Below are 243793 nucleotides of genomic sequence, written 5' to 3'. Positions count from 1 at the left end.
CGCGGTGCACTGTGAGCGAATTTGGCGCGCTTTGAGCGAAGTTGGTGCGCTTTTTGCGAAGTCGGCGCGCTTTGAACGAAGTTGGTGCGCTTTTTTCGAAGTCGGCGCGCTTTGAACGAAGTTGGCGCGCTTTATTTAACGCCACCGGAACGAACGGTCTTTTGATACACGCGAGCAATATAAGGATCCTTTATGTTATTGTTATACAAACTGATATATTTATTAACCATTATATTTTACAAATACAAGCATTTCGCTAGGACACTTGTTTAATCAGTTAAAATAGATAACATTCTAGACTTCTAAAACTTCGTTAAACAATGTCCTTTTCAAAATAATAATTATTCCATCATGCACTCTGCTATCCAATTAGAAATCGTACTCGGCTTTTGAATTGACACATTGGACACAAGAAGGTTTACCGCAAAAATCGGTTGGGTTTCTTTTTGTAAAAAAAAATTCACCCTACAGTACTTCGATAGTACGGTACGTATAATAAAGTAGATAAAATAGATTGGGTTGATAATATTGTTACTTCAGAAAGATATTTCCGACGTTACAAATCAAATTCCGGGTACTGAACTAATTGAATGATGTATTTCAGTTTTATTAAATTACTTTCGGAGACCTTTCTAGCAATTTATATCAAAAATTTAGTTTTTTTAAGTAAACTGAACTATTCTATCACGGAAAAAATATAAATTAAAGCCTCTTTAATAGTCTTGCTTTACAGTTAACACTATAACGGTCTGGCGAACATCAGGCGTTCACTTCCTTGTCTTCTCATTATCTCCGCCGCAGCAGGTGTCGCTACGAACACAGCTGTCTGTCCATTCAACTCCATAAAATTTCCTCTCTTACGATTCTGTCCACTTAATCTTCTATCTAATCTCGTATCGAATAGATCTTCTGCTTCGCTTTGATCGTAATCAACCATGGGTTCGTCAACCACTTCTTTTCTTCTTAGATTCTTTTTTCCCGCCATGAAGTAAGATTGCGGGAGATTTGTGACGTTGGGAGTTGATATTTGTCCGGTAATTCTACCACCAGATCCGATACGCTCGAAGGGAGGAAAATGTCTTTGGATGTTTTCGGAAAATGACTGTCGGCGTTGATTGAGTCTTCGTGCATCTAGTGGTTGATGTCCGAAGGAAGCTCGGCGTAGGAAACGCGTGTCTTGCTCGACGCGACGTTGTTTCGAGTTAGAGTCTTGATTTTGGTTTGACTTCAGAGAGTCTTCATAACTGCAACTGAAATAGCATAATTTAACTTCTTTGGACTTGGCTTATATAGCTCTTAGTTATTAATGTATTTTATACAGTTGATATATATTGAGTTATGCTAAAACAAAGGGTTATGTTCAACTGTTTTTACTCAATAAAATTCATCTCTTATTGTCAATCTACCACTTGTTCAGATTATACATGCCTCAGACCAAAGAACAGTCAAAAGAATTCAAAAAATCAAAGACGCAGAATAAAGAAATACCTTTGAGTTCGGCAAATTTTACATCCTTTTGAAAGATAGATTGAAAAGTGTTAAACCATCACCTGATCATCTATTTAGTTTTGAATTTCTACATCAAAACATGCACGTATAAAATGGTTTAATAGTGTTCAAATCTTGTCTTATTTAGTTACCTATTTTTAATACTTTACTTTATAAAAAAATCACAAACCAATGGCAAGTGTAAATAATTTTATTATTGTTAAACAGTTACTTTATGGTTTACAAGATTGATGCTAAGTAACCTTAGTGTACATCCTTACCATGTATTTATTATTATTAATAATGTAAAACCTAAACTTACATCAATTTAATAAATAGATAAAATATTTTGGACATGATTATTTACATTGGAATTCAAGTCTCTCTTGTACATTCCAAATTTTTATCCTTCACACAAATCCACTGCGAAAAATAGGACAAAAAAATTAACGTATGATAAATAATTAGATAAACACTTACCCGCTGCTTTCTTCTGAGGTGTGGGTGCTAGAGTGCCCGCAGGGACACCTGACGGCTTCAGCGATTCCCGAGTCCTGCCCACTGGAATTCACTGACGTTATCGAAGTGTCTTGACCTTTCCTAGTTTGGACGTGTACTTGTGTTTAACTTGATTGTTTGTTTGTTCATGATATTCCAGTTAGTGGTTAATGTTAGAATTTAGTGAGAAGCATAAATCAGGATCATATCAATTTGTAAGGGCAGGATAATAATTTATGATTCACCAATACCGTTTGAATTTTTGTAATTGTCAAATGTTAGCGAACGTTGGAGCGGCGAGGAGAAATTCTGGGGGTCCGGGTGTGGTAGTCAACGAAGTTATGATGCTTGGTTAGAGTAGTTAAGAAAGTGTGATTTGCAAAAATAAAATATTTGGTTAATAAAGTAACCAATTCGCAAGACAGATTTCAAACAACAACAACTGATTCGACGGACTAAATAATTTTATTTGAACCAAATCTAGATATGTTCACTATTGCTATTGGAAAGATAGAATAGTTTTAATAGCCTGAAGATTCAGTTGCGTTGGTTGACTAAGCATTCGTCTCACCTCTTTTGCAACGGTCGCTGGTTGAATTTGATACACATTCTCTCGTGTTTCTGAAACCCGTCGGAACTGTCGCCGAATTGGGTTTTGACGCATTTCTGATGCGCTTTCCCAAACTCTTCCACCGTGTTACCATGAGGACAGGTTTTCTTCAACGTACTGTGATTCATTACGTCTATGTAGGAGTCGGCTTCGCTATACGACTGGTTTAACTCTTGGCACTGGTTGCCGCCAGATGGAAAGAGACCGCTGAATTTTGTAAGGTGCTCAGTGGAGAAGGCATTAAGACGCTGTTGGGAATATGGTTTGTGGCGTTTTCTGTTAGGGCAAAAGATAGAAATGGATGTCAGTCAACGGAAGTAACAGAAATAGAAAGGATCGGAAAGAAAACTCTTTTGTATCAGCATGAGCGTTTATTGTTTAAAATTACAATTAAACTTCTAGAATTAAATAAATAAATAACGTTGCACAATTAGTAGGTCTTATGAGTAGTATTAAATGAAATAATGAGTCGCATGCTTTCTTTTGTCATGATGGTGGTGTCTGAAAAGCAACAGTAAAAAATGTATTACTTACCTTAGTCATCGATTTAAACACTAATATTAATAAAATAAAGATTATTTATGATTATGACACATGACTGCTAGCACTATCTGATAGCAGTGACCTATATTATATCAAGGTCAAAAATTAAAATAGGAAATCGACGTGATGACGAGGTTGTCATCAAATACAACATATCTTGTGATGATATTATCTTCGATGAATTAATATATTTGAATAGAATTGCTGTCCATATCGTCTAAAGACTTTGGATCCAGACCGATCCTTTTAATATCTTGGGAAGCCTACATCCAGCAATGGGCATCCTACGACTTATATGATGACGATGATGATGAAAGTAGGAATTATATGGTAAGTATGTGACTTTGGAATCTCAGGTCACAGGTTCATTTTCCCGTAAGCGACACATTTTACGTCTATGATATCTGCTTACAATCAAATTCTAGAAAATATGTACCCTTCACCCACACATAACACTCTAACATTGTTTATGTCCCAGCGGTGGACAAATTACTAATATAATAAAAATTGAATCAATAACGAAAAATAAGATGATATCTCAAAAAATCCGTGGCATTGTAAATGAGTCTATTTATGCAAGGTAGATTGAATTCTTAGCGGGTAGGGTGAATATTAACAAAATCATTTAACATAACGAATTCAAAAACTATCATGTGGTCAGATATTGACCATAAATAATTTACCATGATCCATGTCGTATAATTCAAGCGACGAATGCAATTTGTAGCAAACCAGTTAAATCCATAGCTCGTAAAATTGTTTGCCTACCAAAAAATTCCTTATTCTCCAATCTTTGTCAGTGTGTTTTAGATTTTCTACACAGTTTAAAAGATTGTTGAAATAATAAAGGCGATAATACTTATTTATATAATACTGCAAAACCACGAATAATGACTTTTTAAATCATTTGTAAAACTTACTGCTGTAATTTTGGAACAACATACAATGAATAATAATAAAATTCTAGGTTATAGCTTTTCTATAATAAAAAGACGAGAAGGTATGATTTCAAATGCGTAAGTCCAAATCCTAAGAACATGCTTCCTTTTAAACATGTACTAAGAAGCAAACAGCTTGTGACTGATCAAGACAGTACGTGACGCACACGGAGTCGTGTTTTTCGCAAAACCGCCACATTGATATATCCTAATTAATCCTAGTTATAAAAGTAGTGATAAATTATTAAAGAACTCACTACACTGATGCCACATCAAGAACATAAATAAGAGAATAGATAAACAGAACAGCGATATCAAGTAGGTGTGTATGTTTATTTGTCTTATGATTCAGCTGTGGTACAACTTTTTTGCTTCCGCACTGCAGTTGATATTTCCTATACACTGCTATGAAATCAACTTAGCTAAACACTACATTCGAACCAATACGCACCACCGCCCTAAAGTGATGAATGAGGCCTTTCTCTTCATCATCTATTATCAATGATGAAGATAAGATAACAATAGAAAGTAGTATTTCTATTCAAGTTCATCTAAACTACTCGACGCTGACTAGAAACTTTTCCGAAGTAATAAATGACTAAAGAATTTGTGTAATGCGAAATCTTAATTGCTTTCACTTGAAACTGCACTAAGATACTTTGAGTTTCGTTTTATGATTGTTGGAATATCGTTTATTGCCTCCAATTGAAAATTCAATTCATTGTACATAGAATTCACTGTCACATATTTAAATCTTTTGCGTATTTAACTAGATCTTTTATTGTAACATTTTGCTGCACTTATAAATGATTTGTTTAGTTCATCAAACTTGTTGTTGCCAAATGTAAATAATATAAAATCATTATTTAATACAACTGGATGAAATTGTTTAATAATAAATCTATTGAATCTGTACCCATCTTTTAGTTCTCAGATCTATAAGAGATAGCGACCGTACCCTAATATAAATAAAATTTGACAGTATTGGTTCGTTCGAAGTTTTAATATGTTTCTCAAACTTTCGTCGATTCAAATCGTTGTTTTAATAAAAGAATAAGATGTCTTACAAATCGCTGATATTATTTTTACAACTAAAAGTACAATACCATTTAATGGCGTATAAAAGTAAATAAATTACATTTTAATATTGGCAGACGTCAAATATAGAGACTGGATTTTACTACATTCGAATCTTTTGATGCTTCTAGACAATGCATATATACGTGTGTGATTTTACCATCACTGCTTTTGCAACTTATTCAATGTTCGCTCGCATATTATCAAAAAGACTAGAGTTTATAAATCAAAATTTATCAATAGTAAATATTAACACGTTCACTGCGGCTTGAGGTCGATTCAGCCTCATTGTAAACTTTGCACTGGTGCGGCGCGTAAAACTCGTGTTTTCTCTCTAGTGCGGCGGCTGTTTACACTCAACCGTATGAGGTATGACAAAGACAAATATAGCTTTCTTTATGTCTGCGAAGCATTGACTCAATATTGTAAAAAAATATTGATGAACATGAGGTAGAAAAGGCCTCAACCGCACTACTAGGAAGTTCAGCTTGAGGCTGATTCGACCTCTGCCGCACCAGCTGAAAGTTCTTCAAAATTGGGCCCGCAGTGAACGTGTTAAGGAAATTGTTTTTATTTACAGATCTACTTGGGGTTAAAAACTTGCAGAAACATTACCTCCTGTTATTCCTGACGCAAAGAATGCAAATGGCTGTGGTGCAGGCGCCAACGAAGACAAGGCATCCGAGCGCCACAACGCTGATCTCCATGGTGCTGAGGAGCTTGCCACTGCGAGCCTGAACTGCTGCAGTGTCTCCAACACTCAATAATTTGAAGCCGGCAACTTCACGACGTTCACTCGCATCTCGTTTCATTATTGATCTAAAATTTAAATTTTCTGCTCTAACTTGCTACTATCAGTAGTTGTACTACAATGCACTGGCACGCGCAAGGTTGGACAGAAGACTTTGTTAAGATCTTCCAACCGAACCTATTACAAAAATATCACCACGCCTTTGTCCAGCTGTGGGCATCCTACAGCTAACATGATGATGATCACATGTCCACAGTGGTGCAAAGATATTTCGTACGGTATGTGACAAAAAAGTGTAGAAGGTAAACATCACCATTAAACCGTCATGCTAAAATCTGAAGAATACGTGATATATACCAGGTCATATTGGACCTGTAAAATAGTATACAGGCAAGGTAAACTTATTTTCGAGCAGAGAGAAGTTTACAATGCAATGTTTTATTATTCAGTAACACTTTCGTAAAGAAAAAAAGTTAATTATTCTGTTTGAATTTTATTACAAGTTAATTTTTCTGTTTGAAGGTCCTGTGCCTGCCCATAGGCATTATTATTGTGGGTGTACTTTGTTTCGTTTTAGTTAAATATATTTTATAAAAAGTATATAACAATAGTATACTCACTTTTGTAGAACATCCATATCTATGATTGCGTTCGACAACGGATCCACACCGTATACGTATAAATCGGTTCTGAAAGATATAAATAAATATAAATACTTTAGTAGCAATTGAGGCTGCTACTACAAAGGTAATCGAATGTACAAATACATTATTAAATTTAGTAGTTACTTACGCATATCCATCCATAGAACCTCTAGAGCTTGGTTCAAGCCTTCGCACTCGAATATCGTAACCCGTCATGTTAGAGAGAGACCGCGTAATGTTCTCCATTTCTTTTTCGACGTCAGTTGGTTTTGCTGCTACGACGACGACTAATTGCTTGCTTTCGTCCAATACGTATACCTGCAGATTTAAAAGTAGATTGTAATTCATAATCAAATTTATTTTCTTGAATTAACCCTAAGTATAATGGTGCTGGACTTTTTATTTACTATTTATTCTTCTTAAAGATACCTTACTCTGTAAATGATGCAGTGGTATCTCATCCAATCGTAGGTCGCAGATTCGATTCCCTCTTATATAATTCACACTTTGTGCATTAATTATAAAGTATTGCCACGGCTTACAAACAAATTTTAAAGGATGAACAGCAGCATCCTCTGCGTAACATAATACGGCACTGTGATCGCCAATCCACCTACCAGGTATGGCGATTATGGTATATCCATAGATATCTTTGAGGAAGGTCCATGCTTAACTTTGGGTATATGGTATAGTAAGAAAAGGACCAATATTTAGCCTCTTCCGTACATGCAGTCGTAGTCGTGCAACAAAGTGCACCGCCCGCCAGCCCGCTGATAAATGCGTTTGCGGCTAACGATGCGAATTACACAACTGCCACCGTTAAACTACTCAACATGTGTTTCACCCCTCCACGGGGCATTTTCAGGAGTTATGTTACACCGATTAGTGGAATGAAGTGGCCAAATATTGGTCTTTTTCTTACTTAGGATGGACTTACGCAAGGTAACGCCTGATTCCGTTAAATATTGTTTACATAGTTTACCTTTCTACAAAAATTAATTCTTCTACCTTTCCTAATTTTGTATATCATATTTTTTACATTTATAAATTAAACCTAATTTCCGTAATAGCTTCGATTACATCTTTTGCAACTAAAAATCCTCAAGTATTTCTTATTAGAATTAAGACAAACACCTATCAACTAAAACGCCATATTCTTCGTTTTAAAGTCTGTTAACAGAACTATGGGAAAGTAATTCTTATGATGTTGGGCCAGCAAATCGAAATAAGGTTGACTCTTGGCTCTATTTTTACCATCAACTTGAAATTTTATGGTTAAAAGTACATTATCTACCTAATAGATATTTAAGTTATTATTGAGCTCGGTAATTATTGCTCAACTTCCATGTTAAGTATATATTAAAGTGATCATATTTGAATAACAATGTATATAATTGAATAAATGATTTTAGTGTCAACCTTAAAGATTTTATCGCGCCTTTATACCAATAAAAAACTTACAAAAACGTTGGCGATAGCAGAACGGCCGTCATCAGCCCCGGCGCGGTCGGTAGCCTTGACATCAAAGCCGAACACTTTACCAGCGTCTCTTGCAAAGCTTCCTGCTGCGCGAACTGCACCGCTTCGGGCTGACACCGAAAACCGTCCGCCAGCTGAGTTCATTACTTGGTATCGAATGTCTGCATTTAACCCAATGTCAGCGTCCACTGCCTGTGTAAATATATATTAATTAGCCGACTCAACTTGTCCTTCTTTATCTTCTTTGAATGTGTAGAAAGGTGGCAAACCCATCTACTTCTAGAAATTTCTCAACTATGATTTCTTCGTATATCAAAAATCAAGAAATTATTCTACTTCTCGTGTCCGACGAAGTTATAGAGATAGTCAATTTTGTGCTTTTTAAATTCTAAAGTGGCCTATATGACAGATGTTTACCTAGAAGTGCCTAATGCGTGCTTAGAATTCTTATCAAGTTTTTTTTTCAACGCAATTTTTTTACAATACTGCGTTAACGTCACTTAATTTATATAGTTTTTAATTTATGACATATTATTTATATTTTCCTATTAATTTAGTAATACAATAAAAAATACATATTATTAATGTGGAAAAACTACCAATATGAAAATAATATGCGAATACCTGCAGTTGAATGACTTCGTATCCAAAAGACGCAGTGGTTGGAATGGCTGTGACCATCGGCCGCCCTCCGTTAATAAATCTCGGTGCGTTATCATTGACGTCCTTCACTCGTACAATAATTTTCACGTCAAACTTAGTCATCCCCTCTAGTATTTCTTCAGGTACAGGATAGATCATATGAGGCATCTCTCTGCTAATTTTCTGCCTTTCTGCCCTCACCAATACTTCATAAACATCTTTTACTTCTCTATCTGGACTGCGAACTAAATATAGCGTTCCGTTTCGTGGATCGATTACAAAAGTTCTCTTAATATCAGTGTCGTTTTCGTTAAGAATGTAATACCTCATTTTGAAATTCTCATAGTATTCTGTCAAATTTAAAGTCACTAGTTCTACAGGTGTGTGAACGTTCTCTTCTATTTCCAGTTCATAATACCGGGAGATGAACACAGGTTTATCTGATACTTCAACCTCATCAGGCACGTCAGTTACACTTAACATTACTATTGCGGTCGAACTTAAACTAGGAGAACCTAAGTCCGAAGCAATTACAGTAATGTTATATACGGACTGAGTTTCATAGTCAAGTTTACCAGTTGTCGTGATTATACCTTCTTTTGAATCTATCGCGAATATGTTCATTTGGTTCTTTCTTTGGGGTAAGCTATACAGAATGAGACCGTTCCCATTGCCTATAAAATCAGAATCGTTAGCATAGACTCGTTTAACGACACTTCCTATTGGAACATTTTCGTCAAGAGTAGCTTTGTAAACAGGGATCATCATGACCGATTCGAAATTGTGATTGTAAATACTATCCGCTTCGGGATGTTTCCATTCCAACAATTCGTCATACGCGTAGAAATTCGGTGAATTATCATTCACGTCTAGAACTTCTATCTCCACACTTACAGATGATGTCAGCTTTTTATCGTATCCATTATCCCTAGCGACTACTGTTAGGATATATTTATCTTCTTTCTCTCTATCTAGCTCACCATTTATACTGAGTACGCCATTCAGTGGCGAAATTTCAAAAGGCAAATCTTTACTATCAGGTTGTAAGAAATAAGTTAAGTTGGCGTTTTGTCCGAAGTCCGCGTCTGTGGCGTCAACTTTGCCTAACACACGCCTGCTGTATTGAGCTTCCTCTACGTTGAAGCTATACCAGGACTTTTTGAACATGGGAAAGTGATCATTGATGTCTTTGACGAATATTCTTATTGTAATATGATCGCTCAGTTCTCCACCGTCTGTGGCCGATACATTAAGTCTGAATTCAGATTCTGGAGGTAATGCTCTTGCTACAACAACATGCCCATGCCTTTCATTTACAACAAAATATCTTTTTACCTGTAAAGCATTACCAGACATCCCACTTGGTGGCATGAACACTTCTGACATAAATTCATAGCGAATTTGACCATTCACACCGCTGTCCATATCGATTGCATTTAGTTTTAATATCGTCGATCCTACCGCTATATTCTCTGGTACTAAGAATAACGGACCGGTTGCGTCTGCGACTAAAGAAAACTTATTCTTCGGCTTAACTTCTGTTTTAGTTACACCATTATTCGAATCACTCTTTCTTTCCCTAAATATTTTTATGCTACTTCTTTCATCTGTCTCTAATAAATCTACATTTTCTCCTAACGGTATATTAATTTGGTTATATTTTGGTTCGTTATCGTTTTCGTCTAATACTGTGATTGTCAATTTTGCTTCAGATTTGAGACTTCCTTTATCTCTTGCTACTACTTTTAATAGGTATGAGCTTTTTTCTTCCCGATCCAATTTATTTCCAATGTATGTGACGACGCCACTCGCTTCGTTTACCGTAAACAAATCATGTCCATCTCCGAATAATGTGTATGAGAAAATTGCATTTTGACCAATATCAGCGTCTTTCGCGTGAATTTTGTTTGTCATTTTAACTTCTGTGTCTTTCTTTGCATTTTCCGTAATCACGCCTTCATAGGCTGGAATATCGAAGATTGGTGGATTATCGTTTTCATCGTCTACATATATATTGACTTGATATATTCCTGCTCCTGATATAGTTCCTTTATTGAATTCGGCTATAACTGTCATTATGTATGTATCTCTCCTTTCTCTATCCAGAGGTTTCTGAGCATAAATTGTTCCTTCCGGACCTATAAGAGATAAAATACTGTCAGTTTTAGTACATTTAGTTTATATAGTGTAATTAGTAAAACAATTTATACCTATTGCAATATCATCAGTGACATCTTGTTGATTTGCGATAATGAATCTAATATTTTCGGTTTTATTAACTGGTGTAGCACTGGCGTTAACATTGAATATTTGTCCAATTATAGCTCCGGCGACATTCTCTTTAACTCGAAACACTATTGGAGATTGAGTACCCCTATAAATACGAATAACACTTATTGTATTAACAACAAAGAATTGAATTTTTCTTGTTAATTTGGTAAGTTATCAAAAACTGGCATTAATTGTGAGTATAAGGTAAATTAAAATCATCCCACATGTTCGAGGATCTAAATATTTCGTTACTTATAATATTAACATACATAGCATCCATTTTTCGAGTAAAATCGGGTCAACTTGTATTAAGAATCTCCTTTTCAGACATTTTATTCCGTATCCATAAACATGATCAAAAAAATATCTCAATTGTCATTCTAACAAATACGAGTAAGTAGAATATTTTTTTTGTTACATAATCAATTAACAAGTAAAACGTTATGTTGCAAAAGTAGAAAATAAAGTTGAAAGTAACTTTAAAACTGAGACTCTATCGAGCTAAGTCATTGTATGATATAAGTCAATAAACAATAAAGAAAACAATATTTAACAAAAAGTATTGATATTATGTGTTATAAACCGCTGGAGCCATTTAAATCAATAGATATGAACCATTCAAAGGCAAAGGTCTATGTTCACTTACTTCAGTAAAATGCCTCTCTCGTCATTCGCGTCGACGACGTGCACCGTGGCATTAGTCGCAATGCTCAAGTTTAGCCGCTCTTGTATGGCAACCGCTTCGAATTCATACATAGGACGGTTGAACTTATCCAATTCGTGTATAACTGTAATTACTCCTGAACGTTCCTCGACAGCGAATGGCACTGAATGGAATGAAATGAAAATGAAAAATACCAATGAGTAAGACTTTATAATGTATCATTAAAGATAAAAAAAAATCATAAGAATATTACAAACAAAATTTAAATACCTTTGACATACTACATTCAGTGTTGGTAAGTATTTAGAAATATTTTTTAAATAAAAATAGCTGACCGTTTTTCTTTCGTTAATCCAAAATTGGAAACAATAAAGTAAGAAAATTAAAGTACATTTATCATACGAATCAAAAAATTCGAAGAAAACTGCACCAACTCAATTTGTAACAAATAATATTAGGTTTTGATCATCCAGAAAATATTTTCAAAATCGCAGTATGCAATGTCAAGATAAAAAGTATAGATCGGGAAATATTACACAATACTAAAATACGTAAATATGAAAGCAAAAAGGTTCTTCATTTGACCTATTCATTTGTTCAAGGAACTCACCTCCTTCTTCGTATCCATGCAGGAGGTCATACGAAACATCAGATTTATCCATCGCGTCGTTGACTCGTATCTGGCCCACGCTCGCTCCAATGCCGACATTAGAACCAACCCAAAATTCGTATGGCGCTCCAATAAAGTCTGGTTTGTCTGCAATAGTCAAGTAAAAATAAAATCATTTTTAGATTGTAACAAGAATTTATTACGTCCAACGTATGGAGCAGTCTTTTTTAAATTACCTTCAAATTTATGGAGTTTATGTCAAGTCAAGGCACTTAAAACGTGCAAAATAATTTAATTCAAACAAAAAATATTACAAATAATGCATGGGTATTGAAAATAGTGATAGATATTGCAGGCATCTGTTAATAACAACACTCGTTAATCCTTTATTCTCAAAGAGAAATTCAACTTCTCAGATATACTCCACTTTGGAAAGAGTATTTGGGGGATCCCATTCACAGTAACGCTTTGATCGATTAGCAGCTCGAGATGTCCAGTCAAAAAGCAATCATGATCATTTCGAACCTCTCAACCCACCGTGTGCCCTAGATAGGTTGCAAGTTTGCGCGTACAAGGAAATTCTCGGATCATACCAAAACAATAGTAAAAGTAATAAAAACTTAACTTACCGATATTCGACCTGGTAACATCAATGGTAACCACAGATAAGGAATATCTTCTCTCACTAGGATTAGCAGGTTGGTCGGACGCCTCAATAAACAAGGCATGCCTACCCTCCATTATAGGTGTCTCTGCTACGGTCACTACACCTGATTTCGCATCCACTTGAAACGGAGATGTGATGGTAAGATTACTCGTTCTTTGCAAATCATAGAGCACAATACCGTTCCTTCCTAAATCTGGATCTACTGCTTTGACACTACCAATAAAAGTTCCGACTTTTGCATTCGATATTACACTGAACTCATACAAATTGCTTGGAATAAACACAGGGTTATTGTCATTAGCGTCGAGTAACGTCACTTCAACAGTAACAAAAGACATTAGCTGATGCAAATCTTCAATGTACTCTACGTTTTCGTTCCTAGTTCCTATTTTATCTGGGAATACGTAGGTAGTCTTTTCGTTCGTAGGTTGAACTGGTGCTGTGGGATTGCGCCGCCATTTTGAAAGTCTTTGCTTGTCTAAATATGTCCCGACGATGCTTGGATTCTTTTCCTTTGCGTAAACTTTCATTCTTAGCGACGAGTGCTGCTCTCTGTCTAAAACTGTCTGTAATGATATGAAGTTAATATTTCTGTGTATACGATATTTTAAAAATCGACGGTAAGAAAATATTGAATGGGCCTTAAAGGAACAGTCCCACGGCTCTTGGTCTCCACTTTAGAGTGGAGAGTCAATAAGCACAGTTCAGGACGTTCACGAAATCTATAAAAGATGCCTATATCGTGCAGCAGTGGAAGTCCTGTGGCTTGAGTAGTGATGGTGAAGACAGTGATATTTTAAGTACGCGCACAAGTGATAATTCTTCTTGTTCTTATTTTCAGCCGATAGACGCTCACTGCAAGGCTTAAGTCTCCTCCAAATATAATAACGACTTCTCGCAACCTTAACTATATTGTCGATCTACCTAGCGAGGGGCCTAGCCACGCCGCGTCTACCGACTTGTGGTCGGGACTCGGGAAACTTTCTGCCCCAACGACCGTTTGCATGAGTGACGTGCGCCGCCCAATGTCATTTTAGAGGATCAATTCATCGAGCTACATCGATGATCTTGGTTCTTCTGTGGGTGTCCTCTTCTTATTCGATTTTGCAACCAAATGCCGACCGTAGCACTTTAGTGTCCAGTCTAAATAATAGTATGTTTTGATATGATTTATTAATTTTGTGGACTATAGACATTGTCAAGGTCGTCGGAAGACACTGGATGCTGACGGCTTCCCACTGGTTCTGTTAGAAATCTAAGGCCTATATTCAACAGTGGACATACTAAGGCTAAAATGATGATCATACTGTCACCTATTATCATACACATATGTATAATATGTAAGCTTTTATGCCGCCGAAATATTCGTACTTAAGTTACTATATTTTGTGCGATGGGTAGTGGTGTAAGACAGAATAAATTGTGACATCAAAAAGGTGTTATTCAAACAAAAGCCATTTAATCGTCGGACGTCGTCGTTACAAAAGCGATAACTTAAGCCTCATTAATTCTTCTCATATTTCACACATTGTATCAAGTTATTACTTTTTGAGTGTATAATTATTACAGCATAGACAACCCAAATAAGGTTTTCCTCTCCGAATTACAGGTCAAGGACTAAACCATTTTGATACTTTTAGTTAGCAATAACTGGTTCAGTTGGAATTTTTCGGTTGTTTAATGGCATGTTTTGCGGGAATCGCGCAAAGTAGGTCTAAGTTGGTAACGATTCAATAATAGTAGATAGTAAAAAGTTATCGCATAAAATTAACAGAGCAGAAAAAACTGATTTCTATTAAGAGGAACTTTATTTCAAAACGTTTATCGTATTGTGTAGCTCTCATGTTAATGTATTTACAAGCAGTGTTTACTAAAACTATATTATTTCTCCAATCTTGTTTTGGAGCCCTAGATAAATGGATTGGTCGACACAATTTTTTCGTATCAATTACGGTTCACTAATTTAAACACGTCAAAATAAATGACAATGTTAGAGATGCTTTGTTTACCGTCCACGTGGCAGTAGCTCATACGATTTACTTTTTAAATAATGTAATATTAAACAATTTCAATAGAGCACGCATGTTACAGAACTCTAGTAATAAACCGTTGTTTTATATCTTAAGAGAACAACACAAATTCCTATAGTATGTACAAATATATATATAGTCTATATATACATATATATTTACACGCGCGCGCGCACACACACACGCACACTCACACACGCACGCACGCACACACGCCCACACGCACACACGCACACACACACACACACCCACTCATATATATATATTGATATATATATATATCATATTGATTTAATAATATGCAGGCCAAGTTACCGTTACTTAATGGCGCTGGCGCTGTCATCAACTTTTAATTATTAATAGGATCTATATATTCCACAGACAAGAGTGTCCGTGTCTTTGTTTTTACATTTACGCCTCATATTTACGAATTTTTATTTTGTTTACGTTTTTGCATATTACAGTGTTTACTAGGTCTCGTAATCTATTTCAACCACTTCCTAATAATGTCCAGCTATTAAGATTACGGTTCGTGCAACCACTTCTTCATCCCTATTCCATATTGCCATCCTAAGTTCGTGTGACGTGATATCGTTACAGTCGCATGATTGATACTGTTATACAGCCCGAGGGTGTCTGTGGTTTGATGATCAACGGTGACCGCGTCGCTCTTTAGACCCTGAGCCTCGTGGGTGGTAAGCATCCTTGTACCTGTTTCTATATCGTATCCTTGGCTAGTGAGAACTTATTTACCTTCTTGGGTTTTAGTTAAGTACAGGATGTTTCTCTGATTCGGTATTAAATTTTATTCAGTGACATTTTTCTTTTAGTTATACATTGTTTCACTTTGAAATATATTTATAAATTATTGGTGTCACACGTATACTCTGTTAAAGGATATCTGGGATTATAAATGTTTAGTCTTTTCCAAACTTATGCAGCAGAACATTCAATGTTTACGTATTTTGATATTAGATGGCGTTAGTAATGCTGTGATTTTCAACGGCGCCAATAGAAGGCGCTGGCAGTCTATTGTCTTACACGTGGGATCACGCGCATGAGAAAAAGACAAGTTTATGAACTATTTGGTCTGTTTTAAACATTTACAATATAGCTGCGAAAAATTGTTTAAAAACCTACACGTAGCTCGCATGCCATGATTTGCCGTCCTCTATCCTAAAAGCTTGTTAAGTTAGTTATATATAAAGTTTGGAAATGAAGGTTTGAGCCAGCTTACCTGATTCCTAACTGTAAGCCAGCCGCTTCTTGGATCGATGGAGAAGGCTCCCTCTGGATCACTGAGCTGATAAGTGAACTCTCCATTTTCTCCCTGATCTTTATCTGTCGCCATTACTTGTAATACACTGAAACCTGAAAAATAAATTATTTATTAAGAAGTAAGAATAAGTATCAAAAGAAGCAACATTGTCCTGAACATAGTTAATCTCTGTAATTATCTTGTATACTTTCTTAAAATTGTAGAATGCGAGACGGAGTAAGATTTAATCTTTAATGGAATTAATGTAGGTTTACGACTAGATACTGCCTTTTGACAGTCCAGTAATTTATTTTAAAGGTCGCCGTTATTGGGGGCCTCTTTTTCATCATCTTATTGTTGGGACAGGGATATAAACCTTCTTAACTTCAATAAAGATATATATTAGAAAAATGTTTTATCAAATGAAGTGGACATATTTCATTTATTCACGATCCGTAGTCGTAAGGAAAAAAGTCTATTGTAATTGTATCTATTCTTCCCTCCTGCCACTCTGCTGTGGAAGTAAAAACAGATCCTGCCATTTTTGCTCCGTAGTCAATCCGCTCTCTTACACAATAGGTTCATCAAACTCAAACAGTTCGGATAGAGTATCGCTAACATTAGTGTAACTTATACTAACCGTTTGGTAAATTTTCCACAATGCTGATATTGTAGAAATCTACTTCAAATTCAGGTAGATTGTCGTTCAGATCCAATATTTCGACCTCTACACGCGCCTGCGCCGTCTTCAGAGGGTTATCTACTTGTGCCGCTTGTACTTGGAGTACAAAAGTGTTTCCTGGAAAACAATGTAACTATTTATTAAGAGCCCAAAGTTCCTTATCATCATCAAAATTAATACATGAACATCTTAGAGAGGACATCATATAAGTGCTAGAATATTGACCAGATTTTCTAATCAGCCTGCAACAGTTTGATTCGTAGATAACCATATTCTTTACGTTATTTAAATATTATTGGTTCTAGTCACAAAAGGTAATGGAACACTTCGTGAGTAAATGCGAAAATTTTTAAGTCTATTTTTTAAAGTTTAGGCTTACTAACTTCTAACTTTATTTGAATTAAAATCACATCTCTGTGGGAATGTTTAATTAAATATAGAAATTTCTAATAAATATGAAATTTTCATGACTAATACCCAGACAAAAGGATTATTTGGAAAAAGGTTTTCATGGATTCGGGGTCAAGTATTTTAAGCGCGACACGACCTTTAGAAAATATGAAACGACTGAGGGAAGACAATATGAACTCTGGTTTCTCTTGCCACAAAATATATATGATAGTTAAATGTGAATATCAAAAATGATTTCAGTCACCAGGTAAAGCTTCATTATCCAAGTCAATCTCGGTGTCAAGGAAGAGAGAAGCGTTAAGAGGACCGAGGGAGAAAACGCGGCGGGAGTTTCCAGACACGAGCTCGTAGCGCAGTGGCGCCCCCACCCCTGCATCCTGGTCGAACGCACGGATGGCTTGCTCGAAGATCAGCTCCTTGTGAATGCGCTTGCCCTGATGAACAAACAAATATTGCAATTATTTTCTATAGAAGACTGAAAATTTTAGTACTCCTTCTGTAGTCAAACCTGACTGTTTTTTGGCGGAGTTTTGACTACTAAAGTCAAAACTCTGTGAAGGTTCAGAAGCGTGGCCCCCCATGATGAAGCTAAGAGAAACTCTTTTCGCCGGCCTGAGGAGTGTAAATAACATACATAGTATACTGTCTGTGTTTTAGTTGGTGTAAGCCCGACACGACCCATTGCCCTGAGTTCGATGTATTTTGAGACAGTCTCTTAGAGTTAAAAGTAAAACTCGAGCACATAGGATAGACTGAATTTTATATGCTGTCATGTATTTATATCAAATTCTAAAACTACGTTAATTAATACTAGAAATAACATTATTTATTCAACTAATCACAAACCCCACTTTATAACCAATCACGCGTGTCGCTTGTATGAGAGCAACGGAAAATGTGTGCGACAGAGAAAGGTAAATTTCTACGAATTCTTCTAGTTTTGTACAAACGCCGGTACTGGATTGGGTAACAGGTGGTTTTTGTTTACAAAGTTCCCACCACACATTCTACAACACTCACAACACTGCAAGCGTTACTCCCACAATAGCCATTGCACCTGTGACAAATCGCACATGACACTGCGTTTTTCACAATTCACCAAAACGTCATACACCACACCGCAAGATTCGTAATGAGGGCGGCCTCCCCGGACTAACAGAATCAATTTTAACAGAAACAGTCTCTTTGTAGCGCGTAGTAATTTATGCAGCCGCTTGTTGTATATACTCACGATTACAGGGTAGAACTCTGGTATCTTGGTCCTGTAGACATCAAGCGTGAACTTAGGAGGCAGATCGTCGTTATCCAGTACTATCACATGTACAGTCGCGTTGGAGCTCCGAGGTGGAGATCCACGGTCCTGAAAAGTATCAAAAAGGTTGATTATTTTATTACAATTAATAATAATCTAATAGAAGACTTGTAATGTGACGGTATTCTAGAAATAGATCTAGGTACCCGGGTAGAAATGACATTAGGAAGTAAGTTACATAGTGTATTAGTGTAATCGAAGAATTGACGAGCTTAAACACATATGGTAATACACCTAGGGTATCTTCGAGTAGACACTTAACCTCCTTTACTTATTGATAAAGATTAACTTCGTTTTTAACAGTGTTACTATCGTGATAAAGTGAAAAAGTAAGGTGAAATTTTCATTTAAAATTTTATAAAACAAATCGTCACCAAAATAAATTTGCTATGTTGGCAAATAAGACATGACAATAAATAATAATAATATTTTATAACTGAATTAATTTAAATTCAATCAGCGTACTTAAAATATGGTACATGATATAAAGGAACAATCACAATCCTAAATAGTTATTTTTTTATCATTCCTCACACGCCCACTGCAAGACTTAGCCTCCGCCGATGATATCTCTATGAGATACACCATAATCGACATGCTTGGCGAGCAGGCTGGTACACAGAGGACGCTGCTGCATCCTCTGTAAATTTGTTGGTGAGCAGAGGCAATCCTTATTAAAGCACAAAGTGTGAATTATATAATATTTTACCCCGGAATTGAACTGGTGTCCTACGATCGCAAATCTTAGTCCTCTACCGCTATACTACCACTACTCTCATTATAAATATTATTCTTGAACCAGCAGTTTATTTACTATAGCGCTACCGTAACCGCAGTACCGCGCCTCAAAATCCCTAGGGGAGGGGTATCACCCGCTTCTTTCCATCAATACGCCGTGATGACGGTTTTCATATGCTCATTTTAAATCTACCCTCTCCTCGTCGCGCATTTCTGAATCTTGGTTCAGGGGTTTTGATAGCACTACACTGTTTCCTCTTCGTAAACTATTAACCATACAGATACTTACAGAAGCCGTGACAGTGATCAAGAACTCCCGATCACCAGCGTCATAGTCCAAAGGCTTGGCCAACACCAAGCCCGGCTTATGTGAGCCTTCCAAAGAGAAGCGACCCTCAGGGTCTCCACCCGTGATGCTGTATTGGACGTCAGAGTTCGGCGTGTTCGGTTTATCTCTGTCGAACGCACGTATGCTTTTGAAGATTGTTAGACCTGGAACATTTGTAAAAAATAAATATTCAGTTTTAGAATTACCTATATGTTAGAAGGCAGTCGTTCCCGAGTTTGCTTAGGAAGGTAGTAAGAACTACTCTGTAATCTAAGAAAGAATACTGATCCTAAATCGGAACGGCCTCGCTTTTCAGGGAGGCTGGGGCGAGCGGCTGCCCTCGATAACGCATCGGTTTGTTTGTAGTTGAATTTGTAGCAATATGACGTAACAGGTAGCGTGGGTGCTGATGCAGTGAAAACAACGCTTGCAATTTTTTCGGTGTTTGCTGCGTATAGCGTGTGGCGCTTGGATTTTGGAAGCCCTAAGATGGTATCAGGGAGGATGCCTTTAAGACGCTTCTTGAAGGTTTTTAAGGAAGTGCAGGGGGAATAGTGAGACGCTCTCGCTATGAGTAAGTTAGGATGTATAGAGGCTGTCACAAAGTAGGCCTAAAAGAACTCCTGGATCGTTGGGATGCCGTGGTCGAGGTCGCTGTGGAGGTTAATGTTACGTTAGAACCACTCTATCTCGCAGTTCTTGATACCCGCAACGCTTTTATATAAAACGAATCAAGTTCCAAGAATTTCGTTTGCCTTCATGATTTGACCAATCAGCAAACGACGCGTTTTACTTTCGTAAAAACACTCCGAACGCCAAGTGACAATCGGTCTTAACACTTTACACTAAGGTCCGATCTAGATTGTCGTGTTAAATCATGTACATGTTCAGGCAATACATAGCCGAAAACGAGGTATTGGGATACCATTACCATCTTTATAATATTAAGGATATTTGAAAATTTAGTTGGAAAAAATCTAGATACAGTTTTTCGTGGGCTCTTGTCAGATCAAAACAAACTCAGATTATGAAGCCCTGGGAACAGTCGTACCTTTTTTTATGGTACGTAGAGATCGCTGTTGCCATCCTTTGGAAATTTGTTCATGAGCAGTGGTAATCGTATATAATTAATACACACAGTGTGATTATATAAAACTGTCTCTTGGGAATCGAATCCGCAACTTACGATCTAAGTCCAAGTCTCAGTCCTCTACCGCTACGCTACCTTAACTCAAGGAACCTATTACAGGGGAATTCAATTTGTCGTAAAATTCAGTTTTGTCTTCTTGCCACTGAGCACCCACAGTAAGGCATAGGCCCCCCTCAAAGATATCCGCGATAATCGGTTTCCTAGTGGGTCGATTCTAGTACGTTTATTCCCATTATTTAAATTTCGAATGTATAATTCAAAATAGAACACAATATGTGAGAAGCTTGAAGTAATGATGAAATGTTACTCACCAACTGGCGTGAGCTCATCCACGGTGACCCTGTAAGGTAGATCCTGGAACCTGGGGGCGTTGTCGTTGATGTCCTCGATGTACACCGTTACGGAGAGGTACGCTGATATCTGTCAACGCAGTGTGTTTGGTACAGTTCACTTTAATGATGATTTAAAGTTTCGATGGATGTGATATTTTGTATAGCTGAGATAGATATCAACTGGAAGGCATAGACTTTTCCCATAGTATATCTATGGGGAGATATACAACAATAACAACGCTTGGCAGATATGTTGATAGCAGTGCGGTCATATGCATTTGCCTAAATATATGAACTAAATTGCTTGCGCTAAGCGCTTTTTAAATTGGTAAGTCTTTTATAAAACTATACATCGATTTTTAAAGTAATTTGTGTGAGAAGTTTTGGGGTAACATTCAGTAGTGAAATTAGAGTTTGTACACGATAACAGTATAAATTTTAAATAAATAAAAAATAACTTAAACATTGATAGCGACCATTGGTCAAATTTTAAAATAGAACATCAAAAAGGTGGGGTTTGAAAGCGGAATATGTTCTGTTAAAGGCTATAGATGCGAAATGTTCCAGTGGAACAAGGGGTTGCGTTCCAGCGGAACAAATGGGTATAAAGCCGCGCAAATAATTCAACAAAGGGAAATAGGTTAGGGTCAAACGCTCGACTGCCGGTTGAACATATTAAATTTATTACGTTCTCCATTGATATTATTTTTAATAATATATACTTTTTAATCTATATAAATTAAATTATTTTTTAAAAAAAGGATGTATTATTTATACTCTGTGTTACTGGCCACTAACGTCACAATATTTTTTAAATTTTATTCTTGCAAGTTCGAAATCGAATTCAAACGACGATTTGAATTTGAACGCTAGAGAGAGTCGCTGCGATTGTGTCCAAGTAAAGTATATAATGATTCTGATTTAATTTTCATAAGCTCACTGTATAGTTTATGCCACTGTGATGTATATTCATATCCTAAATTATTTCAAATGCTATTTTTTTTTCAATGTAATTCAAATTATATTTGGTTTGGTTCATAAATTTATATGTCGGAGCGAACGTGATATTCATTTATACGGAAAATCTCTTTCAAACATAATAAAGATATTTATGGTGAAAAAAGTAGAAAATATTAAAAAACATTTATTGCAATTTTCTTACTGGTCGAGTAGTGAAATGTAACACGTGGTGCTGTAATTTTGTAGCATTATGCACTGTTACAACGCTTTATGATATCTTTATAGTATTTTTAAGCTCAGATAAAAATAATAATCTTCTATCCCTTTCTTTCTTATACAGTGTGTTAAACAGAAAAATAGGATAGTAGATAGGGCATACAATAAAATAAAATAAATTATATCTGTGTAATAAAAGTCGTCCTTGTTTCAGCTCGTAGACGCCCACTACTAAACATAGGGTTCCACCATAAAGATCTACGGAGTGATATACCATAATGACCACGCCGAGTTGGCGATCGCAGTGTGTTTTGTTTGTAAGCAGTGGCAATCCTTAATATAAATACACAAAGTGTGAATTATATAAGATTGTATAGCGGGAATCGAACTCGCTACCTGCAACTCGCTGATTGCAAGTCTCAGTTCTATATTGCTACCGCTGCACCATAAACTAAAATTATTATGTAAGTAAATATTTACTAAGATACTTTCAATTGTCTTTGCCAACCAATCAAGCTTGGCTTGAGGAAGATAAAATCACCTATTAGTCCGGTATGCAGAATCGAAATTATTTACCGAAGGTAAATGCTAAATGCGTGAATAATTCAGAATAGTTCAGATAGATTCAAGGTCAAGGTCACATTTCAAAAGCTGCGATCTTCCTTCGGTCTGCCGAGCGGATTGTTCAGGATCCAGTTGCGTAAAAGAAGATTGAAAACGAAAATAGTTCAATATTATCTATTGAACCAACAGCCACTAATGGACATACTTGTCGACATTATTGAAATATCGGAGATTTTTTATATTTACTATAGCAATATGCAGTTTGAATACGAATTGAATACAGGCATTAATTTTTTCAACTTTAACATTCATAATGAAATTATGTATTTTAACGCCATCTGTTAGCAGACTTTGATTTCTTCAATAATTTTTAATTTTAATAATATATAACATATTTGTTTAAAATATTCATTATTCTAATTTCTTTGACTTCATTCATAATGTTTTTTTTTTAAATTGCTGCACTTGCTGCAAATAATAGATTCTTGTAAATAAAATGTACAAACCTTCCGAGAGCCCTCTTAAATTGATAAAGCGTCATCTATAAGTCAGTCAACATTTAAAATTTAGTTCAATATATGTTTGATACTTTTATATTAACCTTATAAATACATATGTTTTTATCTTAAGGTTAAAATTATGATCTGGATAAAAAAAACTATTTATTTTGGAGTAATTACATAATTTGAATGCCATCTATTGGCAAATTTTTAAATCCTATTTGAAATTGTTTTGATAGTTTTATACTACCGATACTAGATGTCGCTAAATAAAAACTAATTAAAATTTATTCTTGCCGTCCTAGAGTGGATGTGGTTAATACCACTTCTTGATTGGCTTAAAATATTAAATTACTTCAACGCAACTGTCATGATAGCTTAAAAAGTATTGTTGTAAACTATTTAAAAAGGATGAAATGTCATCCGTCTATGTTAAATATAAATTTAAAATGAAATGTAAAAAAGTTTTTTATTATAAACCATATCCATTGGCTGGCGGGCGGTGCACTTTATTGCACGACTAATGCTGCATAGCGGAAGTAGCTATACATTAGTCCTTTTCTTACTTAGGTTTGACGATGTCTGTCCATGGACATGACATGGACAGACATCATCATTTATTTTTATACTTATTATTGATTCACTAATAAATAGATTTTATAACAAGATATAACATATACATAAATATATCCGTTATCATCATGTCAGCCGAAATAAACCCATTGTAGGGTATGGCAACAATGACTGGTCCTGTGCTGCACGCATCCAGGGACTTCCCCCGATCTTGACTATGTTATCGGTCTACCAAGTGGTCTATCCACGCCATGTCTACCGGCTCGTGGTCCACACGTTGCCCACCTTTGGATCCGACGGCCAAACGATTGCAGGATTATACCGCCCACTGTCATTTCGGAATAGCAACTCCATAATGATTTAAAGTGGAAAATAACTCACGAGGTCATCGCCGGTATCGAAGTCGCAGCCCAGTCGGAACTTGACGACGTTCTGAGGAGAGTCGCTGTCTACGAGGTGATCGACGCTCTGCGCCAGAACTACTGACACGTGTGTGCGGTTCACGTCTCGGTAGGTGAATAGCTGAGCATCTTCTTCTTTGTCCACCGCCTGAAGCACCAAGTTCTTTCTGGAATTTGGAACAAAATTTAAATTTTCAAAATTCTTTATTTCAAGAAGACCTAGCCTACTGTACACTTAAACTGGACATTGTTCTTTTGAAAAGGCTGATAATTTTATTTTTATGTATATGTCGGAAGCAAAGCTGAGACGATTGTTCCTAATAACCTTTGTAATTACAATATTATTAATACATTTGTAATTATAATATATATTTTAATCATAAGACTTTAATATATATTGCCCCGTAATGAACCAACTATAAATAGAAATGATTGAGTAAAAATAAATAAAACTGAACTTTCGTTCGCTGAAAATCTTTCGTTTTACGTAACAAATTGTGGAAGGCAATTAGATTAAACTAACAAGATCATGAGATAAAAACACAAAAGCCCGCCGAACTGTTCTCGGGTTATGACGTAACATCAAAAGTTCCGTTTCCGGTGGGAATTTTTCTCGTGTTCACTCTATTGTACGATTTGGAAGTCATTAAAGTAATTATTATTGTATTGTTTACTAAAAATGTCACTTATTAGAGATTGTCAGAACACTTATTATGTTCACCTGAACATTCAAGATATTTTCTCTTTACTTGAATAACATATTACTTTAGAATTCAATTCTCTATTTTCAAAGGTTCATTTATTTTATAAATTCAAGGTCTTAGATATATAGTAAGAATAAATACACTTAAAAAACTTTTAAGTTAAACAGTTTTTTGATACCCATATTGTTGTGGTTGTGGGGAAATATGTACCTAGTCCACCATATTGGAACGGCGTCCATCTTGAAGTTTAAATTTTGACATAATCATCGTGTTTTACTAGTTTAGCCCTTTCATTTGATACCCATATTGAGGGGGTTAAGGAAAAATATGTAATCCGCCATTTTGTATCGGCGGCCATCTTAGATTTATAATGTTATTGATTTAATTATATTGTATTGTCATCTAAATTAAATTTGTGTACCAAATTTCAGATCAATCTGACAACGGGAAGGTGCTTAAATTTCAATTTCTAATTTTGACCCAAATAAATTTCGTACGGGTGGAACTAAATAAAACCGTTTAAAAAAGAAAGAATCAATTGCTCCGACGAACTTCTATTTCTGTACATTTTTACTATTTTCAAAGTTGTCAAAAAAAGTGGATGGAAGTCGATCAAGAGGTTGCAACCTCATGCGCCGGGTGCCTATAACCGGGTCTGAACCTCGTTCGATACCACAGCAGGCGAATTTTTTATATTATTGGAATTTTTGATTCAATTTGGAAGAAGGACACTGGTTTAACTGACTATATGTCAAATACAGTTTCTTTATCTAAATAATTTCTAATACATTCTGGTTTTCTAACAAAGTTATCCTATACTATTTTAAAGAAGAATTTATATTCCGCAGACATTAGCATCCGTGCCTTTGGTTTTACTTATTTTACTTATTGTATGTTACAGTGCTTACTAAGTCTCTTAAACTCTTGTCTAGCTTCAATCTATTAAAAATCCTTACAAATTTTTGTTAAAATCATTAAAGTCCTTGACATTGTCCAGTTTTTAAAATTACTTTTCGCCCAACCACTTCCTCATCCCCCATATTGGCATCCTCAGATTGTGTACATGTATCTGTGCGGCGGTTGCCGTATTTGCCACATCGATGAACCTTGGGATCGCATCTTGAGAGTCGTCAATGCAATACATGCATGAGTTCGTGTAACGTGGTATTGTTACCACCGTATGATAGACACTGTTATACAGCCCGAGAGTGTCTGCTGTTCGATGACCTCGTGTTTCTTCTGTACTATTCATACAAAAAGTGTCGTCTCTTCAAAGTTGAACCAACTAAATTAGAATGTTACATACATTCATTACTTTCCCATAGATCCCTTCTCTTATATTCAAAAGGCGGCAAGGCCTCAATGCAAGTATTAGTAAAGATCTCTGCATATTTCATCACATGTTATACTAGATACAGTATATATGGGAAATGTCAAGTCATTCGCCAATACAAACGTAATGACCCGCCGGTGGTACGAGTCCAATTATCTTAGATGCAATACACACGAGCGATTCGAACGCCGCGTTTTTTTAAACGTTGTTCACGTTATAAATATATATAAAAATATAAGGAACCGTCAAAGATCAAACACACTCTGTGTTTGGCACTAATCGGTGTAACATAACTCCTGAAGATGCCCCGTGGAGGGTTGAAACACGTGTTGAGTAATTTGGCGGTGGCGGTTGTGTGCTTCGCATTGTTTGCCGCATACGCATTTATCAGCGAGCGGTTCATTTTATTGCACGACTACCATTGCATGTGAGGAAGTGGCTAAATATTGGTCCTTTTCTTACTTAGGATGGTCTTCCGCGAGGTAACCCCTGATTCCATTAAATAATTGTCAAAGATGTTAAGGAATTTTTTTGGCAGAAAATCCGTTTTACATGTTGCAGGAATTTTACGACTTGAGAGCAACAAATAAAGTAAAATTATATTGAAATAATGTTAATAACGGAATATATATCGTTAGGATTTTTTATTAATTTGCATACCATTGTTATTTGGTGTTATTATAACAAATATATATTAATTTTAATACGCATTGTTTTTATTGTATATATACATAGTACATACACTTTTATTAGTTTAGATATGTAGACATGATTTATTACCTCGTCACTAGTTTTAGTTTAAACATATCTGTGGGGTGATATACCATAATCGCCTCGCTCGGCAGGCGAGTTGGCGATCGCAGTGTGATAGTATAGTACATAGAAGACAATGCTCTCCACCCTCGAGGAATCTTGTTTTTGAGCAGTAGCAATTCTATTTAATAAGAATGTATCCTGAGAATCAAACCCGCGACTTATAATCGCAAATCTCGTCCTTTGGGCTACACCAACTGGACTGTCACAGCGTGCAACAACACCATGAAATGCCACTTAAAATCTTCCCAAAATAGAATAACGTGGCAAGAGACGGCAGTAGAAACTGATGTGAAACAAGAAAGAGATTATAAAACAAAAAAAAATAGTAGCATGAAGTAATCACTTATCTAAACATGGATATATGTAACTAACTTACAACATTCAAAAAAACAAATGAAGAATAATATTGAAAGTAAAAATCGTCGTAACATTAAAAAGTGAAATAACTAAATCTTAATTAGAAACAAACAAAACAACTGACAGAAATAGGTTTACTTGTTAATTAGGGCGTTTACACACGCTCCGTGTATATACCGGTTCGGTTTTGATTATGTAGCGCGTACCGATTAGTGGTAGTGTTAAAATTTGGTTTAGTTATACAATTGTATGTACCAATATTATATCACTGTTTTTGAATTTGGAATATTTTTACGATAAGTTTTATAAGTCGAATCTAATTCGGGTCGAATGAGGAACGTTCGAGAAACTAAAAAAAACTTCGTGTAATATCAAACCTAAGGCGAAGGTCTGTAACCAATGTGTTTCCTGTATAATCTACGGTACCGAAAGGTATGTTCTAATTACAGGGCTACGCCAAGGATTTATCTACAAGATAGGTTCAGGAGTATTAGGGTCGGTTTGCCGAGTGACAGTGTGCAAGTCAAATAGATGGAGTCTGTGGCCTTAAAATTCTGAAGTTAAGATCGGCCAGCGCAACGTACAATGTCCACTTTCAAGTTGGACGATCATGTCAAGGTATGGAGACAACGCACAATTCAGGTCACTTTTAATCAGTGCTATTGGAATTCTATGGAGTAGGTCCACATCTAGCAGAGGACGTCGTATTGTTGAAATAATGGAATATATACATACATACATACGTACATTCACACACACACACACACACATATATATATATATATATATATAAATATATGTGTGTGTGTGTATAAACAATGTATTGTCATACATTTTACTTGACGAATCTTTTCTCTAATAGTTTGTAGCTCTCTTATTATAAATTGCACGAACATCTCTCTTATTTACGAAGAAAATTGTGTCATCGATATCATGATATAAAATAACAAGCTAGTATTGCTCCCAAAAGGAATGGCTTTTAACGAATTGATCTTTAAAAATAAATATTTAAGATACCTCGTGTATATTGTGACCAGTTTTTAACAATATACACAAATGAAACTACGATTTGATTAGACTTTGAGTAATATTCCTGGTACTTGGAAACATTTTGGACTAGCAACCGAGTACAGAGTTTTAGCCACTTTTTTACCATCCTAATGGCAAGAATCTTACTCGGTGAATTTAAAAAAAAAAAAACACGCGTCTTACACGTTTTAAGTTTTTCATTGTTTTAGAAAATTAAAACGTGGACATGTAGATCATATCAAACAATAAAGAATGATGAATAATGCAAATTAAAATTTAAAAAAAGTACATCTCGTTGCAATGCACACTTGCATAATAAAATAGCTATGTACTCACAATGTAATTGAACTTATGAAATCGAACGCGTTTCGTGGAAACAGTAGATCTTACGACAGATCTAAAAAGTGCATTATTTTCCTTATTACATACGAAATGTTTAAACAAAAATGTTTCATCTAATACGTTACGTCATCGAGCGCTGCGTTGCAGTTTCTTATGTTTTTATTTCAGGTTTGGTAACTTTATGAAACTAATAGGAATACATGAATAATTCCGCTCTAAAAATTTCAAAGAAATATACATACACGGAGTAATTGGTTATAAGTTAAAAAACTTTAAAATGGTGCGCCATAACCAAAAATCAATAGTTTCAGAATTAAAAAGGTAATGATAATATAGTCTAAAAACCGTTTTCAAAATTCGGATCTCTGCGTCCTTTGTGTTATTACAATCTATTAGTTTGTAGGATTCCAGTAAAGCTATATGATCACTTTATACAGGGAAAATGGAAATAGATGTAAAATCTTCAAAGAACTTTCTAGTAGGATTGGTAGACTAAGAGAATGTTAACAAAATACTTTATACTACACACAACACTAGGCAGGATAAATGTAATTAAACTCATAGTGTTAAGGCAATAATATTTATTTACCTTTCGTTATCTATACAGTTTGTCTCAATTGTTCCTCAGAGCTATTATCATGCTTGAATAAATAATTAACTTATTTCAAGTTTGTGATACCGGAGTATCTGTTACGTACTGAATAAAATTAATACATTTTTTTTAGGACACAGTGAAACAAAGACAATGTTAAAAGTACCAATGTTATGATGCTAAAAAGAAAAAAATCTATGTATATTTTAAAGTAGATTGTTTGTAAATCAAAACTAGTAAATATCGTAAATATTAAGTTATGGAACAATCTGCAGATGAAGTTGTTGAAGCAACTGATGAGAAAGATGCAAAACTACCATGGATTTACGTTTTTCGACAGGTATGTAGCAATTGTGTGATAAGTGAAAATAATTTCAAACACGCTAAATATTAGATAATTAGCTAATTTACTAACAGAGTTATAAAATTTACACGAATTCTATGGCAAATTGAGCCTTGAAGGAAAAAGAAAAAATTCAATTCAAGCATTTATTAAACACTGATTTTCAATATCATAACTTTATTTGTATCAGTTTGTATAGAAAAATGATTCAGAACTATACTCAATATTCTGAATTCACATGTTTTTAATCTGAAAGAAGATATCATTTCCATTGCAACTAAAGAATGTCCAGTGATAGATCTAGGACTTTATAGATTCCCAATAGGACTGGTTGGAAGTTCGACAAATCAATTTTGCCAAATTTGTCATGGACTCTTCATCTAAGGCTAAATTTATGTTTCACAAACTTGCAAATACAATACAGATTGTTTTATTCTTAGTAGAATTGTACAGCAAGTATGTCAGAAATTTTTTCATCTCAGTTTGGAGTGTTTTACTAAAGAAGCTTCTATATCTACAACAGATTATAGGTTAATCCTAGTCAAATATCAAGTTTTGTAACTATTTATGTAAAGATGTCTATTTTACCAAAAATATATCTATATAAATCAAATCTATTTTTTAATTAGGTTTTAGTATCTTCTGGCGTTTGGACGATCTATTTCACATTGGGATTGTGCCTGGGTTCACCAACAGTTATTGTACCACAAATACGCCGACAAGCAAACTCTTCAGATGTCATCAGCGAAGAAACCGTATCTTGGTTGTGTAAGTTCTAACTGAGATGATCATTCAAGATAAGTATTCAAATGAAATAAAATCTTACATTAACAAGGTAATTAGATATAAGTGTAAAATATAATAAGATTAAGTGGTGAATGTGTAGCTAATTTATGAGCAAAAACCCTTAAAGTTAATACACCTATTTTCAATCATTCTATATAAAGTTATCACTTTGAAATTCTAATGAAATGTGTCAGGCCAATAACATTTGGCTATACAAAGACTGCAAGAACAGATAGTCAACAATGATTATTTTAAAACGTTGTATATGTAATTTTAACAACGCTTGGTGTAATTGAAGTAAATAAATTACAACGAAGCTATTTAATGCATATTAACCCATCGATTTCAGAAGACATTTAGCTTCAATAATTATTGTGTTTATCGTAAATGATTATAATTGTATAAATTCTGATATTGATACCTAAATAAATAAACTAATAACAAATCAAATTTTTACAGCATCAACATACAGCTACAGTGGAACTATCCTGGTTATACTATTGACTTTTCTATCAAGATACATGGGACGAAAACCTTGTTTTCTCTTAGTATCAATCTTATCTATGGGAGGTTTTATACTAATGTACTTTTCAAAAGTAATGCTTCATTTGATCATTAGCGCGGTTATCAATGGTGTATTAACAGCGAGCCAGGTCTCAATAAACCTTATGATTATCACTGAGTACTCTTCACCGGAATATCGGGGTGCATTTTTGACAATTAAATCAGCGTCTTTTCTCTGGGGTGTTTGGGTGGCAAAAATTATTGGTACATTTATCCATTGGAAGTACATCGCACTGGTTGGTTGTGTTTTAACTGCTTATATATTTATTACAACACTAATATGGCCCGAATCTCCTCTTTGGTTAGCGAGCAAAAGACGCTTCGATGAATGTGCAGTCTCTCATCATTGGCTGAAAGGTCATAATAGACGTTCAGAGAAAGAACTATATGATGTAGTTAATTTTTATAAACAAAGTCTTATATCTGATGATGAAAAAGAAAAAAGGAAAATAGGCAAAACGTTGAAAGGGTACATTGATATGTTTTGTGAAAAATGTTTCTATAAGCCATTTTTACTCAGTACCTTGATCAATTTGTTATACAATTCTCTTGGTAAAATGATGTGCACAGTCTACGCTTTTGATATATTAAGATCAATTATGAATTCTGAGTCAGCAGCGTATACTGGCATGCTTATACTTGACGGAGTAACTATCATAGGGGCTTACATAGGAAGCGGAGTATCTAAGTTCGTTAGAAGAAGATCGTTAATGCTTGTAACAACATCAACAGGGATAATATTTCTGTATCTTCTATCCCTGTGCATATATCTTTCGAATTTAGGAATCTTATCAGGCAACATGTACATTCCAGGCGTTCTGTTATCAGTGTACTCGTTGGCGGTTAGTAGTGGACCTTTGATAATGGCTTCATCATTACTGAGTGAACTCATTCCCGTAACCAATAGAAATACATTCGCTTTAATTAATGGAATATTTGGAAATTTCTGTTTTGCGACTTTTTTGAAGTTAGCACCACTTTTATTTACGTTGTTGGATTTCTATGGTATATTTTTATTGTATGCGGTACTATCTACGATTTTTGGGATTTTGTTATACATTTTCTTACCAGAAACAAAAGATAAGACTTTGGTAGAAATTGAAATGACAATAAAATTGCAATAATTTAGTTAATTTGCAATAATTTAGTTTAATAATTTTTATTATTTGATCATAGTGACTACACAAAATAATGATTAAGAAATTTTAAATTTAATATTTATGTTGTCTCACAAGCTGATTTATTACACGTATTAAAAATAATCTTTATTGATGAAAATTTACCCTTACCTTGAAAAAAACCAGATCTATTGTTACACGTTTTGATAGTCAGATCAGTAATAGATAAGAGATCGTAGAAATGATAGATGATATTACAGTTGCATACACAGAGAGTTTTACAAAAATTCTCGAACATTCTACAAAAATCTAGATACAACCTATTATTGTATCCATTTGTAATAATAAATTCAATGATAGCATGATGAATAAGTAATACGTGATTTATATTATATTCAAATAAATAAAAACATTATGAATAATATATTTTATTATAGTTTTATTGTAAAAATGTATTGATTTTAGGTTTTGTGACGAAAATCTTGAAAAACTAAATCCATTTTTAATAATGCAATAGTAAATAAAAGTTTTACCTTAGAGACGAAATAACTTTAACAAGTTTATGTGAAAAGATGCTTGCTCACGCTTATTCGTTTAATTCGAAACCTCAGTTAAACTTTGTTCATTGTGATATACATAAAAGTATATTTATTTTACATGTTTTTATCATTGCGAGAAGTTATTTTTTAGCCTAGTGGTATAGGACCTAGACTTGCTATGATATGTCGCGGGTTCAATTCCCAGGATATAATTTTATACGTTCACAATTTGTGCGTTAATTATATAGGATTATCACTGCTAACAAAAAAGATTCCATAGGATAGGCAGTAGTGTCTTCTGAGTATCATAACGTTATACTACGCTCTACAACCTGACTGCCAAACGATTATGGTTTGTCTCCATAGATATCTATGGGAAAGGCCAAAGCTGTGATGGCATTTAAAAGCAGAAACGACTATGCTAATAATTAGTGAAGTTAATGATTAGTTTCTAAAAGACAAAAAGTATTTTGATAAAAAAATTCCACCTTTCTAGTGTAGATGCTTTTGATTTTGAATTTATATATGTTATTGCCCAATCACTGACGACATATAGGCGAAGATAGGATTCTCTTATTGACAGGTGATAAACTTCGAGGTACTGCAACAGTTCAACAGGAAGATATTGAAAAACATATCCACAATTAATCACATATTGGCTGCATGAATGCGGAAACCCTTTGCAATATCACCGCAGCTGTATATCTTTGTAACAGTGTCAATATAAACATTCCATTAAAGTATTCATATATCCATGGTGTTTTCACACATTCATTTTAGTTAGGAAGAATCATTCACTATTCTTCATTACCATAACTTCTTCTCAGTTGTGCTCAGCTGTTTGATCACCAACTCGTCTGATGGAAAAAGACGATATGGTCAAAGATGAAGCACGCAGATTCTGTAGGTACCTATTCACCCTGACCTTGAAAAGACCTGGGTTAAGTTGGGAAATAAGGAAGCCGGCTGATTATTCCATACTCGGCCTGGAGTAGAAATGTGTGATACACCGTCAAGGAAACAACAGTATAAGGGTGTTACAATATAAATTGTAAATAAATAAAAATATTATTACATTCATGATAAATAAAAAAATAAAAATAAATTAAAATGGAATTCATCTAAAACATGATTAAATTATTAGTGTCTGCAGTATGTGATACGATCGCAATGTACGTAATCACGATTCTCATATTTTTTATTTTCCTGCTATCAATATTCATTGTTATTCTATTGTATGAATAAATATTATTCAATTGCTAGGAAAAAATATTAACTGCGCTGCCTTCTGACCAACGAGACGTTTAAGCGGTAAAATCTTGTGAGTATTGTTTAAATAAATATTTATTTATTTACAACGATTAAATATACTTTATAAAATAAAAAAATATCTTTATTCAAGTAGTTTCAACTACATTCACACGCACTTTTGTATGGTCAATTATTGTAACATTACAAGTAGTAAACTACACTTAGAGACGAACAGAAACACGATAGTTTCTCTTTTCAATTGAAACTTAACAATGTTAGATATATAATATCAAACATGTAAATAAATCAACATATCCTGTTCCACAGATTATGATAAAATAAAAACTTTTGAGTGCTATAATTAGATTTATATAAAATATACTTTGAATTATAGATTTAAAACTAAGAAACCGAATGTCTGAGATATCTCGTGAAACTTTATTACACACACACACACATATATATATATATATATATATATATATATATGTAATAAAGTTTCACGATTATATATATATATATAGAGAGAGAGAGAGAGAGAGAGAGAGGGAGAGAGACCCATGAAAGATTTTTTAATTTTTCGATTAAGAAATTATTGCGTTACGAGTTTAAATTTTAAATTAAATTTTGTCTCTACTCTGCTTCGCAAGGTGTTATAGTTATGGAGAATAAGCAGGAAGAAACTACACAACAACACTTCTTTTTATAAAATTTAACAACACGGATTTATGCATAATTACTTGATCAGATATAGCTTAAATGAAATCTAAATATTCAGGAGACATCACTGCTAAGGATTCTTATCGTTTAAATATTCGATTATTGAATAATAAGCCTCTATTTTTATTTATTATATTTATCATGTGTTTTTGGCGTATTTACAATATTTTTTAAATATTTTGATACGTAGCTGTTAGTTATTAAGTAAATAAATATAGCATTATAAAAGAATATAATTCTTTATATATTAATATAATTATAATAGGCATACAAAATACTAATATATGTTTATTATGAATTGTAATTTGATCGAGAATAATATTCATAAAGTAATTTAAAAATTATAACGAAAATTGTTTTTAAAATAATAGTCAAAGATATATATGATTAATACTGAAATAAAAATTATCTTAATTGTAATTTATAATATATACAAAGTCAAACAATTTTTAAAATCAATTAAAAAAGTTTGTATCATTACACTTTGTTTATCGCGTATGTATATTTAAAGTTGTTGCATCTTTGACCTTTTCGATATTGTATTGCGCTAAATTATTAAAAAAACTACGTAATTTGATGCGTAATAACAAGTTTATGTTATGATGTTCTAATTATTAAGTTGTATCATCGTATTTTAATGTTGATTGTTAATAGAAATCGATTTACCAGAATGTTTTGTGCCGGCTGACGGATCGCATCTATTTTACGAAATAGATAATGTATGTTTAGATTTTTATATAAATACAAATTGTTGCCAAGTTTTTTGTAAATTAAAGTTTCATTTTTTATTTTCATATATTAACTTAAGTAAGTAAGTTAACTTAAATTTATGTTTTGCGACGTATAGTTTATTGATTTATTTAATTAAAAAAGTAAGTTATTGAATTTATATCATCATCGTCATCATCGTTTCAGCTATAAAAAGTCCACTGCTGGGCATAAGCATTCTCTAAAGATTTCCAACACTAGTTGGAAGCGGTAAGCATCCAAAGTCTTCCGAAGTCTTCAATTGGGTTCTCTGTTTACCTTGGGTTCGGCCGTCTCTTCGCCTCGTTCGACCGTCAACTCTATTTCTTCATCTTCATCATAATTACCAACATATCACCCGAAAGGTTTCCACTGCTGAACATTAACGTCTCCAAGACATTTCCAATGGGACCAATTGGTAGCGGTTTCCAGATATACCAACGATCTTAACAAAGACATCTAACCATCTCTACCACACGCTTCTTAAAAGAAATCTGTTTGATCAAGTTCAACTTACAGATAATACCAAATTCAAAATTCACGACCATTATAATTCACACTTGATAAATGTGGCTTATTTATAATTTCTGTCTATGTTCTACACACATTAACATCTGTCTTTTTTACATTTACGTTTAATATTTAAGATTTTTTTGCTTATGTTTTTACGTTTAAATAAAAAACATGTCTCTAAATCTATTTCAACGACGCCCTAACAATGTCCAGTTTTTAAAATTACGTTTCGTGCGAGTACTTCCTCATATGTACTCCCTACCTGAGGAAGGCAATATGGAGTAGTGAATATATATAATGCCTCAAATATACAAAATATATCAAAATATCACAATGAGTTTGATGTAAGATTCAAAATAAGAAATGTTCATTGTTCAGTTTTCAGAAAACGAGACATTGAACTGAAAAACACCTATGGAATATTCAACCAAGAAAGACTTCGATGAAGCTGATTATTCTTTGACTTAAAATACTAAACTCAAAATATGAATAGTTTTTACGACAGAGTTATAGATAGAGAAAAAGAGGGTGAAATTATAGGCAAAACTGAAGAAAGGAAAAAGATATCATGGATTTTTCTATCAAGACAAGTAAGTGTTTATGAATGGAACCATGGTAGCTTTTAGAAGATTACTATTAAAGGTGAGTTCAAACTAATTGTACTTTAGTAATAAAGGGACTAATTTATATCTACTTCCGCTATGCAGCTGTAGTCGTGCATCAAAGTGCACCGCCCGCCAGCCCGCTGATAAATGGGCATGCGGCAAACAATGCGATATTCAACTACCACCGTTGATTCGCTCTATACATGTTTCACCCTTCCACGGGACATCCTCAGGAGTAATGTTACACCGACCAGTGCCACACACCGAGTGCTTAAACTGCCACCCGATGTAATTTAGTTAATTTGATGTACAAACGCGCCTGTTCAGCTACGCATGCTCATCTTAAATATCTAATAGATTCAGGCGTTACTTTGCTGAAGTTCATCTTAACTAAGAAAGGGGGCACCGGGCATCCTCGGGAGTAATGTTACACCGACCAATCTCAGACCAGACTCGGTGTGCTAGTGGAGGGGTGAAACACGTGTTAAGTGAATTAACGGTGGTAGTTATGTAATTCGTATTATTTGCCGCATGCGCATTTATTTGCGGGATGGCGGGCAGTGCGCTTCATTGCACGACTATTGCTATATGGCGGAAGTAGCTGTAAATTAGTCCCTTTCTTACTAAGAATGGACTTCCGCAAAGTAACGCCTGAATCTATAAGATATGATTGTACCTTATATCAAGCTGACCTCCCCTGCATTGCACTCATGACGTACGCAAATGTAAAGGATCCCATGTGGGTATATACATACACCACATAAATTATTAAGGGAGAACTGTTAGGGAATTACAAAATATAAAATTTATCACTATCATCACAATTCAACAAGGACATCCACAGCTGGGCATAGACTTCCCCCACAGATTCCGAATAAGATTAGTTAGAGCAACCTGCATCCAATTTTTTACGAAGACCTGTTCTTTATTTTATGGTTCCCTTTATTGGGGACCTCTCGTTTTTCTGTCTTATTTTTGGGACAGAATCAAATTTTTCATAAATATTTTCTTTTACTTTTTTAATATTATTATTTTCATTCTCTCTCTCTCTCATCCAACTCAATATCTTTCACATTTTCCTCTTACGATGACCGTAATAGGTTCTGTTCACCTTGTAGTTGAACATTCTATTATATGTTTACCAGTCTGTTGTTTCCAGTCTTGAACCTCAAGGCTACATAGACTATCCGCCTGAGTGCATACTGTGTGTTATTTACTATGGACGTAAAAGCTTTAAAGGGATAAATTTGTTACTCATTATCTGAAAATATATATTTAATGGAATCAGGAGTTCCCTCGCGGAAGTCCATCCTAAGTAAGAAAAGTACCAATATTTAGCCACTTCCGCACATGCAGAGGTAGTCGTGCAATAAAGTGCACCGCCCGCAAGCCCGCTGATAAATGTGTATGCGGCAACATACAACCTATCCAAAATTCAATGGTTCCAGAAAAAATAAATAAAGTAATGATGATACATTAAAAAAAGTTTTTACTAAACATAAAATTTAATACTGTTTACTACATGTTCATGTTAACTTTGAAATGCGAAAAGTTAATCACATATTTCACAGTGATCACTTTATACAGGGTTGATGGAGATAGATATAAAAGTCTTAAACGCCTTGGATATGTATCAATAAGTAATTACAAACATCTAGTCTCTTGTTGAATAATCGATTTTTTATGTTTCTTCAGATTTTGATCTCCACCGGTGTGTGGGCAAATTTTTTTACCTTAGGACTATGTCTCGGTTCACCAACAGTTATTGTCCCACAATTACGACGTGAAGCTAACTCGACGGAAATTCTAAGTGAAGATATTGTATCTTGGTTGTGTAAGTATTTAAAGTTTTTATCTCAACTATTCAATAAACGAATTTTTTTTTAAATTCATTCAATAAATAAAATCTTAATGAAAATATCATTGCTTCCCATAGTTGTTCATGGCATAACCTTAGAAATCTATAGGAGACTCATAGGCATGACAAAAATGGAAGTTCACTATTTAAAAGCAGGTCTCCTTGAAAAATTAAATAAAGGTGTAGGGACAAAATAACGTCACTGTCAGCGGCGCATCGAAAAGGGGAATTTCACAGAAATATACTTCTTTATTTACATCAGTATTATGGGGGCACCATTAAGTCATTATCGATGGCGCATCGAAAAGAGTAATTCCACAGAAAAATTATTCTTTATTTATATCGGTATTATGGTAGTAACGTTATGCCATCATCAATGACGCATCGAAAAGGGGAATTTCACAGAAACAAAATTGTTCATTTATGTCAATATAAATATGGGCGAAGCTCGAATATAGACATACTTCTACTTCGGACTTTGTGCAATTACTACCACAAGACCAACCAGCCCTAGGAAGAATCCCACAAAAGTAAATAATATTTTAAAACGCTCAGCGACAGTTGCTTGTAACAACTTGCATACACTATATTTACTTCAACATCGAGACTTTCAAAATCGCCGCCATCAGCGCAATACAAATTTCCATAATTATATATAATCTTCACATTTTTAATAGTTTAAGGTATATGGTAGAAACGAAGTCGAAAAGAGATCTGCCGAAAACAGTTAACCTTAGAAAGTGGCCTAGGAATAAAAAGTTTAGGAACATTCGTTGTAAATTAACAACAATTGTTTTGTTATCTATATCTAAAATTGTTTCAATTGCTTTATCACAGAAACATTTTATCTTTACAGCATCATCATACAACTACAGTGGAACTGTTCTAGTGGTCGTATTGACAATTTTACCGAGGTACATGGGACGAAAGAAATGTTTCCTTCTCATATCTATAGCAGCTATGGTCGGTTTTATACTTATGTATTTATCAAAAACCATGGTACATCTTTTGATAAGTGCGATCATAAATGGAGTGTTGATGGGTAGTCATAACACAATTAGTATTATAATTATAACGGAATACTCCTCATCGCAATACAGGGGATTATTTTTGACTATCAAGTCAGCGTCTTTTCTCTGGGGTGTTTGGGTGGCAAATATTATTGGTACATTTATTCATTGGAAGTACATCGCACTGGTTGGTTGTGTTTTAACTGCTTATATTTTGCTTACAACACTAATATGGCCCGAATCTCCTCTTTGGTTAGCGAGCAAAGGAAGGTTCGATGAATGTGCAGTCTCTCATCATTGGCTGAAAGGTCACAATAGACTTTCAGAGAAAGAACTAGATGATATAGTTAATTTCTATAAAGAACACAAACCATCTAGTGATGATAAAATTAAAATAGAAATAGGCAAAATGTTCAAAGGGTACATTGATATGTTTTGTGAGAAAAGTTTCTACAAGCCATTTCTACTCAGCGCCTTGATAAATTTATTATACAATTCTCTTGGTAAAATGACATGTACAGTTTATGCTTTTGATATATTAAGAACGATTATGAATTCTGAGTCAGCAGCGTATACAGGCATGCTTATACTTGATGGAGTAACTATCATAGGGGCTTACATAGGAAGCGGAGTATCTAAGTTCGTTAGAAGAAGATCATTAATGCTTGTAACAACATCAACTGGGATCTTATTTCTGTATCTTCTATCCCTGTACATATATCTTGTAAAATTAGATGTATTATTAGAGAATGCGTACTTTGTTTGTTTTCTCTTATCTGTTTACTCCTTGGCTGTTAGTTGTGGTCCAGTGATAATGGCTTCATCTTTAATAAGCGAATTGATTCCTGTCTCTAACAGAAATACCTTTGCTATGGTTAATGGAATATTTGGTAATTTATGTTTCGCAACTTTTTTGAAGGTAGCGCCATATTTATTCACATTATTAGGTTTCTCTGGTATATTTTTACTATATGCGATACTTTCTACGACTTTTGGAATTTTATTGTATATTTTCTTGCAGGAAACAAAGGATAAAACGTTGTTAGAAATTGAAATGTTAATAACGAGATAGAAATTGAATTAATTTGACTACTTTTCGTATATTCACATCATCAAAGGTAGACTTGTGAATACATAATACAGACGAAATTCTGCTCACTAGTAGACATTGAAGTAGATAGTAATGATAAGAGTCAAGTTGTATAATTGATATAAATTGTAAAATAAGGATATAAATGATTATATTCATAAAAAGTACTGATAGAGTGACAATTGATATTTGTTATTTAGTTAAATTTTTACATAAAGGCTTATTTTAATGAGGTTTTTCTATTTTGTAATTTATTTAAGTTTATTATGAAAAAGAAAACTAATTGTAGCTTTATATTTATAGATAGTGAACAATAATAAATATAAATATGTAGTAAAATAAAATGCTTTATCTTGCCTTATTATCATTACGTAATTTATTTTTTCTGAAACCTATTATATTTAGATAAAAAAAATTTCTTCTTATTTTCAGCCGATGGGAGCCTATTGGAAGGCCTCTTTCAAAGATCGGCAGGTTGACCGTTCCTGCTCTGCCCGTATTCAGCGACTTCCTGTGATATTAGCTATGTCTCTAGTCTACCTACTGGGGCGCTTACCTCCACTGCGTTTACGGTGAATTAGGTAGATTGGCGGCGGAGGATTGGTCATTGTTGTGATCTTTGGGAAAGGCCTATACCTCGCAGAAAAGAAGACAAGCTATATATTCATATCCTAATCCAATCCCTAATCCTAAAAAAGAGCGATGAAATACTTCCTTGTCACAACAATAAAATAGGGGGGTCTAGAGGTTCCTAAAAAGAGCGGCTATAAAAAAATTAGGAATTTATATACTACCTGATTTGAATAACAGAGTTATTTTTCTTTATTTCAATAAGCCCGGAAAATTCGTTAAATCTACGCAGTTATTGTGAGTAGTAAATGGATCTCATTTCCGGACCTCTTGTTCAACGTCTATCATGAGTGAATAGGGTCTGTATTTACGTTTTAATTTTTTAAAGTAATTTCAATTGATTTCCATACTCATCTTTTGTCTTTCTCAATGTCTTTAATTCCATAATTTCCTTTAATACATCGCCTAACTTCCTTCGTCTTCTGGAGTTTTACAATTTCACGTTAATTATTTTTATCATGTATTTTACAATTTATTTATTCTTAATTAATTTCTTACTATCTATATCGCAGTTAATTAACATTTACATTAGCATAGCTACTTTATTACTCTAGTCTGTTGTTCTCGTTATTCTTGTACTTTTTTAATAATTATTATTTTTTTTCCTATAACTTTTTCACATAACATTAAAAAGGTCTTGTGATATTCCTCTTTATTAACCAGTGAGGCAAAGTTCTCCTCCTTTATTCTCTCTGCTAAACGAGACTGGTATTCAGCTCTTACCGTGCAAAATACGAGATATTAAATATTCCAGCCAAATGTAAAAAGTTAATAATATAGGTAATTGATTTCTTAAATATTAATTTTATCAATGTACAGAAGGTTCATGATGATATCTCTGACGTATACATTGCCAATACGAGGACGCAGTTTTGACACGATATGGGAGATAGTATAAGACTTGTATAAGCTCTGTAAGGCTGTATTGGAAGTGGGTAATTCTGTCTGTTTCGAAGACGGGAATTACTTTGAGTGCGATGGAATTGATTTGGAAGAATAAATAAAGAATTTACATTACATTTTATTGGCATATTTATCGATACATGAGTTGAAACATCTTTAAACATATTTTTTAATCTATTTTATTTCTGACTCTACTCTGCTTCGCAAGGTGTTATATAATAGTTATATATATATATATATATATATATATATATATATAGAGAGAGAGAGAGATAAGGTGTTATGTAATAGTTTATTTTTATTTATTAATTATAATATATTTTTAAATCTAAAATATATTTTTTAATTTTATATTTATGACTATATATATATATTGTCATGACTTAGTAGGCCTTTAGTAGTTAGACCTTTGCAGAAGTCGTAAAACCGTATACAATAGTCTTCAATTTTATGATACCTTTTATATGAACCTAAAAAATGTTTGCTTTATTCGTGATAAAACACACGGAACAGTAATTGCAATTTAAATTACCCTAATTTGTTTTAAAACATGTACGCACAAGATAATATTTGGCAAAAAATTAACATGTATAGAGATAGCTTCGCGTGCCAAAACATTTAGTTAAAACTGTTAAAGTATGGAAGTTGTGAATACTGGACGGTGGTGAACATTGATAAACAAATTCCATTCATTTTCAAAACAAGTAGAGATGTCGTGTAGTATTAGATGTGATTATAAAGAAGTAAATACGAATTTAGACAATGACACGAATACTTTGCAGGTGAACGAAAATGGTAAAGGTAATACCACTATACTGTTAAGACAGGTAAGTCATATATTTTTTTACTTCTGTAAATAAATGTCGTAATTTTATAACCTAATATTTGAAAGATTGTATAAGTACTATAAGGAATATAAATGAAAGAAAGAGAACAATAGAGTATATGAGCAACGAAAGATGTAGTAACAGATATTGTGAATGTCGAGAGAGTAGATCGCAAATAAATAATTGTAAAATAAAGCCCCTGTCCGAAAAGAAGAGTTCTCCAAAAAGCACGGCCAATAAAAAAAACCTTAACAATGAAAATATATTCAACAAAAAATTTATAAATCTGAGATATCTCGTGGAACTTTATTATATATGTGTACACCCATACCCATAAGGATTTCTTTAAATAAATCTCAATTTATGTATATGTGTGTGTGTGCGTGCGCGTGTGTGCGTTTGCGTGTGCGTGCGTGCGTGCGTGCGCGTGTGTGCGTATGCGTGTGCGTGCGTGCGTGCGTGCGTGCGTGTTTGTGTGTGTGTGTGTGTGTTATTTTTTCAGCGTTAGAAAGTGAGATCCCATACTTTGGTTTATATATGACAATGATGATATATATGATGATGTTGATTAAAATGGTATTGAATTGAATCGACGGTCTTTCTACATTGGTTTCCAGCTGCTGGTGTGCAGTGCGCTGTGGTCGTGTTACTTCCTCATGGGCTTGTGTTTGGGGGCGCCTACCGTCATAATTCCACAGTTACGCGCGGAGGCGAATTCGACTGACGCGATCAGCGACGAAACGGCTTCGTGGCTTTGTACGTTTGGTCAACTTTAATTTTATTTGTGGATGACTAACAGCTTCATTGAAATCATCTGATTAGAAACCAAAATGAGTTTCTACTATTTTCTAGACCTCCATTATAAGAAATTTAAGCTCAAATGTCACTATTTTAACGATTTTTGTCCGCGTTTGACGACCAACTCACCTGATGGAAAGCGACTCTTGGAAGCTTTTCTTTTATAACTTTTATTTATAAAAAAAATCTGTCAAAAAACTCTAAGTGTAGCCCTTGAGAAGGCGCATGTATTAGCAATTGTCGTTCTGTGTCACAGCTTAAAATATAGCCTGCGAAAGACAGTAAACCAGATAAATCCAGACAAGAGGCAATATCGCATAGGTGTATGTAGTACATAATAGCTTGTCCAATAGAGAGACTTATAATGAAATTGGGCGGCAAATCTTCTTGGAGTATTGAAAAAAGATAATTATTAAAGTAATTAAAAGCAACAAATCATATTCGAGTAAGACTAAATTCAGTAAAGAAATTGTTATAATATCTCATGTAGAATTTAACAAAGCAGAAGATAAACGTGGTTGTGAAAATTGGGATGTAAAATACCTCAATAAGCATAAGCAAATGTATAAAAATAAAACTAAAATAAAAAGTGTCGATTTAGTACTCTAGAGGTGAAAGAGACGTAAGAGTAGAAAATAAAGAATGGAAAGGAATGAAAGAGAATCTGACGAATAAGAGAAAGATGTGTAAAAAAGAGTGAAGAAAAAAAAAGATGTGGATGCAATTAAAACAGTCAATGAAAAATTTATTGTGTACATATTGCCCTGCATACATGGGAATGTACGAGATATTACCCCTTATAACAAAGACGAAATAAAAAAAAACATGGAGCCTGAGTAGAAATGTAGTTATCAATTGCCTGTGATATATTTTGGATATTGAAATACAACCGTCTAAGAAGGTTTATAAACGATTATAAACGATACCGTCGAATTACTTACTATAATATGTATAGTAATATTTCTATACGGTATTGAATTATGCAAGTGTTAAGGATCAAAGTTCCATTGATTGAGGTTTTTTTTTATGAACCCAGCTATTGGGGGCCTCTCGTACCCCTATCTTGTGGTGGGACAGGGTCTTTTTTAGGCAATTTATTTTTTTTCACTTAGTTTTTTTTTTATTTCCGTTCTCTGCTTCCATTCTTCGCATGATCTTTCATTCCATTCTTTTATACCACATTTCTTCTTTCTCACCCTTTTGGTCTGTTCGTCTATCATTCTTCCCTTTTTCTTTTTACATTTTTTCATTTATATTTTTATTTTACATTTTTTTTACACATTATTACTTATTCTATAAATATTTCTATCACAGTTTTGTTTCTATTTACGTTCTTAATCTATTTATCTTTTTATACTCTGTTTGTTTTATTTCTTTCTATCGCCCTTTTGGCGATCTCTTTACAAAGGGACTTGGTTGAGGTTTCATAGCAGTGACAAGACAAGCCAATAGATATATCGGGCTCTGTCTCGCCTGATGATAAGCGATCACGAGGTCTAGTACATACTTGTCTAGAAGAAAGCTATTCACTCTTGTTTTCTCTTTTGTATTGAGATCGTGAACATAAAATATAATGCGAAAAATTAAAAAATGTATCTGAAATCCCTGCTATCTTAGCCCTGTTAGATAAATTCCCAAGGTGAAATCAGTTTTTAAAACTAACTCTATTTTTCATGTTGTTTCAGCTAGCACGATCAACTACAGCGCAGCAATATTGACTACAGTACTATCTATACTGCCAAGATTTATGGGACGAAAACTAAATTTATTTATAACTCTTGCCATTGCATTTATAGGCGTGATCATTCTGTACTTTGCAAAAACTGTAATGCATTTAATTATCGGCATGTTTTTAAGTGGAACGCTCATGGCGAATATATACATAATCTGTCCGATGATAATAAGCGAATATTCATCGCCGCGTTACCGTGGATTTTTTCTTACCATGAAATCTTCGTCTGCACTGTGGGGTATTTTTATCTCGAATGTTATAGGTACCTTTTTACATTGGAGATACATTTTCTTACTAGGTTGCATTGCCAATTTGTACGCTATATTAACGATATTTATGTGGCCTGAATCTCCATACTGGCTTGCAGGAAAAGGCAGAGTCGATGAGTGCACTGCAGCGCATCGCTATATTAAAGGTTATGGACCTGAATCTGATAAAGAACTTGAACATTTACTAAACAGAATGATGATTAAAAAACAAGTTAAGGTTGAAAAAATGGGAGGTGGTCTCGGAAAGTTTTTTAAAGATATTACCAATGTGAGATTCTACAAGCCGCTCTTCCTCGCAATTATAATTGTAGCACTGTACAACTCATTGGGTAAACTAACACTTTCAGTGTACGCGTTAGATGTAATAAGAAGAATGACTGGCAATCAAAAGACAGCTTATTGGGGCATGTTGACATTGGACGGTGTCTCCGTTGTCGGCACGTATGTGGGATGTGTCATTTCGAAGTTCAGTAAAAGAAGACCTTTTTTGTTCACAACCACAGGTTTTGGTATTTTCTCTCTATACGCACTTGCGATATATCTATCTATACCTTGTGCGTCGCGGCGTTTACGAAGATAATTTGTACGTGTCAGTATTTTTTTTAACATTCTACACGCTGGCGGTTACATGCGGTCCAATGATATTAACAACTTCATTGTTGACTGAAATATATCCGTTGTCATTGAGAAATATATTTTCTTTGATTGTGTCCATATTCGCGCACGGTTCGTTGGCGACTTATTTGAAGACCGCACTGGTAGTTTTTTCGTCTTTCGGCGTATCGGGCGCATTTACTTTATACGCAACAGTATCTCTAGTATGTACTATTTTATTGTATTTTTATTTACCGGAAACGAAAGATAAGACGCTTGTTGAGATTGAAACATTATTTGTGAGCAATACACGCGAAGACAGAGTTTATGATGAGAGCAAAAAATAAAAGAAATACGTTTTGATTGTTTTAGTATTGCTTGGAGTCCTGATATTTTTATTTCAGAGTCATTGTCTAATCTAATTTTATGAATATCTGTATGAACGTAATTTTATTCTACTTTATTAATTTCTTAAGTAGATTTAATTCATGTCCAAGTATACTAGATGGAGTTAGTGGTCGATTGAATAGCGGTTATGAAATATTCTGTCTGCATTAGAAAAAATGTTCGAGTTCGACAGCTAGTTTCCATTACATGTCCGAATAGACAGTCACGATTGTATACACATTGAAATAATTTTTCAATACTGCTACAACATTTGCTTATTATTCTTGTTTTATATAAAATTATAGCTTTTTGACTTAGAACTGTTAGAGAGCTCAACGTTTTGTGAAATCCTCTTAGACTATTGACACAGTAACTAAATATATACTTCTGAAATATCTGCTCTGTTAACAACACTTGGAATTATACCCGCTTAGGGTGTCTAAGATATGTTTTTTAATGGCTCCCGCTACTGGGGGCCTCTCGTACCCCTATCTTTGGTGGGTCAGGGACTTTATTGGCAATTTAATTTTTTCACATATTTTTTTATTTTCTCTCTCTTCTTTCATACTTTACTTTCTCTTTCCGTCTTCTATCTATCTTTCATGCTACATTTCTGCTTTCTTTCCCTTTTGCTCTGTTCATCTATCACTCTTTTCCTTTTTCTTTTTACATTTTCAATTTACATTTTTATTTTACATTTTTATTACTTATATCCTATAATTATTTTCTATCACAATTTTATGTATCATTTTGGTTCTATTTTGTCTTTTTTATCTATTTATCTATTTATTTACTGTGTTTGCTTTTTGTTTATTTCTATCGCACTTTTTGCGATTTTTTTGCAGAGGGATACGAATGACTGTTTATCTTTTCCGCCTATCAGGAAGGCTATTGAGTCTTCCCTGATTTTAACGCCAGACCGGCACTCGAATTCGAGCCGGATGTCTAAGATATTGTTAGATAGTGTTTGCGGTTGCTTTATAGAGGGTATCACTTTGTGTGTCCCAACCAGGGGCCCACGCACCTGTTTTCGGAGCTACTTAAAACTAAGTAGAAGTCAACCAATTATTATATGTTTTATAATCATTGGTGTCTCGTTTGTTTTTTAAAACTACCTAACAATGTCCAGGGTTTAAAGTAACAGTTCGTGCGATCATTTCCTCATCCTTACTCCACATCACCATCCTCAGGTTGTGCGCCAGTGTCTGTGCGGCAGTTGCTGTATTCGACACATTGATAAACATTGCAATCGTATCTTGAGTCTCGTCCGTGCGATACACGCACGTGTGTGACGTGATATTGCTACCACCGCGTAATGGACACTGTTATACAGCCTCTGAGTCTTGTAAATATTGAGCAACTAAGTAAGAAAAGGACCAATATTTAGCCACTTCCGCACATGCAGTGGTAGTCGTGCAATGAAATGCACCGCCCGCCAGCCCGCTGATAAATGCGTATGCGGCAAACAATGCGAATCACACAACCGCCACCACCAAATCACTCAACACGTGTTTCACCCCTCCACGGGGCATCTTCAGGAGTTATGTTACACCGATTAGTGCCAAACACAGAGTGAGCTCAGTCACTGTGCATTTCATTGCACGACTACCACTGCATGTGCGGAAGTGGCTAAATATTGGTCCTTTTCTTACTTAGGATGGACTTCCGCGAGGTAACGCCTGATTCCATTAAATATTGAGCATCTATCGTAGTAGGAGCTACATATATCCAAGTATATCTGTAAGTCGTCGATATACCGGATTTACTTTTTTGTTTCTTCTTAATTGATTGCATACGTATTTGAACGACTAGCGATAAAGGAACCACCTGTGCTTTTTTCTTCTTCTATGGTGTGAAAATTAAAATCCAGCTGTGATCTATTTAGTATGTACCACATATAAATAGAGGCTGTAAGCAATCGTGTACTGTTAACAATTTTGATACAAACACTACAACAGCGACTGTCTCGCAGAGAACGTCCAAATTCAAACCGGTTCCGAATTTGAAATCTAAATTAAGAATAATTTGATTCCAAAAAGTATTTATGCTTTAGTGGCCAGTAATACGAGGCATTCTAATATGAACTCTATGGTTGTAACTAACCTGGGATGTACTTCAACTTGCAAAACTTCATCTCCGACCTCCAAGTTCTCGGGTATCCTGACGAACTTCAAATATTCCCCGACCGGGTAGAAATTGCAACCTGAAAAGACGAACTCAATTACATTCAAAATATTCTTTATTCGAATATTCATATATAGAAAAATGTCTTCATCAGAGCTGAAGACTGGTCGTCATATAGCCGTGACCTTAATCTACTGGATTGTAATTTATGGTCAATTTGAGAAAGTAAGGCTTGCTCTGAAATGCCACGATAATTTGGAGTCCCTAAAACAATCTATATGTTTGACAGTAAAAAAATTTCCCATAGAATGTCGTGCTGCTATTGATAACTGACCAAAACATTTAAAGGACTGTATTGCAACCAATGGAGACCAATTTGGATAAATTTTACATTATCATATACTACATTACATTATCATACATTTTTAATTATATTAAAATAAAACATTGTAATAGTAATAAATGTTATGTAATAAAGAAATGCTGTTTTTTTTTGTTACAATACTTATGACAGGACTAAGTATAAAAGTGTATCCGGGGAATCGAATCTGCGACTTATCATCGCAAGTCTCAATCTTCTACTGCTCGGCTACCACTGCTCGAATTGCTTCCCTGTGTTGTCATTTTTAGCTCAAAGCTATGAGCATACCTTGATTTGAGAAGAGCCTATTGCGAACATAAATGGTTTTATTTTTTATTACAATAGTTACTCTACCGTGTACTGAAATTAATCCAACGACATCAAGTAAAATCGGGTAAGATCCCACGATCAAGAAGGAAAACACTGAAAATATTTCATAAAATTAAAAGTTTAAATGAATAAATACATAAGTGTTTACAAATAAGACGTATAAAAAAGTCAGGAGTAAATGGTAATATATTTATTTATTTATACTTCCTTGTACACCAAAACTCTGTATAAGAAACTAATAGAGAACATAAAATAACGTAAATAATAACTTAAAAAAATGTATATATACACGTGTATATATGCAAGAGATGGTCTTGTCGTTCTAGGTGATATCTACCAGACAACCTTTGGGTGGAGATGAGAGACATGAAGGAGAGAGAAGTTCAGGGTGTACATAATAAAAAAATTAAAACATTAAAATTTACCAAATATTTCAGAGTATAGTACCCTTGTTTGTAACTGTACACAAATCTATATATACATATGCATATATATACTATTAATACATGTGATTGTGATTTTCAAAAATAAAACACCGCGATACCTTACGAATGAATGGAAATGTCTGAAATATATGTGAAGGAAGAAAGATAGAACTGAAAAAGAAATTATAAGAATGGAAGTAGCAATTAAAATAAAAAAATAACTGGAAAATATTATTAAACCTTTGTGCGCCAAGTACCTATTCCACGTGTAAGGGTGAATGATAGGTTCGCAAAAGAGAGGAGTTATAAAAATGAGTTCATACGAAGTCTATATAAAATTCGAACAATGTAGTTGATACAATGCAACGCCAAAAACAGCGAGTATCCAGTTCAAACAATGCAAGAAATACTCCCATACTAATGAATTCAGTCTTAAACCTCAATAGGGTCGATTAGTACATTGTTTCGCAATAGCCGATTGTCTCTAGGTTAGACCGTTTTAATGGTATCTCCCATTCTTCTGTCAGATAAGGGAGTTAAAAAAATCTGTTGTGATAGATTGTTTCAGATTCCCAACGTATGCACCTTCGAGACCTTCAACATTTAATGTTTATTATTGAATTGCATGACTAGTACTATAAGTGGTATTTAATGGAATTCAGGCGTTATTTTGCGGAAGTCTATCCTAAGTAAGAAAAGGACTAATATTTAGCCACTTTCGCACATGCAGTGGTAGTCGTGCAACAAAGTGCACCGCCCGCCAGCCCGATGATAATTGCGCATGAGGTAAACAATGCGAATTACACAACTACCACCGTTAAATCACTCAACACGTGTTTCACCCCTCCACGGGGCATCTTCAGGAGTTATGTTACACCGATTAGTGCCAAACACAGAGTTAGGACTTGACTCTGTGTGTACTTATGAGTGGTATACATAATTTCATTCTCAAGCTATCTATGATAGAGTCTACTTGTGAAAATCCATTTACATATATATATTTATATATAAATGAATGTTTGTATGTCCTTCATAGAATCGTAAAGGAGGCATTTGATCATATAATTATCTTTAGTAAAGTTGTTGTGCATAAACCCACAAAGGTTTCGAAGTTAGTATGATAAATTTTTGACAGATGGCGCCACTGACATTCCAACGAATTTTTATATTGCCGTAACAGTTCACGTTGTTTTGAATTGAAAGAAAAAAGCTAACTGATAACGTTTCGAGTTGTGAGTGATAAAATTAGTACACACCCGAAATTGTATTGGTTTCGTAATAAATCACTTTATTGTATATCTATACAACTTAATAAAATTGGAGTGTCTGTTTTTAACACAATAATCGCTTCTTACTATATGCATATGAATATATATATGGTACATATATCAAAATTATATTTTTTTAAATTTCTTTCTGTCTGTTTGTTGTTGTTAATCTTTGAAAGACATATTGGCAAGTAGCTGATGTAATAAGGAGTAACTTAGACTACTTTTAACCAATAAAAATAAGATATTTTATTTGTTTACACGCGGGCGAAGTCGCGATGCACAGTTAGTTTTAAATAAAACAATAAGAATTAAAGATTCTGCTCAACAAAAACGGTTATGAAATCAATGAAAATAAATTGACCGCGACGCGTATAATAGCTGTGAAAATCGAAGAGCAAACAACAAACAAAAACGCTTTACTAAACAACCGGGGGCGAATGGTTGCGAGTTTTGTTCGTTTTAAAACTGCTTGGTCAACTGTAACGTTGCATTTAAAACTGTCGATTGAGTTTTCAGAGCTTAATCCATCGTAGCAAAACAAAAAAGACTAAATAATAAGGTAATACTATACATTGTTATGGATCAACTTTATTGACCTGAATGCACTGTTTATCATTTTCAACATTGACTCTTCAGATATTGTCGTACAGACCAGTAGCGGTTTGAAGCAACTGGCTTGATCTATTTTTTTTTAACTACAATCTTTCTCAGACCTCAAAAATCAAAAAACTTCTCCTTAAAAAGTTCAGATGGATATTTTTTGTTATCACTTTATCAATATCCTACAGTAGTAGAACAACGCATTCTCAAATTGTATAATATAATAATAATAAAGCTATATTTCATTCCATACAAGTAACTTAAAATTAGAAGTTTTAAATTTTAGATAACAGTTGTACATAATTTTATACTATGTATGGACCCCCTCAGGGTAAAGGCCATCTTCAAAGCTTTCCATTTTTCTCTATCTTTGGCAACCTGGAGCCACCCGTGATCTGCCATTAGGTCTGCCTCTCGCGCTGGTACCTCGTGGTCCCGTCCATTTTATAACCCTTTGTGTCCACCTGTTATCAGCGGATCTCGCCACGTGATCTGCCCAGCTACACTTTCTTTGGAAGGAATAAGTAAGTGCATCTGTTATACACGTTGATGGCTGTGCTCCTTATTTTGTCTTTTAATTTGATATCCAAGTAGCTTCTCTTCATTCTTCTCTTAATGGACTGATTTAAAATACTGACCACACAAGATGTATAGTCACTAAAGTCGTATTTTGCAAGTTTTATGTTTACTTCATTTATAAGTTTAATTAGAGACATTATACTGAAGAGGACCAACGATATAATCAGGCTCTTGCTGGATGCAAACAGCGCAAGACCGGTCAAGTTTCCAACTTTTGGGAAAACTTCTGAATAGACACGAGACACTGCCATCTGATAGAAGAACTGGGTTATAAGTGATTCCTACCCACTGATACTCCCACCGGTGATCTAATTCTGTTCATGAGGTCGGTGAATCTTCCACGGAATTCGCAGCTGTTCCTCACTACTATGCCAAGACATCTTTGCTGTACCGCAGTAACACGAGATCACTTCGCGTTGCTGTTCTTTTTGGGTTGGCATTGAGTAGATGGTGAAGGTCTCCACTCTCAATGCCTTCGAACGCGATGCTGTTTGAGTCGCCTCATGCGAGAAGTAGGAGATACATTAGCCCTGTTATATCAAACCCATGCAGTGGACGTGCATCGGTTAATGAGATGGGAGAAGAATAATACTAGTAGCTGGTTTACACAAAATGGTAAAGTATTTCTTTCTTTCCAGCTGATAGACGCTCTTTGCAAGGTATAGGCCTGTTCCGAAAATCGCCACTCTGATAGGTCTTACCCAGCCTGCATCCAGCGACTTCCTGCGACCTTTGCTGTGTCTTCGGTCCACCTAGTGGGGGGGTCCAGCTAGTGGGGGGGGGACTTACTCAGGCCGCGTCTACGTTAAGTATTGGGTTTAAAAAGATTATTATAAAACTATATCAAATCGATTTCAAAGTCATATTTGACTCGGTTACAAAGGATTGACGAAAGTCATTTTAAACAAACTTTTTGTAGTCAATTCTTGTTATTACAAGCCAATATTTAGAAAAAAGAATGTGTAGATTTCTTTAATATAGCATAAATTGAAATATTACAGAGGCCGAGAAAAAAGTAATCATCAGATAGCAGCGTAAGGTATGTGAGTGATGAGATATAGAACATACATTTGACAAAACGCACACGATATATTAAAGGACAGATAATTTTTTATTTTCGCATATTATTTTCATTATTTCACATCTGAATTATCTATGCTGCGCTCAAAAATGATTAGTGGTTAAAACTGGTTTATCAAAAGAGAATGCATTCGGAATTATGTTCGTCGTTGTAGACTTAGTGATAACATCAGTTGAAGGATATCCACTGTTGGGTGTAGGCTTTCCGCATAAATTCTCAAAAAGACCGGCTAGAAGCTAGAATCCAAAGTTTTCCACATATCAGACAAGTGTACAAATATATAGAATAATAAATATATATATTCGAATATTATATACGTGATAAAATAATAATAATAAAAGAAATGTTTATTAAAGGCAATAAAAGGCAGCAAAGCAAAAAAAAATTTTTTTTGTTTTTAATCTCGAATTCTATACTTAAATTATAATGTAAATAGGCAGAAGTTCTAAAAATACAAGACATTGCATAGTCATATAGTATCTAATACAATCATAGCGCTTACCATCATATCGGTATATATTTGTAAAAAAATCCGATACAGTTTCGTGTACAGTGTACACTGAAATAGCGTCGTCAACGTAATGTCCCATCATGAGTGGGGCCATAAAAACAGCGTTTAAAGTCGTGCGTGCGTTGATGTAAATTCTTTGAATACCGTAAGCTATGGGACGTTCTAGTCGGTCTAGCGGAATTATATACGCCGTGTCAAGACGAACTCGCAAATAAGCAATGTGTTTTCCGTATTTGTAAAATTGACGCAGGAATTTACATAAATAAATGTTTCTGATGTTTTACATAAAAGAGAGATTAAGATGAGACGATTAGTGATAAGAGAAGATATTAAGAGTGTTATTATCTAGCTGTCCTGATATACTTCGTACTGTCACAAGTTATTTGACTATTCAGAATGAGGAACTTTTTCTTATTATTAGGATCTATATTCTACAGACATTAGCCCGTGCCTTTATTTTTACATTTACGTTTTTGCTTGTTACAGTGTTTACTAGATCCCTTAATCTATTTTAACGACAACTTAAAAATATCCAGGATTTAAAATTACGTTTTTTGAGATCACTGCTCCATATTGCTATCATGTATGTAGTAATTACTTCTCCTCCTCCTGTGGATACAGAAGAGCGGGCTGAAGCAAGATATTCACGGACGAACGGCAGAATTTCCCGTTCAAATTCGAAATTTAAAATTGAGCTTGCAAACCCACATGATCTATGGTGCGAGGTGTGCTTACATCTTGATGAATTAGAAATAATGAACAAGTATGAAATGTTTCAGATCGTTGACGTAATTTGTTGATTTAATATCTTGGTAATGAACAAAAATTAGTTTTAAATTTGTACACAGCAAGACTTTAGTTCTCGAATGGCAACCTCGAGCCGGTGGAAGCGGCATGAGTAGGCCCCAAAAAATGTGGACTGAAGAAATAGTTAATGCCACGGGAAGTCGCATGATGCCGGTCCTGCGCCGGCCATCGTGACGATCTTTGGCGAAAGCTTTTACAGTGGGCGTCTATCGACTGAAAAGAAGAAAAATAAGAGAAGAAAAGAGACTTAGGTCATGTTTTTTTAACGTTTTTTGAATCAATGCCACTGATATTAGCGTCTTCACTTTTGTTCTCACAATAAAAATTTGTATTTTATTGTTTTTGGTCCACGTTCCTGTATGCCAGTGATTCCCAAAGTGGTCTATATCGATCCCTAAGGGTTTATGATAACCTGCAAGGGTTCTACGTCAGCAAAAAAAAAATGGAGGTCCATGAAATGAAAATGGGGGTCCACGATAGAGGATCTCAATACATGCTGATAGTACCTATTTACTTACATCATACTATCTTATAATATCAAAACATTTATATAATTTATGAAAGTGCCTATGAAGTAAAAAAATTATTATAAATGTTTATAAAATTGTGTAAGTTACTATTGTTGGTATTGGCTTTGTGTGTTCTTACTAAAAATATTGACTTATTGCTTATGTTATTTTATTTATAGTTTATTATATGTTTATTTAATGTTACATATATTTTACATAACAGATACAAAATTTTATTTTGAGTAGTTTTAATTTAAATTCAATTAAATTTATAAATTAACATGTGTTTTTACTTTAAGTTTGTAACACTAAACTTCACTACAGTTAGAATTTAACAGGAAATCAATATCAGGTAAGTAGGGGGTCTACCCAACACGGAAAAACATGGCAAGGGGTCTACAACACAAAAAAGTTTGGGGAACTCTGCTGTATATCATAGTTTTTACCAAGCTAAGTTACACTAGTCCGTTCTTAAACTATTTCATAACTTAAACTTTTACTACACAGCTTCACTGCCAGTGTCTTGAACATGGGAGTCAGTCAGAAGCCAACTCTCTTTCTTGTTGTCTATTTTTTAAAATGATTTAAAGTTTATTATTTAAGTATCATTTGCATAAGGAATTTAAAAAAATCCAAAATATTACGCACCGGCGCGAGACCGGCACTGCGAAAGCTATTCTCTCTATATATCTCCAATGTTGCACTTTTCTTCGCGCGATGCCGGCGCTGTACTGGCTCATAAAAATTGGTTGGTAGGCATCTCGCGCCGGCGCGAGACCGGCTACGCGCCGTGCACCTTGCGTGTCATAGTTTTAAGTTTTGTTTCAGTTATTTTTTCAATTTACATAATGCTTTACGCCATACAATAGTCTAGTTATGATTAACGTGAAATATTTAATAGCTTTAAACAGAAACAGGTATTTTGATAAACTTGTTGGTTTATACGGAAAAGAAGAATGTTTTATGTCTCTATACAAAACCTCATAGTGTTTTAATGAAGACGAAATATAGCCAGGATTAGTAGAGTCGTACTCGAGTTTTGGGACAGAGCAGTCGTATCACTTCGACTTTGCATGACACGAAAGTCCCTTAAATCTAAGAAGATTTAAAGGACTTTTGTGAGGCCATATTGTCGAACCGAGAAACTTAGTTTGACGTCCCACAAGCTAAACAGACGACTTTGTTGATGTCATAAAAAAGCCGATTGCGACTTTTTATTTATTTATTAATTCACTATTTTAACGACTTGTAGTACCGAAAATAATGCTTTATAGGTATTCTAGAACAATCAACCCATATCTTTTAGTGCCATATTTAGTGGAAGTTCTACGACTGTAATAATGATGATGATATTAGTTACAGGATCCAAATTATAAGCACCTAGCTAATATTTACTGAAATTTGTGTGTATTATGAATTTAATCGCTATTTTTTTAGTATTTGTGACTCTGTATTTGGCACTAATCGGTGTAACATAACTCCTGAAGATGCCCCGTGGAGGTGTGAAACACGTGTTGAGTAATTTGGCGGTGGCGGTTGTGTGATTCGCATTGTTTGCCGCATACGCATTTATCTGCGGGCTGGCGGGCGGTGCACTTTGTTGCACGACTACCACTGCACGTGCGTGGCTAAATAGTGGTCCTTTTCTTACTTAGGATGGACTTCCGTAAGGTAACGCCTGATTCCATTAAATATATTTGTGATTTATTAAATATAATCAACACGTTTAAAACTGTTGTAATAGGTTAAAGTAAGTCATAGAAAGTGAGTATCATTTTAAATTATTTCACAGCTCATTAGAATGGTCAATGATCATTTATTGCAAGGTAATAGACGACCCTTGGTCCGTGACGTCACGCTTTGACCGTCTCTACGCTCTCTCCGACAGCTGTCGTACCACCGTGTCTTTATTGATACAGTTGTATCTTCCTTTAAATACCTTCACTGATCACCTTTTATTCATTCAGGTATTAATTTTCTTTCTGGATCATTTATAGTGATCAACGTTAAAAAATCACTGTACTTTTTACTAAACAATTTTACTTTAATAGTGCGAATAGCAAAGGAGTAGAAAAACCTACCGGTGTCTTTGCTTTCAGACAATTATAACTTAGGAGGCTTTCAAAAAAGAGTGAATAGGTTTCTTCTAGGCAAGCATGTACCATCGTAGACTTAATCATCTTTATTTTATTGACTTAAATTTAAATTAAGAGAATTCCAAAAAAGTCAGTTCACTTTTTTATTATCATCCAACGTTTTATTTACACTTTTATGTACACTATAGATAAGAACTAAAAAAAGTAATTTATACAGGTAGAAGAAGCGGTCTTATCGCTCGAGGTGATCTCTATCAGACCAGAACCTATGAATGGTATATATACGTACAAATACATACACTACTATACACATATACATATATACAAAAATATTTTTATATATACGTCTTCGTTTCCGCAATAGAACGTCCACTGTTGAATATAGGCTTCCTCAATTAATTTACAGTGGGATTGGTTGAAAGCGGCATAGATCCAGCTTTATACGATCACTTTCATAAATTTTAACAAACAAGATCACTTTATCGTCAATTACTTCGTTCAACAAACAATTTAAAGTCATTTCAGTTATCCAGAAATTATAGAGAACAAATATATATTTGTATTATGTTTGTATCGAACGTGATCGGACCCTTCCATTGCCTGAACCGTTAGACCAATGGCGACTTTCGTTCCAAATTGCCACCCCGCGACTGTAATTCCGCTGACATTGATCTGTTAAGTTCCTGGAAGTGGTAATCGTTGCCGTAAATATAGAGGCGGCGAATAATACTTTCGCTCGGCCACGCAGCAATGTATAACTTGTGTAGAGTAAAAATCGACACAAGTATATTTTTTAGTACGATGAAACTGATTGACGTAGAAAAACTAGTAATAAATTTTTTTTTATAGGCGAAATGTCTCCTACATGTAAGGATTTTTTCTAAAATGATTACTTTTAGTAGTTCATGTGAACACGACTTTCTAATTTAACTGGTGGAGGCTTATCTGGTAAGTAGATGATTCAGTTAAAAAAAATTATGATTTTTTATCCTTTACAGATGAAGAATTTGACCTCTGTCTCGCCTGATCTTAGCGATGACGAGGTCTATTGTACATGCTTGCTCCGAAGAAACCCATTTACTTAGTCTTGAATACTTCTAAGTTATAATTGTCTGGAAACAATGACGCCGGAAGGTAGTTCCACTCCTTGGCTGTTCGCACCATAAAAGTATTAGCAAAACGCTTAGTGTGGTTGTAAGGGATTTCAACCGTATGCCGTTATGAATCCGAATAAAGGAGATCGGGGAAATATCTGGTGTAATTCTAACACACACTCTCCAAAACACATTCTTTAAAATACAGATGAACTGGCAACTTTTTGCTGATGCCGCAAGCTTTGGAGTTCAGAGCTCACCAAAGTATTGTTACCAATCACACCCTTGGTTTGTCACTGGAGTCACAGCTTCGAGCTGGTACTTCGCTGATCCATCGCTCGGATTGCTACAGTATTCTACATATGTTCCGGATCTATGATTGTAAGTAAATTGTAAATAAATGTATAATAAAAAGAATGTAAAACAAAAAAAACAAAATAAATAAAATGTTAATGTGTAATGAGAGAGGAATGGAAGGTCATAGAGCGAAAGAGAAGAAATGTGGAATGAACACCGAATGGAAGATCATAAGAAGCATAAATGAAGAGAGAGAAAATAAAAAAGGTTGTGAAAAAATTAAATAATGTAAAATAGTCCCTGTCCCACACAAGATAGGGGGTACGAGAGGCTCCCAATAGCGGGGGCCAATAAAAAAACCGGATCTATCTATGCTACATGTTTAATGTTTAACAATAGATGTGTAACAATCTATTAATTTTGACTTTACTATTTAAAACTACTAATAAAATTGGAAAATCCTATTTTAATAACAATAACTTCTGTATAACTATCTATATTATACAAATCGAATTACACTAATGTAATACAGGTGTACTAAATTATGATAATGTAGTTTTAATACATAATAAATTTGACGGCGGCCATTTTAATGTTCGAGCCTCGCCTGTCGAAAAGGCATGAAGTAATTTAACGGTAATGCATGGGTCACGACTGGTTGGACTATAAGGTTAATAACCACGTCGAAGCCTCACTGTGTGAGGTTCCATTTTTGAATTAATAAATCATTTAAATCATTTTGCCGGAAAATATAGATGACGTCTGTTGAAACACGTTTTTATATATACGTAATAAAGCAAGTATTTGGAACCGCTGTTCTATTAGCGCGATATACTTCTACTATTGCAAATATATCGAAAAGCATGTATATTGTTATATTTATTATATCTGTTTCGATGTAGAATAGTTTATAATGATTTAAATTTTCCGGTGACTATATAACGAGAGAATTTAATCATTAATTTTATCTAAGTAAGTTAAGGCATCATTATCTAAAGTGTATCTTAAGTATTATGAAGTTGCACCTGTGATCTAGCGGTGGAATAAACCGCGGTGCACGTGAAATTACGTGCTGTCCCATGTTTTCAAGAAGAAGATGGAAGTGCGAAGTCGAGCTGGAGTTAAGAATAGAAAGTGATACCATTGCTTCCATAATAATAAAGAAGTATAGATAAAAATTAAACTAAATAAAAAAATAAATGCGAGGTAGAGTAACAAAAACATGTAAAACAAGAAAAAATAGTAACAGAAACAAATATAAAAATTATGATACTAAAAGAATGCGGCAAAGAAAAAGAGGTTAGCAAATGAAAGAAAGAAGATATAGTATAAGAACTTGTGATCGATGACAGAAGAGAATGCTCTCTGTCATTGATTTAAGACAAGACACAGAGGACCTAAAAAGGGGAACGACTAAAAAGTATCATTTATTGCAGGCAGTACCAGAACCCGAAGACTGCGACAAACAGGTGCTAAGCTGACGGCGGTTCATCTAGTGAGCAGGACATCCTAGCCGCGTCTACCAGCTGGTCGCCACTCGAGACCCTTTGACCTCAACGGCTGTCGACTGTACAAGTACTTCCGCTTACACTGCCATTTCAGACAAGAAATTTTTAGAGCTACAGTGACTTTTTTATAATCGATTTTCGAAAGCTTGTGACTTACAAGGCGTTAATGACCATGTTTCAGATCATGACAGGCAACAACAGCAACAGGCGCTGGTCAAAGACCTTTGCCTTGATATACTGCGGTATTTTTTGTAAATACTATAACTAATTAAGAGTTAATTCCCCGAATGTTACCGTTACAATTTCTAATTAGTAAAAAAAAACTGGAACGTTCACAATTCAAATATATTTCTTATCGACGTGTTCGGCAAACGACAGTATGAATTTAATGCTTCGCCGAGCTCGCAATGATGCGGGGCGCGAAACTGGCTAATTGTTATGTGCTCTCTATTTTCCGCCATTTTACTTCCTGACGAAATAATTAATGTACGTGAAAAACACGCAAACGGATACTTAAATTGTTAAAAATAAAATTTTTAATATATAATACATCAAAAAGGTGAATATATAGCACTTTCATTTTATAGCAAAAGTCTTAAGAGTTTTTACATCTTTTTTAAATCAACCTATATAAATTTATCACACTAAAATAAATGCATATGTACATTTTTATATACATATGTATGTAAAAATACAATTTCAATAGAGCACGCATAGTACAGACCTCTAGTAATAAACCGTTGTTTTATATCTAAAGAGAACAACACAAATTTCTATAGTATATATAAATATATATATAGTCTCTATATATATACATACACACACACATACATATATATATGTATATATATACATAAATATATATATTTATGTACATATATAAATTAATATGTAGATATGTTTATGTAAAAAATCCCTTATTTTTCTAATGAAATGGCTTCCAGCCTTTGTACAGCCAAAGGTCAATGACATTTGGCTGTACAAAGGCTGGAAATAAATTTTCAGTTACCTGAATTTTGGAAACAGTTTTTTTTTATGTGATGATTGCAGTATACATTATTTTGATATTTTAAATAACAGTTTTTCTGATCTAAGCATTCCATCCTGACATGAAAGTATCCATCAGGCGTCGGTAGCAATATCACGTCACGCGAATTCGCGTGTGTATCACACGGACGAGACTCAAGACGAGACCGCAAGGTTCATCGATGTGGCGAATACGGAACTTATAGTGACAGATGGCTGATGTTATGAGTAACTTGGCTACTTTTTTTAAAAAAAAATCTTCAACGATCAAGAAGCTAATTTTACTATTTTTTTAATAATTCCACCCAGACAAAGTCACGGGAACTGCTAGTAAATTATATTATTTTTATGTTAAAGTGTCAGTCGAGATATTAAATTACAAATCGTTTTTAATTACATCGAAATGTAAGTAAAAAAAAAACAAATTGTGGAATGTGATAAAATCGCCTATTGTGCAGTTCGGTGTTGGTGTTGTAAAGTTTCTATGTTATGTTTATAACACGTGGCTTAGATGTACAATAAAGTGTTATACATCTATTCTCTTAACTTTCAGTACTGTGTTATGTAGAAATATAAGAGCAGTGGTAGCCTAATGGTTTTTTTTTGCTATTTGAAGCCTCTCGTACCTCTAATTTGCTGGGATCAGGGTCTTTGTTTACAAATAAGTTTTTCAAAATTTTATCTTTATTCTTCACTCTCTTTCATACTTCTCAATTTCTTTTATTCTTACCTTTTTTCCTTCACAATATCTTTCACTTTGTTATTTACTTCCTTCTTGCTTTTATCGCCTTCCTTCCATCATCTTGTTACTCTTAGGTGGCTAGGTACATTATTTATTTGTAGCCCAATGGTTGGGGATTAAAACACTCGATCATAGGTCGCGAATTCTATTCCCGGAATACAGTTTTATATAATTCTACTTTTGTGCATTATAAGATTGCTACTGCTTATAAACAAGTTTCCAGAGGATGTTCAGCAGCTCTGCGTACCATAATACCACATTGCGATCGCCAGTTCGCCTGTCAAGCGTGGCGATTGTGGTATATCTCCGTATAGATAGACCTATGCCTGGAAGTGGACATCTATGGGCTGAAACAATTACTTGGAATGTCAAATTCTGAATACGAAAAAGTGTTATATCAAACGTTAATATTTTTACGAAACTGACTGTACCTAATGTAGAGTACTTTATTAAACAGTGAATTATGTAATAATGTAATATTTCTTGTTTGAAGTGGCAGGCGATGAGGCATGTTGTTGATGGAACTGACGGCATTTGTAGCTGAAAGGTTCTCGTGTGAGAACCACGACACAGCATGACGTAGGAGTAGGAGCCTCAAATTACATAATTGCCAAGATCGTAGCTACCTATAGGTGAAGCCTAAATATACCTCGCAATGGACATCTTTCGATTGACATTGTAATAAAAACTTCAATAAAATGAAATTTTATATACGAATTGCTGTTATGATATATGCAAATTATATAACCAAGACGGCTTATTTAAAGAATGCGTACAGAAATTGTTACGGCTTCGCTTCTATGTGTGAGGTTTTATGTAATTATATCACAAGCTCACACCTCCTCGCGCATCTTCTGTGATGACTCGTCTTTGTGTTTTTAAACGAGATAACTAACGTAAATTACTTCATTTGTATTGTCACTCGATAATTTATATAGTGAACACTTGTAATTGAGTGTTAAATATTATGCGTTGAATTTGAAAATAAAAGATATTTTTACGGCATTACATAAAGAGAAAAAAGCGATATAGACAAATAACATATAAATAAAATTTTTATATAGTTACGTACTGTGGGTTCTGACTCGGAATGAAACACCACTGATTCACAAGGAGTCCTTTATTCACAAATCAAATGGTCACCCTACATTAACACAAAAGTATACTTTCACTTAGTCCAAATTTCGCTTTCAAATAGCTCAAGAAATCACTGTCCGAATAACTTACCAAATTATAACTTTGTATCACTGATCTTAATCTTATCTCGAAAAACAACACTGAAATGTCTACATGAGGAGTACGAGTATCTATACTAAGGATAAAGTTCTAGTAAGTTCGAGATAGTACTCGGTAAGAATTTTCGAGAACCGTACACAAAAATTTGTAAATAACTTCAAGGTCACGCGTGTTTACGGCATTTCTTGATAATAAGGTTCCGTGGTTATCGTTTAAAGGGTTCTGTATCTCGTGCTTTGTAACAATATTAACTATTAGCTCCTAATGCAAAAAGAAACTACATTAAAATCAGTAGAGATTTTTAATGATTTTTTTAAATGTCGTTAATATAGGAATGTAATATATCAATTCATTCTCCGTGGTGTAATAACTTGGTATAATTTACATTTTTTAATTTCAACCCATTGTTCACTGCAAGACATAGGCCTCCCCCAAAGGTATTTGTAAAGGGGTGTAACGCGATCGCCACGCTTTGCAACATGGTTAGAGATCGTAGTGTACTATGGTATGTAGAGAACACTACTTTCCATCCTGTGCAGTGGCAATATTATGTAATTAATACCCAAAATGTAATTATTTAAAATTTTACCTTCGGAATCGAACCCGCTGTCTTCGATAACAAGTCAGTTCTCTACTGAGTCTATAACTGTCAATTAGTTGTTCAAGTTTTCGTAAATATTACAGAGAGATTAATTAAAAAATTTCTGTCGGAATGTGAAGCGACGCGCGTTGAGGTGTAAGTAATTTCTTCATTCGCACAATCAGCCGGAACTCTTCCCAGCGCGTCGCATTTCTCAGCTACTGTTTCCCGTCTTTTGCTGGGGTCAATGACCGTCGAGTGTAGCGATCTAGACTTCTATCTTATCATCACACGTAGGTTTTCGTCGCTTGATTCTTTATCGATCTTTCTAGAATCGTATATATATATGTTTCAAACATACAGATGTGTTTTAGAGTGACAAGAATGTTTATATTAAACAGTGTATTATTGGCACCGGAAAGTAATGTCGCTATCTTAAGTTAAATTCACACGAGTACCTTTTTAACAAGTTTTATTTCTAATCAACAATATATTTACCTTCGTTATCAACAACCTTTTGCCATCTAGTATAGAAATCAATGCCGGAACGATAGAAAATCAATCGGTTTTTCTGTAAAATATGTCGACAGAAACGACATAACTTTCCGGTCCCCCTGTTGGCAATAGTACCGACCAAAAATGTTTCAGTTAAGATCTTATCTATGGTTTAGCGAATCTGTAAAATATGTTTTTATCTGTGTTCTCTCTCTCTGCTCCCTACTAATTCATTCTCTGGACCAAGGCCTTTTAATTAAATACAGTCCACTAAAGTCAATCCCAATCTTATACACCCCCTTATATTTAGGGATCAAGATCTTTATAGTATCCTGTTTAATTTATAGTAAACACAACAAAAAATACGTAAATAAAATCGCATTTTTTCCTTTATTACTCTTAAAGAACCTATTGCGTGCCATATTTAAGACCTTTTTATTTGATTACATCCCCATTACATGTATTGATTGACATCTTTATATTCTCTGTGGTTCGTATAGGGAAAAAATATCATTTGTACTATTTTCGCTGTTATCAAATGCCATAATAAAAATATTAAAATCATGTTAAATATTGCTGAATACTGGCAACCCAAGGCCAGTATTTCACCTTTTTAATTTATTTTATGTTCACTCTGCCATGTGTGACGAAGGGACGTTATATTTCGCGTGTGAAATTTTTTTCAGATTTATTTGTCCTTGCTCCTTTCTTTCTTCACAAAAACTTTCATTGTTCAATATCCGACCTTCTTACATACATCACCTAAGTTTACCTTTACCTTTGGGGAAGGCCTGTGCCTTAAAGTGTCTATCAGCTGATACGATGATGATCTCTTTTTGGAGCCGTTATCGAGTTAATAATATATTTGGCGATTGTTTTATATTAACATAGATATATACGTGGGGTTGTTAAACAATAAAGGCGGTTCTAAACACAAGACTTTATTTTATTCTTAGCATTGTAACAATGTTTTCAATCTATATTTCTCGTGAAATTCCATCGACTTGGCGGTTAAATGTAAAAAAGTGATAAATAAGATACGTTTATAAGTAAGTAAAAACTTAAAAATAATTTCATCATTTATCGACCTATATATGTGTCTATTACAATGTAATGACGCTGTAGTGAACATTATATCTATAGTTTAAAGTGGTCACTCTGAAACATGTTACATCAAGTTTAAATATTTAATGGAATCAGGCGTTACCTTGCGGAAGTCAATCCTAAGTAAGAAAAGGACCAATATTTAGCCACTTCCGCACATGCAGTGGTGGTCGTGCAACAAAGTGCACCGCCCGCCAGCCCGCTGATAAATGCGTATGCGGCAAACAATACGAATTACACAACTGCCACCGTCAAACCACTCAACACGTGCTTCACCCCTCCACGGGGCATCTTCAGGATCCACGTCACACCGATTAGTGCCAAACACAGAGTCGTCATCAAGTTTAGTTTTCTATTGCTATCCAACATATCAATAACTTCTGGCATTACAGTCTACATGTACAGATAGTAAACAATAACTATTTTTAATATGTAGTAGTAAGAATTTTGAAAACGGATTTCCAATTTTTTTTGAAACCATTGATTTATAAATATGGTTTTACATAAACTACTTGCATAACAGAGTGGTGAATATTTATATTTAATCTGTTATATTCTTACACCTTTAATGCTTCTACTCCTATAATCAATTCTCTGTTATAAATCTATGTTTATATTTAGTTCTTATATGAAATGAATCATATTTAAACCTAAAAAACTAGAAGCATGATTTAGTTACATTGTAGTTAGTACTATATATATATATACATATATACATTATTATACATTATATATACATTTAAAACTAAATTATCGAGATCAAAACCATCCTGTTCTTTTGAAAAGAAAATTTTAAAATAGATTCAATTCAACTAGGTTTAATCGCCTCTCTCTCTCTCTCTCTCTCTCTCTCTCTCTCTATATATATATATATATATATATATATTTATTTATTTATTTATTTATTTATATATATCCTGTTAACTTTCATTGACACTCGCAATGTTCCAAATGCAACGGATCCATGACACTAAGGACAGTATCCAGGGTCACGAGGCAACGCGATATGTGCGGTGTACATTGCGCGCGGAGAAAGTGGTGTACCTTTTGCGGTAATGGATGTAGTGTAAACTGGTTTCCGACGCGATATCTCCGTCTTGTTTGCTTTCGATTGCTCGTTATGTTTTGATGTGAAATTAGTCACGCTGATGATTACAGGGTATGGAATATGTATATGCTTCTTCTTTTTTTTTCAGCCGAAGGACGCTTACTGAGGTCACAAGCCAAAGGCCTTTCTTAAAGATCGTCACAATGACACGTTCTAAGCTGCACGCATCTAGCAACTTCGTGCGACTTTACTTAGTCGTAGATCCACCTAGTGGCAGGTCTATCCTCGAGAACCTTTTGGCACCAACTGCCATCGGTAGCGTGAGCGATGTGCATCGCCCACTGTCAATTGAGACGCGGAATTTTTCTAACTACGTCGGTGATCGCGGTTTTGCTCCGTGTATTTACTCTTTTGTATATGCATCGCTGTTTCCTCTCTTGTCATAAATACATTTAGATTATAAATATTTCTTTCTGTACTTAAAAATACTATTAAACATAAATAATAAATGAATTTTGTCGAATAATAATTTGGTTTAGTTTATTTATTAAGCAACCTCAGTATAATATGTTCAACTTTTATTTATTATACAATTTGTGTGCAAACCAATATTGATGTATATTTTTATTATAATGTTACACAGAAGTATAAATAAATAAATTACGTGAGATAATATTACATCTTGTAAATTAATAATTAAAAAATATTTTTTTTTTATCTGCACCTAATTTATTGATTTTTGTAGATTCTGGAGGCGTATACAAATATTTTAGTTGAAACTAATATTGTTTTCAAAACAAAAAAAAAAGATTTCATGATTCTTATTTAAAATAATTAGAAATCTTATGTATCTTTCTTTTATTTTTATAAAACCAGTTTCATTTATGCACCACCTGAAATCCCTTCCATAATTCTGAAGATACCATTACATATAATATGTTTATATACTTATGTTTGGATTTAATGATAAACAATTATATCTTATACTCGCTCTAGATATAATTACTCGAATTAATATGCAATTTTAAAAATTTTTCGTTTTTTCTCATATATTACCAATATATCGAATTAGGTACTAGTACCTAATTCGATATATTGGTAATAAATCCTTTTAAGGAGTTCATCGGATCGATGAAGTTATTCTAGATAAATATCTTAAAGGAAATTGCAATAAGTCGATCGCAATCCGTGAGATTTGAAAGTTGAATTCTTGACTTTTATATGTACATTTACGCAACTTGATTTGCAGTTTGGATGTTGGCTAGTGATCATAATAGCTAGATATGTGTAAGGCTTTTAAAATTTATGATTATTTATCTTATCAAAATCTGTTTTTGAATGAATCAGGTAACAAGTTTGAAAAGTTCATCGAGCCTTTATTTTATACACTTTATTTATTTATTTTTAATTTGCAATTTGTTAATAAATGTAGAAGTCATACTTTGACATACCACTGAAATGATCAAGACGACTAAAGCCTTTTGTAGTTTGTCACAAAGGAGTTTGTTGTTGAAGTTTAATCTAAGCGCTGTCTGTGCTATCTATAAGTAATATAGATTATAAATTTATTGTTAAATACTACAATAAGTTACATACTTGTATCGTGCACACTTTGTATTTCTGGCCAGTACAGCAAAAATACATTTATGCTAAATCATGTTCAAATTTGAAATTCGAGCGCCATCAGTGATATGGTCGCTGCCAGTGTAATATGGTCGCATAAATACTCCTTTTACATATGTGTGATCGAAGAAACACCTTCTTCACATCTTCACAGCTGCCATTACCCTTGGCTATATCTTGGCTCTTCCTTGCGAATGTCTATGCTGATAAATCACTTCTACCAGTTAAACGCCTATACTTTATCGTTGGACGATCAGATGCGTGGCAATAATTCATCTGCACACGCTAAACAATATAAATTAATACGAAGTAACAATACGAAGCGGGAATGCTATATACTAATCGTAGAATAAAATAGTAAAATAACTAATAATGACTATAAATGTTGGACATAAACATCTGTAGATTTACAATAGGACCTGTGAAATGCAGTTTGAATACAGCGTCTTCCAATGACAGCAACAAGATTGTCCGTACCTTTTAGACAGATGTGCTCTCCAGAAACCAAAAAGTTTATGACCATCTTTTGCCCACTATTTGACCACTGTCATTTTAACTTGCCTATTATCTGGGATACGTAGGTTGCGTTAGTTCTAAAAGTGCCTTTATAAAGAAAAAATTACAAATTTCTGTAGTGTACATCGTACGTGGGAAATTTGAAATAAACATGAATGGTGATGTATTTTAAAGAGCACCTCCTTGGTTTTTAAAATAGGATATCGTGTAGCATTTGTTATTTATTCATATTTTTGAATATATTTAAGTGTATATAATAATTCTATATTTGTATGTAGAACATAAAACTGCCCTTTGCTTCATGTCTCTCATCTCCATGCAAAAGTTGTTTGGTAGAGATCGACTCTAGCGATAAAGCCTCTTGTACCTTTACATGAATTATATAAACTTTTTAATTAATATCTATGGTTTATAACAAAGTAAAAAATAAATAAATAATATGAGTGAGGTATAAAATTACTAGAGCGTCGAGGCTATGTTAATAGATATAAAAAACAAAACAAAGCGAAGCCTATCATTTCTTCCAGTAACATCAAAGTATGGCATCCCACGATCCACATACATTACAATGGTGATACACAATTGACATCTTTATAACGTTGTAAATAGAGTATGTAATGGCACGGTCGTTGACTCATGTGGGTCATGTAACATACTTAGGTAGACGCCAGTATGACACGCAGATCTCTATAGCAAATTAGAGAAAACCATGGGAGTTTTGAGAAATGTATAATTGTCATGGGGTCACGCGATTAGACAATAAAACATGTCTCAGAATGTATATCATGTACGAGTAATTGTGATCTTTCTAATTGTTTGATTAAATGGACGATAGCGAAGACAGTTGTCGTGTTATCTGTGAGAAATGTTACAGAGATATAAAATCTGTTAACTTAGAAGTTAACTAATCTTGACATAATTAAATTCTTAGTTAATATTAATTAGTTTAAATCTCACAAGTACACTGCGTGATTTTATTATCCCTGTATAGTGTTCACCCTGAAATATGTAACCTTTTTTTCTTATTCGAATACAACAGGACAAAAACTTCTGGCTGTACAAAGTTTGGGAGAGATAGCAAGCAATAATTTATTTTAATATATGGTAATTCGAATTATGAAAATGATTTTTTTTTACTATATTATCGTTATATCTCTCTGTCTCTTTTATTTTTTTATACATGAGACTGTAACACAGCCACCGCTGTTTCGAAATCTTGAAACTGTGTTTCAAGAAGTCTCTTTTTTATACAAGAGACTGTAAGGAAGATAACTCGATAATTCCGTACCTGACGCACTAAAATACACAGTTGATATTTTAGTCTAGTGCGCTAACGCATTGTTCTAGTCAATCAAGGTTGCAAAAGTCGCTTGAGGCGGGCGGCGCAAGACTGATTATTGTTGCGATCTATAAGGAAGGCCTATGTCTATGAATAAGATGACTGTTCATATTATCTCTCAGCAAAAAGAGTTTGACCTGAATTTCAGGCATGTATTCTCTCTTAAAGGGAGAGTGTAAATAAAAAACGAAACAATTTTCATGACATTTATACTATAAGCTACTACTATGATATATGATATACTATTATGATATATGATATATATATATATATGATATACTATTTATACTATAAGATCATTTATATTCAATTGTATACTGTATGTTAATTTGTTTAGAAAGAAAATATTAACATCAGCCAGTATAATATACATTTGACAGTGAAAATACAAAAAGGTTTGAGCTCCTAAAAGAGAGTTGTCAAATGTCGCTGTACAGGAGTGACGGATCGAAGTCAAGATTACCATAAACCTCCCATTGTTTCCGTTTACACACCACACCTACGCACGAACTATTATAATATATTCATAACGAAAGCAATTTGCATCTGACATTATTGAAGACCTCAACTTCCACATATTTAAAGTTACTTTTATACTCCTGAATGATTAAGTCTTGTCTTAATATATATAGCAAGCAGAATAAACGGCTCATAGAGCCTTAAGGCTCTGAAATAATAGCACTAGACGAGCTTGTTAAGGTTTCCTAAACACTGGAAGTGTGTAACGTTGCATGTCAGCATCCCATATGTCTTTATTAAAATCTTAACAACAAAAAAATATTAACTCAAGAAATGTCACATAATTTGCATATCTCAAGTGGCGTGGGATCGTGGAAGCGTGTTATCGGTTCAGCGTGCCTTTGTTTTTATAATAAACATTCCAATTCTCCTGCGTGCCAGCCACAGGAGTTTGTATCCATTTCCCGGAAGAAGGACCCTGGCCTCGGTCGCGTTCACTAGCTACGTGAGGTCTCTGTTCTCTGTCGAGTTCGTTGTTTTCTTTTCACCCTACCACTCATAGCTATAAACAGAACAAGTAGTCCGCTTCGTAACTGTCATATGAAAAAGGTTTATGTCTAACTATCCATCTAAACAAGCTTTTTTTTTAAATTAATACTTCAGAAAAGTAATATATATTCTCACACATAGTAGCTCTTATATAGCATGTTCTAGTTTTCTTAGGTACAAGTTAATAAGAGATATATATACTCGTATATATACTAGCTGATCCCGCAAACGTTGTTTTGCAAAAAAAATTAAAGTTTTTAATTAACAAATGTAAGATAAGGGTTGATCGTAGAGGGGTGAAAATTTAGGTTTGTATGTATTTTTGTATGCTGTATCATAAAACAAAAATCAAAAAAATTGTCTAAAAAATTAAAAATAAAATTCAGGGGTGGACCACCCTTATCACTTAGGGGTATGGAAAATAGATAGTAGCCAATTCTCAGACATACTAAATACGCATGTAAAATTTGGTAAAAATCGGTCAAGCCGTTTCGGAGGAGTTTAAGTTCGAACACCTATATATATATATATATATATATAGATAGACGTAACTTTAAGTATGTTATCCGTTAACGAAATATCCGTTGAAATTGAAGCTCTTCTCAAAAGTTAAAGTTGGTCAACTATGAAATTCAAGTAGAGCATATGTTCTTATGGGTTCTCGGAACACCATGAATGCGCATGCGGCAATTGGCGCGTGTTTTTTTGAGTCTCACCTCGCGTAACATTAAAACTGTATTAGTTACTGTTAAATATGAGCCCGGAAACTTAATTGCGTTCAGTTATTTCCGTATCGTGCAATTACTTAAACTGACAGGCAGTAAAGTATATTTACTGTCTATTTTATACTTTATAACTATATCTGCAATGTACTATATCTACCTCGCTCTCTTCGTGAACTTAACAAATGACCCCTCAACTAAGTTCCACTATTTTTTTTTCCTAAAATTCCTTCCCAGCTGATCTTTAGTTCTCAGAAAAATAATTTTATATAAATATCAAATCTCTGAACAAATTTGTTACACAGTTATCGTAATGAGCGAGTACATATATGTATTTGTATATAAATATAGACAAAAAAATGAATATACAGTTATTTGTGTTAAAGCTTTAAAGTAATAAATGTTTAGCCTATTTGCTGTCAGTGGTTATAAAGGAATAAATTATGATATAATAAATAAAAGAGTTTTCAAAATTGGTATTATTGCGTATTATTTTGCAATAAGATTACTTTATAAGAGATAATTGGCTATAAGTGTGATACAAGTTTAATAGTTTTTATTGACAAATAAGCAATTCATTTTACGCCTTATATAAATATATATTGGTATACATCCATACATATATGTATGTATACATACCTATATGTATGGATATATATATATATATATATATATATATATATATATATATATATATATATATATATATATATATATATATATATATATATACGTGTCGTGCAACATGCGTATGCGGCAAACAATGCAAATTACACAACTGCCACCGTCAAATCACTCTACACGTCTTTCACCCCTCCACGGGGCAACTTCAGGAGTTATGTTACACCAATTAGTGCCAAACACAGAGTCCTACGCATTTATCAGCGGGCTGGCGGGCGGTGCACTTTGTTGCACGACTATCACTGCATGTGCGGAAGAGGCTAAATATTGGTCCTTTTCTTACTTAGGATGAAGTTACGCAAGGTAACGCCTGATTCCATTAAATAAAAAGTAAGTAAATCGCAGCGTAAAACATCCACCAACAAAGTGGAAAGACGAAGTTGTTCAATTCGTTTTTATTATACGTTGGATACCGTCGTCTTCAAACTTGAAACTGATCCTGTGGGAAATCTTTGGGCATATGCCCAGCAGTGTATTAGTTGGCGCTTGTAGCGCTTGCGCTGCTCTTCACTCCCAAAATATAATACTGTCCGCTGCAACTTTTATTTATTTATCAACTAATTTTAAGCTTAAAACTTTAATTTATAATTTACGTCCACATTTCTAGCCATATGTTTACTCTTGCGGAACATAAGCCTCCGCTTGGAGAGAGTGTCACATGTCACATATATTATAGTCACACAATCAAAGTATGACTTTTATAAATCTAGGTCATTTTCCCCTATCAGTCACAGCCGCACTAAGTGGCATACTTCGCGTTAGTCACACTGCGACTGGGCCGCGTGTCTCGCTCCACATGTTTTTAGACTGTGTCGCCTGATAACTTTAATTGGAAGCTTGTTTGATTTTTACAGCCTTATCTATATTAAAATCACTTCTCTATTATAATAACGATCACTTGACTCAACTGGATCATAAAGAAATAATGATGATATGACAAGACATAATGATAATTATATATAGAGACTGAGATTAGACTGGAATTGATCTAGATATTAAAACACTATTTTTTTAACCTTTTATGTGCCATTGCCCACCTTTGCCTTTTAAAAATTCTTCTGCCCCCTATGTTAAAAAATTCCAATGTTGAATAAATGAATTTTATCTTTTTTATCTTCATCCTGTTTATTGTATAATAATGATAGGCTTCTATCAACACTAGATTTAATCCGTTATTTCTTTAATAACCTATTATACAATATTTTATAACATAGTTAAGTACACATCAAAGCCACGTTAACTTTAACGGCGGTACAACTGCAAAGTTATTACTTTAGCCGTGTTTTAAGTTTAAGTTGCCGTCTATAAACATCATTCTGGCGGTACATCGCGGCCAAGTAATAACCCGTAATCAAGTCGAAACAAAGGCCAACTTAGATACTTATCTCTACTTATTTACATACCTTTCCCGCTGTCTAAGCAATTTGAAACTTGATTTTAGCAATGCTATAGTGGTTAAATATTTTCGACAATGAGACTGTAGACGCGATGTTGGAAGGCTCCAACGACGCCAGGCTTCTCTAGAATAGGACTAAGGTATTTCCTGCTTGTCGTAGAAGCCTTCATCGTCTACTCTATGCGAACCCGAGAAGGGCAGCAACGCAAACTGTCTCATGTTGCTGCAGTTAAACGAGGATACCGGAAGAGGCACATCTTGATGCTGGGATGTGTCTATGCACAGTACTGAAAAGCAGTAGCGATTTCTGTAAAAGATCCGGCGTCCACTTTAAAAGTACCAAAGACGACCACCGAGGAGGTTTTAGTGGGCAAAATCCTACATAACCCTATCCTTCCCACAGTGGGCAGAGTATTTAGTGTCGATATTTCACCTCGATATCAAAAAAGACTGCCGCAGCGTGAGCATGCCGCTAGATGTAGGCAGCGCTAGATTGGTCATCGTGGCGATGTTTGGGGAAGGCTTACGCCTTGCAGCGCCTATCCGCTGATATGATGACACTGATTAAAACTTAAGAGTTACATTCGAAAGTTCCAAGTTCAATTCTCAGAAGGCGCAAACTTCTTGTCAACTGTGTAGTCATGCAAAACATAAAAATATCACAACAGAGTAAGAGACAGAGTGAATAATAAGTGTAATTTAACTTTGATTTCAAACTAAAGTTTTCACTTCATTAAAATCTTTAAAATGCTTTATATTTCTGCTTCTCCATCAAGTGTGTTTATTTTCAGAAATGTTAAAGTTGCGATGTAAAGTATATATTGCGGTATTTTAAATACGAATTCCTGTACACATTCGCGTTGTACCCGATTTATTACATTACTTTTTGTTTTTCCCAACTTAACCTTCTCAATTCAAAGAATGCTTTCTTAAATAGCAGACGTTGTTATTAAGATCATATAAATCTCAAGGTAATTACCAAATATACCATACCGCGCCTATCTGATGGGCGACGACAAACTGCGCCGTACATTCCTAGTCACGTAAAAAAGTGTTGCAGGTAACAATAAGTAGAAATAAGATTGAACCCTAGATAAAGATCATATATAACATAAAGTTTTTTTGTGAAATCAAGTGAATTCAGACTAAACGTAGTGATATTTCTTATGGTTTTACATAGTAAGGACTCACTTAAACTTATATGCTTAAAAGTAACTTGACTTACATAATGACTTATCTCTATATTTATCAAGAATTGTGAGTACGTATAAGTACGCTCATATATATTTTTTATGGCCCCTATTATATGGGGCCTCACGTTTCCCTATCTTATTTTTGGTACAGAGATATATTCCCAATGATTTTTTTAACAAACTCTTTTACTTTCACCCTCTGTCTATCTCTTGCTATTTACTATATTAATCTATGCTCATAATAGAAGCCAACATCGATCTAGAATTTGTTTAAGTTTAGCTGGACTGGTCTATTCAAGACACTTTTTTTTTCTCGTTCCCCTATCTCGTGTGGGACAGGGACTTTTTATTTCTAGTAATTTATTCATATTTTTTATTATTATCATTCTTCTCTTTCATGTATCATCTTATCTGTCGTACTGTTTCTTTCATTCTACAATTTTCCCAGTCTTTCTCTTTCATTCCATTAGCCATACATCCATCCTCAACCACTACATTCTAGGTTTCCTTACTATTTTATTTTGCAACATTACATTTATTGTTCAAATATTTAACAAGTATTGTATTTATAAGTATCATCTTATATTATACTGTTTATTGAACTATTTTTGGTACTACTATATTTCTTTTATTTCTATATTTTAGTGTTTGTTTTATTCAAGACACTCGAATCCTTCACTGTATAAAGTTAGATAATAAATTGTAAATGAATATATAAATATGTAATAATATATATAATCTGTATGAGATATATAGATATGCGACTGGCATTACAAAGTGAAAGTAACGAAAGCGCTGCTATGAACTCTTACCCATAATTAGAATTAAAATACTCGAATAACAACACGCGCTGCGAATTGAAAGGTCAAATGTTCGCTGTTATTGTAGCATACTACCTGTCCCGGCAGACTTTGTATAGCCAGAAGTATTTGGCCTCACGCATGAATATATAAGAATAGTTACGTAACATAAATTGGGTATAACGTAATATAACGTATGTTTATATATATGAAATAAGATAATTACTTTTGTGATATATACTGAAACGTGCAACTAACATACATATATAAATGTACATGTCGTAAACTGTCAAATAAAGTTCATTGCGAACTTTTTTAATGGTCTCTATATATACATATAAATAAAATTATAGTGTCTGTTTTGTAATATTATAATATATGCGTATGTATGTGTATACGGTACATACAAAATGTTTTTTTTTTTTTAATTTTGTATTGTGTCATTTTATTCCGGCTAATCTCTGAAATGGCACGACCGATTTTGAAGTGACTTATACTGTCAGGTAGCTAATGTAATAAGAAGTAATTTAGGCCACTTTTATTTTAAAAAATAAATTCTTATTATATAATAATATAATGACAAACAGAAAAATCGGTTCGAGTTACGCGAAGCAAATGGTGGACAGCTAGTGTTAGATGACATTTTTCAAGTTTTAACGCAATTTAATTTTTTATTTTTTATAAAAACTTTATGAAGTATTTGGAAACGTATAAAAAGGTCAGTGAAATCGATTATTATATTAACGTGACCAAGGAAAATAAGGATTCGTTTATTTACTACTGTGATCAAAAAGTAAGGTGAAATTATCATTTATAACATCCGATCATTAGGAATGCAGGTAACTTTTTCCTAGTTTTGTAGAACTATCTATAATATTTGCCAAGCGTCTGTTTGTTAAATGGTTTAATGACCTTGTTTCAATTTTGACGCAATTTTTTATGCGAATTAAGCCTCGGTTGGTCAAAAACTCGACTTATATCGTTCCGAAACCTCCATTATCGTCTGATTTGGCTTCATTAGGCAAAAGGACAATGCAGGGACGCCGTTTTGACACCACTGAGACGATAACGAAAACACTATTTCGATTGTTAAGACGATTCGTAAATACGATGGTATAAGCGCGTTTTATCGGATGGAAATTACTTTAAAAGGGATGAAATTGATTCGGAAGAATAAATAAATAATTTACATTTTACAAACAAATTAACATCACTTTTTTGACCAGTTTTATATATTTTTCTTTTTGGTGACAATATATAATGTATATCATATTCTAAACTGTCTAACAACGTACACGATGGTTACTCTACACATATATATATATATATATATATATATATATATATATATATATATATATATATATATATATATATATATATATATATATATATATATATTCTTTTGTTTATATACTATGGTTGTCTGTAAGATATTTCTTCGAGTAAGTCCGCCCACCGTATTTTTATGTAAATACATGTCTATAGTTCCTTTTTGATATTATGTATAAATAAATAATATAAATTTAAATTAATTTTGTGATATATGATATTTGATTTATAGTTCTTATAAATTTTTACTATAACTGTTATACATCTTCCGTACCTTAAAAAGCATTTTAACTACCTTTTTAAAGTGTATTTTATAAAACATAATTTTTTAACCTACAGTGAAATTTTTATCTGTCTCATTCGTGCGTCAGCTGTTTCGTTGTGTATGATATTCATATACTTTATGATATCTAGTAAAATAAATAAATACGCACTTATTGTTAATATAAAAGTCAAACGTAAATATTTTCCGTAAAAACATTAGGTGACTCAAATTATTCTGCGAATTGACAAGAAAGAAATTCATTCATTAAAATTTTAATATTTCGTACAATTACGCAACGGAATATTTGTCGTATTATTCTAGAAACGCGATTCGAACGCCATCAAAATGGCGGGAAGCGGTTAATCAAATGGCATTTGACAGACCACAGATAATGAAGTAAAAGTAATTTCTGTACAGTTCGAAATCAGCGACGCGAGAAATCTGTAAAGACGAAATGAAGAAAGTGTAGCAAAAATTATGATCGCCAAAGAATTCGCGCGCGTGTATTAATATTCATTTTACAAATAAAACGAGTTAATAGTTTATTGACATTGAGACGGGTCGTAAATATGTTTTTTTATAATGAAAATAACTCAAAGATCACAGAATATATTCCAAATTTATCTAAAATGTGACAATAAATAAAACATTCTAAAATTCTGTTTGGTAAAGCAATATTTTAACTTTGTTAAAATTTCGTGGTAGTTTTTTGGTGACTGTCCGCCGGAATTACACCAAACAATTCTACCGTATCCTTTCTTCCGTCGTACAACAAGATGCGCGAATTCATGACATTCATACACAGTTAAAATTCCTTCCAACCACTAAGCGTTTCACTAAAATTTTTATAGTACGCCTTTCCTAGAAATCTCTATGGGGGGACATACCATAATCGTCACACTTATCAGCCGGATTGCTGATCGCAGTGTGGTATTATGGTATGCAGAGGAAGCTGATATTCATCCCTTAGAAATTTGTTAGGGAGTAGTGGCAAAAATATATAATAAACGCACAAATTAAGAAATATATATAAACCTATCTTGGGAAATAAACCCGCGGGACGCCGAGCATCTAAAGACGGGCTTTAGTATTATAATTAAAATAATAAAAGAAGAAGCATAAAAGGATATATATATATATATATATATATATATATATATATATATATAATCCTTTTATCCTCACTCTCTCTATATATATATATAAATATGTGTGTGTGTACATTAGATGTTATATATACTCGTACTAAAGTTAAGATATATATCGTTCAATGTTAAGAAAATATATATATATACATGTGTTAGTATTTAAAACATAGAGCACAGTAACATTGTATTAAAAGTTATTTTAAGTACAATCCAAGAGAGGAACTCACCGATCACCTGACGAGCTGTTGCAGAGAACAGAAGCACTAAAAGAACTGCCGCGTTCATCATTGTTACAAGGCTTCAACAGATTCAAGGTAACACGGTCACTAACATCATATCACTGACACACACACGCACCACGGATGAACTGTCACCAGCGCCATCGCTGATAAGGGACTGGATCTGTAAAGAAAGATCATATATATATCATTATAAATTTTAATATATATGTATATAAGTCTTGATATAATTCACGCTCTGTGCATTATTTAAATAGAATTGTCATTGCCTATAAACAAGTTTCTAAAGAATGAACAGCGGCGTCTACTTCTTACTATAATAGTATATTATGATTGCCAACAAATGTAAACAGAAAATAAGTAATAACGGTAACAACTTTTAGTAAATTGTAAATAAATAGAATTATACAGCTTAAATGAAATAAATGTATAACAAAAGTATGTAAATAACAGAAATAAAATAAATAAAATATTATTGTATAATGAGAGAGGAATGGAAGGTCACAGAGCGAAAGTGAATGAAAGAAGAAATGTGGAATGAACACCGAATGAAAGAACATAGGATGCATAAATGAAGAGAGCGAAAATAAAAAAAGATTGTGAAAAATTAAATAAATGAAAACAAAAGTCCCTGTCGCACACCAGATAGGGGGTACGAGAGGCTCCCAATAGCGGGGGCCAAAAAAAAAAGTGTGGCGATTATGATATATTACCATCCACAGGCTGTACCTCAGTATCTTTGCGTGTGTATCATGTATATATATGTAGTGTTTATCGCGTTCATAGGTCTTATGCTAGGCACTCTCTGTGCCATTTTAAACCCACGTAATCTGCAAAAGCCATTTGGGCAGTAATGACTGTCTGGTTCCAAAAAAATATATTTGCCTATCTTAGGTATACTCAGCGCATAATTATTCTAGATTATACCTAAACGTTAAAAAAAATTGTAAAATTTTATACACTTAGTTACAGTGTATTTTAAAATTAACGTTTGACACATAAAGATTTAATATCCAATTAAACTTATAAAGTCAATAATTATGTTAGTTATTTACGTAATAATTCTTTAATAATGATTACCTCTTTTAATTATAAATAATGAATTTATTGTTTACTATTTCCTTACAATGGAACATATTTGATTGCATTTCGTGTCGGAAGCTATATATTTTTTTTGCTTCATACGTAAATCAGTAATCGTAAAAACATTTACGTGTATTACGTGTGGTCAAGCAGACCGTACAACGTTCTTCTACGTTCGAAAACACGCATATTTACGTTTCAAATACGCGTAATAAAAATTATTTTATCAACAGTTATTAACTAAGGCTTGTATTTTTAAAGACATGAAAAACATACTAGTCTATATATATACGAAAATGTATTATTCAAATTAGTTTGTATTAAAAAGGGAATATTAAAATCAAGATCAAAGATTATTTAATTTTCTACATTGCTTTAATATTTTACACACAATTAAAAGTGATTACTCAATATTTTGTACGAAAAAAATGTCTTCAATTTGAATACTTATCCCCTTTGCACTGATTTGATTTCAAATATCAACTCTATAAAGATAAAAATACATTTAAAAAACTTTTAAGTTAAACGATTTTTTGATACCCATATTGTGTTTGTGGAAAAATACGTACCTAGTCCGCCATATTGGAACGGCGTCCATCTTGAATTTTAAATTTTGACATAATCATCGTGTTTTACTAGTGTAGCCCTTTCATTCGATACCCATATTGAGGGGGTTAAGGAAAAATACGTTATCCGCCATTTTGTATCGGCGGCCATCTTAGATTTATAATGTTATTAATTTTATTATATTGTATTGTCATCTAAATTAAGTGTGTGTACCAAATTTCAGATCAATCTGACAACGGGAAGGTGCTTAAATTTCAATTTATAATTTTGATCCAAATAAATTCCGTACGGGTCGAACTAAATAAAACTGTTTAAAAATAGAAGAATAGCCTTATTATGAAATATAGGAATAATATAGATATGTCGCTTCCGTAACGAATTTGTTTTGTAAGAGTAGTTGCATGCAAACAAATGAACACGGGATAGAGATGGTGGGGTGGTGGACCCGTTGGCAGCGGTACCTCGAGGCTCCGTTACGTGCTCGCTTCATCGGGCGTCTTAATTATTGCATTCAAACCTCACGCAACTTTGGTTAGATTTTACTAAAAATTTACCTTTGTAACTTAATCTATTTAACCGTTAATCATATTTTTAATATAAACCTATCTTTATCTTTTAACTTGCTAATATAAAACATATTTGTCATATAATCTATAAAGAAAAATCATTTTAATAATTCGAGATTACTACATATTGAAAATAATATATCGTTCACTATCTATCCCTGCAGATTTTGTGCTGCCAAATGACAATAGACTGTCGCAGTTAAAAAAAAAATTAATGTAACATGTGCCACAGTGATAACTTTAAACAGAGAGATTGCTTATAGTTTTATAAGCTTTTAAGATGTTAATGTATAGCACCATTAATTAACAAAAACAGTTATAGCTTTTAGATCTATTTAAAATCATCCTGTATAAATCGATCACTTTGACATGTGTTACATTTTTTTTTCTTTTTGACTTCGACAGCCTACTTACTTCTGACAGTACAGTCTGCAGGGACATATAGTAAATAGTATAAATAAGTATATATATGTATATATTTATATATTTTATTCATAATTTATATTTTAAAAATATCGTAATATCATTTGACGTGTTATTTTTTATATTCTTTTCTATTTAAAATTATCAAAAAAGGTTTTATATTTTACATATTTTATATATCCTTACAATTTTATAGCTATGTTATCTATTGTTCCTAAAACCTTTGTTTTTGTATCTTCTTTTTAGCCGATGGACGCTCATTTCAAGCCATATGCCTACCTAAAAGATCACCACGAAGACCGATCTTTCAGGGACTTTCCGCGTATTCAACTACGTAATATATGTACAGGGTGTATCATATGTTAATTGGCAGCAAATGTAAATACATTTGTCAGTTTTAAGATGTTGAATCTACATTCATGTGTTCAAATAAATAATCTGTTTAAAAACATTATTTAAATTAATAACAGATGTATCAAACATTTGGTAAAGGCATTATAGGTTTATTAAATTTTTCCGCAACTTTTCCATTATCTCAACGACACCGAATAACTCTGCATTATGTCTTACCTTCTACTTTCAAGCGTAATTGATATAAAATGAAAGCGTGCTAAAACATAGAGCAATGTTGTAATAGAATTCTCATTACTTAATAAATTATAATTGAATTTTGATAGACGTGACAGTTTTATTATGTATAGTCTTATTTTTTTACGCTGTTTATATGTTTTTTTTATGACCCCCGATATTGGGGGCCTCTCGTACTAGGGGTTTATGGTGGGATAGGGACTTTATTAGCATTTAATTTATTCACTTAATTATTTTATTTTCATTCTGTTCTTTTATACTACAATTCTGCTTTCTTTCCCTTTTGCTCTGTTTTACCATTCTTTCATCCTATTTTCATATTACATTTTCTTAATTTCTAGTTTTGTTGTACCACATTTTTATCTTTATCTTTATCACGGTTTAATATTATTTATTTTTACATATCTTTTTTGTTTTTGTTTTTGTTTGTTGATGCCTAACTTTTATTTTTTTTCTATTGCATATTGTATAATTCTTTTGCAATAACTGAGGAATTCTTTCATGGTTTTTTTTTCCGCCTATCAGGGAGGGGCTGTTTCTATGTTACGGCAACATATCCGTATGGCATACATTGTATTTCTCTCTTAATCATTTTATTTATCATTTACATTGACCACTTGAATATGTGAGAAGAACCAAGTTTCTTTTATGGTAGCGAAGCACGTGCACTGCCTGCGAAGCCTCATTTCGTGTCGCTGTATACTACAATTTCAGGAGATTGGAAGTCCGATGTTCTCTTAAATGTTTCTGGCTGACGTTACATATAAGGACACCAGATGCGCCATGACCTAAGAGGATGATGATTTTTTTTGTAATAAATTTCACGGTTTCCTTAACAATAGATAAACCATTCCATAACTTAAGTATTACTTGAGAATCCTTTATACTTTAAAACGAAGTTTTGTTAAATAATTTCTTTTAAGTTATTACATGAGAATTAAGGGACGCTACAAGGAAGTGTATTGTGGTTCCATTCATAGTAAATACATACACACACACACACACACACACACACATACATATATATATTGGGCACTTAGCTCACTGAATGTACCTCTATACCTACGTAAAATAGTCGCTAGTTACTTCTCTGATAGAGTCCTCATATACACTACGGAAATCGGGACGGAGGAGTACAAAGTCACCGGAGGCGTCCCACAGGGGTCAGTACTAGGGCCACTTTTGTGGAACGCTATGTACGATGGACTCCTAAAGAAACATCTACCCAGCGAAACTAAACTCGTCGCATTCGCTGATGATCTAGCAGTCGTTATAGTAGCGAAACACGTGGAGGAAGTGAAGTGGGCATTTGAAAGATCCTTCCAAGTAATCACCCTGTGGATGAGGTCAGTCGGACTAGAACTGGCTGAGCAGAAGACGGAAGCAGTGCTCATTACTGGCAGGAGAGTTGCGGAGACCATCACACTCAATGTCGGCAGCTGTGAAATCGCAACTCAACCAGCTTTACGGTACCTTGGAGTAATGATCGACCATAGGCTAAACTTCAAAAATCAGGCTGAGAGAGCAGCAGCGAAAGCGTCTCTGGTGACAGCTAAACTCTGCCGACTCATGCCTAATGTCGGAGGTCCCAAGCAAAACAGAAGGAAGTTATTAGCGTCGGTGACTACGTCAGTGCTTATGTACGGAGTACCCATATGGTCCGACGCACTGAGCAAACAGGAGTCCCGACGGAAAATCGCCTTTGTTTATAGAGTCAGCACTCTACGGGTAGCTAGCGCCTTTCGTACAGTATCGGAGGATGCAGCATGCGTGATAGCAGGTATGGTTCCTGTTGCGCTTCTTGCAGACGAAAGAACTGATCTGTACCGTAGCAAAAAAAGCAAATCAGACCCAACTTCAGCTGAACTTAGAATTCGGGGAAGACTGAAAAGCTTGCAACAGTGGCAATCGTCCTGGGATAAGTCGACGAAAGGAAAATGGACGCGTAAGCTTATACCAAACCTAGAGCCATGGGTGAACCGAGATCATGGAGAGTTGAACTACTACCTGACTCAGATGATATCCGGCCACGGCTGTTATCGAGCGTATCTCCATAGGTTCAAATACGAAGATTCCCCTGACTGTCCTAATTGTGTCGGAATGATTGAAGATGCAGAGCATGTCTTTTTCGTCTGCCCCCGATTTAACGAAGCCAGGAGGTCTTGGGAAGAAGGTGTAGGATGCAAAATCTATCCTGAAACTCTGATAGCTACAATGCTATCCTCGCCTTCGGCCTGGGAACTTACGAGCGCGTACTGTACGACGGTGCTAAAGGAGTTGCGTAAAATAGAGCAAGAGCGGAGGAAGTTGGCCTGAACAGCCACTCTATCAGAGAAAGCTGCGGCTAAATCCCCCCCGCGAAGTAATGCCTAACGGCCATGCCGTGGGGACCAGGGATACCGAAGAGAGAGGATTGTTTTTAGTCGGTATTGATCTAGATCGAGTCCGACATACGGGGCACCAACATCAGGCCCTATGATACGTAAACGTATTTTTAAACCTCTATAAAAAAAAAAAAAAAAACACACATATATATATATATATATATATATATTTATATACGTATGTATATGGTAAGAAATTACCAGCGCGTCTCTTATAGCTTGAAAGTTCTTAGTTGTTTTTTAAAATACGGAATATGGTTCTAGATCCTGAAATAAAATCTTTTGCTTTCGGACAGGATTTCTCAATTTCTTTCACATATTATTTTAATGACCATGTTCGCACAAACTATGTGAATGGTCACGTGTTTTTCTATCACAAACGAAAGTGGTTTTATAGTACCTATTAATAGCCCGGTACATAAACTTTTGACTAATATCTAGCGTATAATGAATTTTAAAAATTGTATTTACCGCCATACCTACTTTATGTAATGCTATCACAGCGATTCGATTCTCTTATCACCCCACTACATTTTAATATAACAAAATATTTTACAATATATTGGCGCGATAATTTGAAAACCCTAGGAACAATAAACTAAATGACACATTCCAAATTGAAAAGTAATACTATTTTTATTTTTAATCATGACAATATTTATGGCCAGGTTAAATATATATATAGACTGCATAATATATGTGGAGTGTTTAAGGTTTTGATATATGTGAACTTTCCCTTCCACACGATGATGTAACGAGTCGCCATATCACCGGGTTTTCCTATCAGGAAAACGGGTATTCTAATCTGTTACGCAGCCGATCTGGTTCGAGCCCAACGAAAGTCGATAAAAAGCATAATTTAATTAACTTTCGCTGATCAGGGCATTTATTACTGAGATTATTCCATCTCATTCAAATTACATCAGAATTAAAATCTACAAATACCTTTGTTTTTGAATGTACTTTAGTATTTTATTTGTGTACTTTTGTAGCATATATATGTATTAAAACAATCAAAATCTATTATTTATATATATAAATATTCGAATATATATCCAGGCCCATCGTAAGCGACCACATTTGGAATCCGTATATCATCACCGGCAACACACATTAGTCAAAAACCTTCATCTTAAAATACTGTGATATTTTGGTGGAATAGATGTTTCGAAGCTTTCCAAAAACTGTCGATCCTTGCTGTAATTGGGGAGTGATCTCTTTCTCGAAGTAAGTTTTAGCTATAGCATTTGCCATGTAGTTCTTCCATCATATTTATAAGCATTGAGTCGGTGGAAGTGATTTATCACACGAGCACGTTGGAAAGGGAAATGGTTGTCAATATTGATCAAAAAGGTACATACTTATATTTATAAAGAGTTTTTACAATTTATACTACCTTAACATAACGGCAGCGATCACACTACTGATGGCGTCCGAATTTAAATCGGTGTTCGAATTCGATTCGATGATTTTACATAAAAGTATTTTGGTCGTAGTGGCCAGCAATATGGAGCGTGACCGCTACGTAAAAATCAATTCATTTTCTCTTTATTATATAAACGGTCTTAAAACAAAATAAGATTTCTTCCAGACAATCATTAAATGAGCTTGAATAACAAGGCAAAATATAGTGGACAGTCATTTACAGGCATTTGTATAGGGGATACACTGAGAGCTCTGTAATACGTATTACAACCTTTTTGTATTAGATTGTTATAGGCTAGTAACTTGTGATAGAAGTTACAAAGTCTTCGCCAATACATACAACAGGGATTGAAGTTGTGACTTTTATTTTTAACTGCACACTTTCTTCACTGAGTCACTTCTAGTTGTCATTCCTCGGGCTGTATAGCAGTGACCGTCACGCGACGGTAGCAATATCACGTCACACGAACTCGCGTGTGTATTACACGGACGAGACTCAAGATGCGATCGCAAGGTTCATCGATGTGGCGAATACGGCAACCGCCGCACAGAACCTGGCGCACAACCTGAGGATGCCAATGTGGAGAAGGGATGAGGATGTGGTCGCACGAGTAAAAATAAACAAGACACCAATGATTTAAGAACCTAATATTTTAGTTATGAAATAGTTTATAAGACTAAGTAATCATAGTGCAAAAATGAGAGCAAAAAATCATTTCGGAAATGTTAAATGTAATAGTAAAAACAAAGGCACGAACGAAGTCTGTGGAAAACAGATTCTAATAAAAAATTGTGCACACCGATCATTGACATTAAATAACAATTAAATTCAATGACTTAAAAACATTCGTCGATGAAGATATCTTATATAATTCGTTTTGAAAGTGGTTTTTCATATTTAAACGCGATGATATCACAACATCTAACAAGATATTTTTATGTTAATTGTCATTAAGAGTGACATTTGTCTAGGCGCCGGAATAAAATTTCTTTTTATTTCTCTTTAATATTATTTTGAAAGCTATCGTGGGTAGCGGGATCGATTCCCGCGATACAATCTTATATAATTTAGACAATTTGCACATTAATTATACAGTATTTCCACTTCTCGCAAACAAGCTTGCAGAAGACGGGCAGCAGAGTTCTTTATGATATATCATATGGTATATATGATATGCGTTACTGTTTGATTTTCAATATAAATATATTTTTAATAACACCAAAACTTAAATAACTTAAAGTTTTGTGTTTTGTTTTTTATGGCGAGAATTTATAAATGATAGTAGTCCTTGGGTTTGGAAGGTTCCACTATTGTGTTAAGCGACCACCAAAAAAAACCGTCTGAGTTGAGACGCAATCAAAACCCTCGTAACTTCAAGTTAAAGGAAGCCTTATACTCGTATATTATTTGATACAATTCAAATCAAATTTCTTTCAATTTAGACATTTTTTTCCATTATAAATCAAAATTAAAATATATTTTTTTCGACTAGCCTGTTACAAGCAATTTTGAATTGTCATACAACATAAAATGTCGGCATTGTTGTTCCTACAGGAAGCTACCGGCTCATCTCATCGGCTCATCCTCGTCATCCTCATCGGCTCGGAAGGTAGTTCTGAGATGAGCCATCGGCAAACTCAACAGTTACTCTTTAGAAATATAGTTTTATAAAGAGCGCGCGACAATAATTAGCTTCCCGAGTGAGCATCAACATTTAATTCCACGCATTAACATCAGTATAGTATTCTTGGTTAGAATAACATACTTTTTTCAATAATGTATTCTTAATATTGGTTTTAAATCTCTCCAGTGACAGATCTGAAATTGACTGTGGATTTTATTGTTCATTCGTATACCTTGTGCCATAAATGATTTATTTAATTTTTAAAAACTAAAATTATGAGTATACAGTATATTTTTAACCCATATTCACCATGTCTATCACTGTTTATAAAATAGTTTTGGATGTTTTTGATGTTGTGAATATATTGGGATGCAATCGTAAAAATACTAGCTCTATTAAAAACTTCTTGCAAAGAATCCCGAGCTGACAGGCAATGAATGGCCCACACTGCTTTTTTGAACTACAAATATTGACACAATATTTGTAGTATAACCGCAGAGTAACATGTCACAGGATAATAGGCTTTCATAGTAAAATAACTACAAATAACTAGTAGCCAAAATAGACGAGTCTGGCTGTATAAGTGTCTGTAAGCTATTTGACTTTTCAAAAATCGTAAGTAGAAGAACACACATTTCTTTAAAAGGCAATTTTTAATTACAATAATAAATGTAGCCTCTGTGTAATGCGTTTAATATTAGTTTTATTTCATATGTTATTTTTGCGTATTAAATATACAGGATGTTTGATTATCGTTGTAAAAATTTTAAAGGTACTACAAATCGCCTTTCCTAAAATGATCTTTTAAATACGCTACGTAAATTTATATTTTTCTAACATAATACCAAAAACTAATAACTTCTGACAATACAAAGTCTACAGGGAGAGACAGTCAAGTTTCATATATCGAAGACATGTTTTTAAACTAAATTGAAAGCTATACATGTTGAATTTATTTCGAACCGATTTTGGTACTCTGTAAGTCTAAGTTAGAACTCTGGTGAGCAGTAATTCCGGCCGAAGCTTAAGTTAGAAATGACTCTACCATCTTATGTCCCTCAAGTGGTTAAGTTGTTTTTCACAAAACAGGATATCGAATGTTAACACCATCTTCCAGACATATTACTCTCCTAAGAGTAGCCTAAGAATATCTGCAATAAGTCGCCTGTTTATGAGTAGATAGTAAAAATTATTTTTTTAATTTTGACTATCTTATATAATTTTAATTATTTTTTTTAGATTACGATGGTATGGCCACATTTAACGAAAATCAGATGACCACGTGGTAAAAACTGCTTCAAGCCTTCCAGAATTCCCAAGAGGGAGAGGGCGTCCAAAAGCTACGCGGTGGTCTAATATCAGAAAGGAATTGGAAACTCTTCAACTTGATGCAGAGACAACCCAGGATAGAGTGGCCTGGCGCAAATTGATAAGGAGACCCGACACCAAATAAAGGGAAAAGGGAGGGAAGAAGTAAAAATTAATTTTTTAAACACTATTTTCTTCTGGATTATCATTGCGTTGACTTTTTTAAACCGTTTGTTTTTGAATGGGGTGTACTATTAAATGAGCTCTGCATTCATCCCTTTAAACCTTTTATAAAATCATCCTGTATATTATTAAGTTACTCACCGAATAATATGAAAATATCCAAATGCAGTATCGAATTAAAAATCTCACGCGCGTCACCCGTGTTCATCCCACCACTGTATTTGACATGAATCTCTTTCAACTGAAAGCGTCAAACAACACGTAACTTTCGTACAACAGCGACCAGCGGACGTTGCGTCTGGTCGGCGAACGGCGGTTGACTGAACCCAACAACCTGTCGCTTCCAAGCTTCCGCTGGGCAGTATGGTCGGTTTTCGCGTGACCATATATATCTAGTCTATATCTCTCGAGTGCATTATTTACGGTGTACACCTTGCTTATTGTGATCATTTCAATGGACTTTGAAATATTCTAAGTTGTACGGGTCGGTCTATTGTCTGCAACTGTTTTAGGTATTTCAATTTGATATCTATTTATTTATTTCAGAGCAGAGTTTTTTAAGCTTTTTTGTTTCTCATTTTCTTTCATTCCTTTTAATACCTTTGTTATCTGTCACACATTGCCTCTCTTCATTTTAATACCAGAATACTGTAACAATTCTAAATTTTATATTTGATATTTATTTTACAACTTTTATATATTTATATATTTTTATATTCTAAATGTGGCAACGTCATTTGGCGTTTTCTTTTGTTTTTTACATTCCTTTCTATTTAAATTTATCAAACAAGGTTTTATTGCAAATCGTGTAGACTGAACGGCTTCATAATATTTTCCAAATTTTAGCTATTCTCTATTGTGAGTTGACCAACGAACTGTGAATCCCAATTTATTTTGTTGCGCCAACGTTAACCGCTGTTCAGTCTCCCTTGGACCTCTGAGGGTCCTGGACTGCATGGCACACTTCTACTTTGGACTTCGTGTTGTCATTATCTCCAAAAAATACCGGCTCTAGGAAGAATTCCACATCAATGATCACTTACAACAATAAACTTTCTATTTCGTACACTACAAGATTTTAGTGAAAACACGATAATTAATCTTAATATAACAGCTAGGGACATTTGTTTAAATTTACTCTGTGATATGTATATAACAATATGTGTTGTTTCTAACAGTAGAAGTAAAGTTGAATTAGTTGAGTCGTTCTCGACTTATATGTTTTGCTATATGTGTAACATATGCCTATTTTCATTTCATATAAAATTAAACAAACAGCTTACAGTTAAAGTTTTTTTTATTTCATTTATCATTTAAGCCGTAGGACGTCCACTGTCAGGTGGATTTCCTCAAAGATTTTCAATAAAACCGGTTGGAAGCGCTCTACATCCACTATCTTCTGTCGATCTTAAAAAGCATCCCACTCTATGGACGTCATACATTGTTCTTGCCGATCTTACCTTTCCACTCCAAAGCCTTAAGGCTACAGCGGACATCTGTTCTACATACTATGTTCTCTGCCCACTGCTACTTCAGTCATAGTATGTACATTGACACATACAAACCTACCCCATAGATTAAATAAGACTGAAGGAAACCAGGCTGAAAGAAAATATAAGGTTTTTATTTTCATCCTCTAAACAACTCAGGTACATACCTGAATTGAGTTACAAGTTTTGATAATTAGTTCTATGGTTTTGTGATTACAGGAAGAGACATCGCAAGCCTGTAGCCTCGAAGAACAGTGTTGAGTCCCATACTAGTAAATTACCTTATTAAAGCCAATTACAAAATGTATGCAGCAGATTTATTAACAACTTAATTAAGTTTTCTTACGCAGTGCAATACAGTAATCGATGTATCGTATAAAAGATCTCGATGTTTCGTGTGCGTTTGAACTGGTTCGGTGGCAACCCTAGCGTTACTAACTAGTTACCGCATCGCTGTAATCAGGGCTGTCAGAATCGAATAATTAATTTTGTTTTGATAATCATATAACACGAAATTTTTCTGGCCATAAATACTGTTGAAATTAAAAAAAATGTTATTACGTTCAATTTTCGAATTCGTTTTTATACAAATATTTATTTGACCTCTGTCTCCTCTGAGGTTAAGCGGTGACCAGGTCTATGATGATGGAGGTGTTTCATATTCTCAATATAAGTGATCGCCACTATGAATAAATAAATGAACGTTGGCACCGTATCGCAGTAAACATGTCGAACACTGTTTTGCATAATCTGTCTATATATCTGTTGAGCCTCACGAATAACAATCGACTAAATTTCTCCTGCGCGTGTTCATAGAAAATTTTATTCTAAATACTTTTACGTATATATCTAGATAGTTGCGTAATGGACGCGGTGACTCAGTGGTTAGCGGAACGCTAATGCAGTTTCGAATGGAACGGCGATTCGAAATCAAATATCTATGTACAATTTTACCTTATTATCAGGCGTTGGTCGACGTCGCTGCAACAACTCATTTCGCTAATTAAACTATTCTTTTAACATGTTGCTACCGAATAAAATGTATGTCTGAAAATGCATCTTTTCAGGAGAGCCAAAAAACTTAAAATTAGTTATATTTCAAAAATTGATAGACTTAACATTATTTTTTTGTATACGTTGAAAACAAATTTTGTACGGAATTGTTTTTATATTCATATTTAAATGAACGCTTTGCGTAAAACCTTTTTATTATTGTTCGTACTTTGTCTTGTTTATTTAGTGAAAAAAAAAACATATCTTTGCCTATCTCCGCCATTAAAGCTATAAAATTATAAAAAAGAATTGACAAGGTGTATTAGACCTAGTAGATTGCAAATATTTAAAAATCACATTAAAATGTTAATGGCGATTTTCGTTTTATTTGGTGGGGGCGACGATGTTATTCTATTATTTAGAAACTGATCAAGGTTAGACGTTCAAAATCATGTGAATCCCTGGATATATACGCGCGAAATACCTAGAAATAGAGGCCCTGCACAAAAATCAATTGAATACAACTTCTCCGATTATAGAACGCAACTAAAAAGAATAATGATAAAACCTTATATCGTTTTGGAAAGTTTACCAGAGTAAATGAGTTAAATTCCTTTTTTCTTCTATTCTTCTTGTGACTTACACTCACAATTTCACGGTTAATTTCCAAGAAAATCATTTTCAAATGTTAATATAACTATAAATAATTAAATATCTCAAGGTAAATTGCATTTGAACGATATAGTTTATACGTTATATTATGTAGTTATTTTTATATATGTAATATAAGTTTTTTAATATTCACTATATTATATAATGACCGCCCGGTATATTTTTCTTTGGCAAATAGATCTATCTATATAAAGTATATCTATGAAAGTAAGGTCTATACTTGGGAATTTTCTACGAGATCGACTCAGGAATGTGTATAGGAGATAAATAAATGTAAGGAATGTATCCCAGCGTGTTGAAGGGTGAAAGTGGGAAAGTGGGCAGGCCACATCGATGGCCGCAAGTGTCTAAAAGAAAGACTTTAGGAGACGCTGAATTAAAACCACTCCTAACCAATCAAATATTTTGATTGCTCCGTTTTTTGGACCTCTCGTTCAAACCCTTTCCACGGGTGGACAAAGTCTTAATGTACATTATCATTTTTCAAATAATACTGATTAACTTCCAAACTCATCTTTCAACTATCTCGAAGTCTTTCATTCTTGCCTCTAATTTCCTTTATTTATCTTTGATTCCTTTCCAAGCTTTTCTTTCTTACATCGTCATACTCCCTTCTGTCGAGTTCGACAATTTTTACGTTTATTATTTTTATCATATGTTTAACAATTCAATTATTCTTAATTTCTTATTATCCGTATCGCACTTAATTTACATTTATAATATCACAGCTATCATTCTGATTATTTTTGTTCTTTCTTTTTATTTATTTATTTATATTTTTTTAGTTTTTCTCATTTCCTTTTTGAAAAATAAAAAAGGTTTGACGACACTGATCTTTACTCACCAATGAAGTAATATCTTCTTTTTCTATTTTCTCTGCTAACGAAAGGCTTATATCAAGCTGATAGTTTGCTATTGAAAGATGACGATGATAATGTCATTATCGCTGTATGCAGCTTGTTAATGTTATATTTCATGTTAAAATATAGTAAGGTTATTTGAAACGGCGAAAGAATGTAAAGATACGATTGTATACAATTAAAACTGTGTCAATGGCTCGGCAGGTTGTGTGCGTGCATACGTGCAAAGAGGTTGTGTGTGTACGACATTTCAGAAGTTCCGGTAGACGATGCGCCCGACACTTTTACTTTCTCGCGCTGAGCTCGCTGTGGGTCGAGGGTTATGTCAGTGTAGTGTAACGTTACATTATTTCTATACGGACACTGTGTTTGTTTATATATTACGATAATGGCACGTGATAGAGCGTTTCCTCTGCGATTCAACATATCATATTATATGTCTACCTATAAAAGGACGAAACTCAAGATAATAAATCACGAGGCTTCAGTTGAATTGACAGTTATATTTAAGTTGGTTTCTAATTTTAGTTTACATTAACATTTAACGGTGCTATAAAAATTGCCGGGATCCAAAAATATTTACTGTGATTTTTTTGTAAATAAATATGAATGTAAATGTGTTATTATTATAAACACATTACACGCTGTTTTCGTTTTAATTCAAATCATCATGAAATGTTACGGCGATGTGTGAAGTTCATTGTAATGACAATGAGCGCCACCATTCAAATTGGTCGTGCCAACTGAAAAACTTCCGTGGGTTCATGCACAACAACTTCCTTAGAGATCTTCACATTATCAATTTCATAGTTTACAGTTTTATAAAATACATACAATTAAACATGCACCTTCACGTATATAGATGTATGTATTTATATACTAGATATGTACATTTGTACCCCCGGAGCGTCTATTGGATCGTAGTCGACTGGAGAACCATTCGGCCCCAATGTTCTCTGTTTGTACGAGCGATGTGACCCACTGCCACTTGAGACGTGTAATTCTTGAATCTAAGTTGGCGATCATTGTTCTTCTGTAAATCTCCTCATTTCCTCGTAAAGGACCACGTCTCAGATCTATATATAAAACTGGTTACAATTATTTATTCGTGTATGTATGTTAAAACAAATAATACATTATTATCACGAAAAAAAAAAACATTTTATATGAGTTTTTGTTTAAAATAAAATAATATTTTTAAATACGTGATCAAAACACAGGTTGCTTTATCAGTAAGTATACATACAGGATGATTGATTATAAGCCTCAAAGCTTTTTAGGAGTGAATGTATAGGACATTTTAAGCATAAACCTATGAGCATAAGTCTATACGACTTCTTTCAATTACACTGTATTATCACTCTGAAATGATATATTAACATATTTATTCAAACGCAACAATTCAATACCTTCTTGCTATACAGTCTGTAGGGACAGACAGATTTAATATTTAATTCGAATTTTAAAAATAATTTTTCATACTATATTATCATTACGTCATTTATTATTTCTGAAACTGTTGATTTTTCGATAGTGTATACCATATTTTAATTGACTGCAAATAACCTATCTGTTATATTAATAGACTACTGATAATATTTTGTATAAAGCTGTCGATCTAATGCCCATGTTAAAAAGCGACAAGCATCTCTAATAAATAAATCAAAACCAACAAACCACTAAGTTATAAATTAAATTACATTTACCGCATTACGTCAACGACTAAAACTGAAGTTACGTTACCCTTACGTATTAAAATAGTCCGATCATTAAAACAGAACCTGTTTTTTTCTTCTACAATATACATTAAAGTTAATTCTGAAGGCTTTCAAACCTAAAAAAATCGCTTTTTGCGGTAATATATGAAGGCGAAAGCGTTTTTTTTTAATGTTCGTAATAAATTAAAAATAGACGAGAGTTAACCGTGCATCGACATTATGGTCAGATAGGTGTGGGGTCGCAGTGACAGCGGTTTGTTATAAGCGACACTTTTTTCTTTTAAAAAAAAATATTATTTCAGACGCAGAACGTCAATTGCTGGACATAAACTTCCCCTATAGATTTACAACAGGAATGGTTAGATGCGACCATTATTAAGCATCTTTCGACAAACTTAAATATATCATAATCGCCACACTTGGCAGGTGAGTTGGCGATCGCCCATCCTCTTGAAACTTATTGGTGAGCAGTGGCAATTCTATGTAATTAGTGCACAAAGTGTGAATTATATAAGATTTTATCCCGGCAAAAGAATGATAGGTTAAGCTATTATAAAAGGCTATTTACTTCAAAGCATTTTTACACTTTTATATCCCTCATACAACCTAACTGAGTTTGTTGTAGGATCTCCGCATATCATTGCGTGTAAGAAGCTCGTGTAGTGTTATTTTATTTGAATGATAAAATTATGTGGAGCTCAATTATATTCTATTTTCTATCATATTTGTCCCATATGGCACTCTTATGACGTATACAAGTGACCAAAATAAATATAATCTTCAACATTAAGGTAACCAAAGTATTTCAGTGGTAAGAGCAATTAAAATTATAAAAACAGCCTGCGTCAGTCTTCCGCTCACTTTACGAGTGGACGTTCTTCACCGCGATTTCCCGTTCAACTTAGAACATTATCACCCCAGTGTTGGACGGGATATGGGGTCTACGACAACTTAAACTTGCAAATCCGTGAAGGGTACGATGACACACCACAATGCGGATATTTTATCCGAACACCATGCTGGCCTGCCGTGCACTTCGAAAAGAAGAGCTGGACACGGTTCTGGTCCAGATGTTTATGGGGCATGAGGTATTCCCAGAGTATCTGCACAGGTTTAAATTCAAAGAGTCCCTTGTGCACCTGTGACTCTCTGATGGACCAGATCGTGATGCATCTGGTGTCCACCTGTCCTGTATTTTGAGGATACCTATTGAATTTCGAAATGGAAATTGGAATCACAATAGAAGGAATATCTCGAAATAAAAATTTGATCTAAAAAACATTAACCCTATGAATAATACAGTCCCGGCTCATATCTACATGAATTGATCGAGTGACCAAAATAACGGAACCATTAAAGAAAGAAACTTGCGAATCCACTTTGCTATGTCAATTACTTTCGAATGCAGTATATATGAAAATATTTGAAAACATTAGCTGTTTCTTTGCTTTTAATTTATAAAAAAAGTTTTTGTAACCGTATCGCTTATTAAAAATGGTCAATTACGTAAGCCCGAACCAAAATTTTTGGTGCGTGCATAGGGGTTAGTACTAACTCTTACTACTTCTACTTATTTCTAACTTTTGACCTTAAAATGATGTCAAAGTATTTTGTTTGTGACACCAAATTAATACTTTTTTTAACGTACTATAAATTTCATTCATGTCATCTTTTAAGTAGTGAATTGATAAAATTTATTACCAAAAACCCTCTTTAATTAATATATTAAAGGAGCATATAATAAAGAATATTAAAGGAGCGCCCGAAGCTCTGCCTGTCTCGTTCCGCGTATAACTAAGGCGTGAAACAGTGGTTTCGCTAGCACTATAGTAGTCGAAAAATAAATACGCAAAAACTTTTTTGTTTAAAAAAAATATATATATTAGCACGCTTACAGTTGGGACACGCACTAGTCAGTTTTTATTCCAAATACCACTAAGCCCCGAAATGGATATGACAAATTTGGCTTAATTTTTTTGTATTTCAACTAAAGATAACTTATTTTCAGAAAGGAGAATTAAGATGAAATATTTATAATAAAAAAAACGAATCATATGAGCTGCGAAATATCAGTTAAAGTATATTGAATTTCTTTATACCAATAATTTTTTAAAAATATTTAAATGACAATACATATGGGTTGTATTTTATTTTAACTTATTTTATTATAAAATGTACACCGTACTGTAGTGAATACAGTATTCATTAATTTTCCATGTTTTAATAAAACTTCTTTAAAAATTAACTTATAAATGCTATAATGAACATCATTTTAGCTGTAGAACATCACTGCTGAACATAAACCTTAGATCGTATGGGAGCAGTCGCCATCAGCTTCTTTTGACTGCTATATGGCCATCTACTGCAATTTAAACTTGCAAATTCTCTTTGCTTTGTCGGTTACATTCGAATGCGGTATATATAAAAATATTTGTGTTAAAAAAGGTTCTTGTAAAATATCATTATAAAGGGAAACATAGATTATTTCAGTAAATAAAATTTAGTAGTATCAGTAGTAATGTTATTTATGATGATGAGGAAAGAAAGGTGAAAAAAAAAAATATTAAACTACAAATGCCGCATCCGTCCGCGCTCCGATAAATTTGCACATCCGCTTTGCAAAGTAGTGAAAGTAAAAGATTTCAACGCGCACAGGTGACCGGACGCGAGGCACTTATCACTTAATGGCTTGGCTGCCCACCACAATGTTATTATCGAGCTTTTCGTAAGCGCAGAATATTAAGTAACCTTTTCTTTTCTGAAATTTTTGATTTCTTCATTACACGTTTTTAAAAACAATCCGGTAAAAATGTAAGATTAAAAAATGCATTCATATTCTATTTATTTTATTTTTTATAAAATTACTAGCTGATCCCGCAAACGTTGTTTTGCAAAAAAAATTCAAGTTTTTAATTAACAAATGTAATATAAGGGTTGATCGTAGAGGGGTGAAAATTTAGGTTTGTATGTATTTTTGTATGCTGTATCATAATAAAATAAAAACCAAAAAAATTGTCTAAAAAATTAAAAATAAAATTTAGGGGTGGACCACCCTTATCACTTAGGGGTATGGAAAATAGATAGTAGCCGATTCTCAGACATACTGAATACGCATGTAAAATTTGGTAAAAATCGGTCAAGCCGTTTCGGAGGAGTTCAAGTTCGAACACCGTGACACGAGAATTTTATATATTAGATATAAAATCAGGGTGTCTCTATACATACTTCGTCAAATAGAGAAAAAAGAGATTGTAATTAAAAAATATGTTCTATTTCGTAAAATGCAGAACATATATAAACACAACATTTGTTTGGTCACATGCTAAAATCCTTTTTTATATCATTTTTGTTGACTAAAAGTCAAGTATAGTTTTTGCAATCTTCCTTGTAATTTTTTAAATTATTTTCTTTTCAAATGAAACTTTTTCGTTGAATTCATTGAACCATACTTTAGTTCTCATACATTGGTCATTAGCACAGGTAACAAAACTTTGGTCTATTATTGTTATCCTAAAACCAATTGACAATCACCAATGGAATTTTCAAGTTTAATAAATTGCTTACAAGAGAGGAAGAAGCTTAATATTATCTCGTTATTTTGATCAAACAGGTTAGTACGCGTCAACAATAAAACGGAACCAGTGTACATTACTGTGGTACATTAAAATCTCTTTGCCTGTACCTTTCTTCATCAGAACAATGCGTCAGTACACTCGGCCAAACATACAACTGAGTATTTGATAATAATAAGTGAGGAATATAGAAGGTTCTGGAATGGGAGCCACGTACCAGCAGACAGATAAACAACCTTCTTAAGGTCATCAGATAACGATATAGCCAGTTCTGGACTGAGACTTATGATCAGTTTCGATTCCCGGGATATAATCATGCAATAGCTTATAAATTAAACTTTCCAGAGGATATGCGGCAGCGTCCTTTGCGTACTATAATACCACTAACTCACCAGCCAAGCGTGGCGATTATGGTACATCATCCCATAGATTCTTTGAGCGAGGTCTATACCTGAGCAGTGAGCGTCTGAGCTGAAACGATGAGGCCGTTCGTTTAAGAGATTGTTACTGTCATGTACGTGTATATAGCCTAATATTTTAAAAAAGTTGTGTAATCGTAAACAATTATTGGTTGGACTTTATATGAAAAAAGAAGTTCATCAATAATCAAGGCAGGTAATGCTTAAGGTGTAAGTTTAAATTAAATTTCAAAGTTACGCGTCCGGCTGAGCTTGAACCGGTAACTTCGCGCCGTAAGTTGAACCGGACCGTCCAAATAAGTGTTGATGGTATGTTACTTAGTTGTCACTTTCATCCAAACGTCAACACTTCCGCCGTACTCTCTATTTCATTTCTTACTTTATTCAACTTGACGTGTTTACAATTGTTATTTTTATAATATGAATTTTAAAAAGTAAGGAATAAATTTCATGACCAATTAGAAGTAAATGGAAAAACCAAGAAAAAAAATTCATGTACATTCAAACTGTTTTTGTGCGGCTTATAAAAGATAAGGTTTTTCAATATTTCTTCTATTAGACCAGTATTGTCCAACTTTTTGTGCCAACCAACGATTTACAAAAAATTTAGCTTTTCAAAAACTCTTCCCAAAATGCAACATATATAATTTTTATATTAAAGTGAAAAGTTAAACTAGTATCGAGTCCACTTTTGAATTGTCTCCCTTAATAATCAAATTGCCCCCATGTGGGGCGTGGGCCCTACGTGGCAATCATTACACTAAACACTTGTCTATCTCGTTACCCAAAGATGCAATATCCTATCCACGCGAGAAAAAAAAACGAGGCAGAAGAACAATATAGTAGTATTTAATTGAATATTTGTCGAAATTGTTGTGACATTTTTGTATTACAGAAGAAAACTGTTGGTGCAATTTATAACAGGGTAGGTATTGTTTTCTCATAATTCTGTAATTCGTGGTACGGTTGGTGCAACCACTTTCTAATCCCTGCTCCATATTGGCATCCTCAGGTTGTGCGCCAGTGTCTGTGCGGCGGTTGCCGTATTCGCCACATCGATGAACCTCACGATCGCATCTTGAGTTTCGTCCGTGCACGTACATAATACACGCACGAGTTTGTGTGACGTGATATTGTTACCACCGCATGATGGTTATTATACAGGCCTAGGGAGTCGTGGATGGTTATTGAACTTACATCTGTACCTAATATAGCCTTGGCTAATGATATGTTATTTATCGGCCTGGTTCTATGTCAGGTACATATTATTTCTCTGTATCGGGATATTCTGTCTAGAATAAGGACGCCTTCTCGGGGAGAGCACTACCTCTTTGGATAAATATATGCGTACGTATATCTCTTTTAGGGTATACTCTACATCCGTCTGGTTCCTGTATATAGACTCACTACTGTAGTTTTACATCTATAATAATCATTCTGTATATCAAAGGAAGAAGATTGTAGAAGATAGAATAATCTCATAAAGGTTAAAATGCTACTGGAAGAAGGAGATTTAAATTGAGTGTCTTTGTTAAATATTATTTAGGATTCTAATCAAAAACGATTGTTTTTTTTTAATTTCGAAACGTTTTTTATCTGTGTTCCATCTAAAGAATTGTATGGCTATGTGGCAACACTAGGTGTATGTCGCAAGGATCGTTTCATGCGTGAAGCCCTATCATTGCACGCAACCAAACCAACCTTCCCGCCTTATCGGCGCTTCCCGGAACCGCGGACATCTTGTGCACGTTTCACAACATGGCCGCTTTTAAAACTCGAATGATAATTGTTGTTTTCGGATAAGATCTATCTATGATTGCGTAAAACTAAAATGTACATGTACTTTTATTTATAGCTACAATAAACCTTTCAAAATAATTTAATTGGATAAATGGATTTTGTTCTAGGAATACAAGTTAGTACTCTAAATTATTTTATTTTGTCTACGTTCGACACTAATTGTGCTTCGGTATTGGATTTACGTAATTATAAAATATTGTTCAAGGTATCGGTAAATCTCAACGGTTACAATGAACTGCAAATTTTCGATCGAATCGAAGACAATTCTTTCGTTATAACCGCATCGAGATTGCGATCTAGGCTTTAAATTTAAGTGAGTCCAATTCGAGTGACTAAATACAAAAATAAATAATGCTATAACTTTCATCATCATTTTAGGTATACGATGTCTACTAGTGAATATAGCCTCCCTCCTATAAATTTCCAATAGGACGGATAAAAGCCTTAGGTCTTTTAGAATTAAATTTCTCTTTTTCTTTGACTGTAATACTTTTGAATTCCGTCTTATTAATATTTACGTATTGTAATATATAGTGCATATATAAAATTAGGTATTTTTTATTAAATATATTATACACAGGTATGTCTAAAATAATTTCTATATGGCCGTTTTGAAGCAGCGTTCCACCTTTCGATGATCATCTGTCAATCTTGTCCTATGCTACATTTATCGATCTGTGATCTCTACTCTAGAACTTTATGACCCCAGCGGATGTCTTTTCTGCTCGCTGTGTCCTATTCACTACCACTACAACCTTAAAATCCGCTCAGCTATGTCGGCGACTTTCGTTCTCTAAGTGTGTATTTGGGCTTTCTAAGCATTATTATTAGGTTCATTGCATATAAGGTTATGTAGGGAAAAAAACACACCCATATATTTCAAGACCGATTTTTCATGGCCCTTCTGCCTACATCTCGTAGGTTGGCATCCACACGTTGAATAGATTTACGGCTGAGAATTACTCTATCAAATAATTTAAACAGGATTTCTAAAATTATTGTATTCTACACATAAACTTATGTATAGGTTATTTATTCTCATTCGTGCACTCTGATCAGAGTGGTTGTGGTCAAGCCCCGGTTGGTTCTGGTGTCCCTGTTCCTCTCTCTGAGCGGCGCCATATGGCTCAGTGTTTAGCGGAGTGAAAGCATATATTTACTAACTGATTAGTAACAGTTTTGATGTCTGTCTGTCTATCTCGTCGAAGAGCGTCCACGAGATCGCTTGCCTTCCACTTTTTCTTGCACCACCAAACGTTCCATTGAGTTCTCATTACGGGTGACATATCTAAAGACCTTGAAGGTTTGTATTTTTTTTTATATGGCCCCCGTTATTGAGAGCCTCTCGTACCCTCTATCTGGTGTGGGACAGGGACTTTTTGTTTACATTTATTTTATTTTTTCACATACATTCTTTTTCTTTCTCTTCTTTCATACTTCATCAGAAAGATAATCTTTCATTCATTTCTTTCTTTCCACGATTCCACTGTCTTTCCCTTTCGCTCTGTATCGCCTTTCCTTCGTTTCTCATTACTTTTACACTTTCTTATATTCTATATCACATTTTTTACTTATATTATATTATTATTCTATATCACATTTTTTACTTATATTATATTATTATTCTATATCACATTACTTTATTTTGCTTTAATTTTATCTTTGTCAGTCTTATTTATTTACAATTTTTTAGTCTTTATTTTTCTCTACTGCATTTCTTATTATTTTTTTACAAAGTTTGAGGAACTGTTCTTTGGTTTTCTCGTCGCATATCAGGGAGGCTATTGAATCCTCCCTGATTTTTACGCCAGAAGATTTGTATTTGCATTGTCGATGATAAAGTCTAATTTATATTGAGTTCTTTAAGGATCGAAAGGTTGGTTCAGCGCGCCGTCTACTGGCTTCTGAGCATCCGTCTTCAGCACCAAATCTCCTGAGCGTCTATTTCTCAATAATCTATAGGCGTAGACATGTTATATTAATTGCAAATATCAAGATATTTACATTTTGCCTACATTAATATCTGCAGTCTCAGAAATGTAATTTGTATGTATTGGAACCAATATTAAATTGAGTGTGAGGCCAATGTTATTGCAAATTATATTCTGTTTTATAATCACCTATTATGACAGCTTTTGACCCGCAAAAGTTTTTTTAAATGTCCTCCGTTTTTGGGGACCACTCGTACTTCATCTGTCTCGGGTACACGGGGACTATTTTTATATACATTTTTTATCATATTGGCGTTCTCATCATTTTTCCTTCTAAATGTCATTTTTTCTTCATCTCAGCCAATAAAAGCCTAGTGCATAGCATAGCGTCTCCCAAAGGTACCTATTACACTTATAACCAATCACCCTATATAGGAGACATTCATGTATAAAGACAAGTTAATCAACATATCGAACTTGAAAATAGTATATGAAGAAAATTTCGATCTAGTAAAGATTTATACTTTAAGTTATTGGTCCGTTGCATTCAGATCTATTAGATCAACCAGTAATTATTACAAAGTGACACAACATTGTAGAAATACCCGTATTAATTCGACATACTCCGGAAAAGCGAACTCTATTGACCCCTATTAACTAAAAGTCAAAATCTTGTCCTAGATGCATCAGTAAGTTTTTACATTAATCATTATACAACTTTTATTGCCTAAAAATATTATTTGCATGGAAATTTCATCCTAATTTTGCAACTTACGTTCACGTAACATTTGCGAACGACCTAATATTTAATAATCTAAAATTGCAACGAATAAAAATTTATTGAAATGTTGCAAAATATGTCTGTTATAGAAAAATCAATGGCGGTGGGTTTTTTTCTTTTCAGCCAATGGTTTTCCACTGCATAGTCATAGCATAGGCTCCCTGCATCCAACGATTTCCCGTAGTGGGTATATATTGGCTTATTAAAAAATACAAGATTATTGCACACTATTGTGTTTTTATACCTTTAAATCATCCTACCTATTTCAAATCACCCTGTGTGATCACTCTGAAATATGTAACATTATTTTTTTTCTTTTGTAATCCTACGGGCCAATAACTTCTGGCAGTATAAAGTATGTAGGAACAGAGAGTAAACAATAATGTATATTCCGAATTTTCAAAAGTTTTTTTTACTATATTATCATTATGTTATTTGTTAAGTTTGTAAATATTAATTTATTTTATCATTATGTTATTTGTTATTTCCGTAAATATTAGGTTTTTGACAGTAGTAAACTGCTTTGGTTTGTATATAAAACAATAAAATAACTATTTAAGAATCGGAGCAAGTCGTTTATAACTCAAAGCAACTCATTAGGCGCGAATTTGAATAGAAAGCTTATCTAATGAATTATTAACACCCGTAGATAATTTAATGATGTAACAGAACTTTATAGCCTAGTAATGGACAAATGAAAATGGATATTATTTTGTACGTGTAATACAAATCAGGTTTGTAAATTCCTTCAAGTCAATACAAGTAAGAAATATTTTAAATAAATAATTTCTGCTAGAAATATTTGTGAAGTTGCAGGTTGGCCAAATAGTGCTCAGAGCAGTTGCTAGATCTGTCAGTTGTGGACCTTAAAGGCTGATAGCGATCGGTCTTATTGGAAATCTACTAAAAAGGATTTTTCCTAACAATAAAATCCTTTATAGTATATAGTAGATACACTTTACAGTAGATGAATATTTTCCGTGATGAATGGCCGTCGGTCGATGTGACTCGCCCACCGTCACTTCAGATGTGCACTTCTGCCAGCTACGTCGGTAACTGATTCTTCTGTGGAACTCCTCATTTTTGAATCGATCTCGCAATGAAACTCCGGGCAAAGTCCTCTCTGCTTTCTGGGTACCCTTGACCCTACTTATAAGGTCTATCATCGTCGAGAAAACGTCTTCCGTACATCATCACTGATAACACACATTGGTTTAAAACCTCCGTCTTTAAGCACTGCTGTATTTTGAACGAGATAATGTTTCGTAGCTTCCCAAACTCTACTCATTTGAGTTAGATTCAGCAAGAGGTCTATTTCTTTATATTGGACTTACATTTCGGGACGCATTGCTCATAATAATTTAAGAAAAATATCTTTTACTTTTATGCGCCACGAGCGACCAGTAAAAGCAGAAATTCACTTTGACCCAAGCCAATAAATCATCGCCTGTCAAGTGGAGACAAGTGTGTCGCTGCACGAGGAAGTCGCGCTCTAGGAAGCGCCATAACGCCTCATTGCACCAATTTCATGGAGTAGTGTGACCACCATTGACGATGTGTTGCGGAACGCTCCTAATGCAGTCGTTGGAAATCTATAGAGTTGTTTAAAATGTGGCAGATTATATTTCGGTGTGTCAATATAATTATTTTTAACACAGCAAAAACGAAAATTGTGTTCCTAAATAAAACTTTCACGACTTTTAAACCTGATTAGCTGGTAAATAGCGTCAAGTATAGGAAGCAAGGTGTGATCTCATGGAAAACGTTCTTGCAAGAAAATTATTTGGCATAACAGCATTCACTACTGAATCCACGTCAATCAAACTGTCGCTAATTTCTTTTTTATTACTTACTAGTAGTACCTGCTACTTTTTTCAGAATGATTTTCAATCAAAACTTTACTGTTTATTACATAAGCCAACTGCCTGTTTAGTTCCGTTAAAATCGGTCCAGCCATTTCAGAAATTAGCCGGAACAGGCAAACAGACACACAAAGATTAAAAAGTTATTTTGGTATACGTGCCGTTTAAATATTCATATGCATGTATGCAAAACGCGGTTATTTTAATACTACAAAAAGATAGCTGATTAAATAAAATAACTATTATTTCAGTAACTGAGTAGTATCATCTCATTATTATATAACATGTTTCGTATGATACTTTCTGATTTCTTGTTCCTTATTTCAACTAATGTCATATGGCCTTGTAAATTTTATTAAGAATTCGTTTATTTAAATTTTTAGTGTCTTTAATATGTAAATTGTTTTTATATACGCTAGATGTTTTAAAATTAATTATCAACCACTTTCACATGGCTTCACCATTTCTAATTGCGTTTAATAATTTAGAATTAATTACAAGGAACAAAATGTGTAAATAGGAATAAACATAATTAATTTAATACTTATTTAATATTTTACTTACCTATTTGCCTTTTAAAGAATATCCTTTCTATCCACAGCGTCTTATTTTGAAATGAACGCTCAACACCGTTATATGTTTTAAAAGAAGGTTCCAGACCTGCGAAAGAAATGATGTAATTATGTTCACTTTCTTCTTTTTTTAATCCAATATATGCCCACCGCAAGGCATTGGCCTTCCTGAAAAGTCGCTACGTTGACTGGTCCTGCGGTGCCTGCTGCCTGCAACTTTCCATGATCTTAACCATAACGTCGGAATACCTAGTGGGGGGTCTACCCACGCCGCATATACTGGCTCGTGGTCGCCACTAGAGAATCATTCGGCCCCGACGTCCATCGGTGGCACGAGCGATGTGCTCCGACCGCTGCCACTTGAGACGCGTAATTTTTCAAGTTACGCCAGTGATGTTAGTTCTTCTGCGGATTTACTCATTTCTTATTCGATCTCCATTACTCTCCGAGTGACCTAGAGCCTTTATATGAGTACCGTCGTAAGCGACCATGACTCGGGTCCATATTCCATTAGTTTTTCTATCATATTATATAGCATATGTATGTATAATGTATGTTAATATTATATCCTGCTATATAAATATGTCTTTATTGGTGTTTATTTAATACGTGTAGTAAATATCTCATATCAAGTCATTTAGATGGTTTTTTTTAAATGGTCCTCGCTGTTGGGGACCTCTCGTTTCCCTATCTCGTGTGGGACAGGAACTTTTAAATTCTAGTAATTTATTCATATTTTTTATTATTATCATTCTTCTCTTTCATATATCATCTTATCTGTCGTACTGTTTCTTTCATTCTACAAATTTCCCAGTCTTTCTCTTTCATTCCATTAGCCATACATCCATCCTCAACCACTAAAACATTTAGATGGTTAATAACATACAAAAAATTACACACTGATACCGCATTGAAAAACCTCTTACCTTAGTCAATCTATCATAGGTTTAGCTTGAGGGCATATCGATACGTTTGCGTAAAGGATTGCATCAGTTTGACAGGTGACATTACATGAGGGACAGTTGGTACTCGATGCAAGCTCACTAACGAGCGTGCGTTATGCAAACCGTTGCCAACTGGATGCGACATTTCACGCCTAACTGCCTGACGGAGGAGTCACTTTCATGGACTTCAAAATATAAAATAAGTTATCTCTTCAACAGAGATTTTTAGAGCTCCCCCTATAGGGGGTCTCTCGTACCCTTATGTTTAAAATAGACAGGGTCGTTTATTTTCTTTATTGACTTTTCACACTCTTTTTTATTGTCTTTCTACTTCTTTCATTCCACAATTTTCTCAGTCTTTCTCTTTCGTTCTATTCGCTATACATCCATCCTCAACCACTACATTCTAGGTATCTCTATTTACAATTTTTTTAACATCTCAGTTTTATACCACTGTACATTCTTTTATTTACATATATTTATCAGTGTTTTTTGTCTTTTATTCTACTTATTGCAATATTGTTAATAAAGAAAATAATAAAAAAGATGCTATAATAAGAATTAAACTTAACAAGGAATTTAGATGAAGGAAATAATACAGACTGCTTCCAACTGCAACAGGACCTGCTGGTAATCTAGCTCAGCAAATGACGTCATATAGTTATAATGATAATAATATTTTTAATTCATGTAAAGTTCCATTTCTTTATAAACTATTGCTTTTTATTATCATTTTTGTATTCGTGTTTTATTTTTGTTGATTAAAATTAAAATTTAATTAATAATAAAATAAACGAGTGCAACTATTGTTAATGTGTACGCAAATTTTACTATTAATTGTTATTTATTCTTATATGTTAGAGTTGTTAATGTGATTTAACCTGTGATATAATTACAAAGGTAAATATGCACAATAATACGCACCCTAAATAAAATATAAAAATAAAATTATTTATTATAAGAATTAAATTTTCACGTAAATTCTTTAATTTAAAATCTAAATCACAAAAAAACCCACAACAAGAGACCAAACATTTTTTTCTGGTGGATGGTGTTAATGAGTGGAATAAATTTCGTTTGCAAACAAAAAAAAAAGTTTTCTATGCAACGCCTATGTTTAGTTATTAACAAATCTCTTGTTAATTTTTAATGAACAAATAAAAAATTTGAATGCTGCCCCTCTCGTATTGTTAAGAACAAAAGAAAAAAACATAGTTCCGAGCGAGAGACTCAAAAATATTCCGTGATAGTCCAATTATTCCAGCGGTAAATAACAGTTAAACACTTTCTCACGGACTCGACTAGTCCGGTGACGTAACGGAGGCCACCCATCAATCAACAGCCTACCGATTTAGTTTTAATCCGTCGCTAATGCAATACGGGACGGTGTTCGCAATCGTTGTAATGCAGTAGATTAACATTCACGGATCAATAATGATTTTATTAAAACGCGCAGATACAGCCTTGCTGTTCACTGGCTACGCACTTCGGCTTTGTCTAAAACGCATTAAATTTGCTGAAAAGCGATTGTACACAAAATATAGTTATTCCATACACTAATTAATTCATATATTTAAACCACCCGGGCATTAAGAAGGCAGCTATTTTTTCTTATTAGGTTAATAGAACTGTCTGTAATATTCGCCAAGCATTTGTTTGTCGAAAGTTGGAATATCACTATAACAAAGCCCAAACCATTTTGAAGAATGTTTTGTGGCAATGTGATAATGTCTGCATGCTATTTGTCTATCATTCACTGTCTTTTCATATTATAATCACCACTCGAGGTATTTAAGCAGTGATAGAAAAAGAGAGCGTGATTGATCAGACGCACATGAGATATTTAAGAACAGATGGCTTGATCCGCCATGCCGCTCACATAACACAAGAGGTAAGGTATCTAAGAGGTGAAATAGGGAGAGTGTAATTGACAAGACGCACACGAGATATTTGAAAACAAATTGTTTGACAGTTTTATACCTCAGGGGGTGAGATATGTAAGTAGTGAGACGGGTAGAGTATAATTATCACACGAGATCTTTGAGGAGAGTAGGTTTAACATTTATCTACCTTTCGCGTTCTGGGTCTTATAGACCTTAAGAGCTGAGATATGTAAACAGTGAGATGGGTAGAGTATAATTGTCAAGACGCACACGAGATCTTTGAGAACAGACGGTTTAACATTAGTCTGCCTTCTTCGTTCTGTGGCTTATAGGAGGCTTATATAATAGGAGGTGCACTACGTAAGCGTCGAGATGGGGAGAGAGAAATCGAAGAAGAACAGACGGATTGACGTTTGTGTACATTGTTATTATTGATCCCTTTATGGTGTTATGGTAAGCAGAGGACGCTGCTGCCTATCATTGGGAAACTTATTTGTTAGCAGTGGGTAATATAAGTTTGCATCCTGGGAATCAAACCCACGATCTGCGAGCACAATTCTCAGTCCGCTACCGCTGGGATACCACAGCTGGCCAGCATATGCGTTGTATAACTTTCCAACGACACCTGTCTTTTGACCAAGGCTGTTTCTGTATTTTTAAGTTTAATTTATTTAAAATATCAGGCATGTTAATATCTCTATAAAATATTTATACAGAAATTTGAAATACTAATGCAGTGATGTAAGCATTATATTTCTTGCTTCGAGATATTTAATGAGTTGCATTTGAATAAATTAAAAAATATTTTTTTCATTTTGCGACGTATATTATGCAACATGTTGATATAGTGTTAAAATATATAAAGTATTTGCTATCAGTAGTTATATAATTTCTAAAGCGCTAAACTGAAATATATGGTGAGATAAACCGTAATGAAATTGTCATTATTATTAAAATTTAACTGACATTTATTTTGTTATGTAGTTCAGAATCGCGTCAAAAAAGTCCACGTGTCATTTTTAAGTTGTCTGTATTATAAGTCTACCTTCTATATTTACAATATGGCCGGTAGATATGGCCTGTATAATTTTTAAATAAATCTATTCTGTATGTAATTCAATCTAAGATGTATACACACTACATTATCCTCTGACATAGTTTTTCGCAAGAAATTTCGCTAATCGATTTCATAAATAGTTCGCAACCAATTTAAGATCTTAACAAATTAGCCGCTCCATATTTTTAAACGGTTTTATTTAGTTCGACTCGTACGGAATTTATTTATTTGGGTCAAAATTAGAAATTGAAATCTAAGCACCTTTCCGTTGTCAGATTGATCTGAAATTTGGTACACACGTTTAATTTAGATGACAATACAATATAATAAAATCAATAACATTATAAATCTAAGATGGCCGCCGATACAAAATGGCGGATTTCATATTTTTGCTTAACCCCCTCAGTATGGGTATCAAATGAAAGGGCTACACTAGTAAAACACGATGAATATGTCAAAATTTAAAATTCAAGATGGACGCCGTTCCAATATGGCGGACTAGGTACATAATTTTCCGCAACCACCACAATATGGGTATAAAAAAACCGTTTAACTTAGAAGTCTTTAAATGTATTTATTTAGGTACAGTTACGAAATGACGGTTGCTAATAGTATGATCAGATATAAGAATAAAAGTTTTAAATAAATCATTTTAAATGACGTAATGAAAGTATAGTATAAAAGAGCGTTTTCTAAACTCAGATTACTACATATTAAATTTTATTATTGTATACTATATGTGCCAGCAAACTTTATACTGATGATCGGACAGATCTGAAAGTCACAAATTTCATTAATGCTAATTAATCTATAAAAATATATATTTAAACAAAAACAATTAGATTATAAATAACCAGAGCATCCTTTTAACATATTTATTAATACTTTTTTTACTATATTAATAATACATTTAAATAGATATTTTATTTTTATACTGTTTATGTTAACAGCTAAAGAAATTATTATATATTCTACACCTGTTTATGCAGACGAGAGAGCAGATGATTAGAAATGGATGTAATCCTTTTAAATATTGTACATCTACCCATATTCAATCATCATATAGCATATATGTACATGAGTTTTTTTTTTGAATATTCCACAGACATTACAGTTCGTCCCTTTGTTTTTACAATTAAAATCTTTTTATTTCTTTTGCTCGCCCTTCTACATGTCTGTGTTTATAAAGACTTTTAAAGAATATCCATTGAGCCACTAACACTGGGCCCTACTGCTAAAGGTCCCGCCATTGTAGACGAGTTGAAGCCTGGTTTGTGCCTATTTTGATGCCTAAGGTCTTGATTTTTAATATATGTACATATAAAAATAAAAACAAAAATAAAACTAGTATAAAAATAAAACTAGGAATACATAAGATAGAAATAGTGATAAGCTACATATACCCTTAAAGGATCAAAAATTAATAATCATTTAGAGTAGCTGGAACTGTTTTATTATAAAGTATTTCAAATATAAAGTTATATTCATAAGACGCTTATTAATTACGTATCGTATGAAGCAATGTGTGCGAAGACTCAGGTGATGGAGTCAATAATGAAAGTTTCACTAAGTCCGCACAATTCTAATGTTTTTCCTGTAAAGTTTATCATAACTATACTCGCAAACAACATTGATTGGCCCGACTGGAAATATCAAAACGATGCTCGATGTAAATAAATACGAAAAACCTCGAGGCTTGCTTGCTAGACGATGTCCCATTTCCAAATGCTACCAAAGTTTTTTCACGAGCTACTTAGCGTTGCTTTTATGATTATGAATATCAAAGTAGAGTCATCCTGAAACAGAATCCTTCTCCTACAATTTTTTAGTAGTCATTGACGTGACAATATCCTAAGCGCCTTACGGCTTTGTCAAGAAAGACTAGATATCCTTTTTTGAGTCTTTGTTAGTAATAATAATGGAGCTATTAGATTTACTAAATATCCTCGTAGTTTTGAGTTATTTTAAAAACTAAACATATGTCAGTTTTATTTCAGTAGCCAGATGCGTTTTATCCTACCACTGTATTATTGGTTAGACTGAAGTTTTGACGAATATATTTCAATGATTTTTTTTAAATTTATGAATATCATATACCTATATGATATAGTATGTATCTTATTCGGGGCGAAAAGAAATCCAAAATACTAAAATCATAAAAATCTGTTATTTCGTTCTTTACTTATAAATGACGTAACTAACACGGTTATTCAGCGGGTAATACGTTAAAAGAAAAATATTATTATTATAAACTCATATATCATAGTTATACATGTTCTTACATTAAAGTCGGTTGGAGCGTAAATATTGTTGTCATATAATATAAATTTTATTTGTTTTTGTACCATCTACATATTGTTAAAGCTATTAGATATTTACTCTCCAAAATTGACGAAGTTTCGGATAAATATACTAGATGTCGCTACATGAACGCAAAGTAAGTATAATCGTCGAAAAAGTTATTATTTATTATTATTTTTATTTAACATCATAATAAACACTTCATTGTTATAATAAAAATTACACGAATTAAAATTAAAAATATAACGTACTAAACAAAAATTTAAGTTAATCGTATTAATAAATTGCTAAAGAGATCCATAGATGGCGCTAACCATTGTCCATATGGTTAGCGCCATCTATGGAGAGTTTTCTCCATTGCGGTTTTATTTCATGTTTTTGACTACATGTTAGTAAGACGATAGTTTATCCGTTATTTCATAATTAACGAGAGCCTTCAGTCTGACGAAGTTGTTATAATCAGAAAAGCGATCAGAGCCTAACACCAATCGAACATAATTAATCCATAATTAACATACATTTTTTGGTTAGATAATACAAATTTTTCGAATTCCTATAGTCGTATGTATTTTTATACTAATATTAAATATGACAATTAATATTCGAAATATAGAACACGGTAATCCCTAGTACAGAGTTAAATAAATCATAAATCAATAGATTATACTTTTGGACAGTATTTTCTCTTTTATATTTTTTATACATATTTATTATGACGATTAAATTTATAATTTCAAATGAAGTAAGTTTAATAGGTAAGGTAAATGTTTTTATTTCATAGGATTGGTGGGTTGCAGTGACGTTTAGGTGGACGATCCGTGGTATCATGGTACTTCACCAAGTAAAAAGTAGTAAGGATTCAGCAATTTATTTGCAAGCTGTGTTTACCCTTAAAAAAATATAATAAATATTTTTACACAGAGATTTTATACGAGAGCGTATTGCTACAAGCGGATTCTAGGATACTTCGGACATATAGTTCGGAGGCAATCAGAGAGTCTAGATAACCTGATTATCATTAGAAAGGCAGAAGAAGGATCAAAAGGGGAAATACCAACCCTATGGGCAGACTCCATGTGGCAACGGGTCTCACAGTGACTAAAAAAGGCAGGTCAAATAGACCTGTGGTGACAGCTTGTTGAAGCCCCGACCAAGGCCTCCTAGAAAAGGCGCGAGTTTCAGCAATGAAGATAGACAAAGAAGAAGAAGTATTTTAAAACCTGTAGTTGTCTTCAAGAGTTATTGACTTTATGGAATGTAGAGATTTATATACTCTATGTAATGATGTACGAACAGCTCTCTTCTGCAGTAAATAAATGGTATTTGCTCTCTATCCGACTGAAGCAATATTTTTTATTTTTTCATCTCTAAGTCGATATTTCGATATATACCGTTACGTATGTGTTGAGAAGGTGATGAACAGACACTCGGATGATTAGAATAACTCATCATTGCTGCCGTGGATGTGACGGTTTACAGTTAACAGAAACACTTTGTAATGAATGGAAAGTCGACAATACAGTAAGAGCAAACTCGTGTCCGACAAATAAAAGACAACAATTGCGTCATTTAGTGCTTCGTTACTTAAAACTAAGTGATATAAGGCAGCTTCTACATTGGTGTGGAAATTTAACATCGAAAATACTAGTCTTTTACTATTTCTGTGAGATTTATAATCATTTTATACACTTCTATTATAAAAAACATATTTTTTTTCCTTACTAAGCTTTAACTTAATATTCTAATTAAACCAACTTGACGAGATGTTCTTTCGAAGTGTTTTCTATAACATGTAACTTATTCACCTTGTTACGGTGTACTTTTATCCTGAAAATTCTTAAATATTTATGGACTACCAGGATACAATCTTGTGTAATTCACAATTTGTGCATTATTTATATAGGATTTCTAATGCTCATAAAGAAGTTTCCAGAGGACGCGTAGCAGCTTTCTCTGCGATACTATTACACTGTGATCGCCAACCCGCCTAACAAGTGTGGCGATTATGGTATATTCCCTCATAGATACCTTTAAGAGAGGCCTATGCCTTGCAATGGTCAATTATGGTCTGAAACATCGAAGGTTCTATAGTCGCTTTCATAAAATGGTCGTAAACATTTGTCAAAAATTATTTTTCCCCTCTCTCTCTCTCTCTCTAATTGATAGTGGTTCTTGTGTTCAAGGATTATTAATTAATTAAAAATACAAAATCATCTTTTAATGAAAACCTAAACCAAATAAATTATTTAATACTTCTCGTTTATAAAATTAACTTATTTAAGTGTTTTATTGCTTATTTTGGACGTGATCATAAGATAAACATTTTAGACGGCTGATTGTTTTCATGAAAATAGAGGTATTTAAAACCGCCCCCTCCCCTCCATTTACTTTATTAGGGGGCCTAACTATAGGGCAGTACCGTCCTGTAAGAGAAGCTATGCGTTATCATTGTTATTTCAATAATTTAACTCTCAATAAGCATATTCTCTCTACTCCTCGCATGGTTATTTTGAGGGTCGCGATCTTCTGGATAAAGAGTAACATTCCTCTTCACTATGCTGCTCCACCTGTTCCTATCTTTGCAAATGTAACATGAACTTATAGGACCAACTTATGGGACCCATCATGAATGTTTACCCTTCGCTTTCCAGTCACGTTTTTCGAGTTTATCCAAAAAACTCCAAAATGATAGAAACCCTGATTTTGATTATAACATATCGCAGTATGAGTTGATTGCTTATAGGTCACGGAATCAGCTGTACCTTCGTTCAGTATATCTCAAAATACCTCACGATTTAAATCGACCTTCTTTAAGATCCGCGTTTCTAACTTTTTACGCCTTTAGTAATGACCATTAAGTGAATCATTTTTATGTTTCAAGTGCACTAAACTTTATTTTGAAGACGATACAAGTAACTAGTGACCCGTGTCTTTCGAACCCCAGCGGAGGTGGCCTCCAACCGTTCAGTCCCTCGCGAGCGCCGCCAGCTATCGCAACATGTTTTGTTTCATTTACTTACTTCCTTTCATTGTAAGTATTGTATTTGATATCTTAGTATATTTATCGTTATTAATTATTCACGTTATTGTATATAAATAAAAAAAATATACTTGAATGTAAGTAAATACAATTTTCTATAAAGGCTTCTCGTCTTCTTGTGATTGAAAATAAAATAAAATAGTGTTTTAACCAAAGAATAATAATTAGATCATCTAATGATAGCTGTCAAACATTTGACGTTAATCAAAACCAACAAAAAGGCTGTTAAAATGGAATCTAAGAAAAAAATGTCGTTGTGTAAAACATTATAATAAAATTTAAATCACCTTATCAACAAAGGTCTTGTAGGGTACAAAAAACGTAAATATTTTTGTAACCATAAGTTGTATGAAGAAATTGAGGAGGAAAAAGAATTCAGGATCAAATATTTTTGAAAAACCTGATAAACAAACAAAAACATTGATGTATATCTTTTACGAGATGTTTATTTAAATCAGCTGCAACCAAAATAGTTTTTCTTACTTTAATTCACAAGTTAACTAACAGAAACGACAGCAAAAAACAGTTATAAAATTAGAAGCGATGATAATGGAATGTAACATAATGTTTTAATGAATCAAGCATATAGGTTCAATAATATAATGTCTCCTCGATCTGCCGTTGTCGAAGAGAGAATTGCTATCGATGCAACTGAAATTAAGTCCATACGATGTTGGCCACGCGCTTATTTTGTCGGAAGCGACTAAACGATTTTGCATATTCGCATCTTGCCTCCATCCAATGATTTTTGAATGTTGTAATGGCGAACGAATGATGGTCAAACTAGGATTGATAAGATTGAAACATAGATAAAGCTACAACCTTAAAATTAAAGATTAAAATAACAGCGTTAGGTAGCAACGGAAATAACTATGTTATTTAAAACCAGATTTCCCCATTGCATAACTTAACTGCTACTTTCCCTCCAATCTCCTCGAGAACATAATGTAACAACACAGGATTACTTTGTTTGGATAACAAAGATAGAAACAAAGAAGTATATATCAATAAAGTGGCAAAAAAATAACAGACCTAAAACTCTAAATTGTTCCTTTATTTTTGTTTATATATTATTATAAAGGAAAAATCATTTACGACGATCACCCGTATACGTCAAAAGAAGAATATCAGAGCCGAGTTTGATTGAAAACTGGGGTCTAATTTAGCTCCTATATGGTAGCGTCCTATAATTTTAAGCTGAGTGGCTTCCAAAGTTGCCTTAATCTGAGTAGGACCCACAAAAAGCCTGATCGTTTTTTTTTGTTTACTTATTACAATAGTAGAGGAATTTATGTCTAACTTTATAAGATCTTAAAAATCATTTAAACTGTATTAGGATTATTGTAGTTATTTTGTCTGAGTGTAAACAATTTTACATCTATAGGTGTAACCATGGTAAGCATTTAAACAATGTAATTATTTCATCATAATTGACAGACATTAATATTTGTTTTCATTCTAAAAATCGTACACCTTTATTTAGTATTATACAGGGCTTTACAAAATTTTGTATTAAATACATTATTGCTAGTTTTTTTTTTAATATTTTTTTAATATTTTCATATTTCATTTACAAATTTCCTCCTATTTTTATATACTTACCTGACCTGTTTTATATTTCGGTTTTATACTTGATCAAGTTCTTAACTATGGCCTGCAGTATTTGGGAAACGCAGGCCTATCATAGGCAATACTGCCTTCACTAATCTTTTTTTTTTACAAGCAGCTCGGAATCGTATCGGAGTCCTTCGAATGCGCGACAGTTGGCCACCAGTTGCACTTTGGTCTGGTCCACACCTGGCTCACGGAAGCACGAGGGACTCTCCGCGAGATTAAACATTAATATTTAGATTTTGGTCCAGATGTTAATGGATGTTTAAACTCAAGGGACTCCTCTTGTACACCTGTGATCCTGCGGTGGACTAGACCGTCGTAAATCTGTTGACAGACTGTCCCGTATTTGGAAGACTTTAGTCTGTCTATGAGATACAGCTACGAGAAAGGATTAAGACAGTTAATATCGCCTCACTCGCGGGCCACGAAGATCATCGCCCCATATTCCTAAGATTGTTCAGAACAATAAGACAGAGTGTAATTTGTAGTAAATAAGACTTAGTTACGTAAGGATCGGGTATGATCTCAATACTGTGATTCATAAATAATAAAATTTGTAATTAAAATAGGCTTAATAAAAAGAACAAAATACACATAAGATATGGACTAGGATATATGGATAGCAGAGTAACGGGAAATTTAAAACAAATCTGTGATATCTTGGAAATGCAGGAGAGGGATGTTAGAGGAAGTCTGAACGCAATGCAAAGAATGTAACAGTGATAGATGTTGTGAAGAATGAAGGATGATGATGGAAAGAAAATAAAAGTCAAAACTCCACACATGTAGGGGTGCACGCGAGGTTTCCAAAAAGAGGTCGATAATGAAAAAAAAAACTTTATATTTTTAATCCAAAAATAATCTAGAAGATCTATTTAATAAATTATTTATTTAATTTTGATTTATAAAACTAATTTCGTGTTGAAAAGACCATTGAACATGTCTGTCCTTGTATAAGTTATGTAATGTACGTATCAACCATACATTCGCTTACTTGATTTCCCGTGTATGTTATATGTAAGTACTTATTTGTAAGTACTTATTTGTAAGTACTTATTTGATAATAACCGAGCGTCATAACCATGTGAGTTATATCAATGACATTAATTGGGACGATAATTAAGGGTCATTGACATGTTTGGCGCGCTAGCGGTCGGCCAGCCGGTGTTTCGAAGGGTGCGGTTTTAGACAGGTTGAGAATATGTTGTCTATTAAATACCGCACGGTGATGATTTTTGATTTACTTTATGTAATAGAAAGGAGGGAAATCAGGTAAATTATTACATAACTATTAAATTATAACGTAAATTATTTTTAATAATTTACGATAAAGGCTTGATAGAGTAGTAGTTTTTCAGGATAATTTTTGTTCGTGTATTTTTTTCTTCTGCTTTCGATATTGTAGATGACTTTATATACCTTGGACAAACCTTCCAGCTTGGTTAGTCAAACTCCGAGAAAGGGATCACTCTCCGAATCCAACTAGGACTCGACTCTCCGAAACTTCTTTTCGTCCAAAATACCACAATGTTTGAAGACGAAGGTCTTTAATCAATGTGTGTTGCCGGTGTTGATATACGGATCCGAGATGTGGTCACTTACGATGGGTCACATAAGAATGTTCAAGGTCACTTAGAGAGTAATGGCTATGCTAGGAGTTTCGCTGCGTGGTCCAACCAGAGATACGGAGTATTTAACGGAATCAGGCGTTACTTTGCGGAAGTCCATCCTAAGTAAGAAAAGGACGAATATTTAGCCACTTCCGCACATGCAGTTGTAGTCGTGCAACGAAGTGCACCGCCCGCTAGCCCGCTGATAAATGCGCATGCGGCAAACAATGCGAATTACACAACTACCACCGTAAATCACTCTGTGTTTGGCACTAATCGGTGTAATATAACTCCTAGAGATGCCCCGTGGAGGGGTGAAACACGTGTTGAGTGATTTATCAGCGGGCTTGCAGGCGGTGCTCTTCGTTGCACGACTACGACTGCCTTTGCAGAAGTGGCTAAATATTTGTCCTTTTCTTACTTAGAAATACGGAGATCCACAGAAGAACCGACATCACCGACGTAGCTCGGAGAATTGTCCTAAAGTGGCAATAGGTGGATGTGAATGATGGTTGTTGGGGCTGAAAGGTCCTCGAGTGGTGACCACGAACCAGCAGTCGCGGAGTGGGTATGCCTTCTATGAGGTGGACTTACGGCATAGCTAAGATCATGGGAGGTCTCTGAATGCGAGCAGCGCTAGACCGGTCGTAGTGGCAGTAATAGACAGAGGCCTGTCTTTGAGTTGACGTCCAACGGCTAAGAAGAAGATTTTTAATTTGTAGAAACTGTTTGGAATGATGTATTGATAATCGTTTATAGTTACTGGATGCAATCTGCTTACATTGGAGATCTATAAGGCAGGTCTATGTTCAGCAGTGGACATCATTTAGCTGAAATGATGATGATAGTCTGATTCTGTTGCTTCTTCAATATATGACAACAAAATTAGATTAAAAATTCATAAGCCTTGTAATGCCGTTTGTTTCCATACTTGTTTATTTTTGTTTATAGATGAAAGCAGTTGTAACAGAGAGGAGTAACAATTTAGAGTTCATTAACTCTGAATGGACACCTATAACAAGAGAAAGAGTTTTTGGAGGTGTTAAAACAGGCTTCGTTCCACGAAACCATTTATTAAAGTATTCTAATGAGAATTATGATAACGTGGGTGGAAACGTACATAATATTAATAACGAACAAAACTCACGGAGTGTACACGAGCCGCGATTTTTAAATTATAATCAATGGAATGAAAAATGGGCCTATTCCGAAAATAAACCAATTGTACAAGGTAAAAGTTGTTATCAGAAATTACGACTGTTAGAGAAAATTGCTTTTGTTTCGCTACAAGTCCATACCCGCTTCTGGTATTAAATGTTTAAATTTGTTTCAGATTATAAAGAAAAAAGCAGTAAAGATGATAATCTTAACAATGAAAGTAAAAGAAAACCTAAATTAATTCTAAATGCAGATTATATTAATGATATAAACAATTTAATGCCAACAAATTTAAATAAAGAAACTAAAAATTTAGAAGATGAAAATATCAAACTATACGAAGTTACTGAAAGCAGCGAGACAGTAGAACTTGTTACTTTAGAAAATATAACCAACATTGGCATGAATATAAGTGGTCACCTCGATACAAAAGTTCATAAATCAAATAACAATTTAACAATAAAACTTTTAGATATACTATCTAGTTATAATATAAGAGTTAACGATGAATTGTCCAATTATGATCTATCTAGACATTCTAAACGCACTCCTAAACAAGAATTCATACTTCTACCTATTCCAATCAAATATATCAGAACACATTCCAACTTAAACCGCATAGCTATAGATCCATTGTTGACTGTAATAATACCTTATTACACAAGGCAGTACACATTATATAGTATGTACAATCCGTTGGATCATTATACTTATAACGCCATACGTAAACCTAATGAATCATATAAAATTTTTTCTGACACCGATTCGTCTCAATAAACAGACGACTGTGTGATTTGTTATAAGTGTAAAAGCTATAAAGATGTGAATTTATGGGCCATTTCCTGTCAATTAATAAATATATATCCTATCCAAAATCAATGGTTTCAATAATAAACACCATTAGGAAAACATGGCAACAAAAAGTTTTTATTTTATTTATGGTTTGCTGTCTGTCCTTTTGTACTGCCAAAAGATACGGCCTGTCGAATTCCTAGAGAAAAACCATTATGTAACATTATTGTAACATATATAAGAGACTTTATACAGGGCAATCTGATATAGTTGTAAAAGTTTATCGAATCGTAAGTGATTTCGATATATAGAGCTCCTGTAAGTCGAGCGGCAGCTGAAATTTGTGTGTCGATAGCTTTTTATTTTTCCACATTTGACATGTTCCTTTTTTTTCGATTTAAATTTATCGAAGAAGGTAAAACTAATCTTTGCTAACATAAAAATAGATAATACGTGTTTCTGAGTAATCACTTAATTGGTTTAATGTCTTTATAATAAATAACGTAAGAAAATTATTATGCATTGTCATACCTTGTTATAAATTTGAATTATTGAAAAATGTTTGTCAGTTAGGAACAAGGTATTTTAATTTACTTTATGTATTATATACTTAAGAAAGGATTTGTTTTTCTTATCTTCTAGCAAATTTTATATTTTTTTCTATTTTAGTTTCCATAAGAAAGTTTCCAGTATTTTAAACATCAATTTAAAGGAAAAAACAACTGTATCGCTTGCGTCGTTCTCGGGTTTTGCGCTTCACAATGCATTTCACGAATAATTTTTATTTATACATATAGATATTAAAATGTAAATTATATTATTAAATAAATCGTAAACTTTAAGATACTTGAATATGCTTATTTTTTTAATTGAACAAACTTTAAATAAAGAAAGTATACATAAAAAATAAACTTGGTATGGCGTCTCTACAAGCGAATATTGCATGTAATAAAAAAGTTAAATAGGTTGTAACATAGCGGGTTTTTATGATCCTGTTTTTCGGACCTCACGTTTCTCTATCATAGTTAGAACAGGGACTTTATATATATTATATTATATATTTAAATTATTATTTTATTATATATTTATTTTTTATTATTTTATATATATATTCTTTATATATATATAATATTTTTGTCTCCTTCCATATTTTACAAATTATTCTACTTATATTTCTTTTATTTATTACAATTTCTGTCAGTCTTTCGCTTTTAAATTTTTTCTTACACACTTTGCTTTTTATCGTTCACTAGTATCTTTTTGTTTTACATTTATTATCTTTGATATTATATTTTCATTTTTTACAACCTTTTTAAACACTTTGTTTCAAGTAGAAAGGCCTTCTTGCTTTGCATTGGCGATCACCTTTATCTTTACTTATTTTAAATTTTGTTCTGGAACACCGTTCCAGAAAGAAGTTGATGTTCGCTTCGCTCTTGAAAGGCCACAAGCCTTCAGCAGGATATACAGAGATAGAGAGATTTCACTCTTATACCTCTCACTCATACCTCAACTGCATACGAAATAATCATAAACTTGTTTCAAGTTATTTCGTCTACCAGGTCATACCACTTGTAAGGTACAAGTGGTATGACCTGGTAGACGAAATTTTTTTGATTGCGTTTATTTCCCGGGTAACAGTAAATTATATTTATACTACACAATTTAAAGTCCTAGAAAATACAAAATAAAATACGTAAGTATATATAAATTTAAAAAAGATGAGAACATATAACCTTTAAAGTGTTGGAAATAAGTTAAAGTGAAAAAAAAAAGAACCAGTAGAGCAGCTTTGGAATTGATAATGCAATTTTATTAAAAATAAAAGGAGTTTTCGCTCCAGGATTACCCGGTCTGGTGGTTCCGTCTGTTAGCCCGGGGGCCCTGTGTCTACTGAATATATTTTATCTTGTATACATACACGTTTAGATGCAGATATAAGTTTCACAACTCGACAGATATCTGACCATGGTCATATATAATTCAATTTATGATTTGACAGACGCCACAATACTACACCAGACTACACGTGTACTCCTTATCAGTAATGGTCTCTCAAGTCATGATTCAAATTCAGTATATCACCCACTGGGTAGAATTACCCACTCACTGAATCATGACTAACTTCACACTAGTGCGATGTACTTCGATTGTATTTACTAAAACATATTTATTAACTAGAATTGTTTTTTTTTCTTTTTCTATTTTTATATGGACGCCTAGTGCAAGGCATAGGCATCCGTCAAAGATCGCCACGATGACCGGACTTGCTCCACCTTGCATCCAGCGACTCTTTGCGACTTTAACTATGTGGTCAGTCTACCCAGTGTCGCCACTTACGAACCTTTCGGCCCCTCCCGCCCCCTGAGATTTCAGACGAGCAATTTTTCATGCTACGTCGATGATCTTGGTTCTTTTGCAGATCACCTCATTTCTGGTTCTATAATAATTGTTTATTTCATCATATTCTATTTTAGTAAATTTTTTTTATTATCGATATCTTTGTGTGTCATTTTGTGTATAATGTTTACCTTATCGTATTATCAAACAAAATATAATCTTCTCAGTTTGGCACTAATCGGTGTAACATAACTCCTGAAGATGCCCCGTGGAGGGGTGAAACACGTGTTGAGTGGTTTAACTGTGGCATTTGTGTAATTCACATTGTTTGCCGCATACGCATTTATCAGCGGGCTGGCGGGCGGTGCATTTTGTTGCACGACTACCACTGCATGTGCGGAAGTGGCTAAATATTGGTCTTTTTCTTACTTAGGATTGACTTCCGCAAGGTAACACCTGATTCCATTAAATATATTATCAAATTTCATTTACTTAAAGTTAATTAGTTTTTCTGGGACGCACACCTTCGCTTTTATAATAAAATACTTAAAGAAATTTTATATTTAAAGAAAGATTGATTAATCGTCTTTTCAACCCAAAGATATAGAAGATGTACGATAATCGCCACTATTGGCTGACGAGTTGGCCATCGCAGTCTTGTACTATGATACGCGAAGAAAACTGCTGTCCATCCTTTGAAAACTTATTATCCTTGGTAATTGTGAATTATATATGACTGTACCCGCGATCTACAGTTGCAAGTCTCAGTTCTTTACCGCTGGACTACCACTGACAGTAGTAAATGAAAAAAGTTGTGAGCTATAATATTAAATGTAAAAATATATTTAAGAATACAACGTACAATATGTCAAAGTTTCGAAGATGCTTATTAAAGCCTTTTCGAAAGAGTTATTTTATAAGTCATTGTAATAGAACATGTTGTAAAAAGTTTATTTATTACCGACAATTCTTTAAAGTTTGTTCATATTTTTACGACTCTGTTATAAAGAAATACAAGTGACTAAACTCTGAGAGTCTTCATTAATATTTGAACAAGTTTCGGCGTCTCGCGACCATCAACTTAATTAAAACTTAAGCACTCTTATTAAATTTTAGATACTGGCCTTATACATAAGTAACCTGTTTTAATTTTGAACATTTATTGTGGCTAATCTTAAGATTAATAAAATATATATAAAGACAATAGATACATTACCCGACTTAAAATAGCCTAGTTTGTTAAAGGCTAGTCTGTTTTTAGAACAAAACGTGGTAGGAACCCCCGTAGCTCGATGCCTTATGTTAAAGGATGTCGTTAAAAGAAAGTTTAATGTAATTCTAGTTTGTATTAAATTGGATCCTTCTGCCATTCTTCTCACGAAGTACTACGTTCACTGTAAATGTGGATAATAAAAGTAGGGGATCATGAGAAGAATATCAAGAGCAGCGAGCATTAACAGTGGAGTCGCCGCGTATAAACCTAAGGAGCGGTACAGCGGTTTCGGTAGCATTAATACACAAGTTATCTGAATACAAAACACGTATATAACCCTTCTGTATTAAAGTTATCAATTAATTATTTTAGAGTAACAGTAACTTAGCTCGAAGGCTTTCTCAGGAACTTGACCTAGAATTAACTGGAAACCGCGGTGCTAAGTACGAGGCACAAGAGCTCCTTACAGCTGACATCGATGCAACCTGTCATATAATATGAGGGTACTCTATGGAGCTAAACTATGTACTGGTTGGCTGCTAGCGGATTTTGTGTTCCAAGTATTTTTTTATACTGGCCTCCTTTTTAAAGATCTCTCGTTTTCTTCTACCATGTGTGTGGCAAAGACGTTATAACTTGAGATAATTTTACATTTATGCTTTAATTCACTTTCTCCTTTTATCCTTTACAATCTATTGTTTTATAATTTCGTTCTTTCCTTTCATTCTTCACAATCTCTATTTTTATTTACATTCAAATCGTCTTCCGCGCATCACTTTTTTTTCTTCATCCTCGTTCCTAGAACACAATTTGCTACATTACTACAGTTTTGACTCATTTTTTCGATTTCGCCGTATTCCAGAAACCTAATGGAGGTCGACGAGTCTTACCTTCAGTTCCCAAAACCCCCCGGAATCACCAGACAATTAAACTCCATAGCCCGGTGCACGGGGGATTCGTTGAGTAGCTCAACTGGTTTAAACGCAAGAAGAACCTCTCTTGAGAATTTGTGATTAATATAGATTTAATAAAAAGAACAAAATACAAACAAGATACGGACGCAAGTTGTAAACCAGTGACTATATCTGTGATAGTTAAAATAAACCTGTGATATCTTAGGAATACAGAAGAGGAATGTAAAAGGAAGTCTGAACGAAATGTAAAGAATGTAACGAGTGATAGATATTGTGAAGAACGAAAGATTATGAGCAAAATAAAATATGAAGTACGAAAGAAGAAAATGAATTCAAAATCAAAACATGCAGAAAAAATTATTTACACTCGTAAATAAAGTTCCTATTCCAAATGTAGGTGTAAACGATTGGTCTCCAAAAACGGGGGCAAATAAAAAAAACTCCCCAGCCTGAGTGGAGCAGTTTTATCTTCGCTCTAAAATCTTTGTACTTTTAAGCTACTGAATAGAAAAGAACAGTTTTAACTGCCATTACAGCTAGCGGGGTTTTATTCACCTGAAAGTTTTGAAAAGTGTTATAAAAACTACGTTCTTGTGATGTACTAAGTAGTAAACAAGTTTATTCTACGAAAACTAGTAAAAAAACTATACTGCGTTATAAGTTGTAATTTTTAACAATGATACACACCGGGAACGAATCGCTTTAACGGTTTTAAGGCGTACTCGCAGGCTCTCCCGCTTAAAGCCTTCGTAACTTTGTTTTAAGTTTAAAAATATAATAATAAGAGATCTCTAAATGATTCCAGTTTCTGTCAAGTTGAACCAAGATTTTTTTTCACAGACACAAGTGAACAATGTAAATGATTTAAATCGGAAAACAATAACAATAAAGATTAATAAAAATATAATTTCAAGCTTAAAACAACGTAATTTAGTATATTATCTATCGACTATTTATGTAAATAATGTATTATCTAATAGATTCAGGCGTTACTTTGCGGAATTCCATCCTAAGTAAGAAAAGGACTAATATATAGCTACTTCCGCTATGTAGCAGTAGTCGTGCAATAAAGTGCACCGCCCGCAAATCCAAGTGGACTCGGTGTGTGGCACTAATCGGTTTAACATTACTCCTGAGGATGCCCCGTGGTGGGGTGAAACCCCATGTTGAGTGATTTAAAGTTGGTAGTTGTGTAATTCGCATTGTTTGCCGCATACGCATTTATCAGCAGGCTGGTGGACAGTGCACTTTATTGCACGACTACTGCTACATAGCGGAAGTAGCTATATATTATTCATTTTTTTACTAATAATGTATTACTATTGTAATGGTGAAATTAACCAACGCACTCTCAAACCACTCTTGTGGGTGGAATTTCGTAAAATCTTAAATTAGCTGGCCTTTTTAAAACGAATATGCCTATAAAATTCCAAATCTCTTAGTCATATGGTTGCAGAGAAATAGTGGTGAGTCAGTACATAGGTACAAATCTCTTGTATACAAGCTGATTGACTATAAATAGTAGTAAAAGCTTTTAAGTGTTGAATGTAAATTTGTCAACAATAAGTTAGAAAACTTTTAAACTTGTTTACAATTGGCCTATATAAAGTGATCACTCTGAAATATGTTACTAGAATTTATAAATGGAATGCGACAAAAACTTTTGGCAATACAGTTTGAATTCCGAAAACGCTTTTTGTTACTATACTATCATTACATTATTTATTATTTCTGAAATCATTTACATCTTAGAAAAATACTGAATCAGCTATACATTCACTCTTCTAAAGCTAATACACCTATAAATGACAATAAACACATATTTCTCTTATTGGAAATGCCTGATAATTTATGTCTATGCCCTTTAAATCATTTACACATATAACCTATGTAGTAAAGGTTTTTAGCAAAAAAAAAAACAGAACGCCATTCTACCTGATCGGTCTCCTAGAGACAATTGCTGGAGGTGTACGAGGTAGTCCAGCACTTTCGGCATATTCTGGAAGCGCATCACGTTACCATCCACACGGATCATCCGCTGACCTATGCCTTCGAACAACGGCGAGAGAAATTACCACTTACACAGCTTAACTAGTCAGACTTTATATCCCAATTTACTACAGACATCATACATATATATATATGTATACACGCTATGTCTCGTGTCAAAACTCTCCAACTACATGACGACTATGTGACACTCGCTAAATCACGTCGGGGTCACTATTAGTGAGCGTCACTATTGGTGAAATAATATAAACTTCTTACTGCAATTGGTATTTATTTACTATTTTTGTTTTACAGTTTTATATGTTCTACATTGTTTCATGATCATATGTCATTTCTGATTCATTTCGGTTGTGACATTTCGTTCCTAATTTAACTAAATGTTGCAGCTATAAATATTAGATAATATTCACTTGAGTATTTGGTTATTCGCCACAGGTTATTGATATTTAGAAGTAGGTAGTAGTTTGTAGAATTCAAATTGTATACGGAGGTGTAATTAAACGTCACCAAATTCACAGGGAGCTTGTCTCTGAGCCGGGGTATCTGTTCCGGGCGTCGCCCATCCCGGAGTGCTTTGGTACGTGCGCAATTCCATTTGTGATATGCCAGTGCTCGCTCGGCACTAACACTCGACCCGCCAATTACTACTAAAGTTAATCGATCCAGCACACTACGCAAATGCGGCGGCATATCCTTTTGTATGACACCTCAATTATACAACAATTTCATGTTCACATGTAAAATTCGATGGCTAACCAAGGCTATTAGCAAATGTATAGAAATAAAAGTTTGCTATATTAAAACTTCAGGCGCTGTTAAACGTTTTAAATTTTATTTCAAAATTGGATACGTTGTATATAACAAATTTTGTAATAGTTCTTATATATATATATATATATCTTATATATATATATATATAAGAATAGGTATTTTATATCTTTAATTTGTTATTGATTTTTTTGACATTTTTTTGGTGTGTTCTTGTCATTTAAACTTGGGATATTTTTGTAACTTCCTTTTTATATAAAATGATATACTTAAAGAAGGTATATATCAAAAATGGAATAAGGAATATATGTCTAATTTTTTAAAACAATAATCAAATGTAACTATAAGTGGTGATAGAATTCGTCAAAAAGAACGTAATTACCACCAACGTATTCAAGTCAAATATACGAAATTAAGATAATTGTTTTAGTAATATTTCTGTTTGATTTAAAATAAAGCTAAGTGATCATGAATTATGTATTTCTTTTTAATAAAAATGAAGGTCAATAATTAACTGTCGATAATCACTGAGAATATTAAACCATTCAATATTCATGGCGGACGGCGCCTGCGAATTCTTAGGAAATAATTTCCACTTATTAATATTCAGGGGAGATATTCGGCCCGATATTTTTACCGCCATTATCCGACTTCATTATTTAGACCCGGAAATATTCGTTCCGAGGGCGCATCCCGGGAGGGGATCAAGTCTCCCATAAAATTAAAATTTTCTCAAGACACCAGCTTAACGACGCTCGAGAATGGTCGTTTGAAACAGACTAGTACTGTAAAGCTTCAAGGTCCAAGGACTGTTAAACATATTCGAATTTTGAATTAATTACTGTCGTATATTTATTTAATACTAGTATTCCCCACTATGGTTGAACCAAGGTCACGGCTGCACATCGATTGTCCTGGTCTCAGGGGCCGAAATAACCTCGAGCAGTGAACAAGAGACGGTAGACGCGGTGTAGGCAGCACGAGATCAGCCTTTGTGGCGATTTTTAAATGGTTTTATTTAGTTCGACCCGTACGGAATTTATTTGTTTATTTATTTGGGTCAAAATTAGAAATTTTGCCGTTGTCAGATTGATCTGAAATTTGGTACACACATTTAATTTAGATGACAATACAATATGATAAAATCAATAACATTATAAATCTAAGATGGCCGCCGATACAAAATGGCGGATTACATATTTTTCCTTAACCCCCTCAATATGGGTATCAAATGAAAGGGCTACACTAGTAAAACACGATGATTATGTCAATATTTAAAATTCAAGATGGACGCCGTTCCAATATGGCGGACTAGGTACATATTTTTCCACAACCACCACAATATGGGTATCAAAAAACTGTTTAACTTAAAAGTTTTTTTAAATGTATTTATTGAGATTACCTATGCGTTGCAGTGAGCCTCCCACAAAGATATCATTTGAGTATATATCATAATCGCCACGTTTGGCAGGCGGTTTGGCGATCGCAGTGTGGTATTATGGTACGCAGAGGACGATGCTGTTTATCATCTGGAAACTTGTTTGTAAGCTATGGCAAGATTCTGAAGTATATTGTAAGTCTTATTAAGGGTTTATTACCTTTCCTTTATGTCTTTCATCTCCATTCATAGTGTGTTTGGTAGAAATGGCCTCGAGCGATAAGATATTGTACTACTACATAAATTATTAAATTATTGTTTATTATTTTTTGTATTACATAAGGTTCTTGATTTGTTTCTTTATTCACATTTTTGTGTGCAATAAAGTGTAAATAAATAAAATAAATGATATATTTTAGTCAATCTGGTATAACTTTAAAAGAAATCTCCCTAAATCCCTTACGAACCTAGTTACCTCTTATTACAAATATGTTTGGGCACTTTATGTCAGCGGCATTCAGAACGTCAAATAAAGAGTTAGTAGGTGCTGGCATATTATTCAAATGTGATAATTACTTTCCGTCATAAATACTTGCATCATAAACAGACATTATGTAGTTACATATGTAGTTAAACCATATATATGTATATATATATATATGTCTCGTAGCCTGAGCTCCGTTTATATGATCCATAAAATAAATTAAATTCAAACTGATAGTTGAATGACCCGTAATATTGAGTTCATTCAAGCTTCATAACTTCGAGAGGCGTTTGTGTCGAAGTTCAAACTGTTACCTACCTTGTAACAGCGTAATCAAAATTTCAAATTTAACTAAAGATGTTCAGTTTAATAGTTTGACTAATTAACCCTATTTTGATTGCTACTTAAACTCGAAAACTATCCTAGTTATTGATTAAACTACTAATGTATCAGAAATAAAAGTTACTGTTATTTTCCATCGTAAATTTTTGGTAATGGTAGGCCATACTTATATTTAAATTACTTTTTCTAACCAATGAATACAACTTGACTCCAGTAAGTCCAGGCCACTAGTCACATATATAATATAATGCCTGTATGAATATTGTACGATATATATTCCTAAGAAAAGTCATATCGAAGAGTGCCAGAATGCTACCCTACATCGAATGGACGAAACGAACTTCAGAAAATTCGCGTTGTGATTGTTTAAATGTCTTCTGTAGCTCTCCTAAAACTCTTGCGCAATTAAATCAAAACATTCTAGAATGGCGGAAGTTACAATAGTACAACTGCGCCGGCGTATTTTGAAAACCTTTAGAGTCGTTTGGAAGCATATTATCTATGTTTTGGAACACGTATTAACGATGTAATTTTTGAAAAGTAACTTAATTTTTTTTAGCCGAAAAAAAATTTTTCGTCAACGCACAAAATTTATTTTTATATTATTTTCAAAAGTATATTTATATGATAACTCTATAAAATTAAATTAAAAAGGACAGTGTTTTGACTTTCTGATCAAACATGTTACCTTGCTTAGGAGTTCTCTACGAGATCAAATCGAAAATGTGGATGTTTCTGGAAGAATGATAGTAACCAGCCCAGCGGATTGGCAAGTTGAGGTGGTAAAATACAGGTCATATAACGCGCAGAAGAATGAAAGAAGATATGCGACAGTGTTCAAGGTATTGGAGCCAGACTGTGATCCACCTGGTAGCAGAATGTCCCGCGTTTGGAGGGCTCCGGTACGAGACCGAATGCCGGATAGGAAAAAAGATTATATAATGGAAAAGGATGCAAGAGAGTCCGTCCTCAAATTCTTTAGGAAAGTTGCACAATACGTAATTAAGTAGTAGTAAGTTGAACATAAAATATTGTAAGTCTTATTATATATTTAATCTTATTAAGATAGATTTATTGAATTAAAATAAAAAAATGTAAAAATCCGTGAAACAAATTGATGTACATGAGAAAAATAAATAAACTAAATAAAGCTGTGATGCTGCAATAGAAAATACAACTAAAGTGTTTGAGGATGGATGGAAGGAATGGAATGATTGAGAAAGGAAGATTGAATTATGGAATGAGAGAAGGAAGAAAAAATATATTATGAAGTATGGAAGACGAGGTCGAAAATAAAAAAAAAATATTTGGAAGGAGAGGTCCCAATAGCGGAGGCCTCTTAAAAAAAATGTATAGGAGCGGAGAACACGGACTGTAAAGCGCAGCATAAAACCTTCACCCACAACGTGGACAGAGACCATGTTAAAGTCGTTGAAAGACGCTTCCAACCGAGTCTATTGGAAATTTATATAAGGCATTTAAGTCCAATAGTAAATGCACTTTGGCTGAAACAACGATAATAACATTTCATAAATAACATACCTTTTAACGACTATTCAAATGTTTAGTCATTGTTTTAGTTTTCTCTGTTTTTTTTTTTGTTTCATTTGTCTATGTCTAATTAACTTACTTTTAATTTGATTTAACGGCTTTTTTATATACAATTACATAAGCTTTATATCACATACACTAATTTTTTATCTATTTATGTTATACTATTTCTATTTTCCGGCGCCTGATGATCCGCCAGTGTCCGGTGCCATAGTTCCGCCAGGAAACCTCGTGCTGCTTTTCCTGGCCAGGACATCCTTAATTATCTGGTCTATGAAAGTGATCTCCGGCATCCCGTCAAGGCTATCTTAACCTAACCTAACTTCAAGTCGCCCAAGCGCCGCCCGTACTTCCCACAGCCCAGCACAGCCCACAAGTATAGCAGCTCCTCCTCCACCTCGGGGTCGCACACGTAGGCCGGAATCGGTACAGATACGAAGAAAAGAATGCAGAGAAATTAGAAAGCGGTGTCCACATGGAACACTAGAATTAACTATGCTAATTAAAAAACGCACGAATGTCTACGATTATTACAATTAGAGTTGTCGCAATCATCGCTACCGTAGCTAGACGTCTCTCTGAGACGACTCGACAACACAATTAGTGAAGCACTCGGCAAATTGGCTTACGTTTCAAACGGAGACACTTGCTGTACCAATTACAAGCGAGCATGCAGCGCCCGCTTTGATTGGAGCGGTAATGCCTCTCAAATTACTTTCACTTAGCGTCGAATAGCATTAGGGGCGCATTACGACCTAATCAAATAAGACTCGACCTATTAAAAGTAATGAAGTACGCCGTGAACACGTCAAGTCATCCGTGCTCGCGTATGTATGTGTGTCGTCGTGTAGCCTTGTATGTGTGTGTAATATATTCCACAGATTGTCATAAATTGTATTAATATTTATAATACTGTTAATTTATGTATATATGGCTGTTGTTACCATGTATAATCACTGTGAAATATGATACATTAATTATTATTTTTAGGAATGCGATCTGCCAAAAATTTTTGGCAGTACAAAATCTGCAGAGATAGCAAGCAATAAACATTTTTAATAAATAGTAGTGAAATTATATATTGTATTTTGTCTGTGTAGTTTATATATTGTAGTGTAGTGTAGATATACATATATTAAATCTCGGTTATAATATATAGGTATATCAAAAAGATATTTAGCGGTATGACCTTTTTATAGTTTGCTAAATAGAAATGCTTACCGAATTAAATGTTTGAATCTCAAAGCAATCCTGGTTGAAAATGTTCTCTTTTCTATTTCGTTCATCCGGGCAGCGCCGCAGGCGTGGTCCGGGACAACCTTTTGATAATTTTCATTAATGAATCCTATTCACGGGACCCGTACCCAGGAACTGAAGTCGTATATCGAAGTTAAAACCACGCTCGGTCACCGCCGGGCGTGCGTACCTGTAACACGCGCAGTAGTAACCACACGCAGCAATGTAGTGTGAATAAATCAATTTTCCATTATGCGGTCGGCGGTATATATTTTTAATATAAATTTACTGCTCGCTAATGGCGGCTGCAGCTTCCACGGTCGGTGCTATTAATCTAGAGCTATTGTGATTTATTGGCGCTGTACTCGGCCGCGCTGTTTGGCACTTATAATATTAGCTCATGTATTCATTTACTAGGGGCAGGGGTATTGGTTTCATAACTTTATTATTAACTTCTTTTTTTTAAAAAAGCTGTTTGAGTAGTTCAGAGGTTTAATGTAATTTCAAGTATAAATAAGATGGAATTAGCGGTATTGGGGCTTTATTATTCTAGAGTGAAGATCAAGAACTAAAAAGCGTACCCTAGGATGTCCAACGACAAGATGCACAGAAGATATTGTCAATGTCGTCGAAAGAGGCTTTATGTTAGCTGCTTTTTTGAAATGGTTATTGGAGACCTTTCGTTCCCCTATCTTATTTTTAGGTTAGAGATATATTTTTCTTTTTTCTCTGTCTCGTCTTTATCTGATTTTCGGCTCCAATATGTCATACCACAAATTTATGAAGGAGTTTGACATTCAGCAGGGGGTGTTGTTCAATTGAAATGATGATGGGTTCAAATCTAACGTAGACACTGCTGCAGTAAAAAATGGTATAACAGGTCATGACATATACCTGAAGGACATTGTTTCCAGTGAAGATGTTAACCATGGGAAGGTTATCACATGATTTGTACATACATGAAAATTTTAGGTGACTGTCTCTTAGAGTTGAAAGTAAAAGAAATCCTTTATTTATACAAACCCCTAAAACTGCGTTAATAATTCTTAGAACTAATTTTATTAACACAACCAATCACAATCTCTACTTTATAAATCACTACACGTGTCATCTTACTGTGGCGATGGAAGATATATGCGACCGAGAATGGTATATATAAATTCGAACGCTCCTAGTTTTCTAGCTTTTTTTAAGTTATTGTCTTGCGGATTTCGCGTTTTTAAGCTGTAAAAGCTTGAAGGCCAATAGCGTCCAGAACCAATCGAATATAGCCTTTCGAATATATTCACGACACCGGCGGCTGCGAGCATTTGCTCGCGTGCAGCCGAGGGTCAAGATTAGTCATCGCGTCACATCACTTGTTCTACAGTGACGTCATTCACACGGGTATATTCTCTCTTCAGGCAAATATTATCGTTGTAACTGGGATTCGATCTACCGTAAGTAGTAAATTTTTTTAGTGTTTTTTCAGTGAGCTCATTTTTTATGAAGCTGCAAAAAGCCAAAATGGCTAGCACGGTAACTACAAACATTGCAGCCTGTTAAAGAAATTTCCTTTCGAAGAGAATCGGTTGAATAATAAAAATGTTCTCATGCTTGATATAAATTTACAGATAAAATTTTTCGAAATAAAATTCCGCTTGAAAACTTCAAGTACAGGGATTTGGGGGAGTTTGTAGCGATTTAAAATATAAAATTGTCGGCAGTCGATGCTGCGAGCCGAGACTGTCGCCGGCAAAGCTAATTCAGCTTAAACCCGATTGTCCTTTTTTAAAATCGGATTACCCTTTGGCGCTGTGTTTGAAGCGTTTCTCACCCTGGCTCTCGTTTACCGGCTTTGCTATTTTAAAGTGAATTAAACAGCGGACTCTCCCCTTCCATTGGCCGCGCGATTTATTCCGAGCTTACCGACATTAAGCGCTATTTACAGGTATTCGGCGGAGCTTTTTCGGGATTTCTCTTAAATTGACGGCAATTCGGTCGTTCCATTTTTACTTAACGGCAGCTTTAATACACCTGGAGCGTTTTTATCGTCTGGCTTTGCTTAGTTTAAAAGCTACTAAAAATAAATATTACTTTACTGAATGTCACGGGTACAGTCTAAACTTTGCGAATTGAAGTGTAAATACGATATTCCACGACTACTATATAATACTAGCTGATCCCGCAAACGTTGTTTTGCAAAAAAAAAATAAAGTTCTTAATTAACAAATGTAAGATAAGGGTTGATCGTAGAGGGGTGAAAATTTAGGTTTGTATGTATTTTTGTATGCTGTATCATAATAAAATAAACACCAAAAAAATTGTCTAAAAAATTAAAAATAAAATTTAGGGGTGGACCACCCTTATCACTTAGGGGTATGGAAAATAGATAGTAGCCGATTCTCAGACCTACTAAATACGTATATAAAATTTGGTAAAAATCAGTCAAGCCGTTTCAGAGGAGTTCAAGTTCGAACACCGTGACATGAGAATTTTATATATTAGATTTAACTTGTACAACCTTACTAAATTAATGAAGTAAAAATTACAACAATACAAGGTGGTGGGTATAACTTTTTAAAACATGAATGTATTGCTGATTTGTCAGCAAAAGCTTAAAAGATTTCACACATATTTCCAATCAACTTTTGCCAATCTACAAAATGATAGCTGTGAAATAATCTACAATAATTCATTTTTTTCTATCGGAATGCGACAAGCAAGTATAACTTCTGGCAGAACAAAGTCTGCAAACACATTTAGTAAATTACGACGAATTTTTAATAATTGATATTTGATTAAGGTTGTCGTTTCAGCCCATAAACGCCCACTGCAAATATGCCTCCCCCAAAGATATTTATGGGCGATATACCATAATCGCCATACGTATCAGGAGAGACGGTGATCGCGGTGTGGTATTACGGTATGCAGAGTACATTGCTGCCTATCCTCTAGAAACTCGTTTGTGAGCAGTGGCAATCCTATGTTAAAAATGCGTGAAAAGTGTGAATTACATAAGGTTGTATCCCGAGTATCGAACCCGCGACTTATGATCGCAAGTCTCAATTCTGCGCTGCTAGGATATACCATACATTCACTGAGAGTAAATGAGCGATACATTCATCACTTAGAACCTTTACATCTTCTTTTTATTACTTTAATTTTTAAATTGTCCTGTATAAATAAAGAACTTATAGGTAGTGATAATTTTATGAAAAACAGCTTGCTTGCTTGTTATATTTTCCTTTAAGCGCTTTAAAATAAGTTACTTCATCGCTGGCACTGTGTTCACTTTTACAATTTGCTTCCTCGTAGTGCCTGAGAAATATCATGCAATGAACATGAAAATTTTGTCTAATTATGCAGTAAATAATTCCTTCTTTTTTTCTTTATTTTTTTGTTGGGATCTATATTAAGCAGACATTAGCGTCAGTGCCTTTATTTTTACATTTAGGTTTAATATTTCCGATTTTTTTGTCGTACATTTTTGTATGTTACAGTATTTACTACGTCTCTTAACCTACTTTAATAACACCCTAACAATGTTCAGTTTTTAAAATTACGTTTTGAAGTAATATTTAAAAATTTTAAATAAATAAATAACTTTAAGTACTGTACGTGTAATTGTGAGTGTTTAATAAAAAAAACTGCTTAATTTTGTTGTGCGTGTAACTTTAAAATTGTAATCACAGGGAGCCCAACTTGATTATTGATTCTAACAATTTGGACTCTTCTGGCAGGTAAAGTGATCACTGTGAAAGATCATGAATAGATACATCTCATCACAATCATGCCAACCATTAACTTAACCATCTATTGCTGCCCTCATCTGGCATCTTCATGCGAGCTTGACTATGCCATTGGCCAACCCATTGCAGAGTCTACCTACGTTGCGTCTGCCAGAAGTCACCGCTGCAGAAACTTCCTTCAATGACGTATGTACCCTCATACTGCACGACGAGCAATTCTTCGAGCTACGTAGAAAACCTTGGATCTTTTGCGTGATAGTATGAATAAATAAATAAAAAAGTCTGTTCCTGTCAATCCAAGCGTAGTTAATTACAGATGAGCAGTGTTGCGAATAAGGGACAGGCGTTGCCGATTCGGAAATGAATCGAATTTCCTCGCGTCGCCGCCGCGCGTGTTGCGTCACTTAATTAACCGGTTTTACCGATTAAAATTCTTAACATGAATTATACTTAAGTATTAAAATAAAAGGGGCAAGTTAAACAGTCTTATATTGAACGACTAATAGAAATGTAAACGGTCAGATACTGTGTAAATTGATTTAGATAACACATTAAATAAATTAATTTATGATTGTAAATATATATAAATAGGTAACAATATTCTACTAGGAAGAGATATAACAGTATGATTAATGTTATCTATTACTGCTATTAGCATAATATGCATATGATATTGTAAGAGGATGATAAATTATGAATAAAAAATTACTAAAAAGATAGTATATATACCACCCTGCTGTAGACAGTTCAACACAGTACTTGGTACTTACAACCTAAAGCAGTATCTTCCAATCCTTTTTCGCGCCATGTCCCACATAAGCCTTTATAAAATACTCACGCTCCCTATGTAACATACACAATTTTTATATCAAACCGAAAGAGTTAAGCTCTTGTCGAATCCATTTTCAAATTGCCCCATTAACAATAAAATTGCCACCCTGTTGGGCGTGGGCTTCTATTGGGAAGCAGTGTCCTAAATCAACTAAGTTAATACCATTAAAGTTATTACATTCATGGCTGAATACACGGGAATTAATGGTATCGGATCTATACTAGAAATTCATGAAATTTTAATTTTTTTTTTCAGTAATTCTAGATTTACATATAACAGTGTTATATCATCAACAAAAAAAAACTTTCGGAAAATATCTTGGAAACCAACACTTGTTTTAAGACAAGTAAGACATGGTGATTACAAATATAGAAACCGTTTGTCTCTATCACCGACCGTTGTTGAGATATTTGGCATTGACCATTTATATAATTCTTCTTTCAGACGTGAACCTAGCAGTTCAGCTTGACCTTTTGTTAGCGCCAGGTCCCGTACAAGGTCGCAAAGATCATCATTATTAATCAAATGAATTTCATCATCATCAGGATTGTAGTCAGAGTCTGCCATGTTGCTGGAAGACGAACTTTCTTCTTGTGTTGCATCATCGATTCTATAGATGTAAATGTATGTTTATGTTAATATCTTAAAAACCTGACGTGATAGAGAAAAACAGTTTTCAGATTTGTAATCAGCATGAAAAACTGCTTTAGAAAATGTAATCATCAAACAAAATATTTTTGGGTTGTCATTCAGTGTAATTTAAGTAGTATTAAATTTAGTAAAGGGCTTATGGAAGAGAATTTCAAGTGGTTCAAAAAAAGAACGCGTAATAGAAGTATAGTAAACTATATCATCATCATATCTGCAGATAGGCATCCACTGGAAGATATAGTCATAGACTCCCCTCCCCCTCAAAGATCACCACGATGTCTTGTGTTGAATAAACTTGGTTACGATATGTTCACAATTCAAGTCGCGCTTGGGATTGTCGTATCTTTAAATATATCGTTCTACGGAAACTCAATTCAAGCTTCTATCAGATTAGCCCTTTAATCATTTTTCTTTAGAAATAAATCACAATAAATTATACGCATAAATGAGTGTAAAAGATAATTCATGGTCGGTAAGGTAAAATACATTTCGCTTCTGACATATCATCTAAGGTTTTACCTTCCATTTAACCGCTTACGCGATCAGTTGGAGCGATAACATTTCGTTGTTGCAGAATTTAAACAAGGGTGTAATGAAATCTTGTTTCGCCAACTCCCAGGTAGCACATAAATTCAGCGCGCCTCCAGCCACGAACTCCGTTGTTCGTTCTCATAGCAAGTTTAGCTTTACATCGCCGTGAGCGTACGGGCAATACGGTTAATGTTTATTTTCTTCGAAAATAAACTTCGCTTTGTATTATTACATTTGGGAATTTGCGCCAACATTATGAAGTATAGCGTATTAAATAATAATGAGAAAGATAAAGAAGAAAGCGGTTACAATTCGTATTTGTAACCATGTGTTCTCGAATGAATGTATTATTTATAAACGGCAAATTATAATTTATAAACTGTCAGAACATTTTACCGTATTTCTTCTTTTTTCAGCCGATGGACGCCCACAGCAGAATATAGGCCTTATTTTAATTTCTTTTTTTATTCGTTCCCCCTGTTTGGTGTGGGACAAGGACAACAAGGACTAGGTTTGTCTTCTTTCTCCCATTTATCTGTCATAAAATCTTTGGCTCCTTAAGCATTATTTTTATTGAACCATCGCCTTCCTTCTTCTCTATTCGCACAGTATCACAAATTATTTATCATATTATTATTATATTCTACAACTAATTTGTTATTATTCATATTTTGTACTTTTTTATCTGTTCTTAAATATTTTTACATTCCTTTGGTCTTACCCGATCCTTTATTAATTTCAATAGATATGATCTAATTTTAATACTCTTAATCACCTCCTTTATTGTTTGAATGCAGTACTTTAGAAGTGTTGGGCGACACTTCTAAGCGACATTCATCGTCGACCAAAAGGGCAGCAATGCTTTCACTGTCTATTCCCTTCCCTATTTCCTGCTTACATTCCCTAAAGACCGCAGCAATGACAGATCCTGCTTTATCTGCATCTGGCGACTTTCCGTGACCTTGACTATATCGTCGTTCTACTTAGTTGAAGGCTTACCTGCGCTGCGTCTACCAACTTATGGTCACTTTATTTACTTGTAGGTAACTTAGGCTTGAAAAAACCTTGTTTTGATACTTTCATGACCTCAAGTGTAGAGTTGCTTATGCTTTTTATGCTTAATGTCTATTTGATCCATAATATAAAAATATTAAAACGATTGTTTTACAAAAGTTCGATAGAAGTTGATTTGATGGATACGTTGAGTCATTAAAAATCATATTCAAGTGTAGGTAAAAACAAAAAAGCCAGCCTGAGTCTAAGTCCGTAAAAACCAGAATCAAAGTTTAGTAGACACCCACTACTGGACATAGACCTCCCCATAGTACGCTGATGATGGGGCCCCCGCCGAAAACTTGTATGTGATCTGTGGCAATCATATATAATTAATGCATAAACTGTGACTTATGTAATGTATCCAGGGAATCGAATCCGCGACCTATGATCTCTCAGTTCTTTACCCCTAGGCTACCATTGCTCTAATTAATCATAATCACGTAATGTGCTAATCACAATGTGTCTTCCATAATAGATATTCTTTAAATAAATAAAAGCTAGGATGGTTGCAAACACAATCCGAACTGAAAATAGTTATCATTAACTTAGTCTACTTAGTAAGGTTTTTAATAACAATACAGGAATAAAGCTTCTGTTATTTCCAAAGCAGAAAGAAAACCATGGTTTTTATATGACAAAATACACTCAGGTTTATAGTGTGGGAGCAACATTACTTTGTCGTCAGCGGCGCATCGAAAAGAGAAATTCCACAGAAATAAAATTGTTCATTTACGTGGATATAGATACAGACGAAGCTTGAATAAATAAACACACATCTACTTCGGACTTCGTGTTGCCACTGCCTCTAGTCCTACCAGCCTTATGAACTATCTCACAATAGCATCGCAGCTTTACCAACTGAATATGTAAATTACAAAGTAAAATTTCCATTTCTAATAAATGTCATATTCTTCGTTGAATTGCAAGCACTAGTTCCTTCGTCTCATTTTTAAATCGAATGTTGATACGCTCAGCTGCGATCCGTTCCTTTGTTGCGGGTATTCCCCGCATACGATATTCCGCATACGAACGAGGATTTTCGCTTCGAAGTTTTTAATGCGTCCAACATTCGTGGTACTAGTATTTTTGTATATTTCTTTGAGTCTTGAAGCTTCCTACCGTCAGCTCTATTAGAATATGATTAGAGACTTCAAAAGTGCCCAGACTGTTGTACATTTTGTTTAATGACGTAGTTCAAACACGGACTGATACGTGGCGCCTGTAGAATAGAAAAATAAAAATAACAAGCAAAATAAGAAGCAAGTAACGAAGTCAGTGATGACATATTTAATGGAATCAGGCGTTACCTTGCGGAAGTCCATCCTAAGTAAGAAAAGGACCAATATTTAGACACTTCCGCACATGCAGTGGTAGTCGTGCAATAAAGTGCACGTGCGGTGCGAAAGTGGCTAAATATTGGTCCTTTTCCTATTTAGTGATGATATAATAATCCGCAACGGGGTCACTTACGACAGGCCTCATGAGAAGGCTCAAAGTCACTGAGAGAGCAATGAACAGGGCTATGCTCAGAGTTTCGCTGCGAGATCGAATGAGAAATGAGGAAATCCGCAGAAGAACGGAGATCATCGCAAGATCGAAGAATTGCGTCTGAAATGGCGGTGGGCGTGGTACATTGCTAGTGCAACCGTTGGCCGTTGGGGCTAAAAGGTTTTCGAGTTGCGACCATAAGCTGGTGGAAGCTAGGTGGGTAGGCTCCCCACTAGTTGAACCGACGACATAGTTAAAGTTGCGGGATATTTCAGGATACGAGCAGCGCAGGAAGCCTTTGTCATGTATTGGATAAAAAGAAAAAAAAAGAAGAACAATGCCAGGTAGTAGCAAGCAAGCCAGAACCAAAGTAGTAATAAAGGAACGGAAACAATCAAGAAACAAAGTAAGTTAATTCTTTGAGTAATAAAGTAAATCCTATGGTATGCATTGTTTCATTTGACAACCATTAGGACCATCCCTACTCATCTTGCGCTGTCGTGTACATCTATTATTAGAAAAATGCGTGTTACTACCAAATTCGTCATCACTACTCGAAGTCTTCTGAGAATGGTAATGGAATTAAAAGGAATGAAAGATTATATGAAGGAAAAAAGAGGAATTAGTAAGAGAAATTGAAGAGGACGGAAGAAGATAAGAAAGTGAATAAATGATTTGAAAATTTGCCCCGGCGCACTCAAAACAGAAATGTACGAGAGGCCCGGAATAAAGGGGGCGATAAAAAAGTCAACTGAGGTTAAAGAACTATTTCATGATTATTTTTAAAAAAGGCGCTGATGGTCTGATGGTCACTGGAGCTTTAAGGTTTTGAAATGGAGATCACAGACTAGGAATAGAAAGCCCACCCACATGGGTGGATATAATCTGTTCAGGACACTATCAGATGCTTGCTGCTTCCAACTGATGCTATTAGAAATCTATGGAGGTAGCCTTTGTCAAAGAAAATTCAATCCTGTTTCTGATATGGTTACGATATTGAAAAAAAAAGGAGTTTCATCGTCCTAGCTATTTTAAGCAATTAAAGCTTATCTATCCCAAAAAATGTCTACCAGATATAGTTCTATTTCCAATTTTATAAATGTCCGTCATCGCTCTTGGCTGACGTCTAACAACTCTGCCCGTAAAGATATCAAGGATCATAATTTTTTGTTCCCATAAGACATTTTTCAAACGACGCCCATTCGTCTTGGATCCTTTTGGCTCTTTGATATAACAGAATTTTTTTTTCTTAGGATGTTCCGCTTTTAGAAGAAATATTTATTTGATACTATTTATTGTACACGTTCCATCAGAAAGAGAAAACTAAAAGTTGTAAAATATATATAACTTTCTTATAGACAGCCTTAGTATGAAAACAGATTGACTAGATAGTTAACAATATGATATATAAAGCGATTGAATGAAAATAAAAAACCCTGAGGTTATCCTATATTACTAAGCAATATATTGTCCATAAATGTCACGCAATGGTGGTGAGGTGTACCAAAATTTTTAAATTGAAAATCTTTTCAATTTGTTTTATCTATGACATGGATTTATTCCTGTTTAATCTTTGACTTGGTGTCTATAGGAAAATGGTAGTAAAAGCATTGCAAAAGATTGGAATGAAATTTATAAACAGACTATAATAAAAAATTGAAATAAAATATATTAATATCTGCATAGATTTGAAAAAAATCATCTCGATTATGTAAAACACAAAGTCCAGCTTGTAACAATCAATTATATTTAAGCATTACTATTGTTTTGTATAAATATTTTAACACAGTCGCTGCGTCAACATTTCCTAAAAATTACGACAATGCTATTTGGATTTTGTTCGTTGTATAAAACAAAAGTCGTGGGGTCTTTTAGATCTCGTAACGCAATGTACGTGTTTATAAATAATATAGTAAGGAAAAATCATTTTCAAAATTAGTATTCCTGCATATTAAAATTATTTATTGCATACTATCTTTCTATTCAGAATTTGTACTGCCAGAAGGCATTGGACCAGCATTAAAAAAAATGTAACATATTTCAGAGTGATCACTCTATAGAGATATACATTCATCCCTTTAAAACTTTTACATCAATAAACGTTCACTCTATTGAAAGAAATATTAACAAAACCAGCAATGTAAATTAAACATTTTTAGCGGTCGTATTCGAGATGTTGCGTGGTACCGGGTAATAGCGACCTCTGGATTTATATTTCGCGCAAGGAATTTTAATTTACCCTTGTTAGCGACATGTTCGGAGACACCGCGCCTCGGGTTACGAAACCGAGCAAAGTACAGTAATATTAGTCGGATTGCATCCTCCTACGGCGAAATAGCATAATAATTAACTTGCCGTTGAACTAAACACTCTAATGCCTACAATAAAAGGTATAGTTTCGATTGAAGTGTAATTACATGAATATTTATAGAGAATTGTTTAGGGGGAAGGCTTTGAGATTAATAGAGTTTTGCGAGTCATTAAAAACCGATTCAGTTTGATTTTGATGCGGCGTTCGTACTGGATTATGGTTTTTAAGTACTTTGTGTTACTCTAAACGAAGGTATTTTACCAATTCAATAACAATAACCCAATTATTAATATAACAGCCTTTCAGAATATATTTTTAATATAAATTCTGGCCATGTTGAAGTATGCTGATCATTCAGTAACTTTTTAATTCATTTATATATCAACAACCCATTTTATTCCCAAAGCGATAAATATATATGAATAAATTTCATAATAGTTGTATGTATAGTTCATTTGTCGACAAGTTTTTAGGACCTTAACATGAGTTAATAAATGATTACTACAGTCACCCTATATATAGTTATCAGTCTAAAATATGTTACATTAATTTATTTTTCAATATGCGATATGCCAATAACTTCAGGTAGTACAAAGTGTTTAAAAAGATAAACAGTAATTAATTTTTAATATGTAGTAATCCGAATTTAAAAATCTTTTTTTGGGAACTTATTATCATTACGTTGTTTTTTCTGAATCTTTTAATTTTTTAGACGGTGTATCATACATTATATTCTCAAAAGTTGCTTTTACGCCTATTTCCAATCATACTGTATATGCGCGGCAGATTTCGGCATAGAAAGCAAATATTTTGGTAATAATAAAACATACACTAACATCATAAAATCACACAGACAAGCATTAATACTAATAACTGTCACATTTATGGCACAAGGTATACGTATGTAAAATAAAATTTCACAATCAATTTTAGATCTGCCACTGGAGAGATTTATAACCAATATAAAAGAAGACAAAAAGTATGTTATTCTATCCAAGAATACTATACTGATGTAAATGGGTGGAAATAAATGTTGTCGATGCTCACTCAGGAAGCTAATTATTGTCGCGCACTCTATATAAAACTATATTTGTAAAGAGCAACTGTTGAGTTTCTCGCCGGCTCTCAGCAGAACTGCCTTCCGAGCCGGCGGTAGCTTCCTGTAGACAACAATGCCGACATTTTATGTTGATAGACAACTAGAAATTACTTTTAACGGCCTATTTGAATAAAAAAAAACAATTAGATTTTTTTATTGCTTATATGTAATGTTTTGTTAATTTGCTTCTCTATGCTGGTTGTTACTAGTACCAATCAACTTATTCGTAACTTAAAAGAAAAAGAGGCAAATATTTAACAGTATTAAAATTGTGAAGTAAATATGAAGCATTATATATTATAATATTGCACAAAAAAACTAATACAGAATGCTGAAATATGTTTTTTTACTTTAACAAAATTTTACACTTAAATGGATCGGTCATATGAGCTCTTGAAGCGCAAACTTTTGTCTTTTCTTTTTTCTTGAAGTGCCTCTCCAACTAGTGGAGGTTGGCTATCAGCTTCCTGCTCTCTTGCTTATTTTTGGTTCTGCGTAATAGCTCAGCAGCGCTGGCGATTCCGGTCCACTCTCTAATGTTACGACTTTTGTCAGTTGATGCTTATTATTCTTTGGTTTTTGACACCCGTTACTAAAATATAGTCTTTTTTACTGTATATACGTCATTTAGTACTTTCTACCTGACACATGTTATATGACTCGTCATATTTTTAAACAGTTTTATTTAGTTCGACCCGTACGGAATTTGTTTAGGTCAAAATAAGAAATTGAAATTTAAGCACCTTCCTGTTGTCAGATTGATCTGAAATTTGGTACACACATTTAATTTAGATGACAATACAATATAATAAAATCAATAACATTATAAATATAAGATGGCCGCCGATACAAAATGGCGGATTACATATTTTTCCTTAACCCCCTCAATATGGGTATCAAATGAAAGGGCTATACTAGTAAAACACGATGATTATGTCAAAATTTAAAATTCAAGATGGACGCCGTTCCAATATGGCGGACTAGGTACATATTTTTCCACAACCACCACAATATGGGTATCAAAAAACCGTTTAACTTAAAAGTTTTTTAAATTTATTTTTTATTACTACTTTACTCTCGACACTTAATATTTGACACTTGTCACATTCGAAAATTAACAAATGACACTTTTAATTTGATAAATTACTTTTTCCATTCGACACTTATACTATATAATTGACACTTGACCGTCAAACTCAACATATGACAATAATCACTTGAAATTCGAACACCAACCAAAACTTTGTTCTCCACACCCGATGTATATAATATTAACTTATTTATTTCTCATATCCAATCTATTATAATTTTTTACTTACCCTCAATATAATCTCTTGATCCAAAATATTTACAGCATCCGACGCTAAAAGGGAATTTCTTTCATCTCAAACAATTTATCACTTCGCAGACACCTCCGCGTCTCCCCGACGACAGATATCCTTAGCTCACTAGATCTCAAAAGAGATTTATTCGTCTGAGCTTTTCTAGGGGTGAAACGTATTCCAGGGAACCGTGTTATTAACACGTCGAAAATATTTTAAGAAATTTTTTTTTTATTTAAATAAACTGCACCAAAATCGAAATTCAAAATTCACTTTCACTTTTGTATTTAAAACACTGGCGAGTAACGGGTTCATCTGATATCCTGTTAGTAAATGATTTTATTCGTAATTATAAGTTGAATACAGGTAGCTTTCAACAATTCTTAGTAGTATCTTTCAAAAAAACCTCAATGAGCATGTGGTCTCTCAGATAAGGACGCATTTGGAACTCTTGTAGCTTTGTTTGAATGTTGTTTCTTTTAAATATGACTTATAAGTCATTGTATTATTCACAGTAAATCATTATAAATGATCTACTTATGTACATACATCATTCAAACGAACGAAAGTAACCGAAGAAGACCAGCGGAGTGGCAATTGGAAGTGGCTGTGGGCATGTGGTGTACAGAACCAGTGACCTCTGGAGTCTTGACGTTTTAAAATGTAGACCTCTGGCAAGCGCTGCATATGATGTTCACACATAAGGTAGACAGACGTAAGATGGTGGTAATCTAGGAGGGAGACCTATATATTAATGGGTGTTCTACGGCTAAAATGATAGATTATTAATAAAATATTTAATGTTTAATGACCACAGTGGAAACGATTTGTAGGCTTCATAGGTAACGCAGTTAAGATTGCGGGTAGTCGCTAGATGTAGGCAGCGCAAGACTGTTTTTCATAGCTACCTGTAGACAAGGTGTATGTCTTGCAATTCGCGTATATTGGCTGACACGGTGATAATGATTGTTCTAGTAATTTATTTTAATGAAAGTATATTCCATAGACGGTAATATAAGATCAACGCTCGCTTTATTTCATCACTTATGATTTAAATAAAAATAGTTCAATAATTTGGTCCGAGTATAGAGTAGCAAATTATTCAAATGAAACCGTTAAGTTAAATTTACCGTTATTTACAGATATTTGCAATTTTTTTCGGGAAAGGTATTTCACATTACCAACCCTATGGAGGGGAGATAAAAGATCCCGTGTCCCCCTCTAATGCGACCCGTAGGTTAAGTTCCAAAATTTACATTTTTATCTCTCCCCGCGCCGTGACGTCGGTCGGCGATGCAAAACAAGTAGGCTTTGAATGCCCTTAATTGCTTGTCGTGCGATTGGCGGAGGATGCAATATGCAATATAAATGTAAATTCTACACTCGCTCTTTGTTTCGCTTCTCTTACTTCTGTTTGGTTTTAAAAACCGAACAGGCGTTATGCCAAAAGTTTTAATGTACGGTCTGCAAAACTGTCCGGTTCGTTATTGGATTTTGTTATTCGAAGGCCGTGAATCGCTGACGTGCCGACAGTACTTCGATCTCTCGTGAATCTTTTGTTTGTGTCCCCTTCCTTAGCATTCACTTGGTGTTCACCGCAAACGAATTCTCGGACGTGTCCTCACTGCCCAATAGACTGACGCATATATAGCGCAGAGCATTATTTAATTTTATTATTTTTCTATCACATTTATACACCTAATTATTAGTAATAGAATAATAATAAGACATTAAGTCGGCTACACGATATTTAAATAGATTAAATATATGATAAACGAAAAACTTTGAGTAATATCAGGAATAAATTCTGTATGAGAAATTTTTATCCCATATAATTTTCTTTGGAGCAATAGCCTTATTATTTAAAAGCTGATAAATTATGTTAGAATTCCGTATGTTTATTCCCTGATACGCCCTTGCTTTACATGTCTTGTAAAATATCACGATCACAAATGATAAAAGAAAACATAATAAGAAAGGTCGTTTTTTTATGGCCCTCGCTATTGATGACCTCTCCTTCCATCCCCTATTTAATTGGGAACAGGATTTTGTATTTCTTAATAATTTTTTTTTCATTAGAATTTTTTTTCGTTCTCGTCTTCCATAGTACACAATATCTTTTTTGTTCCTTCTTCTATCATTCTACAATTTCATCTTCCTTTCTCAATCATTCCATTCCTTTCGTACATCCTCAAACACTTCAGTTATCCATTTCTATTACAGTATCACAGTTTTAATTGGTTTAATTATTTTCTCGTGTACATCAATTTTATCATGGATTTATTTACAATGATTTTTTTTATATATCAATGAATTTATTTTAATAACTATACAATGTTTTATCCACCTATGTTTTGTCCCTGTCTATTGCGTATTGTGCAATTTTTTAAAGAATTTGAGGACGCACTCTCTTTCATTCTTTTCTATTATAATGGAGGCAAGTGTTGCCTCCTCTATCTTTTTGCCTAGCCGTAAGTAAGGTCGTTGGGCGGCGACCACTTTCCGGTAGATTCGGCTAGGTAGACCCACTTAGTCAAGGTCACGGAAAGTCGCCAGATACGAGCAGGGTCAGACAATGTGCTGATTTAATATAATCAAGATGATATATTTTTTTAAATAATTCTAATATAGCAGCGTATGCGCATCGCTTCTGCAACCAGTGGCTGTTGGAGTCGAAGGGTTCTAGAGTGTTCTAGAGTGACAGTAGACTTAACGTGGGTAGACTGAGGAGATCGCTAGAAACGGGCAGCGCAAGATGGGGCAACTTGGTGACTTGAGGGGTGTGAGCTATATCTTGAGCGGGCATCTGTCAGACGATATGATGATGGTAACAAAATCCAAAAAATTACCACCACTTTTTATTTATTTAAGTACACCAGCAGTAGACATAAATTAAAAGTTACCGTATTTGACTCTGTGTTTGGCACTAATCGGTGTAACATAACTCCTGAAGATGCCCCGTGGAGGGATGAAACACGTGTTGAGTGATTTGGCGGTGGCAGTTGTGTAATTCGCATTGTTTGCCGCATACGCATTTATCAGCGGGCTGGCGGGCGGTGCATTTCATTGCACGACTACCACTGCATGTGCGGAAGTGGCTAAATATTGGTCCTTTTCTTACTTAGGATGGACTTCCGCGAGGTAACGCCTGATTCCATTAAATATTTAAAGTCACCGTATAAATAATGGTCCAGTAAAGTGTTCCTTTGCAGGTAACAGCATCAAAAATTTACTTTTTACAACATTGTAGAAAGATCAGACCACATAAAATCAAAATAAATCGATAGAAAAAAGATGGGAGAGAAGTGATCGCACGTAAGAAGAAACATCTGGCTTACAACTTGAGACACCAAAGGAGCTCTTGATTTGAAAATGTTTCCTCCGGCGCGCAATATTCTTTAAGGCTGTGCGCTTAAAAATACTCAATTAAAATTAAAAATCTGGTATAGATACATACAATTATCAAGGTTTTATCCGTTACTTTACTTTTAATGTGTTTTTTTGAATTTAGTAAACGGTACTAAAATAGTGTTATGGGGCATTTTATTTGAAAATCTGATTCCGTAGTTTGCGAGCTTGTTGTCTTCATTGTTTAACTAATTCCCAGGGTCTTTATCAGGAATGATTGTCCAAATATTAAGTCGTTAAATCTATACATATAAATAAAACTAATCTCCAAAACTGCTAGATCAGTGTTTGCCAATCTTTTTCGTGTCATGACCTATCTTAAGGTTTCTAAAATTCTAATTTCCCCCTATGTAGTATTTAAATCATTTAAAAATTTTCTTTTAACGTAAAATTTGACACCGAAATCTAGCGTTACATTTAAATGGATCTACAGGGTTAAACTCGTGTTGAGTCAATTTTCGAATTGCCACCCCTAAAAATCAAATTGCCTCCCTGTGGAGCATGAGCACTGCGATAGTAAACAGTTACGGCATCAATGAAGATTTTGTGCGTGAAAAATTATATGAACAACTCTATTCTTTTCTATTCACCCCCTATAAGGCTTTTATTTGTAACCATCACTAAAAAAATATATCAAAAGTTGAAGGTAATTTTGTTATATAAAAATATCGATGTAAGGCAAGTGTTACAAAAGTAGGTAACAGTAAAATAATACGTAATAACAATAGACTGACAGGATAAACGAACAAGCCAAAATGAAAAGCGAAGCAAACTCAATATAAAAAGTATAAAAAACAAATGAAAATATAAAGAAGTTTTACATGACCCAGTCAGTCGCAGCAAGTTTTCCATTCGACATCAAGTACGACAGCCGCTAACAAAGCTATTATAATCGACGTCCGGTATCAGGCGTTGATAACATAGCGCGTATGTTGAGGTTCGGAAGGGTGCCCGGCGGCTGCTCGGCACAACGACAAGGGACACTTAACAACAGACAGCCGACTTCCTTTCCCGAGGGACAGCGCGGGAGCACGCTCGCTGTTAGTTCAGAGTCGCGGCCACAGCGAGCTAGACCTCACAAAATTGACCTCTCATCCAAATTCGTTAATCATGGATGAATTTTCCTCCGTAAATTGAATTCCGTGAAATGGCCGATCAAGCCGTGAAATACGCCAAGTGGGATAAAGTAGGAGTTCACAGTGCAGTGCAATGGTGTTGTTATGTGGTACTCCTGGCGTTATGCGGGCACGGCCTCTACCGCCAGCACTGCCTGGAGCAGCGACTCTCGACCCTGGAGGTGCAGCATGGAGCCTTGAGAAGAACCCTAGAGGAACCAGCACACCTGATGAAGGAGCGGCCGCTGAAGAGGGAGAAACGAGATGCCAACGACTGCATCTGTCCTCCAGGTAAAGTATGACAATTATTTTCAGGAAAACATTTTCTGTAACGTATTATAGTTGGAATTATTTTTAGTATTCCATTTGTGAAGAATGCTTATGAAAGTAAAAGAAATGTACGAAAAAAGACGGAAAGGGTAAAAATAAATTTTAAAAGGACGCTTAAATCGTGAATTAATTATTCCGCTCTAAAGCTTTTAAATGTAAATTTATATGAAAAGTGCGTTCATATGAATTAAATATGAAGACGCAAACAGTAATGTAAAGCATTATTGTTAAATACGAAACAGCCAACAGGAAATGTCGTTGCGACATTTTTAGAAAGAAGTCCGGTGACCGTGTTCAAACGAAATTACGTTTTAGATTGGGATTCCGATCGAAGTATTTCAATTAAACGTTTTCCCGTTTCAATTTCGGGGCCGCTTAATTGTAAAGGTTAATGAAATTAATACAAGTTCGCCCCCCGGGCGCGCCGGGTGCCCCGGCCGTCAGCGGCCGCGGCGAAATCGACGGACACATTGAGCTAGTAACTACCGCCACTTTACAATATCCGCTGACAAACTCAATAGGGACGCTGTCGTAAACATTCCGCACAAATAACAACCTTCCATCTATATAAATAAGATTCAGATTATCAATTTTATTTTTAATCAAGCGTTACGCCTTTCCAATACGAGGCATCGGCACCGCGAGACAAATTGTAACGGCCCATTGTCGCAGCCATTCAAGCTAATGGTCCAATAACCAGCACAGAAAACACTGTTTCCGATCGTGATCGGGCCTACAAATCAGCCTTCCAATTCAATACGGGGACCGGAGGAGTTCCCGCGCGAAGGGAAGGCTGTTGACCTCGGCCGGATATTAAAAATGGACCTCTGAATTGCTTCACCGACTTGTTACGTCGCAATCGCGTATTTCCTCTCATCGATCTCTCTATTGAGAGGAACGGAGTTAAGATATTACCCCTTGAAGTCGTTGCAAATGAAGGCAAAGTTTTAATTTTTTCAACTCCTTCACTAATTACTTTCCATTGTCAGCTGCGCTAAGTAAAAGCTTAATTGTTCAAAGTTCGCAAAGTTACTTGGAAGCGATGCTTATCTGACGCGCGAGCGAAAATTAAATAACTGAGAGATACAGACACTTCACCTCTCGTTGAACCCTAATTTGATTGTTAAGTATGATCGAGTTATGAAGTAATATCACATTCGTTTTATATCTTTCATAATTAATTGCTAATTTAATTTGCTTTCCGATATACTTTTTTCTGTATTTCGTGTAAAAATCAATTTGAACTTATGTCGCATTACCTTTTGAGAAGTAGTGAAGAACTTGCAATGGTCGCTCAGAAGTAGAAGTTTGAGACATGAGGTCGTGGGTCGCGGGATCGATTTTCGAAATAATTATAACTGAAACGTTATCATATAGTATTCATTCCCTTAACACATGAACATATATATATATATACAAATAATTTAAATTAAGATTGTAACATTGGTCAAAAGTATAATAAAAAAGAAAGACATATATTAATATGTATATCTCCCCATAGATACCTTTACGGGGTAGCCTATGTTCTGTAGTGTGTATCTATGGGCTGAAAAGTTGACGAAATAACCTTGAAACAGAAGACAAACAATTGAATATGTGACAAATTTTCAAGATGGATGCCACAAACATTTGACGACTGCCTTTGCGATTTATTAATATATATTCATACATGTACATAAATATGTATACACAAACACAAACATATAATAGTTACATAAATACAGCGTTCAACATCATCTTTCATGGCTAGGTAGTAGTAGGGTACAAGCTGGGGATGGCAATATGGAATAAGAATGAGGAAGTGGAATCTTTAAAACTGGACATCGTCAGGGCGTCGTTAAGATAGTTGTAAAAACAAAGGCACGGACGCTTTCTGTGGAACATAGATAATTCTTATAAAAAAATAGAAAAAAGCATGCTCACCACAACCTTATGAGGAAATGAGTAAAAACTATCAATTTATTCACCATTATATTAAATTGCTGCAAGTATACTTCGACAATTGTATTTATGAAACGAAATTATATACATAACTGGTTATCCTACATATCTTAGATTAATTTTCAGTGCTTGAGAAGCAGTTGTGTAACTCAATTTGCGCGACGAGATTTATTGAGATAACGAGAACCGATTTGATCTATAAATCAACCTTTGCAATCAAAAAACATCTGATCTTATCTTTGATTCCAATTGAATATTATATTATTATAATAACATTCATATATTAGTCATATTGATATATTCTCGTGCTCTCTTGTATCTTTAAAAAGTCAATTTAAACCTCAACGGAATGTGACTGCTTGCTGTGACTCGCAATTATTACTGTCTGTTCTGCAGAATGCAAATTGATCCTTGTTTAGTAATGTTTTTGTTTTGTTTTACTACTGTATGATTTAACTTAGTTATAAGGTAACAATTATAACCAATTTTATATTTCTAACTTTGTAATTTCTTTTTATTTCTGTTTATCTTCAATAAAGTAATTTAAATTTAAATATTGGAATTATTAGAAGAACTTATCGCATCACATTACGTTAAATACAAAAATAATTGTATAATTATGATAGGTTTATTATACGTATGTATATAAACTTTAAAGCGAATGCATAAAACAAAGCTTTTACAGCTATTTACAATCACCCCGTATACAGTAATCGTCCTAAAATATATTACTTGGGATACATTAAGTAAATTTTTAAATAATATTGCGACAGTCTAATAATAAAGGTATGGACGTACCTCGTACAATTCTCATTCGAAGTGGGGGCATCGCCGGGGCGCATCGCTAGTGCAACTGATGGCCGTTGGGGTCAAGAGGTTCTCGAAGAGATGCGGCCTGTCCAGGCTTCCTAACAAGCTTAACCGACGACATTGTTAAGTTCGGAAGACTCTAGATGTAGGCAGCGCAATCCCGGCCGTCATGGCGATCTTTGGAGTATGTCTAGGTCTTGCAGTGGTCGTCTATTAGCTGAAAAGAAGAAAAGGAAGTACAGAGTCTGCAGAGATATTCAAGGATTAAATCCCCGCCGCAGCCTCCGTCCATGAATATTCCCGTCCATCGAGCTGAACAGCGTCAGGATTATAAATTAGTTGCGCCGGAGCTGGATCATTCGCGACGACGTTTGAATTCCGAACGACTCGGACGAGATGTCTGCGATTTGCAATTCAATAAGCGAACATGATCTCGATGCATCCCCGCTAAACAAATGGGGTGCGCAGAAAACATAATATCCACCTACCGGCTGTTTTATTTCTGTCATCACTACTAGTCATGTCCACAACACCCATTATCATCATTTATGTTATAAGACGTTCACTGCTGTAATAGGACCGGTTGAAAACGTTTAATGGAATCAGGCGTTACCTCGCGAAAGTCCATCCTAAGTAAGAAAAGGACCAATATTTAGCCACTTCCGCACATGCAGTGGTAGTCGTGCAAAAAAATGCACCGCCCGCCAGCCCGCTGATAAATGCGTATGCGGCAAACAATGCGAATCACACAACCGCCACCGCCAAATTACTCAACACGTGTTTTACCCCTCTACGGGGCATCTTCAAGAGTTATGTTACACCGATTAGTGCCAAACACAGAGTTCTTACTTAGGATGGACTTCCGCGAGGTAACGCCTGATTCCATTAAATACATACAGTAAAAAAATATTTTTGTTACGTTATACCATATATTACTTGATAGCAAATGCTGTACATTTACAGCTTCAAAGGAGTTACACTTATAACCAAAAACACTGTATGTGTATGTTATAATGTACTTACTTTGTTTCACATAAATATGGGATAAACAATAAACGACAAGGGATATTTGACGCTTTTTTTTTCGAAAAAATTAATTGATTTTGGAATCAATCAGGACTTGACGCCTTGACAAAAACGTGTAACGCGGAGATATTTAATCCTTTTGACTTTTTGTTATAGACAATCCTACCACCCTAGGAAAAGATACCTGTCTTCCCAATGCCCCGTTTTTAAATAACAATATCACTTTACTTTTTGATCATAGAACATATACTATATGAGTTGAAACAAAAAATTGCATATATCTTTAACACCTTCTAGCAAAAATGAGTTTATATTACATAATATAGGTGTGATACAAAAGAAATCTAACTGTTGAGGTGGGTACACTGTTACGCAGTTGAAAAATTCAGTAAAATGTAAATGTAAACAATTCGAATAACCGCAGAACGAATGTAAATTTTACATTTTACGTCGTATTTTGCTCTGAATAAATATTTTAATTCGCCACCCTGCGCGCTAATTACTCTCCCGTAATTTAGGATGGGTTTGTTGAAAAAAATATGTTTGAATATTTATTTTTAGAAGCATTGTGTTTCTTAACAAGGTAGCGCTTAATATTCTTCATGTTTATTCATTATTAAATTTAATTAAAATTTCATAATTGTACAAATGTACAGGAGGAGTTCCTTCCGGTTTGTAGGAATAATATGAAATTATAAAAAGGAATTTTTATAAATAAAAGTGAATACAAGAATATATATTAAAACGCTTTAAATTTTTAGGTTATTTTTTAATTATTTCGTGAGACACGAAGGATTATTATAGAAACGAAATTAAAAAAAATGCGAAGAGAATAAATAGTAAAGTTGTCGAACAACATTGGACATAACCCCCGTTCAAGCAGTTTTATTAAATATATAAATCTATGTAAGTAGACAATGTTCAGCCGTGGACAGCCTGGGACTGAACATCAAACCTACTTTAAATCAATATTTACGATATACTCATACAACTGTTGAGCTTCGTCATGCTTCTTATTTACAACTGTAACACTATGCGTAGCAGAGCAGAATCAAAAATAAAGTACATTAAAACCAATTATCAATAAGACTTCTGTTAAATGTATCAATATTAAATAAATCAATTACATCTTTTTCATATTATAAATCATAATTTTATTTCAGTATAATTAAAATATATTAAAATTAAATTAAAACCAAATGTACGCTTAAGCACAAAATAATCTATTATATCAATTTACATCACTTTATCTTTATATCGTTTATTTTGAATCTGATGTAAAAAAACACCGTTTAATTTCCTCCCGCGCCAGGTGGAACGAAGGCTGGATCAATCCGCTGCCTCACACTCATTCTTCAATCTGCCAGTACTTGTTCGCAATATTAATCGAACACATATAATAAAGCACTATTACTTTAAACAAACACTTATTAATAGTAACAGGTGGTGCAAAAGAAATGTCATAGTTTGAACCGGCAGCCATTTTGTTATATATTAAAAATAGTTCTGTTGTAAAATAATATTTGAAAGCATAAGATTAATAATGTCAATTTAAAAAAATGATATCGCAATCAATCCATCTCCAGATTTGATGCGTAACTGCGCTAGTTTTACTGCATTTGTAATTGTTGCTTGCAATCCAACTGGTTCCGAATTCGTGATATCTTCTACAATGTTAGCTTTCAAGGCTTGTCAGGCACGTGGATTTTTGCGGTAAACGCGAGATTGTAGAGGGTCTCCAGCTTGCACGAGGGGCTTGGCCAATCGCTTGATTGTTCGAGTATATGGAAAATTAAAAAATGTCGATTCTGCAGTAACAATATATAACAACATATATGCAGTAACAATATATAATAACAATATATATATGTGTGTGTGTGTATATACATATATATTACAAGGGATGTACGTGAGGGGAATAAGGTATGATGAATGAATGAAATTGTGAAGAAATAAAGGGAAGAAGGAAGAAGAAGAAAGAAGGAGAAAGATTTAAAAAAATTATAAATTCTGAAAAAATTATTCAATATTGGTCCTTTCCTTACTTAGGATGGACTTCCGCAAGGTAACGCCTGATTCTATTAAAAATTATTCAACCCGATATCGTAATGTGTCTGTTCCATACAAGGCAAGGGGAACGAGTGGCTAACAGTGTGACAAACATGTGCGTCATTTAAAAGAAAAACCTTCGTATTCAAGCGAGTTAAATGTCTTTTGTGAGAGGTCAGGGAATTGAAAAAATCTTTTTTTTTTGGTATAGGTGGACGTGTGATACCATTAGAATTCAAAGAGATCACTACCCGTTGATCAGCGCTGGACAAATGTGTGTATATTCGTCGGCATGCCCGCGGTCCGGCCCCGCTAATCATGTCTAACTGCGCGTTAAATCATTCCGTTATTTGCTGCATTCGGCCGTTGATTTGTGTTAACTGCGGTCAGTTGGACGTGCGACGCATCCATTGCTGGTCGAATTTTGTCGCGTTACAATACGTCACTTCATTAAACCCGCGTTGTTTATGATGATTGACAATTAACGACCGCAAATCACTCTCACGGTTTAGAGGTGGGGTTTTGATTATATGAATTGATCCATTGTAATTGTATTACGGGGCAATGTACTAAATAAACAAGAATCTTTTACTTTCTCTTGTTGAATTATTCGAACACTTGTTTTCTCGTCTTTACTTACTTCACAGTTGAAAGAAGACTTAAAGAAGTAAAAACTTTTACTTTCTTCTCTCTAATTACTTTTGGTGGATTCGTAAGAGTACTAAACGATGGAAAACCTTTGCTCTCTATTCTGAATTACTGGAGGTAATTTGGAAGGCACTAAAAAAATAAACTTTTACCTTTTTCTCTTGTTACGGAGTAGAGTTAGAAAGATAATTAGGATAGAAGAAGTTTCTTTTAGTCTTTTTTTCTGATTACCGGAGTTTATCGCAAAATCAATAAAAAGTATAAAAGATATCTTTTGCCTTCTTGTCACCAATTGTTGAGTGTAGTTGAAGGGTTATAAAAGAAATAGGATCTTGTACTTTCTCCTCTACTATTAGTGGAGGTAGAATGAGAGAAATGAGAAGCAAATAGGATTTACAATAAGAATGTAGCTTTGGAGGCTATATCAGATTGAGTATAAGACATGACAGTTAATAGTAAACATAAAAAGTTAATAGATGGCGTTATGCGCAGCAGTAAGAAGAACAAGTTATTTTCTTTTTTGTATGAAGAAAAGATCGGAGTAGAAGAAAAGGCTTGATGTGTGCTTAAGTTGCCATTTATGTGCGATTTCATTTGCATTTTGCAGTACATTTGTACGGTAATCCCACTTTTTTTAATCATAGATTCAAGGGTACAAAAGTAAATTTCAATCTTATATACTCACATGGTTTTTCACATGATTTAATAAAATTCTGTAACGTCAGAGGAAAACGAATCGTGTGAAAGTTGAGTCGGCAGGCGTCAGCGGCTGTTATACATTGGTGTTCTGATTACGTCATCACTCAACTTCACGTGTTGTGAGGAAAAATAAATTGAATTGAATTTGATTAAAAACAAATATATTCACTAATACTTGCCAAATAGTTGTTACTCTGTGTAAGTTTTAAAAGAATGTTGGTAGCTTTATATAGGTTCCTTTTTGCAAAGTTTGAACCTTCGAAAGAGCTTTTTTATTTATCTTTCTCAAAAGTCTTACTGATGATAAGCGATGACGAGATTTACGCTGATACATGCTTACCTAGAAGATACCTTTTGACTTCAGTTTTGAAGACTCCTAATTTATTATTGTATGAAAACAATGACGCCGGAAGGTTTTTCCACTGCTTAGCTGTTAGCTCTATAAATGTATTAGCAAAACGCTTAGTGCGGTAGGAAGGAATTTCTACTGTGTTCGAATGTCGTAAATCCGTGCGTCTTGCTGTCAGATGAAAAAAAGGAGATAGAAGAATTACTTGGTGGAATCCCAACGCACAGTCTTCAAAATGCAGTCTATGGAATAACGATAAACTTGCATCATTTTTCCGTTGCTCCAAGTTTTGAAACACACTCGAGGTTTTCATTAGGAGGTCCTATTAAGAATGAGCAGATTTGTAGATGAACTAAAATAACTCACACAGCCTACCAAATTGGACACTTAGAGTTGTAGCGGGCAGTTAAGGTTCTCGAGGAGATAACTAACCGGCAAGCTCAGGCCAGGACATACCCATGAGGTGGACAGGCGATCCTGTCAGAGTTGTCAAAAGACTCTAGATGTAGGCTGTTTCCGATCTGTCCTATTGCAATTTTATAAGGGACGCATATGTTTAGTAGAGTACGTCCTGTGGCTGAAATGGTGACGATGATACCTTTCTCATTCGCACACATCTTCTATCACTCTCAAACGAACGAGACGTGTGATTGGCTGTAAAGTAGGGATTATTATTGGTTAAATCAGTGTTTCCCAAAGTGGTCTATATCGACTCCTAGGGGTCTATGACAACCAGCAAGGGGTCTACGTCAGCGAAAAAAAAAAATGGGTGTCCATGAAATGAAAATGGGGTCTCAACACACACACTGATAGTACCTATTTACTTACATCATACTATATTATAATATCAAAACATTGACATTATTTATAAAAGTACCTATGAAATAAAAAAAATGTTTATTTATTGTTACGTATATTTTACATAACAGATACAAAATTTTATTTTGAATAGTTTTAATTTAAATTCAATTAATAAATGTATAAATTAACATGTGTTTTTGCTTTAAGTTTTTAACACTAAACTTCACTATAGTTAGAAATTTACGAGAAATCAATATCAGGTAAGTAGGGGGTCTACCCAACAAGGCAAAACATGGCAAGGGGTCTACGACACAAAAAAGTTTGGGGAACTCTGGGTTAAATAAACAAAGTTAGTTCTATAATTTGTTTTATTTAGTATAAATTTAATTTAATTCTCATTAAAACCTTTTGAGAGGGTTTTTGTTGCAAAAAAATAAGTTCTCAACATGTTTTAAGATAGGTGAATGAACGCACTGTATTTAAGGGTTACGTCAAAGCTTTTCTTAACTGCTGTGGGTATACACTTTATCATTTTCTTTGTTACAATTCTCTTCATTAAGTATTTTTTCGTCTGTAAAAGGATTTCGCAATATTTTTTCCAAAGCATCGTCTCAAGGAAGCCCGAGCTTTCTCGTGCTTTAATTATTTCAAACGCTCGTTACGTTAATGTCTTGTTTTTTGTCGATTAGCTCAAAGTCTCGGATCTTCATTTAGCACTCCTTTGAGTCTTAAATGAAACGTTGAAATGATGGAATTGGCTGCCTTTCTTGGATGACAGATGTGAGATATTCGTGAAAATATTCCAATTTACGATAAGCTAATTTCACTGTCAATTTACGATTTTGGAATTTTTTATAATTCTTAGATACATTTGATTTTTATTGTCTTATTAACTATTATAATAAAGTACATTTAACTAAGAAAGGAACTAATATATAGCTACTTTCGCTATACAGCAGTAGTCGTGCAATGAAATGCACCGCCCGCCAGCCTGCTGATAAATGCGCGTGCGGCAAACAATGCGAAACACGACTACCACCGTTAATCTACTCTACACTTGTTTCATATATATATTATTGTATATATATATATATATAAAAGTGGGTAATGATATCTTTGGTGAGGCTTATGTGTTGCAGTGAACGTCTATTGGCTAAAGAGCCAAACCTTAAATTAGTTAACAGCAAATAAACACTATATTCGACCCTTTAAAGCCTTGATACTCATATCTAACTACCAAGTATGTTGTAAATTGCATTAAACTGCATAACAAGTTTCGCTCTTCCAGTATTTGTGCGGCGCGGCAAGATATATCGCATCCAGCTGCAAGCGGAACTCTAATTCCTCGCTCCTGCTCCCTCATGTTTGTGTTAATCCCTCGGGAGATGTTTCCCTACAATATTACTGCATTTCCAGCATCCTCTCGCACCCCCATCGATCTAGACAGTTCGTGTGTAGTGGAACAATTAGTAACATATCACAGCGTCGCAAACTTTAGTTGTGTCAAATTACAAAATATATTTATTCAAATTGGCATTCACACTTTTAAATTGCATTATTTTAACCTGGTTAAAAACGTTGATATGCCGAGGAGAGATCGAAACTCAACAGTTTCTTTATTTAAATAAAAAACAAAGAATATTTTAAATATACATTATAGGTAATATCGAACATATTAATAAATCTATTAAACCAAGTTTTTTTCCGTGTTTATCTGCAACCAGTCTCAAACTATAAGTAGATTTGTTTTTTTTACTTTTACACATTTAAGATGCTATTTAGCAAGAGATACATCATCCTTCACCATCTGTCGTCAAGTTTTTGTATGTCATGGCTTGAATTCATAATATTTATTTAATAATTTTAGTTTTACATATAAAACAAAGGAAATGACGTTTTAAGATATCTCGTGAAAATTTATTATAAGTAAATACACACAGACTCGCAAAAGACTGTTTAACATTATATTCTAAATTCTTATAAAATACGTCACACTGTGGAATATTGACAAGAGCGGTAGCAGCTTAGTGGTTAAAAATTGACAATTAAAACTACATGCGTAACCTTTATGTGTATATGTATAACGAGACACAATATTTAAACGAAACGAATTTATGTTAAAATCGACTTGTCAAACGCGCGAAGTTCACAGCGAACTGTCATCGCGTGAACTGAAAAACGAATAGTGTTACTAAAATATTTGAGGTTTCTACACAATAAATATATTTATTACTTTAGGAACTTTTTTATTTGTACGAGAAAGTTAACAAATCATTCATGGGTGTGCGCGCACATATAATAAAGTTTTACGCAATATCTTAGACCTTTCTTTTTCTCGATTTTAAATCTAAAATTATAAATATAAATCTAGTTACAATATTCAAAAGTTTTTAGTTGTTTGATATGTGTGGAACTTGGTTTGTTGACCTATTAACATATAATAATGTACATATACATGAAAAAATATTAAATTTAGTTTAAAATAGCAACTGATTATAAAACGCATGAAAAAAAAAAACGTAAAATTTTAATGAAAATAATAACAACCTATAAATCGAAGTGGTGCATTTATTACACTAATTATAAATGATTAGCGTAAAAAAATATTTGTCAATAAATTACGAAATTACTTTCTTCCCGACCTATTTATTATAAGGCGTTGTTCATACCCGCAAGTTATCCGCGCTCTGCGAAACATTTCAAGACATCACATTAAGTCGGCAGCTCTGACATCTCTTTTGTATTTATGCTAATAAGCAACAAACCAATTTGGTGCTAAATCACGGCGAAGTGAAATACAAAGTGAGGTTCTAAATTAAATTTTAGAATAAGGAAAATTAAACTCTATGTTGTAGCTCCTTGAATGCATTATACAACTAGCTAGTCTGGAGTGCCTGTTAATTTATTTACGTCAAGATTTTGCAGTGGAATTGTAATTCTTTTTAGGTCGTCTACTTGTGTGGTGAACAGATGACCTTGTTAAAATCGTCAGACGCTGAATAACGAGTGTTTCTGGCAGATCCTATTGGAAATCTCTTGGAAAGTTCCATGAGTATGTGATGATGATTTACCTTTCTCTGTCGCACGCATCTTTCTTTGCTCTCACACAGACGACACGTGTGATTGGTTGTAAAGTAGGGATTTTGATTGGTTATTTAAAAAAAGTTCGTTCTGGGATTCGTTAACGCAGTTATTTTATCTTTTTTTTCAATTCTCCTTGTTTGGTGTGAGTAAAGGACGTTACAGTTTCGGATAATAAGTTTTCACATACATTTTTTGTCAACATCTGTCTTCTTTCTACTCTCACAGTATCTTTCATGCTTTTTCTTTCTTTCGTCCATCACAAAATCTTTCATTCCATGAGCATTATTGTCTTTTAACCATCGCCTTTCATCTTTCTTTTCTATTTCCAAAGTATCACAGATTATTTATCTAATTATTTTCTAGTTTTATGCTCTAGTACCTTACATTTTATTATATTCTACGGCTAATTTATTACTATTTATCTTTACTATATTTTTATCTAGTTAACATAGTTTTAAGGTTTAGTGTAAATATAAGGTTGCGGTAAATAAAATTATTCTTTTATCTGCACTTTAATTTTACTTTTAACTTCAAAAAATTGCCAAACTCAATATATAGACATTCAAACATAATCACCAAAATTTTGTCTAAAGGTTATCAGCCTGGACATTTGCCTTCCTTATATATTTCCAAAAGAATCCGCCATGTATAATGCAGCGAGTTTATACGTATGTCGGAACTTTGTACTTTCGGCCGGCGTCAACAGATGGCGCTAGTTGTTCCAATATAATCGACATTAACAATAAAGACTCGACAACGACACGTCATATAGATTTCACGTCATATCTGTACATGGCATTTAAAATAAATAGATTTTAAGTTTTAAATGTTAATTATAAAGGAGCAGTAGGGGCGGAGAAGATATTGTGATAATTACTTATGCGGCGCGTGGGACTCTTGAGTGCCGGAACCGGAAGTGAAGCCGCTCTATTGTTCGAACAAAGTTTTCTTTGGAAATTCCCTGCAGTGGGTTGCCGGTTCGTAACATTGCAATTAGTGAGCCATTTCTGAATTCATGAGTGGTAAGTTAACATCGGTACAGTTTCTTGATTTAATGCATCTCTTTTAACTAACGATTAGCTTTTTAAGTAGGGATCATCTGTATTGTATCGCTTCACCCCCTCAGCTCTACCTCCAAAGATTACGACGATGAGTTTCACATACAATCTTTCAACTTTCCTTCAGTAATTTTTCTGTCTTCTTATATACGAATATCTCACGAATTTATTACACTACGCTCTCTTTTCAGCTGATAGATGCCCACTGCAAGGCATGGGTCTTTATTATATTGGTCCACATAGACGGGGGCCTATCCACGCTGTTTCTACCAGAACGTGACCAACACACCTTTTGGCCTCAACGGCTGCCAATTTGCTTCACTTGCTGCCACTTTAGACTAGTATTTCTTAGCTACGTCAGTGACATTAGTTATCTGTGGATCTCTTCCTTTCAAGTGTAGCCCACTCTTTACGTTGCTTACTGGATGACTGGATTACACTTATTCTTCTTTCCATTGTAAACGACCACGTCTCAGATCTCTTGAAAACTATGTATGTATACTATGTATGTATGTAAATACGTTAAATAAAGCCTTTGGTATTCTAGTGTTTGCTTATTGGGATTACATGTTAACTCAAATCTGTTTACTGTCTTTGCTAAACTAGAAGGCTTCCTCGGGATCTTGGCTGGGTTTGTTAAAGTATTTGCTTCTCTGGAATGGAAGGCTTCCAATGTTTTTGGATATTAGGCGGACTGTTCATAGAGTGACAGAGCGCAAGAGCCTTTAAAAGTAAAGGTATTATTATATTTTAATAGTAATGCTTTATAGTACGCGATTTTTCATGTTTCATATGCTAACACATTTTCATTGGTTTCGATTAACATAGACAGGTATGAACTCTGTGGTTTAAAAGGAAGAAGTGTTGTTTTTGCTGACATGAGAATATTTTTCGCACTGTAATACAACAATTTCTTCTTCCTGTTTTCCTCGTTAAAGAAAATATGAAAAAAAGTATTTACTTTGAATGAACCATCCTTTTGGCGACTCATTTTTTGTTTTTTACACTCTAATATTTGGTATGTAGTCGTTCTTTGGACATAACGGAACGTTTGATGGTGCGAGGCGAAGTGGAAGGAAAAGATCTCTGGACGCTCTATAATAAGATAAGAACTAGGTAAGATAAGAACTTGGTAAATGAATGTTCTTCTTCCTCCAAACAACGGACAACATGGTGACACATAGCGAGAGCTGCAGGAGCTTCAGAACTGACTGCGACCACTCTGACAAGAAGAAGAAAGGTATGGTGCCAAAAGGTTGTATAGTGGAAACCACGAACCGGCAACCACAGCGAAGGACGTCCATTCACAAGGTGAAATGATGACTTTAATATTATCAGAAGACCGTTTTCTACCGTAAGTAAAAAAAAGGACCAATATTTATCCACTTAGACTCTGTGTGTGGTACTAATCGGTGAAACATAACTCCTGAAGATGTCCCGTGGAGGGGTGAAACACGTGTTGAGTAGTTTGGCGGTGGCGGTTGTGTGATTCGCATTGTTTGCCGCATGCACATTTATCAGCGGGCTGGCGGGCGGTGCATTTTATTGCATGAATACCACTGCATGTGCGGAAGTGGCTAAATATTGGTCGTTTTCTTACTTAGGATGGACTTCCGCGAGGTAACGCCTGATTCCATTAAACGTTTTCAACCGGTCCTATTACAGCAGTGAACGTCTTATGACATTAATAATGACAATAGGTGTTGTGAACATGACTTTGATTCTAGTAGTGATGACAAAAATAAAACAGCCGGTAGGTGGATATTATGTTTTCTGTGCACCCTATTTGTTTAGCGGGGATGCATCGAGATCATGTTCGCTTATTGAATTGCAAATCGCAGACATCTCGTCCGAGTCGCTCGGAATTCAAACGTCGTCGCGAATGATCCAGCTCCGGCGCAACTAATTTATAATCCTGACGCTGTTCAGCTCGATGGACGGGAATATTCATGGACGGAGGCTGCGGCGGGGATTTAATCCTTGAATATCTAATGGCTACTAAGTGACTGTTTAATGAGAATATTTTCGAAGCCTTTCGTAAGTTACTTTATGTATAATGCAATAAAAAAAGAAAGTCCTTCTTAACACCTATAATCGAACGATTTTAGATTTACATGCGCATTTTTCTTATACATTTTGACGTATATATAATTTTATGAATCATTTATAATAAGTAAAGGATGTAAGAATGACGAGGTACTGTAACGAGCGTTTTTATAAACCGCTATCACACTTTGTGAAAGCATTACGTGAAATCACTTTCGCTTTAAAAATCTTTTTAATATCTCCTTATGTTTTTTTATTATTATAGATATTATTAAATAATATTTATATAATAACGTACTTATTATATCAATAACATCATATATTAATTATTTCATGTTATACAAATTGATTGGTCACAGATATAAAAGCTATAGAGGTGAATTATCCAAATATAAATTGTTTCAGAAATAATAAATAATGTAATAAAAATTGTATTAAAATTAATATTTATACTACCAGTTTATTGGCTTATTGCATCGTAATAGAAAAATAATTAATGACATATAATTTAGAGAGATCTCTTATGGGAAAGAGATGTAAAAGATGTTTTGTAGACAATTGACCTATACATTCACGTTTTAACAACTGTACTAATTACCATGAATTACCAATTGGACTCTTTTTTACAGGCCTTATTTTTCGGGGGCCTATCGTACTGTTCCTATTTGATCACATAGGGAATATTTTAACAAAATATTTACTTTTTCATAATTTTATTTACGCTCTCTATTTTTCCTTCTCAATGTTTTTTATTCATTCATTTGTTATTCTTTACAAATTCTCTCATTTCTTTCATTCAAAGACTCGCTGCTATGTCGCCTATGCGTTAAGATAACAGGAGTAGCACGGATGCTGCAATAAAACTATAATAACATGTAAGTTAGGTGTGATGCATTGAAATAAGATGCTCAGAGATATGCACTCAGTGTCACGTACTGAAGGAGTCATAATGCGTTGGAATGGAATATCTTACAGCTACCGCATTTTTAACTCAACTTTCAACTGCATAAAGTTGATATTTGGTTAACAAAGCCAGTGTATATCCGGCACGTACGACACGATGTTACAATTTTTCACCCGCAGCAATATGAGAGCGTTTGTATACTTCCGCGGTTGGTTCGTGTAAGCTCAGCTAAAGTTAATGGCATCAAGTTTTTACTTGAAACGGGCGAGGCAGACGGATAAGGAGATTTCAAGTTATCCCACTGACTACATTTACATCGCTTTACGACAATGACTTAGTTTTGTTACATACACTTTTATGTAATAAAATTACTTGATTCAACTTTTTATTATATGTAAGATAAGGACCAATATTTAGCCACTTCCGCACATGCAGTGGCAGTCGTGCAATAAAGCGCACCGCCCGCCAGCCCGCTGATAAATGCGTATGCGGCAAACAATGCGAATCACACAACCGCCACCGCCAAATTACTCTTCTCTTCTCTTCTCTCTACTGGACCACTGCATGTGCGGAAGTGGCTAAATATTGGTCCTTTTTTTACTTAGGATAGACTTCCGCGAGGTAACGTCTGATACCATTAAATCATTTTTTTATTATATATCAAAACAAAAATATTTCTTTGCGGTCAGCAGGCAAAATTATTACAAATAGCGATCTTATCTTACACAGATTTTTCTTCCAGATAGTAAAAAAATTATCGAGTTGGCCGCTTCTCAAGTTTTCCATTTAGCTACGTATTATGTCTTTTACTGGTTTAGAAGGCAGCTGAGCTACCTGTTCGCTTAGGCTGATACTTCAGTTACTTGATTAAGGGTTAAAGGAATCTCGGCTTGGTCTGTCATTCGAAACCTTTTCTTCTTATTCTCTTCTTTTCAGTCGATAGACGCTAACCTGATGGCGTTGGCCTTAATTATGTCGTCGGTCTACCGGCTCGTGGTCGCAACTCGAGAACCATTCAGCCCCAACAGCCATCGTTTGCACAAGCGATATGCCCCGCCCACTTCAGACAAGAAATTCTTCGAGCTACTTCGGTCATTCAAAGAGGAATGGAGAGGGTTATGCTCGGAGTTTCGCTGTGAGATCGAATCCTTTTCAGCATTGGGTTATTATTAGCTGAAACTAAGCCTACGTGTTTAGAAAGACTCCATGTAAACTTTTCAATAACTCAGAGTATAACTTAATTTCTTTACCTGTTTCATTCGTCACCAAATCCATTTTGTTTCTTATCAAAGGTCGAAAGCGATTTTACAACAATGTAATATGTAGCGGAACCACAAGTCTCGGCTTCCGTTTTGTCTCTATGCAAATATACAGCTTGTGGAGATGCAATCCAATTTTACGCCAAATCCCGGGAGATATGAGTGCATACCGCAATTTTAAATTAAATCCATCTCATAAGTTAAATTTCACTTTATTGCCTGCAGCATTGAGTTCAAATTCATTAAAATTTGTATTAAATGTTTATTCCGCGTTAATGATTTAAGCGGGATTAGAATTCGGTATTTGATTTGGTTTCATATTGTCTACGGAGGCGCAAATAAAGCGGATATTCATTTGTGGTACATGTATTAACAAACAATTTGTCCCATAAATCAACGTCAAGATGAAATTGAATAATACGTTAATTAGTAACTAACCATTAATTAATTATAGAAATCTTCACTTTTTAAATTTATTTTCCAATTGCTCGTTGCTGTGAATAAATATTCTGTAGGTGGTAGCCAAAAATTCATACCGGGGAAGCCTATTTGTTGAACAATGTACTAGAAGTTATTGCTATATTCAACTTTAACTGTGTATATAAGAAATGTCCTATACAATGTTGACAAGTGATCAAAAGATAGAGCTTATATTTTTTATTCATATTATTTTTTTTTTTTTAAGTTGACTGCCACCTGACATCATTTGGATTTCGTTTTGACGTTGATTTATGGGAATTCTATGTGTTATGCCTATTGGCAGATTTTAATTATATATTAGAGAGAAATTATGGGACAATCTTTAGTGCGAGAAATTAAAACGAAAATTGTTGGAAAAAGCTTTATTTACGATTTAATATATACATACACTGTAAATATTTTGGATGTCTGTCAAGTAATTTGTTTTTATTAATCATTTACATTTCCACATTGAACACACGAAAATGTTATAGTAACTCTAACACTAGAATGAAATTTCGGAAAGTCCGTAATTATTAAAATGCATATGCACCTTAAAAACATTAGTAGAGTAATGCATATCATTTGAAATTAAAAATTGAATGAGAGCACTGTACCTGCGATGCATAATTTGAAGCTGCATTGCTTTATAGACTTTATCCTAATGCCGTAAAGTTTATATTTAAAAACACATTCGGAAGCAACGGTTGCGTGTAGGTGAACACGCGATTTGTATCTAATGCATTTGACATTTTAATAAATACGTCGCGAAATATTTACAAGAAATCGTTGTATGGAAATACAAGATGACTGGTTATACGTGTAAAATCTTTAAAGGGGTGAAGGTATAGCTCATTTTCTGACAATTAATGTATATACATCATGTAATAATCAGTGATTATTAAAGTCCAGATTGCTTCATATAAAAATTAAATATTGTTTACTATCTATCCCTTTATATTTTGTACCGATAAAAATTATTGGCCAGTCGTATTCCTATAGAAAAAAATAAATTAAAGTAACATATTTCAATGTGATCACATTACACAGGATGATTGTATATAGGTGTAAAAGTCTAAAAATTTCCTACTGACCATTCAACTATTCGTTCTCCCCTAAAATATATTACATCTATGATTAATCACCTTTTGAACTTAAATGACTTGAGAAGGCTCTGAAAGTTTTAAGAATACAAACATATATGACATGTTATTGTAACCTGTAAAACCAGTGTGAGATGCAGTGGGTTCCAATTTTTTTTTGGGAAATATAGAACGCAGCCATTGCTTCTTCGGCATTTTAAAATCGTATTCCATAACGTTTTTCTTTCGTTTTTTGAAAACGAATTCACATGGTGAAAGGTCGAATTTGCAAGAATAACCCTACTTCACCCATAGATAAATACTCAAGTGCTAATGTAATATAATTTAGAGTGAACACTTTATATCGAGTGTTGGGATGTTATAGCTTTATGCTGGTAAATGAGCTATACATTCACTCCTTTAAAGCCTTCACGCCTATAACCAATTCCTCTGTACATTGATTAAATCGATTTTAAGAAGAGTAATTCTCGGAAATTTGCTAAGTGCACAGACTTACTTAGGACTTGCTTAGGTTTAGACTTAGGTCACAGGCAGCGCTTTGAACATTAGAGTAACCTTATAAAAAGTTTTTTTTTATACTAACAGATATTTGGATGGTTCAGGTTAAAGGCAAAATATTTTCATTCTACATCTATAGGATCTAGTATAAATCAGGACATTGGAAGTAAAACGCGCTTGCCCGTTCAACCAACCTGATGAGGAAATGAGTAAAAAGTATGAATTTATTCACTAACATCTTAAATTGCTACAAGTATACTTACGCGTTAGTTTCGACAGTTGTATGTATATATATATATATATATATATATATATATATATATATATATATATAGAGAGAGAGAGAGAGAGAGAGAGAGAGAAAGAGGACATTAAACCTAGTTGAATTGAACCTATTTTAATTAATTTCTTTTCAAAAGACCAAGATGTTTTTGATTCCGATAATTTAGTTTTAAACGTAAAAAATGGGAGATTCGAGAGAGAAGAAGAATAAAAGGCGACAGTCACACTTAAATCCTAAATAACAATATTAAATTTATGCCTTCACATGTTATAATTAAAATATGATATTTTCAAAGTCAAAATTAAATATTTTTTTTATTCGAATGGACTATTACAAACACTATCAAATCGTTATACAACATAAAATGTTGGCATTGTTGTCCCTACAGGAAGCTACCGCCAGCTCGAAAAGCAGTTCTGCTAAGAGCCGGCGAGAAACTCAACAGTTGCTCTTTACAAATATACGTTTTATAAAGAGCGCGCAACAATAATTAGCTTCCTGAGTGAGCAGCGACAACATTTATTCCACGTATTAACATTGGATTTAAATATCTCCTGGTGCAGATGTGAAATTATTTGTGGAATTACATTGTGCATGCTTATACCTTGTGCCATAAACGTTTTATTTAACTTACACCCTAAAAATTTCAAGACGAAAACTAGGAGTACAGTAAAACACCGCTTTACGCGAGGGATACGTTCCAAAAAAAATCGCGTTAACTGAAATTCGCGTATACCGAGGTTTATGATTAAACATAGTCAAAAATTATTAAAAAAAATACAAATCATTTTAATCAATCACTTCTAATCTAACTAACTCTAGGAACACTTTATGCAATACATACTCTTATTTTTTACGGAAAAATACATCTATTGTCTTTTGGGTAACGTTTTGTTTACGTTCTTGTAAAATACGTTCATAACACCCAACACTGTTTTTAATTGTTTGACAGATGGTCAAGACACGGTCATCATTATTGTCTATACTCTGCAATATGTCCAAACCTGAATAAATTTTTTTAAATTGCATTTTGTATTCCCCCTGAAGATAAAACTTTCTCTTCTAATTGTTCTTCCTCATCGTAGATAGGATTATTCTGTAACTCGATCAGATCTTTTTTCATTGCCAAGAGGATCGTCGTGCGTTGCTACAAGTTCTACGAGATCTTCTACCGCGACATCTTCAAGTTCAGACCCCTCAATCATTGCAGTAATGTCTTCAAGCACTTGTCTCTGCATCTGGACAATTCTTCTCGGTGCTTCCACTACATCTGGCCAAAGATTACGCCACACCCTATTCATACTACTCATTTTAACTTCCTTCCAAGCCTCTTGTATGTTGTGAATAGACTTCATAATGTTGTATGACTTCCTCCACTCTCGCATAGACTGTCTTCCTTCCCCGTCAGTTTCATGAATTAGTTGGCTAAAAGTGCGGCGATGGTAATAACCTTTGAAGTTTGCTATTGCTCCCTGGTCCATAGGTTGTAATATTGACGTAGTATTTGGTGGAAGGAACTTGACGTACACTTTTAAGTCTCGCAATTCGCGTTATAGTGAAACCGCGTATAATGAGGTCGCGTAAAGCGGGGTATTACTGTATACAGTTGATTTTTATTCCCTGTATTTGTAATTGTTGCGGACAAAAAAAAAACAATATTTTTGATATATGTGACGCAACCATATTCATTATTTGTTATGTTTATTACATCTATCCAATTAGAAGAGTCAGGTTATCATGATCAAGTTCAGTAATAGCTGACATATTGGTTATATGTAGATATAGGAACGCAAGATATATTTGGTTCCTTATACAGATGTATGTGCAATATACGTATGTGCAATATGAATGAATGTCTCAATAAATTCTCCGGTCGAGCGACTCCCGGGCATTGTCTTGTTTATAAACTTCACGGCGCGCCGGCCGCGAAGCCTGCACTCGGGGACGCTCCACGGTTTTCTTTGTCCGCGCGGATGCCGACTTCAACGAATGCGATCCAATTTAACGCCCACTCCCCCGAGGTGTGCTAATGTGTGGGTCTAAACGTGTGCGTGTGTGAGTGTCTTAAATTAAATTCGCGGTGATTAACAAAAATGCGCTCTATGTCTGTAGCATTGGGATTAAAAATGATTCGCGCCGCTCCCCCCGCCGGGTCAGTTGTATAAGTGAGTTTCGGTTGTAAACTTGTACAAGTGGAGTAAAATGAAGATATTAACACGTTAGGAGCCAGTTCGCTAACTGTGGCCCGCCCGCAGCTGCGGCCAAATGTTCGCAGTATTTTTTTTATTTCGCTCTAAATGTTTGTACGATGCATGTTAAAATTTTCTTGTACAATCTACGAAAAAATTTCAAGTAGAGAATACTTTTATATATTCGTTTCTATTTATTCAGTACTGTTATAACTGCCTTTTAAAGCTTTGTTAAAATTAGTCTGTTACTGTCTGGTCCGGAATCCACGGACTCATACTAAGTTACTAAATTGTATGAATGATGACCACCGTGGCAAATTTTCTTTAATCATAACAGGTGGCGCAAAAGTAATGTCGTAATGTGAACGTACCGTAATTTTTAAAAATGGTGTCAAATGTCACTGTGCTTTGATATTCATAATGTAGATAACAACATATATACATTATATATATATGTATATATACTTATATTGATATATATCTATATTATTATTATAGTATTGCTGGAGTTTTGCCTCCACTCTTTCTCCCGACGCGATCGTTGAAACGAAACGAAAGTGGAAGCAGTCCAATATTGGCCATAAATCGAAAGGTTCTTAACATATGTATTAAGTTATATTTAAATGTCTGCTTTACTTATTTAATGTCTGCATTTTTAAGTATATACGTTCCAAATAATATTTTTTTTCCTTAATATATTTATAAACAAATCTCTATCCTGCCTAATAGATTACCTGGTAGAAAATGTCGTAGGCATTGTTTACTATCGCACTTTGCAAATCGTTAGAACTGCGTAAATAAATACCGAGTGTCTGTATTCCCTGTGGTGAGGTTCCCTCTTCAGTTATCTTGCAGCTTGTCACTCCATGGAGCGTCTAACTACTCGACCAATATACTAAAAATCAACTGAATGTTGATCCTGAGCCGGAAGCGGTCTAGAAAATGGCCTTGAAGTTTAGTAGTAGTACTAAAAACGAGATTTAAGTCGAAAAAAAATGGTCATATCACATGCCATTCTATAAATAAAACATTAAGGTGAATAAAAAAAAAGAGAAGTCGTCTTCGTAAGATTGAAGGAATAAATTTATTATTGAAAACAGTTAAATAACCAAATGATTGTTTATTACTTGAACCTTGTTCCTGCTGAGATCGGGCGGTTGAGGAGGGCCGGAGAGGGCACAGAGGATGAGTTGGATCCGCGCGATAACAAGCGATTAATTCGTCTCCGTTGAATTGCAAAGCAGCGGCCGCTTGCCTCGCAGAGGAGGGCGCGCACAAAGAGTTTTATGGACAATTAAAAATCAGATTAAAGCACTTGATCGTTGAATTGCGGTGAATCTTGTTACCCGGCATTTGGTATGAAGCAAATAACTTCGACGACAATAACTTTTCAAAATATAATCGGTTTCAACAACTGATTATATACATAATGATTAGAAATAGGGGTAATAGCTTTAAAGGAGTGAATGTATATCTCATTTTCTATCAAATAATGTATGGTTCACCATAAATGAATGGTTTCAGGAATAATATATATCAACATATAAATGCATAGCGCCTTAAAGTTCGTTTCACTATATATAAATACATTTAAAAAACTTTTAAGTGAAACGGTTTTTTGATACCCATATTGTGGTGGTTGTGGAAAAATATGTACCTAGTCCGCCATATTGGAACGGCGTCCATCTTGAATTTTAAATTTTTACATAATCATCGTGTTTTACTAGTGTAGCCCTTTCATTTGATACCCATATTGAGGGGGGTAAGGAAAAATACGTAATCCGCCATTTTGTATTGGCGGCCATCTTAGATTAATAATGTTATTGATTTTATTATATTGTATTGTCATCTAAATTAAATGTGTGTACCAAATTTCAGATCAATCTGACAGCGGGAAGGTGCTTAAATTTCAATTTCTTATTTTGATCCAAATAAATTCCGTACGGGTCGAACTAAATAAAACCGTTTAAAAATTAATTACAGTTAACCATCTATCTCTGTAGACTTTGTAGTTATAAATGTCATTGGCTTATCGTATTCCTATAGAAAAAATATGTTAGAGTAACATATTGCAATGTGTTAACATTATACAGGTTGATCGGAAATAAGTAAAAGCTTTAAAGTTTCTTACTGAAAATTGAACAAAATATTCATCACCTTTAAACATTTTATATTTATAAATAATCACCCTATGTATTTAATAACGTGAGGAGGCATTGTAAATTTTTAGAATACAAAAAAATATTGTGAGATGTAATGTGCACTTCTTTTTGGGCATTGTCGAAAGCAGTCGTTTCTTCTTCGGCATTTTGAAATTGTATCCCACAATATTTTTCTTCTATTTATAAGATCACACGATGCTAGGTGAGGATTTTAAGAAGAATGACTCAATTCCACATCTACCATAGACATATACTCGGCTGATCGTTTAGCCGAGAGCGTGAATGCGTTGTTCTGTTGTGGCAGGACCCTGTGTGGAAATTAAAACAAATTCAAGTGCATTTCGTTGTAGTTTTCAGTAGTCGCTTTTGAAGGACGTGTGTTACATGATTCTCTGAAATGAAAACAAGGACATTTGACCTTAATAAACCAGTTTTAAACAGCAGGACGAGATGGACTCATTGTACAAATGTGTAACGACGCTTGTGAAAATAAAAGAAAACAGAATGATGCTATATATGAGAAAAGATTAGTAAACAATTCCATTTTTAAATTTTAGAATTGTTTTTTTATTATTTATAACCTGCCAAGTTTTAAATACATTTAAAGTCGCTATTGTACATTTATACATTACATTTGTAGATTTAGTTTTGCATTCGTATGTAGTTTTCAGTTTTAATAGTGCTTCGAGTTTCTTCATTCGAGTGGCCCAGCGGTGGGGCCGGTCCTTTAAGTTGTTAGCAAACTAAGTAGCGGGCAGCCGCCGGGCCGACCGCACTCGCTGCTCCAACAAAGCGAACTGCGAATAAATTTGCCTCCTCGACGCCGCCATATTAAAGTATTTAAATTTTGCCGACTTCGCTTAATAGCTCTTTTAGTTTAGATTTTATATTTATGCAAATGCCTTTCCGAGTTCGAGAAACACAATGGAATGTTAAAAAGAAGGAAATAGCTCCAGATGGAGGTCTGGAAGTCGTCGAGAGAATTGTATAAAGTTCGAGAGTTGTACCAAAACGTAAAGGAATCGACATTAACAACAACAAAAAGCTATCACGAGGAAACGTGTTTTTGTTGTTAGGAATATGAATCCTGTTTAAGTATAATTGGGATTAATTAAGTTAAACCTAATCTTTTGCTTAAAGATTAACTTAGGTCATGCGTTGAATGTTAAGAATCCCGTCTACAGCTCGCTGCAATAATCTGTCCTAAAAGAGCTTAGAATAAAGATCCCACAGTGTACTTAAACTAATAAAGATATCCACAGTGTACTTGCGTAGAATGCTCTATAACTTCGGCCGTACACAGAGGAGCTCAGGTAATCTCTGGAGAAGCTAATGCCTGGAGGGAATGTGGAGGGTGAAAGAGCTAGAGAATGGTATCCTACTCGGCGAATCGATGGTGCAAGGTTCCTTAACACTTATAGTATCAACACTTTTTTTATTTCTTAACAATTTTTTCACATGAATTTTTTATTTTCGTCCGCGTCTTCCATAGTTCACAATATCTTTTTTTCTTCCTTCTATCATTCCATAATTCCATCTTCCTTCCTCAATCATTCCATTCCTTTCATCCATCCTCAAACACTTTAGTTATATTTTATATTGCAGTATCACAGCTTTATTTATTTTTCTCGTGTACATCAATTTGTTTCACAGATTTCTACATTCTTTTTTTTAATTTCAATAAATTTATCTTAATAAGATTAAATATATAATAAGACTTACAATATTTTATGTTTAACTATGTTTTATTATAATGGAGGCGAGTGTGGCCTCCTCAATCTTTTTTCCTATCCGGCACTCGGTCTCGTACCGGAGCCCTCCAAATGTGGGACATTCTGCTACCAGGTGGATCACGGTCTGGTCCACGCCCGGTTCACAGAAGCACGAGGGGTCCTCGTTGAGCTTAAACCTATGAAGGTACTTAGAGAACCCCCCGTGCCCCGTGAAGAGCTGGACCAAGACCGCGTCCGCCTCAGTATCAACACTTAGTTGGTTCCTATTCCTACCACAGCGGGTCAAATGACGCGACTTTGTTTCCTGCTTAAATGTATGAAATATGCTTGTTAGGAAGGAAATAAAAACACAAATATAAAATATAATGACCTTTTTTTATTACAAATGTAGAATTTTTTTTGATCTATTGCTCATCGCATTTTTAATGCAAACGTTCAAAATGGATCATTTCATCAGTTATGGTTTGTTTAGTGTTAACCTGGAGAAAGATGATACGTCTGATCATGATCCTCATTAATGAGGAAGCGGTAGAAGAAGAAAAGGCTGATTCATTTTACTTGCAAGGAAACGTAATAATAAATAGAATTTTTTTCTGCCTTTTAAAAATTCTCAGATATGTCGCCTTGAGAAATCTGAAACAAAAGAGGACACGTGTAACGGACCCATAGTATTATGAACAGTTCATCATATATTTATTTCAGCTGCTATAGCCTAGCAGGCTGTAGGTCTAACACGGCTGTTATTGACTAAAGGCACTCATAAAAGACATATCTGTATCCTGTAAAATCAAATGCAGATAGCGAAGCTAATTTTAACTGTTATACTAATGTTTATGACATAAAGGGTGATTGGTTAAAAGTAGTGAAGCTTTAAAAGTATGAATTTATAGCTCATTAGCTGCCAATTAATAGATAATAAGCCCTGTCCAAAGTTTAATGGATTCAGAAATAATAAATAATGTAATGATAATATATAAAGAAAAAGCGTTTTCAAAATTCTGATTACTACATATTTAACGATATTATTATTTACAATCTATCACTACAGATTTTATTTTGTTAGAAGTTATAGGGCTATCACATTACTATAAAATAAATATTATATTTCAGAATGATCTCTTTATACAGGATGATTGGGATTTTTTAAAATTCATTTTTGGGAGAAAATGCTAACAATGAGCATAACCAACAAGGTATTACTCGTGCCTTTAAAGCTTTTGCACTTATATTTTTTATAAGTTTATATGTCTTAGTGAGATTCACAAGCCGCCCTATTAATAAATAAGACATACTTATCACTTACCCATATGATATGCCTAAGAAAGTTTTGCATAAACCCGTGTTACAAAAAAGCAGCTTTATTCGCGTGTGTGAGAGTTCAAATTTCCAGATAAGTGATTAAAGTAATGAGCAATGTTTGGCTTTTGGGACACTCCGAGCTAGACGCGAGGACTCGAACCTGCGGCCCCAAGGCTTCGTCTAACGAATCGTGAAATGCGAACTGCTGCGCCGCGGGGGCGCCGGCGTGCGGGCGGTGCGGGCGGCCTTCAAACGGATCAAACGGACCCTTTTAAACGATAATTCCTTTTAAATTCGTTTCGACGAGTTCATTTGGGGGCATTGCTTGGACGAATTGTGCGTTTAATCTAATTTGTGTATTTTTAACGAAAAAAAATCACCTTTTTTGACAACGTTTTTAAAATCATTAATTATATATTATTTACAATTTACTCCTAGCTTGTAAACATAATATTATATATTTATTGGACAACATCACTTGATTTGGTCGTGCGTCCATTTTAATTTGTTCTTGTGTAACTAGTGTACCACATCTTTTCTTTAGTAAGAAAAGAACCGATATTTAGCCACTACCGCACATGCTGTCATATTCGTGCAACAAAGAGCACCGCCCGCCAAACACAGAGTGAGTCACCCTGTGTTTGGCACTAATCGGTGTAATATAACTCCTGAAGATGCCCCGTTGAGGAGTCAAACACGTGTTGAGTGATTTGACGGCGGTGTTATGATTTAACATTTATCAGCGGGCTGGCGGGCGGTGCACTTTGTTGCACGACTACCACTGCATGTGCGGAAGTGGCTAAATATCGGTTATTTTCTTAGTTAGGACGGACTTCCGCAAAATAACGCCTGATTCCATTAAACATCTTTGTGTACTTTGTATATTGTGTATTTCATACTTTTGTTTGAAACTACACTTTCCTACTAAAGTATTGTATTAACAACATACTTGCAATTCCTTCACTCGAACCGTCAGAAATCTGCGATCGTCAAATCATCTTTTACTATCTTCTCCTACTCACAAATTTGATTTCGTTCATTCTTCTTTTCCTATGCAAAGAGTTCTACTTGGAAATAAATTTCACCTCAGAGTTTGCAAAGCGGTACATGTTCAAAGAGAAGGTTCAAGATCTGTTGCATAAGAATAATATTAACTCTCTCTTATAACAAAATATTTATGAGACGTTTATATACATTATATTTAAATGTGTAAATATGCTTTCAGAAATAATTATATAATAAATATAGTATTTACTATGTGTATGTAGCATATGTTATTATAACTAATTATTTTTTTACAAATGAATAACAAATTCCAACAAGACACCAATTATTTAAAAAATAATAATTATAATTAGTTGACTTCAACTTATCCTTCAAGTTACTAAATAGACCAAGAGACTTAGTAAACACTGTAACATGTTAAAACATGAGTAACAATTTATTTTGGAAATATTATACGTAAATGTAAAAACAAAAACACGCATGCTAATTCCTGTGAAATAAAGAACCTAATTATAATTAAAAAAACTATTGGACACCTGTTTGCTAATTATTTCTGCACCAATTTGAGTTGTCCGTAGAGATTGTCTAAATGCACTAGATGCAATTACGAAAATTATATAAATTTTTAAACAAATAAATAAAAAGTGCAAAGAAACTACCTGCAAAGCTGTGTGTTAATAGTAGTAATAATGTTTAAGTTTCGAGCGCCTGCGGTATATGCTTAAACAATTCAATTTATCTCAGCACTCGCAGCAAGTGATGTACAAGCGATTACATTAAATTGTGGTCATATGTTACTGTGCGCTGTGGTAGCTCAGCGGTAGATGACTGAGACTCGCGATCGTAGGTCGCGGGTTCGTATCCCGAGATACAATCTTATATAAGTAAGAAAAGGATCAATATATAGCCACTTCCGCACATGCAGTGGTAGTTGTGCAACAAAGCGCACCGCCCGCCAGCCCGCTGATAAATGCGTATACGGCAAACAATACAAATTACACAACTGCCACCGTGTCACTCAACACGTGTTTCACCCCTCCACGGAGCATCTTCAGGAGTTATGTTACACTGATTAGTGCCAAACACAGAGTCCATACTGTTAGGAATATCGGACCACTGCATGTGTGGAAGTGGCTAAATATTGGTCCTTTTCTTAATTAGGATGGACTTCAGCAAGGTAACGCCTGATTCCATTAAATATTTACAAACTTATATAATTCAAACTTTGTTCATTAATTATTTAGGATTACAAGTGTTCACAAATAAGTTTCCAGAGGATGGGCACCATCGTCCTCTGCCTACCATAATACCACAATGTGATCGCAATAGATATCGTTGTGAAAGGTCTGTACCTTATAGTACACCTATGGGCTAAAACCAATACATGTCGCTATGCTCTTTATAAAATAAAACGTAGAGAATAATCTTGCAGGGGCAGGAAATATTTTGTTTGCTGTTATATTTGAGCCATTAATTTATTTTTATAAAAGTAAAACAAGGAAAAGTATAAATAATTTCTGCACGCAATACATAGCAACGTGTATTTCTATCTTCGTTTATTTTTACGCAAAAATGACATGATTGTGGAATCCACTCAAGGTTTTAAAAGAACGCGTCATATATATCCATAGAATATAAATAGATTATATACCAGTTATATGTCATCAAATAACTACTCCAACAGTAAGGAACGACGACATAGTAAAAGTCGCTGGAGGCGGGCATTGAAGATAGAGATAAAATACTTTTATTCAACATAGGTACATGTAAAAGAACACTTATTGATCGTCAACTTATTATCTATTTCATTTATAACTCTACTCTGCTTGGTTTATTACTCTGCAGATGTTATGATCGTGGAGAAGAAGCAGGAAGAAACTCCATAACAACACATCTTTTAATAAAGTTTAACAATACATATTTATGTACAAACATTTAATCAGGTATCGCCTAAATGAATTCAAAACAGTCAGGCGATATTACAGCCGAGATTTCTAAGATTTTTTTTGATTATCATTGATTTATAAAATAAATTTTCTACTGACTGAAAGTTTTTATTAATAACGTGTTTATAATTTCACAGTAATGCTTTAATGCATACGAATTATTTGGAATATTTATGACAAATAGACCTTTTTAAACGGTTTTATTTAGTTCGACCCGTACGGAATTTATTTGGGTCAATTTTGAAATTGAAATTTAAGCACCTTCCCGTTGTCCGATTGATCTGAAATTTGATACACACGTTTAATTTAGATGACAATACAATATAATAAAATCAATAACATTATAAATCTAAGATTGCCGCCGATACAAAATGGCGGATCACATATTTTTCCTTAACCCCCTTAACATGGGTATCAAATGAAAGGGCTTCACTAGTAAAACACGATGATTATGTCAAAATTTAATATTCAATATGGACGCCGTTCCGCCGTTTTTTACAAACAGAAAAAAAAAATATTTTAACTTATTCTGCTGCTTATATCGGAAAAAGATGTGTGATAACTTATTTACTTATATTGTTATCTATACCCCTATCTTCCGACTACAATCCACTATTCTAAATATTAATATTAGCGGTGTAACGTTCTAGTAAGACAATTGTTTATAAAAGCGTCGATTTGAGGGTGGAGTGGTTGGAGGCACAGGCCCCGGCGACCTCCGCAGGGCAATTAGGAACTTGCACCGCTTGCGACAACGGCACGTGTCACGCCACAGAGCAGCTGCAACAGAGTAACAACTCCCAATATCAACAAATATGAAGAAATTAAACATACCACAAAAATCATTTTCTGATATATAACACGTTGTCTAAAAAGTATTTCAATTTTTGATAAAAAAATTTTATTAAAATGTTTTGTATATTTCCCAGTGCTTTTACAAACAATTTTAAATTTGTTTATTTATTACCTTATCAATTTTATTATCTACTTTGGATCGTTGCTAGAAGAGAGAAAAAAAATGTAGAAAGTGGAGAGTTTATATGCTTATATAGGAGAGTTCAATGTGATTCTAGTTTCTATCAAATTAGGCTCTGCAGGTATTTTTCTGTCATATTTGACTCATCGATATAAATGAAACTAAGTCGAGAATTACATGATTGTACATGCTGATTGGAAATAGGCATAAAAGCTATTAAGGAGTGAATTTAAAGCCCATTTTTGTTGTCAAATATTTTTAAAGCCTTTAGAACTGGTTCCTATCATTGACTACTTTGAAATAACTCTGCAGTTTTTATTTTTATTTTGTGAAACGTTTATATAAACAGATTGTAAAAATTAAAATTTCTCTAATAAATGTATCTGATTCAAATTTTGGAAATGCTTTTCTTATTAAATCATCATTACATTATTTATTATTTCTGAAACCATTGATTTTTTGGATAGGTTGTGCTGTTCATTAATTAACAACAGTTAAACTACAACATACACGTGAATGTATCCCTTTAATGCTTATATATCTATTTGAAAAAGAGGAAATAAATTGAGTATGTGTGCGTATGATAAAGTTTGACGTAGTAATAACATGAGATAAACTTTCGCTCTGCGAGCCCGTTTGTGCTTTTTAAGCTGCGCCCTAACGAGCCCGCGGCCGGATGCGGACGCTTAAAATTCCCGCGAGCACGCCGCCACGTGTCGCCCTCCGATACCGCCGGAACTGCCCCTGAATTTTTATTCCGCCCGCCCTCCGTTATCGGGACGCTTTATTTGCGAAACATGCTCCGCTTGTCTAACCCCCTGTTTAAGCTTGCCGCTTTTCCGATTTCCTTTTTATTTTCGTAATAGAATGCTGAATTTTTTATACATCGACGATAGACAAACTGGACGTCGATCGAATGGTAAGTGCCGTACAATAGCCGTTCCGCGACTCTATGAAATTACTGACTCTTTTGAAAGCAACTGTTAACTGTTAACTCCTTTATCTATAAATTCTCTTGTGATGGCTTAGAATCACGTAACAGATTCATTCAAATAATATTTAGGTGCATATACTTATATATATCTTACGACGGACATTATAAGAAGACTGAAAATCACCCAGACAGCAACGTGGAGAGCTATACTCGGAATTTCGCTGCGAAATCGAAACAGAAGTAAGGTCAGCAGAAAAACACGACCTCGACGAGCGGGGCACATCGCTCTTGCAACTAATGGCTGTTATGTAAGAAAAGGACCAATATTTAGCCACTTCCGCACATGCAGTGGTAGTCGTGCACACAAAGTGCATCGCCCGCCAGCCCGCTGATAAATGCGTATGCGGCAAACAATGCGAATCACACAACCGCCACCGCCAAATTACTCAACACGTGTTTAACCCCGCCACGGGGCATCTTCAGGAATGGCTGTTGCCGAAAGGCTCTCGAGCCGGTAGACACCGCATGGGTAGGCCTCCTGCTAGGTAGACCGAAGACATAAGGTCACAGGAAGTCGCTGGACTAGGACAGCGCAAAACCGGACATCGTGGCGATCTTTGATGCAGGCCTATTCCTTATAGCGGGTGTCCATCAGCCGAAAAGAAGAAAAATATATTTTTTTAATTTTTTGTGAAAATTATTACATAAAACTCCCACTGTGATTATTGTGTACTTTTCCGAGATCAGGACCCATTTGTAATCTCCGAGGCTTTTAGTACAAACGTACCATTGTGCCACAGACTTTTTAGGAATTCCAGTTTCTGTCAAATAGGATTTTTCCGGCATTTTTATTTCAACGATTTATTATATATGATTGAAACGATGCCTGTGTGAAGGTTTAGTTAGAAACTCAACAGTTGCTCTTTACAAATATAGTTTTATAAAGAGTGCGCGACAATAATTAGCTTCCCGAGTGAGCATCGACAACATTTATTTCCACTCATTTACATCAGTATAATATTCTTGGATAGAATAACATACTTTTTGTCTTCTTTTAAATCTCTTTTGTCAAATCTCTCTAAAGGCAGATCTGCAATTGTTTGTGGAATTTTATTGTACATAAGTACGCCTAATGCGCCATAAATGATTTATTTAATTATTGAAGACAAAAACTAAGAGTGTTTACACCGTGTCTATAACTGTATTTCAATAATTTTGAAAGGTTTACTGACAAACAAACCATTATTATAGATATATTGCGAAAAATGGCTCCAAAATACCACCAAAGGGTATATAAATTAACTATTGTTGCCTGCGTTGCTGTATTTTTAAGAGGACGGTCCAGGCGTTCATAAATCGCAGCATCCGAAGATCAACATCTATTTATATAATGGACCTCATTTCTCTGGGGTCGAATTTATCTTTGCGAAAGTATTTTATGTGCCCCGCTATTATTGGCGGCTTTTTTTTTCTACCGAATAAGTTTATACGAAATTGCCCTTAGAGATCGTTTTGTAGGATAACTTTAAATGTAGAAGCTTTATGAAAGTGTTATTAAAGGGAAAGTTATATTCTTGTATACAATAAGCTCAGCTTCGATTGTTTTGTCAAATTGCAAATAAAAAAAATGATACGATTTTTTAAGTGATAATAAAACTCCGTATTGAATTTCTCTAGCTATGTTGTATTGAGGTGTTTGTTCTGGGCTCTCCCGGGTTACAACACACCAGGGTCTGTTAAAAAATTTCCTAGTACAGAAGAATGACAATAGGGGTGTTCAATTTGAATCTAGTATCTTTTGATTTGTGGTCTTTTCGGTTTCCTCTCATAACGTACACTAGTTATTATGATAATAGGAAAAAATAATAAAAATAAATAAATAAATTAGTAATACGATTGAGCAGTATCCCAGAGGTAGAGAACAGAGACTTGCAATCATAGGTAGTGAGTTCGATTCCCGATGTCCAATCTTATACAATTTACCCTTTGTGCATTAATTATATAGGATTAGCACTGCTGATAAACAAGTTTCCAGATGATGATAAGTAGCCAATCCACCTGCCAAGCATGGAAATTATGGTATATCCCCCCCAGATATCGTTGTGGGAGATCTGTACCTTGCATGACGTATGTAGGCTTAAACGATAAAATGTTACAAAGCTCTCTTTAAAATAATAAGTATAAAATAATCCCAACCCGCTTGCCAAGCGTGGTGATGATGGTATATCCTCTCATAGTTATCTTAGGCGATGGTCAGTGCATTGAAGTAGACGTTGGCTGAATCGATGATGATTAAAAGGCTTTCAGCGTAGTTATGAAGCAGATTCTGTTGATAGTTATCCTTTTAACTAATTTACTAAAACAGTAAATAAAATCGGAGCGCAGACTTGGTTACATTGAAAAATATGTTTCAAAGTTTAAAAAGGGTTTAGTGATCTCATTTTGTTTTGATTACTTTTGTGAAGGTTTTAAAATCAACTTAATTATTGACTCATCGATGTGACGAATACGGCAACCGCCGCACATAGTGGCGCATAACCTGAGGATGGTGATGTGGAGTAGGGATGAGGAAGTGGTCCCACTAACTGTAATGTTAAAAACTAGACATTGTTAAAGCGTCGATTAAAATAGCCAAGACACCAAAGATTTAAAAAATAATTAGTTGAATTTACTTTAGTTTTATATAGTTTACGATTTAAGATAGGAAGTAGTTTAAGAAACTTAGTAAATACTGTAATATGCATAAGCGAGAGCGAAAAAAAAATCGTAAATATTAGATGTAATAGTAAAAACAAAGGTACGCAAATCTAGAATTTCTCTAAAGTGTCTGTGGAAATAGATTCTACTTTCAAAAATCTTACTTTAGTTATATTAACCACGTATTGTAATTTTAGTCAAAAGGTACGGTTCCAGGAAGAATGAACACAACCACGAACAGTTGATGATAACAGAAAGAGTTGAAGGTAAACTTCCGAAGGCTCAAGTCGCATTTGAAGGTCGGATAAAACGCGCTCAACATACGACAATAAACTAAATGCTGCGATCCTCGATACCAAAAAATAAGGGCAGTTTGCGTAGTTTAATCACGAGGAAGTTAGCTTCTTGTCCAGGGTATTACAATCCTCGGTAACGCGGTAGTTAAGAAGAAGACAAGAGAAAAGGTTTTTTTTGCTATAAATATCAGCGAAAATAAGATGTGTATTACAAGGCCTAAGTAAACGAACGACGTTATAACAATGAATCTGAAGGGTCCGTTATAACCGCGGGTCCGTCGCTGTCACTAATCATTTCCGATACAGAGGGTCCGGAGCGTTCGAACGATTTTTCGGGGCGTTAAGTTGGACCTTGTTTTTACAGACGGCGCGGGCCCGCCCGCCGGGATATATATTGTCCAATAAAGCACGGCTCGGGCCATAAATGTCCACTGGCACTTGCCGCGCCGCCAACTCGACGGGAAATTACAAAAGATGGGGGGAAATATGGGACTTATTTCTTTGGCGAATTTTCCGACGCTGCTGTTCGGTGCGTTCTTTATTGCTGTAAGAGTGATTGAGTTTCTGTTGATGTTTATAAACTAGGCCAGTGTATTGTAACAAGTAATGACAACATAAAACACGTGTAGTTCCTTCATTCTCTTCTAGATGGCGCTAGCTATCGTTTGTACGCAATCGGTAACTTTACCAAATATTAATTTGCATCCTTTCTTAGATTGCCAAGTTATCCATACTGCCTTCCAATCCTCACTTCACACACACTACATAAACATGAACACAAACTCGACCAGGAAAGCCTCGTCTCAACTGCCTCATCCTGCATCAGAGTGTCTAATGTAGGTTCGGAAACCCGAATGCTTTAGTTTATTGTATAGTTCATGGTCCCTTCCGTTCCGTGACGTCATTTCCGATGAAAACTGTAAAAGCCTTTGGGCTAACAGCAAAAACATCTCGAAAGAGTACAGTACAGCATTCCTTCATCTGGAACACCTTGCATTGTAGTTCCGTATTAACTGACTTGCTCCGTGAACCATTTACTACGAGAAATTTTACTTAATTGTATCGCTTCGTACTGATAATTGGGAAATGTCATCGCCCCATCTCTCACTTCCCCTTACAATATTTATTTCAAGTGGTAATACAGTTTGGAAATAAATTGCTCTGTTAAATATGTCGAAGAAATAATAGGAGGGAGTAGTATTTAAAGTAGAGTAATAGAGTGACTAAAAGGGAGTGATATTAGCGTTTCGTACATCACTAAAATAATTTTGATCATTGCAACAAATTTTAAAAGTAACTAGTTTTGAAAATCGAATACATTCGATTAAGATAGTAACAACGTTTCAGAACGCTTCGGCGATTCAAGAAACATCTCTCTGTATTTATGCCGTCGTTGCGTCCCGTTTTATACCGATAGACAATTTTTTTAAATGCCGCGTTATATATATATAAGTATTATATATATATATATATATATATATATACATATATATATAACGCGCCGTTTAATGTTGAAAACTCTGTAACAGTTTTATTTTTCGTTAAATTAAACAAAACTTGGCGCGTTAGGAGCAGACACCAGTTTCAAATAATTCATTCATACGGGAATGTATACGTAGGTATAAAGCAAAATAAATGAACAAATAAAAATAAAGCAAAACATAATATAAGCCAGTAGTATTCTGGTGTGAAGGCGACGACAGTGAGGCAATGAATGAAAGGATTAGGAAAAAGTTAAAGGAATAAAAAATTTGTTAATAATAGAAGATGAATGAATAAATAACATTGGGAAGAAAAGAAGACGAGAATGCAAATAATTATATCACCCAAGATAGGGGAAGTACGAGAGACACCAAAAAACTGAGGCCAAAAAAAAATTATGATATGATTTTACGGGGGTATTATAAGTAATTCTAACCACTTCTATAGGAAATTTTAGAGGAATGCTAATGCCCAGCAGTGAACATCCTGTGGCTGAAATGTTGATGATGATGAAAACAAGAAAGCTTATTGTAAAAGTAGACAATCCTGAAAAGTATAAAGAAATTTTAAGAACCCTAAATTTTATTTATTATTAAAATATTAACTAAATATCCTTTACACTGTATAAGGCTTTTTTTAAAACAAAAGCCGACACCAGACAGCACGTTATTCTAACCGATCCGCCGCAATCGGCTCGCAGAGGCAATAAAACAAAAGCGCAGTCGCCCAATACGCAATAAACATTTTAAATCCGGCCTCGAGAGCGCAGCGGAACTGCACTGCATTCGGAGCCGTAAAACTGATCCCGTTTTATTGTCTCACAGCAAAATAGAGGAAGAAATTATTATATCTTAACGAGATAAATGAAGCCGGCGTCCCCCGGAGATACGTTCCCTAAAGTCACTCACGCGGTAGCTTCCTAGTCTAGGAGCGAGACACGACTGACGACCTTTGTTTTACTGCATCGTAAACTGGAGTCGAAGCTCACTCTATTTCGATTTATTGCTATGGATTGTTAAGTTTTATGTTCGCTGGTTACGTTCGAGCAATAAGTATTAAATCAAACGCCTTGCTTTTAACGCCACTATTCATTTGTCTTTTTGATACATTATTATTATTAAGCCTTGTTTTTATTTGCGCATGAAAATAATTTGCATTTCGAATGTTAGTTAGACGTATTAGTACATTTAACTTATAAGTCTGATATTAGTATGGTTAGTTTTTTCTTCGTTTGGGTACAGGCTTCCTCTTTCACATTCCAGAATGATCTGTTTTATCGTGGGTCATACAATTGTATCCCTGCCGTTTTTTGAACGTGCACGGTGCACGGAAGACGAGAACGCAAGCACGAATGAATGTGAAGAAAGATAGAGATTGAGAAGGACAGAAGAAAATTTTAACAGAGGAGATTGTGAAGAATTAAAGAAGAAAGTGAAATAAAAATAATATTTACCCGAGTTGTAATGTCGCTGCCCCAAACGTATCATGCTGAAACATGGGATTCCCAAAATGGAGGTCACAAAAAACTGTGTTGTTTTGACTGTATCCAGGGAATCCCAGTGACGTTGTCTAGGTCGTTGGTCCCCCTAGGGGTCCATGCCACAAAACAAAATAACGCATTAAAATTAATTTATTTAAATAATTTGTTTGAGCTCCCGGGCTATGTGCCGGTTGGAGCTGCAACGTGTATCTCGTTCGCTGAGGCTTTTTATCACCCGTTTTCCCGTCATATCCGATACCTCTGCAAAGGGAGGGTGCGGGGAGAGGGCGCCCCATCTCCCGGCTAAATAATGGCAAGATTTTACGAGAGATTGGATAGTGTTCGCGCTGCCTTTTCGGAAGCGGATTTTTCAACTGGCAATTTTGTTTATAATTTATCGCTATTGCTTCTCGCGCGCATCTGTCATCGCTTTTACTGTTATCGAAATCGTCTGCTGTGAAGCGGAGGTCTTGTTTTATTATTTTTATGTTTCTCTCTTTGTGTCGGCGCTTTTATATAATCAATTTTATAACAAGACACTGTAATCAAAGAATACATGACTTGAAATACATCGTTTATTGTATCCAGTGAAAATATATATCAAGTTATTGGACCAATATTACGGAAGATGTTTATTTTTAATAGCTGTACCCACAGGAATTGAACTATGAAAAGCAATGGCTATCTCGAAGTCCAGTTAAAAATTAATTAAATAAAGCGTTAATGTGTTCATTTTATTTATTATTTCCTAACAAAACACATTATTAATTCAATTATATTTTAATTGTAATGCTTTATAACAAGTGTTCCCTAACGCGGGGCCCACGCCCCTCAGGGGGGCAATATGACTTTTATAGGGGACAATACGAAAATGGACTCGACACGAGTTTAAACCTTTTGTTTTATTATAAAAAATGTATGTTACATAGTGGGGCGTGAGAATTGCAGGAAGGCTGAGGTGAGGCATAACATATAAAAGGTTGAAAATACTGCTATAGACTGTCTAGTTAATCCAGTTTATCAAAATAGTAAAAAAGTCTTTTACACTCTAAAAGAACTTAAGTGACAATGAAAGTTGTTCCTTCTCTATTAAGAACATTTTAAAAATAATATTAAAAATAAAAACCGTAGAGTTGTTGCGAATTATTCACAGTTGCGTGTTTGAAACCCTCTTAGCTTTATATTGAGTTGAGGGCAATTTTATTGGCTTTTATTTTCTTTTTATGACACCTTAGGATAGCATTGGTATTCAAAATCTCACAAACTCGTGAGATATCAACTTGATTTAAAGTTTAGTTTATGCTACGATTAGGAACATTTGCCACCCTCCGTAGCTTTAAATAGAAAGTAATTACAGCAGAGCTCAATTTGATTGTAATTTCTAATAAACTGTAAATATCTGGTAATTTATTTTTGATAGTCACAAATGATCAAAACCCATGTGTGAAGTAGCATAAATAAATAAATAAACATAGTGTAATAATTTAATAAAAGGTAGTTTAATTTTTCTTCATCTTTTCTTTTGTGGCAACTTCTGATAAAAGGATTAAAGGTGGAGGGGTTGAAACAGCGTTTTGATTATTGAGTCGGGAGCTCGGTCACTTTTTCGATAACCATTGAAGTGATAAGTTGTATAGAGGAAACTATGCTAGTTGCCCTATATGAGTGTTAAAAGTAGAATAAAAGTATTTACTGTGCTGTGAATAATATTCTTGTAATAATAGTGTCGTAAAAGCAATAAAGAATATCTCCTGAAATTTCGGACAGTGTAAAACTTCGTAATTCGAAATTCTTTGCACTTTTATTTGTAGAATTGTTATTTATCTCCCTTAGGTGGGTTGTCACTTGTGTTGCCGTCAATTTCACCGTCCGACGTTGAATTCAATTCCGGGGCGTGTTAGGGCTGACGTTGATTCCACGGAATTTTCCCTAATTTAATTTATACCGCCCGTTGCGTGGCCCGCCCGTGAGGTCTACGACACGGTTCGGGCGGGCCCCGAGATGCGCGAGGGCTGATCTTTAACATTTCCTAACCTTGTGATTATATTATGTGAGAAGCGCTTGCCTGAGTCCATCAGTATAGGCGTTGTTTCAATTTATATCAAGTTCCATTTATAATTCGTGTTTATTATACAGAAATATCCTCTCAGAATTCATTGGAAAAACCGTGTAAGTGCCGAATCTATCACTTTGTAAGGAGGTATCGGGTACAATGCTCACGGCTGAAGACCAGCTGATATCACGCTTGGCTTTAAATCTGTTCCGGTAACGAGTTGATGTTCATTCTTAATGTGTCTAAGCAGGTATAGAGAAATTTCACTGGTGTACCTCTCTATCGCTTTAAACATGAAGTCATTTTTAAAAAGTCAAGCCAAAAATCTCTCTATTCGAGTAGATCCGACCATGATTTTTCAGGGTAGTTTAATCTAATATCTATTGATACTAATACTCCAATAGCCAGCGGTACTAAAGACACGGCAAAGTTTATACAGCCGCAAGGGAAACATTAAACAATGCTTTGAAAATAGCAGTGGTATTATTCTTCGAAATTCGGTTAAGAAAGGTGCTGAATTTGGTTGGTAAAGGTGAACGCCGATGTATTTCTAAGAGATCTCCTTAAATCCGGTGTGTGTCATCAGCCGCGTGCACCGTACCCAGCCCATCTTCCTATAACGCAATGAAGCCGGCAGCCGCACGGTGGATCTATAAAAAACTAAGAAGTTATTTCCCTAAAGATTACGAAATAAACAAAAACCATCAGCGCAGTCTTTTTAATTTTAATATTGGGTGTATAATTAAAAAGGTCGTCTGGATTCAGCTCAATAAGATTGTCGAAAGACGCTAACATGCAATGATAAGATGCAGGCCGCTTCCAACCGGTTCTACTGGAAATCTATATCCAGCTCCTGAAATTCTATATATATATATATATATATATATATCAACCGATAGACGCCTTCTGCAAGGTGTAGGCTTTGACCAATGATCAGTTTTGAGCTGCCCGCATTCAGCTATTCCCCGTGACCTTGACTATATCGTTGGTCCACCCAATCAGGGACTTACCCATGCCGTTTCAACCGGCACGTGATCGCTCGAAAACCTTTGGCACCCAACGGCCATTTGCTTCATGAGAGTGGTACCCCACCCACAGGAAACCCTGTCAGTCTGTTAATAGATTATTAAGATATGTTTCAAAACATTGCTTTATAAGTTAGAATGGAAAAATGATCTCATTACGTTTTCACAACGTTCGTCGACTGTTAGTTCGATGCGGTTACAAAGCCAAAGCAGTAAGATGTTTAAAAAGCGTAGCATAAGAAGTTAAGTCAATACAATTCTTAAGTGAAGTTCCAGTTCAATAGAGGGCGGGGTGAGCTTGGAAACGTGCCACGTTGAGCTTCGAATTGATACAGGAACTGGCCGGATGCTGGCATTTTACTGCGGAGAGATTGGATCGTCTGGCGCCCGGGTGGGAGAGCGCGTTCGTGGATCGAAACACCCTGTAATGAACGTTGCTATAAGGCTCTAATACTCATACGTTATATATTACTTTTAAACTATTATACAGGCTTATCTGTTACAGGTGTAAAAGCTTCAAATGGGTGAATGTATAGCTCATTTTAAGTCATAGTGTATGGTACACTTTATTCAAAAATCAATGGTTTTGGTAATAATCAGTATTCTGATGATAATAAAGAACTCATTTTAAAAATATGGATGGATTCCTTTTTTATCAGGATCTATATTCCACATACATTAGCGCCTTTGCGTTTGTTTTTACAATTACGTTTAATTATTCTCAAATAACACTTTTTTGCTTATGTTTTTGCTTGTTACAGTGTTTACTAAGGCTTAATTTATTTACTTTATCAAATCCACAATAGACTATTACCTCATCCCTACTCCATATTGACATCCTCAGGTTGTGCGCGCGTGTCTGTGCGGTTGCCTTATTCGCCACATCGATGAACTTTGCGATCCAATCTTGAGTCTCGTCCGTGTGATACACTCAATATTCGGATTGATACATATAATATATATAAAATAAACTATTTTTTAGTGTTTTTCTCCGCAGAATTTATACAGCTAGATGTTATTTGACTGTCACAATCTAGTGTTATTTTATTTAACGTATAAAAGTTAGGTTTTATTTAAGGTATAAAAGTTGTAAAGGTTTCTGCTGAGAAAATATCTTAATATTCATCCCCTTAAGGCTTTTACACCTACAAAATATCATCCTGTATATAAGTAATAAGAAGCCGCAAAATTTATTAATTAGTGTGAACCTCTAAGATGTGTTTACGAAATCACACACTTTCGTTCAAACATAAGAAATTTTTTATGACAGAAAAATTAGAAAATATACATACAATATTAAAAACAACACTTTTCTATTACTACAGAATAGAGTATCATAAATATATATAATGAAACTATAATTACGTAAAAAAGATAATAATGAAATTTATTTGTTTTCTCAGAAACTTGATCGTGTCGCGTTGCGTTGGATTTCCATAGGCCTTTGAATCAATATAGGGAATGGTAACAATGAAATGAATATATATATATACATTATAGATATTGAAAATAGACCGCCTCTTTTCTTTATTTTTATGAAATCATTTATATATTTCTAGAGTGTACAATAAAGAACATTAACAAACTAAAAAACAATAAACGGATATATAGACCATTTCTCAAGTTTTGTTCTTAGCATATTTCTAAAATATTTTAATTTATAAAGATAGATTTTTTATGTAAGAAAAGGACCAATATTTAGCCACTTCCGAACATCCAGTGGTAGTCGTGCAATAAAGCGGGCTGGCGGGCGGTGCACTTTATTGCACGACTACCACTGCATGTGCGGAAGTGGCTAAATATTGGTCCTTTTCTTACTTAGGATGGACTTCCGCGAGGTAACGCCTGATTCCATTAAAGATTTTTTATAATGACTTGCAATCGTTGCTTCATGTTGAATGCCTTAAAAGTAAGTTAAAAGAATATCAATATAAATGTGAATGTGCTTATGTAAAAAGGTTGTGAAACTCTGCCTTATATAAGTTCCGATACATTATGAGTTCGGTATATCGTATTTCTGTAATAACAAGCACCGTGGTTGTAAAGCGCCCGGAGGTTATTAGACACGTGTGGCCCTGCGACGATACGTGCCAAACAAATTGCGAGTGCAGTTGTTCTGGAAAGTTCCACGTCTCAGACGGAAACCGTTTTCGTAACTGCTTAATATTGTACCATTAGTTAAACTGAAAAGTTCTTTCCACTTTAACAACTGTGTTAACTGTATTTGTGAAAGTGAATATTAAAAACACCTGGGTTTAGTTTTGTCTCTTCTATTTACATTAAGGCGCGTTATGAAACCTTCGTAACTTTAAGTTGAAGTTACAGATTGGGAATAAATTGTCGTAGGCCTTCTATTACGGATATGTTTTAAAGCGATCTAAATAAGTATCGACTTCATTTGTAGGCTGTTATATGGAGGCTGATGGCTATATGACAAGAGGGACTCTCGACTTGGACTGTCAGTTACTACTAGTATTAAAACAAAAACATACTGCAAAAGCATTATTCATTTCACTTTTAAATAATTTCCTTTAAGCGTGTATTTTGAAACGTAAATATTTTTCCGAATTTTACGGAGAAGCAAAAATACTTGACAGTTGTATTCGTTTATATTATTTATAGGTATAAATAAAAAAAATATCACCTAATTTAAAGGGACGACTAAAGATCGCTACTAATTAATAACAGATAAAAATAATTAAAATAAACACAACATGAATTTAGGAAATAATTTTACTAACATCGAATCTGTATATAAAAATGAATATCTGTATATCTGTCTGTACTAGATAGATTCAAAAACCATGCATCCAATTGCCGTGAAACTTGTAAATAATTAGGCATATCACAGAGAATGTTTTTGAATTTTTTTATTAGTTTATTGTTGAAATATCAAAACTACCTTTATAGATAGATTTTCAACAACAAGATAGATATAACAAGCAACGCGTGAACGTTAAAGTATGTAGTGCACAAGAGAGCAGTTAAATTTTACAATAGGTCATATACCCCTTACAATCAAGAATTAAATCTATATTTTTATAATCTGTACGTATATAAAAATTATTACCTATTTTGATTGGTCATGCCACATCTTGAAAACGACTACGCATTTCATTCTTTATGTCCTTATAAAACTGCATTATATTTTGTAAAATATTCTTGTGAAAAAAAATATAGAACTGCGCGGAAACTTAAAGAAATATTGACAATATCATTATTGAAACTACGCATTTGACAGTTCGCTTTGATCTTAGCGTGATTTTCAACGAATGCTGCAAATTGATACTGTCGTTCAACACAAAACCAATATATTTAAATCACATTGAATCATTAAATAAAAGTGTTTATATAGATTACATGGGAATATGTACATATAGGCATACTGCAGGCCATTATTTAATAAATACGAAATAATTTATAATAAAACTATTTTTAAAACCAAATGGAATATTTTAACTGTGCCATGAATAAATACATTTAAAAAACTTTTAAGTTAAACGGTTTTTTGGTACCCATATTGTGGTGGTTGTGGAAAAATATGTACCTACTCCGCCATATTGGAACGGCGTCCATCTTGAATTTTAAATTTTGATATAATCATCGTGTTTTACTAGTGTAGCCCTTTCATTTGATACCCATATTGAGGGGGTTAAGAAAAAATACGTAATCCGCCATTTTGTATCGGCGGCCATCTTAGATTTATAATGTTATTGATTTTATTATATTGTATTGTCATCTAAATTAAATGTGTGTACCAAATTTCAGATCAATCTGACAACGGGAAGGTGCTTAAATTTCAATTTCTAATTTTGATCCAAATAAATTCCGTACGTTTCGAACTAAATAAAACCGTTTAAAAATAAAACAAGTCTTATTATAAAAATTGTTTGCTTTGAAAACTGAAACATTTTGCGTAAACTTCGCCTTCTGTCGTATTGCGCATTGGGGCGGTAAAAAAAAACCTGTGACAGGAGATTCGTGCCAACGCGACGACGGCCGCAGGTGCGCTTTATGGGCGCGGGCGTCATTTTTTCCTGTCCTCCTACCCCTTTTCGTAAATATCGCAGCGGCTGCACGTCGCTGTGCGGCGTGAATGCGCTTTTATGATATATGACCGGCACCGCTCGCAGCCCGCTCGGGATGTGCGCGCCGCATCGTAAAGAGGGCGTTAACTCGAATGCGGTGCTATGCGTGGTCCGTGTTCCGTGTTCCGGAACGAGTTGCATCTTCTCTCATATATACCATACACTTTTGGCAAAAGATAACAAAAACAAGTTTTTTACTTAATACAACTCTATCTCTGATGTTAAAAAAGGTTTTCTTAATATTTTTTGGTCTAAAACGTATCCAGAAAAAATGAGAGAGCATAAATCGAAGAAAATTTTGTTTAATAGTATCTAGTAGAGTTCAACAGTTTACTGTCGGGTGTACTGCCATTTTGAAATTGTACTCGAATTCACTAGACAAATAGAGATCGTGTTTTAATGTACATTTGAGACATGTACAGATTGGTGTATAAATAAATAAGAGTAATACTTTGTGAACACGGAAACAGGCAACATGTGTCAAAAAAAAAAATTCAAGTTTGATGTCACAAACACTTAAAAAGCCCTCGCTATTTATCTATCGATATTCGAAATGTTAACCACAATGACAGCTAAAGAAATCCTTCTACAAATTACTAGGATAATTATGAAAAAATATGAATGAGTAGGGTAGTCATTCAAAAATTGTGCAGTGATCCAAGGAAATAGATAATACTTGCTAGTCGCAGTATTTTAATAAAATTTTTCGTAACAAAATATAATTTAAAAACAAAATTAATCATGTCGAAATCTTGTTATCTTATAGACGACGTCATTCTAAATTTAAATGGTTTATTTTTTTCATGCCGCCAGAACCTATCGGCCTATATTTTAGTGTGACCACTTTATTTATATAATTATTATCGTAACTATAGTTAAGTGTTATATACAAGAACAGATTTTAATAATTTTACATATATATTGACTGTACACAACAATCATAGTAATATATCTTATAAACGTACACACATGAAAACTCTTCTATATTGTTACGAACGTAATGGCATCGGTGTATATGTAGGTGTATGTGTATATATACAATATAATGTAGGTGTATGTTGTATATATGTGTGCAAACGGATCTATTTAGCACAGAGAAACGGCGATTTGGTCTTCTATAGGCCCATATATTTTTCTAACATTTTTATTTTAAATATTTAAATGATCCTACACAGAATAGGTTAACAATTCCTTCGAGAGGTAAACAGTAATCATTTATATGAACCTTCCATGTTTACATATATATATATATATATATATATATATATATATATATATATATATATATATATATGCTAATAATTCGTCGGTATAGAGTAGCTGTTTTTATATATAGCACATATCGTCTTCAAATAACTAACTGCATGTCTGCGCAGGGAAAATTAAGTAAACTTTGAAAGCTTCTCAATTTTCCTACAACACGATACTTATAAGTTTCTTCATAACACCTAATCGATTTATTGTCTCATCCGATTACTATAGAACAATCGCAAAGTTCACCCAACTCCATAAAAACTTTAAACAGACTCCATACAAACTCGTGCGAACTTCGCAACGCCTTATTAAAGTTTTTTTTTTCGCAAGGAGGCCTTACACGTGTCGCGGACAAGTTCGCTGATGGGTTTTGGAATCGGTTTTTTGATGAGATATTGTTACGGATCGATAGTACGGCCTCTTTCACTTGTTAAAGACATCCTTTGATGCAGCCTTTGTTATGTTATGCTAAAAATAAATTGCTTATAACTTAAATGTAATAGATCCTGACCCTTTTAGGAAAGCTTGCGGCGCACTATATCACAACATCGGTGCTGGTCTTTTGCGGTGTGTATCACTTCGACTACTATGGCTTTTGTCAAATAAAGCTCTTTTAGACAAATATTAATCAATTTAAATAATTGTTTTCGTATAATTTTTCCTTTCGATGGTTTCAAGGAGTAATGTGATAAAAATAAATTAAAACACGTTGTGTGTAGCATCAGCGGGAGGCGTACATCTTGGTCAACAGACACAACAAAGAAACTTGCAGCGCAAAAGCGCCGCGTCGCAGTTTTAGAGACGAAATAACGCAGTCAAATTTAAAATAACTCATCCGTGATTCTTAATGTTTTCAGATCTCGTTAAAGTTGTCCAAATTGTACAATAGTATAATCTTACACATGTACAATACTTTTACTAGTAACATGATAATGTATATTCCAAATAGGGTTGACAACAAGCAGATATGACTTGTACATCGTCTGACCCGACCGTTTCTCTTCAAAATGATAATCAGAGCTGTGTTTGTGACTTGGCGTGTCTATGGGCGAGTCCGGTTACTTGTCACTGTCAAAATTGAGGCCTTTGTATGCAAAACTATGGCAACACAGGCACTGTCCTACGAAACGAAGCAAAAGAAAATCACGTTTATATGAACGTATACAGAGTGATTGTTTATAGGTGTAAAGGCTTTAACATCTATTTTCAATCACCCTGTATAAAGCGATTAGAATTACATTTTATTTTTCTATTGATATGCAATAAATTTATAACTTTTGGCAGACTATTAACTGCAAGGATAGATGGTCAACAATATTTAATTTTAATATTTATTATTTGAAATTTTGTAAAATATATTTACTGTATTATCACTGTAATATATAATGTTTATAAAACCATTTTATTTATGATGTTTTTAGGTTGTACTATGTATTAATCGAACGCAAATGAGCTATACATTCACTACTTCAAAGCTTTTAAATCTACACCTTATTATCTCATCGTAAAGAATCTGAAACACTAGATGTTTGTACTACTCTTAACCCTTTCACGACCACGGGGACGCCGGTGTCCCAAGCAAAAAACATGGATTATTTAAATATTTACGTAACTATTGTAAATTATTTTTTTGTTTTAATATTTCGGAAAGTACCTTTTTATTATTTTTTACTAGCAATATAGGATAACTAACACCGTTTGTTGTTTATCGTCATCGGAACGTTAGAGTTCTTTTGGCGCGAATGATCTGCTGTTTGGAATAAATAATTGATATTGTAAAAGTACTTTTCAAGTTTTTACAGTGTCAAATTATCATTACCTGGTAAGTAAATTGTTATTCTAAATATTCAGTAGTAATGTATTTATGTTGTATTCTGTGATAAATCGTTTTAAAGATTATGGGACACGGATGTCCCTGTCGGCGTAAAGGGATACTTTTTATACGGAATTTCTTAACTTTTGGCCTGGTGATATACCAAAATGTTATCATTTTCTTACTCATATTTTTCTCAGAATATGTTTCGTAAGGGACGTGGAGTTTTTGAACTTCGAAAAAATAAAATTCTTCAAATTTTTGTGGGCGACAATAGCGATGAGGAAGATGACTTAGTGCTTGATGACGAAGACCAAAGACTTCTAGTACAGGATGATGACCAAGGGGTATTTGATGTCGAGGTTGAAGAGACGACGACTCTTCAACGGCAAGAATCACCTGAACCTTCAACGTCTCAAAAAAACAACCCATCTAATCACTTATCAATCATCTAACAACAGGAATTGTTTCGCCGAGTACCACAAATAACTTGCCCTATTATATTTATATTATTCATAAACAAGTAAAAAAAAGTACACTAAGTAACAAATGTACATTATTTACAACAAAACAGACTTACCAACAAGTAAACCAAAATTTAGAGTTTAAATATAAAGTAACCCTTAGCGACCATAGGGACATATTTGTCCCATAAATTTCCAAAAAAAATGTAAAACTTTTTTGAATTTTTAGTATGAATTATGTTTTTAGGATGCCTATTAATTCATTACATCTAGCTAAATTGATTAAATAAGGTACCGTAACCTTATGGTCCTGAAAGGGTTAAAACTTTTTAAACTTATCACAACTATTCGTAAATATAACGAAATATATAATAAACTCTTGTATTATGCTGGCAAATCATTTTACTTTTCTCTATTTTATGTACTTACTAATAACCTTGATGAAACCTACAATAAGATAAACATAAAATACGTATATTCAACATTGGAATTTTTAACAGAACTCTTATTGATCCGTTAACTTATTATTATGACTTATTTTATTTTGACTCAACTCTGTTTCGCAAGGTGTTATAGTTGTGAAGAAGAAGCAGGAAGATACTCCACAACAACATATCTTTTAATATAGTTTAATGCAGATTTATACTTACACATTTTATCAGATATAGCCTAAATGAAAACAAAATTATCGGGCTTTAATAAATATTACTGTATCCATGTAAACAGTGATGTATCTCCAGTAAAGGACATATTCAAAAATCATGAAAACAACAAAAAGCCGGTAGACGCGGCGTGGGTACTTCTGCTGGTAGCTGGACAGACCACATAGTGAACGTCTTACTTCGCTGGATGAGAACAGCGCGGTCTATCAGCTGTAAAGAAGAATAACAATAAAGAGTTTAATTTTTCCTCCTAAACCATTCATAGATTTTATGTTAGAACTAAGAGGAATTTAATTAATTTATTTAACGTTTGGTTCTTCAGGCATTAGTTTTCATGGTCATCCTCTTAGTTTCAGCCCATAGAAGCAAGGCATAGGTTTCCCTCAAAGATATCTATGGGGAATATACCATAATCACAACGCTTGGGAAAGCGCCGCTGTACATCTGGATACTTATTCGTGAGCAGTAGGAATTTCATACAACTAATGCACAAAGTATGAATTTTATAAGATTGTACCTCAAGGATCGAATCTTTGACCTATTGCGAGTCTTAATCCTTTACCGCTATGTTCTAAGTGATTTATATATGTGATCCTAACTAAACTAGTTAAATTACTCACACCGTGCTCTATTTTTGGTACGTTAAAAGAGATTCTACGTAAAACTTATGATTTAGTTTCTTCCCCAGTTGTAAAGGTAACTTACTATCAGCCTCATGTAAAAAAGTGTATCAGTGATCTGGCACGGGATATTAGCTTCTAGCTTATGGAAATAGAAATTATTATTCCCGAAACTCGAATATGGAACGATGCCGTAAAAGCCCCCAATAACAACACCTTACGTTACGACCGGGGATAGATTGAGTCTTTGTTTGTCCGGGATAATTGACCAAGCGGTGAACGAGCTGTAATCGCGGTGTAGGACGCATAATGTCCGGACGAGCGGGCTTGTTTGATGTCCGGAATAATTTTTATTAATTCGGTCGCATTGCCGCCGGCGTGTTTACTTTAATTGGATCTGCGTCCCGGCCCGGACCGGGTGACGTCAAGTGCTTTCTAACTGACAGCTAAATTTACGTGCTTGAATGCATCATCAAATATTTTTCTATATATTTCTACGCAGAAATTAATATTCTGTATTTTATTTTTATTATTTATTAAACGAAAGCCTGTGAAAACGCCCTTATTCGGTGTTATATATATGGTAGTATAAAAGATATATCTCTTGATTAAAAAAAAACTCTTAACTACTTTATTAAAAATTGGGTAGATAGTTGTACAGAGCAGTCGAATTAGCTTCGTAGTTATTTTAAATTAGTAAAAAGTAAATCTGTGTACCTATTATGGGTGTAAATATCCTTTAATGTGTCTACCTGTTGGGTTTAGTGTTTATCTTGTGTCAAATCATCTTTAATTCACCTGTGATAACCTTTGGAAAAGCTGTCCGGTGCCTTTGCGACAATAAATTCTGACCTGAACCATTTTTTGGAATGGAGTAAGGATGAGTCTTATGATCCAAAAGTAAATCCATGTAAAATGCAAGTTATTGATATCGGCAGCCCTAGGACGCTAAGCGGGGTAAATTGATCGCAGATTCCTTGTATAATTTGTGACAATACCACTATCGCGTTTAGCGATAATGTTAAAAATCTTGGGTTGTACCTGGAACGAGCACTCACGTAAAGACCTCGGCTTAAACATATTAATCGGAAGGTCTTTGCATCTGCGGCGTCCCTGCGAAGATTACGCAACTGTATACCCTTGGTTACCAAGATTTCACTGATGCAATTCCTTCTCCTTTTAATCTTTTTGATTATGCTAATGCCAACTATGTTAATATCACTAAAGAACAACTTAATAAGCTCCAATGCCTTCTAGGTTCATATATGGTCCGCGCAAATATGACCATGTATCTGAATTTCGTGATAAGATGAAATGGTTGCCGATTCTACTTCTTATTTTGTTTAACCCGCTTACTCCCGTTTACCTTAAATCTAGGTTTCTTTTCTTACTTGACTCACATGATAAGCTACCTAGATCACCGGAGAACTTGAAATTGACTACGCCTGCTCATTCTACTATGTTTATGGAGAAATATTTCACTGTTATCGCTGCCTGGTTATGGAATGAGCTACCAAAACTAATTAGATGCGCAAAATCGCAATTATCATTTAAAAAAATCTTAAAATAGTATATGATGTAGCATCTCTTAATTATAAGTATTTATGTAGTACCTCTCCGTTGTAAATGTTATTTATATATGTATAGATAAATATATGTGTATGGTAATGTATGTATTTGTATTGGTATGTTTGTATATACTGGTGAGGCGACCATGGCGATCTTTTTTATATCGTACACTATTTTACAAATATGATTATATTTTAAATTTAATATTTGATCATAGAACGCTATTGAGTTTTGATTGTCGTCAAATATTTGACAGCTACGTATAATTTTTCTCACACACTTCACACCATGTACTTTTTAATTTGTATGAGATAATACAAAGATAAATTTTAACAGGAAATTTTGTAGTGCTATTTAGCAATTTATTTTGGTTTATTAACTTATTTATAATTTTAATGAATTGCTACAGGCTGACAACTCCTGGCAGCACAAAGTCGAGGCAGCTTGTTAATTACATAGATATATTCTAATTCACACAGTGGTGGTGCGGCAATGCTAAACGTGACCCTCGCTTCTTGGCAGCCGCGGGCATAAATCCACAGGCCACCGGCGCGCGGTCGCGTGCTCAGGGATCATTTAATTAAACATGCAAATTGTACGGCGACGCGCCCGTCGTCTCCCACCGGCTGACAGCTGGCCGAGTTAATATTCACGGCGCTGCAATGAAAACTATTTGGCCATCTCCCCGGCTAGCATCACAGCACAATTTTTGTCTATACATGATGAACAGTTTTAGGTATAAAAACATTAAAAGAGTCATTATATAGCCCATTTGTCAGGTAAAAGCGTTGAAGCTATTACACCTATTTAGAATCTTTAGAAGTGATCGCTCTGAAATATGTTATATTTTTTTATATTTGAATATATCAAACCAATAACTTCTGTAAGTCAAAGTCTGGTAGTGTTTAAGTGTATATATGTATACATATTCATATAATTATGTTTGTATATATGAATTTGTATGTATATTTATGTGTAAGTATATGTGCAAGTGTACTATACTCTGAAATGTGTATATTTTAATGTTATTTTGTATGTATGTACACCCTAAACTACCTTCTCCTTCTTGTCTCTCATCTCCATCCAAAGGTATGACAGAGATCGCCTCGAGGGACAAGACACTTGTATCTGTATATACATTGTTTTTATTTATTGCTTTTTTTATATAGAGTTTTAAAATATAAATAAATAAAGTCTACACGGACAGACAGTAAACAATAACTAATTTTATATGTAACAATACGAATTTTTAAAACTTTTTCCTTCTGTACTATCATTACGCTATTTACTATTTTTGAAACTAATGACTTTTGCATCCTGTTAATAATACATTAATTAATAGAAAATGAGCTAAACATTCACCTCTTTGAAGCTTTCCCAACCAATCACCCTGTATAACGTCAATACCACACATAATAAAAACAAAAAGGGAGTATTTTGGTCATGTTAGCAGAAGGATGTCGGTAAAACAGACCGTAAACAAACTGTAAAATCACTGGCAAAGTCGTAGATAAAAGAGCACATAAACGCAATCCAATACGTTGAACTAATCAGATCCGCATCACACGTGACATCATTATATATGATGATATCAGGTGGTCATTAATCGCATAGTGCAAGTGTAAGTCATAACCTTCAAAATTAAAGGAATTGAGGCAAGAAAAGCAATATTTTTTATAACTTTACTAGATATTTAATGGAATCAGGCGTTACCTTGCGGAAGTCCATCCTAAGTAAGAAAAGGATCATTATTTAGCCACTTCTGCCCATGCAGAAGTAGTCGTGCAACAAAGTGCATCGCCCGCCAGCCCGCTGATAAATACGCATGGGGCGAACAATGCGAATCACACAACTGCCATCGCGAAATCACTCAATACGTATTTCACCCCTCCACGGGGCATCTTCAGGAGTTATGTTACATCGATTAGTGCCAAACACAGAGAACTTTACTAGACTTTAGATCAATTAGTGATCATTTGTGTACATAAAAGATTTTCCGAATGACACATTTTTAATTAGTATTAAATCAGGCTATTTTATCGACGTCCTTTTACTTAAAATACAAACATTCCAAACGCTTCCTGGTCCATTATGAAACCTAAACTAACTTAAAAAATGTTTTTATTTCTGTAATTATGTTCTCACCTTGTGTTTTCGTGTACACGTAGACTTTCAGTTTTATTTTAAAGTCCATATGGCTTTCGTTTCATATAAACATGTATACATATGTTAAAAGAATTTATAAAGTATACTCAGACGTGGTAAAGTAACATGTACTTAATGTAGCCTGCCTTAAGGCTTGAAGAGCTAAAAAGAAGCCAATCTTAAGCATAGAGCAACAAAACAGAAAGCTAAAGAACACTCGAGAAACTCTCGCGGGAGTAAAAATGTTGAGCACTTATCTCTGGCGGCTCCAATTAGTAGACATCACCGTGAAGATAGCAGATCAAGTTGACGCTTGTTAATTCATAGTTTGTTCAAAACACAAGAACAGGTTCGTTGTTTTATACAAGTTTATATAAGTAGCTAGTTTGAAAATGGAACTGTTCAGTAATCTGGCGACAAACTAAAAATAAAGCTTCAGCGTGATTATAGATTTAACACGTGATAATTTTCAATTACATGATTTCCATTGCGGTTTCAATAAGCATCATCATCGTCATGATAGACTGATTAGTTAGTACTCTGTGTTTGGCACTAATCGGTGTAACATAACTCCTGAAGATGCCCCGTGGAGGGGTGAAACACGTGTTGAGTGGTTTGGCGGTGGCGGTTGTGTGATTCGCATTGTTTGGTGCATACGCATTTATCAGCGGGCTGGCGGGCGGTGCACTTTGTTGCACGACTATCACTGCATGTGCGGAAGTGGCTAAATATTGGTTCTTTTCTTACTTAGACTGATTAGTTTTTAATAATGAAAGTCCATCTCGTCCTCTATTTACATCAGGTTTAATCATTTCAAACGTACTACCTTCAGAGGTAGTCCTGGTGAGGTATGTCCTTCAACAGCGACTACTGATTCTTGCATCGAACTTGTGCGGCACATGGTAGATTCTGACGTGAGAGTTACCTTCCAGAGGATCTTATTGATATTATATTATATTTTGCACAATTATTTATATTTAAGGATGCTTTGTGCTAGAATAATACGTTGAAAGATTAGTAAAAAGTTTTTTTCTAACTATACTTACACTGGGCAGTTTTAAAAACTTAGAGTAACCAATTCAAGTTAAAAGGAGTGAATGTTTTGGTGTATTCAATCAAAAATCTGGGAAACTTACGTGTTTCAATTCAACATAAATATAGTGACCAATATTTAACTTCTTACGTAATAAGTTTGGCAGTGACAGATAGTAAAAAATATAATATTTGAATATTTATTACGATTTAAAATATTGTTTTTTTTTCTGTCTGTATAAACATTACGTTGTTTATTATTTTTAAAATCATTGATTATTGGATAGAGTGCACTATACATTAATTGGCAGCAAACGACCAATAAATTCACCCCTTTAAAGGTTTATACCTGTAATATGTAATCAATCATCCTGTATATCTTAAACACGCGTATCACAGTTAAAATAGGTTCGCTACCATTCGTTCTGCAGTCGATTGTACAGTTGCATTATCATTACGTGTCGATTGACCGTTACAGCTGTGATTTAGTGTTAACAGCTGACCCGAGCCGTCTGGATTAAGTTACACCTAAGCGACAGCTGCGAGATTTAATCTCGAGTTAAGTAATTCTCTCCGTCTCACTTAACTGCGGCGCGAGTGTCCAAAGATGTTATCTCGACTCACATACTTCAGCCGTGTCTGTACTTAGCTCGGATAAGATTTAACACAATCACAGCCGGCCATAAATGGATTCAGCAATGTTTCGTGCGGTTGTGTTTCAATGTTTTTGTCCTACTCCAGTTCATTTCTATCTAATAGATAACTGTGTTTTATGGACACAATTAACAGCAACAAGAAGCTTTGTGTTTACGCCGTATCTTTCTCGAAGCTACAGTTAATCAGCGTATGTTTATACTTCCTTATACAATTATTTTTAGGGGAATCCCATGAAACTTTGGAGACAAAGCCTGAGTCTTCCAACACCTGGACACATCAAAGGAGAGTATCGTTCCTCCTGTGGTACACGTGTTATGCTGCAACAATGCGAGACCCTAGGTTTGCATTAGTGGATAATGAAATATCTCATTATCTTCTCTTAAAATAATTTTTACCCCCATTTCCTTTTTTGTAGATCTTTGACGTTCCTTCTGCCATGTGTGGGGCATGGACGTTACAATTCGGGCAAAGTATTTTTTCATTTAATCTTTTATTTTACTTTCTCTCTTTCACATTAAAATCGTCTCCCGTGCCTCACCTTAAAATGATCGGGGGTCGATGACCGTGTCGAATCGATGTCGATTCCAAAACGGCCGGATGGTTTTTAAACTGTTGCGAAGCATATAGTAACCTAACATACATAAATATTCTCAGCAAAGAGCTATAGGATCTTTTGTCTCTCGCTAAAATAAAACTTCGGTGAAATTTCTATCGATAATTTTTAGGACATGTTTTAGAGTTTTCTCGGTTCCGTAGATCTAGCCAGAAAGAGCTAGATTCCTTATTTTTGACTTAGTTGATCAGTACTTTTATTAAATAACGGTTTCCAAAAGTTCACATAATATAAAAACTATAAAAGATTTTGTCTATAATCAGCAAAATCAGACGGCAGTATATTCTGTAAGGTTTGCACGCATAATGGGAAACCTCCCCGGCGTAATAAAAGGTCAATATTTAGATGAGAAAAACATTGGAGGCGTTTTTTTAAATCTGCCACACACAATTTATTAATGACTTTCTATATGCTAATAAAAATTGAGACTTAAGTGTAAAGATTTATGGTTCAATTTTGTTTGGTGGTGGAAATTCTGGGAACGAAATAAATTTCCGTACGTTAACAATATATGCCACACGCTATATCACGGGCATTGTGACTTTTATTGGGGGTGTGCACCGAGATCGTCCCGTGGAGGGAGAAAACCTCATTATGAACACACAGCATGTCCCTGGATTGGATTAGCGGTAAAGCAATTATACAGGATGATTGTTTATAGGTGTGAATGCTTTAAAGAGGTGAGTATATGATGCATTTTTTGACAATTCATATTTGGTATATGTATACCCTGTTTAAAAATTAATGATTTCAGTGTATGTGTTATAGTGATTTCAAAATTCGTCTTCTGTCCCGCCTGTCTTTGTTCTGCCAGAAATTACTGGCCAGTAGTATTCCGACAGAAAGAGTAAACTGAAAAACGAACTATTCATTCTCCTCTTTAATTTTTAGTGCGAACAGCAAATAAGTAGAATAACCTATGGGCGTAATTGTTTCCAGCCAATAATAACTTAGTAGTCGTCAAGACAAGTGTAAACGCGTTTCTTCAGGCGAAGCATGTAACTTAGTATCGTCATCGTTTAAGATCAGGCGAGACAAATGCCTCGCCGATAAAGGATAAAAAAATGATTTTATGTTTATTAACAATCATTTATTGTATACCTGTATTTCTAACTAGCTCGTCTGACAGAGTCCGTGCTTTCATAAATTAATGGGTTTTAATTAAACATATTTCGTAGTCATCATATTATTTATATGTTAATTAAGAAATTATAAAATATAGAAATGATATTTACTTAAAATTAAGTATCCTATTCCGAACACCGCGAGACAATGATAACAACGGTACCTTTAGATATAGGTACTGAATATATTCTCATTGTAGTGCAAAAAGCGTGGAGCAATTTTTTTTTCTTCGATCCTATATCTTTGATGGCTTTAATTGACTTGTATGTTTGATAGATAAGGACAAGTATATGTAAGGAAGAAGGAAGTGTTATTTTACTTTGTTTTAGTATCTTTTACATCTTTATAACAACCTTCCTTGAAACATAACTAACACGTAAAAGAAACAGAGAAGTTGATCGATCTGTTCTTCAGTTTTTCGCCCTCTGCGAGTTATAAAAAAAATTAAAACCCCTTTGAGCTCGAAGTAGGCCCTGATCCGGGAGCGTTTGGGATCCTTGTACTCCTTCTCTTCTATTTCTATCTCCTATATTTATTATGTTTACTCAATTACACTTCTCTGCTACTCTTTTCGTGACGTAGACGAGTGACCACTGTAAGTGATTCTTAGTCCTTGTCGTGTATTGAATTTTGAAATACAAAAAAATTAAGTCACTCCACTGGATCACTTAAAATCTGGTTACCCTTGTAAGCTTTTAATTATACTATAAACATTTCTTTAAATCAATAAGAAAGAGTAATTTTTCTTTTTGATTCTTTCTGGTCTTTCAATCTGGTACGATAAGACATAGTCTTTCAAACAAATCTCCGCAAGTATAATGTTTGGCCGCCATTTAATCAACGTAAAGTGTTGAAAGAATACTTACCGCAAACATACGAGTTACCGATCATCTCCCATCTCGCTCACTCCAACTGAACGTCTAGAGATGCAGCTAGCTAATCTACAAGCAAGATATAGCCGGTCGGGGGCAGCCCGCGCCGGATGTAACCGGATTTTTCCGGATTTCAGAAGTTTTATGTGAAGTAAGGACGGGGTCGCTTGGCTCAAACAATAGCACTTATGTCGATGCAGCGGGGAATATATTCCGCTTCCCGCTTAGCTAAGGGAGTCGTTATGATCCCGGTGAACAATGAAATCTCGTGAGCAGAATAATGTGTGCGGAGCTCCTTTTTGCGGGCAGTGCGGAAATTTGATGATACGTTGAACAGGGTTCGTTTTTTAAATATAATAATCGTTCTAATAAACATTCATTATTTTTGAAGAGTGTGTAGGAGTGGTCGTGGTACGGTAGCTTCTTGTTCTTCGGTAGCTTCTTGTGCTTCGGTAGTTCGTCGGTTGTATCTTGTTCGTCGATTGCTTCTTGTTCGTCGGTTGCTTCTTGATCTTCAGTTGCTTCTTCCTGCGTTGACCGCACCTCCGCTAGCCCTTATAATGAGCGCGGAGACTCTCAACAGCGTGATGCAGATTTTCGTTGCGTCTACTGTGGCGCCATCTGTCATGTATCTGTTTCACTGCCGCCGCCGCCGCGATGCGATTGACGGTCACGTGGGTAAGAGCTTGGCGTTTGAGTGGCGCGCAATATGCACGCCACAAGTGTATACGCCAACAACATCTTCACAAGTGACCTGAAACTAATGCTATTTAAATATAAAATAATTTTGGATACTGTTCAATGATTCGCCACGATACAATTTCGGAAATTTTACGCGAAGCGGTGTCAGTAGCAAGAGCAGAAAAAAAAGACTAAACGCTACATCGCGAATAAACGGTCCATAAATTTTATGAAAGACAATCTAAGCGAAATCTCTTTAGATGCTATTGAAAAATTTAGGTTTGCAAAAGCAAACATCAATACATTTTAGGAACAGGATTTTATTGTAATACTGGTACGAGAGGAGTCTGATCGGCGAATGTGAACGTCAATGCATTGCAAAAAGGCCTTCCCAAGTCTGCTGCGAGGGTCGTCAGCCTCGAATACCGTATTAAGCCTCACTTCTTGTAATGAAGTGGAACCGGAACCCACTTGGTGAACACATGGAATGATGATATTTTATGTTTTTTATATTAAGTGATATAATAATCATCATCATATCAGTCATAGGACGTATGCTGCCAGACATAAGCCTCTCATAGAAATTTCCAATAGAAACTGCATCCAGCGCCCTCCAACTGCCTTAACATAATACTGTCCACTTTGTGGGCGGACATCTACCCGTCTCTTTCTGGTTCCTGGTCTCTTCTTTAGGACGTTGAAGCCCTGGAGGGTAATCTATGTTCTGCGTGCTATGTGATCTTCCTACTGCAACTTAGACATCCTAATCCGCTGGAATACGTCTTAGTTTTATTTGCTCACGGATGTCTTCATTTGACCTGTGATATCTTAAAAGTGTAATTTCATTATTTTTTTCAAAGAAAATAAAAACGCAAGAGCACAAAAAACTTTGCACGTTTTGGAGTGTATGTTTAAAATGCTTTTGCCGTTTTGTTCGGTCTAGTATCGCATACACTGTATGTTCCTTTTCAAACAACACCGAAGGTGTTTCTAGCACCTGGTCATTAGGTAATTAAAATCCTAGTTCAATTCTCCCATCTAGCAATAGCATAAAGGTCTTCCAATGTACTAAAGTCACAGAGGGGAAAAATACTAAAGAAAACCCATAACATATTGTATATTGTAACCACCTTGACAGGCGTTGTAACTTGATATATTTACTTTATGACAAGGGCAACAGACTTAAATGTTACAAGAGTTTTTTTTTAATATTAAGTACGTGCAAAAAGTGCACTGCTTTAGTAGTCAAACTCAACACAATGTTTTTGTTTATATAATATAATTTGGTTCTACATCTTCGATGTAATGTTAAGTTATAATATTGTATGTTTCTACTAAAATAAATATATTTAAAAAACTTTTAAGTTATACGGTTCTTTGATACCCATATTGTGTTGGCTGTGGAAAAATATGTACCTAGTCCGCCATATTGGAACGGCGTCCATCTTGAATTTTAAATTTTGACATAATCATCGTGTTTTACTAGTGTAGCCCTTTCATTTGATACCCATGTTGAGGGGGTTAAGGAAAAATATGTAATCCGCCATTTCGTATCGGCGGCCATCTTAGATTTATAATGTAATTGATTTTATTATATTGTATTGTCATCTAAATTAAATGTGTGTACCAAATTTCAGATCAATCTGACAACGGGAAGGTGCTTAAATTTCAATCTCTAATTTTGACCCAAATAAACAAATTCCGTACGGGTCGAACTAAATAAAACCGTTTAACAAAGTTCAATTACTATTATTATTAATATTAAAGAAACAAAACCAATGCCAGTCCCTCACAATGTAATATAAGTATTAATAACAGAGTTGCGACGAGTTGTAACTAGTTTGGAAGTCTCCTTAAGTAGTATTCTCGACACGTGATTTTCATAATTCTACGGGGGTCGCATCTTCAGTCACGTCTTCCCACGGATCTTAGCGCGCATGGGATCAAACAGAATCTTATTGTTAAAACACCCCGTAGGGTATTAAAAACTAAAATTACCGAAGAGTAGATTTTTTATTATGTGAACCTATTTATTTAAGTACACCAACAGTACACATAAATTAAAATTATATTAAAAGTTACCGCATAAATAACGGTTCTGTTGTGTTCCTTTATAGGTGACACGAAATTAAAAATTTACTTCAACATTCTAATGTTTCTTTCTCCAGAAAGATCCCACCAAATCAAATCAAAAAGTGATCGCGCGTAAGAGGAATCAAAACATCTGGTTTACGACTTTAAACATCAAAAGAGATCTTAATTTGAAAATATTTTAGCAATCTTCAGCTCTATGTGATTGTCGCGAAACATATCGATGGCAGGCAATTGTTCAAATATTCTACACATAAACTACACATTCATAAGATAGCAGAGTGTAACCTAACTTTTGTCTGATAATGGGACCCACGCAGGATGGCTTTTATGGAGCATCGAGGCAAACAGCACGACACCCGCATGCCAATAAACTCTAGAAGTTTCCCACAAGAGATTTCGCCATTCAATATTTTATGTAACTAGAACTTTATTGATAACCAGAGTTTAATTTTGCCCGATGAAAAGGATTGTATTTATCAATTTATCTGATTTAATCTCTTTATTTTAAACTATAAATCTATTAAGATGATCACTTGGTAAGAATGGTTTAAATAATTTGACTCGTATACAGTAATAGGGTAATTTAAATTATTTTGTATTCAATCCATATTAAAAGTAAATTGACGGAATATTTAAAGAGAATCCTTGGCATCCTCCTTATTCGTCTGTTTTGACTTCTGAATAAGAGTAACCCGTAGGACAAAGAATAATGTCCTGTGTATATTGACAACGTAGTGTCATAATTTTTACTTAATAAAACTCTTATCTTGTAAATTATAGATTGTACTAACAGCCATATTTCGTTATACTAATCTTAAGTTTTTAAATGTATTTATTCGTTTGTATTGCATAACGTGTAATGTCTTGGAAGAGCTTATATGAACACATAAACAGTTTCGCGTCGTGCTCGCTCGCGCACGTATGTGAGTCTCAACAATTTTCTCATCGCGAAACCAATTACAGAACTCGAGGGCGGTTCGATTTTCTTTTATTGAGATCGTCAGCTTCGACAAGTAATTTCGGTTTGAAAAGCGCTCTGATTGGGAATTTAGGGTGACGGTAAGCGTTCCTTTGCCGTTGACATGCTATGTCCCTTATCAGCTATTTGGAAAGCTATGTAGTCCCGCTATTTAATAGTGTTATATTACATTATAACTTACAATCAATACGTAATATTACATAATAAGAAAATACACGCCTTTGTGTTATTGCAAACACTAAGCATCTTGTGTAGGCATTGTTTCTTTTTGGTATAAAAAAGTTACGGTAAAAGAGAGAAAGGAAGCGCATTGATTCTGCTAAAATGTGCTAGAGAATGTGGATACAAGTGACATAGAAATTTCTCGGAGGGGGGACCTCATCCATCGACTTAGACTTGTTAGAAGTGAACTGCTAAAGACAGATGACCATGTTTAGGATATCCGAACATTCGTTCAAATGTCCTTCTGGGGATGGACGTCCTTCTCTGCGCTTGCCAAAGTCTTGGAGTGGAGGCGAAGGAGACGGAGCTAAGGCTGCTCACGTAGACCCTCGTATAGAACGGTTGGAAGCATTCTACCCCAGCATTAGTTCAAGTTAAATTATTAAATCGAATTGGCTAAAGCGAAACGAAGACGATGCTTTGAAAAGACTTGCAGCGTTATACTAGACGTGGCGCCAATAGGACTCCATAGGTGGCCCGACGACATAAGATCACGGTATGTCGATGGAGGCGGGTTGCGCTAGACCCACCATCGTTGGGATCATTGGAGTCCATGACTTGCAATGGGCGTCCGTTAGCTACTGTGATGGCGATAATTATTATATATAAATTTTCTTTTACGTTTAAATTTTATGACCTCGTATTGGGTCCTCACGTTCAAACTCTATAAGTATGTTCAGTTATTCAATTATTTAAAGAGTTAATATTTTTTTAGTTTTAGTTTTTATTTCGTTTTTCATCCATCACAATTTTCTTCATTATTTCTTCACAAATTCCATCATTCTTTATCATTTTTCACACACCTTTCAAATGTCACCTCTCGTTCTTCTCTATAATTCTCATAATATCACAGATACAGCACAAACGTATTATTTAAGTTTTCTTCGCTTCACTTATGTACTCGTAGGACATTTTGATTGTCTCTTTTATGACTTTCTAATTTTATACACTTGTTTTACTATAATTGTTAGACTTTAATTCCGTATGTGTTATAAGTGCTATGCGTTTTAATATTTAAGTATATCTTTTGCAACTTCTATTATCGCGCAACTTTCCATAGCGTTCCCGTGAGGTCAATGAAGACGTAAGTCGAGCAAGAAAGTCAGACGCCTGTAAAAAAGTTTTTCATGTAAACGCTTTAACATTTTATTGTCAATCCGTAAAACGTCTTCCCGCTTATCAGTCGGCGGTCGGATATTGCTCCAATAACAATAAACCGGCGCGGTTAAGTGCTCCCACAAGCCGATGCTTCTATCGCTTTTATTGGAGCCTTGCCGAGCTTCGGGGAGCTTCGGAGAGCTTCGGGGAGCTTCGGAGAGCTTCGGGGAGCTTCGGAGAGCTTCGGATCGCCGCGCTTCGTTTATTACTTTTAAATCTTCATCTTTATCTAATAATGTAGTCTCTGTTGTCAATACAACAATGTGTTCAATCTGCGTATACAGGGTGATTGGTTGTAGCTGTAAAGATTTAAAGGAGTAAATGTTTTAAAGCTTTTATCCCTTAATAGCCTAGAGTTTCAATTTTGATACCAATCTTTTAAATCGAATTTTCACATTACTATTAGTTTTTTTTATAGGTTGGCTGTACGTATTTTACTGTTGTTTAATATTCTTTCCAACGAAATTAAAAAAAAATCAATTTTTCCCATCATCTAGACCCTCAAGCAAACACGGTAATATTAAAAAAAATCACCTTCGTAAATCATGTATAAAGTGAATAGTCAATAACTTTTGGCAGTATAAAGTCTACAAGGACAGATGGTGAACAATCATTAATTTTTACAAAATGATATCAGAATTTACAAAACTCTTTTTCTTTCTGTATTATTATTACATAAAATATCAATATGTATCATACATTGATTGATAGCAAATTAGTCATTCATTTCCTATTTTAAGGGTGAAAACCTATAATGAATTATCCTGTATATAACATCGGATAATGCCTTTTTTCTGTTATCTTGACAGCGAAAGCTTTATGCCGGGCTCCTTCTGGTTAAAACCCCACTGTTTCCTTCGACGCCTTATGTTAACCCTTTCCACTCCAATGTCGAGTGTCACTCGACACTGATTTTGTTCTACAAGCTCCACTGTCGAGTGATACTCTACATGGTGTAATACTTCTTTATGCGGAAAATTTTAAAACAAGAAAGATTTTTAATCACGAATGAATGAAACATATTCTAGAATTGCAAGATACTATAATTCAATTAAATTTTATCGATGCTACATAACAGTCTTGGAGTGGAAAGGGTTAAAACTACTTACTGGAAACTACGCCATCGCATACAACCGTAATTTCAACGGCAGTCCAGTGCCTCAACACCTTAGAATAGAGCTGCAGTCTCCGAAGCTTTACCATAAACACGCGAGATTTAGTTCAGGGTTAGGATGTACATGCAGTGGATCACCCGTCATACGTCTTATGTTGCTATGGCCATGTTATGGAGGAAAAGCGCGATATATCTCCCGCCGACATCCAGGTCTCCGACGTCCAGGTCTCTGACTACGGAACAGAAGTTCAGATGTTCTTTCTCTCTTTCCGCAGCTTTCTTCTGCAACATCACTTTTTCGTAGAAGGCTATGAACTAACGAAGTCTGGCAACGAGGGGTCATTCACCACAATTCAGATGATTTCTAGGCACAGCTCAAACTAAGCTGTCCTAAGTCGTATCCTCTTTTCTACTATAATGATGGCACATAACTGACGGGTTACCGGTCTATTCGGTACAGGTATTCACCGAAGCATCCAGGCCATGAAAACACCTGAACTAGCAATTAGATACAACCCTAATTCTACATTTCTGCAGTGACGATTTCTTCTTATAGCTTTCCAAACATACAAGCTTATTGTTACAGTAACAATTTATATGTATACTTAGAATAATTTTAGAGCAAAGTTAATTATCTTTGAACATAATTAACGTAATTATAAATTATTATCTGTCTAATTACGTAACACTACTATGGTTGTGTAACGGTGTCGGGCCCGAAGCCGCTGTTTCAGCAGAAGCCCTCCTCGGCGTTTCACTGTCTGCGCCTGTGTACAGACCCGCATCAAACTCGGCCGTTTAGTTTCACTAATTATATTCTACGTCGTACTAATGTACACGCCGTTGGTTCGTAACAGAATAATTTAGTTTATCAATATATATAACATACTAAAGTAGTATTTAAATAATTTTATTAGGGACTTGTATACGTAAAATTTCTTTTTAGATATAATTTTTATCATTTCATCATTTCTACTATAGATAATGATGATGATGATGAAATAGCAGTCTACTTATACAAGGAGCACCAACTAAAACATAATTGAGTTATCATTTAATCATTTCTGACATAAATAATGATGAAATAGCAGTCTACTAATACAAGAAGTAACAATTAATATATAATTGAGTAAAACTTACAATAAATTTTAGTTGTATTTACCATATGAGAAAATTGTGTAAGAAAATTTGTAAAAATTATAAAACTCTGTCGTGCCTCGCAGCTGGGAGAAGAAAGATCCGTATTAAATATCAGCAACCCTCTCCCAACTGTCTGCGCTTAGTAAAAGCAAAAAAAATATTGCAAAAAAAAACAGTAGCGATACAAATTATAATAATTAAAAAAAAACTTATACAAAGATTTACATAGTGTGGAATATGTACTTTAATTAAACACCTTTAATTTTTTTTTATTTGTGGATTGTAAATGTGAAAAATAGGATTGGGATTGTTTTAAAGTGAACCAAATATATGCATAAGCTTATGCCTCCCCAAAAATCACCTGGTCGACTGGCTCTGAGCTTTCTACCTCCATACTTTAAAGTCCATACTTTCAGTGACCATATCGTCGATCCACCTAGTGGGGGGGTCGGGCATGTCCACGCCGCGTCTACCGGTCCGTGGTCACCACTTGAAAACCTTTCCCTCCTAATGGTCATCTTTATATTTGCATTACAGAAATATCTCAAAATAATAGTATTTTATATTAAAACTTGCAGCAAAACATCTCTTCTATAAGATGGACGAGTGAGCCTGCTAAGTTAGTCAGAAGTAGCTGAATGAAAGTTGCTTCTTACCGGTCTTATTGGGAATCCAATAGGAAGGTCCATGTCCGGCTGTGGACATTCGGAGGCTGTAAGTTTGCGCGGTTAACAGTTTTTTGCCTTTCCCGCGGTCACCAGTAAAAAATATTATTCACAAATTTTTTTACTATTTTTTACTGTAATGCGACTGACCAATAACTTTAAAAGTATGTTAAGACAGTGAATAAATTATTAATAGTAATTTTAGTAGAGATATAAATTCACGATACACGTATTAAGAAAAAAAAGTGTATCCTCTTCCTTTCTCTTTGATCTGACTTGTTCTGCTACTCAAATGCCAATCGCAAATTCCGCGGGTGAAAGAGAGCAGGGTACATAAGAAGTTTAGTTCCGCACTTGATTTTAAGTTAGCAAAACTTGAATGCTCCCTAAGAAGCTTTTGCTCGGGCCTATACTTGATCGAGAGGACGGCTCCGTTGAGTTATTAGACTCTTAGTGTAATATAACAGGTTGTCAAATATCTCCCTTCCGCTTTTTTGCTCTTTATTCAATGCTTTATAAAAAGTGTTACAGTGATCGGATTTAGTTCAAATATGCGCCGTTTTGTTCGATAATCTGTTTCCATCTAGACGGCAACTTCATAATACCTCCCTCGTAGAAGCCCCACTCCTTGTTTGCGAAGAACTCGGACAGCCACTTTTCACAAACCTCTTTTGAGTTCAACTTTACACCACCAAGGGCGTTCGCCATGGACAGGAACAGGTGGTAATCACTTGGCGCTATGTCCGGGCTATATGGTGGATGTGATAAAACCTCCCATCCGAGCTCCCGTAGCTTCTGACGAGTCATCAACGAAGTGTGTGGTCTGGCGTTGTCCTGGTGGAACACTACACCCTTCCTGTTGGCCAATTCTGGACGCTTCTGGTCGATCGCCTACTTCAAGCGGTCCAGTTGTTCGCAGTAGATGGTAGAATTAAGCGTCTGGCCATATGGGAGCAGCTCATAGTGGATGATTCCCTTCCAATCCCACTAAACACATAGCAAAACCTTCCTGGCAGTCAATCCCGGCTTGGCCACTGTTTGGGACGATTCACCGGCCTTCGACCACGACAGTTTTCACTTGATATTGTCGTATGTGATCCATTTTTCGTCGCCAATCACCATCCGTTTCAAGAATGGGTCGAGTTCGTTCCGTTTCAGCAGCATATCGCAGGCGTTGATTCGGTCCAGAAGGTTTTTTTGCGTCAAATCATACGGCACCCAAACATCAAGCTTTTTTTTGTATCCAGCCTTCTGCAGATGGTTTAAAATGGTTTGGTGACTAACTCCCATCTCCTGGGCGATGTCACGAGATGCCACATGCCGGTCTAACTCGATATAGTCCATGATTTGATCGGTATTTGTCGTCACAGGTCTTCCGCCGGTTGGCTTATCCATGGTGTCGTTTTCGCCGGCTCTGAATCGTCGAAACCATTCCTCCGCGGTTCGAAGTGATAGAGTACCATCCCCCAAAACACCATTAATCTCACGGAACGTTTCTCTAGCGGATTTGCCTTTAACGAAGGCAAACTTTAAAATAGCGCGAATTTCGGCGTTAGTGAACTCCATGTTTACACGTCTATAACTGTTGAACGCAATATCCAAACTAATCATGCATAGCGTCGTTTTGTAGGATATGTCAAGACCTTTCAAATTATGTATAGTATTGCCAGATACGAGCTCTGTAGCGCTTTGTACATAGCCGCGAAATTCAAAAGACAAAAAGGCGGAAGGGAGATATTTGACAACCTTTTAATTACATGCACCAATTCAAGGACTTTCCTGGAAAGTTTCTCTCTTGATCAGACCGCAAATTACCCGGAACAACAAGTCTCTCAATAGCGTCGTCGTAAATTGAATTATCATCGTTAATTGATGCTCGAATACCTCAGATTTAAAATTCCTGTTGCGGGTAATGTAATGTACTACCTTTCGCCAGGCAAGCGTCCCTCACGTCGATTACGATGGCATTAGAATTCCCCCATTCAATATTTCGTTTTACGCGCCAAGCGTTCGCCAAAATTCCCATCAATAGCTATAATGATATTTAAATTATCATTGAAAATGTATTGGGGGCTCTGAATACATCGGGCGGCGTGTTTTCTTTTGATTTGTTATTCCATTTATAGATCGGAACGAGGAAGATTGTAAAACATTACGTAAACGGAAGACTGCGATGGGAAATTCTCATTTAAATATCGAACGATGCAAAGTAAACACGAATTAATAACTTACTCTTGTGAAATTTTATATTTTTTTATATATTGCAGATAAAGCAATATATTTAACACTGAAACTTTTAATAGAACTTTTATTCTTCGTTAACTTATTTTTTTAACCTGTTTTAATTACTTATTATTCGACTCTACTTCGCAAGGTGTTATAGTTTTTTTAGAAGAATCAGGAAGCAACTCCACAACAACACATCTTTTAATAAACTTTAACAATTCATATGCTCTTTATAAGATAAAGCAGAAGTGAAATCGAAATAATCAAGCGACGTCATTGACAAGGATTCCCTGTCATTTAAATATTCATTTATTAAATAATAAGCTCTTTCCGTCAATTTACTTTTATATTGCAAAATGCATTTTGAATTTCGAATTTCGATGAAAAAATCTGATTTCCTTATCACAAGCAAATTAGTGAATTTTTGCAGATGTAACTTTAGTGAAGCCAACTTTTCAAGGTGCCTTGTAAATCCACTACGGACATCCATTACTTTTTAATTTATTATAATTATTGTAAACGTACAAAATATTTGCATAAAGATATTACGAGGCCATTGTAAATTGTTGACATCTTTAAACCACTTCTCGCGGATGTTCGCGATCCTAAGTCGTGAATAGCTCGTATGCAAGTATAAAACACAAATTAACACAATGATTTACGTCATAAGCCAGATGAAATCTTTGTGTATAGTTACAATCAATTTTTGTTAATTTATTCATATTATTATTAACTTAACTTATCATTTTTCTGCAAAACTAGAAAAAAATAGCATAAACAAAATCTAAAATCAGATTGAACTCTATAAAAAAATAAAAATGAGTAACACAACATGTTGCTAAGCACAAAATAAATAAAAGTATTTGTTAGCTTTTATTTGACAACAATTGTAAGCAAAAAAGGATAAGGATGTAATAAAAATATATTGTGTAAAGCATCACAATCAAGATATAATTACATTATCAATACATTGTTATCATAAGCTGTCTTTAAAATAAACCAATAAATGATTTCTCTGAAATACGTAATTTTTTTAACAACACATACCCAACTTTTTATTTTTATTTTTGAACGAATTATGTCTGGGCACCTGACCCACGGGATGAATTGACCTCTGTAGCCTTTTTGCATAAATTAATAAATTTCTTTTTAAAAGAAAGATCTTACAGGACCCTTTGTCATCCACTTAGCCCGTGGTGCGACAGTGAGTGTTAAAATATACGGGGGACCAACTTTATTAGGCATTAGCATATTTAAAACGGCCCAATTAAAACGATAAAAGCCAGATCGTCTTCGCGCTGCGGTCCCCGAGGGTAGGAGGCACCGGTTTATGATTATTGCGACAATAAACTCTGCGCCTGATAATCCGCCGAGAGAAGATTACGCGGCGCAAATACGCCGAGATGAATCTTAGTTACGATATTGGTTGAATAATTGATATCGTTCCACGTTCAAACGGTTCATCCGTTGATCACTCTTTAACGGGGTTATGAAAACCAATCACCAGTTGTATAAATCTAATTAACTATACGTGATATCGAGTGAATGCTACAAGATATTGACTAAGACATCTTATCACGCGTAGAGCGGTATATTCCCGACACATCTTTGAACCTGGACAAAGACGATTTATTTCGTAACTTACCTTAATTCAAGGACAAGTTTAAGGATGCTCACGATCCACCAGGCTCCGCAGAACAACAGGCACCCTCGACTTGTATAACAGTGTCCATTACGCGGTGATAGCAATATCACGTCACACGAACTCGCGCGTGTATTGCACGGACGAGACTCAAGATGCGATCGCAAGGTTCAACGATGTGGCGAATACGGCAACCGCACAACCTGAGGATGCAAATATGGATTCGGGATGAGCTAGTGCTCCCACGAAACGTAATCCTAAAAACTGAACATTGTCAGGACGTGGTTAAATTAGATAAAGAGATTCAAAATATGTAAAAATTCGTAAATGTAAAAACAAAAGCACGGACGCTAATGTCTGTGGAACATATGTATATAATAATAAAAAATGTTGATATACTAATTATGCAATGCTTGGTAAAGTTATTTCGGTTCTTCAATTATTTTGAAGAACTCAAAAATATAATGCTAAATTGTTCATTCAATCAAATACTTGTTTTACAATTTTTTATATCACTTTCCACTGAGTATCATTACTAATAATCACTTATCACGATAAAAATGCAAGAAGAGCCCAATGTGATACAAACTAGAATCAGAATCCTTTTAATGACATCTTTCAACTTTAAAGAAATGACCAAACTTAATTATCTTTACATAGTTTTTTTTAATGTACTTTAAATTTGTTACACGGTTAAGTGGTGAGAGTACTTGTATAAACCTTAAGCAGTTACCCATGTAGTCATCAGTTTTATGAACCCTAGAGGAAGGTTTAAATAAGAAGCATATTTCTATTCACATGGACTATTAGTTACTTTTTACCAAATCTTACAAGGTACTTCGTCGTCGGTCTTCATTTAGCGTATCTTATGTTGATTGCAAATATCTCCTTGAGTTTAAATATAATTAGAATTATTAATTTTATTTTAATACTCTTTAATGTACACGCTACAAAATATATTTATACTTCTTTGTCACATGATATATCTTGTTTATGATTAGTATATATGTTGAGTAATATTGATAAAGTGTACTCGCATCAAGTGTCTTTTGGGAATCGAACCTGTTATCTGCAGCGTACAAGCACAACTCAATATCGTATTGTGTAGTTAAATAGTATTTGTAACTCGTTAAGCCGTCCCCGCGGGCCGGCCCGGGAGTGCGCGCCGAAATAAACGTTTTTATTTAATTGGAGCCGCGCGTTGCAGCGCCAGATTAATTGCGCGACACGTGCGGTGCGCGGATTTGAGTGTCGGTTGATTTATATCGGCCCGCCGCAGAACTGGGATAAATCGCAGAGATATCGCAGCGACACCGCGGCTACATCGTAACGAAATCGCAGTGAAAACATAACGACTTGGTAACGCAAATAAAACACAGGCGCACATCAGTTACAGCGTGGAGAAAACGCAATAAAACCGCAGCAACATCGCAACGACACCACGATAACGCAAAGAATTGGTAACTAAACAGTAAAGAAAACGCAGCCCCATATCAGCGATACTATAATAGCAAAGAAATCGCAGCGATACCGTAAGCAAACACAACGAAATCGCAGCCACACCGTGAAGAGAACGTAAAGTAATACGAAATCGATGATAATCGCAAAGATACCGCAGCAATCTCGTAACTAATCTATCAAACTATCAACTTCACAGTAACAACGCTCTCAACTCCCCTCCCTCACTTTAAATAATTTTCAATTACCACTTAACACAGATAATAAAAATCCTCAAAATCCCTATTTAATATAAGCTAGAATCAAATTTCGCTCCCCTACAATAGTCATCCTTGTCTAAAACAAACTCAGTCGAAATTTTTAATAATCACTTTTACATCTGTTGTTGATGCATATGCTTTAGAGATATTAATTCTCATTCTTTTTTATTTATCCTTCACTAAAAACCTTTATTAGGAAGAAAATTCGATTAGATAAGATTTTCTTAGTGGTTTCAACTTGAAACATTTTAAATTTATAGCATGATAATTTTGAGGCGGCAAGAAACTTTAATGTCAAAATATGCTGTCGCATAAATGGAAATAATTTTACGGAGCATAAAGAAAGATGTCCTACACTCGTCTTTATTTCTAGTTTTCTTTATATTAATATAATCTATATTCCACAGACATAAGCGTCCATGCTTCTATTTTCACATTTAGGTTTAATATTACATCTTACAGTGTATACTAAGTCTCTTAATCTATTTTAACGACGCCTTAATTATATCAAATTTTTAAAGTTACGTTTCGTGCGACCACTTTCTCACCCCTACTCCATATTGCCATCTTCAGGTTGTGCGCCATTGTTGTGTGGCGGTTTCCGTTTTTACATCGATAAACCTTGCGATCGCATCTTGGGTTTCGCCCGTGCAAAACACATACGAGGTCGTGTGACGTGATATTACTACCACCGCGTGTTGGACCCTGTTATGCAGCCCAAGGATGTCTGTTGTTTGAAGGACAACCATGAACTTCACTCTTTAGTCCCTGAGCCTCATGGATGTTGGGCGTCCTTGAACCTGTCTATATACCGTACCTTAGCTAATGGAAACTTGTTTATCACTATAATTTATATCATTTATGATATGTATCCGTATTTCTAGTACTAAAAATAAGTAAACACAAAGTCACACAGACATGATTTTCATCTTTATTTTAACTTAAACGAACCACGAGTTATCTCTTTGAGGGTGTCTACTCATGTTGTAAATTGCATGAAAGTTATTATTTTTACTTACAAACAACTTTTTGGCCGTTGTTGACTGGAAAATTTCCATTTGATTTAACACGATGTTTTTTCCTATTATCAGAAATGCCGAGAATACCGTTTGAAATTGACGTAGCCTGAAGGCTTGTCTTAAAAGAGTCTTCATCTATAAAGGGTGAACGATAAAATTACTAGAAAGTAATTTGTTTCGATTATGATATTCCCAAAAAAATTCCTCGCGATATCCGGGAACAAGGAAAATAAAATCCTTCACTAGTATCTGGTCCCGGAGGGCGGGCGGCCCCAAAATTAATTTAACGTCCCAAATTGCACGGACAAGATATTTTTGCTTGTTTACTTATAATATTTTGTTGCTGATGCCTTTAGTTTTATTTATACTTGCCTGTCCCAACAGACTGTACCACAAAAACTTATTTGCCCGTCGTATTCCAATAGAAAGATTAATTTACATTGCTTATTTTAGAATGTTTGCTTTATTTATTAATTAAATAAATTTGTGATCGGCATTTATCGTATTTATTGACCAATGCAACTGGTAAAAAAACAATATAGCTGAAAAACGCTTGAAGCTGCTCAGGTTCAATAGTTCAAATATTTTCTGAAATTTATCTAGTTTTAACTCTCTTTAAAATTAACTTAATAGCTTCTTTTTATCTGTGAGTGCTTTAAACAGGGTGTAAAGAAATCATTAAAAAACATCGATAGCGGTTTTATCCTTATCCCCTTGGTATTGAGGAAAACAGACATTAATTTTTATGTTTAAATAGCTGTGCTCGCGAGCGTGGTATTTATCGAAAAAAATATTTACTTTATTCCGTTTATCTTTTTCGTTTAAGAATTTTTCTAGAGATAAAAGTAGCCTGAGTTACTCTTTTTTACATCAACTACCTGCCAGTGTTAGTCCCGCGAGAATCGGTCCAGCCGTTTCAGAGATTAGCTGAAATATAGGGACAAGCAGATAAAATTTTAAAAAATTAATTTAGGTATCTATACCGTATATATTTTCATATGCAAGTAGTAAAAAGCGGTCATTTTAATGTTACATATAGACACCGCAATTTTATTTATAGTATAGATGTAAAAAACACAATTTTTGCAATTTTAAGTACTCATCTACTATATGAAATTCTGATAGATATGAATTCGATGATTGGTTCACGCCGTTCCATATTTTTTCTTCTCCATCATTTCAGTACTAAAGGTCATATTCTTCTTGAAACTGTACCGATGCCAATCCATTCATGCCATCTTCTCTTCTTTTCTCAGGACAAGAGTAATAATGAGTCCAGTTATAGACTTGAGTAAGATGCTGTTCTACATGGTGTTATACTTTATCAACTTTCGATATAAACAAAAGTTTATCGAGGTTATTTGGTTGTCAGCGATCTAAGTAAATAAAATGGTTGCCGTTCAAATTTGGTTGTACGTATTTGAATAGTTTTCTTGATTTAAAGGTTAGTCGGAGGAACTGGCCCCAGAGGACCGCCCTCACCCTTTCACGCGAGAGCATACAATCTCCATGATTAATTGAATGACCAGCGCACGCGACCCGGCGGTCTCACAAAAACGATTCCACGCCTTTTTGTCTTCGCGCGTCGAGCGAACTCCATTCAACTTTTTCTATGTTCTTAATCATTTGCTCCGGATTCTTTAACTTTATTTGGCCTCTCTCTGTTCCTTCGCGTTCATTTCATTCAAAGTGTCAACAGCAAGACCGTTATTGTTTTCAATGAAAATTCTGAAAATATATAAATTATGCACACATTTTGAAACACAAATTTGTACTCCGTCGAACAATAGACACCCTCGACCTGTGTAAGAGTGTTCATGATGCGGCAATAGCAATATCACTTCACACAAACTCACACGTGTATTGCACAGACGAAAGACCCGAATGTGGTCGCCAGATTCATTGATGTAGCGAATACGGCAACCGCCGCGCAGACACTGGAGCACAACCTGATGATGCCAATATGGTGTAGGGATGAAAAAGTGGTGCACGAAACGTAATTTTAAAAACCAGACACTTTTTTACTATTTATAATTTATTTCAATCACGTGATGAAAATTCTTTTCAAACATAAATAAATATATTACACTTAAACCACCTTCAACGAGAAAAGTTAAGCTTGTGTCATTGTAAATAACCTGTTAGATGGGATTATGTTGTATAAGCGCGTTATAAGAAATTGCTCCAATAACTCCCGTTTTCCTATAACGCGGACCCAAGGTTTAAGTTGCAATGGGTTACTGTTTAAGTAAAGAAGAGGGTGGACAAACTTTATCCCCGGATTTAATACTATTAAGGTAGTTTATTGCACTAGTAGCACCCTTATTCATTTATAGCCATGAAATGTAAACACATCCTTATGTCGACCACTGTTGACCCGAAGCTATTCTTGTAAAAGCAAGTTTGGCTTAACTAAGTAAACGGCCAAATAACTTTTCCGCTACATTAGTTTAACAGCCACCGTTTGATGGTCGGCGACTGGAGAGCGCTCGTGATAGCCCCCATCCGCCCGCGCCCAAAAATAAGGGCACTTTTATTTTACGGAGGAGGGTACAGGACACGTGTTCGAGATGCGTGAAATGCTCCCCGCGGCCGACTCATTACTCCTTGATAGGCGCTGTGCTGACGTGTTAGATAAACTCTTATTATTACACTTTTAACATAAAATACAAGAAAAATAGTTTAAAACGAATGAAAAACTTTAAGACCATCGAAGGAGCAGTAAAGTAAGGAGTAAGTAAGGAGTAGTAAGTTTCCTATTGTTAAACTCTAAAAGGTACAATAACAATTTAAGCGTAAGACATCCACAGCTGAACATAGGCTTCCTCCAGAAATTTCTAAAAAGCTAATTGTAAGCGGCTTGCTTCCAGTGCCTTCACGATGCCAAGGTTGTGTGTCCACCTTAGGGATTCATGCCATACGTGGAACTTGCAGAACACAGTCCCTTCAACTAGACAATTACTAATTTACCTTTACCCTCTATCAGGTGTGGGACAGGGACTTTTTATTTACATTTTTTTAATTTTTTTACATTTATTTTTTTATTTTATTTCTCTTCTTTCATAATAAATTCACTGTCTCTCCCTTTCACTCTCTATCGCCTTTCATTCGTTCATCATTACTTTTACATTTTCTTATATACTATCACATTTTTAACTTATATTCTATTATTATTCTATATCACATTTTTTACTTATATTGTTTTATTATTATTATTGCCAGTGTTATTTGTTTGCAATTTTTGATTTTCGTTTTTTACATTTTATTTGGTTTTATTTTTCTTTATTACATTTGTTATTATTTTTTTGCAAAGTATGAGGAACTGCTCTTTAGTTATTTCGTCGCATATCAGGAAGGCTATTGTTTCCTCCCTGATTTTTACGCCAGACCGGCACTCGAATTCGAGCCAGAGTCCCCCGAATGCGAGACACCGGGCCACAAGATGGATCACGGTCTGGTCCACACCCGGTTCACAGAAGCACGAGGGGTCCTCCTTTATATAGTAGATGGTGAATGATAATGCTTAACTTATAATAAAAAAATATCTAGTTATAAAACAGACGGCTTATTACAGATGAACGCGCAAGCAAAACAAGCGTTAACATGGATTTCTTAGACTTCTCTTTGGCGAACAAGTTGCATGGAAGACGGTTTAAACATCCGGCATCCTGTCCGAGAAAAACAACTCAACATCTCGTGGAACATTGTATGACGGTAGAGTCAATTCTAACTTAAGCTTCGGCCGGAACCTGTGCTCACCAAAGTTCTAGCTAACACTCACAGAATCCCAAAATAGACTTAATAGGAATCGCTGCATATTACAAATACAGTCCCAAAATACACAAAGTGTATAAATTATTTTTAAAAAGAAAGGTCTCTGATTGATTAAACTTAACTATCTCTCCCTGCAGACTGTATTATCAGAAGTAATTAGTCTGTGTTGCATTAGAAAAAATAATATAATGTAGCATATTTTAAAATAACTATTACGTTTTATCTATTATATTAATTGTGTTCTATCTACCTTCTGTTTTGTTATTTTATTAGAACAAAGAAGTGTATAAATAAGTATTAAATGAGTCAAGAATAAAACCCTGATATAATTCGTAGACGTATAAAATCCGAGTGTTAATTATAGCCCATCGGAAGGGTCCGAGCGCCCGCAGAACTGTCAGAATCAATGAATGGAGTCGCCGCCCCGTCCGAGGCATTACGTTCACTATTTACTAGCGGAACGAGAAAAGGCGGGCCAAACAAATTCTCGCGGAGCCTTAACGACGGTCGCTTTAATCAAACCCAGCGCTGATGACCGCCGGGGCTTATGTCTATCAGCGCTGTAGCTATCTACACTAAATCACATTCTCACACATTAATTACAATGTTTGTTAATTGAACTATTTGTTTAGAAAAACACAACGAGACCTGATGCATTAAAATGGTATAAGAAAGGTTTATTCTGCACTTAAAATAAACAGTATTTAAAGTGTTTTTTTTTATTTTGATAATGTTTATGATATGCGATAGATAAAGTTTATTAAATAGGTTAAGATATAATTTTACGCACTTAAGAGGTATGACCAAAACACGGTTAATAATTTAATTGCGAACAAAGTATTAAATTTACATTAAATTTAAATAAATCTCTTTCGAAGTACTTTACTTAGCTGGCAATGCATTTATCCCAATGTTGGTCCCGCGATCGGAAACACTTCTGGGATATTTCTATAGGATGGCTGTTCTGCAGCAAGGTCTTGGCTGTTTCAATGTCGGAAATTGTGTCAAAATGGTTTCCTTTGTAATACTTGTATGTCCAGCTGTAGACATCCTAAGATTCAAATTAAAAAAAGAAAAATCTGAAAAAAATCCCGAGTAGCTTCGATGTGTATTTTTCTCCCCTCATCATACAAATATGAGGAACTCAAGATGCAACCAATATCTATGAATCGAATATCACGCCAGCTTTGCTATATATTTTTATGACCCCTGTTTTTGGAAGCTTCTCGTTCCACTATCACAGGGACTTGGATTTCTGAATAAGTTTTTCAGTTTTTTGTTCATTTTGCATTCTTCTTTGCATATCCACTACAATCTCTTCCACTTCTTCTGTTATTGCACCCTTTATAGTTTCTTTCACTCCGCCTTCACTTCTTCACAACATTTCTCGTAGTTTATAATTTCTATGCTTAATATTATTCTTTTTTTGTCATTTATTTTGCATCTTCGTTATATTGGTAGTGCTCAACTTCCGCCTGAAGCTGTTTAATATTAACAACTAATTAGTTAGGAGCTGATTGCACTTGCAGACGTCGCGCAAATACTGCCCCCCACCCTGCTAATGAATCGTAAACATTTGCTCCCCGGGCTGTTCTTTGCGAACATCAATCAGAAATTCTATTAACTTTCACATCAGTTGTTCATATGTAACGATGTTTGTTAGACGATCTGAGAAAATAAGGCTTTCACTTTGATGTTTTCTCGTCGGCAGAGGTCGGGAAATAAGAATTTCATTCGGCTCGCGACCTCCAGGCGCCCATTAGTTATCTCCCACCCGTCCCACGGTTGATGACACGAAACTTATGTGCCCTAATAAAGAATCGTGTTAAAGCCGACACACAAGCGCCGGGGCAGCGTAATGTTTATTACACTGAGTCGTATACCAAATAGTATTGTGCAATGTTTGCTGTTTATTGAACAAATTCAAACTGTTCTTTTTATTTATTATATTTTACTGACACTGGCACTTTAGTTTTGAGTCGACATTACTAAAACTAAATTCAAGGTTTTTATATATGACCTCCCTTTTCGAAGACCAGTACTCCACCCCTCATCAAGATTTACAGAGAGTTTTGTGACATAATATTTTTATTTTCACTGTCCTCCTTTATGCACCTCACCTCCTTGGGTTTGATACTGGTAGTTTATTGGCGATTGTCTGTAGTTTATTTGTAGGCAGAATTTATTTTTATAATATATTCGGCTAGTAATATGTAACATATATTGGTTTATTACAGCACTTACCAGGTCGTCTACATGCGTGCGGACGACCTTGTAAGGATTGTCTGAAGACGCAGGAGTTATCGCGCTTTCAACCGGTCCTATTGGAAATCTGTGAAAGAAGCCTACGTCTAGCAGTAAACGTATTCCAGCCAAAATGATGCTGCTGATGATTTATTATTAAATTAGATAGATTATTTTATAGCAAATAGGTAATTTAATCTGTCAAGACAAAATAATCCTAAGTGGGTTCAGTCTTGTAGCGAGGAAATCCATATACGCGTTTAGGGGGTGGAAATGAGCTACCATCTGAACACGTTGGTGAGGAAAATGATCGCCAAGAATGATCGAAGTTGTATTTACACATGTGCTAAGATTATTAACAATTTACACGCAATGCCACCCACACTACCTTGACTGTGCCCCGTGACTTTATCCGGGTGGAATTTAACAAAAAAAATGTTTCTTTTCCTTTTTATTTCAATCATTTGAAACGGACATGATTTTCATAGCTTGCATAATCTTTTATGTCACCCACAACTCAAAACTTCATCATTCGTTCGCAGTTTTCGTTTCATTTCAAATAAGCATGAACTGTCACGGCAGTTTATGAAATTTGTTAGAATGACAGTGACGCCATCTGTCGAAAGTTAGTCATACTAGCTTAAAAACCTTCGTGGGCTCTTGCGCTACTTTGCTAAAGATCATCACATGATCTAATGTTGTGATTTTAATGATTCTATAGGGGACATATAAACAAATATTTGTTCTTATGTATATAGATCTATTATGGTCGTAGTGGATAGTAATACGGAACGTGTATGCTAAACCTACAACCAACTTGATCAGGTTTTTGGTTCTGTGATTACTTTTAAAATTTCATTAATTCTTATTATCAGATTAAAACCATTATACTGTAGTATGGTATTCACATATGCGATAGTCAGAAAAAAGCTCTACCAACGTGACTCAATCGTAAATAAGGTCCGATTATTATAAAGAAATCAAATTTACGTCTTACAAAGGTTTCGACTATCCATCTCGTGGAACAAGGAATGAATCCATTTATGAAAATCGGGTTCACATCGAGGGACTCGTCCCTCGGGAGGACCTTCTGAGACTTAATTTTATGTCGCAAATTGGGCGTACGGTTACTCTATAATATATTATATTATTTATAATATAATGTTGAGGACACACCTGGTAATGTTGCAGTTGAATATTTCAAATATAATTGTCATATACTAAATCGAACTGTATTTAAATAATAAAATATAAGATTATTATTGAGAATTGAAGGCATTTCATTAAATGGATTGACTTCATTATCAAGGTTATGAGAAGCCGGTAAATGCGAACACCACTTGACTTGTAGTGATCTTTGGAGGAGGCTATATGACTTGCAGTGGAGGCCTATGGGCTGACGTGAATAAATGAATGGCTAAGAAGTAGCAGTGTGTAATTACAGAGATATTTACGACGTTGTCTAGCGTATTGGCAAGTTGAGGATCAGTGTGCAGGCCACATAGCGCGTATATCAGATAGCTGCCGGGGCAGTGAGGTTCTAGTGTGGAATCCCCGGAACATCAAACGTATCATCGGACGTTCCCCCAAAAGTAATATAGTGAATGTATGTCGGATGAAAGTCATATTTAAAATGTGTCGAAATGCAGTTTACTGTTGCCGTCAAATTTTAGTCTAGTACCTATATACGCGTTTAGTGAGTTGTTGGAAACTACAACACGAATACTTTCCGGTGTTAACAATACTGGAGGCGTCCGAATTTAAATCCTAGTTCGAATTTTGAATTCGAATGCGCAAGAATTTTTTTTTAATTATGTATTGTGGCCGCAGTGGCCAGCGATATGAAGCGTTGTTAAAAAAAAAAAAGCTTCATCTACATAAATAAAATAAATCGCCTATTGTTTTGCAACTGCTTAACACTGTCAATTGTGCTTATAACATTTTTAATATTTCTGTTTCAGCACGAGTAAGTATTATTTTAAAATTAAAAAGAAAATAAATGATGAGAATAATAATTAAGGAAATCATTTTTTTTACATACACCACTAATTTAGTACGCACAGTTTTTCTTTAAAATACTATATATTAATAATAATGCATTCAAGATTCCCCATTTTTAAATTGTGAAAATATATTTTTATTGTACTTTTACACTAAGTATAAATAAATAAACTGCTGCAAATAAGTAATAAGTACATTGAAACTGTTATCCAGACTATTAAATATTGAATAACAATCAAAGCCAACAGGCGTATTATGATGTAATAAAACAAAAAATATCGTGTACCGTATGCTTTACAGTTTACAAGTAAAATATAATCACTTCAACACTTCAAACACTTGCAGTGTGCGAAATGGAAAACTTAATACTATATATATGAAGAAATTTTAAATTCAAATTCAACGAACACTTAGAACTATGTTTTATGTATTTATTTATTCTATTGTACAACGACAGATCAATAATTTCTGATTGTTTGACTCTGTCCGGGGCGGCTGGTTGCGTATAAATTTTAATTAAGCCGGTATTTGCACGAAACAGAGCCTTACCTTACAATAACACAAAGCTAGAACACTAGGTTGACTAAATTATTGTACACACTGCCAAATAGTTATTTATTCTATAGAAAATTATTTTAGGTAGCATTGTTACATGTTAAACTACTTAAAGTTAAGACAAATTGCCTTTGAATATAGAATTAATCCGATTTAGGTATATCACCCAATGATATCTTTGGGAGAGACCTATGCTTTGGACGTCTGTTGGCTGAAACGATGATGAAAACATTTTTTATGTATAATAATACATAAAAACCGAACCGAACCGAACCCAACCGAACCGAACCAAACCGAATCGAACCGAACCGAACCGAAACCAACCGAACCGAACCGAACCGGGCGTGGGCCAGACAATGGTCCACCTTGTAGCCAACTGTCCCGCGTTCGGAGGACTCCGGGTTGGCTCTGAATGCCGGTTAGGTATCTGCGAGGACGCAAAAGCCTCGCATATCGAGAATGATGAGATGCGACGAGGGTTTCTTAGACTATGTAACAATATTGTGATAAACAAAATAAAAAGAAATACAAATCGATAATCTAAGAAACATGTAAAAAAATAAAACGAATGTAAGCAAAATAATAAGTATATAAATAAATTATGTGAAAAAAAAAGTTGTAAAAATACTGAGAAACGAGGTGATGGATGAAAGGCATCGGAAAAGAGGGAAAATGGAAGAAACGGGCAAGTCATATGAAATGTAGAATGTAAGGAAAGAATGTAAGATCTTAAGATGCATGGAAGAGAAGCGCAAAAATAAAAATACAAGTGAAAAAATTATTAAAAAGATATAAAAGTCTTTACCCATAAATAAGTTAGGGGTACGAGAGACCTCCAATAGCGGAGGAATTTTTTAAAAAATTATGTACAAGTATAAAGGAAAATAAAATACCAAGACAGATAATGCATTCTTAAAAGTCCGTGGAGATTAGAATGTTTATATTATACAGAAAATTTAAATAGTTATAATTAATTCAATTATAAAATGATAACAAATTCAACTGTTGCTCACTTCAGAGAGCATTCCGTTAAATTATTTTTCTATCTAAACTTATAGTCTTATAAATAAAAGTCATTCTCAAATGATGTTTTTCATAGGTATACTGTTTTTCCGCGGTATTGTACCGAAGCACTTTTTCATCTTTTGTTTCCCTTTCAAATTATATCTTGCGGCACGAATATCGTAAATATGATCATTAGGTGCTCTTTTAAAAAGGTAATTGTTTTTATTATTTTTTTATGATCTTATCTTGAATGATATGCAGAGGATGGCAAGCTGCTATTCAAGGTCCTGGAAGAGAAATAAAAGTTTTTGTGATATATAATATATATTTTTAAAGAGAACAAAACGTCGGTAAATCAGTACCACGTGTATTAAACTTACTGACTAGCGCCATCTAGTAGGTTTTGAGAGAAAACATGATAAAACAGTTTGATGTATTCACAAAGATGTTACGTATTTTCTCATTACAATGTTATAACAAGATTTGAATATTAAATTATGTCAATTCTCAGAACATAACGAAGGTAATAGAGTTGAATTTAAGCTTTATTTCAAATTAAAACATACAGGTAAAAAAATTCCAAATACAGATTGTTCAAAATTTATTTATACACAATATGATTCAATATTTTATAATATCTGTATTACTTTAGAACTATATAGTAGATAATGCCGCGCACTGTACTTCAAAGGCGTTTCTAAATATAAAACGCACTAAGCAAAAAGAAAATTACAAAAAGGATTTTATATATCTATGCGTGGGCGTATAACAATACGAGCACGTGAGGGGGGTATATGTGTGAGCTTGTCTATGTTCCTTTAGCTATTTTCTTATAGTTTCTTTCGTTCTCATAGTTTTAACAGACATTCGGTTCAGATTTCGGCAGCATATTTGGTCATAATGCTACCAAAACCGCAGTACGGCGCTGAAACAAGGTGGGACGCCGTCGACGCTGATCGCCACGGTTCTTTTCGGTAGCAGTAGTATTACAGATCTACATTTTGGTCAAGTTAGAGAACAACAAATAAATAAAATTTTAAGGCGCGTTCTTTTTATGGTAGATAAGAAAAATCTTCATAACAGTAAAAGAACGCATTTTTAGATAATTTAATCTATGCTTGAAGATAATGAATCCAAAAATCAGTAGCATGGTTATAAAGTAGAAAATCTGACAATGATAATGTTATCGATGAATATTTGGATTAATTGAGCTCGTTTCTAAAAAAAAGCCACGTGTAAACACATTTTAAGTGTCTTTTAATTATTTCTTCTGCATTTTAATTAATACCACGGTACAGTATTTTTTCGTGAGACTCAATAGTTTACTGATATTACGTGTAATATAAAAAATATTTATGGCTAAGTTCAATTTGCTCTACGTTTAACCTCGATTTAGTATTCGTGTAAAAGCTACGCATTACAATATGAGCTCCGAGCAAGGACAACTCTCCGGCGGCTCCCCGGGCAATCCTTGAGGGACGCGAATCGAAACGCAATATTTCCGCATTACCCGCCCTTCGTAATGGCGGCGCCTCGAGTGGGATCCGCCGATACCGGGGAATACCCTGGATAAATAAACCACTACATCTGCCGTGTGTGCTTTGAGATTTGATACTTTTTACAACAACCCTCGAACTTCGGCTCACCTATACAATGTAATATTTCATGAATTTCTCTATTTATTGATAGTGTTTATTACGTTTTCATTACATTATAATACATCGAATATTGTACTTTATGCAACTAAGTTAATCTGAATTAAGCGTGGAAGTAAAGTACGCATCTTTAAAGAAAATTATAGTTTCCAGACAAATATAACTATGGAGGCTTCAATACAAGTGTGAATAGGTTTCTTCTAGGGAAGCATGTAGCATCATTGACCTCGTCATCGCTTAACATCAGGCAGACAGAGGTCAAATGCTTCGCCTATAAGTAATAAAAAAATCATATTTCAATGTTCATTTATATCATTTTGCTTGAGGTTCACATATAATCTTTCAACTTTAGAAATTTCTCTGTCTCTCTCTCTGTATACGAATAGCTAAGAAGTATAATAAAGACACAAAAGCACTAATCAGTGATAATTACTTAAAAAGAACCTTTTAATTTTTTTTTATTGTTCCGATAATCTTTTTAAATAATAGATATACGAGTATAGTAGATACACCGCACATTGCTGTGCATAAAACAAAAAAGTTTCTAAAAAAAAGAAATAAAAGACCTAATTAATTTGCATTGAGCAGTGGTATCCCAGCGGTAAAAGATTGAGGCTTGCAATCGCAGGTTGTAGGTTCGATTCCAGGAATACAATATTATGTAATTTACACTTTATGCATTAAATATATGAGATAGCCACTGCTAAACAAATTTCTAGAAGGTGAACAGCAGCCTCCTTCGTATCCGCTTGCCAAGCATGGCAACTATAGTATATCCCCCCCCATATATCTTAGGGGGAGGCCCATAACTGGCAGTGGGCGTCTATGTGATGAAATGATATAAACGAATCATTTGCTGTTCTTGATGAACCTAATAATTAGATACCAAACAAAATCCCGTCTTAAAAATCTATTTACTTCTTATTTCCCGCGCCTGTACTTCCGATGCTCTAATTTTTTTTAACCAAGACACCGACAAAATGGACAATCACTAATATGATTAGTCAAAGCCCTTCTATAACAGAATAGCATTAAGCGATGTGTAGAAGAAGATTTGCATAAGGAAGGCATAAAAGATATTGTGAAGTAAGTAAAGAGTATGTAAATAAAAAAAAATATTAAAAACTCATTTGCTCGAAAATTAGCGTAGCCTGCCACGGCAGGAGTATCTGCATTGAGCTTCACCTCGCATCGTATCTTGGCGATATGTTTAACTTCTGCCAGTACGCCGACACTAGGGTTACTTAGAAGGGCAACATTTCAAAATCATAGCCTTGCATCAACCTACCTAGCGGGTGGACAATACAAATCCAATTGTACTGCTTGATTTGTTTTTGTCGATTAAAAGTATATATGGAAGCTTTATGCAGCTGTTGTTTCCATGATCTTGGAGCCGTGAGTATCATTATCATTTTTATCACCTCAGTTATTGAATATACACAGCTGGACAAATGCCTGCCCCAGATAGGAACGATTGCAAGCGACCAACATCCAGTGTCTTACGAGGAACTTAACAAGTTCGTCCATTTTGCACTAGTGTAGCAATACTGTGTGGCGTGCATATCGCGCGCCACTCAAACACCAAGCTCTTACCCACGTGACCGTCAATCGCATCGCGGCGGCGGCGGCAGTGAAACAGATACATGACAGATGGCGCCACAGTAGACGCAACGAAAATCTGCATCGCGCTGTTGAGAGTCTCCGCGCTCATTATAAGGGCTAGCGGAGGTGCGGTCAACACAGGAAGAAGCAACTGAAGATCAAGAAGCAACCGACGAACAATATACAACCGACGAACTACCGAAGAACAAGAAGCTACCGTACTACGTACCACTCCCACAACTGTACATATGTATCTTCAACGTATAGATTTACAAAGACAAAAATGAAGATAATTTTTTATACAAGCCGACCGACTCAGGTAAGGTCTGCTCCCGTGGGTCGACACGCGACTGGCACTTTATTCGATTGCCCGTAATGATGCACGTGATTGCGTCGCTGCCTCGACCCTCGGGGTAGCTCGAGAGCTCTCGGAAACCTGAAATTTGATTGGAATAATAGACGCGGAGGTGCGGAGGGACTCGACGTCATTTTTCACCCCTCTATTGTCACAAGCTCTTTGACTATAATCACTCCAGACCGTTTACAAAATAATACAGATTGTCGCAAGTAATTGAGTTACTCTTGGCAAGAAATTTAATATTAGATAAAGTGTATTTATTTTCCGTTATTATACAGCATAGTTGGTTTAAAAGTTGGCGAATAAATAAATATTTGCTGCTTGAATTATGTATGGTAATCATATCCAAAAATCGATGGTTTAAATATTGATAGATAACATAATGGTAAAATAATAATAAAATACACGTTTAAAATTCGAATTTCTACGTATAATAATTACTATTTATTCATGAAAATGCCGTAGAACAATAAAAGAATCATGCTTGAGATTTAATTACTAGGGTGTCAATAAAAGCAAACAAAACCGCAAAGATAAAAAAAACATTTACTTTACTTTAATTTAGTTTTAAATAGTTTACAATTAAAATTAGAAAACATTGTAGGTTAACAGAAAATAGTGCAAAAATTTCAGCAAAAAAAGAGATTTTGGAAATATTAAATGTAATCGTAAAACAAAGGCTTGGTCTTTAAATATTTAATGGAATCAGGCGTTACCTCGCGGAAGTCCATCCTAAGTAAGAAAAGGACTAATATTTAGCCACTTCCGCACATGCAATGGTAGTCGTGCAATAAAGTGCACCGCCCGCCAGCCCGCTAATAAATGCGTATGCGGCAAACGATGCGAATCACACAACCGCCACCGCCAAATTACTCAACACTCTGTGTTTGGCACTAATCGGTGTAACATAACTACTGAAGATGCCCCGTGAAGGGGTGAAACACGTGTTGATTAATTTTTTAAACTGCATGTGCGGAAGTGGCTAAAGGCTTGGTCGCTAATGTCTGTGGAATATAGATTCTACTTAAAAGAAACTTTTTTCATCCAACTTATTACTTTATACAGGACGATTTGAAAAAAAAAAGTGATGCTTTATAGGAGTGAATAAATAGCTCACTTAAAATAATCCTGTATAAACGACATTACAAACTCTTTGAAATACCTTCGATTTTTTTTTCCAAAAAACACCATTAAAATTCACTCCTAATGGATTTGTTAAACACCTGTTCTCTATCTATGGTTTTATTGGTAGTTAAGATGGGATCACACTACGGAAAAAATGTAAACCATATCTATTCTCAAGGATATGGGAGTGTTTTTTCATCACGCAAGCTTGGTATGCGGCACAACCGCCATTAATTCTATCCCTTGGTTCTTTGAGCCGGATAATCATTTGTATTATAAAAAAGGTAATTTTTTTGAGCATGAAGCACAAATTGCAAAGGAATTACTCCAGCAGTAACTACTATGTTAAAAGTACTTGCTGAAATTATCAAAAAAAAAGTCTGAGTTTATTACGACCTATTTTAAGATCAGGGTACTATAGAAGTTTTCTTAGTTATGTTTATATATTTGAAGAACAAATAAGCTGTACTTATCGAAGTACAATCGATTATATAAAAACCATTTTTATTTAATTCGAACAATGCTATTTTTGAGATTCTTAATTTGATTCTTGTTTCAATCTAATTAAGTTCTTCCTTCATTCTTCTTTCTATGTGCACAATGGATCGCAGTTTCATCTAGAGTGGATATGAATTGATAGATAAATAAAAAATCAAATATAAGCACGAGTTTGAAGGGATTATGTAGTAGTTTTGGAGTTAGTTTGATTTATGAGAATACAAACAAATTTCAATGTCAATGTCTGCCTACAATCGTTGTAATGAAACTTAAAGTTCTCCATCTTGTATGTCAAGTAATTATACTATAAAAATACTAACATCGGTCGTTGGTTTCGAACGTACAAAATATTTTACGCAAAAGCCTCGTATAATTTCCGCAACTCCAGCTGGATAACCAACGTGTACGTAAGGTATTCGGAGAAAAAAATATTGGACCGGACATGGCAATATTTTTGCCTTTAAATTGCATTCGTCCGTAGGAATGTACGGAGAATGTTAACCTCGGAGACGACTAAAAAATGCCTCCCGCCGTAGGCGCCGGACGCCGAAACATTTGCGGTCCGGATTCACGTGAGCTTTACGGGCAATAAAACCTCTTTGGCCTTTTTACGGATGACATATGCGGGGACGACCTGACGCTGTACAATGTCGGATAAAATAATGTCTTTTACCAAGCTCTTGTTATGTCTAATGAAAAGGTTAATAATAATTAAAATGTTAGTAATATTAATAATACCTTAACTCATGACTAATTGTTGTTTAGTGATTTGTTTGAGTGGAGACCTCCTCCAACTTCTTCCGCGCGTCTCTATCTCTGAATTCAATCAACCAATATTTCCCAGCTATATCGATAATGTCATCAGCCTATCGTCTGTTTGGTTTTCCCTCTTTTCTCTTTCCTGCTGGTCCCTTCCAAATTGTCGCCTGTATGATCCACCGGTTGTAAGTGTAACAAGATGTGTCGGCTCATTATCACTTTAATTTTAGGACATGTGTAAGCGTTACCAGTTATTTTAGTTTCATGCCTTATTTTATCACTTTTTACTTTTTGAATTTCCTTATTAAGAGTGCTTCTCTCCATATTTCTGTGTGTAGCCTGCATCTTTTGTTTATCTTTATGTGTATTAATTCCTGTTTGACATACAGTAAACAAGATAAAAGATAGATATCAAAGAGTTAGTTACAGTATAACTCCTTCCAAATTTTTTTAAATGACCAAAACTTTTTGCTTGTTACATTTGCTCTTCTTTCAATTTATTCCATGTTGTTAACATTGCCAAATAATTATTATTTGCTTAAATATCCTTACATAACTACATATTCTATTTCATTCTTAACTATTTAATGGGCAATTTTGAAAGTTTGTCATTACTCTTGTTTTCATTGTTTTCGTATCTAGACCTATTTTTTGACTTTATTCATTTAAAATGTTAATCATTTTTTTGTAATTATCTTGACGATTGATTATTATCAACAATTCAACATCATCTGCAAATCTAAGATGGCTATTCATTTATGTCTAGAAATATAATTGTACTGAAATAAACAGATTTGGTGACAATGACCTAACACCTCTTTCTACTCTTGTTGTTTTTCCTTCTTTCAAGTTTAACCTGAATCGTTCTCTTGTTGTAAATAGTTTTGATATTGCTCATCTATTCTAATTCTATATTGATTTGATTTCAGATCAAGTCCAGACTTATAGTAATTTCCATCATTGAAGGCATTGTTATGATAAAAACAAAAACTAAATACAGCGGTTGGACATACTCTCTTAAATTTTTTAATAATCAGTTGTATTGTTTGCATGTCTACCGTACTGAAACCTGAGCGAAATTCAACCTGTTCCGCTGGTTGGCCGCTATCAATGAGACTATTATACGATTTAAAATTTTGATCCGAGCAGTTATTCGAATGCGAATGTATGTATGTATGTATGTATGTATATATTTTTTATTCCACAGATATTAGAGTCCGTGCCTTTGTTTCAATAATAACATTCAATATTTCATAATTTTTTTGTACGTGTTTCTGCGGCAGTTTGTCTTAATATCTATAATATTTCATATACACCGTTGCGTTGGAATAGTTTCTGTGTTGAGTATCCTAACGAATAACTGTGTGAGAGCAGTATCTAAAAGAGAAGCTCCTATGCAATGCATCAATTGTTATGCCACCAGATCCTGGGCTTTTCTCTAATATGAGTTAGTTTATTTATTCACAAACCTTTCTTTTCTCTAGGTGTTTAACTGCAATAGAATTTATTATTTTATCACTGAAATCATTCAGTTTAGACCATGGATACACAGACCGCGGCCCGCTGGTCGAATACTGGTGGCCCGCCGACAGCAAAAATAATACTCTCGTACATTCGAAAAATATGGAATCCTATTCCAGAATAAAACCAAAAAAATTTTATTACCTATACTTCTGGCGGCCGGCCCGCCATCAGTTCATGATTTGCCCGAGTGGCCCCTAGTCTTAATAAGTCTGTCCAACCATGGTTTAGAGCTTCGTTTGATTCAATTGTTGAAAAAAAATTGTTTCCTTTTATAAGTAATTTGGGATTGAGTGATCTTGAACTATATATGAGCTAGGATAGTTTAGTGATACAATAAGAGTTGCAAATACCATGTTTTTTAAAACGCTTTTGAGGTCATTGCTCTGAGATACATATATTTAATGCGGAGAGTTGAGATATACAAATATAACTACATCAGTTTTGGGGTTTTTACTTAGATGTAACATTTGCCTTAACTCTCTAAGCATTCAAAATGAGCCCCGCAAAGCGACGACAAATCTCCGGCGATTTCGCGACGAACCCTTTGGGTCTCTCAGGACGTGCCCGGGGTATGAGAGGGGGTAGGACGCGGGTGAAACGTAATATTTCCGTATTACCGGCCCTCCTTAATCGAAACACGAAACTCGAACACTGCGATATGCCCGGATATAATATATGGGAGTCGTCCTTGGGCGACCAGTTCCGTGACCGGGCTGCTGCATCGGTTATTATTTCTTACGAGCGCCGACACAAACTTATTATATGTGTCTATCTCGGATGATTTAACCCTTTACTTTCAGTTAACTTTCATCTAGAGTAATTGTGAGTATTATTCTCTTTGTCAATATCTTCTTAGCCATATGTCAAAGCTGTCGCAATAGCCTAGTAATATAATATCAACATAAATCATCGGGTCAAACTCCAACAGGCAGCATAATTAACTATACAGGGTGATGGTAAATAAATAGAAATTTATTATATAAAAGCTTTAAAGCTTTCACACCTCTTATCAGTCACCTTGTTTATAGGGAGCACTCTGAAATATGGAACATTATTTGTTTTAATGTAACACTGTTGCATTACGTTAAGGCTTTATTATGGCTAATAAACTTCTGGCAGTATAAAGTCTACAGAGACGGGTAGTAAACAATAATCAATTCTAATATTCAGTACACTCAATTTTAAGAAAGCTTTGTTTACTATACAAGATTATCAAAAAGTTTTTTATTATCTGTACAATCTTTGAGTTTTGGACAATCTACACCATAATTTATTTGACAGCAAATAACATAAATATTCACCGCGTTTAAAGCTCTGGAATACGTTACATTGTATTGTTTTTTTTTCTGGAATGCGCCGGGCCAATATGTAATATTGCCTGACCACGTAATAATAAAATAAAAGTAATTATATTTAAGTGAGAGTTAAAATGTTAAATATCTATAAATATAGTATAAATATTTCAGCCACAAAAACACTGCTGTACGTGGATATCTCTCATAAATATCCTGGACCAGCTGGGCGACCGTAAAAAGGTCATCTGCATACTAATGCGTTGATGTATCTCCATTCCAGAACTTTATGACCCCATCTGCCATTCGTTCTGTGCGCTATTAGATATGTCCACAGCCATTTCAATTTCACAATTCGCTAGGCTATATCGGCTACTTTCGTTCGTCCACAGGTTTCCTTATTTCTTATTCGATTTCGTAAAGAAATCACTTTTTTACCTGTATTGTTCTACCGCTCAAATGGCTTGTGCAGATTCCGCGGGTGCAAGGGGATAGGGCGCTGAAGCCGCTTTTTAAAGTAGCAAAGCTCGAGTAGCTTCCTAGGAAGCCTCGGCTCGGACCGATAGATGGTATAATTTCACTGTATTTGGTGGCCGTTGAGATCTTAGATCACTTCGGTGGACGCTCCATAGAATGATTAGACTCCAAGATTCTCGCAAGAGGATCTCGACTTGGAATGTTACTCGTCTATAATACTCGTTTATCATTTCATTCATCGACTTGGTCGGTAACTATTACCCGGCTTACGTTATTACCACCTAAAAAAGCTTTAGCTCTAGGAAAAGAAGTGGCGGAAGTAACTACAACAACGCTTCTATCTAATATTATTCGGGGTTGATGACCCCTGTGGCAGACGAGCCGAATTTGACTCCAACAAGGACAGTTCGTTTTATAATTGTAGTATTCTTTTTTACTACTTTTGTGGTCCTTAGAGCAACTGTGAGTTTGTCAACGGGGCTCAGGGTGAAGGACCGCTTAAGAAAAGGACAAATATTTAGCCACTTCCGCACATGCAGTGGTAGTCGTGCAATAAAGTGCACCGCCCGCCAGCCCGCTGATAAATGCGTACTCAGACTCTGTGTTTGGCACTAATCGGTGTAACATAACTCCTGAAGATGCATCGTGGAGGGGTGAAGCACGTGTTGAGAGGTTTGGCAGTGGCGGTTGTTCGATTCGCATTGTTTGCCGCATACGCACTTATCAGCGGGCTGGCGGGCGGTGCACTTTGTTGCACGACTACCACTGCATGTGCGAAAGTGGCTAAATATTGGTCCTTTTCTTAATTAGGATGGACTTCTGCGAGGTAACGCCTGATTCCATTAAATATGAAGGACCACTTTCAAATCAATATGTTCCTTCCTGCACATTGCAACGAAATCAAGTTATAAAGTATCGTAAGACCATCCCCAGTGCTCAATCAATCACCATATGCAGTTGTACGTTTATTAATTTTAATTGCAGCCTCTAGGTGAGCGCGGGCCGGCGGCGTGGGTCGTCATTTTCTCGTCCGGTCGCAGCTGACCGCGTAATCAAATGGGCGGCGTGCATTCACTTATCTAGATTTACGCCGCGATATTTCACGCGAATTACTGGCCGCCGGGTTTTAAATGAGTGAAACTTCATAGTGAAATAATGATTGAAATAACATACAGTTTTGCTTGGCAAACTCCTTGTAAAATATAAAGTTCCGTTGATATAAAAACAGCTTCGTTTTAATTCTATGTACAACATCTCAATTGTGAATTAATTTGATTGAAAAACATAATCTTCAAAAAAAAAACACCGTGCAATGCAAAATCAAAGTAAGAAAAGGACCAATATTTAGCCACTTCCGCACATGCAGTGGTAGTCGTGCAACAAAGTGCACCGCCCGCCAACCCGCTGACAAATGCGTATGCGGCAAACAATAAGAATCACACAACCGCCACCGCCAAATTACTGAACACGTGTTTCACCCCTCCACGGGGCATCTTCAGGAGTTATGTTACACCAATTAGTGCCAAACACAGAGTAGCACAACACGACTACCACTGCAGGAGCGGAAGTGGCTAAATATTGATCCTTTTCTTACTTAGGATGGACTTCCGCGAGGTAACGCCTGATTCCATTAAATATACAAAATCAAATAAACCTAATAATTAAAGTACATGGTAAAAATCAAGAGTTATTCCACTATCTGCAGTATCGTCATCATATAAACTAAATACAAACATGATACACAATAAAACAGAACAAAATTGAATCCATTATTCGACTTTAATAAGAAAAAACATCATCATTATCTTATTTTCAACCTTGTGGTTGAATTTCATCCTAGTTACCTCCTGATTGTCGACTCCATTAAAAAAAAGTTTTAAAAATCATAATACTCTTATTTTTAATCGTAGTTCGTCCACAGCTATATATAGGCCTTCCAAATAGATAAAACACTATATACTTCAAGATACTAAATAAATATCCCTGAATAAAACATCTTACTTTCGGAGGCGATTATTTTTAAATTATTTCCTTTGACTGCTATGATTGTATTTACGTACTCCCATTAATTTTTAAAAAGACCGGTTGGAAGCCTCCAGCGTCCTGCGCCTTTCGACGACCTAATAAGGTAGTCTATTCACCTTGTCAGTGAACGTCCTAGACTTCGGTTTTTTTTGGCCCCCTTTTATTGGAGGCCTCTCGTGTTCTCCTAACATGGATGAAGTTTTTAATGTTGACAATAAGGTATTCACACTCTTAATTTATTTCTTCTATCATACGTCACATTATCATTCATTCTCTCTACTGCCACACATCACAATGTCTTCCACTCTTTATCATTTATTACATTCCTTTCTTCCGTCTTCTCTCATTCTTCACCTCAGTTCTTAATATTAAAGCTATGCTAATTTACATTTTGGTTATGTTTACGTCTTTTCTTTATTTTTACAATTGTACTCTTACACTATTTTCTTAAACTCCTAGACTACGCTTGACAGTCCATGGTCTCCGCTTCAGAACTGCAGCCTCAGTGGCCTGTCCATTGCTGGTTCTACCTTCGAACCCGCTTGGTTATACCATTTATATCCGTCTATGGATATTCTCATTTCTACTTCGATCTCGTGAAGAAATTCCGTGTAAATCTCTTGGTATAAATAACATTGTGGAGACGCCACAAATTTAAAACTGTCATGCGCATACATTTGATGTTCGCCGACTGCGAAGGGTGTGCCTCTTAACGTTTATTTACATTTGCCGTTGACAACTTGCTCACGGAAACATTCATCATTATTTTTTATTCCAACTTCGCTTGACGCATTCAAAACAAGTCTCCGAGCAGGGCATCAA

General features: G+C 34.6%; 3 protein-coding genes across 3 annotated transcripts; 2 read left to right on the top strand and 1 right to left on the bottom strand.

Moving 5' to 3' along the window:
* Nucleotides 1-679: 679 nt before the first annotated feature.
* Nucleotides 680-137467, bottom strand: Cad89D (cadherin-89D). The gene is made up of 21 exons (XM_068770036.1): nucleotides 137353-137467; nucleotides 48898-48997; nucleotides 24318-24504; nucleotides 21103-21211; nucleotides 19603-19805; nucleotides 18495-18623; nucleotides 17508-17697; nucleotides 16811-16969; nucleotides 16150-16283; nucleotides 12845-13448; nucleotides 12216-12362; nucleotides 11588-11768; nucleotides 10881-11044; nucleotides 8653-10808; nucleotides 8011-8220; nucleotides 6698-6867; nucleotides 6526-6594; nucleotides 5770-5973; nucleotides 2558-2872; nucleotides 1969-2088; nucleotides 680-1250 (listed from the first exon to the last, which is right to left on the bottom strand). The coding sequence occupies exons 1-21, from the start codon at nucleotides 137465-137467 to the stop codon at nucleotides 740-742; spliced, it is 6177 nt and encodes a 2058-aa protein (XP_068626137.1). The 3' UTR covers nucleotides 680-739.
* On the top strand, nucleotides 29666-32327 carry LOC137926373 (facilitated trehalose transporter Tret1-like). Its single transcript, XM_068769978.1, has 3 exons — nucleotides 29666-29850; nucleotides 30483-30621; nucleotides 31099-32327. Exons 1-3 carry the CDS (start codon nucleotides 29770-29772, stop codon nucleotides 32325-32327), a joined length of 1449 nt encoding a protein of 482 aa, XP_068626079.1. The 5' UTR covers nucleotides 29666-29769.
* LOC137924935 (facilitated trehalose transporter Tret1-like) lies at nucleotides 36589-47848 on the top strand (the record flags this gene model as incomplete). The annotated part of the gene is made up of 7 exons (XM_068768355.1): nucleotides 36589-36681; nucleotides 38392-38530; nucleotides 39411-40288; nucleotides 42970-43014; nucleotides 43632-43779; nucleotides 45912-46254; nucleotides 47779-47848. Coding segments are annotated over 7 exons (1716 nt in total), but the record flags the coding sequence as incomplete, so codon positions are not given.
* Nucleotides 137468-243793: the final 106326 nt, after the last annotated feature.

The sequence above is a fragment of the Battus philenor genome, unplaced genomic scaffold (genome assembly GCF_028537555.1).
Source record: "Battus philenor isolate CCGP_79_NKW_IND1 unplaced genomic scaffold, ilBatPhil1.0.hap1 SCAF_10, whole genome shotgun sequence".
Lineage (NCBI taxonomy): Eukaryota > Metazoa > Arthropoda > Insecta > Lepidoptera > Papilionidae > Battus > Battus philenor.
Note: the sequence above shows the minus strand (reverse complement) of the source record. Positions and strands in the feature narration are given on the sequence as shown.

Excerpts from the sequence above, each read along its gene's own strand:
- LOC137926373 (XM_068769978.1), top strand. The coding sequence starts at position 29,770 with ATGGAACAATCTGCAGATGAAGTTGTTGAAGCAACTGATGAGAAAGAT. Across the intron at positions 29,851-30,482 it reads GGATTTACGTTTTTCGACAG|GTTTTAGTATCTTCTGGCGT; the intron begins GTATGTAGCAAT and ends TTTTTTAATTAG. Across the intron at positions 30,622-31,098 it reads AGAAACCGTATCTTGGTTGT|CATCAACATACAGCTACAGT; the intron begins GTAAGTTCTAAC and ends AAATTTTTACAG.
- Cad89D (XM_068770036.1), bottom strand. The coding sequence starts at position 137,467 with ATGGCAGACTCTGACTACAATCCTGATGATGATGAAATTCATTTGATT. Across the intron at positions 17,698-18,494 it reads CAGAGTTCTACCCTGTAATC|GGCAAGCGCATTCACAAGGA; the intron begins GTGAGTATATAC and ends TTTGTTCATCAG. Across the intron at positions 2,873-5,769 it reads TGCGTCAGGAATAACAGGAG|AAAACGCCACAAACCATATT; the intron begins GTAATGTTTCTG and ends TTGCCCTAACAG.